Source organism: Stomoxys calcitrans, chromosome 5 (assembly GCF_963082655.1).
Source record: "Stomoxys calcitrans chromosome 5, idStoCalc2.1, whole genome shotgun sequence".
NCBI classification, from domain to species: Eukaryota; Metazoa; Arthropoda; class Insecta; order Diptera; family Muscidae; genus Stomoxys; species Stomoxys calcitrans.
This window is the reverse complement of record NC_081556.1, coordinates 155,317,199-155,605,556: the sequence shown is the minus strand read 5'-3', so window position 1 is coordinate 155,605,556 and position 288,358 is coordinate 155,317,199. Positions and strand designations below refer to the sequence as shown.

Below are 288,358 nucleotides of genomic sequence, written 5' to 3'. Positions count from 1 at the left end.
ACTCCGCTGAACTTAAAGCGCTATTTCTTGTTATTGTTCATTGCGAATGACATTTATTTGTATCAACATTTAAATTAATTGATATCATCATACTTTCTGAGATTTATTTTAACAAATATTTGCAACTAATTAAAGGGTTGTAGCATTTCTATGACGTGAAGAAAACCTATTTTTGTCTATCGTTACACTACCTCAGCCAGTTTTATCTGTTGATAGTTAGTGTTGATAGCATGAAAGTGTTAATTAATGCAGATGGAGATTTTTTATTCATTTGTAAATTATACTATGATTGCTATGCATTACAAAGAGTGCTGAATTGTTGATAGTTAGTATTTATGTTTATGCGTAAAGTGCTGTTGCTGCATTTAACTTGTTCCATTTCATATTTCATTGAACTTTTCCATTGTGATTGTTGTTGTTGTCGCTGCTGGTGTTATTGTTTACCCACAAGACACTGACTAAGAACTCTTAGTGCTGTAGTTTAATTCAATTAGCTTGGCCTCTGATTCCTGCTCCCATTCGATAGGGGCGACACAAAGGCTTGAAGGTATGTGGATTATTTATGCTAATGATAATCTCAAGTGAATACCTTGGCAAAATAACAAAAACAACAATGTCATTAATAAATTAGTAGAATAACAAAAAAGAAGCGCTATTTGCTTCCTTTGCTCCACACTTATACACAGCACATAAAGAGATTTAATTTGCCTTTGTATTAAAATTGCAAAATATGCAGTCTACACAACTATGCCCTGTTTGTAGCTTGAAACGTTTTGCACTTTGGATTTTGAAATGAATTTTGTGAATGAATAAATTCGAAAAATAAATGGTTTCGGTGGTTTGTTGGTAGAAATGGAATAGTTGTAAGGTTAAGTTACGCATTTAAATTAAAAACTCTTTACAAAGCTACCTCCAAGAATCGCATCAAGCCAAATTTTACAAAAATCATAAACAATTCATTTCTAACGTCCGCATTCACTAAACTTTACGAAGCCTTAAAATAGGTTTATTTGACACTTCCATAAAGGAAATCTGTCAAAGAGGCAAGTACTTCGTGTGCCAGAGTACTTAGACACGAAAAGTTTCTTTACGAACAGCGTCTTCGTGCCAAAGTTATTGCTTCTGATCATTCGTAAAAAGAGTAAAGGGCATCCCATCGGCAATCGCAACTATTGTTGAGGATGATCAGGTATTCACTGACCCGGTTGATAAGGCTAATCTACTGGCTGAAATGTTTGTAGGAAATTCTTTCTTGCCGTTTAGCAATCAACCACTCCCCGTGATTGATAGTGTACCTAGTTCGATGCCTCAGATATTATTTTGACCACATGGAGTTAAAAGGGCCCTTGCGGATCTCGATGTTAATAAATCTACGGGCTCGGACGGTATATCAACACTTGTCCTTTGTAAGTGTTCTTCGATGCTTGCTTGTCCACTACGCAACCTTTTCAACCTTGCTTACCGTGCGGGAGTTTTCCAGGCTCGTTGGAAGGTTGCGAACGTTCAGCCCATCCCCAAGAAAGGAGGGGCCAACAACCCTGCGAATTATCAGCCGCGCTCTCCAAGGTTATGGAGAGTATGGTTAACCATCATCTTGTCAGATACTTAGAGTTCAATGGCCTTCTTAGTGACAGACAGTATGGGACCTAAGGCATTTTTGTCGGAACGATGGAGTGGCTCTATCCGCCAGTTTGGTGAGAGTAAGGTCGTGGCTCTGGATATTTCCAAGGCATTTGATAGGGTCTAGCACGATGCACTTTTATCGACGCTTGACGCTTTTGGAGTCGGTAATAACTTCGTTCGATTTATATCGATCTTTCTCAGAGATCGCACTATACGAGTTGTTGTAGATGGGTTCTCATCAAATGAGTATACATTGACCGTAGGTGTGCCACAAGGCTCTGTCCTTTTCCCTTCCCTTTTTTTCTTATTTTCATTGATGATCTATTGGGTCAGACTTTGAATCCAGTCTACTCATTTGCCGATGACAGTAGGCTGTGTCATTCATATTCATTCGACCATAGGCCCAGTCCTCAAGAAATTGTGGACAGTAGGCGCATTATGGATGAGACGCCCTCCCAGAATTTGTTGGCCATTTCCGCACAGAAGACGCAGTGCTGTTTCTTGTGTCACAAGCGATTCACTGACCCAATACAATCGTCGATATCTATCGACGGTATAGATATTGAACAGTCAGATGCTCTTGATGTTCTGGGCATGAAGATACAATGTGATGTCCGTTGGTCAAAACACGTATTCGAAGTGTCGAAAGAAGTATTCAAATGTTTGGGCTTTCTTAATCGGTCCAGGAAATATTTCACCTCTTCTGATCTTCTCCATATCTATACTACCTACATCAGGCCGAGGATGGAATATATCTCTCATATATGGGCAGGAGCTCCAAAATCATCCAACGGAGTGCGATGATGTTGATTGGGCACAGTAGGGTATCCAACTCTATTGCTTCTCTTGAACATCGTCGGAATGGGAGTAGCGTTGTATCGCTCTATCGTTATTTTCAATGCGCGTGATCCAGGGATATTCGTCTTCTTATCCCTGACGTTAGGATGTTCACCAGGAATACAAGACTTGCCAGGAACTCACACCCGTTTGTAAGTGATTGGCCAGTCGACTGAACCATGCATTACTGAGAAAATTAATTTTTCGCCCGTACCATTCGTATGTGGAATCGACTTTATGCTAATGTCTTTCCCACCGACATTGACGTTTAGAAATTTAAAACTAATATCAATAAACACTACCCCCTCTTTCCCTTCCCCTTATTACACAATTATGTTTAAGGTCATGAGAGAAGCCGTTGTACAAAATTTCTTCCAAATCGGATGAGAATTGCGACCTTTAGAAGCTCAAGAAGTCAAGATCCCAGATCGGTTTAAATGACAGCTATATCAGGTTATGAACCGATTTGCACCATACTTAGAACAGTTATTGGAAGTCATAACAAAACATCTCATGCTAAATTTCAGCCAAATCGGTTGAGAATTGCGCTCTCTATTGTCTCAAGAAGTCAAGATCCGAGATCGGTTTATATGACAGCTATACCAGCTTATGAACCGATTTGAATCATACTTAGCAGCACACAGCTATTCTTAGCACAGTTATTGGAAGTCATAACGAAACACTTCATGCAAAATTTCAGTCAAATCGGACGAGAATTGCGACCTCTAGAGGCTCAAGAAGTCAAGATCCAAGATCGGTTTATATGGCAGCTATATGAAAACATGGACCGATTTGGCCCATTAACAATCCCAGCCGACCTACACTAATGAAAAGTACTTGTGCAAAATTTCAAGCGGCTAGCTTAACTCCTTCGAAAGTTAGCGTGCTTTCGAGAGACAGAAAGATGGACGGACATGACTTAAAATGTCATGACGATCAATAATATATATACTTTATGGGGTCTTAGACGAATATTTCGAGGAGTCACAAACAGAATGACGAAATTAGTATACCCCCATCCTATGGTGGAGAGTATAACAATAGTATGATAATTTGAATACATTTTTAAAAGATAGACATATCGGCTCTTGTTGTATTAACTTTAAGAATATGAGAGTAAAAAGCCCAAAATGCACAATGTATACAAATACAGGTTGAGGTTTGTTTTATACTTGGAACAAATATTAGGTAAGGTGAAAGTGGCGGCGTGTAATCGGACTCACTTGGAAAATTGTACAATGAATAGTTTAGCTGGGAAATTTTTCCCCTGTCTTTGAAGTTGACATTTCAACATTCCAAGAGTAGGTATCATTGCATTTCTTTTCAATATTAAATTTAAAATTTAAGGTGCGCACCGGTAGCCGAGTTGGGAGCGTGCTTGGATTACCAGTGCTGGGGTCGTGGGTTCGATTCCGCCAGAAGCCTTGGTCTGTCGCTGTGGTATTACAATGGACTCAAAATTGTCTAAGTGTGTCTGTAACGGACTGTCACTGTTACCTAACCTAACCTACATCTGCTTAGCCTTCTGTACAATCTATTTTCGAGTCTTTGACGGTTTAGTCTTTATGTCCATCTTGATAGGGGATAGAGACTGACGGGTTGTATTTAGACATTTAGGTATATTAAATATTTCTCGCGAAGCTCTTTACAAATATTTGCAGATTTTTATAATTTTTGAATGCCCTTTATATTTGCTTTTCTAACATGACTTGCACTGGAGTTTGAACCCAAGTTTTTTATCAATGCAATTTTTTGGACCACAGTCTACTATGCAACTTGTCAACATAGTTTGCTGCTTGAGGGTCTTTTTAATGAAGGTGATGGTTGTGGTCTGACCTTATTTCAATCTATGCATAATATATCACTTCCAATACACTGGCGATATCGGAAGTCTAATCTGCATATGCTGTGACATGCGCCAATAATGAGAGAGTACAAATTCCCTGACGCATTACGGCACACGTCAATTGTGTACCGACAAACAGACACACACAATTGTTTAATAATATATTAGAGAAATTTTCTAAATACTTATACAACAACAATGTACAGGTAAGTACTATCTGCCAGCCTAAGCTGCCACTCACTACAGTCGGTTTTAGTCTTTGAGCTTTTTTTTAACCAACAATAATTTGCTTTTCTGTTGTCTTAGATAGAATTTATTAGCCGATGTTGTTTAGTTTTTAGTTTTATTCAAATTTCATTCAAAAAGTCTGATACGATTAAGCGGAAGTAGAAGGAAGTAGGAAAAAAAAAGAAAAATAAATAACCAACAAGCAGCAGTAAACACAAAAATATATTATTATGGTTATTATTGGCCAATAAAAATAAATAATAATATACTAATGAGTTAATTAATGGACTCTAAAACTGAAATGCAAAAACTTAGACACACACTCATATACGCAGATCTAATTCTACACATACTGATAATAATAAGAACGAAAGACAAGCCACAAACATATAAATTTAGAACTTCCATAACATATTTATTGAATACTCAGAACAAAAACAAAAGCAATCCATTGTGCAAATCCAATGTTTATTCGGAGGCCTAAACACTAATCTCTAAGAGTAATACAGACCAACCCACCACATTACCAAACTCTTCCCAAATCCAAAGACAATCTATGGAGCTTAACGACATATTTATACGTACATCTCTTCACGTAGTATACTAGCCCTTTACCTAATTAAAAATAGTAATAAAAATAATTTATTTGATATACACATACATGAGTACAATATTGTACGAAATAAAGGACCAATTAATTCTACATGTTTTTGAAAAACAAACTTATTCGAATTTTGCATTTGGGAAATGGCAAACAAGTAAGAACGAAAAGTCAATAACCCTGGTCATTTTATATACACACTACCATAAGATGAGAGTATACCAATGTAGTCATTCCGTTGGTGACACATCGAAATATAGATCTACACTTCGAAACAAATGGTCGCCTGTTCCTGTTTTAATTAAATTTATTCTAAACACAAAGTTTTAGTAAAACTTTTTAACATAACAACATTTCATATTTATAATATTCTACAGAGACAAAATTTTGATCACACCTGGACTTCCTTAAGATTATTTTTCTTAAGTACTAAATTTTAACTTAATTTATTTCTAAACAAATTTTATTTAAAGACAAAATTTTAGTGTAATATTTTTGAACTTCATGAAAGATTTTCTAAAGATAGATAGACAGATGGCTCGTCATAAAAATTGGTCAAACTTTATTTTTTTAAATATTTTACATTTTTAGTTCCTTAATTTTTTTAATTTTTTTGCGTTAAATTTGATGGAAATAAAATTTATTTAAAACCAATTGACCGACGCAAAAAGTTTCCTGTTGAAATCATACAACTAATTACTGATCAAATTAAAATGAGAGCAAAAAAAAAAGTTCATCAAAATACTGAAGTTGATTCGCCAAAGCTATAACTATAAAACCAAGATAACCGCAAAAAAGTTTGAGGTATCCTTACCAATTTTACAGTAACAGAAGAATTTAGCAATTTTTCGATTTTGAAAAAATGTGGGGTGCCCCCCCTCCCCCAAATAAAATCCAGGCAACGTCTCTACTCTCTCCGCTTACTGTTTCTGTCTTTCTGTTTGTGTGAACCGCCACATTTTTATTCACACACACATACAAATAATGATGAAAAACAACAACTTTTGTCGAAAAGACTCCGACAAAATTTGTTTATTTTCCTGCAACAATTTATTTTGAATCTTAACGACCCAAAGTAAAAATTTGCTGTTGTTTGCATTCGCACTGCAAGCCAACATATAACAACCATAAGCAAAACAAAAAACCATTTTAACAGACCACACATGTGCTTGCTTTGCTGCATAGCGCCGGGGGTGTTTATATTAGTGGTGGTTGTTTTATTTTCTTAGTTCGGCTCGCTCTCCTTATTCTTGTTCGTTTACTGTTGCTCTCGGGATTTTCTCTGTCACTCTCTCTACTACAATGGTGCCCAAAATAAAAATAAGACAGTATGCGTGAATTACTTTCCCTAATTTTTTACATTTCTCTCTATGAATGAACATTTATGCGACAAAAGGTGATGTTTAAAAAAAACATAGTATTAAACAAAATTATAAATCTTTCCTTCCTTATCTAGAGTTTAATCAGAAAAAACATTGTTTTTAAAATGAAAACACAAAAATTATGCACATGTTCATTCGTGGCTGTCTGACAATGACTAAAACAAAGAGCATAGGCGTACGTGTGAATTTAGTATGTAATCTAGTGTAAAGTAAGTTTTAATTTTGGCCACAATTGCTCTACTATTACCCTAAAAATAATTTTAGGAGTATATTCATTTTGTCATTCCGTGTGCAACACATTGAATTCTCAATTTTCGATCCTATAAAGTATTGGGTTGCCCAAAAAGTAATTGCGGAAGTTTAAAAGAAAGTAAATGCATTTTTAATAAAACTTAGAATGAACTTTAATCAAATATACCTTTTTTAAAATTTTTTCCAAAGCAAGCTAAAAGTAACAGCTGATAGCTGACAGAAGAAAGAATGCAATTACAGAGTCACAAACTGTGAAAAAATTTGTCAACGCCGACTATATAAAAAATCCGCAATTACCTTTTGGGCAACCTAATATATATAACCTAATATATAAAAATCTAAGGCGATATAGCCTTGTCCGCCCTTCTGTCTGTTGAAATTATGCTACAGTCTTTAAAAACAGAGATATTGAGCTGAAACTTTGCACAGATTCTTTTTTTGCCCATAAGCAGGTTAAGTTCAAAGATGGGCTACATCGGACTATATCTTGAAATCGCTGCCATAGAGACCGTTCTTAGCAAATAAAAGCCACATTTATTATCCGATTTTGCTGAAATATGGGACAGAGAGTTGTGTTAGGCTATTCGACATCCTTCTTCAATATGTCCCCGATAGGTCCAGATTTGGATATTGCTGCCGTATAGACCGATCTCTTGATTTAAGGTCTTGGGCCCATAAAAGCCGCATTTATTATTCAATTTTAGCAAAATTTGGGGGAGTGAGTTGTGCTAGGCCCATCGACGTTCCTCTACATTTCGGTCCAGATCGCTCCAAATTTGGATATAGCTGCCTTATAGACCGATCTCTCGATTTAAGGTTTTGGACCCATAAAAGGCGTATTTGTTATCCGATGTCGCCGAAATTTAAGACAGTGAGTTGTGTTGGGCCCATCGAAATTCGTCTTTAATTTGGCCCAGATCAGTCCAGATGTCGATAAAGCTGCCATATAGACCGATCTCTCGATTTAAAGTTTTGGGCCCATAAAAGGCGCATTTATTGTCCGATGTCGTCGAAATTTGGGACAGTGAGTTGTGTAAGGCTCATCGACATTCTTCTTAAATTTGGCCCAGATCGGTTTAGATTTGGATATAGCTGTCATATCGACCGATCTCTCGATTTAAGGTTTTGGGCCCATAAAAGGCGCATTTATTGCCGATGTCGCTGAAATTTGGGACAGTGAGTTGTGCTAGGATCCACGAGATATTTTTGCAATTTGGCCAAGATCTGTTCAGATTTGGATATAGCAGCCATATAGACCGATCTCTCGATTTAAGGTCTTGGGCCCGTAAAATACATACCCAGCAAAAACTCTCATTACCAAATAACCAGAAACGTAAGCTCATTCAAAAACTATTTAATAACTACTTATTTTTAGGCATCGTTTCTAATTACTTTTACTTGACGATGTCCTAGGAGGAAAGTCCTTCCGCACAAGCATACCAACAGTTGAAAAATAAGTACTTATGTCTAAGCATAAAAGTTGTCAAAAAATAATGACATATTTTAGTTGAACGTTGCTAAAAAATAACTACATAGACTCAAACATGTTCCCGCCTTTCCCTACCACCACGTTCTCAATGCTCAGTTTTATTGAAGAAGACAAATTTTATATGAATAATTCACATTATAAATAAATTTAAAACTTTACCTTCATCGCAGCTGAATGTTGAACCAAGAACCTTCCGTTTTCAAAGCAGACGCTCAACGGATTTGTGGGGAGGTAGAAAAAATTACAAATATTTTGCTATATTAATAACGCCACAGTATTTCCTTCCTAGCGCTACTAAGTGGTGTCCCTTTTCGGCCAGTCATTCGGACTCGTCAATAAAATGGAGGTCCCTTATCATTGAGATTAACCTTGCAATGGACAGCACTCATGGGTATGAGATAACTTTGCCCGCAGTTTCTTAAAGGTATTTTTTTATCAATACCAAGGTTATAATAATGATTTTTTTTTCTATTATTAGAAATAAGTGCTAATTCTTGAGCTTCATTGAATGTTGTATGTAATGACATTTGCATTACTAGTAACACAGATGGTATTCCTGTTGATAACTCGTTATATTTTAGCAGCTAGTAAATCTAAGGATAATCAGTTATCCATTCTTTTTCATGCCAAAAATAATGACATGTACTTACCAAGTTTTTGCTGGGTATTTTCTAGATCGTCTCAATACTTGAGTCGCTCTAGCCATGTCCGTTCGTCTGCCGAAATCTCGACAGGGGTCGAATGCGTAAACTAGTGGGCTCGAAATTTTACAAGAAACTTTTCATTGATGTAGGTTGTTGGGATTTGCAAATACGCCAAATCGGTTTCGATCTGCATATAGCTCCCACCACTGACGTAGCCCTTGAAGTAATATTCTCTATGGTTAAATTTTGAATATTTGTTTTTTTAATTTAAAGCCATAGTTAGGTGACCCCCTAACTATGGCAAAGTCTCCTGTACTGAATGGTTCAATTTTAGTTCTGAACAAGAGTGTCGGTGTCTCCTTCGGGTGCTCCTTCTTATCTTGTCTTCAGTTGGGTGCTCGATAAATTGTCTACCAAAATGGTTTGCACACCATTTTGATTCTTGTATCTGTTGACCATTGAAGGCAACTGCGACTTGGCCTGTACTCTTTGATGGATAGTTGGGAGATCTCAATGTCGACAACAATCTATTGGCAGCAGAACCTGTGTTGTATCTCTCGTATTGCTCCAGAAAATAATCGAAAAACTAACATGCATTATGAAGGGACGGCTTATAGACAGGGTTGTAGAGCTTGGTTGATGTGGAATTTATATTATAGAGGCGTTTTCGCAATAAATTCGGTAAAAGTACAACATACCAAGGTACGGTTCATGAAGCCTTGACACCTAATATAGTTGATGAGTAATTGTAACCAAATTACGAAACGCGTGCAATAGTGGTCGGTGTATGTTGCGATCTCTGGCTTTGCTTTTCCATTTGCAAAGAAAATCTGCGATTATTGAGCTCGTCTTGAAAGAGAAAGAAACAAAGATTGTATATTTTAATGATCTTCACCAAAACAGGCAAATAACTTCAAAATGAAATAATTGAATAATTTAGAATCGTTATTCGATTAATCGTTAAAAAAGTTTGAAAATATATGAATTGTGTAATTTTATCATAATTTGGACCATACGTTGACAAAATTTCATTCGATTATAATGAGAATTTGTTGATTTAGTTCTAGGAGGAAATTCAAATAAACCGGATCCATTAGCACTATTTTGTTTTATTAGACATATTAATCGATGAATCGGTTTGTCTAATAATCGATAACCTCTTAATCTAATAATCGATAATCTTTTTTCAAATAAACGATAAATAAATGTACTCTCAACAGCTGAAAAATGTTTAATTTTGGAATTTTGGAAGTGAAGATTATTTGGATTATTCGAAAAATAAGAAATTGAGAGTCATCTTATTGGTTAAAGTGAGAAAAGTCAGTGATCGAAATTGAAGTCGAAAGGTTGTGTCCATTTGTATATAGTGTCTTAAATTTTAAAGATAGCATCTTTTTATTAAAGATTCGCTTCTTTGGCTTGCTTTCATTACCAACATTTTTACATCAAGGACAAAATGTTTAAGTTTGGGTTAACTTTTTGTATAGTGTAGTGTTCACCCACAGTATTGATAATAAAAACCCTTCTGTCTCTTACCGCTATCTCATCAGATCAGTCTATTCTTATGTATATAGGTAATTCAGTGCTTCAGAGCCCAATACATATAATACTGGTCTAAAGATTATTAGAAAAATTCGTGCTGGTTATCAGCCAAAGAATTATACCCTACCAACAGCACTCACCAAACCTTTGAACTCTGATGTAAATTAAAAAATGTTGCTCATGCAAATCAGCTCACACCCAGCTATGTAATATTGGCTAATCCAACTAATCCAAGAGATATTTAATATGCAAAATCGCTGAAAATTTCAAGCATATTAAATACAATATATATGACATAACACGGTTTAACAAACACAATGCAAGCTAAAATTTTAAACAATATTTTATAGTGAGTTTGCTAAGCCTTTTCACATTAGGCCAGACTTTATGGCGTCTGAGAGTACACGTAGACATAGTTGGTGTAGTTCAAAAACTATTGGATTATTTTAAAAACTAAAATAAAAACTTTTGCTAAAATTTGAAATTTTAAATACAAATGTTAAAAATGTATTATTTTTTTCGACAGTTTCTTTATAGGGCAAGTTCTGTATTAAGGGGAAAATATGCTGATCGGGACAACTATAAATGAATGTTTATTCAAATGTGGTTATGCATTGTACTATCGGCGACGGTGAAACTTTAAAATAAATACTGGCAGGTAGATTAAGGCAGCAAGAGCCGATGGTGTGCCTACTTAATTGTTTATGTTTATAGACTACACGCAGACATGCACATGGTTTGGCTTTTCTATATAATCCAAACAAACGCCAAACGGAAAACTTTGTTAGATGGCAGATTGTTCAAACGAATGTATAATTTTTCCCACCATGTGGGAAATAAACATTCCACTAAGGAACAGGAGAAAACTTCGCACTCAATCTCAATTAAACTTCTGGCTTTAATTGGGAATACCTGGAAAGTAAACAATAATATACATCAATAAGAAACAAATAAGGGAAGGCAAAAGTAGGGCACTACTGACTATATAGCAACCTACATCTACTTTATAGTTGGAATTTGGGCGATATCATTATGTGGATTCCATATCTAATTTTAAACCGATTTTGATGAACTGCGGTAAATTGGGTCAGGTGGGTAACAAAAACATCCGAACCAAATTTCGGGCCGAAACAATATAAATCGGTTGATTAAACAACACTCGTGCCAAGTATGACTCAAAGTAGTATATAACTTGATATAGCTTCCATATAAGCTTATCTTCCGATTTTACTTCTTAAACCCATGGAAACCGGAATTGTTATCCTATATGGCTGAAATTTTGCACGGAGTGTTTTTTTATGACGCAACACTCGTGCCTAGTTGGTCCAAATCGGGCTGTTACCTAATATAGTTCTCATATAAACCGATCTCCCAATTTAATATCTTCTATTACGCCGAACGCCTAGGTTCAAATCTCGGCGTGAACATCAGAAAAATTTTCAGCAGTGGTTATCTCCTTACTAATGTTGGCTACATTTGTGAGGTATCCTGTCATGTTAAAACTTCTCTACCAAGTTGTGTCGCTAAACGGCTCGCCGTTCGGACTCGGAATAAAAAAATGAGGCCCCTTACCATTGAGCTAAAACTTTAATCGGACTGAACTCATTGACATGAGAGAAGTATCCCCTGGTCTTTAGTGGAATGAAAAAAAGCTATTATTTCTAGCATTTATTTCTATGCCAAGACAGGCATATACATTTTCAAGTCGAGAGGCGCGGATTAGGATTTTATTTTAGATATATGGTTTCTTTGGAGAATTTTCTTAGATTTTTATGCAGTTTACGCTACGATTTAAAAAAAAAAATCAACCCACCCTAATGTACATGTAGTAGTTTATGTAACAATAATCTAAAGCTTCCTTTACCTGTTGTTTTCAACTTGAAGACAAAAATATAATATATTTAATATATTAATATTTCTAAATGTAGCTTCAACCTCCACTTTCTCTCGGTGTGATGCCTGATTTCTCCTATAAGCTGTAAATTTTTTGCTTTTCTTCTTAAAATTCAAATGTAGAACTTTCTACGACATTTATCCCGGATATCTTGGCCATCTTTGAGTTGTGAGATGATGTCATTGCCATAAAATCGATCAAATCGACATCCCCCACTCAAGTACCAAGTTTTTGGTTTTGCCATACTTAAGACACTGGTCTGTTGATTTTATTTTAATTTTTTTTAACGATTTTATGATGATTTGCTACATAGACTAAATTCCATTCGCCATTAAAATGGACATTTTAACACCCCATGATGTACTTCTCATTCATATTCATGATTATTTAATTAAAGTTATTTAAATGTGTTTTGTTTTTATTTATTTATGTGAATGTTTGCTTTTGGTTCGATTTTTATGTTCGTTTCGATTCTGAGACAGGCCTAATATACATACAAATATTTCAGGAATCATGTTGGTCGTCGTCGTGGCTTGTGCCCCCTCATCTGAACAGCTCTTTCTTACCTGGATCAGTTGTAGTACTTTCCATAGAATCATTTAATGCGTCAGGCTTGTCAGACGTCTGTTCGTCAGGTGAATTTTTAATTAATCAAATTCACGCTTCATTATGCCGCACCCATTAAAATAAAGGCACATCAAATTATGCTGATAATCAATTAGGAATTGAGTGATAACGCATAGCTGGTAGTCATCATCGGGTATTATATCTAAGTCTACCTAAACTTTCTTTACTTACCTGTATTTAGAGTGAAGAAATCACAAATTCAAATTGAATTCATAATTTTTTGTATGTTTTAAAATGAGTTTGTAGCTTTAGCTAGTCATTTTATTGACTACGAAGTTTAAACTTTAAAAACTGGACTTTTGTCAAAATTTGAATTTCATGGAAAATTTCATCAAAATTTCATTTAAAAAAGAAAATTGTCAATTTTTGTCATTTATGTCTTTTATTACTCACATCATATGTATCTAGAGCTGGCAAACTATCGATAATCGCAACATTCGATATTTTCGATAGTTATAATAATAAATATCGATAGTATCGATACTATGGTCAATTTCCCATCACCTATATCTCACACGCAAATGAGAAGTAACAAGTAAAAGTGTGCTAAGTTTGGCTGGGCCGAATCTTATATACCCTTCACCATGGATCGCATTTGTCGAGTTATTTTCGCGGCAACTCTTCTTTTCGCGGCAAATCTTTTCTTATAAAAGAAAAGATTTGCTCTACTATTAGAGCGATATCGAGATATGGTCGGGTTTGGACCACAATTAAATTATATGTTGGAGACCTTTGTAAAATTTCAGCCAATTCGAATAAGAATTGCGCCCTTTAGGGGCTCAAGAAGTAAAATAGAGAGATCGATTTATATGGAAGCTGTATCAGGTTATAGACCCATTCAGACCATAATAAACACGTATGTTGATGGTCACGAGAGGATCCGTCGTACAAAATTTCAGGCAAATCGGACAAGAATTGCGACCTCTAGAGGCTCAAGAAGTCAAGATCCCAGACGGTTTATATGGCAGCTATATCAGGTTATGAACCGATTTGAACCATACTTGGCACAGTTGTTGAAAGTCATAATGAAATACGTAATGCAAAATTTTAGCCAAATCGAATAGGAATTGCGCCCTCTGGAAGCTTAAGAAATCAAGACCCAAGATCGTTTTATATGGCACCTATATCAGGTTATGAACCGATTTCAACCATACTTGGCACAGTTATTGGATATCATAACAAAGCACGTCGTGCAAAATTTCATTCAAATCGGATAAGAATTGCGCCCTCTAGAGGCTCAAGAAGCCAAGACCCTAGATCAGTTTATATAGCAGCTATATCAAAACTTGGACCAATATGACCCATTTAAAATCTACCACCTACGCTAATAAGAAGTATTTGTGCAAAAATTTAAGCGGATAGCTTTACTCCTTCGAAAGTTAGCGTGCTTTCGACAGACAAATGGACATGGATAGATCGATATAAAATGTCACGACGATCAATAATATATATACTATACGGGGTCTCAGACGAATATTTCGAGTAGATACAAACAGAATGACGAAATTAGTATACGCCCATCACGAAAACGATTTATACAAAAGCAATATCAATGCACAGACCAAATAAAGCCAAGGTTAATAAAGTCATTTGGAAGTCATGAGAGAAATCATTGTACAAAATGTTTATCATATCAGATGAAAATTGCGCCCTCTATAGGCGCAATATATTCAGTGTCAGATTGCTTAGTTTTGCAATAGTATCCATCGGAAAAATGTTTATCTAATTAGATGAAAATTGCGCCCTCTATAGGCGCAATATATCTAAAGGATACATTCAGTGTCAGGTTGGATAGTTATCTGCCCCCATAGGATGGGGGCATGCAAATCTCGTCATTTAGTTTGTAACACCTCAAAAAATCTATGTGCTCTTCCAAAGTGTATATATTCTCAATCGTATGCACATTTAAAGTCAGTCTAGCTATATTTATCCGCTCAACAGATGGTCAAAATCACCATGGCCTTCGAACAAAGATATGCGCATGAAATTTTTCATAGATACTTCTTATTGATGTAGGCCGTTGGGCCATTAGGTCTAGGTTGATTTTAGTTTATAAGACTTCCATTGATCCATCCATCCATAAATATCAATCGATATTCAGTAAAAAAATTAAATATCGATAGTACCATCGATATTTTGCCAACTCTCTCTATCCTTCTGACATTTCTGTAAAAATATACTCGTATATCTCCTAAATATATGTAACCTCTGATGCCAATACCTAATTTTATTACACAAAATTCAATCCGGCCGAACTTTTGCGTTTTTTTCATTTTATCCTTCTTCACCACCATTAATGTGGAATCTTTTCTATACAATTTAGCTGCTTATAATCAAAAAAAACCTGAAGCCTTTAACAATTACATTTAAGCTCCATACTCACTAGTTGATTAATGTGCAGGTTTCCTTATTATACCAACACATTTGGTAATATGCTAAAATGTGTTGCAACCTTAACAAAATGTAATTCCAAGTGCATAATAATCAAGACATTATGCCATATCTTCTACCACTATGATGGAGTAGAGATTTTGGAAGGTTTCATTTTAGCCAACAACATTGTATGTCATTATGTTCCTCCTCAACGAAATGTCACAACAAGTTTGAACTAGACTTGAGGGGTTTTCCGTTGAAGAGATTTCTAGAACAATGCCTCCATTAACTGCAAAACGTCAACCAAAAATATTCCATAGTGAAACATTCCAGCATCTTTAATGATTGAATGCTTCCAATATATGTACCTACAAGCTTCAAATCATGTAGATGCCAACATGCATGCAACCGTACATACACACCAATTGTTATCAACATCAATGAGAGGTACGGCTGGTCATCAAAAACTATAATGGTTTTGCGGGAATAAATGATGAAAAACAATTGCACAGTGGTGGCCAATATGTATATTCGCAAAATTGATGCTTGAAGATTATCATAGAAGGTTTTTTTTTTGTTTTTAAGATTTCTTATGAAACTAAATAATACATGTAAAAGCGTGCTAAGTTCGGTCAGGTCGAATTTTATAAATCCTCCACCATGGATCGCATTTGCCAAGTTCGTTACCCGGAATCTCTTTAAAGGCAAACAAAGGATAATTGATAAGATGGAGCTATATCAGGTTATGGGCCGATTCAGGCCTTACTTGGTTTGGAAGTTGGAGACCATAGTAGAAGCCATTGTGCAAAATTTCATCCAAATCGAAAGGGAAGAACTAAAATCTGGAGATAGGTTTAAATGAGAGTCATATCCGGTTATCGACCGAAACAGACCATATTTGGCATATATGTTAAAGGTAATAGGAATAGCCGTTGTGCAAAATTTCACTTAAATCATATAAAAAGTGCGCCCTCTAGAACTCAAAATGTGCAATAAATAGCTCAGCTTATATGGGAGCTTTATAAGGTTTTAGACCGATTCAAGCTATACTTGGCAGGTATGTTGGAGGTCATGATTAGATTAAGTAAGATTGGCAGTCATTTACAGACTCACTTAGACAATTTTAAGTCCATTGTGATACCACAGCGACAGACCAAGGCTTCTGGCGGGAATCGAACCCACGACCACTGCACTAGTAATCCAAGCACGCTGCCAACTCGGCTACCGGGGCGCCCATGTTGGAGGTCATAATCGTTGTGCAAAATTTCAGCCAAATCGGATAAGAATTGCACTCTCCAGAGGCGCAGCGAGTATATTTGAGAGATCGGTTTATATAGGAGAGGTATATCAAACCATGGACCGATATAGGCAATTTACTATCTCTACCGACCTACACTAATAGTAACTGTTTGTTAAAAATTTCAAGCGCCTAGCTTTATTTATTCGATAGTTAGCTTTCTTCCCCAGACAGACAGACAGACTGCCGGATGGACACTGCAAAATATATCATGGCGAAACATAAGCGGGATATAAATGTGCCGAAGACTTTAAATCAAGAGATCAGTACACAAGGAGGATGTGTCACTATATAGTCCGCTAAAGCCAATTTTCGAAGTTAAACAGTCTATGGTAAAAATATATAAATTTTTAGCGATGGTTGCGTGATTTGAACAAACAGACGGATGGACAGACATGACTAGATCTTAAAATGTTGAAATATATATATGTATATATATATATATATATATATATATATATATATATATATATATATATATATATATATATATATATATATATATATATATATATATATATATATATATATATATATATATATATATATATATATATATATATATATATATATATATATATATATATATATACAGGGTAGCTCACACGAGGAGTTACCAATTTAAACGACTACATTATTTGCGAAAACATTTTTTATTGTTTCAAATGACAACAAGTAAAAACGTCCAAAGTTCACCCGAGCTGATTCTTGGGAACCCACCATCGTGGATTTTATTTCAAATTTTCAAAAATTATTTTGGTGTGTTTTCTTAACTTTTCTCACGTTATACATCGGTTTGGAAAATACAAAGAAAAAAAATCACGAAAAATTTTCAATCAAAAATTTGATTGAAAATAAAATAATTTTCAAATAAAAATTAATTGATACAATCATTTTTTAATTATATATGATTTTTTCAATTACTGTCGTGATTGAAATTTTTGCCATTTCAAATAAAAAATTCAAAACTTCAATTATTTTTTTAATTAAATCTGAAAAGTTTTTAATCACAACGGTGATTGAAAATTTCTATTAAAATATTAACTGATACAAACATTTTTTAGTCGAATCTTAAAAATATTTCTAACATGGTGCTTAAGTATATTCAATTTAAGGCTATTTTGTCCCCCACAATGTATAGGTAAGGAGATTTGAAAGACCACAACGTCCCACATAGCGACAAATCTATAGCAATACCATGGCAGCTGGTTATACGAGCCGGATTATAAAAATTATTTGGAATTTTCAAAAAATTCCAATAATTTTTGAATTTCATCAATTCAAACATTAATTGAAAATATCTGTCTGCGTTTATTTTTTTGATCTTTAAAATCTTTTCCAGATTTTTCGAACATCTTCCAGCTCGATATAATATTTAATCTCTCTCCTGCGCAGCAGGAGCGAATAAAGTCTTACCTTCAACTATTCCGATACAAACTAATCATCAATAGAGATGGGCGATGGGTAAATACCCCCCGGTAAATTGGGTAAATACCTGGATATTTACCCATTTGTACCCAAAAGCTGGGTATTTATAATTTTGCAGATATCTTGGGTATAAAAATATTTTCCAAACAATTTTTGATGATTTCGTATTCTTTGTATATAAACCTGATATTATGATTTTATATAGAGTTTTATATAGCCACTATATAGGCCGATCTCCAGACTTAAAGTCTTGAAGCAATATATTGGTCATTTTTGATTAGATTTCGATGAAATTTGACACAGTAAGTTGGTACACTTCTAAACCTTTCAGTTGAATATCAAAATCGGAATTTATTAAAATCGGATGAAAAATGCTCCTTTTATGAGATCAATACTCCATATCGGGAGATCGGACTATATGGCATCTATATCCAAATATGGTCTGAACTTGACGATATTCAACAAAAAGTTTAAGAGGGGTTCCAGAACTCGCTGTGCCAAATTTCATTGAAATCGGATGAAAAATGCTCCTTCTATAGGCTTATTACATATTATTTCCAAATATGGTCCGATCTGGACCCCATTTGACAGGAATGGGTAGGGGTCTACCAGAACACACTGCGCCAAGTTTTATCGAATTCGGGTAAAAAATGGATCCTTTATGGCCTCAATACCATATATCGGGAGATCGGGCGGTCAGTCTAAGGGCAACTATATCCAAATATAGTCTGATCTGAACCACACTTCACAGAAATGGGTAGGGGTCTACCAGAACTCACTGTGCCAAATATCATCGAAATCGGATGAAAAATTACCAATTTATTGCCTCAAGACTTTAAGTCTGGAGATCGGTATATATAGCGGCTATATATAACTAAAATCCGATTTTATGAGATCAGAAGATCGGGTTTATGTGATGAAATCATCAAAAATTGTTTGGAAAATATTTTTATATTTAAGATTTTTGCAAAATTATAAATACCCAAAAAAGTTATTTATTGGGCATTTACCCACTAAATACCCAAGCGTTGGGTATTTACCCGGTAAAAACCCAACTCTAATCATCAATGCTATGAAAAACAAACACATCAACATTGGCAAACTCTTTTTTGTGTACTTACTACGTATGATGAAGGTCATAACCAAACACTACGTTCAAAATGTCAACCAAATCAGATAAGAATTGTGGCTGCCTGAGGCTCAAGATCTCTAATCGAGAGATCGGTTTATATGCGAGATATATCAGCTTATTAGACCGATAGGCGACGGCACTTGTCATGGTATTGGAAGTCGTTACAGAACACCACATTCAAAATTTCAGCCAAAACGGATAACAATGGCGGCTTCCAGGGTCTCAAGGTCTCAAATCGGGAGAACGATTTATATGTGAGCTATATCCAAATCCGAATCCATAAAGCCCATTTGTAATACCCAACGACATTAATAAGAAGTATCTGTGCAAAATTTCAACCGTATATCTTTATTCGTTCGACCGCTATTGAGATTTGGACAGATGAACGGACGCATAAACATGGCTATACCGACTTGGATGTCTATATACTTTATAGAGGCCCAGATCAATATTTCGAGGTGTCACAAAGAGAATGACTAGATTAGTATACCTATGCCCACGAATCAAAATCAGTTTCCAAAAAAAGTTATATTTTTAGATATGTAACAACCATAGCAGTAGAGAATGAGAAACTAATTCGCAAACCATGGAAGATGATTTGGCGATAAGGATTGTCCCCTTTCTAACTTTGCATTATTAATAAATTCACACAATATATAAAAAATACCACAGTGCAGAGGGGAACTTTATTGATAATGTTATTTATAAAAAAAACGCTTACTGACAGCACAGCAGCGGTAATAAGGTTCATATCTTATTCTGGTCCCGTAAATCTTTAAAATGCCATGCACAAGGTAAGCCTAAAAAAAACGTTGAAACGATGGTGGGTCAGTGAGTGGATGATGGTGGTGTGGCAATGAGTAAAGAATCCAAAACCGTTCTATAGGGAACAACAGGGGAAAGCTTTTTAACAAAAGCTCTTTTCTCTATGGCATAACTCAAAAATACTCTCTTGCACAAACAAACTGAAGTATGGATGCATTGATCTTCTCTTGCAAGTTGAATTGTTGCTGCTTTTTGAAACTTCAAAAGCAGAAACCGAAAAACACAATAAGACGGCCGTTCAAACGGACGGACGGACGGAGGGAGGGACAGACAAAGCGACAGGTAGATATTTAACTGGAGATGTTAAGTGAATGTGGTGGCCATATGTATGCGTTTGTGTGTGTATGCTTGTTTGATGTCTTTGTTGTTGCTTAAGCTTGAATGTTTTTAAAACTTGGCTGTGTGGCTGACTTACTGTTGGCCAGCTCAATGAGGCTGGTCAATCCGTGTGGTCGATCGCAGCTACTGCTGTTTGCTGCTTGGCTTCGTCATCACCGTAGTCGTCAACTTCAAGGTCACAGTAGGCTGCAAATTGTTGTTGTTTATTCCGCTCATACATCTTTGCTGAACAAGTCTCTGTAGCTGCCGGCGTTGATGTTGCAGCCTTTTTACGTGCTATCGTTCAGCGGCGCTGCGCTGACACTGGCTGGGAACTGACTCTGATTTTTGCTGTTCGCAGTTGGCTGGCTGTACTTATTTGTGATGTCTTGGCGTATTTTTCGATGTTTATTTTTTGTGATTTTTTTTTTTAGTTGTTTGTATTTTATTTTGTTTACTATTGTTGTGGTCATTATGAAACTAGTCCAATGACTTGGTGCATACATATGGACATAGTAGACAAATAGCCACATACATATAAACATAGACAAAAGTTGTATACAACATCAACATACCTATGCACATATGAACTTAAGATCGCAATTGTTGTTTCTTGTTGATGATGTCTTTCAGTATAAAATACGTCGGACTAACTTCGCAGGTTTGAAAAATTCTATTTTTGCACACCTTCGATTAACAACTAACTGACAGCCAGCCTGACTTATTGAGTGACTTGACCATTGACGCTGCCTGTTTTGACGTCAGTCTGGAGGAGGCGCAATTTAAGAAATAAGGATTCTTTGTTCGAGAGTTTTACAAAAGAATGTAAAAGACCGGCATTTTTATCTTTCGTTTTTCTTTTGATAAAAAATTTTAAATTTCTAAAAGCTTTGTTTTGGCCACACTAACATTTTTGGTCCATCCATTACATAGGAAACGCGTTAAGTTAGAAATTTGTTTTAAAACATTTTAATGTAATGTTTATTCAAAAGTCTGAATAAAAAAAAATAAACTACGTTCGGCCGGGCTGAGGACCAGCAACAACATAACAAATGTTCGGATCGTGAGAAGGAAGTAAGAAGAAGATCAGTAGAGCTTTCGGTATCCTAATGCGCCACATAGGACTACGAGCTCACGTATGCAAAATAGGTGCGGCAAGTGATAGCATGTGTAGGGCAAGCAGACATTTCTTATGTCATTGCCCGGTTTTCGAGGCTTACAGACACCGGCACTAGGTGGGGAGTGGTATGGAGGTGTGGTATGGAGGTGTGGTATGGAAAACAATTAAGGATTTTGTAAGTAGCGCGGAATTCTTGATATAGAATTTCTTTTTCAATATTACTTTTTAGTACCTATTTTGATCGCACAACAAGCCGATTTCTGGCTTAGGTGCAGGTCCAAAGTGTCATCGGCCGGATTTGCTGTCAAGGAATACACAGTGGTAGCATTTCTTGACATAGAAGGTGCTTTCAATAATGTAAAACCGACGTCAATCATGAAGGAGTTCGAGTTTCTAGGCATCAACTCTACCGTGAGAAAGTTTATTAATAACTTACTTACTAAAAGATGCATAACGGCAGGCTTGGGATCTGTGGATCTAATGGGTCAGCAAGGGAACACCTCAGGGAAGTGTACTGTCTCCTCTACTTTGGAATATAGCCATTAACAATATACTATTTTCTCTGGAGGAAAAAGGCGTAAAAGTGGTAGCGTATGCTGATGGCGGATCAATTGCGGTTAGGGGGAAAGTTTTCCAGCACTACGTGCAATAGCAAAGTGGTTTGGGTATAATTCCGTGCAAGACTGAAGTAGTTTGTTGCAGCAGGAGATACAAGTTGCCTACAGTAGAATCTGTTTCCTTGGGTGGAGAGAATGTTCCATTTACAGAAAGCGTAAAATACATGGGTGTTTTGCTGGACCGGAAATTGAACTTCAAATCTAACATTTTGGAAAGGGCAAGAAAGGCCACTCTTGCCCTTAATACCTGCAAGAGAGCCATTGGTATGAGTTGGGAGTTTAGACCGCGTGTCATGCAATCAGTGCCCTCTAGAAGCTCTAGAATTCAAGACCCAAGGTTGGATTATCAGATTATCAACCGATTTAGACCATGTGCTAGGCACAGTTTTCGGAAGTAATAACAAAACAAAAAATATCAGCCAAATCGGATAAAAATTGCATCTTCTAGAAGCTCAAGACCCAAGATCGGTTTTTATGGCAGCTATATCTAAACAATTTGGCCCATTTACAATCCCAACCGATCTACACTAATAAGAAGTATTTGTGCAAAATTTGAAGCGGCTAGCTTTTGCTCCTTCGAAAGTTAGCGTGCTTACGTCAGACAGACGGACATGGCTAGGTCGACTTAACATGTCACGACGATGTTACAAACGGACCCAAGATCGGTATATATGGCGGCTATATCAAAACATGGACCGATTTGGCCCATTTACAATCCCAACCGATCTACACTAATAAGAACTATTTGTGCAAAATTTGAAGCGTCTAGCTTTACTCCTTCGAAAGTTAGCGTGCTTTCGACGGACGGACGGACAGGCGGACGGACATGGCTAGGTCGACTTAACATGTCACAACGATCAAGAATAGATATTCTTTATGGGGTCTTAGACACATATTTCAAGGTGTTACAAACGGAATGACGAAATTAGTATACCCCCCATCCTATGATGGAGGGTATAAAAATGTTCTCTTCTGGAATATGATTTAGGTAAATTTTGCTATTCAAGGTTGAGCATGGCCGAGCTAAGTATGTTTTTTTTTTATTATCATTTGAGAGCGGCAAAAATCACAAGATAGGTATATAAAATAACAATGAATAATAAAAACCTTCTCTTAGAATATGACTTAGTGGCCATAACTGAAAACAAACTACGGTGATTGTCATTCAAAATTATTTATTGTTGCAAAGTGTATTCTAAAATTAATGTGCAAAAATATTTTTTTCTTTGAACTCGAGGTTTAGCCTGCACTTGTGTGATAAGCCACAGTGATGTCACTGCTTTGAAACAAAGACCGGATTAGTTATGTTTTGATGTGATGGCAATGTTTTGGGCTCAATCAGGCGATATGCACGAGGCGAATAATGAAGCGCAAGTTTGGGATTTGAAAAACTACGCAAAAATGTTGAAGCGCATGATTCAATAGATAATGAGAAAACAATTGTCGAAAAAATTAATAATATTTTTCATATATTTTTTGGTTTAAATTTCTTTTCATTATCGATCATTTTAGGCTCACAATACCACTGTATAACAATAATCTTTACCTTTATTCAAAAAAAAAAAAAAAAAAACAGCAAAAAATAATAATAAACAAAAAAAAACTAAAAAAGCCATTAATCGTTCCAAAAATTATAAAGAAAAATAAACAAATAATAACAAAACAAAAAACGGATAAACAATTTCAATAATTTGTCAAACGTTTTTGTTCAATGTTTCTTTTATTCGTTGGCGGTGGAGGTTGTCATTCTAGCCACAATTTCATTGAATTTCAATGGCAGAAATGCAGCGGCCGGTCGGCTGAGTTTCGCCCACCACCACCCCCATACAATGTTGACCATAACCATAGCCAAGTCCGTCCGCACCAACGGTGACTGGGCGAAGGTGTTGAATATTTACTGACGTTGATTCGAGAAGACTCTTGTTGTTGTTATTGTTGGTGGGGACTGAGCAACCATTATTCAAAATTCTGCCAACACCTTAAAAAAATTACCTTTTTTTTGGTCTTCATGCAATGCCAAAAACCGTATTTTTATGCTTTTCTTCTGATTTTAGTTGCTGGTTGCGCTGAAAATGGACAGGCCTGTTATTAAGACCTGTCGGCTATTTGGCCATTTACAGAAATTTGTTCTCGAACGTTTTTCGTTGATCGTTGTGTTCAAACAAAATTTTGCACTCTTCACGGTTTTGTTTCTTTTTTTTTTGTTGTATTTTGAATATTGTTAATTTTTGTTTGTTTGTCTGTTTTGTTAATAATATTGGATGAAAATGCGATGTTATCGTGAGATATCGCATTTCATGGCATGTCATAAAACCTATGGAGTGTGCGTGTGTGTGTGTGCTTGTATAGTGAGCGCCAACAAGTGTTGGGGCCCGCATCTTTGTGTTCATGTAATGCCACAGTGGGTTGATATGCGTTTGAAAAGTTGTAAACAATTGCAAAGAAATTTCGAAAATATACGACTTTTGTTTAGAAATACCAGAAAGCTGGTACAAAATATTCTTTTTGTGGTGATGTTAATCAATAAAAATTGTAAAATAATCTAATTTGCAATAACTTTTTTTGCATACTCAAAAATCTCATTCACCCATATTTAGCGACAGCTAATGGTATAATTTGCAACTCATAGGTTTTTAGACATGAGGAGGACAATTTAGCACAACTTTTACAAAATATACTACCAATGAGGAGGGAATAATAACATTTATTTTCCTCTGTTTCGTGTTATTTTGAAGCACCTCCAGGTAATTTGAAAGCTGCCACTTTTGAAGCTCTTATTCTTTAACATTTGACAAGTAGAAACTAAGCTATTATTAAAGCTATTATTAGCAAATTTCAAATCGGATGAAAATTGAGGCTTCAAACTGCTCAAGTAGTCAAATCCGGGGATGGGTTTATATGGGAGCTATATCTGTTTATAGACCGATTCGGATCATACTTGGTATAGATATTAAAAGTCATAACTCAAGCCTTTGTTCCAAATTTCAGCCAAATCTGATGAAAATTGAGTCATCTACGGGCTCAAGAAATCCAATCCGGGGATGAAAATTGACTCTTCTAGGGGCTCAAGAAATCTAATCTGTGGGGGGGGCTATATCCGAATCAGAACCGATATGGCCCTTTTGCAAACACCAACGTCCTGCATCAATAAGAAGTATATGTGCAAAATTTCATGCTGCTAGCTTTACGCTATCGTAATTTTGACAGACAGACGGACATGGCTAGTTGGACTCAGAATGTCGAGACGATCCAGAATATATGTATATATTAATGGGGTCGCAGACCAATTTTTCGAGGTGTTACAAACGGAATGACTAGATAAGTATACTCCCATACTATGGTGATGGGTATAAAAATGTATAATTTGATGTGTTCCAAATGAAATGCCAAATAGCCACATCTTCGGAGATGAGTATAAAAACATATGCCCATTTTTGGCTTATAGAACATTTGGTTGGTCTTGGTCGTGTTTGGAAGGATTTTGATTAAATTTTGGTAGGAAATAATTTTCTTGAGTGGCAACGCTGCTTCAACAAAAAATATGACTTTTCGAAAAAATACTTTTAAATGTCTTTACTAATTGTTGACTTATTTTTATTTTGTTTGTATTAGAGCTGGCAAACTATCGATATACGCAACATTCGACATTCTCGATATTTCTAATAATAAATATCGATAGTATCGATTTATATAGAAGCAATATCAATGCACGGACCGAATAAAACGTAATTTAATAAAATCAGTTAGAAACCATGAGAGAACTTACTGTACAAAATGTTAGCCCAATCGGATGAAAATTGGGCCCTCTATAGGCGCAATGTATTTTTAAGGTTATTATTTTCTTATTTCTGTTGAATCTTGATACAGCCCTACTTGCTTTGGTCTTAAGTCCCTCAAGGTTCCTCCTAACGATGTTTTTCTTTGGACCTTCATCGCTTATATTAGTAAAAAAATTAATGTTTCAAATTTTAAGATTCATCCCCCACTGTGTTTGATTGGAATATACCGATGAAGTTTCGCTTGATGTATTTTTTTTAACTCTGTTGGGTGTTGATAGGTAGGTAAGTACTTGGAGCTTTTGTTAAATGAATTTTGACGGGCATTTGCTGAGATTTGTCCAATTATTGTGTATTAACAAATAAAGATCTCTGCAGATAGGGGCAAGTAGGTAAACCTCCCCGCTTCTGAAATTCATGGGATCTACACGTGTTTATTTTGTTTTTTTTTTAGCTTTTTGCTTCAAGATAAATATTTTTGAATGTGTGAACAATTGTTTTCTGACCTTTAAGTTATAAAAAATTATTCGATGTTTATAATTTTTTTCGATTTTGTTTTGTTTTCGCCCAAAAATTAAACGACAAAATTTTTATGAATGAATTACAAGGTCAACATGTTTATGGGTCAGGATGAAAGTGTCAAAAGCTCAAAACAATAAAAAAAATAAGCAGATTTTATGAGTAACATGCACCTAAGTATGTCGATCATTGACTAGAGATCAATTAAGTGGATATTTGCTTGTCTAACATGCATAAATCGATCATTTTGTTGGACGATCAATCAATGAATGCCATGAATGGTGGAGTGGAGTATAGAAAAATGGCAAAAGGTAATGCGTGTGAATTTGAATTGGTAAACTTTTCAAGATAACGAAGATCAAAAGAAAAAAATTTTGGCTCTACAAAATTTTACCAAAAAAAAAATATGAAAGTGGAAAATGTTGCGATTTTCGTAAAACTCCTAGCCATAAAAAATTAAAAACGAAAAAATTCGCCTCTTCGTATCGATACAAGTCTAGCCATTAGGCGCTTGAAATTTTGCACAAATACTTCTTATCAGTGTAGTTTGGTTGGGATTGTAAATGGGCCAAATCGGTCCATGTTTTGATATAGCTGCCATATAAACCGATCTTGGTTCTTGACTTCTTGAGCCGCTAGAGGGCACAATTCTTATCCGATTTGGCTGACATTTTGCATGAGTTGTTTTATTATGACTTTCAATAACCGTGCTGAGTATAGTTCAAATCGGTCCATAACCTGATATAGCTGTCATGTAAACCTATCTGGGGTCTTGACTTCTTGAGACTCTAGAGTGCGCAATTCCCATCCGATTTGGCTGTAATTTTGCACGTGGTGTTTTGTTATGACTTTCAACAACTGTGTTAAGAATAGTTCAAATCGGTTCATAACCTGATATTGCTGTCATATAAACCGACCTGGGGTCTTGATTTCTTGAGCCACTAGAGGGGGCAATTATGATCCGATTTGGCTGAAATTTTGCATGAGGTGTTTTGTTATGACTTTCAACTGATGTGTTAAGTATGGTTCAAATCGGCCCATATCCAGGTATAACTGCGTTATAAACCGATCTGAGGTCTTGACTTCTTGAGCCTCTGCAGGGAGCAATTCCTATCCGATTTGGCTGAAATTTTGCATGAGGTGTTTTGTTATGACTTCAACTGATATGTTAAGTATGGTTAAAATCGGTCCATATCCAGGTATAATTGCCATATAAACCGATCTGGGGTCTTGACTTCTTGAGCCTCTAAAGGGCACAAGTATTATCCGATTTGGCTGAAATTTTGTACAATGGCTTCTCTCATGACCTTTAACATACGTGTCGAAAATGGTATGAATCAGTTTATTGCCTAATACAGCTCCCCTATTACCCTGATCTCCCTATTTTACTTCTTCAGCCTATAAAGTGCCCAATTCTTACTACAATAGATTTACCTGAAATTTTACACAATGACTTCTTCTATGGTCTCCAATATTCAAATCAATTATGGTCCGAAATGAACCATAGCTTGATATTGTTCCAATAACATAGCAATTCTTTTCGTTTATCCTTTGTTTGCCTAATAAGAGATACTGTGGAAAGAGCTCGACAAATGCGATTCATGTTGGAGGGTACATAAGATTCGGCCCGGCCGAACTTTGCACGCTTTTACTTGTTTTGCTATTAGAACAGTTACCGAAAAGTGCAAAATAGTGCATTAAATAAACTATGATCATATTTTTGAAGACAAACAAACGAAGATCCGCTTTATTGAATTTTAAATAGCCTTAATATTGAATAACCTTCAGAAATATTTCAATTGCAATTTCTCTTGTGCGCCATGCAAGTATTTAGACATTTCATTTTACGCACTAGCAAACAAAAAAACTGGATACCTGTTAACTATAGAAATAAATTAGAATTTTAATTCAATAGCATTGGGGGAGGTCGATGCACCACTTTAACTATTCTCAACTTTAAAAATGTTTCTATTTGACATTATCGATTTAATGAGGTTGACTGGAGATGGTTTTCCAATGCTAAAATTAAGAATTTAGGCCATTATTTTATGCGATTATGGCAGTTATATTCTTCTTTCGTTCTTTTGAAACTGGCAGGTATCATATTTTTGAATTTCCGCCGTCAATAAAATATTTCTATAAATTGAATTTAAAAAAAATTGCCAAATGTTTAGGCATTTCCAACATTGGTATTTAAAATGCATAGAAGCGGGGCAGAAAGAAAATGTGACAAAAATATTTACCACGTTTTGTTGAGAAAAAGAAACGTAACATCTTATGATTTATGCCAGTAAAAATTTTCCTATAAATAATGAACAACTTTTTTGATAACATGTTTCATAACGATACACCACATTTTTTTGTTCGAAAATATCTTTTATTAATTCAAATGACAATCACTTCCTGTCAGCTACCCTGTAAACCCGTACTAGAAGCCAGTTTGAGTACACACTGTCGCTAATGATTATTGCGATTGTGACCCTTAACCTTGGCAAGTAAGTTCCAAAAGAGATATTTAGAATTAATTTATTTTTAATGTAAATAGAGAAAGGAAACTTGTCGAAGGGCTCTTCAGAGTCCTCTATTAAGAATGCCAGAATTAATATTCTAAGGCTAGATTCCAGGAAAAACTTAACCGTGGGGAGTCTCTTAGACTCGCCTTGGCAAGGAAACTCAACAAGAAGTATGTAGCGCATAGGTTAGCATGTCCGCCTATGACGCTGATCGCCTGGGTTCGAATCCTGGAGAGAACATCAGAAAAAATTTTCAACGGTGGTTTTCCCTTCCGAATGCTGGCAACATTTATGAGGTACTATGCCAACTTCTCCCCAAAGAGGTGTCGCACTGCGGCACTTCATTCGGACTCGGCTTTAAAAAGGAGGCCCCTCATCATTGAGCTTAAACTTGAATCGGACTGCACTCATTGACATGTGAGAAGTTTGCCCCTGTTCCTTAGTGGGCAAAATTTATAATTTGCAGTTTGTTTTAAGTTGTACGACAAATCTGCAAGATTGCCCAATTTTCATGTAAAGGGTAGCTAAATTTTAAGGGCCGATGTTGATTTTAAAGTTTAAGTTTAACGCGCTGCTCAATTGTGGATCTTTTCATTATTAAAATTGAGTTCGTCTGATTTTAAAGTAGAGCTGTTGATAAAAATATCAATGGCCTCTTTTCTATTTTGACGATTTTTGTTCGATAAAAGCTTTACAGCACTGTTCACAAGTTAAAAATGGCCACTGATATATTCAGGATATGGGACTAAACTAATAAGAAGTCTGCCAGCAAACCTAAATGAAAATAGGCATAACTATGTAGTGGTTACAAATCATGATTCTAATGTGGTCGTTCTAGCTATAGCAGGAGCGGTGCTTCTGATTTCTAACTAATTGTACCTATCTAGCCATAGACGTGATAGGTCACAAATTTAAGCAAGGAGGGAAAAGATCGTTCAATGTCCTTAAGAGCATTCAGCTCTCTGACTGCCTTTAAGGGACTGCCGAGTGAAACTGGCCCAAATTCAGAAGAGTTGGATGGAGGTTTTCAAATTTCGCTAGAGTAAAGGCCTTTTCGCCTTAAATCCGAGGGTGCAGGGCGTATCTAGTGGTAATGGAAGAAGGGCATGTTTTCAGCTGATAACACCGTATGCAAGAAACATTAAATTGAACGGAAACCCAATGTTTACAATGAAAATTGAAGTGGGGTATTGTAGACGAGTCAAACCAGAAACTGGTGGAAAACAACCTATTATTCTTCTGATTAAAAAAAAAATGACATTAAAATTTCAAACTTCTAAATAAAAATTAAATTTTTTTATTTTTGTTTTTAAATTCGTAGTTAACCTAATGTTCATTTGTGCCTTAATTTGAATACAATCAAAAGAATATTTCTAATTAAAAGTCCTTACATTTTGCGACTAAACGGGTCATTAGACTCAAATAAATTTATAACTTACTTAATGAAGCCGACATGGTTCTCGATTTCGAATCGACGATCACAGCTAACAAAAACCAAACCTTTTAAAAAATGTCCAAATGAAATGTGAAGAATTGTATCCGAAATAAGTCGCAGTACCAAAGATTAAAAAATAACAAAATACCAAAAATAATACACTAATATATTAGAAATATGTATATTGAATTGTTTTTAGGGATTTCCTAAATTAAAGATTTCGCTTCGATATCGGTTAGATTCTTGTTAATGGATTGCGTCGACTCTATATATAGAAACGTTGATGTCATTTCGAATGGACCATGATCATGGAAAAATTTTAATTCTTAGCTTGCTTTGCTAGACATACCGCTTCAAAGCTAAATGTGAAATTTAATTTCTAATTTAGGTTAATTGGGGAGATTATAAAACACTGGTAAATTGGATTCGGACTGTGAGATAGGCCAACAAAAAATCTAAAAGTGAATATATACTTATTTACTTTTTGATTTGTATACCCACCACCGAAGGATGGGGGTATATTAATTTTGCCACATCGAAATATCTATTTCCGACCCTATAAAGTAGATATATTCTTGATCAGCGTAAAAATCCAAAACCATTTAGCTATGTCCGTCCGTCTGTCCTTCTGTCTGTTGAAATCATGCTAAAGTCTTTAAAAATAGGGATATTGAGCTGAAACTTTGCACAGATTCTTTTTTTGTCCATAAGCAGATTAAGTTCGAAGATTGTCTATATCGGACTATATCTTGATATAGCCCCCATATAAATATTTATTATACGATTTTGCGTAAATTTGGGACAGTGAGTTGTGTAAGGCTATTCGATATTCATCTTCAATTTGGTCCAGATTTGGATATAAATAGCTGTCATATAGACCGATCCGCCGATTAAAGGGCTTAGACCCATAAAAGCCACATTTATTATCCGATTTTGCTAAAATGTGGGACAGTGAGTTGTGTTAGGCCAATCGACATCCTTTCTCAATTTGGCCCAAATCGGTCCAGATTTGGATATAGCTGCCATATAGACCAATCTCTCGATTTAAGGTCTTTGGCCCGTAAAAGGCGCACTTATTGTCCGATTTCGCAAAAATTTGAGACATTGAGTTGCGTTAGGCCCTTCGCATCCTTCTTCAATTTGGCTCAGATCGGTCCAGATTTCGACATAGCTGCCATATAAACCGATCTTTCGATTTAAGGTTTTGGGCCCATAAAAGGCGCATTTATTGTGATTTGGGCACAAAATTTGGGACAGTGATTTGTGTAAGGCCCTTCGATAGTCCTCTTTAATTTGGGGCAGATCGGTTAAGATTTGGATATAGCTGCCATATAGGCCAATCTCTCGATTTAAGGTCTTTGGCCCCATAAAAGCACATTTATAAACCGATTTCTTTGCACTAAAAGTACCTTGTACTAAAAGTACCTTGGACTAAAAGTACCTTGTACCAAAAGAACCTTGTGCTAAAAGTACCTTGTACTAAAAATAAATTGTACTAAGAGTACCTTGTACTAAAAGTACCTTGTACTAAAAGTACCTTGTACTAAAAGTACCTTGTACTAAAAATAAATTGTACTAAAAGTACCTTGTACTAAAAGTACCTTGTACTAAAAGTACTTTGTACTTAAAGCACTTTGTACTTAAAGTACTTTGTCCTTAAATCACGTTGTACTAAAGGTACTTTGCACTACAAGAATCTTGTTCTAAAAGTACCTGGTATTAAAAGTATCTTGTACTTAAAGTACCTTGTACTAAAAGTATCTTGGCACTACAAATATCTGGTACTAAAAGTACTTGTACCTAGTTCAAAAAGTACCTTGTACCAAATGTGCCTTGTACTGAAAGTACCTTGTACCAAATGTGCCTTGTACTAAAAGAACCTTGTACTTAAAGTACCTTGTACTAAAAGTACCTTGTACTAAAAGTACCTTGTACTAAAAGTACCTTGTACTAAAAGTACCTTGTACTAAAAGTACCTTGTACTAAAAGTACCTTGTACTAAAAGTTTCCCGTACTAAAAGTAACTACTACTTATATCATTTGACACAGTGACTTATGTTAGGCTTTTCGAAATCCGTGTCGTATATGGTTCAGATCGGCCTATATTTGAATATGGCTACCAAAAAGACCAATATTTTGTTCTACAAAATTGAACAATGACTTGTACTTATTAGACCTCTCTATATCCGTGACGAATTTGGTTCAAATCGGAACATACTTCGATAAAACTGCTATGGGGGCATAAATTATACATTTTCACCGGATTATGACGAAAGGTGGGTTACATATATACCTGAGGTGGTTGGTATTCAAAGTTCGGCCCGGCCGAACTTAACGCCTTTTTATTTGTTATTTGTCAAAATTTTAATTTTATAGAAAGTTTGTCAAAATTTTATTTTAATAGAATTTTTTTAATTTTATTTATAAAGAAAATTTTATCAAATTCTTATTTCTAAAGAAAATTTTTTCAAAATTTTATTTTCGTTAAAAATTTTTTTTCAAAATTTTACTCATTATAGACATTTTTGTCATAATTTTTTTGATATATAAAATTTTTTAAACATTTAATTTATGTAGAAAATTTTGTAAAAATTTTATGGTCTAGAAAATGTTATCAAAAATTAATTTTCAAAGTATATTTTGTGAAAATTTTTTTATTGAAGAAAGTTGTATTAAAAATTATATTTATAAAAAAATATTTTTACAGTCCATTTTGTAAAAAAAAATGTTACTTTAAAAAATTTTATTGTTAAATTAAATGTTATGAACATTTTAATTTTATATCATGCTACTGAAGATGACAGGGGTCTCAATGTTAACCCAGAAAAGACCGAAATCTGCTTGTTCACGAGTAAGACAAAGGTGGGCTTCAATAGAACGATTTTGATTTCTGACAAGGTCAAATACTTAGGAGTGATCTTGGACAGGAAACTGAATTGGATGTGTCATGTTCAGGAGCGTACCGAGAAGGGTAACAGTGTAGGACACTGTGTAGCTAGGCCGTAGGCTCGAAATGACCCTTGAACCCGAGGATAGTACACTGGTTCTACAGGAGCGGGATTAGACCAATACTTAGTTACGCCTCAGTAGTTTGGTGAACTGTGATGGAGAAAAAGTGCAACGCAAGGATAATACAACAGGTTCAGAGAGATATCTGACTCATAGCCACACCGATTAAGTGTGAGACAGCCAATGCGGCTATGAGACTTAAGGCGATGGTAGAATGGATTGAGGATAGGAGCAGATCATACATCGCGGTATAATCGATCGACGATAGGAAACTTGGAAGGATTGAAAGAGGTTTCCGATCGTATACCTGAGACGACACTTGAGGTCTAGTGCGAGTCGGAACCCTAGAATTCAGGGACTGAGATCTGTTCTCGACTGCCTGACCATAGTATAGTCCTGCAGGCGGGCTCCGAGCGATCATGGAATACGTAAGGTGTTGTGGTGCTAACGCCAGGACGTCGAGTGTGAACATTTATACGGACAGTAAACTGACTATAGGGGCAACAACAACCAGGGCGGTAAAAGCCTTTTCTGAAAATGAAATCATCCGCATCGTTTGGGTCCGGGGTCATAGCAGATAAAGGGGGAATAAAAAAACAGACGATTTGGCAGTGAAGGCCAGAGGACTGCCGTCAAAAAACGAAAGGCTTCGGGTCGACGCAGTTCGAATTAAGAGCGTGAGCTACGAAAATGTAACAATGTGGAACAGCGAAATGGTCGGCAGGACGATGAAAATCTTATGGGGAGATCCTGATTGGGAGAAGACGACGTTATTACTGGAAGGAAGCAAGAAGCTATCGGCCCCATCCGATATCTAAAAATTATATAGCCTATGTTACCTTCCAGACAAACTTACACAATCTGTGAAAATTTGAAGAAAATCCGTTCAATCGTTTTGATTCTACGGAACAAACAAAAAAACCGAGGAGTAGGGTGACCCCCTATACATCGACCTAATTTGTATGCCAGATTCGTAATCTACTCCCAAATACCTTTCATTTGAGGCCCATATTAACATGAACGTCCAATATGTCTGTTTTGTGGTTGGGGCGGCCCGATACTTAGACCCAAAAATAAATACCAAATTGTTCTACTCTCCAATACCTTTCATTTGATACCCATATTGTGCCGATCGGTCGAGTTTTGATTTGGGGTGGCGTTTTTGGCATAAGGGGGAGGGTTCGCCCCCTTCCGATATCATCAAAAAATTATAAAGCCTATTTCTACTTCCTGGCCATATTCGCATGAGTCCCATATTGCCATGGTCGTCCAAAAAAACATTTTTTTTACACAATCTGTGAAAATTTCAAGGTAATCGGTTCAGCCGTTTTTGAGTCTATATGGAACAAACAAACAAACACAAGTTCAATTGTATATATAAGATTTTATCAATATTTTATTTGTATAGAAAATTTTGTTTTTGTAGAAAATTTAGCCAAAAATTTAAATTTTATTTCTATAGAAACTTTTGTAAAAATTTTATTTCTATACAAAATTTTATAAAAATTTTTTTTTTATGGAAAATCTTGTAAACCTTTTTAAGATAATGTTGCCAAAATTATTTTGCTGTTGAAATTTTTTATGGAAAATCTTGTAATCCTTTTTGAGATACAGTTGCCAAAATTATTTTGCTGCAGAAATTTTTTTAAAATATCATAGAAATAGTTTTTTTAGTTTAAATATTTTTTTTTTTCAATTTTTTATTTAAAAATTCATTTAATAGAAATTTGCATTGATATTTTTCATATACTTTTCAATTATTTTTTTATTTGTTGTTATTACTATTAAAATTTTTGAAAAAAATTAACTTTGCTAAACCCAAATTGACAATTGTTACTTGTGTACACCTAACGTATGAGCAATGTGCCAACAATAGCAACACACGTATCCCTGCAAAATGTTAAGGGAAAACCAAAACACAATGGTACACCCAACGTATAAGTAATGGTTCAAACGCAAGGCACACATACGTATGTACCAAAGAGTTTAGTTATGAATTCTTAACCTTGAACTTTATATTCCAGATACGACAAAACTGTAATTGGAAACTTTAAATTCAATGAATATTTTAGTTATGCCCCATTATAAACAAAAAACATTTAAAACAAAAACTACATAAAAAGGTTTATGGACTTTATGATAGGTAAGCTGATGCCAACAGAGAGTCTTCTTTTTGGCTATAGGTCACTAATCAATAAATTCTTAATCCGGAAAGAAATTCATAATAGATTTTGCCCATTGACGATAAGAATCTCAAAAGACGAAAATAAAAATGGCAAACATCGGATATTTACACTTTGGTAACCGGTTTTGCCGGAAACTCAGTTTGATTTTCTGGCCATTAAAACAAAAAACAAAATCCCGTAGAAATTAAAAGACAGTATTTGGCGGCTTGTTTTATTTGAATAGCTTCCCAGCATCATGTGTTGATGTCCGAAGAAGTTCTTGAACTTTATTAGAGATTGTCAGTGGGCATGAAACGAATATGAGTGTGAGTGTGAGTGGTAGTGGAGCTTAATTAGGCATGGATATGTATGAGCACCGAAAAACACATATACATGCAAATGCCACCCATGTATGTCATCAGCAAGTATGTATGTCATCAGCAAGTCAGATCACATCTGTCTTTACCTGTACCTAAGTTCATTGATCCATTGACCTTTGCCAATGCAATCAGGGACAATAGACCACACACACACACATACACTCTCAATCACCCAAATACAGAGACATGGTAATTTCGTTAAGTTCTTTCCGTTTTGTCTTTACGTGTCGTTCGCGTGCTGGGCACACCAACAAATATATGTGGCCACTCATTTCATTTGTCAGACCCATTATCATGCAAAATGAGAACGGAAGAGTGAGGTAGAGAGAAAAAAAGATCGCCGCATTGTTTTGTTTGCGTTTACATGGGAATTTTGAAAGCAGCAACGGCAGCTCCAAACACCATCCACGTATAGGCCCTGCAGCGATTTGGCTGCGGCGACTTACACACGCTTAGATTTCAGGTATTTTATGGCAAAGCCATCGCCGCTTCGAAACGCCCCAAAGAACACGTATGCTCATTGGAATTTCTGAGCGTCTGCTTTTGTACTTGTTCCGCCAATGCGACTGACTGCCCGACTACACTGGAATGTGCTCCATCACTACGGCATCTCATAATAATTACTTCATTATTTTTTCTTTTCATTTTGGGTTAATGCGGCTTACTACGACATACGTCCATACGTATTCATTGTCCAGCTTATGGAGCACGAAGTTCTTAAAGTGCCCTTGTATTCGTTTCATCATTGTTGTGACCTTAAAGGATTTATGAGAACGTGACCTGTGAGTTATATATCTTAAAAAAAGGTTATTTTGATACTGTTGTTCAACTTAAAACTTTAAACATAATAACAAAAAAATAACAGGAATACAAAAAAAAAAAACGTTTAAGGGCATTGAAGTCTGATAGCAGTCTTTATGTTGTACAGACTACCACAATAACTTCTTTAATTGCCATGTTCATTTCAGGTTAATCTATTTATCTGAAACATGCGGCAATTTAAACATATGATGGGGTGACTTAAAATGCTCTCCTTATTGCCCAACAAGTGAATGCCAACTGTCCAATTTGAGAACACTGGAAGTCAATATAATAAAAAAGTTAATCGAAAGGATCCAGGACTAAGAAGTTTTCATATGGCATAGTACCCCACAAATGTCGCCAAGATTAGGAGGGGTTAGGTTAGGTAAGAGTGGCAGTCCTTTACAGACTCACTTAGACAATTTTTAGTCCATTGTGATACCACAGCAGCGACAGACCAAGGCTTCTGGCGGGAATCGAACCCACGACCCCTGCACTGGTAATCCAAGCACGCTACCAAATCGGCTACCGGGGCGCCGATTAGGAGGGGCTAATCACCGCTAAAAATGTTCTCTGATGTTCTCGCCAGGAATCGAACTCAGGCGTTCCTCGTCATAGGCGGACATGCTAACCTCTGCGCTACGGTGGCCTCCTTTCTCCATAGACAGAAGGTCGTAAACATTTCTCTTAGATGGTTTATTCCATTCCGCATTAATCCAGCGGTTTAATTATCTTTATCTGTATCGCACTTCAAGCATATAGAAGGCTCCCGAGATATGTTAGTCTGTTACCGACACCATTGGATAGTTTTTCCTAGCATCACAAGCATATATGCTTTCTCGTTTCATGGTATGTCCTTATGCACCGGTATCCAGCTCGAAGTCAAGTGAGGGTAGACCATCTCTACAGCGCACAGTCGGATAGATAAAAAAAGGGTAAAAAAATAGTTCTTTGAGAGATGAGTTTGTGAAATTTTGTTTTCACACATTCATCCCAAAAGTAAGATAAAAATTCCTAAATAATTTTTTTTAATTGGAAATTTTGGAAACCGAACCCAATAAAGATTTTGCAGTCCTAAGAAATTTATTAATCTGCGAACCTTTCTTTCTGCCACTTTTCTTAAGTGGGTACCTGAGCAACCAATTTTTTATCAACTTCATCTGGAAATCCTTTCGACGCTCAGTGGGAGAAAATGAAAAAAAAAAATAAATATCACATTGAAATTTGGAATGGTTAGAGCTGAGGTGTTGGCGAGATCGTGGCGAGGTTCGTCACAGAATTTTATGTGATATGGGACTGAGAGAGTGCAACGCTTTTGAATTTTGTTTAAAGTTAGAGGGTTGGTTAGGGGTGCGTTTCGGGAGCACGGTCACTGAGCGGTTCAACAGCCGGTAGGTGACACTGAGGCAAACCTTAATCCTTAGTAATACACACAGATTGGCGGAGCAGAGGCACACCCTAATAAACAGTTGGGCACTGTTTGGTGGCTTAGTGGTGACCCTAATACACGTCACAGGGGAGCAAAACGGGTAGGCGAGAGATGGCACTCCGGGGTTCGCCCGCGGTGGAAACTCAGCGGTAAGAAGCACACCCTAGTATACGGCACTATTCGGGTTGGCCAGGTGACGGCACGATGAGGCGAGAGACGCCACTCCGTTAATAAAAGAGGGGTTTCGGGCGCGGTAACAAGATAGTGACAAGAAGGCACACCCTAGCATACGGCATTATACGCGGATTGGTGGTTAGAAGGCACACCCTAGTACACGGCACTATTCGGGTTCACTAGGTGACGCCACAAGGAGGCGAGAAAGGCCAGTCCTTTAATAAAAGAGGGGTTTCGGGAGCAGTGACAAGAAGGCACACCCTAGTATACGGCACTATACCCGGATTGGTGGCTAGGAGGCACAGCCTTATACACGGCACTTTTTGGGTTCACTAGGTGACGGCAGGAGGAGACGAGAGAGGGCACTCCGTTGATAAAAGTAGATTTCGGGCGCTGTGGTAAGAGAGTGGTAAGGAGGCACACCCTATTACACGGCACTTTACGCGGATTGGTAGCTAGGAGGCATATCCTTGTACACCGCGCTATTCAAGTTCACTAGGTAACGGCAGGAGGAGGCGACAGAAGGCACTCTTTTGATAAAAGGGGGGTTTCAGGCGCGGTGGCAAGGAGGCACACCCTACGACACTGTTCACCCGCGATCATAAAGCTAAAAGGTAAGAGGGCACTCTGTTTATACGAGGCACTGGACGACGAATGAGCACACCCTTATATGTTTGAGGCAAAAATGCACTCTTAGTTTACTCTACTCACCGCGTCTACATAGCTTCTGGCTCCTTTGTTTACTGTCTCGAGTATAAGTTGCGACTCCCTTTTATATGCGCACGTCCTGGGCTTCACCACATACTTGTTTCGAAAAACAAGCTTTTTCCAAACAAACACAAATTCATTTTTATATACAATATAAAAGATGTTCATCTAAAATTTGTTCAAAATATGTTTTTCACTATTGATTTTGTCTAAAAAAAAAACTTTTAACTACACCTAAAGGCTAAAATAACAAATTCCTCATTTTCTCAATAAAGTATCTTTAAAATGTCATTTAATTTTCATTCTTTTTAATCTAATTCAACAAAAAAATACATATTTCCATTTAAGGTAGCCTATTATTTATTTATGTATGCACTCATATTTTGTACTTTTTTTATCTCAGCTAGTTGCAATAAATTATGATTCTTAGTTGTGACATTTAATATGCCATCAAACATGGCATAAAAAAGGATTCATTGTTCACAATTGTTATGTTTTTACGTTGCGTTTAATTCATGTGAAGAATGTGCTGAACTGAATACAAATCTTTCGTTCTCTCTCTCTCTCTCTCTGCTATGAAGTGGGAGGGGGTCTTTAGCGGGACAATGACGCTGCAATCCGTTTGTGAGTTTTAATGAAGTGCCATGGCTTTTATTAACAAATTAAGAGTATCGAAAACACAATTAACAACGCAATTCTACGCTAAATGATCATGTTTTGTGCTGGGGATTGTTTAATTCTTGTTTCTGCATTCGAAATCGAGCAAATTCCAGTTGAAAAAGGCCGAATTCTAAACCAGTCCGTCATACGTCAAATAATTCTTAAGTATCAGTTGCTCGAACAACTGTGGGGTGAAGGCAACGAGAAGCGGGCAAATTACTGCTGCTCATTTGAACTGTCTTCACACGTTCTAAGACGTGCGCTATGCAAAATCTTTTAATTATGCACGCCAATCAAAATAATCAACAGCGACGACCGTCCGTCTGTCCGTTTTTATAGTGTTGTTAAGTTATTTTACTCTGGATTTTGTTTTGTCTGGTTTTTTTTTCACGCATTTCAATGTATGTAAATCGTTGGCTTGGACAAACTCCTATTAAAATGTTTACATTGAGAAATAATTATTTTGTTTTGGCAATATTCTAAAAACAATGCTTTAAAACACATTAAATTGTTTTGTAAATTAATTTGTTTTTTATTTATTTTATCTTCCACTGTAGTCTTAAACAGAAATGCAATTAAGTTCAGAGAATTCACAAGAGTTTATAGTTAGGACGTGCAAACATAGGGGGTATTCCATGATAATAGAAATAAAATCAATTGAATTCTTACAATCCTAAGGTTGTGCTGCTTTCACTGTTTAAAAAACCTATTGGATTTAGTGGGTTCTAATAACGGCCGCATTCCCAAACCTTAATGAAGCCTTCAAATAGGTTTATTTGATAATTCTATAAAGGTAATCTGTCATAACGGTGTAAGTATCTATAGTTACGACATATACATTCCATGACAATAAAATTAATGCAATTAATAAAATGTTGGGAAATTATAGGGCATTTCCCGATTCGATATGAGTCATATTGATATATGTTGCATTGAGGTTGGTACGAGCGTTGCCTTTTATATACCGGGATTGGACAATCCTTATGTTGCAATCTGTCAACTGACAGCTCTATCATAAAGCTTGACATTTTTGAGGTTCTACGTAGTGAGAACGTTTTGACATACGAGCGCTATTTGTGTTGTTTACAGTAAATTAAAATCTCCATCTCGCCCAAAGAATGAAATTTAATCGTGAACATTATCGTGCGATTATTTTTTACAACTTTCGATGTTAATTTTGATTAACAAATTTCTTTGAGTGTAAGCTTCACATCTTTGGGTTGACATTTTTATACCCACCACCGAAGGATGGGATTATATTAATTTCATCATTTAATTTGCAGCACATCGATATATCCATTTCCGACCCTATATATTCCTGATCGTTGTAAAAATCTAAGACGATCTAGCCATGTCTGTCCGGATAACCATCCGCTAGACTTTGTTTGTTATTACGCTACCGTCTTTTGCTCATAGGCAGGTTAAGTTCGAAGATAGGCTATATCGGAATATAACTATATATATTTCACATATGGACCGATTTCTAGATAGGTGGTCTTAGGCCCATAAAATTGATCGGTCAATATTGGGATACAGTTGCCATAGATTGATCTCCCGATTTAAAGTCTTGGAGCCGTAAAAGAGTGTAAGCTTCACATCTTTGGGTTGACATTTTTATACCCACCACCGAAGGATGGGATTATATTCATTTCATTTGGAACACATCGATATATCCATTTCCGACCCTATAAAGCATGTATATATTCCTGATCGTTGTAAAAATCTAAGACGATCTAGCCATGTCTGTCCGGATAACCGTCCGCTAGACTTTTTTTGTTATTACGCTACCGTCTTACCGTCTTTTGCTCATAGGCAGGTTAAGTTCGAAGATGGGCTATATCGGAATATAACTATATATATTTCACATATCGACCGATTTCTAGATAGGTGGTCTTAGTCCCATAAAATCGATCGGTCAATATTTGGATATAGCTGCCATAGACCGATCTCCCGATTTAAAGTCTTGGAGCCGTAAAAGGTGCATTTATTATCCAATTGCGCTGAAAATTGGCAAAGTGAGTTCTTTTAGTACCCTCAACATCTGTAGCAAATATGGTTCACAACAGATAATATCTTGGTATAGCCCCCATATAGCCCGACCTCCCGATTTAAGGTGTAAGACTCATAGAAGGCAAACTAACTACCCGATTTCGTGGATCCTGGTACACTGAGTTGTCTTAGGACCCTCGACATCAGTATCGAATATGGTACAGATCGGACAATATCTCGATATAGCCCCCATATAGACCGATATCCCGATCGGTCCCGTAGAAGGCGCATTTATTGCCCGATTTCGCTGAAATTTGGCACTGAGAGCAATGTTAGGCCTTATGTCATGCAGTATTTCGTAGCAGCAGCCATATACCCCGATTTCCTCTTTAACGGTCTTTCAACCATAAATGGCTTTTTTAATAACCCGATTTTGCTGACTTTTAGAACAGTATGCTGCTTTAGACCCTTGGGGTTGGTCTAGATCAGATTAAGGATATTTGTCGGTAAATGCTATTCTGTATAAAAATTTTACCATGTTCACTAACATGGCCCAAATGGAAAAGTCCATCGGATTGTCATTTGGCGAATTGAACAGCCACTGTCTGGACAAAACAAAGTGCCGAAAAGGATTATTTAGACATTTTTGGTTTACTGCTTTATGTGACGATGATGATGACGACTTGTTGGTACGTCTGCCCCTTCTTTCGACTTCTTCTGTGCCTTCATATTAAAAATTAAAATATTTTTTGTTGACATTTAATAATAACTTCGTCCTCAAGAAGTCAAGATCCTAGATCAGTTTATATGGCAGCTATATGCAAAATTTAAGCCAAATCGGATAAGAATTGCGCCCTCTAGTGGGTCAAGAAGTCAAGATTCAAGATCAGTTTATTTGACAGCTATATCAGGTTATGAACCTATATGAACCATACTTGGCACAGTTTATCATACGAAATTTCAGCCATATCGGACTTCTTGAACCTCCTAGAGGCCAAGTCAAGACCCTAAATTGGTTTATATGACAACTATATCAAGTTATGGACCGATTTAAACCATAATTGGCACAGTTGTTGAAAATCATAACAAAACAGCCAGATCGGATAAAAATACTGTCCTCTAATGGCTCAAGAAGTCAAGTTCCCAGACCGGTTTATATGGCAGCTATATAAAAACATGGACCGATATGCCCCATTTACAGTCCCAACCGACATACACTAATAAGAAGTATTTGTGCAAAATTTCAAGCGGATAGCTTTGCTCCTTCGACAGTTATCGTGCTTTCGACAGACAGACGGACATGGCTAGACCGACTTAAAATGTCATGGCGTCAAGAATATATACATTATGGGGTCTTAGACGAATATTTCGAGGAGTTACAAACAGAATGACGAAATCAGTATACCCCCATCCTGTGGTGGAGGGTATAAAAATTTGGAGAATCGCAGCACAGACCAATATTCGATATAGCTGCAATAATTTTGTAAATTTTCACCAGATTTTGTCAACATATGGCTAATATACATACCTTAGGTGGTGGGTATCCAAAGTTTATACCAGCCGAACTTAATGTCTTTTTACTTGCTCTATTTCTATTATTTGAGTTTTTCAAAATTTTTATGGAATACCTACTATACTATACATTCTTATGATCTACATCATTCTCAATTTCCATTTTTTTTTTTTTTTGATTATCAAAACAAATAGATGGCTTGATTTTACAAAAAAAATATCTAAAAACATATTTTTTTAATGAAATATTTAATGCCAATGTTATTAGTGTTCTTCAAAATAAAATGTATATATTTTTATAAATGAGACAACTGTTTCATAGTTCAAATTTAAAGTATATTGAGATTCCATTGCAGGATATTGTCCGGCTGCAGACAATTTTGTTCAATGCTTTCTATTGAATAAAAAAAACAAAATTTAAAAGATATTATTATGGAATAGCTGTGGTGCTGGTGGTGATCTATATTTATTCTGTTTTAGCGATAAATGTTTGGTATTTTTGAACAAAATCAATTTGATTCATGCCATTTCCATAGCTTGCGAATTTATTCCCAAATCATGCTGGGCGGCATATTAGCCGCACATGTCGGGAGCATATTGCCATTAACAGAAAATGTGAAGTAATGATGCTAATTGCCAAAATAAATATTTAACTTAACACGCGAAAATTATTTAGAAAATCGTTAAAATGTTTGAACTGCAAGCGGATTTAGAAATTCTGTGATAGATATTTGGAATGGGGGAGTGGCCGAACATTGAAGATACGCTCGAAAAAAAAAATTGATGTAGAAACAACAAAGAATAGCGAACATCTGCAAAGGAACTAAAGCATGTCCGCCTTTGACGCTGAAGAGCTGGATGCCATCAGACCATCAGAAAAAAATGTTCAGAAGTGGTTATCCCCTCATTGTTATAAATCATTCAATTTTCCAATACACACAGAAAAAAATAAAAAGCGGTTCCAAACACGTAATTAATTGACCCAACTAATTTTTTAATTGAAATTCCTTCAATCACGCAGATTTTGAATATTTGACAGTTTTTGAAATAGGTGATTGAAATAAATTTTAGTTAAAAAATTGCATATTCAATTAAAATAATGATTGAAATTTTTTGAAATATCCAATTAATTTTTTAATTAATCCATTAAAAAAATGATTGATCTAATGGATCTTTTAATTGGTTCAATTAAAAATATGCAAAATGTTATATTAAAATTTTTGCGACAAGCGTGCAGTATAGGATTCGATGCAATATGGTTCACATATGCAAAACTCCTGGAATACGAATATGAGGTTTATGTTTGGCTCCATGAGCACTCCTCACAAATGTTGCCAGCATTAGAAAACCACCGCTGAAAACTTTTTTCTGAAGGTCTCACCAGGATTCAAACCATTGCGTTCAGCATCATAGGAGGGCATGCTAACCTCTGCGACATAAGGACCATACAATTGGTTCAGATAACATGTTGCCTTGGCATAGGCGGAACGATGAGGACAATGCCCACTAGGGCACTGAAGACTATTCTAGATATCCGACCCATTGACATACAGATTAAGTGTAAGGCAGCCACTGTGGCTATGAGACTTAAGGCGATGGGAGAATGGATTGAGAATGGGGGCAGTTCATACCATCGTTGTAAAATCGAGGCAACGATATGAAAACTGGAAGGAAGGGAAGAGGTTTCTGATCGGATACCTGAGATGAACCTTGAAGTCGAGTGCTAGGCACTGCTGCTATCGGCACAGTCTTGGATTGACGGAACCCTAGTATTGCCATCTGGAAGATCATGTTACACGGATGTATCAAAGCTAGAGGACAGAGTGAGCCTGGGGGTATACATTGAGAACCCAGGGACTGAGAGATCTGTTTGCAGACGGAGATCCGAGCGATCACGGAATGCGTGAAGTGGTGTGGTGCTAACGTGAGGACGTCGAGTGTGAACATCTTTACCGACAGTAAAATTGCCATAAGAGCAATAACAATCAGAACGGTAAGGTCACGGACAGTCTTGCAGTGTAAGAAGGAGATTAACGCCTTATCTGAGGATGGCAAAATCCCCATCGTTTGGTTGCCGGGCCATAACGGAGTAAGGGAAAATGAACGGGCAGACGATTTGGCGGTGAAGGCCAGAGGACCGCCGTTAATAAACTTGATTAACGCGAAGCCTTTCGGGTCGACGCAGTCTGAGTTAAGGGAGTGGGCGACGAATGCGCATGCAACATTGTGGAACAGCGAAACGGTCGGTAGGGCGGCGAAAATCTTATGGGGGGATCCAGATCGTGTGAAGACAAGGCTATTACTGAAAGGAAGCAAGAAGAAGGTCAGTATAGCTATTGGTATCATAATGGGACACTTAGGACTACGAGCTCACTTATGTAAAATCGGTGCGTCAAGTGATAGCATGTGTAGGGCATGCGGGTAAGATAATTAGTCGTTGGAGCATTTCCTTGGTCATTGAACTTGGTTTTGTAAAAGCCTGAGATAAGTTAAGTAGTATACGGGGCCAAATTAAGGACCCACAAACCTGAAGTGATGACAGTTAATTAGAATCGGGATTGAGGTGACTTTATTGGTTTTATTCTATGTAACGAACTATTTGTGAAATGCATGTATGTTGTAGGACAATGTTGTCCTTTGGATACAAGCGTTCACCTGCAAAAGTATATCTTGCAGTATTGTTGAGTTTATGGGCGTTAATGCGTGCTCGCTTAATGTAATCTCGACGGTGAGGTTCTCAAAAATTCAAGACCCCCTTCTTGGTGCTTTTGGTCGGTGCGGTTACCGACGGCAGTCGATTTATAGTTGATCGGGATCTTGCGGTGGCCTTTGGTGGAAGGCGTCAGCTGTTGATGCGGTCATCAAATGGTGTTTGAGGTAGAAGCGGGCGCCTTGTTGTCGTATGCTGATCGCTGGCCTGGCCTCGTTAGGATTGGAATTGGCGGATGCGGTAACTGCTTTTTATGGTTCGGTCTCTATACCTATAAAGAAACAAATTTATATTTAGTAATACGTGTATCGCTACTTAAAGGTCTACAGGATAAAAATATCTCTAGCATATCTAAGGATGTGAGCCAGACGCCTAGTCGAACGGATCGCGGATGCAAACGGTTCGGGGATGCAAACGGTTAGTTTAAAAAGCATTTTTCTAAAGGAAATCCCACAATGACTGGGTCCTGATGGTCTTTAAGCCTTTAGGCTTATTTTAAAGAACTAACTTAGGATAATAACTAGAGATTCCAGTTTACCTAAAATATTGTATAATGACAATACTACACATTTTAAGAAAAGGTAGCAGTGATCAATCGATTTCTCTACGTAACATTTGCATCAAAAACCTTATCAATTATTTATATGATCAATTTGTAATTACTGATCATTGTGGAGTAGGACTTTAAACCCAATCAATAATTCCCAAAAACAAAGCTCTTAAATTATTACGAATATGACAATGTCATATGTAATGAACTAATTTCTAATTTCAATATCTGAATTTATTAGCCATCGAACGTGCGTCAGCAATTGCATTGGACGAATTGACTTTGTTTCTGTCTACTTAGGCTTCTCGTGATGTATGTGAATATCATTCACCCTTTATGGGAACACGTTCATCCAAACGTGTTATATGCCAAATATAGACATCGAATCATCGGATCCATGCACTTAAGGAACGGTTGTGTTATTTTTTTTTTTTTTTTTGTTTCTTTTTGGAAGGTTTGCTTCGGTCTCTATTTAAACAATTAAATAAAAGTGTTGTGTAAAATGCAAAGTGTTCTTCATCAAAGTGCTAATGTAATATGTAAATTGTATTATTACCAGTCTAAGCCTAAAACTGTGATTTCGCAAGATATTTATTCAAAAAGTTTGCATGCAAATGGGTGAAAGTGACTTTAATACCCTAGAAGAAACTGTACCAAGCACACAAAAATTAAAAAAATAGTAGAAATTGGACGTTGACGACAGTTTTTGCAACTAGGTGTTGGGTTATGCTTTATAAAATATGGGTCGTTTTTCTATTTTGAAATTTTCATCAGAAAATTTTAGTGATAAACTTTTCGTTCTTTCGGATCTCTTAGGCTGCTTAACAAATTTTCCTTCAATGGATTTTGCCAACTTGTGAACAGTTTGACCAGTCGAGTGTTAATTGTTAATTGTCATGGACAAAATGGTCAGATTAGCGATCAATTGTTTTCAGCGTTTTTGTCACTAGGACCTGATGTAAATGTTATTGGTGTTGTTGCGAGAGAAGGCGAGCCTGATTTATCCACAAAATGTCTAAGACTAGTAAAATTTGAAAATTACCCCAAGAACATTTCATTGAGGATCATGGGGATACTTCTCTCATATTATTTTTAATAATTCATTCGCATTTATGATTCTGGCTAATACTACCTCAGCGCCACTAGGGCATTTTTGAGGCGAGCTAGCTACAAATTTAACTAAAGTTTTAATGTTAAATATATTGGGTTGCCCAAAAAGTAATTGCGGATTTTTTAAAAGAAAGTAAATGCATTTTTAATAAAACTTAGAATGAACTTTTTTCTAAAGCAAGCTAAAAGTAACAGCTGGTAACTGACAGAAGAAAGAATGCAATTACAGAGTCACAAGCTGTGAAAAATTTTGTCAATGCCGACTATATGAAAAATCCGCAATTACTTTTTGGGCAACCCAATAGTTAACAGAATAGAAGTATAAAGCAAATATTAAAAAAAAATAATAATAAAAAAAGTTTAAATAAAATGAAAGAAAAGAAGTAAGAAGGCATTAAGTTCGGACGAGTATATATGTAAACCCCCCTTTCGTGAGAATCCGGTGAAAATTGGATAACTTAAGCACCCAAAATCGGCACGGACATTGAATGGTCTAATATATATGACACTATTCAATTTTTTAGAACAAAATATTGGTCTTTTTTTTCAATTATAAACCAACCTGAACCATATTAAGGTCGGATATTGGAAGGCTCGGATATCGGGAGGGTCACTGTTTCAAATTTCAGCGAAATCGGGTAATAAAAAAAGCTTTAATGGGTCTATATGGCAGCGATCAGAACCATATTTAGGTTGAATGTTGGGAGGCCATAAACTACTCACTGTTCCAAATTTCAGCGAAATCGGATAAAAAATAAAGCTTTTATGGCCTTCAGACCCTTTATCGGGAGATCGGTCTATATGGCAGCTAAATACAGTCCAATTTGAACCAAATGTCGGGAGGCTTAAAATAACCCACTGTTTTAAATTTCAGCGAAATCGGGTTATAAATAAAGCTTTTTTGGTCTTCAGACCCTTTATCGGGAAATCGGTCTATATGGCAGCTATATCTAAATATAGTCCAATTTGAACCATATTTAGGTCAGATGTCGGTAGGCTTCAAATAACCTACTGGATCGATCTAATCCATATTTAGGCCAGATGTCGGCAGGCTTAAAATAACCCGTTGTTGCAAAATTCGCTGAAATCGGGTTATAAATTAAGCTTTTATGGTCTTCAGACCCTTTATCTGCAGATCGGTTTAAAGGACAGCTATATCTAAATATAGTTCGATCTGAACTATATTTAGGTCAGATTTCGGGAGACTTAAATAACCTACTCCTTTAAATTTCAGCGAAATCGTTTAATAAATAAAGCTTTTATGGGCTTCAGACCCTTTATCGGGAGATCGGTCTATATAGCAGCTATATCTATATCAGATGTCGGGAAGCCTTTAACTACTCACTGTTTCAAATTTTAGCGAAATCAGATAAAAGAAGCATTTATGGTCATTAGACCTTTTATCGGAAAATCGGTCTATATAGCAGCTATATCCAAATATGGCCCGTTCAAGAGCTAACCAGCGTGCATCAAAAGGACGTATCTGTGCCAAATTTCAGCTTATTATCCCTTTTTTGAAGGCTCTAGAGTGATTACAACAGACGGACAGACAGACACACGGTCTTAGAATTTTACGACGATCCGAAATATATTTACTTTGTTTGGGTCGGAAATTGATTTTTCGATGTGTTGCAAACGGAATGACTAAATGAATATACCTACAGTGGTGGGTATAAAAAAGAAAATAAATAAATAAAAATCATTTAACATATATGAAACTTACATTATAAAAAAAAAATTACAGTTGAACCTCGATTATCCCGGCCTCTATTAACCCTGGTTACCACTGTTAACCGGCATGCTCTGCTTTTGGTTTTGTACCTCTATCAACCGTTGTTTACCTCTGTTATCTGTGTTTCAAAAATGCTACCTCCATTAACCGCAATTTCCTCTACTATCAGTGCACCACTCACATTTTTTTTGATGTAAAATTCTGGGATTCCCCTTTTTATTTTGAATTAAAGTTGAGTATCAAATTACATACAGTCTGCAATTGAAAGTTAACCGGCCGTTTTGTTTGTTCGAAAAAGGCTCCAACTACAAAAGAAAGAGAAATTTAGAACTGAATAAAGATCACAGTAATTACACATCTCCGTTGGTTTATTATCAGAAAAAAATGATGTAGGCAAACAAACTTTACGGGATTTAATACAAAAGAAGAAAATAATTTTTCTACGAAATATTTGCTTTGATAAGGAGTGCAAAGTGCTTTTGCTTCTAGATATATGTAAGCAATTACAACTGAAAATGTTATAGCAGCATTTCTTCCACATGCTTAATTCAGCCTATTGCTCAAGGAACAATCGTAAACTTTAACCACCGTAAATGAATCATCCAAACACTTTTGGTTTCAGAGTAGACATGATTTCGCCAAATCTTTGAATATCAAGACAGCTTTGTAGACAACTGCTGTATCTTGGGACAATAACACCACAAGTTTAACTTAATATTAAGAATAAACTGCTGCTAAACAAGATAACTAAATAATCAAACGATCTAATAATGTCCAATTTATGACTTATCCTGGGCTATTGTATCTAAGGGCATAATGGGGATTCTGAAGAATCAGACGAAGGAAACTCAAAACCAGAAAGGAAAGGCAAAAGTCGTGCGGTGCCGACTTTTTAATACCCTACATCTATCCTATAAAAACAAAAGGGGGCTACATCTAATTCTGAACCAATTTTGATGGACCTCGGTGGATGTATCCAGATAGATTATTACAATTCCTGTATCAAATTTCAAGCAAAGCAAATATGTTCAAAATATTATAACTACGGTTGACAAATGACAACAAAATCTGACGAACATATACATGGGAGCATTATCTAAATCTGAACCGAATTCTACCAAACATTATGGATATGCGGAAGTCGTCAAGGAAACCGTTGTAAAAAATTTTGGGAAGATTGATCAATAAATGCGCTTGCAGTGGGTTTTGGAGTGAAAATCGGACGATATAAATATATAAGACCCATATCTAAATCTGAAGCGATTTCTATGAAATTCCCCAGAAATATAGAGAGTCATAAGAAAATTCTTCCTGCCAAATTTCCAGAGAATCGGTTAACAAATAACCATTTTATTGCTGTATTATTGGAAATCATACGAACATATATATGAGAGCTATATCCAAATCTGAACCGATTTTTATGAAATTTACCAGTAATATCGAGATTCATAAGAAAATCCTTCCTGCCAAATTTAGAGAGAACCGATTAATCCGATGAAATTCACCAGTAACATCGATAGTCGTAAGGAAATCCTTCCTGTCGAATTTCGAGAGAATGGGTTAACAGATGACCATTTTATTGATGTATTACTGCAAATCGGACGAACATATATATGAGAGCTATATCCAAATCTGAATCGATTTTTATGAAATTCAACAGTAACATCGAGAGTCGTAAGGAAATCCTTCCTGTCGAATTTCGAGAGAATCGGTCCATTTTATTGCTGTATTACTGCAAATCGGACGAACATGTATATTGGAGCTATATCCAAATCTGAACCGATATCTATGAAATTCACAAGTAATATCGAAAGTCATAAGAAAACCCTTCCTGTCAAATTTCGAGAAAATCGGCGAACAAATGACAATTTTATTGCATGATTACTGTAGATCGGTCGAACATATATATGAGAGCTATATCTAATCTGAACCGTTTTTTTTTCAATTTCAATAGGCTTCGTCTCTAGGCCGAAAAATATGCCTGTACCAAATTTGAAGACGATCGGATGAAAATTGCGACTACAAACCACAGGTTTGTACACAAATTAACATGGACAGACAGAGAGACGGACATAGTTAACTCGAATCAGAAAGTGATTCTGAGTCGATCGGTATACTTACTAATGGGTCTATCTCTCCTCCTACTGGGACTTACAAATAAATGTACTAAGTTATAATACCCTGTACCACAGTAGTGGTGTAGAGTATAACAAGCTAAATCTTGAATAAGGGAAGTCAGATTTAACTTGTTTTCTATTGCGCTTGAGAATCAAGTCGTCTTTAAGAGCCCAGTTCAAATGCAGATGTGTGCTTTATAACCTACTTTAGTTGGGTTGGTATGTAATGCACCATGATTAGAGAATGAATACCCAATACATACCTTTTTTGAGTATTTACCTTGGTATATATAATTTTGCCGATATCTAGGGTATAAAAACATTTTTCAAAAATTTTTGATGATTTCGAACCACATTTGGATATAGATGCCATATATATACCGATCTCCCTATATTGTGTAATGAGTCTATAAAAGGAGCATTTTTCATCCTATTTCAATGATATTTGGCACAGCGAGTTCCGATATCTCTCTTAATCTTTTTGTTGAATTTCGTCCAGATCGGATATAGCTGCCATATAGACCGATCTCCCGATATAAACTATTGAGCACATAAAAGGAGCATTTTTTATCCGATTTGGATGAAATTTGAAACAGTGAGTTTTGATTGACCTCTAAAGAAGAACTTGCAAAATGGGATCCAAATTGAAGGGCATACAAGGTTCGGCCGGACCGAACGTTTATTTTTAAAACATTTTTCAATAGGTAGAAACCGGTTCACTTCAATAACGGTTTGACGAAAGCTAACTTTAAAGTTATTTCGTGTTAACTTAAAATTTTCTTTTAATTTGCCACCACATCCGCACTGGTAGTCCCAACTTGCTACCAACTCTACCAAGCTACCGTAATAATAAGCTCCCGGGAAATATGTTGCTGATGTTCTTGGCGAAGTTCGTATCCATTGAATTTACCATGGGGCATTTTAATCGCGATGTTCATCGTTGCCCTGTATGGGTTGATGTTTGAGAAAACCCTGAATATGAAGTCGAATATCACTGCCTCCTGGAGAACATAAGAAATAAACAGCTGTCTAAAAAATTTCCATTGGAATGTTAGGTATTGGAATCCTGCTAGCGAACAAGTTTCGCAGCAAGTATCCGCAGTTGAGCTGAATGCAATGCAAAAAAAAAAATCGAAGCAAACCATAAATTTTCCGAAACCTGTTTGTAAGTCTAAATTTGTTTTTAATTAGAACAAAGTTTTACGTTCGTCGAAAGTTCACATTTGAAAACTCATAACGTAAGCATAGAGTAATACCCTGGAACGGATGTTTCTAGCCATATAAAGTCTAGTTGTACACAGCTCGAAATAAAGGCTATAGCATAGTCGCACTTTTGTTTTAGTGTTTAATTTTAATCCTATGATTCTAATCGAAAGGCAACATTTTGGTCAAAAATCCGTTAAGCCATGAACCCCCCATTTGTCTACGTTTATAGAGTTTTTGTGTAGTTTGTAGACGGACACATAAAAATGGGATTATGACAACTTTTAGGCATGTCTTTTTTGTAACGGCAAGTTCTAAAAATATTTTTGAATAAATAAATTTCGAACCAGTTTTAAATATGTATAAAAATCCTAAATCACTTAATAGGTTTTTTTAAAGAAAAAGCTCAAAAGTCTTACCAAAAAAAAAAATCCTGAATTTTTTTCTCTCTAACGGCAATTTCTACATATATATACCTATATATGTACATTCAGAATTAATGAATAAAAATTTGCATACTTGTGTAAATGTCCAACGTCCCAGAGGACAGGTGGATAGCGGCTTATTTTATTTAATTTTATTTTTGTAATACTCAAACTTTTTTCGAGTTTTGATTATCAATGCTTCTAAATATCAACTTCCTTAATTAGTTAACACGTTTGTAACATTTGTAAGTGATGCGAAAACGTAAGCGCTTAGCATCAGACATCTTTGAACTATTTTAAATGATAGTCGTCTGCAAATCTTAACAATGATAAATTCTTTTCTTTTTTTGTTTTGCTTATGAAAGCCATACAAACAACCAAACACATACGGATAACTGAATAATTTGTTATAGTATTTGTGGTGATTTTATTGTTGTTATTTAACGATGGATGGTTGTTGTTCTTCTTGTTTCTCTGTTGTTGTTGGTTTTCTTTGACATAGATAGACGAAAGTGTTTTGAGCGGAGAGTGGGCATATGGGGGGAGAGGTATCACCCCATGAAAACAGATGACAAGAAACACGCAAAAAATTAAGACGAGAAGTAATAACAAGCTGCGGCCGCATGAAACAGGTCAGACAACTTCATTTCAAACATCGCGCCATACGATGATGATGATGCTACGACGCTACGCGCTACGCTCGCTATGCTAAAGGAAAAAATGAGTTTTTCAATTGGGTTTTGGTTGGCGTTTTAGTTTTTTTTTAAGGTGCGCTGTCCACCATTGTCCGTCCGTCCGTCCATTCATTGATGCTTGGTGGCTCGGATGTGATCCATCTATGCTTGCCAAGATGTGTCTCTGCGTGACAGAGCTATGCATATTCGTACAGACATGTGTGTGTAATTCTTTCCAGACTATTCGTCGTAATTTGCTTTAAATTGGACTTTGCTCGATAGCCATGAACTGTAGATTTAACCGCTGTTAGTAGAGAACTAAAAAAACACACAACACCGCCAACACCACTACAATCAAAGTAGTCTACCGCAGCCAACACCTGAAATGATGGTAAAGACATTAAAATCAACAGTGATGGACATATCAGACCCAATTAACATCAAATTATAGCAAGTGCCATAATAAGAAAGAGTATGCGCCTTTTGAAAACGCAAATATAAAAATGGAAAAAATAAAACAAAACAAAACAAATTAGAGGAAATAGGTACGTTGCCATCATATTAAGGTGAAACAATTTAGAGCAAATGCCCTTTTTAGCACCCTTTGGGAGAAACATACGATTGGCAAGTTGATATTAGGCGATCAGCTGATATTACAACAACATATCAATGAGTTAATCAAATTGTCATTGATGACATTTATGGACTGGAAATCTGTTTCACTTTACCCGCTGTCCATAAAGAAATAAGTGTGAAATATTATAAAAAAAAAATTAATTTTAAACTATAAAAAGGCACTTAAGCTCACTGTAATAGAAATCCACCATTTCATGCTGCCCTAAAGCTGGTCATCTGTTCCACTTTCCACATAAACTGCTGTCAAACCTCAAATAAAAAAATTATGAATAACAAACATGGGAAATAATTAAAATGCGTCGGTTTTTAAATGTTCATCATACATAAACGTTTCGAAACTTTTAAAACTATTATGAGACAAAAGTAGATTTTTAAATTGTGATTAATTTCCGAGGAGCGTTACTTTTACAACAACAAAAAATATACGTCATTGTCCTGTCAAAGGTTACAAATGGCAGTTAGTTTCTAAAAAACTTTAGTTATCCAGGATACTGTGACAGAAGGTAGAGTCAGTTGGCCAAAGACACTAATGTTGCCCCTCAAGTAAAACTCTGATTGATACACTATATAATTTCATATTTATTTTTAAGGTTTTGAAGGCCATTTCTTGCCTCAAACTTAACATTGACGCCGTAGGTCTATGTAATAAATAGCAAGTGCTCCGAAATCGTAGAGATGGTAAAGGAGATTTTACCATCTCCAAATTTGCATTTTTACCTGAACATATGTCTCTCAGTGTAATCACTGTCAAAAATACTCATTTTAGCGGTGTCATCGTTGTTAAGAGGGGTCTCCTTTTAGGGTTTCGTCTTATTTTCCGTTTCGGATTTACGAGTATCTATCAATTGATCGCTAATTATACGCTTAAGTCACTTCACTTAGCTGCGATTTGTAGTTGGTGTTTACTACGAACCAATACACACATACTTACACACACAATTTACATACAAACTTCGACTCAGAAGTGTGCGTATTTTTAGTTTTTTTTTTTTTTTTTTGACTGAGTGACTGCCGTAGTGGGCCTGTTTGTAAAATCCCAACAAAAACAGGTTTTCGAACAACTTCCAAAAAAAGAGCAAAAAAAAAAACAATTCTTCAACGGGGTTTTTTTGGTAACCAAGAATTTTAAAGTAACGTGAAACCATAATCAAGAGCTCGTGAGTAATTTGAGTTTGTTCAGTTATGAGTAATAGGTAAAATTGTTATCATATAACGAGTGTGCTCCCCATATGATGGCATACTATGCAGATAGTAAACGTAAAGTGATGTATGAAACAGAATTAAATAAGGATCAAAACAAAGTATTGGAAAACGTTATTGTTTTTAAATACAAAATTTCGATGACTTTTTATTTCGAAACAAGATTTTAGTGACATTTTCTTTAAAGACAAAGTTTCAAAGAAATTTTTTCTAAAAACCAAATTAAAAAAAAAAATTCTCAGTACAAAAATGTCGATACATTTTTTCAAAAGACAAAATATTAAAAATTTTTTTTTAAGAAAAAATTTTAATGAAATTTTTGATAAAAAGTTGTATAGCAGTTTTCTGTTAACAAAAAAATTCAATAAAAATGTCTCTAAAGACAGAGACGGTAAATAAGTTTACATGGGAGCTATACTAGGGTATAGTTAATTTGGAACATCCCAAACTTGGCGTTCCAAGGCAACCATTAAACCATACATAGGATAGATTTTGGACGTCATGCTAAATTTTAATCAAAAAGTGTTAGAATTGAGCCCTGTTGTGACTAAAGGAAATGATTTAGCGCGTTTAATCCAACCAAGCTCCATTGATTTATTGATTGATACGAAGCTGTTAGCATTGATTGCATGCTTTGGGACATCGCTAGACCGACATATCTACTGCTAATAGGGTCTTATATTAATATTTCGATGAGTTACAAACGGATTGATTAGACTAGCACACCACCCTTCACATAATGGTAGTTTAAAAAGTCAAAGAACTTTTGGAAATCCCAAATATATAACTCACTTTAAAGAAAAAACCAGTAAGGAAAGGCAAAAGTCAGAAGGAGCCGACTACATAATACCCTACAACGCTCAGTCTAGGTACATAATACTTTTAATACACGAATCCTAAGTTGAAATCTAGTCCGACTTTAATTTTGCACTTTTCAAATTTTTTGCCTGTTAGGGTGAAAATTATTAAATTTCAAAATTTTTATTTGTTTCTCTTTCGAGACGAGCTCAATGATCGGAGATTGCAAATGGAAAAGGAAAGCCAAAGATAGCAACACACACCAACCACTATGGGACGCCTTTCGCCTTTGGTTTGAAGACTTTTCAACCCTATTATGTGTGATCGCTTCAAGGGCCGTGCGTTGGTATGTTTGTTATAATTGCGAAAATGCATCTATGATACAATTCACACATTTACCACCCTCAACAACCCTCCCTATCAGCTGTACTTGTTCCCAATGCATGTGTTTTTGTGTAATGACAGACTTTTTTCTGTGGCAATTACACTACTTCCGTGGTACACATGCTTCTGTGCATCTGTTGGAAATTGTATTGATGGCTTCGAACGCTACACAACGGCAAAGGCTCTCGCTGTTGCTCCGTGTGCCCAGGTTCTAATCCCGGCCGGGCTCTGTCGAATTTTTTCCTGTTAGGGCACACTAATAAAATTTTTAATAGAACCTTGTAATATTTTCGTACGATAGGACCTAAACTGTGGCTGAGCCATACTGGGACATTCAATAAAATAACGCAAAATTTTGTTAAGATAGGACCAACATTGTGACTTCTACAGCCTTAAAAGGTCATATCGCATGAAAAATATATATGGGAGCTATATCTTAATCTCGACCAATTTTGACGAAATTTTTCACACATGTTTGGACGTCAAATAAAACACATCACGCAAACTCGGTGTAAAGATCGGATCAAAATTGTGGCTTCTACAGCCTCAGTAGGCCATAACGGATGAACGATATATATCGGTACTGTATCTAAGTCTGATCCGATTTTAATGAAATTTTGCACACATACAAATAAAACACCTCACCCAAAATTTTATGAGGATCGGACCCAAATTGTGGTTACTACAGCCTCAAAAGTCCATATCGGATGAAAGATATATATGGGATATATGGGAGCTATATCTAAATCTAAACCGATTTTGACGAAATTTTGCATACACTTTTGAACGCCAAATAACACACATCACGCAAAATCGTTGTAAAGATCGGACCAAAATGTTGGCTTCTACAGCCACATGGGATGAAAGATATATATGGGTAATATATCTAAATCTGAACCAATTTTGATAAAATTTTCCACACATGTTAAGACGTCAAATGAAACATCTTCCTCAAAATTTTTTAAAGATCGGACTTAAATTGCAGCTGCTACAGCCTTAACAGGCCATATCGAATGAAAGATATATATGGCAGCTATATCTAAATCTGTAACGATTTTGTTCAAAATCAATAGCGTTCGTCCTTGAGCCAAAGAAGTGACATCTGCAAACTTTCATGGCAATTAGACAACAAATGCTACCTATACCTTGATCACAAGAACACACGGACAGATAGACAAAAAGACAGGCATGGCTAAATCGAATCAGGAAGTGTTTCTAAGCCAATCGGTATACTTATCAATGGGTCTAGCTCTTCTTCTTCTTGGCGTTGGAAATAAATGCACCACAGTGGTGGTGTAGGGTATAGAAACACTGTTAATGTCATGCCCCTGTCAGCGCTTGCGTGTCAGTTTCTAGAAGAAAAATGACTTGTTCAAGTGCTAATGGCTCTAAGTTCTTAAGTGCGTTGCCTGATCCGGAGACACTGTCTGTTTGGCTAGGCATGCTTGGTTGCTTGCTCGCTCGCTCGCTCGATTGAGATGAATGTGAGTAAGACAAACAAACAAACAAACAAAAGAAAAACAGAAAAGCCAATACAAAAACAATAAAACAAGTGTAAATGAGGAAATAGGAAGTGCCACCAATGAATCTCTAAATCTGAATCAGAATCAGATTCTAGATAGTTATGATGGGTATGCTGTTTGTCGTTGAATGGCCAAATCGAAACTGGCGCACACACACACACACTCACACACACGAGAACATAGAATACCCAGCAACTTCTGCCAGTGCTTACTACAAATGTCGTTGATTGTTTTGCCGTTTTAGCAAAAACAAAAATAAAGCATATGTAGAAAATATTAATGAACAATTTATTAATGAGCTTAATTATCATTTCAAATAATTTTTTATCGGCCTTAGTGAAATCGGAGCTGCTGAAAAGAGAATCGATGACAATGGATTTAGTTTTGTTCTGGAAGAACGGATGATAAGCCAAGAGCTAAGAGCATTACACATAAAGGCTAAGAACTGATTACTTGAATAAAAATTAAAATTTAACCAAAATTAGGCTTAAACTCTATTATCGAAATATGTTGTATGTATCTTAACGATCATCAATACTTGACATTCCACTCAGATATTAATTTTTTGCCCGATTAGGATTTGTTTTTTTTTTTTTGTTAATTCTTTTCTCTTCCATTATCATTAAAATATCAATTGAATTGTGAACTTATTACTTTTAAATTGTCGATATTATCAGAAGACGACGAGCTCGTCAGCCAGTTATTGAATGCTTGGTCTAATTTGATTGGCTGGCTGGCTGCTTGGCTGGTCGATTGACGTATTTCGCATAAATTTAATTAAAGATTTAATTCGATTTGCCTCCATTTGATTTGCTTTGTTTATATACCTTTTTGTTTAATGAGATGGCGCGAGGGATAACTTTATTATTATAGAACACTATAGACTTAAATATTTAAAAAAGCAACGACGGACGGTAAGACAGACAGATGGCAGCAGCGCCAGAGATAAACTTACCAAAATTTTGGTTATTTTTTTTAAGCCAACATTCATAAATGAATACTAATTGTGATGCTATCTCATGGAACGGAAAAGACTCATTACCTGGGCTAATGCAATGCATGCTGATTGGGAATTTCACATTTCATTTAAAGGCAAAACGACGTTTTCGTTTCGATTTCCACTATACGCACTCGCACGTGCTTTTGTGACAATGCTCATGCGCAATAGAGTATCCTGTTATGCTGTCAGCAGATACACATTCATATTTCCTTATGTGCTAGTATGGCTAGAAATATTGTAGTTGATTTTGCTTAGAATTGTCTATAATTATGTATACCATGCTTTTGTTTATAAGTATGTATACTATATAGACTCAAAAATGGCTGAACCGATTATCTGGAAATTTTCACAGATTGTGTAGGTTGGTCTGGAAGGAAACATAGGCTATAGAATTTTTTGATATCGGAAGGGGACGGACCTTCTCTCCCTTACCCCAAAAGTAATACCCAAAAATAAAAGTGTACCGATCGGGACAATATGGGACTCAAATAAAGGGTATTCAGGAGTAGAGTACGAATTTCATATTAACAAGTAAGAGGGTGTTAAGTTCGGCCGGCCGAATCTTATATACCCTCCACCATACATCGCATTTGTCGAGTTCTATGCGCAGTATCTCTTTTTAGGCAAACAAAGAATATTGAATAAGAACTGTTATGCTATTGATTTAGAACTGTTATGATATTATAGTCCGATTCGGACCATAAATGAATGCTGAACATTGTAGAAGTCATTGTGTCATATTTCAGTTCATTCGGATAAGCATTGCGCCTTGTAGGGGCTAAAGAAGCAAAATCGGGAGATCGGTTTATATGGGAGCTGTATCAAGATATTGATCGATTCAGACCATATTAGACACGTATGTTGAATGTCACGAGAGAAGCCGATGTACAAAATTTTAGTCAAATCGCACGACAATTGCGCCCTCTAGAAGCTCAAGAAGTCAAAATCCCAGATCAGTGTATATGACAGCTATATCAGGTTATGGACCGATTTAGACCATACTTAACACATTTATTGGAAGTCATAGCAAAATACCTCATGCTAAATTTCAGCCAAATCGGATGAGAATTGCGCCCTCTAGAGGCTCAAGAAGTCAAGATCCAAGATCGGTTTATATGACAGCTATACCAGATTATGACCCGATTTGAATCATACTTAGCACAGTTGTTGGAAGTGATACCAAAACACTACGTGCAAAATTTCAGTCAAGTCGGGCAAGGATTGCGCCCTCTAAAATCTGAAGAAGTCAAGACCCAATTTCGGTTTATATGGCAGATATATCAGGTTATGAACCGATTTGAACCATACTTGGCACGGTTATTGAAAGTGGTACCAAAATACCACGTGCAAAATTTTAGTCAAATCGCACGACAATTGCGCCCTCTAGAGGCTCAAGAAGTCAAGACCCTAGATCGGTTTATATGGCAGCTATATCAAAACATGGACCGAATTGGCACATTTACAATCCCAACCGATCTACACTAACAAAAAGTATCCTTCGAAAGTTAGCGTGCTTTCGACAAACAGACGGACAGACGGACAGACAGACGAACATGGCTAGATCGACTTGAAATGACGATCAAGAATTTATATACTTTATGTGGTCTTAGACGCATATTTCGAGGTGTTACAAATAGAATGACGAAATTAGTATACCCCCATCCTATGATGGAGGGTATAAAAAAGAAAAATTTTTAATAATAATAATTTTTTATGGTCGTACTTAGGGACGTATGAGTTTTATAAATTCAAAATAGTTCTCGGGGGCGTATGATGGTGAACCTCCTCCTTAACCTGTTTTCAAAAGCGCCAGAAGAGTGGTTGGAAATTTTAAAAACAAATATTAGGTATCCAAATTTGAGTCGGGTTCCTGGAGGGACCGCCCAACCCCATATTGTTATGATTGAACCAAAAATCAATCATATTCAATTTTTACACCAAGTATTTGGGTGCCGCTCCACCCCCAAAAACTTTCAGAACCGTAGATATCTATGGCGTGTAGAACACAAATCTGTTACCTACCTGTTTTTAGGGGCAAGTGTATGGGTGGTTACCGCACCTCAAAATACCACAAAATCGGAAATATTTATCTACCATGGCAATATGGACCCAAAATTAAAGGAAGTTGGGAATAGAGCACAAATTCAATATCCACATTCAGTGCGAAATATCAAAGGGGCCGTTCAACTACCAAAATGTCCCCAAATAAGACTTTTTTGCGGAAAATGGCAACATTGCGCTTAAACAAACGATATTAGAGAGTGAAAGATATCGCAGTTGGAAGGCCCGGTTCAGCTAGTATTTTAATAAAAATTTATTGGATTTAAGAAAATTTTTAGCAGAACACTACGTGCAAAATTTCAAACAAATAGGACAAAACTATTGAAACTACAAAAAACCTTAAAACCTTAAAGGAATTTTAACCTGCCCGGGCGGGACAATGTGAGACTCAAATAAATGAACTTTGAGAATCGAGTGTAGTACACACCAATACGAAGTTGGTTTAAGGTTAACCCAGTAAGTACATGTTTTTGAAAGTAATTAGCCAATGGTAAAAGGCCACTCTAGGAGTTACTTAAAAATTTTCGACGAATTTGTTTTCATCGAACTTCGGTGAAATTGTATGAAAATCTATTTTTATATCCATCACCGCAGGATAGGGGGTATATTCATTTAGTCATTCCTTTTGCAACACATCGAAATATTTCGGATCGTCGTAAAATTCTAAGACGATTTAACGATGTCCGTGTGTTTGTCCGTCCGTCCATTGTAATCACTCTACAGCCTTCAAAAATTGAGATATTGAGCTGAAATTTGGCACAGATACCTCTTTTTGATTTATTTATTTATTACCCGACTTCGCTGATATTTTAAACAGTGGGTTATTTTAAGCCTCCCGATATCTGAGGTAAATATGGATTAGATCAGTCCATATTTAAATATAGCTGCCATATAGACCGTTCTCCCGATAAAGGGTCTGAAGCCCATAAAAGCTTTATTTATTACCCGATATCGCTGCTATTTAAAACAGTGGGTTATTTTAAGCCTCCCAACATTCGATCCAAATATGGTTCTGATCGGACTATATTTATATACAGCTACCATATACACCGATCTGACGATAAAGGGTCTGAAGCCCATAAAAGCTTTTTTTTGTAACCGATTTCGCTAAAATTTTAAACAGTGAGTTATTTTCAGCCTTCTGACACCCGACTCAAATATGGTTCAGATCGGACGATATAGCTGCCATATAGACAGATGTGCCGATCAGGGGTCTGAAGCCAATAAAAGCTTTATACCCGATTTTGCTGAAATTTGAAACAGTGAGTAGGTTAAGACCTCCTGACATCCGACCTAAATATGGCTCTGATCGGACTTTTTTTAGATATAGCTGTCAAATAGACCGATCTGCCGATAAGGGGACTGAAGCCCATAAAAGCTTTATTTATTACCAGATTTCGCTAAAATTTGAAACAGTGAGTTTTTCTGAGCCTCACGATATCGGACCTTAATATGGTTCAGATCGGTTTATAATTTGATATATCTGCCAAAAAGACCAATATTTTGTACTACAAAATTGAATAGTGTCATATATATTAGACCACTCAATGTCCGTGCCGAATTTGGGTTCTTAAGTTATCCAATTTTCATCGGATTGTAACGTAATGGGGTTTACATATATACCCCAGGTTGTGGGTATCCAAAGTTCGGCCAGGCCGTACTAATGGCTTTTTACTTGTTTTTTTTTTTACATTTTCCATGTAGCTTTTTGACCGATTCCGATTATATTTGACACAGATGTTTGAAGTCATAACAAACCACTTCATTCAAAATTTCATTCCATTAGGAAAATAATTCTACTCTCTAACTCAAAAAAATCAAACTTCGAAATCTTTTAACTGTACAAGAATATGGACCGATTTCCGACCTAATATATATTTTAGTTATAACGCAATACCACATGTAAAATGTCATATGAATCGCATAGTATTTGTTCCCTCAAAGTGGGTTTTGACCCAGTTCGGACCATGATGAGAATGAATATTGGAAGTCGTAACAAAATATTACACACAAAATGGAAAATGATAATGGTGTTATCCTCCAAGTGTAAGACTGGTTTGTATGGGAGCTACATAAACAATTGACCGTTTCGGACCAAACTGAGAATGTATATTGAATGTCATAACCGAACATTACATGCATAGAGATGGCCAACTAACTATCCATTAAATTCCCACACATTGGGTATCAATAGAGAATTTACTGAGTATTTACTGGGTAGATTCCAATCTCTGCACATGCAACATTTCATTCAAATGGGGCAAGTTTGGTGGCCTCTAAATGCTTAAGAAGGCAAATCCTTAAATCGTTTTATATGGAAATTATATTAACTAACCATAGACCGATTTGACCTATTCGCAATCTCAACCGATATAGCTTTGTTCGTTCTATGAGAATTAATTTTTCCCCTTTCATTTTAATACGAAGCTTGGATTCTTAAACAAAAAAAGTTAATATACAGCCAATTTAGGCAAAAGCATTATCTTAATTAATACAACAATTTAATTCTGATCAATAGATAGATTAAAAAAAAAACGTCTTAAAACAAAAGGCTATCGTTTTCTACAGACTAGAACAGTGGCTTATTCAAAATGCGCCGCTAAAATGCCAAACAAACTCCTAATGCAAACACCAGTTATTGTTTTTTTTTTTTTTTTGCAATCCATACATTTAAATGTTGGCCACGCCTCTTTTGGTATTTTGGCCACACCTCTTCTGATATTTTCTTCATCGCACAAAAAAAAACTAAATTTTTCCAAAACGTATAAAATAAGGAAGTTATTGACCTCTATTAAAAATATATTTGTCAAATTAAAATAACACACATTAAACTGCATCGCTTTGCAATGGAGTCAACGGATCTAAGGGGAGAGCTTAGTGTGTAGAAGGCATGTTATGTGTTATTTCAGCTGTTAAATTTCATTCATTTTACCCATATTCACATTCCCATAAAAGCCAAGGTTTTCAAAAAAATCATAGATCACGGAAAAAAATTCGGCTTGCGTAAAGCTAATGACTCTAGTTGTACTGAAAAAAACCAAAGACACTTTCGGCAGATGGACGGTTATTGCTAGATTGTCTTTATCAATGAAGTTGTTACAAACTGAATGACAAAGTTAATATACCTCATCCCATTGTGGGTATAAAATCACGTTCTAGTATACCAAATATCTATACAGGTGCCAAATCCTAGAGAGAACGTTTTTTACACTTAGTATTCCTATCAGCCTTTAAAATCAAAATAGAATAAGGTATGTATTGAGAAGGTATAGCTCAGACGTTCGAAAATCTTCTTAAAAAAAAGGCAATTCAAAAGAGTATACAAGGAAATATCACAAAAACAACAGGCCTCCCTACGAAGTTCCTTTCTCTTCCGCAATGAAAATCTTTCAAGCCAAAAGCTTAGTAATTATTTAAAACAATATAAAAATTAATATCACTCTTTTTGTTTTAAATAAAAAAATCCATTTCTTTGGGGAAACAAACATTAAAATTCATATAATTATAACAGTATGTCAGCGGCGTGGTAATATATGGAGAAAGTTGCCCCCTTTCTATAACAAGTAAATCAACAAGTAGATGTAAACCCCCTTTCGCAACAATCAGGTGAAAATTGGACAACTTATGCACCCAAATTCGGCACGGACATTGAGTGGTCTAATATATATAAGTCACTGCTAGATATTGTATTTCAAATCGAAATCGAAATAAAAAATCGGATAAAAAATAAAGCTTTTATGGGCCCTTTATCGGCAGATCGCTCTGTATGGAAGCTATATCTAAATATTGTCCGATACAAACCATATTTGGGACGGACGTCGGGAGACCTAAAACTACTCACTGTTTCAAATTTCTACAAAATCGGGTAATAAATAGAGCTTTTATGGGCTTCAGACCCTTTATCGGCAGATTGGTCAATGTCGCAGCTATATCTGAATATAGTCCCATCTGAACCAAATTTGGGTCCTATGTTGGGAGGCGTAAAATCACTATCTCTTTCAAATTTCAGCGAAATTGGTTAAAAAATAAAGCTTTTATGCGCTACAGACCCTTTATCGGCAGATCGGTCTATATGGCAGCTATATCTATATATAGTCCGATCTGTACCATATTTAGGGTCGGATGTTGAGAGGCTTGAAACTGCGCACTCTTCCAAATTTCAGAGAAATCGGTTAAAAAATAAAGCTTTTATGGTCTTCATACCCCTTATCGGGAATTCGGTCTATATGGCAGCTATATCTAAATATAGTCCGATCTGAACCATATTTGGGTCAGAGTCGGGAGGCTTAAAAGAACCCATTGTTTTAATTGTTAGCAAAATCGGGTAATAAATAAAGCTTTTATGGGCTTCAGACCCTTTGCCGGGAGATCGGTCTATATGGCAGCTATATCTAAATATAGACCGATCTAATCTTATCTAAACCTATAACCATTTCTTTTTTTTTTTTTTTTGTAATCAAATAAGAATAGTTCATAATTTAGATTTTAGTGAGAGTTAAGTTTTATTTTTGTACTTAGGCATATTGTTACATATGCAATGCGAATTTTTGGCCAAATAGGCTTAGTGTTGCAAAGATGCGAATAAATAAATAAATAAATAAACTTATTTAAGTCAGATGTCGGGAGGCTTAAAATAACTTACTGTTGCAAATTTCAGCGAAATCGGGAAATAAATAAAGCTTTTATGGTCTTTAGTCCCTTTATCGGGAGATCGGTCTATATGGTAGCTATATTTATCCGGTCCGATCTGATTTGGGTCAGTTATCGGGAAGCCTTAAACTACTCACTGTTTAAAAGTTCAGCAAAATCGGATGAAAAATAAAGTTTTTATAGGCATTAGACCCTTTATCGGAAAGTCGGTCTATATAGCAGCTATATCCCAATATGGTCCGATTTGGCCCGTTGAAGAACTTAACCAGTGTGCATCAAAAATATGTATCTGTGCCAAATTTCAGCTCAATATCTCAATTTTTGAAGGCTCTAGAGTGAATACAACAGACGGACGGACAGACGTACGGACATCGTTAAATCGTCTTAGAATTTTACGACGATCGGAAATATATATACTTTGTAGGGCCGTAAATTCAATGTGTTGCAAAAAGAATGACTCAATGAATATACCCCCTATTCTACAGTGGTGGGTACAAAAATACAAATTTTGTATTAACGTCATACCCCTTGACGTGGAATAAAATTATATCAGATTTTGTAAAATTGAAGTTTTTATATCTTCCACCATAGGATGGAGGTAATACTAATATCGTCATTGCGTTTGTAACTCATCGAAATATGCGGCTAAGACCCCATAAAGTATTTATATTCTTGATCGCCATGACATTTTAAGTCTATCTAGCCATGTCCGTCCGTCTGTCGAAAGCACACTAACTTTCCAAGGAGTAAAGCTTGGCTCTTGAAATTTTACACAAATACTTCTTATTAGGGTAGGTGGGTTGGGATTTTAAATGGGCCAAATCGGTCCATGTTTTGATCTAGCTGCCATATAAACCGATCTTGGGTCTTGACTTCTTGAGCATCTAGAGGGCGGAATTCTTATCCGATTTGGCTGAAATTTTGCATGAAGTGTTTTGGTACCACTTTCAATTACAGTATGGTTCAAATCGGTTCACAACGTGATATAGCTGTCATATAAACCGATCTTGGATCTTGACTTCTTGAGCCACTAGAGGGAGCAGTTCTTATCCGATTTGGCTACAATTTAGCATGAAGTATTTTGTTATGACTTCCAACAACTGCGATAAATATAGATCAATTTGGTACATAACCTGATATAGCTGTCATGTAAACCGATCTGGGATCTTGACTTCTTGAACCACTGGAGGGCGCAGTTATTATCCAATCAGGCTGAAATATAGCACGAAGTTGTCTGTTATGACTTTCAACAACCGTGCCAAATATGGATCTAATCGGTCTATAACCTGATATAGCTGCCACATAAACCGATCTGGGATCTTGATTTCTTGAACCACTGGAGGGCGCAATTCTTATCCGATTTGGCTGAAATTTGGCATTAAGTATTTTGTTATGACTTCCAACAGCTGCGATAAATATGATTCAAATCGATACATAACCTGATATAGCTGCCATATAAACCGATCTTCCGAATATGCTTCTTGAGCCAAGGCGCAATTCTTGTCCAAAAGACCGAAATATTACCCAATGACTTCTACTATGGTCTTCAACATTTAATTTACTTATGGTCCGAATCGGACTATAACTTGATATATCTCCAATATATCCATTATTCTTTGTTTACCTAAAAAGATATACCGCTCAAAAACTCTATGGTGGAGGGAATATAAGATTCGGCCCGGCCGAACTTAGCATGTTCTTACTTGTTTTTGCATTCAGTGCTGCATTCGTACATATGTTTGGCTCATTTTCACTTCTGTTCGGATTGCATGTGTGTGAAAGAGAACACAATATCATCTAGCTTATTGTAGAAACAGATACATACAGTTTATGCTATTAAGTACAAATTTTAATTAGTAAAACTAGAAGTTTGCAAAGTTTGATTCAATGCAAACAAATTATCAAAGTAATTAACAACTTTTTTAAAAATATTTTTATTAATCAATTCCGTGTTTAATTGGTCAAATTAACCAACATCCCAACCAAGTATGATCCGAATCGGTCCATAGCCTGATATAGCTCCAATAGCGTACCATAGAAGGAGACACCGTTCAAAGAACTTTACCACCATAGGATAGGGGTTATTTCCATTTAGTGATTTCGTTTGCAACACATCGAAATATCCATTCTATATATATATATATATATATATATATATACTGTCCGTCCGTCTGTTGTTATCACAATACAGCCTTCAAAAATTGGGATATTCATATTGACTGAAATTTGGCACAGATACGTTTTTTGCTGCACGCAGATTAAGTTCTTGAACGGGCCAAATCGGACCATATTTGGATATAGCTACCATATAGACCGATCTGCTGATTAAGCATCTGAAAGCCATAAAAGCTGCATTTTTTATACGATTTCGCTGAAATTTTAAACAGTGAGTTGTTTTAAACCCCTCACATCCGATTCAAATATGGTTCAGATCGAACTATATTTAGATATAGCTGTCATATAGACCGATCTGCCGATTAAGGGTTTGAAGCCCATAAAAGCTTTATTTATTGTTCAATATCGCTAAAATTTTAAATGGTTAGTTGTTTTGAGCCTCCCGGCATTGGACCCAAATATGGTTAATATCGAACTTAATTTAGATATAACAGCCATATAGAACGATCTTCCAATTTTGGATCTGTACCTCATAAATTATGCAATTATTGCCCGATTTAGGTGAAATTTGAAACAGTGAGTTATATTAAGACTCCCCACATCCGACGCAAATATGGTTCAGATCGATCTTAATTAAGATATTCCTGCCATATAGATCGACCGCCGATTAAGGGTCTGAAGCCCATAAAATCTTTATTTATTATTCAATTTTGCAGAAATTTGAAATTGTGAGTTGGCTTAAGCTGAGATCTGACCCAAATATGGTTCCCATCGTACGATATCCAGGTATAGCTGTCATATAGACCGATCTTCGGAGTCTAAATCCTGTTAAAAACGCATTTATATTCCGATTTCACTGGAATTTGACACAGTGACTTGTATTAAGCCTGCCGTCATCCGACCAGAATATGATTCAGATCGGACTATATTTGGATACAGCTGTCATATAGAAGAATCTTCCAATTTAGGATCCTAATTCCATAAACAGCGGATTCATTGCTTGATTTCGTTGAAACTGTGACTTTTATAAGAGTTCTCGGGACCTGAGTTATATATGATTCAGACCAGCACCTATTTAGATATTAGTATGAATATGGTAGTGGAGGCCACCGTAGCGCAGAGGTTAGCATGTCCGCTGAAAGCCTGGGTTCAAATCCTGGCGAGACCATCAGAAAAAAATGTCAGCGGTGGTTTTCCCCTCCTAATACTGGCAACATTTGTGAGGTACTATGCCATGTAAAACTTCTCGTACTGCGGCACGCCGTTCGGACTCAGCTATAAAAAGGTGGCCCCGTGAAAAATTTGCCCCTGTTCCTTAGTGGAATGTTCATGGGCAAAATTTGCAATTTGCAATGGATATGCTAGATGAGTTACCATAATTTAAAATCATTATATATTAATGGTGGTGGCGGCTTTTTTTTTTTTTTTTGTTTTTTTTTAATTATTTTAAGTTTAATATGTTTTCAAAATACACTGCGCTTACGCTTGCACTTGTAAGGCAGGAAAGCACCAGTAATTGGGAAATTAATTAATATTTTCCTCGTCATGGGATATTTAAAATAATATATTGAGAATAAAAATAAATACCTTCAGTCTTATAAAAAAAAAAACGAGTTTAAGAATTTTTTTTTTATGCATCATCAGGTGGTCTCAATTGCTGCGTAAGCGGGGTATGTTACGGAAATGTCAGCATTTTAAAACAAATCTTTTGAGTACAAGTCGAGACTTTAAATGTTTTTACCGCTCCAAAACTTTAATATATCCTATTGTGGTTGAGAATACATTGCTGATTTGTCAAAATGAGTTGAGAAGTTGATATTTATCAAAAAAAGCCATTCGAATTTTTAAATTTGTTAAATTGTTAAACCCCCGGCCGAAACGGGATAACTATGAGCACCACACAGGCTGTAACTTTGAGCTCCGCCTTGTGTAGTGTCCATCATTATCACGGAAAGCTTAGCTGAAGCTACCGGGCGCGTCCGAAGGTTGCGGATGGTGGAAACCTCCGTTTTTATACGGAGTAGCTGCAAATGCGGCCGCGGGCAGTCAGCGATTTTCGAGAGAAGAGTATCAGTGAAAGTCAGGTGGCACTTGGTCTTAATTAAATACTGAGTGCCAATGATACTCGAAATGACAAGACGAGTTATTGGCGCCTTCAAATAACCAATTGGCCAAAATAAGCGTCTGTTCCCAGGTTAGGGGCGGCTAGAGGCGAACGTCAGATCTTGGAACAAGCAGCTCGCTACAACGAGGGATACATGTGCAATCCCACAAATCCCATGCGGTTGGGGGGCTGGGCCAGTAACCCGCCCTCGAAAAACTGAGAACTACTATAAGAAAGAAAGGAATAGTAAAAACGGACCCCCCAAATATTGACGACCCACGCAAACGAAAAAAGGAACATGATTTGCGGATCTGCACCTGGAATGTCCGCACTCTTTATAGAGAAGGTGTGGTATACGCGCTGGCGGATGTATTAGAGAAGTTCAAGGCAGATATAACCGCCTTACAGGAAGTGCGATGGACTGGGAGTGGCGTCACTACAACACCAAACGGTGACGAACTATACTATAGCTGCCATAACACGACGCATGAATTTGACTGCGGATTTGTGGTTAGTCGGAGACTGAAACACCTTGTCTCCAGCTTTACTACGGTGAATGAGAGGCTAGCCACAATCCGCATAAAAGCCAAATTCTTCAACGTCAGCCTTATTTGTGCCCATGCCCCGACGGAAGACAAAGACGAGCAGACCATGGATATTTTCTACGAGCGCCTAGAGAGAGAATATGACCGCTGCCCCGCCCATGATATTAAAATCGTTCTGGGAGATTTTAATGCGAAAATAGGGAAGTAAGACATTTTTGGTCCAACAGTCGGAAAGTTTAGACTCCACGAAATAACGTCCAGTAATGGGTTGAGGCTGATAGATTTCGCCGCGGCAAAAAACATGGTATTTAGTAGCACCAGATTTCAACATAAAAATATTCAAAAAAGCCACATGGCTGTCACCCGATCAAAATACGAGAAACCAAATTGATTACGTTGTGATAGATGGAAGGCATTCGTCAATCGTGTTAGAAGTACGATCGATCCGTGGAGCGAATATAGATTCGGATCATTACCTTGTTGCAGCAAAGGTTCGCACCCGTTTGAACATGGCGAGGAAAGTACGATCTGACACTGCACGAAAGCTGGGCATTGAAAAGCTGCAAACACAACAAATGGCAGCGGCATACTCCACTCGACTGACCCAACTGATTCATCAAAGCACTCCTTGTACCGATGATATAATGGCGCGGTGGCAAACTATTGCCCACTCCATGGAAAATGCCGCGAAATTCGTACTTGGATACCGGAAGCCTCCTCTAAAAAACCCATGGTACGACCAAGAGTGTCGAGATGCTACAGAAGCCAAGAATGCGGCATATAGAGCAACTCTGCAATCAGTAGCAACGCGCCAGATGAAGGAGAGGTATCGGGAGAAAAGGAGAGAGGAGAAACGTCAATTCCGCCGAAAGAAAAAGGAAATGGAAAGACGTGAGTGTGAGAGAATTGAAATGTACAGGAGTCAGAATGAAGTCCGAAAATTCTACCAAAGAATTAAACATCAAACCGATGGCTTTGGTGCAGGCACATCCTCCTGCAGAGACAAAGAAGGAAATCTGGTAACTGACACAGATAACATGCTGAGGATATGGAAAGAACATTTTACCCAACTGCTAGAGTCCGACGTTGGCGGCGAATAGGATACCGCAACACCAATCCCTGATGATGGTATAGAATGTTTACCTCCTATTCAGAATGAGGTCCAAGTAGCAGTAACCCGACTAAAGAACAACAAGGCAGCATGAGCCGACGGGTTACCCGCTTAACTATTTAAAACCGGAGGCGACACTCTGATAAGGAGTTTGCATCAGCTTATCTGCGCAATCTGACTAGAAGAACGCATACCCGATGATTGGAACCTCAGCATACTATGCCCCGTACACAAGAAAGGAGACAAAACGGAGTGTGCCAACTACAGAGGAATAAGTCTCCTTCCCATAGCATACAAGATACTCTCGAGCGTACTGTGTGAAAGATTAAAACCTAAAGTCAATGAGATAATTGGGCCTTATCAATGCGGCTCTAGACGTGGTAAATGCACCCTGGACCAGATATTCACACTGCGCCAAATCCTGGAAAAGACCCAAGAAGGACAAATTAACACCTGCCATCTCTTTGTTGACTACAAAGCCACCTTCGATACTTCTTTCCGTTCAAAGGTATTTCAAGCCATGTCTGAGTTTGGTGTCCCTGCAAAATTAATAAGACTCTGCAGGATAACACTTGCTGATACACGTTCCTCAGTAAGAATAGGAAAGAATCTCTCCAAACCATTTAATACCAAACGAGGTTTCAGACAAGGAGACAGCCTATCGTGTGATCTCTTTAATATCCTGCTGGAGAAGATTATACGAATATGGTATACTAATCACAAGAGAACATATGCTACTCGCCTATGCCGACGGCATCGATATCAAAGGTCGGTCAGCGGAAGTAGTAACTGCTGCCTTTGAGAGAATCGAAAGAGAGTCAGTGAAAATGGGTCTGGCAGTAAATGGAGATAAGACGAAATGGATGGTCTCCACTCCCAAAAAGCCTTGTACAACCGAGCAGATAAAGAAAATGGAGAAAGTTTGGAATCACAACTTTGAGACAGTCAGTAACTTTATCTACCTCGGCACCGCCGTAACCGAAACGAATGACACCAGTTTTGAGATTAAGCGAAGAATAATACTGGCAAACAGATGCTATTTGGACTACTTAAGCAGTTTAAAAACAAGACCACCTCTCAACAGACGAAGTTTACACTATACAAGACCCTGATACTACCTACCCATGCTGCTATTTGGTTCTGATGCATGAGTACTTGTGAAAGCAGATGAGTGTTTGGAGTATTTGAGAGAAAGATTCTTCGTAAAATATATGGAGCAGTTTGCGTTAATGGAAAATATAGGCGACGTATGAACCACGTGCTGTATGACGACGATAGCATAGTTACCCGCATCAAAATACAACGACTGCGTTGGCTAGGTCATGTTGTCAGAATGGATGAAGAAGCTCCAGCAATGAAGTCTTTTGAAGGCAAACGCGGTGGTACACGCAAACCGTAAAAACCAAAAGCCCAATAGACAGATCAAGTGGTGGGAGACACCTCGAAACTTGGTGTCAGAGATTTTAGAATGAGCGCAGAAGATCGAGGCGCTTGGAACGCTATTCTACGTTCTGCTAGTGGAACAAATATTCTGTCATAGACGATTAAAGTAAAAAAAGTAAAGTTAAATTGTTAAACCAAAAACAAGTAAAAACTCATAAAGTTTGTCGGGGTCGAATCCTATACACCCGTCACCATAAATCGCATTTATAAGCAAACACTAATAATTTGTTCACATTGGGTAAGAATGTTCCCAAAGAGTCAAAACGGGTAATTGGTTTTAGGATTCATATCAGATTATAGATCGATTGGGACTATAATTAGACAATTCAAGGCAGTTCAAGAACTTAAATCGGCAGATTGGCTTATATGGGAGCTATGGCAATAGGACCATTCTTGGCATTGAAGTTGGAAGTTATAACAGAAGTTATTATGCAAAATCAGCTAAATTGCATAAAATGTCAAATCGGGTGATCGATTTATATGGGAGCTTTATCAAAAGATTGATTGATTTGGAGTCCCCCACACATTGGATATTTATGGGGCATTTACCCAATGTGTGGGTAAATACCCACCTATAGGCATTACTCATTTGAATGTTATCGTGAAGTACAGAAAGTGACAGTACATATGTAAAATACATGTCCTCTGATAGCACCTTAAGCAACTACTTGCCCAGGAAAACTCATAAAAAGCCTATTAGCTATTGACTTAATATGTCCAATTTAAAATTTTTTACATTTTATAAGTTTTGTTTGATATACATATGCGACGTTTGCATACATAATTCCATTCAACTTAACTTTGAGCTCGTTTTTTAAGCACAATGTTGTAAGGGGCGAGTAAGGCTTTCTTTAAAATTTCTGCTAATTGGAGATGACTTGCAAATTTCAAAATTAAAATATCTTTTGTTTGTAACGGCCAATTTGAATAAGAATAAACATGCAGAGACTGGATCATCGAAATATTTTTATATGTAGATAAAACATAAAAAAATGAGACAACAACTTCAATATCTCAAAACTTTCACATTTGAAGATTGGTAGTGACAAGGGAATTCCTAAGAAGCACTGAGGTAATAGTAGCCAACACCACCCTTAGTAGGAACCCGTTTCAGATGGGTGCTCTAATGCGGTGGTTCCCCACCACCAATCCTCTTAAGTTATGGTAATTTAAAAAGAGACAAAAGGAAAAAAACCGATTAAACCAAATCATATACGCGCCCCTTAATGAATTCACAAGCAGAAACAAAAACGTTGTGTTAAGTCATTCTCAAAAATAACAACTGTTGCGTTTTGTTTTTGTTTTTGTTTTTCTGTCTTAGAATTTTAGACAACGTTTAAAAATTCTTTCAATTTGCGGTCATTTGCTTAGATGCATCTCCATTTCCAGGGCCCTCGGGCAATGGCAGTGTTGACTTGAAATAACACCGTTAACATTTCATTTCCGTTATAAATTTCAAGTTTGAAAAATGAATGTCGCTGCTGGTGGCTTTAAAAGGTTTTTATGCCAAAATACGTTTTCCACCCCACCCGTTCCACATGGGGTTCAAGTTAAAGCCAATCACAATAGAAGAGCAAAAAAGGAGCCAAGTTAAAACACAACACAACTAATGCGGAAATTCATTTGCAGATTTATTGATGTGCAGATTGATTTTGTTATCGCTTTTGTGGTCATTAATTTTCCTAAATCTTCATAGCAAAACAGAGAAGAAAAGACCCATAATTGCAAAGACCTTCAATGAACGAGCTTAGAAAGATAACCCCAAAACAAGGAAACTCTTCATAGTTTTCCAGTACTTGTACTTGTACCTGTACCTGTACCTGTGAAGATGAAATGCTAAACTTCTCTATGAATTTGACCTTGTCAAAACTGTGATATCATCAAAATGGGAAATAAAGCATTTGAAATGTCGTGCAATAAATAAAAGAAAAAAAAACAGGTCGACTTCGAGTGAGGTGAGATCAGAAATATATATGAGGTATATATGCAAAAATTTTCTTATACAAAAATGCTTCATATTAAAAAAAAAACAAGTAAAAACGAGCTAAGTTCGGCCGGGCCGAATCTTGGGTACCACCACCATCATGGATTCTGCTAAAAATTTATACTAAATAAAATTTGTTGTAGGGCATAATTTAATTCTACATACCAAACTTCTATCGGTTTACATGGGAGCGGTTGCCCAAAAAGTAATTGCGGATTTAAAAAAAAAAGTAAATGCATTTTTAATAAAACTTAGAATGAACTTTAATCAAATATATAATTGCCATTTTGTTCGATAACCTTTTGCCATTTTCCTGGCAAATTTAGCATTCCACGCTCATAGAACTTCTGACCTTTATCTGCAAAAAACTGAACCAAGTGCGATTTTATAGCCTCATCATTGCCGAAAGTTTTACCATTTAAGGAGTTCTGCAAAGATCGAAATAAATGGTAGTCTGATGGTGCAAGGTCAGGCCTATATGGTGGATGCATCAAAAGTTCCCAGCCAAGCTCACTCAGTTTTTGGCAAGTGACCAAAGATGTGTGCGGTCTAGCGTTGTCCTGGTGGAATATGACACCTTTACGATTGACCAATTCTGGTCGCTTCTCCTTGATGGCTGTATTCAATTTGTCCAATTGTTGACAGTAAACATCCGAATTAATCGTTTGGTTCCTTGGAAGCAGCTCAAAATATACCACACCCTTCCAATCCCATCAAACAGACAGCGTAACCTTCTTTTGGTGGATATCAGCCTTTGAAGTGGTTTGAGATGGTTCACCATGCTTGGACCATGATCGTTTTCGACTAACGTTGTTGTAAACAATCCATTTTTCATCTCCAGTTATGATTCGTTTTAAAAACGGATCGAATTCATTGCGTTTAAGGTGCATATCACAAGCGTTGATTCGGTTTGTTAAATGAATTTCTTTCAATACATGTGGTACCAATATTAAAATTGACGCCAAACAAACAAATGTAAACAAAATTTCGCGCACTTTTTTTCTAAAGCAAGCTAAAAGTAACAGCTGATAACTGACAGAAGAAAGAATGCAATTACAGAGTCACAAGCCGTTGAAAAAATTTGTCAACGCCGACTATATGAAAAATCCGCAATTACTTTTTGGGCAACCCAGGTTATAGACTGATTTGCATCGTATTTGGGACAGCTGTTGCAAGACGTAACAGAACGCCGCGTGCAAAATTTCAGCCAAATCGGACAAAAATTGTGGCTTGTAAGGTCTCAAGAAGTCAAATCGGGAAATCGGTTTATATGGGAGCTACATCAGGTTATAGACCGATTTGGACCGTACTTAGCACAATTTTTGGAGTCATAACAGGACATTAAATGCAAAATTTAATGTCAAGTCAAAGTTATAGACCCATTTGGATCGTACTTGACACATATATTGGAAGTCTTAACAGAACACTACGTGCAAAATTTCAGCCAAATGGGACACAAATTGCGGCTTGTAAGGGCTCAAGAAGTCTAATCGGGAGATCGGTTTATATCGGTGCTATATCTATATCTGAACCGATATTGCCCATTTGCAATCCCAACGACCTACATCGATATTAAGCATCTGTGCAAAATTTCAAGCGGTTAGCTGTACGCGTTCGACCTCTATCGTGATTTCGACAGACGGACGGTCGGGCGGATATGGCTACATCGACTCAGAACCTTGAGACGATCAAGAATATATATACTTTCTTGGGTCTTAGACGAATATTTCGAGGTGTTACAAACGGAATGACTGGATTTGTATACCCCCACCCTATGATTGTGGGTATAACAAGTAAAAACGAGCTAAGTTCGACCTGGCCGATTAATGGATACCCACCACCATGGATTCCGTTAAAAAGTAACCCTTATTAACTGAGTTTGTATTTGTTTCAAATCGGGGATGGAGGCTTCAATGGTCTCAACAAGTCATATTGGGATATCGGTACTTAGGGGGGGCCTATATCACCATATTGATCAATTCGGATAAAACTTGGCACTGATGTGGTAAGTCATAAGATAGGTTTAAGGGTCAAATTTCACCCAAATCGGATATAAATTGAGACTTCTAGGGGCTTAAATCCGGGGATCGGTTCATATGGGGTCTATATCAGTTTATAGACCGCCTAATAACGTACTCAGCATGAAGTCATAACACAAGTCTTTGTTCCAAATTTTAGCCAAATCGGACGAAAATTGGGGTTTCTAGAGGCTCAAGATGCCAAATCCGGGAATCGACTCTATGGGGGCTATATCAGTTTATAGACCGACTACGATCGCACTCATGTTGGAAATCAAAACACAAGTCTTTGTTCCAAATTTCAGCCAAATCTGATAAAAATTGAGGCTTCTAGGGGCTCAAGAAGTCAAATCGGGGATAAGTTTATAGAGGGGCCCTATCAGTTTATGGACCGATTCGAATCATACTTGGCTTTAATGCTGAAACTCATAACACAAGTCTTTGTTCCAAATTTCAGCCAAATCTAATGAAAATTGAGACTTTTAAGAAGTCAAAACCGTGGATAGGTTTATAGGGGGGCTATATCTGTTTATCGACCGATTCGGATCATACTTGGCATTGATGCTGGAAGTCATAACACAAGTCTTTGTTCCAAGGTTCAGCCAAATCGGATGAAAATTGAGGCTCCTAGGGGATCAAGAAGTCAAATCGGGAAATCGGTTTAAAAGGGGTCTATATCTGTTTATTGACCGATTCGGATCCTACTTGGCATAGATGCTGGAAATCATAAAGCAAGTCTTTGTACCAAAGTTCAGCCAAATCGAATGAAATTTGTGGCTCCTTGGGGCTCAAGAAGTCAAATCGGGAGATCGGTTTATATGAAGGCTATATCCAAACGATCCAGAATATTTATACTTTTGGGGTCGTAGATCAATATTTGAGATGTTACAAACGGAATTAGATTACCAGATTAGTATACTCCCATCCTATGGTGATGGGTATAAAACCCGAAAAAATCCACTATGTTCGGTCGTGTGGAAACTTTGATAGCCACCACCATTGGTTCTGTTACAATTTTATACGAATGACCTATTATTTAATTAAAAAAATCAAAACGGTTGAGCCTTATATTTAGATTTCGTATCGGGGGTTATATCTATGGATAGACCTAAAAAGTCAAAAACTCAAACTGTACCCTAGACTCAAACCACTACTGTGGCTGTGATAAAATACATAATTCGATTCAGAAATTTCTCCTGATTCCGCTTAGTCATGTCCGTCTGTCCGTATAACCTTTCCGTGCCGTTTGTCCGTCTCTCGTTTCATTGTAATCAATGTTGAGACCGCATTTGTTACCCAGTCATCATGAAATTTTTAACAATCTTATCACTTTTTTTTGTCAAACGCTTTGAATTTGGTAAAAATCGGCTCAGTCTAAGATACAGATTAAATATGAGGCAGCCAATGGGGCTAAAAGACTCAAGGCAATAGGAAAATAGAGGTTAGCAGCAAGTTATACCACCACGCTTTAATCGAAGCAACGATAGGAAACCTTTATGGAATGAAATAGGCTTCAAATGAGATACCTGAGACAACATTAAGGGCAAATGCTAGTCACTGGTGCCGTACCGTCATGAATGAAAGGAACTATGGTATTTCCATCTGGTATTTCGTGCTACAAAGAAGGATCATAGCTTGTAGGTATGGGGGTCTACATTGCGGACCCAGAGACTGATATTTGTTTCCGGCTGACTGACCATAATACATTCTGCAAACGAATATCAGGGGCCTAATTACTGCATCCGAGATAGAGTACGCTTTCGTATCGCATGAAATTTCATATCGTATTAATTGGATGTTATTCTACTTTAATACAAACCTTAATGAGCATCCGCATTAAAAAAAAATTAAAAAAGTTTTGTTTAATAAAGAAATACACAATTCACAGCAGACAGATTTCGAATGATTTTACTAGATCACGAATGACGTAATTAGGCCCTAGGGGATTACGAAATGCGTGGGATGATATGGTGTTAACGCAAGGACCTCGATTGTGAACATCATAACGGACAGTAAGCTGGCCTATAACAACCAGGAGGATTTGGAACAACAAAAAGGTAGATGTTTTCGCCATAGAGCCCAGAGACCTTTCGGGTCGACGCAGTCCGAATTAAAGGCCGAAACAAAATGAGCGCGCTGAGCTTTGTTTTTAAGAATCGAGTAGCAAAAATGCAACTCTGCACACAAATCCCACAAAACCATCGGGGAATGATGAAAAATTTTCTACTTTGAAGCTTGGCAGCGAGCTTCATTCAGTGCAGTGTTTTAAGTCGCGAACAGCTGTTAGCCGGCCAGCTTTGACGGTATTAAGATGACAGATTTTGGTTTGCATTCTCTTTGTTGTTATCTTCTTTCTCGCATATTCTCTGCTTATGAACGAATACGTATACACACACGCACACAAATTTCTTTATGTGTGTTGACAAAACGTCGATCAGCTTGATGGCAAGATGGCGGATTGCAGCTTATGTTTTATCGTTGTTGTACAAATGAGACCACCTTCAACTGTTTCGTCGATTTTTTGAGATTTATTTGCAGAGTTGTATTTTTCAGTGTGACGCTCCTCAACGCTCTCATTCTGTTTAGATCTTAAAGGTTGAGCTGTATATCATAGGTTTTTGAGCGCTCGCATGATTATCCAAAAAAGTTAAGTTAGTTAGGCTTGTATTGTGTGAGTTCGAAAAAACGCACGCAAGCATCTTACGGACAAGGTTAAAAAATGAGTTACCTACTATGCGCGCGCATTTAAAATGCAACTCTGCAAACAAATTCTACAAAGTGCAAAATAAAAAAATTCTGCAAAGTGCAAAATAAAAAAATGTTTAACTTTGACGCCTAAAAACACTACTTCACGTATGGCAACACAGAATGGCGCTAGAGTTCAATCGTCAAAGTCAAAGTTGAGTGCTAGAGTTCAATCGTCAATGTTGAAATTCTCCAACTTTTGCGCGTCGCGTTTGTTGGATTTGTTTACTGGGTTGCATTTTTAATGTGTTGTCTCCTGTGAAAAATTAAAATAGTACCAACTAAGGTATATTCATTTACAGGTAGTGGCAGTTGCCCAACAACAATATATTGAGTGCACTATCTGCCAAAATTAAATTGTACTCAGCTGTTTAAGATACCTGGTAATTATGTCATGGTTTCAACCTTTAGTAGCTTAAATGTTTATGTAATAACGAGAATGGTATCTCGATTTGTATGGTATTAAAATTAATATGGTGTATGGTACTAACATTAATACCAGTTTGGCATTAAATCTAATACCAGACGGAACATATCGTTTTATATTTCATCCATATTAGGCGGTATTGTTTTGGCAGCATATAGAGTATCACTATCAATACCATATAATATTGAAATAAACAATAGGCCAGCGCTACAGCGTTGCCATTGTATACCATTGTCATAATATTTTTATTCGTGTTTGTTTGTATTGTCAAGTTTTGACAAAAAATCAATGTTAAGTTTAAATCAGTGCTATGGAAACAATAAATCCCCTGCTGAAGTCAAAAATAATTGACAAAACGTTGCATGCAATAAAAGATTTTCTAGTTATTTGCCATAATTTCAAAAAAGGTCTCTAAGCTTAAGAATTACATAATTCATAAAACACCAAAAAGGACCAAGGAAATAAACAACACAAGCACGTTTGGTATCATTTTTATACCCACCACCGACGGATGGGGGTATATTCATTTTGTCATTCCGTTTGCAACACATGGAAATATCCATTTCCGACCCTATAAAGTATATATATTCTTGATCAGCGTAAAAATCTAAGACGATCTAGACATGTCCGTCAGTCTGTCCGTCTGTCTGTTGAAATCATGCTAGAGTCTTCAAAAATAGAGATATTGAGCTGAAACTTTGCACAGAATATTTTTTTGTCCATAAGCAGGTTAAGTTCGAAGATGGGCTATATCGGACTATATCTTGATATAGTGTCTTAGGCCAATAAAAGCCACATTTATTATCCGATTTTGCTGAAATTTGGGACGGTGAGTTGTGTTAGACCCTTCGACATCCTCCGACAATTTGGCTCAGATCGGTCCAGATTTGGATATAGCTGCCATATAGACCGATCCTCCGATTTAAGGTCCCAGGCCCATAAAAGCCACATTTATTATCCGATTTTGCTATAATTTAGGACAGTGAGTTAAGTTAAGCCCCTTGATATATTTCTGCATTATCGCACAGATCGGTCCAGATTTCGATATAGCTGCCAGAAAGACCGATCTCTCGGTTTAAGGTTTTGGGGCCATAAAAAGCGCATTTATTGTCCGATGTTGCCGAAATTGTGGACAAAGAGTTAAGCCCTTCACATATTTCTGCTATGGGACATAAGGTATGAGTTTTGAACCGGATTTTGACGAAAGGTGGTTTACATATATACCCGAGGTGGTGGGTATCCAAAGTTCGGCCCAGCCGAACTTAACGCCTTTTTACTTGTTTCTCGATCGATGGAGACGTTGGTTGGAAAAATGATATTCTCTTTCTAATACTTGGTTTTAAGGGGTTATCTTTTTAGGTACGCGCGAAACGCACAAATTAACTCTTAAATGCCTAATACCAATTAGCTCATTGTTCTATGAACATGTAACGGACCTAGTCTAAGCTATTTCCAGCATTATGATGAGAATAAGTTGGTTGTGCCTTAATTATAATTGCTCACTTCCAAGTTGTTAACAGGCACTAAAACTCGTTTTATAGCACTATTAATAAGAGTTTTATAATAAAACCCCACGTGCTTTTTCCAATTAATCCATTCCAAGCTTTAATTACACCTCCTATTATTAATGGTCATGACATTCGATCTAGCTATGTCCGTCCGTCTGTCAGTCGAAATCACTCTATGTTACACAATTTTCTTCTAAGCAAGAGTTTGTTCCATATCACATCAAAATTAATAAGCAGACCGATTTTATAACTTTCCCTAAGGATTATATAACCCATATGTTTTCCACTGTACATTCTTAATAATTAACTAAATTCTTGTCAAAGTTAAAGAAAAAGAAAAAAACAATAAATAGTTAACTAACCTATATAAGTTACACATCAAGTTTGTACACACGTGAAGGACGTTATCTACTACATATTTGTGAGCATACAGATTCACATGTGCAGAGATATACACAACCCCACCCCCACCCCCAGTGTATATGCTAGTACAAGTTCCTTAGTAGTTTTATTAGCTGCCGGTGTTTTTCAAATGGGTATATAGAATATTTAAGTTAGGTCCCACCTGTTCACTGAACATTTGACTCATTATACTCAGTTGTTTTATTGATCAATTGGTCAAATTGTTGTTGTCAGGGCGACAATAATCATTAATTGTCACACGATTTCTGCGATAGCTAACCAAAGATATCGCTTAGGCACACTTACCGGAGCAATTAAGTCAAAATAAACAAAAAATCCCCAAAAAAGAATGGTGTTGTTTTTTTTCCTTTTTGTTTTGCTAACTGACATTTATGTAGATAATGAACATTATTATAAAAAAAACTTATCTTTAGGTTAACACAAAACAAAAAGAGTAGGCTAAACGAAATTTCGTTTATATCAAACAAAATAAAATAAAAAAAGGAAAGTAAACAAAAACCAGTAAGGAACGGCAAAAGTCGGGCGGAGCCTACTATATAATACCCTACACCTACCATACAAATATAAATTCGGCAATATATAATTATATATGTATATGAGAGCTATATCCAAATCTGAACCGATTTTGATGAAATCTCGCACATATTTTAAAATCAGTAAGAAAGCAATCCATGCCAAATTTTGTGCAGATCGGTTGAAAATTGTACCTACTGCGGACATTTAAGTGCAAATCAGGCGATACATATATATGAGAGCTATATCTTAATCTGAGCCGATTTTGATGAAATTTTGCACATATGTTAAGATCAGTAACAAAACAATCCGTGCCAAATTTTGTGCAGATCGGTTGAAAATTGTACCTATTGCGGCTATTTAAGTGCAAATCGGGCGATACATATATATGGGAGCTACATCTAAATCTGAACCGATTTTGACGAAATTTTGCAAATATCTTAGAATCAGTAGCAAACCAATTCGTGCGAAATTTTGTGCCGATCGGTTGAAAATTGTACCTACTACACCTATTTAAGTGCAAATCGGGCGATACATATATATGGGAGCTATATCTAAATCTGAACCGATTTCTATCAAAATCAATAGCGTTCGTCCTTGTGCAACATTTCGTGATGATTGGACAACAAATACGACCTGCACTTTGATTACAAAAATACATGGACTCATAGACGGACAGACGGACATGAAATCGAATCAGAAAGTGATTCTGAGTCAATCAGAATACTTATCAATGGGTCAAGCTCTTCTCCTTTTTAGCGTTGCAAACAAATGCACAAATCTATAATACTCTGTACCACAGTAGTGGTGTAGGGTTTAATTAAATTTTTAAAAAAAATTTCTATAACACCAACATTTTGACCAAATCTTATATATAACTAGGACATCAAAAAAAGCACTTCGTGCCAAATTTGGTAAAGATTGGGCCAAAATTGTGCCCACAAAATTGTACACAACCCCACCCCCAGTGTATATGCTAGTACAAGTTCCTTAGTAGTTTTATTAGCTGCCGGTGTTTTTCAAATGGGGATATAGAATATTTAAGTTAGGTCCCACCTGTTCACCGAACATTTGACTCATTATACTCAGTTGTTTTATTGATCAATTGGTCAAATTGTTGTTGTCAGGGCGACAATAATCATTAATTGTCATACGATTTCTGCGATAGCTAACCAAAGATATCGCTTAGGCACACTTACCGGAGCAATTAAGTCAAAATAAACAAAAAATCCCCAAAAAAGAATGGTGTTGTTTTTTTTTCCTTTTTGTTTTGCTAACTGACATTTATGTAGATAATGAACATTATTATAAAAAAAACTTATCTTTAGGTTAACACAAAACAAAAAGAGTAGGCTAAACGAAATTTCGTTTATATCAAACAAAATAAAATAAAAAAAGGAAAGTAAACAAAAACCAGTAAGGAACGGCAAAAGTCGGGCGGAGCCTACTATATAATACCCTACACCTACCATACAAATATAAATTCGGCAATATATAATTATATATGTATATGAGAGCTATATCCAAATCTGAACCGATTTTGATGAAATCTCGCACATATTTTAAAATCAGTAAGGAAGCAATCCATGCCAAATTTTGTGCAGATCGGTTGAAAATTGTACCTACTGCGGACATTTAAGTGCAAATCAGGCGATACATATATATGAGAGCTATATCTTAATCTGAGCCGATTTTGATGAAATTTTGCACATATGTTAAGATCAGTAACAAAACAATCCGTGCCAAATTTTGTGCAGATCGGTTGAAAATTGTACCTATTGCGGCTATTTAAGTGCAAATCGGGCGATACATATATATGGGAGCTACATCTAAATCTGAACCGATTTTGACGAAATTTTGCAAATATCTTAGAATCAGTAGCAAACCAATTCGTGCGAAATTTTGTGCCGATCGGTTGAAAATTGTACCTACTACACCTATTTAAGTGCAAATCGGGCGATACATATATATGGGAGCTATATCTAAATCTGAACCGATTTCTATCAAAATCAATAGCGTTCGTCCTTGTGCAACATTTCGTGATGATTGGACAACAAATACGACCTGCACTTTGATTACAAAAATACATGGACTCATAGACGGCCAGACGGACATGAAATCGAATCAGAAAGTGATTCTGAGTCAATCAGAATACTTATCAATGGGTCAAGCTCTTCTCCTTTTTAGCGTTGCAAACAAATGCACAAATCTATAATACCCTGTACCACAGTAGTGGTGTAGGGTTTAATTAAATTTTTAAAAAAATTTTCTATAACACCAACATTTTGACCAAATCTTATATATAACTAGGACATCAAAAAAAGCACTTCGTGCCAAATTTGGTAAAGATTGGGCCAAAATTGTGCCTTCTAAAGCCTTAAAAGACCATATCGGCTGAAAGATTTATATGGTAGCAATATATAAATCTGAACCGATTTAGATGAAATTTTGGACACGTATGAAGACGTCACACGAAACATCTCATGCTAAATTTGGTAAAGATCGGACCAAAATTGTGTCTTCTACAGACTTAAAAAACCATATCGGATGAAAGGTATATATGGGATCTATATATAAATCTGATCCAATTCTGATGAAATTTTGCACACATATTGGGACGTCAAAAAAAGCACTTCGCGTCAAATTTGGTACAGATCGGAGCAAAATTGTTCCTCCTACAGCCTTAATAGGTTAAATCGGATAAAATATATATATGGGAGCTATATCTAAATCCGAACCGATTTAGATGAAATTTTGAACACGTATTAAGACGTCACACGAAACCTTTCATGCTAAATTTGGTAAAGATCGAATCAAAATTGTGGCTCCTACAGCTTTAAAAGGACATATCGGATGAAAGATATATATTGGAGCTATATCTAAATCTGAACCGATTTCAATGAAATTTTGCGCACATATTGGGACGTCAAAAAACAACTTTGTGCTTAATTTTGTAAGGATTGCATCAAAATTGTGGCTTCTACAGCATTAAAAAGGCACATCGGATGAAAGATATATATGGGAGCAAACAAATGCACAATCTATAATACAGTGGTGGTATTTTGGACCTATACGAACCGTACTTAATACATTTGCTGGAGTTTATAAAAAGGTCAACATGCTAATATACAGCCAAATCGAATAAGTGTTGTGCTATATAAAGGCTCAAGAATTATAATCTGGAAATCGGTGTATACGAGAGCTATATCTAAACGTAGACCGATTTGGACCATTTACAATCCCAAATGACCTACATTAATATGGACGATTTGTGCAAAATTTCAGACGACTAGCTTTACTCCTCGAAAGTTAGCGTGCCTTTGACCGACAAACGGACTGACGGACATGGCTAGATTGTAGAACTGGCAAACTATCGATAATCGCAACATTTGATATTTTCGATATTTCTAATAAAAAAATATCGATACTATCGTTAATTTCCCATCGCCTATATTTCAAACGAAAATGAGAACGAACAAGTAAAAGCGTGCTAAGTTCGTCCGGGCTGAATCTTGGGAACCCACCACCATGGATTCTGATAAAAATGTATACAAAATAAATCTAGTTGAAGGGCATTATTTTATTCTACATACCAAACTTCTGTCAAAACAGCAAAAATTAAAGATTCTTCTAGGAACCGAATAAGGATGATCCGTATTTGTCACAGTTTTTGAAAGTCATAACAGAACTCCACATGCAAAATTACACCCAAATCGGACAAATATTGCGACTTTTAAGGACCTAAGAAGTCAAATCGGGAGATCGGTTTATATGGGAGCTATATCAGGCTATAAACCGATAAAAACCGTTCTCATCACAGTTATTGGAAGTCAAAACAGAACACCACATGCAAAATTTCAGCCAAATCAGACGAATATTGCGACTTGTAAGGACCTAAGAAGTCAACTCGGGAGATCGGTTTATGTGGATGCTGATATAGGTTATAAACCGATATAGACCGTACTTGACACAGTTATTGGAAGACATAACAGAACACTACATGCAAAAGTTCAGCCAAGTAGGACAAAAATTTCGGCATGTAAGGGTTCAAGAAGTCAAATCGGGAGATCGGTTTATATGGGAGCTATATCAGGTTAAAGACCGATTTGAATCGCACTAGGCACTGTTGTTGGAAGTCATAACAGAATATTACATGCAAAATTTCAGCCAAATCGGACAAAAATTGCTGCTTGTAAGGGCTCAAGGACTCAAATCGGGAGATCGGTTTATATCGGAGCTATATCACGTTAAAGACCGTACTTGGCAAAGTTGTTGGAAGTCATAACAGAATATTACATGCAAAATGTCAACCAAATCGTGAGATTGGTTTATATGGGATCTATATCTAAATCTGATCCAATATTGCCCATTTGCAATCCCAACGACCTACATCGATATTAAGCATCTGTGCAAAATTTCAAGCGGCTAGCTTCAGGGTTCGACCTCTATAGTGATTTCGACAGACGGACATGGACATGGCTAGATCGACTCAGAACGTCGAGAGGATCAAGAATATATATACTTTATGGGGTCCCTGACGAATATTTTGAGGTGTTACAAACAGAATGACTAGATTACTATGGTGGTGGGTATAAAAATGAAGAGATCGATTTATATAATATCGATTTACAAGCAATATCAATGCACAGACCGTATAGACCCAAACTTATTAAAGTCAGTTGGAAATCATGAGAGAAATTATTATACAAAATTTTAGCACAATCGGATGAAAATTGCGCCCTCTATAGGCCCAATGTATTGGGTTGCCCAAAAAGTAATTGCGGATTTTTTAAAAGAAAGTAAATGCATTTTTAATAAAACTTAGAATGAACATTAATCAAATATACTTTTTTTACACTTTTTTTCTAAAGCAAGCTAAAAGTAACAGCTGATAACTGACAGAAGATAGAATGCAATTACAGAGTCACAAGCTGTGAAAAAATTTGTGAACGCCGACTATATGAAAAATCTGCAATTACTTTTTGGGCAACCCAATATCTTAGTGCATACACTCAATACCGCATGGCTTATTTTTGTTAAAGTTTGCAAAAAATCGATTATCAATCGATAGTCAGAAAAAAAATTAAATATCGATAAAACGTCATGTCGAACAAAGGCCGAGTACAAATGATTATATAACGTCTGTCGACCGTGACCGGAAAGTAGAGTTCAGTAAAAACAAAGTTTTACGTTCCGTTTTCTTCTCAGCTGACAATATTTGAAGTTTAAACAAATTTTAAAATCAAAAATTTAATTTAGAGAACAGCTTTTCTCCGATTTTATGATCTCTCTTTATCACAATTTATTGTTAATAGTTTAGGTTTAGGTTGAATGGAATGTCGTGAAACTAGAGTCTATTCAGGGATTCCGCACATTCCGCAAAGAACTTCGACCTCACTGTCCTATAACCCACGACCTTGAGGTCTGTAAATCCCTGTAAATCGTTATGGCACAGAGCTCGGCCCGACAAAACACACTTGTCCGGCAGTCTCACCGACGCACCGATATTTTGTGTGCCGGAGTATGGCCCCAATCCAGTCCCTGTCTTCATCTTGGAGCTATCTATAAAGACCGAAGTATCAGTACCTTCAAACACAGGATTTGCGGGAAGCGAATCCCCAGAACACCCTCCCCTTGACGCGTTCCCCTTATCACTAACCTTCTGACTATGCTATCTCCGAAGTCCGCGTTGATAGCCCTGTCACGTAGCATACAGTCACACAAGGAGAAACTCAGTTGGATGCCGTGCGGTTCAGGACGGTGACTGCCGACCCATCTTCTCGTTATTAAATGGCCTCTCAATGTTCAGGAAAGCCAACGCGTACTCCTTCAGTAGGAGAGACGTCTTGTCGCACCACTTCGTGGAAGACCGTTTTCTCCGACCTGCCCTTGAGGTATGCCTGAAATTTTCCGAAGTTGCAGGCCCTCCCCCACCATCAATTCTCTTTTGTTAACAATTTTATTTAGTTTTTAATGTCAAATGGTGTCAAGGTGTTACAAACGGAATGACGAAACTAGTATATCCCCATCCAATGGAGGAGGGTTTAAAAAGTAATTTCTAGAAATTGTTGTGGCTTTACACCTAACAACAAGAACAAAAATGTAGGAACGAGTGTTTATTTTTAAAGTGAATGAGTTGCACCGAATGTATGTATGTTTCATGTTTTAAATTGATATATGATAAAATGTGTCAAATTCTTGATAATTTATTGAATCGATTTACTTTTAAATTTGTGCGGTGGGGGCTAACAGATAAACATTATAAAATTCGACCGAAAATAAATTGAAGTCCAGAGTTCAGTAATGGACTCTGAACTTAAAATTTTCCAATTGGAAATTTATCAAACATATGCCATATTTTTACTATCTGGAGTATTTATTTGTTCGCTTAAAGGTAATACAACAAAAAGAATCAGCCCATACTCGTATCACACGCCAAAATGAAATGAAAAAATAATAAACAAATATTTTCGCCATTTCCCCGAAGCACCTCCCTACACTCTGTTCCGGTAGTTTTAGTTAAGAGACATTTTTATTGTTGATTTCGCCAAGCCATTTTATCCAATTTGGATATAGAACAAGTAAAAAACATTGGATATCCTTAATATGAAATATGTAAATACGATAATATCAAAATTTCGTCGAAATCGAATTCAACTTTTATAACCCAAATCCTTTCGAGATCATATTGACCTACTATGTCGAGGAGTACATTTCGCTGTTTAAAATTTCCCAGAAATCGAACAAAAACTTACACCTTTCAGAAGCTTAGTACCTTAAATTGGGAGAACAATACATATATCTATATATGGTCCCATCTGGACCAAACTCAAAGCTGATATTGAGGGTTGTAAATCTCTTTTCAAATTTCATCGAATTTGGATAATATGAGTAATATTTATGGGTTTATACTCTAAATCAAAAATCGATCTATCCAAATATTGTCCTATCTAAACAAATAAAGTCGAAAGATGTCGAAAGCTATACAACAATACGTTGAAAACGAGGAAAAATCTACGTCTGTAAAAACTGAAGATGTTAAACTCGACAAGGATATATGCCTCTGCTCATTGCTTTGAGTACATAAAAGCAAACGCTGGAAGAACAATATTTCCCCTCTCGATGGCAAAATTCGGAAGAGAAAATATACTTGACTGGTCATTTTTTACACCGATCGCGCGATCCGGCCATGGCCAGAAAATATGTCCGATTTGAGGGGCTTTTTGTGGGTGGTAGTCCCACAACTGGATCCGATTCGCTTTTTATTCTCAAATACCTTTAATGTCATACCCATATTGTAGTGATTGGTCTATAATTCCGTTTGGAGGGTTTTAGATGTGGGTGGCCCTTCTAGGCACCTCAGATTCTAATACCTAATTTTTGATTAATGTAAGTGTACAAACAAAATTTCGCTTAAATCGCCCTACCCATTTCCGAGATTTGGTGTTTTTGGATATTATTGTTAAGGCCCGTCTTAGAGTGAGAAAGTTAAAAAATATTGGGTTGCCCAAAAAGTAATTGCGGATTTTTTAAAAGAAAGTAAATGTATTTTTAATAAAACTTAGAATGAACTTTAATCAAATATACTTTTTTACACTTTTTTTCTAAAGCAAGCTAAAAGTCACAGCTGATAACTGACAGAAGAAAGAATGCAATTACAGAGTCACAAGCTGTGAAAAAATTTGTAAACGCCGACTATATGAAAAATCCGCAATTACTTTTTGGGCAACCCAATAATACCGCAAACAACCGCAACGAAGTCGTAGGGAAGTTAAATGCTGTATGATCAATTTTTACCACTCTGCCCTCTTTCTATTCATTTGAAAACAACCAGTAGATGGCGCTAACTTAAATGCTAGTGCTACCAATCGCTTGGAGTGGCTTAACGCCTATAACATCGATTATCATGAGGTTGTTGTCTATAAGTGCACAGATAGCCGAAAATTGTTTCATACTACGTTTCTGAGTACCGAGTTTCTGGGCTGTTTGATGCTTCGAAATTCCCAATCGCTCGTATTCTTCGCTTTGGTTAGCCGTATGTATTTTGAACCAGATTCTATAGCACAGAATGTGACGTCATCATCGCACTCCCTCTAATTTGAGAGGTTATTAATTGAACATCCAGGCATTATTACAATGTTTCAGCAGCATAATTCGCATTTTCTGTATCAGCAGGTTGTTCCAAACCTCACGTTTAAGTTATTGTGTTACATTATCGCAAGATATACCACAAAGCTGTCTTAGTATTCAGAGACTTGATGAAATTGTGCCTGCTTTCCGAAGCCAATAGTTTTTGAATGTTTAATTTACGATGTTTGAGGCATCGGATTGCTTTTTGGCCCATAGGCTGAATTAAGCATGTGGAATTAAGTGAAAGAAATATTTGTCTTACTTCCATAGATTCACTTCTAGAGGCATATTTTTACATCAAACCAGAATTTTACATCAATTATGTGTGTGGTGCACGGATAACAGAGGTAAGCACGGTTAATAGAGGGAGCCTTATTGAAGCACGGATAATAGAGGTCCCAAATCAAAAGCACAACATGCCGGTTAACAGCGGTACACGGTTAATAGAGGCCCGGATAATCGAGGTTCAACTGTATTTCGAACCCAGGCGTTCAGCATCATAGGAGGACATGCTAACCTCTGAGCTACGCTGGCCTCCTATATATAATTTAAATAAAAAAAAAACATAAACGCCTCAAAAGGGAGCTCAAATTCTATCACATTTTTCTGTTTCAGTGTAAAAAAATTTTAGAAATTGAATTTTTTATTGAAACAAGTCGAGGTAATTTTCTCGACTCCAGGCAATTGCTCGACTCCGACTCCGCAGCCCTGTTTTAGTGAATTTAAAAATGATTTCATTTCTACTTTTTTTTTGTTGGTTTGCTTTTTTTAATATATTGCATTTGCTTTCCTTCAATTTGACTCTAAGCCGCATATATTAGTAATAAAAACCAAAGTTGGTCGATGGAAAAATGTTTATTGTTAATGATTGACCATTGAATTAGGTAACCAAGGTATTGCCACGTGCAGCGGTAGCTAATTTATAACAGTTGCACAGTGGGAACAGCTCATGTATTAATAAGTTTGTTATTGCTTTATTATTAATGCCATCAACACCGATACTAACACCAACAGAGCTAAAGTGCCAAGTTGCGTGATTTATATTTGCAAACTTTCACCGGGCTTGCTTTGGCGGGTGACAATAATCAGCGGAAGAAGATGAAAGCCGAAACTAAAGTAAAACACAAAATTGATTTTTTTTTTTTGAATTTTTTTGTTTTGATATTATACGTTTTTGGATTTATTCTTATATTTGGAAAAAGAATTGTACATAGAGTTTGGTTTGATTTGATTTTTTGTGTTGTTTTTTGTTTTTGTTTGTTTTCAATTAATTAAATACATATTTCTTTGTTTTTGTTTTTTTTTTGTTTCAGGCATAAATACATACATTATCATAATAATTACATACAAATTTACATATACATATACATATAAAACATTTGGTTTATACATACATATATATACTAATTTTTATTTATTCACTTTTTCTCACAAATTATTAGAATTGAATAACTTAAAGTTTTTAAATATAAAATGTATATAAGGAGCAGGAGAGAGAATTGATTCCCAATAAAAAAAAAATCTGTACAAAAAACATACATTCATATTAAAGCCAACATTTTCTTTTTCTTCTTTTTCTTTCTTTGAATTTCATCATGGGGAATTAAAAAGAATTATAATTGTTCGTTATAGTTGCTGCCAAAAGAAATTTGATTTCTTTTTTCACAATGCAATGCAATAACGACGACCGATGTCTTTCTCCTGAACGGAAATAGAGAAACAGACCTTTTATTTCCTTTCTTTTTCTTAGGGACTGACTATAAAGTATATATAAAAACCATTCATGACTATGATAAAAAAAAATAATTGGTATAAAAACCATTCACATCTTCACCAGAAGCACTGCCACCTGTCTCCAGACGGGGACAGGCAGGCAGGCAGCATATGCTTTGAGTTTCGCCATTGGAACAAGAAATCCCCCTACATACTCTTAGCAAGGGAAGGCTTCTTCTGAGAGGGGGGGGGGGGGCAATGGGCCATGAAGTTTGCCAAGGGATTTCCCATTTCCCAAAAAAACACTTAAAGTAAACAATAACATTTGGAAAATCACATTTCTATTCTCAATCATTTATCATTTTTAATTCTTCAACAATAACAAGAGTGGTTGGTTGTTTGGTTTGAGGTGATGGTGGAGGTGCTTTTGAGAGTGTCTTTTTGAATCCAAATTGACTTGAAAAGGTGTTTTTGATTTCAATGTTTGGTGTTTCATCACCAATAATTCAAATTATCTATTTTTGTTTTTGTTGCGTTGCTCTACTAAACATCAAATCTGTGATAATCAAAAAAACAAACCCACAAACCCAAAACAGCTTGAATCAATGTTGTCAATATGAGATTTTTGAGGTTTCACAATTGAGAGCAAAAGAAAACATCAAAACTAAATATCAACGGAAAGAAGTGAGGAATGCTAGAGATTTGATTAAAGACTACCGTTTTCATCATGTGTGTGTGTGTGTGTGTGTGTGCGAAAGCATGAAAAGGCCAATTGAAGATAAAAATTGATATCTGTACACTCGGAGTTTGTAGAGAGGAAATACCATCATCACATACAAACCTATTCAGTCTCTATTGTGTAGCTTGAGTTTTGAGTGGGAAAATAAAACTGAACTGAATATTTGAAAGACGACACGGTTAAAACACACACAAAAAAACCCATATTTTCCATTACCGTGTCCCCTAGTTGGTGGACTAACAAACAAACAGTTCCATTTCCACTAGCCCAAGCCTAGTTGCGTTTTTCTTGTTTTTTTCTCATTCACGCGGTTATCATCCTTAACGGGGGCTTGGGCTTGTTTTAGATTTTTTCCATAATTTGTTTTTTTTTCTTCCCTTCAATTCTTTTGCATTTTTTACTGTTTTTTTTTAGCTAGCCTCTTCACTTCACCCACGAAGTGAATGTAGCCTGCTGTCCTGATGCTGTTGTAGGGTTTCTCAAAACAGAAAATTACAATTTAGTTGTTCCTTCTTCACCCCATCATTTTAGACTACCTATGACATATTTAATGATACTTCTTATGCTAGATATTAATATCCATTTTCGTATGTGTGTTGGTGTATATGTGTGTATGTGTGTGTGTGTTTGAGTGTGTGTGTTTGTGTTTTCTTGTGGTTTTATTTTCTGTTTGTTTAATTCACGTGTTTTTAGCATGCATTTTTCAAATGTACCACACATTGGATTAAGACCTACTAAAACAAACTGTTTTGTTAAACTAAACTAGTACCATGAACCCCCAGTATTTTGTTGGCGAAGTAGTATTCCCGAACCCCGCTTTTTGTATGATTAGCATAGCATCATAGTTAGTTTCTATTATGGACTAACTACTATTCCTACAACGTTGCACAGCCCTATACGGGGCCACCAATATCACTTTGGTATCGAGCAGTCAAGTAGTTGGCTGCTTCTGTCATTTGTTCGAGACACTGATACAAGCCATTCAAATGTCTCCGGCAACGTTTGGCCAATTCGGTGGCTTTGTCAACATTGGCTGGTTTCTTATTGTGCACATCGCCATCTTCGCTGCTGCTGCTGCCATTTTTATTGCTCTCCGACTCAACGCCTGAGTCATTTTCATTGGATATATCACTTTCAGAATCACTCAGCTGACTTACGGAGGCAATCGAGGCCATTGAGGCGGTGGAGGGACGTCTGACATGTCCCTTCGATGATGTCATTGTGTTGCTGTTGCTGCTGCTGTTATTGTTGTTTGCTGAGGCGGTGCAAATGATTTCAGTCTTAGCTTCGCTGTTATCCAAACAACTCTTGGGTTGTTCGTCCAAATCTTCGGATTCATCTTTGCCAGTCCACAAGAGGTCATTTTTCAAGGCATTCAGTACATTGTAGAGATTGGAGAGCTCCGAAGAGTGGAGGAACTCGTGAACATTTTTAGAATTGACAGTATTGCGTTTGCCATTGGTGGTTGGTAACATTGTGTGTTGATTGGAGGTCACATTTTTGCCAGGAGTTGGTATAATATCAGTACTATCACCCACCTGCAAATAAAGTGCGAAGAGGAAAGGATTTTATTTTAGAGCAATTGAATGATAGACAAACTTGATAAGACGAATATAGCAACAAAATTCTATGAACCCTTCTAATTTGGTCTGTTCAGGGTCTGTGACATATTGTTAACAAGCTCATTTTTCTCAGACGCTCATATCACTTAATTTCCTCTTCTTAGATCTTCTTGCAGGTTCTACAAATTTCATTACTTGCAACCTTCAAACTTTTAATGTTTTCCAATCAGACAGTTAACTATCATGCTAGACACATTTTTGAGGGGGCCAACTGGCTGCATTTACAGTACATAATTTGTGACCAAATATGTGACTTTTGCATTTTAACTCGAAGAAAGGGACTTCGCGTCACCAAAGGCAAATCTATGGATTCCAATACCATAGGACTAACCTACAATTCGTTTAAATAAAGGGTGATTTTTTTGAGGTTAGGATTTTCATGCATTAGTATTTGACAGATCACGTGGGATTTCAGACATGGTGTCAAAGAGAAAGATGCTCAGTATGCTTTGACATTTCATCATGAATAGACTTACTAACGAGCAACGCTTGCAAATCATTTTCAGTGAATCATTTTCAGTGAAATCATTTTCAGTGAATCGACAAATTTTGTTCAGCGATGAGGCTCATTTCTGGTTGAATGGCTACGTAAATAAGCAAAATTGCCGCATTTGGAGTGAAGAGCAACCAGAAGCCGTTCAAGAACTGCCCATGCATCCCGAAAAATGCACTGTTTGGTGTGGTTTGTACGCTGGTGGAATCATTGGACCGTATTTTTTCAAAGATGCTGTTGGACGCAACGTTACGGTGAATGAACACATTTCGAACCGAACACTGATTTTGGTAATAAAATTCAATGATTTGCAAGCGTTGCTCGTTAGTAAGTCTATTCATAATGAAATGTCAAAGCATACTGAGCATCTTTCTCTTTGACACCATGTCTGAAATCCCACGTGATCTGTCAAATACTAATGCATGAAAATCCTAACCTCAAAAAAATCACCCTTTATTACTATGGTTAATAGACTACACAGATCGAAAATTGCTCTCAAAGAAGATACATGTTAATATTAATCCATGTCAAACTATATAGGCCAGTCCACCACATCTACAATATAACAGCCAAAATCATTAACTCCTTTACATAACTGGTACAAGGTAACATTTAGTTATCTTTTGTTTTAGTTCTTTAGAGCAGCGAAGGGCACACACGCGCACTCTGTTTAATACGAACAGCTTCATTGATATGAAAGAAGACTTTCCTTTGGTTTTTAATGGGAAAGTTTAAGGACGAATTCGACCATGGTGAACTTTGAACAACGACCCGTCACTTCGCAACATATCTTTTCGACTCAGCTACAAATGGCAGGTCCCATGTCATTGAACTAAAACTTGATAAGGGACATTGTTCATTGATAAGAAGAACTCCCGTCTATTCATTCTATAAAATTATGTACCAGCCTGGATGTTTGACCTAAGACATATCTAAAAACATAGCTAAATTTTTTCACCAGATAACCTTAGTACATTGAATAGCTTTCGCGTTGGCACCAGATAACTTTGAGCATCACACAGGCTGTAACTTGAAAGCTCCAATTGGTGTGGTGTTCTTCGTTATCACGAGGAGCTTAGTTAGGAGCTACCGGGTCCATCCACAGGTTGCGTATGGTGGAATGCTCCACACCGAGTAGCTGCAACTGCAGCCGGGGACAATCGGCGGTATAGAGTGAAAAGTCTCAGCGAGAGGCCGTGTGGCACCGGCTCTTGCTTAAATACTGAGTGCCTATGATGCTCGATACGACAAGGTGCCTTTAAATAGCCAATGGCAATCATGTTCCCGCGGTCGTTTAAACCAGAACGAGCTTTCACGCCATCTCCACATGCAAATGTGGCTACAACAGCAACAACGACGTCGGCGAAATTTGTAAGTATAGGCATGTACAACTTCAGTACAGAAGGTTTCATTCGCTTACTCAGCATTTAGAATCAGGCTTGGGGTTTAACCTGATCATTCGTGTGTGTTTGTGCAAATTTGCACAAATTGGTACTGGAAGCAGTTCATGTACTTTATTTGCCAGCAGAAGAGTGCGTGAGAGCGAACAAAATTTTGTGAGTTTGGTAATTGAAGGCTTGCAAATTTCTACCAGAGGTTTTTTTCCTAGCACAAATTTGCACCATCGAACAGGTGCCGAATTACCGCATACGGGATTGAGTGAACTTTCGTATCGAAAAAAACTTCATCTCGTATTTAATGGATGTTATACCACTTCTATAGGCATTTTAATGTCAACTTTTTTACGAATTGTGATCGATTGAAACATTTGCCATATAAAATTTAAAAAATCTTCTTTGAATTAAGAAATGCATAATTCACAATAGAGAGATTTGGAACTATTTAATAAAATTTCAAAAATCTTCTTTGAATAAAGAAATGCATAATTCACAATAGAGTGATTTAGATTTATTTTACTCGTTCACGTATGTGGTAATTCGGCACCAGCTGTTTTATGAAAAACTGCCTTTTAATTCAAATAAATGGCAAAAGAGAGTAAAAGGTATTTTTTTCTCCTGCAATTTTTTTAATGGAAAATTATGCGAACATACCTACTAAAAGCCATTTAAAATGCTCATGAAAACAACTTAATATGTTGGCGCTCAGAAAACTTCATATCCGTTCCTTCGCAAGCAACCGGTAAAAATTCTGTTTTTAATGGATTTAATCCAATGCAATTAGCTGAACTGAGTTCAAAAACACTTCAACTTTGCTAACTCAAAAATTTGTGTAAATTTGCACAAATTGTTACGTTCGCGTACTTTATTTGCCAGCAGAAGAGAGCGGGAGAGAGCAACATATTGCGTGTTTGGTAAATGTGAGCTTGTAAAATTTCTACCGAAGATTTTTTTCCAACTGAAATTTGCAGCATCGAACAGCTGTTTTATGAAAACCAGCTGTTTAATTTAGATAAATAGAAAAAGAGTAGAAAAGTTGTTCTTGCTCTCCTGCTCATTTTTACTGAAAAAGTGAGTGATTAGACTAATTAACAACAAATAGTTTAACAGAAGGGCTTTTGTGTGCTTTTCCATTCGAAAACGAATTGCCAAAAAACTTCTTATGGGAGAGCAACAAGGTCTTTCTCTCTCTCTCTCTCTGCAAAAATTATAGAGACGGCATTTAAAAGAACCAAGTCCAACGATGAAAGCATTTTTCAACCGTTTTAAAAACTCTAATTATTTTAAAATCCGTACTTGGGTACCAGAAGCCCCCTCCAAGAAACCCATGGTACGACCCAGAGTGTCGAGATGCTACCATGTCTGAGTTTGGTATCCCTGCAAAATTAATAAGACTGCAGGATGACACTTGCTGGTACGCGTTATATGGTTCTGAAGCATGGGTACTTGTGAAACCAGATGAGGCAGTGCTTGGAGTATTTGAGAGAACGATTCTTCGTGTAATATATGGACCAGTTTTCGTTAATGGAGAAGAATATAGGCGTCGTATGAACCACGGGCTGTATGACGACGATAACATAGTTACACGCATCAAAATACAATGGCTACGTTGGCTAGGTCATGTTATCAGAATGGATGAAAAAGCTCTAGCAAAGAAGGAAGGCAAACACGGTTGTACACGCAAAAGCCCGATGGAAAGATCAAGTGGTGGGAGACACCTCGAAACTTGCTGTCAGAGATTTTAGAAAGAGCGCATAAGATAGAGGCGCTTGGGATGATAATCTACGTTCGGCTAGTGGAACAAATATTCTGTCATAGCCAATTAAAGTAAGTAAAAAATAATTTTATGTTTAGTCTACTTATAATTTTTTGTTTGTTTCTATGAAACACATTTGGTTAAAGTTGACCATTTTATTTGGTAAAAGTTGACAAATGTTTTAATGATTCTAATTTATAGTCATTTTACTCTCTGTCTCACTCCCTCTGGCTCAAAAAGCTCTTTTTTAATGGCTTATATATAATTGCTTTAAATTTGTATCAAAGATTTTAGGAATTGTCCAAGATGGTCAAACTGCTTGGTCTTATTTTTTAAGTAAGTCGCACAGATAAGGTTCATACGTGTTTGGAAAAAAAATTATTTGTATTTTTCATAAACTTGTTCAACACATTTGAGAGTAATTTCGTAATAATTTGCAAATTAATTTTCTATTTACGAAGGAACAATAAGAGAAATTGGTTTAAAATGCTGCATTCGACATGCCAACTTGTATGAATCTAATCTGTGCCACTTTTACGCTATTAGAAAGTCCAAGCAGGACGTATGTCTTGGTCGTATACGGTCTTTGATTTGATTTTGATTCTTACCTGTCGGTCCATGAGCCTGCACGGAACTAATATTGTATCATCCATGACATTAACCGTCTTCACAAACTTCTCCATAACATTGACAATGCTGTCTTTGGAAAATTGCAGTTCATCATGACGGGCTATGCGGCGCAAACAGTTTCTGCAATGAGGAAGAAGAGAAAAGAGAACAAACGTTAATGTCATGACAGCTTAATTAGCACCAACTTTTCAATTTAAAGAAGTTCTTAAACAATTTGCCAGATATGTGTATAGATAAATTAATCAAAATCTAATAATCCCCTCCACTTAGGGTGTTGTGTTCTTTTGCAAATGCCACTTAAAGACCTCTCATCGCTGTCGTCTTCAAGTCTGGAGTTTGAAGAACAAAACTCAAAAGCTAAATAGAAACTTCCGTGTTGAAATTAATCACACATCCATCATAGAAATATTTGTATAGGAAAGCAAAAAAAAACGCGCAGAATCGACATGGTCATGATGATCATCTTGGAGGTAAAAGGCAAAAAAAATTAAACCTTACTCCTCCAGCTGCTACCATTAACAGGTTTTTGTTCGGATTCTAAGCATGTGGCTATTCTGTTGCGGTGATTTTTGGCATAAATTAGACAAATGGCTAGGCATTCATTAAAAAAAAAACGCTAAGGCAAAAATACCGCCAAAATGACAAACAGTTAACATTCAAGTGAATTGTTTTTGTTTTAGATTTGAATATCATCGTGATCATGATTTTTATTTCAATTTTTTTCCTTCGATTTTGGGGTGGGGGGGAGCTTAATGTTGTGAATTTTAAAAATGTTTTATGTGAAGTTTTTTTCTTCTTTTCCTTTGATTCCATAGCAAAACCCCAATGGTCAGTTTTCTAAATTTGTCATCATCGTCGAATCCGAAAAAGAGCCTTGTGTGAGTGTGTGTGTGTGTTTTGGATGTTTAAACAAACTTTAGTTAATTAAACATGCCAAAGGTGTTGTGTGATGGCCGTACATGTCATGCCAACACACGCATCACGCCAGTGAGGCGATTATGATGATGGTGATGGTATGACCATAAAAATCAACTGGCAGCCTAAAATGCTAAGGCTTTTCATTGAAAGGGGGCTTGGTTATAAGCCATGAGAGCTAATACAAAACGAGGGCCAGAACGAGAGAGAGAGAGAGAGAGAGAGACAATGAAAGCCTTTGTGCGAATAATGAAACTGAAATGTACTCAAATACGTGGTATAATTTGTCTGCCAGCTGGACAGACAGACAGACAACTTTGCCAAGCCAAGTCAATGCTTGCCTATTTTACAGTGCACATCCAAGTGTGTTTAAGGGCCAAGTTCAAAAACAGATGATTTTCTTCCTCCGCTCCCTCACTACCTTCTTTGAATAACAACAAAAACAACATCGAGAAAGAAAATAAAGATACTCTTTGAGCTCTCAGTTTTGTCATTGCCCACCTTTCAGTCAGAGACCTGTGTGAGTTTTGCTCTTGAACATTTTTTATTTTCTGTTTGCCGAAGTAACGGCATATAACCTTGGCAAACGGAAGGAACACACAAACATACTTACAACGCATCTAAAGCTGATGTAATTTATTTGGCAATTGTGTTCCCACAATTAATGTGAATGAGAATTTCATCATTTTGTGGTTAATCGAGAAAAATAATATGAAAATGTTTCAAGATAAAACAATAATCATTTTTAATAGATTACTAGCTGAGGCCGGCCGACCCGCTACGCGCGCCTTCATTACGCAAAAAATATGTTTCTTAGAAAATTTTGAAAACTTTTTAATTTTACAGATTTTTTCTTCAAAAACCTTTGAGAAATATAGCTACTAAAACTACCTAAAATACCTATGGTCTCGAGGGAGGAAAGGTTAAAAAATAATGTCATAATATACAACCGCGATTAAATTCCTATATTTTATTTTTCTTTATTCAAAGGACTGATAGTCTTTATAACATAGATAAATACTATATGATCAACTTTGACCAATCAGCCCTCTCTTTACTCGCGTTGGCTTTTCCATTAAGTTGATGCGATTGTTAACGGCCAATAGATGGCACTTAATTAAATTTCAGTGCTAATCGCTTGGAATTGCATATGGCATATAACATTTGCCACCATGTGGTTCTTGCTTTTAAATGACTATGTGACTACCAATTAAATAGTCATCATTTAATCTATACGATTTTCTGGTCCAAAGACCTGATCTATACAAAACCACCCGGTTCGACATCTTGCGAGGAAATTAGGACATATTTTGTGATAATTTCCCCCACAATAATGGTGGCGACACTTCTTAGTAATTAAACCATGCAAAAAGTGTTGCCCAGCGGCACGTCGTTTAGACTTGTCTAGGAAAGAAACGTCCCTTTTCGATGAGCTAAAACTTGAATCGGACAAAACTAATTGAAATATATTCCTGCTGTTCCAGAGGTGACTGCTGCGGCGCTAAGGTTTGCATCTCTGTCAATGACGCTGTTTCAGAAAGCGGTCTTGTTTATTTCAGCACTATCCAGTGCAAGTTAGATATACTCACTTGAGTTTCAGTGCAGTGTAAAGGTAACGATGGAGGAGGATGTAGGCCACCGTAGCGCTGAGGTTAGCATGTCCTCCTATGACGCTGAACGCATGGGTTCGAATCCCGGCGAGACCATCAAAAAATTTTCGGCGGTGGTTTTCCCCTCTAAATGCTGGCAACATTTGTGAGATACTATGTCATGTAAAAACTTCTCTCCAAAGAGGTGTCGCACTGCGGCACGCCATTCGGACTCGGCTATAAAAAGTAGCCCTTTATGATTGAGCTTAAACTTGAACCGGACTGCTCTCATTGATATATGGGAAGTTTGCCCCTTTTCCTTAGTGGATTGTTCATGGACAAAATTTGCAATTTTTTGCATAAGATTTGATAACATATCAGCAGCATCAAAAGACAAAAACAATTTTAAATTTGAGTATTAAGTTTTTTCCCAATGCTTTCGTTTAACTTCCAGTTATCAATTACAATGAACGCATAGTGGTTTAATGCCCTATCATCAAAAGTCCCTTTGAAGTTGTTTTATAACCAGATTTGTGGCGACATTCCATTTACGACTATTAGAAATTTGTTCTTGACATTCTAAGCAGATCTAGTAATAGAAGTCATACTGGAACTACAGCGTTTGTAATCAAATTATGGAGGCCACCGTAGCGCAGAGGTTAGCATGTCCGCCTATGATGCTGAACGCCTAGATTCAAATCTTGACATGAGCAGTAGAAAAAATGTTTAGCTGGTGCTGGCGTCATTTGTAATGTACTTTGTAAAAACTTCTCCATGAAGAGGAGTCGCACTGCGGTACGCCGTTTGGACTGAGCTATAAAAAGGAGGACCCTTATCATTGAGCTTAAACTTGAATCTGACTGCACTCATTGATATGTGAGAAGTTTACCCCCAGTCTTTAATGGAATGTTCATGGGCAAATTTGCATTTGCAATCTAAATATCCTCATGACATATTGCACAGTTACTCCTTTTTTTATTAGTTTTTTTTAGGATTACTAACCACCTTTAATAAATTTTTTGAAGTACTCTTTGCGATATGAAACCATACGTTCTATGTAACAGCTGTTTATGTACCCTCATTCGCGTCATAATAATCTACAAAAACTCCGTGTACAATAAAGAACTAGGAGTACTACGCATCGAATATTTTTATGAACTATAATTGCGATTGAATATGACGACGATATGTCAAATAATTCATATAATATGAATATATATGCATATATATTTGTTCCCAATTTAATATATAAAGCATTTCAGTACAAACAAAAAAAAAATAATGACCCATTCCTTCTGTTTGGCCCCATCTAGCCAGCCATTCATATTCCATATGGAGGAAATTAGTTTTATTTGATTTTTTTTTTGGTGTTTCATCAACACTTGTGGGCTTTCTTAAAATAAACCATGTTTGTATATTTCACCCCGTCTCGAACTCTCACTCTATTGGCACTCAATCAGACCACCCACATAGAATATTATACTAATAATATCACCACAAATGCCATAAACGAACGAAGATAAAGACCGCATAGAACTCATGAATAACTGTTTGAGGGGGGTAATCAATTGACTTTATCACTAAATCTAAAGTTATTATTATTAATAAATGTATATCTTGCGGTGCGGCTCTCTAATGAAGTGACAAAATCAAAATTAGATTTGAATTAATTTTTGCTGTTCTTTTGTTCGTCACACTGCCATTGCCACTTGCCGCTATTGGCCCAAAGCCAACTCAAGCACCAAACCCCTCATGGTAAATGGCCAATAAATGATAAACACGATTATCACCTGATTGGGCTGACGTAGTCCACAACGAAGATTGTTGTGATTTTAATAACGCTATAGCCCAAAACGAAAATAGATTGGTTATCGCCTGTTTTTAACTGCTTTGGGCAACTGCATAGAAAATGCAAAATAAATAAATACATTACGACAAAAATTTCCCAAAAACTATAAAACTTTTCCTCTGGTCTAGAAAAATAAAATTTCCCACTTTTTTCACCCCTATTCTCCTGCTGGGGAGATAAGATAAATGTCATATGCATAGCTATAGAGAACAGCTACATTATTGTGTGTTTGTGCGTTTGGATGATTCTTAAAGAGTTTCTTTACAAATACCTTGACACTTATTACATATGGGTGTTGGGCCTTTGGGGCAGACTACAAGATAGACGGGCAATGGCAGACACAGTGTGTATGTTTGTACTTTGTACCTAAATTCTAGAGTGTGCACGAGTATCAGCACCAACAAATCGGACTGCCCGCCCGCCCGTCAGACAGCAATTTAGTCAGAAGTTGACATTCATAGTTACACTGAATCCACAACGATACGCACATATATAGCACGCACCAACATCGTGATCAGTTTTGTAAAACATTTCGAACGTACATAATTTACACTTGGCCAGCCAACCAACCAGTCTGTCTGTCAGACAGTCAGACAGCCACTCAGCCACTAGCCACATAGTACCATTATTATTGATAACAATGACGCGATATAGCGCACTGAACACTATCCAAATACGTATAAGTAGTGTACATACATACCAACCATGTCCCTTTTACGATGCTTCATTTACAACGCAAAGGAAATGTGCAGCGAAATTAGGAAAACTCTCTAATGATGTTTAATGACACCTAATTCCCAGCAATACCTGAACGTCGACGGCTTAAAGAGCACAAGAGCGACAAGTGGTAGTTTCAAGTGATTACTACGACAACAATGACCTAGTCTGGCGTAAAATTATTGAACATTAACGATCGCTTAGGGGAGGGGAAAACACCTTTTCAATTACTGTTATAGCCAATTGAATTTGCACTTGGGGTATCTTAGCAAATAATTCATGATAAATGTCAGCTCTTATATATTTAATTATACTTATCGTCACCCAACATCCTATGATGCAGTATAGGAAATCCATTTTTTTTCAAAGTAGTATTTATTCGATTTTTTACGGGACTTTATAGTTTTTGATCTTTACTCATGTTTTTCAAATAACAGCCATTAAAAAAACATCAAACAACCTTGGGAACATTTAAAAACAATGTAATTAATAAAACAATGTAGGAACAGAATTCCAAACGTTGCTAATATAATTATTAGGAAATATTTAAATCATTATATATTTCATTCAATAAAAAAAATTATCACAGCCGTTCATTATTAATAATCTAGGAGACATTGCTACATTTAAGTTTTAGAAATATTGGGTTGCCCAAAAAGTAATTGCGGATTTTTCATATAGTCGGCGTTGACAAATTTTTTCACGGCTTGTGACTCTGTAATTGCATTCTTTCTTCTGTCAGTTATCAGCTGTTACTTTTAGCTTGCTTTAGAAAAAAAGTGTAAAAAAGTATATTTAATTAAAGTTTATTCTAAGTTTTATTAAAAATGCATTTACTTTCTTTTAAAAAATCCGCAATTACTTTTTGGGCAACCCAATATAATGTCTAACAAAACTTCAAACATGGCTATGAAGTATCTCCTAAATTCAATGTATTTGAAAATTTGCCTGCGAATATCTTCTTAAAGAACAGCGGGGAGATTAAAGTTTAAGCTCAATGGCAGTACAATTCAGTCGAGCCTGACAATAGCAGCCCTATTCTGAATAACAATTCCCAGGGAGTTTATTCCCCACTACCTTTTACCATATTCTGAATAAAAATTTACTGGGAATTTTTTTTCCTAGTCCCTTTTCCCTTTTTCCAAACAAACTTCGAAAAAGGGAAACATTTCCAGGGAAAAAAGTAGCTATTCTGAATCGATATTAAAGGGAGAATGAGACGATAAAAATTAGGAGTTAGATTAAAAAATGTTTTATTGTTTTTTTAAAAAATACTACTTCTTATTTTTTCCAAAAAATAACAGTCAAATGTTTAGCCAAAATAAAACAGCTGAAGCAATACAGCTGTTTTCGAAAATTCGAAATTGCCTCTCCCAAAATTTTTCTCTCCCCTTTCAATCAGAATAGGAGAATTTTATTCGAGGGAGAAATTAATTACCTGGGAGTTTATTCCTACACTTTTTTATAGCTGAATGAGCCGAACTGTGTGCCTTTTAGCAACTTCGCTTTGTACAAAAGTGAGGAGATAACCACCCTGAGAAATTTTTCTGATGTTCTTGCCAGGATCGAATCCAGGACTTCAGAATTATAGGTGGAGTTTTGAAGAACAGTGGCTAGAGCAACTTCTTTTCCTATTGAAGGTGCACCCAGTTTAGGTGCATGAACGTTTTTTCTTTTGTCAAAAATCGTGTGGATCTTGAAATTAGCTATACGTTAACCAGGTGACCCGGAACCATATCTAATGAGGAACTATGGAGAAGTCTCAACAGCGTAATGTCAACACCGTGACCAAGATGAGGAAATATGGCTGGATCGAATACACTCTACGATGATTCCCTCATACTGCACTGGCCTGGAACCCACAAGGGGTACGACGACGTGAAAGACCACAGGCGATATGGCGCCAAAACCGGCAAATTGATTAACGAATAAGGACTAATAGCTCATAACAGAAATAACCTTAAGCTTCTATTTTGGAGTATGGAATAAGTAATAATAACCAAAATGCAAAATTTTCACATATCAATGAGTGCAGTCCGATTCAAGTTTAAGCTCAGTGATAAGGTGCCTCCTTTTTATAGCCGAGTCCGAACGGGGTGCCGCAGTGCGACACCTCTTTGGAGAGAAGGTTTACATGAAGGGGAAAAACCACCGCTGAAAATGTATCTGACGGTCTAGCCAAGATGCGAACCCAGGCGTTCAGCGTCATAGGCGGACATTCTTACCTCTGCGCTACGGTGGCCTCCAGGTACTAGTAAATAATAATAACCAGGTGCTAGTAAATAAATCCAGCTATCTAAGAAAGTATACCGACTACGTCTGAGTTGGAATCTTGATGAGAATAAATGAAAAATAGTTTCATTTAGACAATTGTGAGTATTTTTGAGCAATGTAAATCTTTTCTACAAATTAGTGTTCGTCAGTCATATGCACTTCGGACTCGGCTCACACATCTGGTACCAAGCGTACCAGAATTAAGACTCTGATCCCACCTGCTAATCCAAACTAATACCAGTTGTACCGTTGTCATGGTCTTAAACCTACTCCACCCAAAATAGTTCTTAAGAAGGTTGAGTGTCATCAGCAAAGTAGGTCAGTTTCACTAACCTCAAAAACGTTTTAATTCAAGTATAAGCAAATGTTCTTCATTTTTCGCCTCGTAAAGCAATGACGGCCGTCATGGAAATAACATTTGCTGCAACCCAAAATAAGTCACTTCAAGGTCATAAACATCTTAGATGGTCAACAAACACAAAAACAAAACTCTGCTAACGATATTTGTTATAAATAGCTCATCAATCGCCCGATAGATAGGTACATGGTCGATGAAAATCATTAGCACTGACCTACACAGCACTTTCATTGCCAATGCCATCGGCCCACTCATGCAACAGCATATTGAGAATGAAACCATGGTAAAACTATGGGACAATACACTCGCTCAATGTGGGGTGATTGCAACAGCAATGGTTATCTAAGATAAAGGCTCTTATTGTCTAAACAAGTGCTTCTTCAAATGGTTATGCAATTTTCCAAGCCACATAACAAAATTTTATTTTCGACCCCACAGTTCGCCACCCAGCAGTCAGCCGGCAATAAATGAAATGCACATTGTTTGTGTTTGTCACAAGCCGTGCAATTGGAATAAAGTGAAATAAACACGAAAACTTGATTATTTTTAGAAGTTACTTTCATAGTTTAATTGCATTACCCAACAAAGGAGACGACAATGGGACCATTAAATCATCGAATGAATGAGACTTAATCTAAGTCACTTTATATCAATTAGAACCGAAATAAGCCAGAACGAACACGTAACTGAGACCACATCATCTTTCTCTAAAGAATTGTGGTTCCCATGTTAACACAGGCGTTTAATTTTAACATTTCTCCATAAGCCGGAGGGTTCTTCATTGTTGTCATCATCATCATCATTGCTATTTGAAGACGAATATTCATTCATCTCATTACCATTGTATGTGTCCAAAGCGTGCGATTGTTATTTCGAGGCATCCAGCCAACCAACCAGCCATGGTGATGATGAACAGCAGAGAAAAACACGCCACTTTTTTGTTTGGCAGCAGACAAAAAGTCGTCTCATGTGGCTTTATTACTCTTGCCCAGATCCCAAGAAAGCAGTATGTGGATGTGGTGGAGGGAGGGGGGATATTTGAGTGGGCTAACTTCAATTTGCGATTATTTGAAACAAAGCTTTAAGCTTAAAGAGGGGATTGTTTGCTGGAGGCTAACAGTTTGCCCGCACAAACACATAGCAGTGACGCAAGCAGCTTTTTGGGGGCCAAACAAACAACGTTGCATGAATTCAATTGCCTCTCTCTTTTCTCTGCCTCCTCCTCAGTTTAGAAACAATAGATAGATGTTACACATCAGTTGTCGTCGGGTGTTTGTAATATTATCCAATTCATTGATTTCAAACCGGGGAGTTTTGTTGGCCATTTTATAAACCGGTAACTTTTCTTACATCTCTGCAAGAGAGTTGCCACTGTGTTTTTATTGCAAAATGTTATAACAACAAAAATTATCCGTTTTTTTTTTGTTTTTGTTTTTGTTTTCTTCTCCACTGACAGTCAAATTTAATGGTACGATGATTGCTGAGAGCGGTTAATACAACGGAGAAAATAAAAGAAATTTTGTCAGCTGTTCGTAATGGCTCATGCGCTCTCTGCACAAAGAATACAACATGAAAATCGGCTGATTTTAGGGTGGCCAATGTGTTGCAAGGGGCAGGGATTAAAGAGCACATACCAGAAAACGTCCGATGTAGTATGTACAGCACAGTCCAACACACCGCATATTTCTTTTCTTTTTTACGTTTTTTGTTTAACAAACACAGCGAGGGGATAGGAGGTACGATGATCGAACGGGTGGTTGCAGTTTTGTGTTTTTTTTTTCTCTAGTACAGAATCGGCTGATGTCTGCTTGTTTTCTTTTGTTGTTGTGTTTTTAGGGTGGCAATGGTGGTGGTTGACCTGATTTTATTTTTACCTTATGCCCACACGAGAGACAGGCTGAGCTTGGTGGCACTGCCTCTGTTAGCGTTGGTCTCTGGCATCGGCGACTGGCACAGTGGTATTTCGGTGCTTACCACAAACAAGTAAGTCTTCATCCATAACATTTATCGTATGATGCTGTTGCTTGCAGCTTGCTTGCTTGCCACAATGGGCCTCCAGGAATTGTGAAACATTTATGGTAAATGCAAAAACAGGCACAGTATCAGTACCCAGCGCCACAATAGATAATAACATTTGATAATGGTCATCAGCAATAGCCTTACTGATGGGGAAATGTAACAATGAATGGTGTTGTTTACAGCAGCGAAACAAAAACACAACCTGTTTCCAATGCTGTTGCAATTTTCAATAAAAACCAATATTTCAAAATTGTTGACTATCATTACAATATCAATAATTTCAAAGAATCAGCATCACTGTTCATTGGTGCAGCAGTATAATATCAGCGCTTGAGTACACAAATTGCATTTGTTTAAAATCGTAATTTTGCGCTATCTGAACGTTTAGAGAACTTAAACTGTAAAGGAACTAGATCTGGCTTAGGATCGATTTGAACCATACTTATATGGATGTAGGAATTCAGAATAGAGAATTAAATTGCAAATTTTGCCCATGAACATTCCGTTAACGAACAGGGGCAAACTGCTTACATATCAATTACTGCTGACCTATTAAAGTTTAAGCTGATTGATAGGGGCCTCCTTTTTATAGCCGAGACCGAACGGTGTGCCGCAGTGCGACACCTTTCAGTAATAATTCAATAAAATGGTCATTTGTTAACCGATTCTAACAAAATTTTGCAGGAAGGATTTTCTTATGACTCTCAATATTACTGGTGAATTCCATGGAAATTGGTTCACATTTAGATATAGCTCTTATAAATATATATATATCGCCCAATTTTAACTTCTAGAGTCGCAGCAAGCGCATTTATTGACCCATCTTGCCAACACTTCCCTCGACGACTACCACATTATCTGAGAAGTTTGCTCGAATTCGGTCAGATTTTGGGTAATTTGCCATACTGTTGTCATTTTTCAACCGTAGTGTTTACAGTTTGAATATATTTGCTCGCCGAAGTCCATCAAAATTGCTTCAGAATTGGATATAGGTCCCACATTGTACTTGTTGGGTAGGTGTAGGGTATTATACAGTCGGCACCGCCCGACTTTTGCCCTTCCTTACAGGTTTTTACATTCCACAAGCCAACTTGCATGAACCTAAACTGTACCACTTTTATGATATTAGGAAGACCAAGCAGGCCGTATATCTTGTACTTGGTCTTTGAATCAAATGGAGAGATGTGTTTATATTGATGGGGGGAACTATATTTGGTATGGATTTTTTAAATCACAACGAAACATCACGTCAAACTTTTGTCAAATTGAATAAGAATTACTCAAATCTGGAAATCGGTTTAAATGGGAATATATAGCACCCATAACATGGAATAAATTGTATTTTGGCTAAATTTTGAACGCACATCCTCTCGCATTTGAAAGTTAGCGTTGATACTTTGGCAGTAGAAGGACGGACATACTTGGATCAGTATAACAAAGGGAAAGACATACTTATTATTACCCGTATTCTAAAGAAAGCACCTTTTTCCTACGCCAATGGCCTGGCTACAAATCTAATTCATAACAATAATAAAAATTTGTGTTATTTGCAACTGCAATTTTATAATGAAATTCACATTTCATAAATTTTTAGTCATTACTACAAAAATTATGTAAATGTTATGTAAGCCATTAATCAATAAGATTGAATTCATGTGCTTTACATTGTCATCTGAGGAATAGGTAGTTGTAAGAAATTATCAGCTAAGAGATGCTGACTCGCCGTTCATTATCACCCGCTTTTTGTATATCTTTTTTGCATTTTTGCCTTAATAGTGGTTAACTTTGTGACTAACTGCCTTTGCTGGCAGAAATTCATTTGCGGTTTTTCCTATAATACCTGATATTTGTTTATGCATAAAAACTACCTCTACCTACAAAGATATGTATGTCAAAGTGGTTGCCTTTCGATAATAATGACATTGGTGTGTTGAAAATTTCTTATCGCCTTTATGACTAATTACCTAATTAGAGTGAATATGTCCATAATCAGCAAGTCATAGATGGAATCGTATGATGTTTTGATTTTTTAAAGGGTTTTTTTTTGCAAACGATGACACACACCAATAGTATTCCCAATGGTAGGGTTAACGTCATAAGCCAATATTCTAGAAACTTAGGAAATAACAACAAGAAGGTAACACAAATGGATGGTCAAGGCAAAGGTAATAATATTGAGAAAAGCATTTTAAATTATCTGTAAAAGACAAAATTTAACTTTTAAATTTGCCCAGAAATATTGATAAGAAATATGAATGGTTGACACAAAGTACCTTCATTTTGGTCATAACCAAACAGCATGCAACACCTTACACCTTATGTAAATCTAAAATACTAAACTACAGACACTAAGAAGTGGTGTTCAAAACAATTTAAGAACTTCCATTGCTTCAATATAAGATTTCCAAGGAAAATCAATAAAAATGATCGAAGTTTAAAGTATAAAGTAAGACATAATGTTTTTCTTGGCCTCCCTAACGGCTTTTACCTCTTATATTTGAATTTATGGCAAAAAGTAATCAAAGAACATATCGTTTTACAAGCATGGTCAGACGGTTATTGATTGTAAAATTTATAACGCTTTGCTACTGTTTATGCCGATAATAACGATGTTATTGAATTTCGATATAAACCCAAGTTCAAAAACCTGTGCAAGTAGTAATAGTGCGAAACTTACATTATCTGAATAGGTAAGTCCTTCATGATCAAAAGCTAAACTAAAAGCATTATCCACAAGCCAAATATAAAAGTCTTGACTATGTTGCACTTGGGGTATTTGGAAGAAAAACTCTTCGTAAAATCTATCGTAGTTACACGCATCAAAATACAACGGCTACGTTGGCTAGGTCATGTTGTCAAAATGGATGAAGAAGCTCCAGCAAAGAAATCTTTTGAAGGCAAACACGGTGGTACACGCAAACCGGGAAAACCAAAAGCCCGATGGAAAGATCGAGTGGTGGGAGACATCTTGAAACTTGGTGTCAGAGATTTTAGAATGAGCGCAGAAGATCGAGGCGCTTGGAACGCTATTCTACGTTTGGTTAGAGGAACAAATATTCTATCATAGCCAAATAAAGTAAAGTAAAGCAAGTAAAATCTATCGTTACCACTCATAGAAATATTATTGACCTCGCTTTAAAATAATGACTTATTCATAGCAATACATCCGGCATTACCAGTAATGCAAAGCAAAATAATAAATAAGAACTACTAAAGTTGTTTACCAATGAGAAACCGGAAAACGTGCGAATAAGTACTTACTTCACAGGACATCGTCGTTAAAAAGTAATTAAGGTATGCTTGGGTGTAAGTAGTTGATACATTTTGAGTTTTCTTCAAGTGTATGGAAGAATATATTTGGTCCCATGGGGCCATTGCACCCATATTCTGAGGTGTAATGATATGATATAACGATGCCATAAATAGACGTCGTCAAAGTGCTGCTAAAGTGATAGTGTAGTTTAATAGATCACATTTCAAGCATTTGAAAACAAACATTTTCCTAAAACCTAGGAAATTATCCCAAAAACTTCCTGATGCTCATGAATGCAGCAATAGGCACAAATGCAGTATTATAGGTTGTTAAAGAAATCCAACAAATTGATATGATTATAAAGGAATTAGCAGAGAGGAGGCGATTTAGATTGCAGGAAATATTAGGTTATCTATTACAATGGTGTGGCCAGGATGCCAACCCAGGCGATCACCATCAATGACATACATGTTAACCTCCAGGTTATCTATTAGACATTGTCTTTTTTTTGCGGCATTCACCAAGACAGAATTTCAAATAGGAAGTGCTGTAGAAAGGATTATAAAAACTTGGAGTGCACGAGAAAAAACTTCTTGAAGTAAATAAGAACAACTCTATAATAAATAAATTTTGCCCATGAAAATTCCACTAAGGAATAGGGGCAAACTTCTCACATATCAATGAGTGCAGTCCGATTCAAGCTTTTAAGCTCAATGATAAGGGGCCTCCTTTTTTAAAGCCGAGTCCGAACAGCGGCGACACCGAGAGAAGTTTTACATGGCATAGTATCTCACAAATGTCACCATCATTAGGGGGGGAAAACCACCGCTGAAAATTTTTTCTAATGGTATCACCAGGATTCAAACCCAGGCATTCAGCGTCATAGACAGATATGCTAACCTCTGCGCTGCGGTGAAACAACTCTACATGGGCTTAAATTGACATGTCATAAGATATCTACATACCGTGTTAGAGAGCCTTAATTCGTCAAAAGCAGTCTTTCCTAAACTAATCTGGCTAATGACGGAACCTATGGATTCGCTGCAATTACATTCCTGAGCTAGACGGGCATCCAACTGATCTTTCTGTTTATAGGAGAATCAGCAGAGAGCTTAGTATAGCAGTTTAGATAGTGGAATCTATAGTGGGAGGTGTAGCACATGTATGAGTATCTACATCAGAGGAGTGACATACAGATGTGTCCTAGAAGACCCCAACATGACACTATAAATGCATACAAATTTCTGAATCTTTCAAAACCATGATCAGCTAAAATAACTGCAGCTGCTAAGTTAGTGTAGCGTTTAAATCATAGGGCACAAGCATAATTCCAAGCTGTTGAGTCGTTGTGTTAAAGTTTTATTTTGTCTGCAAAGGCTTAATAAACTGAATTTATTTTGGGGAAATTTCTCCTCATGGCAGTTTCAAAAGGTTGGCCTCTATCCTGCTCATATATTTGGAATCCATAACTTTTTCAAAAATCTTAAATGAAAATATGGCTTATATAAGAAATAAAAATTCCATAATAGGTATCTAACCTATGTATAAGGAAAAATGTACTTCTCCACATCATCATGGAAGAGATTATGGCAGTGTTATGCACATTCTTCCACATTGTTTTGTGTACATATGTATGCTGCTACATGGCTCATGTTCGTTTGTATACAAATATTTTGTTTTTTTTTTCTCTACTGTACCTCCCCGCCTGTGAATGTGCTGACGGTACACAGCGGCCAGCAAACTGTGAGGACGCCTGTCCAACAGACATTTGTTTCTAAATAAAAAATAAAGCAAGTTGCTGGTGGCATGAGTTCATTCTGTTCGGTTCAGTTCTGTTTCTCTAAGCTATGGAGGGATTTTGCAAAATGAACCGAGACTGATTTGATTAAATCAAATGAAATGAAAGTGAATGTATGGGGGTCGGTGTTTTGAAGAGGCGTAATGCAGTCGCAGCCTCCTCTCTGGCAGTAAGGGGATTTTCCAGCGTCTGGAAATTTACAAAGCAATAAAAATAATAAAAGTTATTATTTACACTGATCTTCACAATAAAAAAAAAAAAAACATAATCGAAAGTACCTTTTTTCCTTGCTAGGTGACGTCGACACCATCGTTGTAATTAATGAATCAACACACGGCAAAGGCATAGTTTAAGTCAAATCGAGTGTGAGAATCATTTGGGTCTGATGATGAAGGGGATGGTTTGATTGTGTCATATCATTTTGTTCACCGCTGCTACTGTTACTGCTAGCAGCATAACAACGTTTTGCGTTTCCCCAAAGCCAGTTGGAGAGGGGGTCGGTCGCAGTACACTAGGTGGGTTTGTTGGACGTACAACGTCAGCTGAGCGTTTTTGTGTTTGGTTTTCTTCTTCTGTTTTACTCCCCGCTCCGTATCGTACGATATTTTTGTTTGCTTTTGGTGAGTATGCTATTTTTTTTTATCGAAACAGATGATGATGAGTGCATAGCTTTAACAAGTAAGGGGGCATGGTGGAGGGAGGGGCCTTCAAACAGTGGGTAGAATTATTTTTTTGCGGTCAGTCTAAGCATTTTTTTTCTTTGCTAAAATTATGGCATATGAAGTGCCAGCCGGCAAGCGTAAGATTTCGCATATAAGCATTTGTTGGAGAGCCCAGCTCTGGCTCTGAGCTTGATTGTGCTACCAGTCACCAACCAACTTAGGTGGGTTACTGGGTTTTAACTTACTCTGTGGTCTGTGGTAGATCTGGCTAAGACTGTATGGGTATGGCCATTAAGCTCTTACAAAATTTTCAGAAAACAAAACACAGGCCAGTCAATCGAAAGAGAAAACTTGAGATTCAATGAGTTTTTGTCTTCGTGGGTTTTTTGGTGGTGTTAGAATTGGTTAGCCAACGAGCAAATGTTGGACATGTCAACAAATTTTCAGATTTCTTTTCATTAAAAATTCGTTTGGAATTATTTTAGTTAAATGCTTGGCTTTGTATCTCACATATCTCTTGCATGTTTGTTTGGTTTGGACTTACCGTGTGCTTTCTGTGTATCCACTCATTTTTCAGCTGCTGCTGCTGTTGGTGTAGCTGCTTCGATGGTGTTTAGTTTTTAGTTATTTTGAAATAATGAAAAACTTTTTACAATTTTTTTTCTCTAGGCACCTGTTTTGAGGTCAGTCTCAGTTTTCCGCCTTTTTCTGTCCTACTGACTTTTGTTCATTTATTTATGTTAAAGCAAAATTCTTGCAATTTTTCACTTTCACTTTTTTAAGGTGATTCTTTTCTTTTTTATTTAATTTCGTGAATTTGTTTCTGGTCTTACGAATTACGAAATATTTTTCTTATAATTGCTTGCTGGGGTGTGTATTAATATCCATTAACAAAACAGAGGTACTGTGTAGATGGAGAGCGATGATGTTTGAGATTTATTTGTTATCCACTATCCAACGCCCCACTCGCCGTTACGTGTATTGTGGTGTCGTGTCCGTGTTTTTTCTTCCGAATTCAGAACGAATTTTTGATATGTTTTTCAAGGTAAGTTTTACTCTGCGTTTTTTTACTAGTAAAGCGACGTTTTTTCCGTTCTTTTATTATTTTACCGATTAATTAAGAAGATCAGATCGAATCGAATCAAATGCTCCAAAAATTTTTCCGACAGTCCACTTACGGCAGTAGGTATAAACGCAAAATGACGTCTTTTGACAGCTGAGTTTGTTTATATACCACTACTGAGCAGCAGAGTACGAGGCCGAGACTTTTTCTCGGCAGCGCCGGTTTGACCAAAATCTTGAACGGTGGCGGCGGCTCATTGGCTGCGCCGATTGAAAAATTCAAATCGCCGACTGCATAAAAGTTTAATTTTTTGCAGATTTATCGTTTCATTTTGTATGTTGCAATAAAATTAGAGATGATTCCATGTACAATTAAAGGCGCTATTACACGGTGTGATATGTTAGGACATGTCACATTTTGTATTCACATGTTAATGAAAATGTTTTCATGATTACTTTTTTTAGATAATAAATTTTGAAGCAAAAGAACTTGCTGATTTTATTCAGTAGAACATTCGCTCATTACCTATGAAACATTTTCACAAAAGTATCATCATTTTCACTGAGATTTTTTAATGTTTCAAAAAAATAATAATAATAACCGTGACATGCCGTGTAATAGAGCCTTAAATGGTAGTTTAAGATTTTAGAAAAAAATCACAACTGTATTATCTAGCATTTGACATTTAGATTTACAACAAAATCAAAACAAAGATATAAAATTGTTCTCAGCTGTTCGCATGACCTCATACTTTAAATGCATGCTGGTTGGAAACAGTGTTTCCTTGAACAAATTATCCAGATTTCCGTTTAGAAACTAGAGGGCAGAACACAAATCCAGTCAGGAAGCCATAAATTGACTTCGTTCAAAGAAGTGTGTATACCAAATTCCAATGGAGACCAGTATCTACAATTTGGTGTACCACCCATACCCTGGAACTGTTTTTTGTAGAACAATCCTTCCAGATTTCTGTTTTGAAACTTGAGGACAGGACACAAAATCCAGTCTTGAGGTCCGGAAAGGACTTGGTTCAAAAAAGTGTTTATGCCCAATTAGAAGGGAGATCAACACTTTTAATTGTGTACCGCACTTGCCCAAAACAGGGGCCGAATTACCTCATACGTGACCGAGTGCGCTTTCGTATCGAAGGAAATGTACAAAGTCCATTCTAGGGATCCCAAGTTGGGAAGGAAATTCATAAAAAGACAAATATTGGCACTAAATTTTGTGAATGTCATTGCAGGCATTCGCACAAATTGTAAAATGTAGTGCAAAATACTAACAAGTTAATCTCATTCACTATGAGTTGATAACGCATCATGATGAAACATACCGCGCATCATGATGCGTTATCAAATCGCGGTGAATGTATTACTTGTTAGCATGGGAGAGAAAGTAAACTTCCTGTTGTCTCTGTCGTACCCATTTTCGATTTTTACCTTCTTTTACCGATTGTTGATTGTTTTATAGCAGTGGCGGGCAAATACACACACTACACAAATTTTTATAGTTTTCAGGACCTGGCCCGAAGGGAAACGAATGATAGATGGTCACAAAGAGGGGGCTGTGAGCATACCAAAACTATGTGGCCTAATCTAGACATGAAAAGGTCTACAGCTTTGCTGTCATTGGCTAGAACAGTGTCCGTCACGACGGGTCACTGCCTAATCGGAAAACATGCTGAAAAACTAAAGGTTGCCAGCAACGACTTGCAGAAGCTGTGAGGACATTGAAGAAGAAGAGACTATAGAACAGCTTCTGTGTGTGTCCCGCACTAGCAGTTAGAAGGAGTTCCACTCAAGAGTCTCATTTCTTTGAGAACCTGTCTGATTTAGCGAATGTGAACATTCGCAAGTTATTGGGCTATTAAAAGCGATCCGGATGGTTCAACGGTAGGAACTAGAAGGTATCTTCTTTCTTCTGTTTCACAATGGACTAAAACGTCCGAGTGAGTCTGATGGCAGACTGCCACTTAAACCTAACCTATAATTGTTCAGAATTTCAACGAAAGTTTGAATTTTATTGTATTTTTTTTATCAAAATCAAAACAAAAAAATCTTTTTAGTAAGTTTCTACTTCACCCACCTGTTACCTTCTTGTTTTAAATAATAATCTGCAAAATGTTTGCAATTTTTTCGAAATATTCTTTTTATTAATCATTTTTGAATAGCAATCATGTTGTTTGGTTCATTGTTGTGTGTGTTTGTGTGGGTGAGTGTTATTGTGTGTTGTAATGCTTATTACAATAATTCATATTTTTGTTTTGTTCGGAATTTTTGCGGGTTTTTCTTGTTGTTGTAATTTTTTGGTTTTCAATTAAATTGGAACTTTGAGATGTTTTTGTTGTTGTCGGTTGTTTAAAGAACGGCAAACATTTAAACTTTAAAAAACTTGTTGTTGTCTCAATAAAGAAAATGACAAAAAATGGGAAAATATTTGATAATTATTGAATTTTTTCTTAAGAGGCGTGTGTTTTCCTTTGGGGCAATATTGGTTTTCTGCGTAGTTTTTTGCACATGTATGAAATTGTATTGTTGGCTTATAGACAAACTTCTTTCTTTTTGAAACCATGGTCTAACCAAAAAACACATAACGAACTGTGTGGTGGTCTCTGTCTTAGATTTGGGAGATATTTTTTCAAGGGGTTGAATTTTTTATGTTGAAAAGAAAAACAAAATAAATCAATTTAGGAGATTTTGTGTGGTATTGTAATCTTTATTTTCGTTTTTTTTTTATAAATCTTGCCTAACTACAAAACATAGAGTAGTGAAAAAAAAAATTAAAATGGAACGATTTTTGTTTTAGCATTGTTGGTTGGGTGCTGTTGTCATGGAAAGTGGAACATGAATATCGGTTTTATTTTCGATGTTAATTTCTTACTGGGATATTCAAACATAAGTTGATTTTTTCTTTGGAAAAAACGGTTTTTAGCCATTCAATATATTTATCGTTTTAAAGAGTGGTGTAAATAACATTTTTTTATTTGTGTTTTGTTTTTTAATTTGAAAATTTGATAAACAAAATTGCTTGTGGTTATTATTTTTTTGTTTGACTTTTGTTGAATTAATTTTCAATTATTGTTGCTGTTGGTTTTTCGTTTTTGGTTGTTCTAGCTTAGGAGGAGATGAAAGGGTAGTTTCGCAATAGTTTTGTGTTAATAGTGTGTAGTTTGAAGCATTTAGTTTTGTTTCATTTTAAATTTTAGATTGGTTTTCAATTTTTGTTGTTGATTTATTAATAAAAAATTATATTAATTTTGTGTTTTTTTTTTGTTTTTTGCTTTATAATTATATCATGTTTCATTAAAGTTATTATTATAATAATATATGTTAACATTGCATTTACTTGTAACTGTTCTTCATAAAAAAATGTGGAAACTAATCTTATACTTCGGTTCACATACCAGCGATTTGGGAAAAATTCTCAGGGGCTTTCTTCTTTCTACTTAAGGGTCCTTTGTTTGGGACCAGCATCCTATCTCCCTGGCCAGGCTATGAAGCTAGATTTCAGTTATTTTAGTCCTATACAAAGCCACCCATTATCTGTGGGCTACCTTTCCTATATATTCTTTTTATATAAAAGTTGTGTAATATATGTCTTTTTTTCATTTATTTTTCAATTTATTAAGTATAAGCTTGCCTCTTAATTATAGTTTTTTTTTGTTTTGTTTTTAGTTTTGTATTGTTCTTTTTTTTTTGTTTTTAATATCAAATATTAAATATATGTATGTTGTATATATATGTAAATATGATGAAGAGCGCCATTTTTTTTTTAATTTAATTTGTAACAGATAGGGTATAGAATTTGAAATCGAGCGACATCTCTAAAGAGCGAGTGAAAGTGAGAAAGAAGAGGGATTGACAGAGATTGACAGACAGTTAGTTAGCTAGCGAGCGAAAGTTTTGCTGTTGTTAGTTTTTTTTCTGTTGTAATATATATTAAATTTTGTAATTGTTTTTTTTTTTCTTGTTTTTAATTTATATTTGTATGTGTATAATTTAAAAAGTCATCATATAGTATTTACGCTTTTATTTATTTTTTATTTTGTTTGTAGAGAACAAATGTTGATGCACTGCTTTTTTGTGTTTTTGTTTTTCTTCTTTTAAATTATCGCTGCTTAATCCATAAGTTTAGAATGAATAAATTGCAATTCAATTGTTAAAATATACATATATATGTATATATATATATACGATTTTTGATAATAATTTTACTTATAATTTATTTGTAGTAATTTAATTTATTCTTCATACAGTATAAATTTATATCACTTAATATATTTCTGTTTTCGGTTTTTCTTTTTAATTTTAAGAGATGAGAAAAATTGCTTTATGAGTGAGAGTAGTTTCAATATTTTCTTCTTCTTACTCAGAGAACTGTAAATCTTTGCACAACTAATAAAAACTATGTTCTCTTTAAGGGGCTGTTCACATTTACCAGCGTATTCACAAAACTTGATGAAGCCTTAAAATAGGTTTAAGGCCTGGTTTCGCTCTCGTAAACTTACTGTAAATGTAGGAAAACGTGTCAGCTGTTTTCAGACCCTTAATCGGCACATCGGTCTATATGACAGCTATATCCAAATACAGTACGATCTTTAACATATTTGGGTCGGATAGCGGATAAAAAATAAAGCTTTTATTCGCTTCAGACCCTTTATCGGGATATCGGTCTGTATGACAACTATATCTAAATATAGTCCGATCCGAACCATATTTGGGATGGATGTCGGAAGAACAAAGACTACCCTCTGTTTCAAATTTCAGCCAAATCGGGTAATAAATAAAGCTTTTATGGGCTTTAGACCCTTTATCGGCAGATCGGTATGTATGGCAGCTATATCTAATACAGTCCGATCTGAACCATATTTCAAATATCAGCGAAATCGGATGAAAAATAAAGCATTTATAGGCATTAGACCCTTTTGTCAGAAAATCGGTCTATATAGCAGCTATATCCCAATATGGTCCGATTTGGCCCGTTCAAGAACTTAACCAGCGTGCATCAAAAAGACGCATCTGTACCACATTTCAGCTCAATATCTCAATTTTGAAGGCTGTAGAGTGATTACAGACAGATTACAGGACAGACACACGGACATCGTTAAATCGTCTTAGAATTTTACAACGATCCGAAATATTTATAGTTTGTAGGGTCGAAAATAAATATTTCGATGTGTTGCAAACGGAATGACTAAATGAATATACCCACTATCCTGCGGTGGTGGGTATAAAAATGTATGTTTAAAAAACTGCTATTCTCCTATTCTATTTCTCTTTGGAGTTTATTACAATTATTGTTAATAATTAAGGTTGAATGGGTAGCCCACCATGAAAAGTTTGGTCAGTAAAAGTGAGACATATGTGATAACAAGAAGATATAAGGGGGTAAGCACCAATACGGTGCCGTCGTAACGGCTAATCCATGTTAGCACAATGTCGTAAAACTGGGGTCTATTCACACACTCCGCCAGGCACTTCTACCACACTGTACTAGAGCAAATTGTAAATCCCTTCCCAGAATTTCTGTGCGTCATATCGTTATGGCACATAGCTCTGCCTAAAATGTTGTGTGTGTCGTAGTATAGCCCCAATCCAGACCCTGTCTCCTGAAACCCTCCTCAGTCTGCCCCCCGCTTCCATAGTGTCCAGAAGGGAAACTTGGCCTTTTCTGTCTTCCCATGCGGGTCAGGGCGGTGACTCCTCTCTTCGTTGTTAAATGCCCTCTCAATATTCGAGAAGGCCGCCATCGTGTACTCCTTCAGTTGGAAAGACGTCTCAACATCTCGCATCACTGCGTGGAGGGCCGTCTTCTCTGACCTGCCCTTGAGTTATACCTGAAGTTCCTCGACGTCAGACCCCCTTTCACCTTCAAATCTTTTTTTGTTACAAAAAAGTTGTTTTGTTTGAAATGTCAAATGCTACGTTATATAATGAGCATAATTGCCTCGTTAAATTTACGATACATTTGTTCTACATTTACGAGAGTATAACCAGGCCTTTATCCTTTCAAAGTTACATTAACCCTTCAACGCATGGCCCTCGATTCTCTTGTCCGATTTTGATGAAATTTCACATTTTTATTATTTAGAGCGTTTAAATTGACATAGTAACTTTTCTAACAAACATTTTTTTTTTAAATTTAAAAAAATTAAAAAAAAAATATTTTTATTTTCCAAGCCACCATGTTTTTACAACAAAAAACCATTTTCTCAATATTTTATGACCATTTAGCGAAGAAAAGTGGATTTTATTGACTTTTACATTAAATCTCACCCGCTGCCAAAAGTAGTTGGCTTATCGCTGTAAATTTATTTTTTTAATATAGAAACCATCAAGTGCAACAAAATACTAAAACGGGTTCCGGAAATCTCACTCCTGAGAACATTTTTCGTTGATAAACCCAACTTGAATCGGAAAGCACTCATTGATGTATGAAAACTTTGCCCCGCTCGGTTCCTGGGCAAATTTTTTCTCTACTCCCAAATGTCTTTCTTTTGAGCCCCATATTACTGTATCGGTAAATATTTCGGGTTTAGGGGGTATTTCGGCGGTTGTCATTTGGCCATCAAAGTAAATATAAGATTCGTGCTCTACTTTCAGAAACATTTCGTACGAGTCCCATAATGTCATGATCGGTAAATAAGTTGTGTTTGAAGGTGGGATGGACCCCAGGGTCTTTGTCCCGAAAATTAATATACATTTCCCGAAAATCAATAAATATCCACCCCAAATAACTTTTATATAATAGGGGGTATTTTGGGGGTGGGCGGCTCCCAAACCCTTGTTTTGAGCTCCATATTGCTACAGTCGGAAATAAAATTCAGTTTAAGGGTGATTTAGGGCGTATCCCCAAAATTGGATATCAAATAGTTTTTTACTCTCAAATAACTTCATTTGAGTCCCATATTGCCATAATGGGTCAATTTATCTATTCGACGTATTTTTAGGAGGAAAAGAGCCATCTTGTTTCCCAAATATCTTTCATTGGAATCCTATATAGCCATGATCGGCTGATATTCCCATTCGGAGGTATTTGGGGGTGAGGCGACCTCCCATTACTTGGACCTAATTTTTTATGGCATATTTGTAATGTACTGCCGGATACTTTTCATTTGAGTCCCATATTGATAGGAACGTCGAATATTTCTGATGAGAGGAGTTTTTGGGTTGGGGGGTACTTGGACCCAAAATTTAATATGATTTCTAGTCTCCAATACCTTTCGTTTAATACCCATATAGTGCCCATCAATCCTCTTTTGGTTTTGGATGGCGTTTTTGGTGTAAGGGGAGGGTCAGCCATCATCCGATATCTAAAAATTATATAGCCTATGTTTCCTTTTTTTGATTCTACGGAACAAGCAAACAAACCGAGTCCCATATAGTCATGATGGGTCATATGCTCATTTGGGAAGATTTTGGGGGGTGGGGTGACCCCCTGCACTTTGATTTGATTTTGTATGCCAGATTCGTAATCTACTCCCGAATACCTCTAATTTGATATGGACGACCAATTTGGCTGTATTTAGACTTTTGGGGTTAGGGCGACCATATTTCTATAATACTCTTCAATACCTTTCATTTGATTTGATCCATATTGTTTTTATCGGTCCACTTGTGATTTTGGGTGATATTTTTAGGGTAACGGGGAGGGTGCGCCCCCTTCCGATATCAACAAATTATAAAGCATATTTCTTTTTCCTGACAATATTCGCAATCTTCTCCCGAATACCTTTCTTTTGAGTTCCCTATTGTCATGATCGTCATATAAACCTATTTTAAGCGGTTTTGGGGCCCCCAGGTACTTGGACCCAACTTTTATTATGATATTCGTACTCTACTCTTGAATACCTTTCATTTGAATCCCATATTGTCCCAAACGTTCCACTTTTATTTTTGGGGTAAGGGGGAGGGTCCGCCCCCTCCCGATATCAAAAAATTATATAGCCTATGTTTTCTTTCAGATCAACCTACATAATCTGTGAAAATATCAATGTAATCGGTTCAGCCGTTTTTGAGTCTATACGGAACAAACTGGCAAAAAACAATCACAAATTAAATTTTATATATAAGATAAGTTGGATGCGAAATTTTTTTACCATAAAAAACGGATTTTCGATCAATTTTATTAAAGTTCGGGGGAGAAATAAGATGCATCTTTTAAGCAGAACGTAGATGGCTACTTGAAAAAATTGGTCACATTTTTTTATCGAAATATGTAACATTTATAGTTGCTTAATTTTTCAATTTGTTTGCGTAAAATTTTATGGAATTAAAGTCCTTTAAAAAAATTGGTCACATTTTTTTTATCGAAATATGTAACATTTATAGTTGCTTAATTTTTCAATTTGTTTGCGTAAAATTTTATGGAAATAAAAGTCCTTTAAAACTAATTGACCGGCACAAACTATAACCTGTTACAATCATAAAACAAAAAATACTGAAGCTGATGCGCCAAAACTATCACTATATATAACTAAGATATCCGCAAAGACGACCACATTTTTAAGATTAGAATCGGCCTATTGAGAAGCAGTACAAAATTAAGCCCTGACTTTAGCCAAATATCACCGCCGATGGTCCAGTTCCCAAAAACCAGTAGCGATCGCAATTTTAGGCATCTTTATTAATTTCTCAGTGACAGAAGAATTTTGGCAATTTTCGATTTTGAAAAATTTTGGGGTGCCCCCCCCCCCCAGAAATAAAATCGTGGCTACGTCCCTGAATCAGACATTCGAAAGAGTTATATGCAAACAAGTCACAGGATTTTTTATCGCAATATTTTTCAATTGGTTCATCTGTCTTTAGATATAAACAGCCTACATCCTGCCCATAGTTTCTTGAACAAAGATTGCTAGCTCCCCTTTAAGAATATTGGTTATTATAAGGATAATTTATGCGTTCTTTTTTAATATTTTTCTTTTTTTTTTGCTTGAAATATTTTTTACATATACATCTTAGAGATTAAAATTAAAGTATTAATATATTAATTGATAAAAATCAGGGCAACATATTCAATATTCAAGTTAAAACGACTTAAGGATTATAATTTCCGTTAGAGTTTTAAAATATAAACGAAAAAGTTAAACACACTCAAATATGTCGTCTTTTCATTAGGTTTTTATTTTAATAGCAAATGTACTGTAAAATATGTTACTAGAAACAATGTTAACTTGATTTTTTTTTTGTTGTTCTTATATGCTTGATAGGAGAGGGGAAAACCCATTTACATGCATTCTTGGGGTTCAAAACCCAGCAGAAAGTGCCAATGGAGCCATAGCTACCTACATATGTTAATGGGCATGTTTTTTGGTTTCAAATTGGATGACTTAAGTATTATATTTCCTTTTTTTGGTTTTGAGGATGCAGGAGATTTTTGTTCTTTCGATTTAAATAACAACACATTTCGATAGTGATAGAGTTTAGTATAAATAGTGTAATGGCAATTAAACAGATAAACGGACTCTATGTGGAAGAAGAGGTGTTACTTTATCAAGTGGAGGGAGTAGATTAGCTTCGTTTCATTTTTGGTTTTTCACTTTTTTGAGGGGGTCAGGGATAGCTTGGGAAGGGGGGTGGGGGTTTGTTTTTAAAGAATTGCAGTTTATTTTAACCATATTTAACAAGGCATCAGTCTTTTAGCGGTTAATGTTATCATTTCCATGAAATATTTTCTCTAAAATTATTTCGGGTTTTCTTCGGGAAGTTGGGCGGTTTTCTAACTAACAAACTAAGTATTCCAGACGATTTTTTCCATTGTTTGTTTTAAATCTGCCCAGTTGTCCAACGAAAAAGTAGTTGAGTAGAGAACTACAAATCAGAAATTAAGGTAGCATTTTTTCTTTTTATCGCAAATTTCTACATTTGTTGACCACTACTTTCAGTCTCTTATTGTGAACGGAAGTTTTTAAGAAAATAAATATATTCGAGATTTTAACTTTATAAAAGAAATACACAAACTTGCTTAACAACAACAAAAACTAAAGTCCGTTTTCTGTTTAATGGTTTTTTTTTGAGTTTTTTTTTTTTTTAATTTAAATTTTTTTTTACATTTTTGTTTCAGTGTAGAGACATAATAATTGAACAAACAACGAGAGATTTCGAAGAAGACGAAGTAGAAATGCATTGTAGTGCGACTTTTATAGGCTTGGGGGATTGGGGGGGGTTGAGGATTGGAGCATTTATAAAAACTAATTGTAAAAAAAGTTCTCACAAAATACATACATAATTGATTTTCCAGTGGTTCTCTTACAAGTTTAAAATTAAAACTTTCTTTTTTTTTGTATTTCAATACAATTTTCGTTTATTTTAAAGCATAAAAACGTGTGGGATTTAGTTTAGTTGGTTTTAGAGAGATTGACTTTTTACATAGTTTTAGTTTTTGTCTTTTAGATTTTGGATTTTAGTTTTTTTTTTGGTTTTTATAAAAAATATAATTTATTGTATGTAGTTAGATGTAAATCGTGTAGTGTAGTGTAGTTTTGTGTTTTGCTTATTAGAGATAAAGTTGATCCATATTTGTATGTTTTATTAAAAAAACCAAAAATGTAGGCATGTGTGTGCCGATTTAATAAAATAATAATAATCGTAAATTTTATTTTTTAGAAAAATAATAAAAAAATTTTAAATAAATTTCTGCTTATATACGAAGCAAAAATCTAAGGTTTTTATTCTAAAAGCTATTTAAAAAATAAAAATATTCATAAAGGGGCCTGTAGTTTTACGGCCAGGAGTAAAATAGCGCTGCTAAGGCTAATAACAAGAAAACTCGTTGGTGTGAGCAAATGGAGGCAGCCGGTTGAACGCACCGGATTGACTCGATGGAAACCTCATCGGCAAGGGCTGCCGCCTCAGTGTACGTGTTCGTCTTTTTTCGTCATGGGAGAGGCACAACCCGGAGTGCCTTCTCCGCACATCCCGGAGTGCCTTCTCCGCATCTTGGTTCTGTTCGGTTTGCCAGAACTGCCTCCATCATCGGTCGGGGTCGGTGAGGTGTAACCGGTGCATGAGTGGGTACATTTCCGATCTTGCTCTGGCCTCACTTCACTACGGGAGTGTAGTCATACTGGTTATGTCGCAAGGTGATGTGCGAACATAGCCAGCAGTGGGTCACAAGCGTCGTCGTCTTCTGCGTTCTCGTCGTCGGACCATGTGGCCCTCCCGACCTCACCCGTATGGCAATTTACGCAACGGCAGCATCCCAGACCAAATATTGCCAGGAGGTGTATCGTTTTTGCAGTTAAACTGCAAAGGACTTCGTGGCAAGATCGATGAGATTGTGGACTTCATGAGTCCGCAGAGCATATTGGTCGCAGCGATCCAGGAGACAAAGCTGACCAACACCTGCAGCTTGCACAGTTGTCACGGTTACAATGTGCTACGTAAGGATCGCTCAAGGAATGGAGGTGGGGGACTGGGCTTCGTGATACACCATTCCGTGCAATATAGACCTATCTCGCCTGCGCATGGCGTTAGTGACCCCTACATGAAGTGCATGGGGATAGCAGTCAGGTCCGGTACTACCGAAATAGAGCTATACAACGTGTACATACCGCCGGTTGGTAGCTGTGTCACGATTAATGGCCAGGCTTACAACGCCGACATAAGTGGGTTGCTATTTAACCATAATCGTCTGGTTCTAGGGGACTTTAATGCGCGTCACACTTCATGGCATTCTCCCCTAGGAAACGACCAGCGTGGCATAGCTTTGGCAGACCAGATTGAGAGCTCCACGTTTTGCACGGTGAATGAGGATGCCCCCACTAGGATTACGTGGAGGTGCAGTAGCTCGCCAGACATCTTCATTGCATCCCCTGATCTCCTGAGGGACGTATCCTGGCAAGCCGTCATCTCTTTGGGGTCAGACCACCTCCCCATAATTCTCACCATCGACCGACTACCCGACTTCATAACCTTTGAGCGCCGGACGTTTATCAATCATGAGAAGGCCGATTGGGCTGGCTTCAGAGAGTATACCAATCGCCGCTTAGTTCACTCTGATGTGCTAGTGGCCGAGAGCATATTCCGAGACATCATTAACGCAGCAGCCGCTCGCTTTATACCAGCCGGTCGAATACCCCAAGTGTGGCCCTATTTCCCGGCGCTCGCAGACGAGCGTGATGGGATTCGTGGTTTGGACCCCGCTAACCCCAGAAACAGCGATCTGAATTTGGAAATAAACAGGGTAGTCAACGAACATAAGCAGAATTTGTGGCTGGAACAATGTAACTTAGGCACCGGTGTATGCAAACTGTGGTCTACTGTTAAGTCACTCTCGAATCCCGGTAGACGGGATGATTGGATCTCAGTCACTTTTAGCGAAATAACCGTGACTGATCCGAAGAGATGCGCCAGGTTGTTCAACCGTCAATTTATTGTGCATCCCGAAAGAGACAGTGCAAGGAGGAGAGCCATTTGCCGTATTCGTGGTCTCCGAGCCGATGAACAGCCATCACAACTTACCGTGGGCGAAGTTATGAATGTCATCCGTGGCGCCAAATCATCTAAGGCGTTGGGCCCCGACGGAATCTCTACATTGATGCTGAAGAATCTGGATTCACCTGGAGTTGAACACTCTTATAGTTCCCAATGTCTGGAAAATGGGCAGAGGGACTGAAGCCTGGAAAAGACCCGAGTTTGGGGGAGTCGTACAGACCGATCTCCCTTCTCTCACCAGTGGCAAAGACACAAGGTCTTCAAGTCCCTAGCTGGCAGCACTTGGGGTGCAGACAAAGAAACCTTGTTGACCACGTACAAAGCAATTGGCCGGTCTGTGGTAAGTTATGCAGCGCCAGTGTGGTCTCGTCAACTTTGTGACACGCTGTGGAATAATATTCAGATCTGTCAGAATGCCGCCCTCCAAACTGCGACGGGCTGTCTCCTCAGTTCTCATCTGGACCACCTCCATCAGGAGACAAGGATCCTACTAGTGCGAAGACATAACTACATGCTGTCTAAGCAATACCTTTTGGGCTGTTATCGCAGAGACCATCCAAATCATCATCTTGTGGATAGATATCCACCGCCCAGAAGCCTTAAGGTAGATCTACATGATCTAGAGCCTGAGGTTCAGCGCTACAGGAGAGAACCTCCAGATCAAGCATGTCTAAACAACATTCATGCAGACACGGTAGCAGATGCGGTAAATTGCTTGCGGGTCAATGTAGTCCTTGGAGAACGACCGCCTCCCATTGCACCAGAAGAAATCGACCTCCCCCGGCAAACCAGAGTAGTTATGGCTCAATTACGTTCCGGCAAATGCAGCCGCCTCAACTCCTACAGAGCAAGGATTGATGTTGACGTGGTGTATGTCCCGATTGTAACTAGGGACCGCACGATACACGTCGCCTGTTTAACTGCCCGGCTAGACCCACTCGCCTCAGAATCGCAGAGTTCGTACAGCCCCACCCTCCTGATATGATGAAGATGTTAATCTAAGAAAATCTTTGTAAGAAATCTTTTTCAAAACTGTTGATATCCGGCTATAGCGTTAACGAAAATTCCTCAGAACCAGACAGTATTGAGACGGCGGCAGTAAATCGGCTTAATAATCGGCAGAAGCCTATGGGTTGTCAGCTGAGCTACTTAAGACTGTAAGTAACAAGCAAATGATATATACGCCCATCGGTAATACCCAGAGTAATACCCGGTTTTTACTGCCTTAAAAGTCCATATCGGATGAAATTTATACACTGAAGCTATATCTAAATCAGTGCCGATTTTAATGAAATTTTGCGCACGTATTGGAACGTCAAGTAAAACGTCTCATGCAAAATTGGTCGAAAATTGTGGTTTCTTCTGGCTAAAGTCTATTTCGGATGAAAGATATATCGGGGACTTATATCTAAATCTAAGCCTAATTTTATGAAATTTTGCACACGTATTAAGATGTGAAATAAAACACCTCGTAAAACACCTACAGCCTTAAAAGACCATATCGGATAAAAGATATATATGGGAGCTACATCTTAATCTAGACCGATTTATATAAATGTGTGCACTCGCATTGGGACTTTGAATAAAACAACTCACGCTAAATTTTTTAGAAATTGCGCCAAAATTGTGCCTACTATAGCCTTAAAAGTCCAATTCAGATGAAAGATATATATGGGAGATATATCTAAATCTGAACCGATTTTTAAGAAATTTTTTAAACATATGAAGACGTTAAATAAAGCACCCCATGTCAAATTTCGTAAAGATCGGACCAAAATCATGCAGCCTTTAAACTCTATATCGGATAAAAGATCTATATGGGTGCTATATTTAAATCTGTACCGATTTATATAAAATTTTGCATTCGTATCGGGACTTCAAAGAAAACACTTCGCGCAAAGCTTTGTAAGGATCGGAACAAAATTGTGGCTGCTATATCCATAAAATTCAATATCGGGCGAAAGTTATATATGGGAGATATATCTAAATCTGAACCGATTTCAACGAAATTTTGCACACATATGGGGACGTTGAATAAAACACCCCATGTCAATTTTGGTAAAGAACGGACTAAACTTGTGGATGCTACAGCCTTTAAACTCCATATCGGATGAAAGATATATATGGGTGCTATATCTAAATCTGAACAGAAATTGCACACACATATGGCAGCGTTGAATAAAACACCCCATGTCAAATTTGGTAAAGATCAGACCAAACTTGTGGATGTTATAGCCTTAAAACTCCATATCGGATGAAAGATATATATGGGTGCTATATCTAAATCTGAACCGATTGTTATGAAATTTTGCAAGCATATGGGGACGTCTAATAAAGCACCTCATGCCAGATTTTCTAAAGATCGGATCAAAATCTAAATCTGAACAGATTTTTATGAAATTTTGCAGACATATACAGACGTTAAATAAAGCAACACCTGCCAAATTTGGTTAAGATCGGACCAAACGTGTGGATGCTACAGCCTTAAAACACCATATCAGATGAAAGGTACATATGGGAGCTATATCTAAATCTGAACCGATTTCTATGAAATTTTGCACACATATGAGAACAATAAATGAAACACCTCTTGCCAAATGTTGTAAAGATTGGACCAAAATTGTGGCTTCTACAGCCTTAAAAGGGCATATCCGATGAAAGATATATATGGGAGCCATATCTAAATCTGAACCGATATTGTTCAAAATCAATAGCGTTCGTCCATGGCCCAAAACAGAGAGAGATTGTGCAAAATTTCATGACTATCGGACAACAAATGAGACCTGTAACTTGATCACAAGAATACATGGACAGACAGATGGACAGACGGGCATAGCTAAATCGAATCAGGAAGTGATTCTATGCCGATCGGTATGCTTACCAATGGGTTTAGCTCTTCTCCTTCTACATGGACAGACAGACGGACCGACGGACATAGCTAAATCGAATCAGGAAGTGATTCTAAGCCGATCGGTATGCTTATCAATGGGTCTAGCTCTTCTCTTTCTTTGCGTTGCAAACAAATGCACAAAGTTATAATACCCTGTACCATAGTGGTGGTGTAGGGTACATTGAGACCTAACGTCATTTAAAACCGTCGTCGTGTGAAGCTTTTCAAAATGGAAAATTAATTATTGTCTTCTGTGTGAAGCTTACACAGAAAACAAAAATTAATTTTGGATGCTTTATCAGTTGGGCGTTATTAATGGTCACCCTTTTAAACAGACGATTGATTCCTAGCAGACTTTAAGATATCACATGGGTATAAAGGTTATTTAAGCTACTAGGTGCCATCGATGGGGAAACTGCGAATTCAAAAAATTTTTTAAAATTTTTGTAAAAAAAGGATTTTATATATTAATTGAATTGTTTTCAATGAGAGAAAAAAATATTTTTTGAATAACAAAAACAAAAATAATCAAAATTTTCAAACGTGAGGTCCACACATGCAAACAGGTTTCATCCAAGTTAAGCACTTAAAAATCAGTTTTTGTGTTTAATAGGAAAGAGGCAGCAAAAAATTAAGCTGTATAGCAAAAAATGTTGAAAAAAAGTTATTCAAAAACATTTTGTATTTTTTTACATATATTTCGGGGGTGTTTTGTTGTCTTCAATGTATAATTAGATTTGTTTGATGTATAAAGTGCGATTGTAGTCTTTTTAAATTTAATTCTTGTTTCAAATGTATGTTTGTCGGTTTGTTAGTTTGTTTGTATATACTTAACATGTCTTGCTGTTACTTTTTTCATATAAAGTTTTAATTCTTTTTGTTTTGTTCTAAATTTTTTTAATAGAAATTATATATTAAAAATTTTTACTAAATTTAATTGTAATAGATATAATGCAATAATAATAATAATAAAAAACTTATAATTAATTACGATTAAGTTAAACCCAAACTGGAATTAATTACCCATTAAACATAGCCGATGCTGATGATGGATGATATTATTTGTTGTTCTGCTGGGCCACAGCATTGGGTGATTTATAAAAGTTCTGCACAAACTCTGAGAGGCTGTAAACGGTGCCAGGACCCTTGCCAGGACTCATGCATATGAAATCGCCCAGGGTGTGAGCATTGCCTATAAATAAACGCATTAAATAGTCAGTGGATGCGAGGTTACAGCGATGCTGTGGCTTAAATGGATTTTAATCTCTTGGCCAATGCCCATGTACCGAGAAAAAATAATACTCACTGCAAGACTGTATGGGCGGATATGAGGGTGGCGGCTTTATCCAACTACCATCTGGCCTTCTCATATGCCTACGATCTGAGGAGAATTCCGCTAGATATGTTTCAGCAGGTATAACGCGAAAGAATCTAAACGCAGCACACAAGGAAACAAACCAATCACATTTAAAAAAAAATTGTTGGAGGAGGGAAAATATTTTTACTTTAATATGCTATACTTCCACCGATAGTTACCTGTGATGTTCTTGTCTTAAAGCTAAATCGGAACGAAATGTCTCTGTCACATACTTGTGGAAGTATGTTGGAAAGGGTAGCGTTGTATCTAAATCGAATACCAAGCACCGATTCGGACTGGGATTGTGCATGAAGAATACATGGTAGTCCTGCAAAACAGCAAAAATAAAGGACATACCATTTAAATGGCAATAAAATAATTCAAATAACTAAATTGACAAAATTTTTGCTATAAAAATTTCTTGACGAAATTTTTACTATAAAAATTTCTTGACGAAATTTTTACTATAAAAATTTCTTGACGAAATTTTTACTATAAAAATTTCTAGACGAAATTTTTACTATAAAAATTTCTAGACGAAATTTTTACTATAAAAATTTCTAGACGAAATTTTTACTATAAAAATTTCTAGACGAAATTTTTACTATAAAAATTTCTTGACGAAATTTTTACTATAAAAATTTCTTGACGAAATTTTTACTATAAAAATTTCTTGACGAAATTTTTACTATAAAAATTTCTTGACGAAATTTTTACTATAAAAATTTCTTGACGAAATTTTTACTATAAAAATTTCTTGACGAAATTTTTACTATAAAAATTTCTTGACGAAATTTTTACTATAAAAATTTCTTGACGAAATTTTTACTATAAAAATTTCTTGACGAAATTTTTACTATAAAAATTTCTTGACGAAATTTTTACTATAAAAATTTCTTGACGAAATTTTTACTATAAAAATTTCTTGACGAAATTTTTACTATAAAAATTTCTTGACGAAATTTTTACTATAAAAATTTCTTGACGAAATTTTTACTATAAAAATTTCTTGACGAAATTTTTACTATAAAAATTTCTTGACGAAATTTTTACTATAAAAATTTCTTGACGAAATTTTTACTATAAAAATTTCTTGACGAAATTTTTACTATAAAAATTTCTTGACGAAATTTTTACTATAAAAATTTCTTGACGAAATTTTTACTATAAAAATTTCTTGACGAAATTTTTACTATAAAAATTTCTTGACGAAATTTTTACTATAAAAATTTCTTGACGAAATTTTTACTATAAAAATTTCTTGACGAAATTTTTACTATAAAAATTTCTTGACGAAATTTTTACTATAAAAATTTCTTGACGAAATTTTTACTATAAAAATTTCTTGACGAAATTTTTACTATAAAAATTTCTTGACGAAATTTTTACTATAAAAATTTCTTGACGAAATTTTTACTATAAAAATTTCTTGACGAAATTTTTACTATAAAAATTTCTTGACGAAATTTTTACTATAAAAATTTCTTGACGAAATTTTTACTATAAAAATTTCTTGACGAAATTTTTACTATAAAAATTTCTTGACGAAATTTTTACTATAAAAATTTCTTGACGAAATTTTTACTATAAAAATTTCTTGACGAAATTTTTACTATAAAAATTTCTTGACGAAATTTTTACTATAAAAATTTCTTGACGAAATTTTTACTATAAAAATTTCTTGACGAAATTTTTACTATGAAAATTTCTTGACGAAATTTTTACTATAAAAATTTCTTGACGAAATTTTTACTATAAAAATTTCTTGACGAAATTTTTACTATAAAAATTTCTTGACGAAATTTTTACTATAAAAATTTCTTGACGAAATTTTTGCTATAAAAATTTCTTAACGAAATTTTTACTATAGAAATTTCTTGACGAAATTTTTACTATACTAATTTCTTGACGAAATTTTTTATGTTTTGTTGCTATTGCCTATTTTTTTTAACAACTTGAATTTCTTGACATTAATATAATACCAACAAGTAAAAGAGTGCCAAGTTCGGCCGGGCCGAATCTTGAGAACCTACCACCAGGTTATTTCTAAAAATTTATACAAAATAAATTTAGTTGAAGGGCATAATTTTATTCTAAATACCAAACTTCTGTTAAACCAGCAAAAATTAAAGCTTCTAGGAACCGAACAAGGATGAGAGACCGGTTTAATATGGGAGTTATATCTGGTTGTAGACTGATTTGGATCGTATTTGGCACAGTTGTTGGAAGTCATAACAAACCGCTACATGCTCAATTTCAGCCAAATCGGACAAAAATTGCGGCTTGTATGGGCTCAAGAAGTCAAATCGGAAGATTATTTTATATGGGAGCTATATCTAAATCTGAACCGATATAGCCCATTTGCAATCCCCAATGACCTACATAAATATTAAGTATCTGTAAAATATTTCAAGCGACTAGCTTTACGCGTTTGACAGCTATCGTAATTTCGACGGACGGACGGACGGACATGGCTAGATCGACTCAGATCGTCGAGACGATCAAGAATATAAATACTTCATGGGGCCTTAGACGAATATTTCGAGGTGTTACAAATGGAATGACTAGATTAGTATACCTCCATCCCATGGTGGTGGGTATAAAAATCATAAGCAAGTTTGCTTTATTTTACCCTATAAAAATTGTGATGATGAAATTCCTCATTATAAAAATGTTGTGATTAAAATGTCTGATTACTCCATGACAGGGAGTTTTGAGATCCCGTTCCATTATATGAAAATCGATTGCCTGAAGCCATACCCTTCACGGGCTGCCACTTCAATTAAAAAGTCTTACTCAGCCAGAAAGGCTCATAAAAACACCTGTGACCGACCATAGGAGAATGTGTCCATAGAACAACAAACCACACACACACACCTACACTGGGAATTCAACAGCTTTTTGACGTGTGTTAGTGTGCGAGTAGGTGATGGCCAGAAGAGCCTAGGATTCCCAGTGAAATTGTTTTGTACAATTGTGGTTGTTGTTGTTGTTGTTGGGGTAGGGGAGACACCAAAAACAAAGGGAAAACAATGCGTGTTAATTGCGGTTTGGTTGTTTTTTGTGCCATTCGATGCGAATAGGTGTGGGGTGCATAAAGTTTTTTAACTGCCGTCCTTTAGCATTTCTGTCATCATTCGGGGCAAAAACTACCCAAACAAGTGCGTGTTGAGAGACGTTATTACTGTGGCTTATCCTCCTGTGCATTGTGCCGTCATATGCAGGAGTAAATAATTTTTGACAAAGCAACAACAACATAAATGGAGTAAAAAAAAACATTCGGACGGAAAAATGAAATAAAATAGAAAAAATTATCATAACTTAAAGGCAAAACAACACAAAATGCAGATTTAAAAGGCAAATAAAAAATAACTACATTACCCTCGGTCCCCTCACTACAAGTACAACAACAAAACGTTCAGGGTGGCCAGGAATTGGCCAGTTTAGCTTTTTTAAAGGAGTAGCATTGGCGAACATGAAAAGCGTTTTTAAATGGTTGGTGGAGTGGAGCGGTGTGGCAAAACACTTACCCATATCACAACTTGGTCATCGCCACGTCCTGCTTTCTGGCGCCACAGCGGTACAGTGCGACCCTCATTTGACACAAACACGGCATAGCATTTTGAGAGTTCATCGATACGTGTTTTCTTCACTTGTTCACAAAGCTTCCAAACGTTCTCTTCGCTGCAATGGAAAAGGAAAAAAAACAGAACACGAACATGAAACATAATCAGCAATGGTATGAGCTAAGTCCACAGAGCTCAGTGGATCTAACGAAGGATGGCAGTGGACGGGGGGAAGAGGCGGGTACTGAAATACGCCAAAGGAAGAAAAAGGGACCAAAACGTTAAAAACTAACAGCAAACGAAATTAAATTCAAATGCATTTTATATGTTCGCCCCAATACTTCTGTTTGGGGTATATAGGTGTATGTATGGTCCATGTAAACACAAGGACAAAATAAAATAGAAACGCTATCGTCCTAGAACAGAAGGATAAGCAAGGAAAAGCTGAAATTTTGAATTTAAAATTTAACATCGACGGTGATAAAGGTAACATAATAATATTTAAGAACTTAAGATTTATCACTCGATGGTAAATAGAGAAAAAAAGAAATTTTGGCAAAATTTTCTACAAAAATGTGATTTTGCCAAAATTCCATTTCATTTCTATAGAAAATTTTGTCAAAATTTCATTTCTATAGGAAATTTTGTCAAAATTTCATTTCTATAGGAAATTTTGTCAAAATTTCGTTTCTATAGGAAATTTTGTCAAAACTTCATTTCTATAGGAAATTTTGTCAACATTTCATTTCTATAGGAAATTTTGTCAAAATTTCATTTCCATGGGAAATTTTGTCAACATTTCATTTCTATAGGAAATTTTGTTTTTGACTCGCAAATGCCTTTTATTTGTGTCGCGGGTTTTAGGGCTGGGACGGACTCTTGAGATTGTACGGAACAAACAAACGAACCAACATATTTAATCAAAATAACATTTCTGTAGCAAATTTTCTCAAAATTGCATTGCAATGGAAAATTGTAAAAAAAAATTAAAGGACACCGTATCAATAAACCTTTTTTTATAGGGAAATCCATGAACCTTGTTTTCTTCGCCTCGTACTTAAGGCCTCAAGCTAGATGTTTCAAGCAAAAAAAATCTGATTTAAACACACCATTCGAACTACAAACTTCTTATTTCAATAATTTAATTTAAATGTTATACTATTTTATTTATTATATATATTTTTTTTATTTTATTTCACTAAAGTTTATATTAAATAAAACTTTACAATGATAAAAATGGAAATAATTCTATTGGAATGTCTATATTGTCTAATGCTTAGATCTATTATTGTATTCTGCGGCTTTTAGATTTAAATCAACATAAAATTTACGATTCTTTTTGTTATGGAAATTAAACTTCATACGATGTTAGATTTTTTCTCCCCTTAGGCTAACGTTGCAGTCTCATCCTAACTCAGACTCGCACCACAACTACTCTCTGTTGTGTGCTCTGTGGCGAATGATTTATAACATCACACTTGCCATACTCATACGCAGGGGTGGTAAAATTTGAAAATTTTGTGAATTACGAAGATAAAATGTAAATGCTACGCTACCGTCCTATGATGGTTGATATACATAGGTATGGGTGTGTGTGTGTGTGTGTGTGCGTATATCTCTAGATATGGAAATTGGGCAACTTATATAGAGAAGGACACCATTGTATAAATAGCAACGGTTTGTTTGATGAATTGATTTTGTTGGCTCATTTTGATAAAGGAGGTGTTTTTTCATATTTAAACATGTATTATGAACACATAAATACACCCACACAAACACAAAATCAAATGAAGCATTGATTACAAACTAAATAAGATAGTAGCATTGTGTCTGTAGAAGATTTCTGTTATACAAAGGCATACATTTTACAATTTAAACGGCACTAGGAGACTGCCTAATAAATAATTAAAGATGTTGGTAAATTTTTTCTTACAACATTTACAATGTATTGATGGGTTCATTAACTGAGTTTCTATTTGAAATCAATTTCGGTATTTAGTTTGAGGATATTTAATGTCTTGAAATTTTCGAATTTTAGGTTTATCGGCAATCATACTACAAGAAATATTTATGTGGAACATTTTAGCTCCCCAGCAACTCATTTGATGGTTCCTTTGCTGGAATCTGAAAAACTTATACTTAACCTAACCGAATGTGATGAAATAGTTACAGATACTTTATAATTCATCTTGGCGTCATTCTCTTTCCACTTATTACTAATACCTCATAGTAATATATAGGTAAGGTTAAAGTAGCAGTCTAAACTCGAACTCACTTAGACAATGTTTGGTCATTGTGATACCCCAATATAACTAGACTTTTTCAATCAAATGTTTCGTCCTTGGGCCATACAAAAATGTATAACTATCGGACAACCTTGATGAAAAGTATAGATGGGCAGACATACAGATATGGCAAAATCGTATCAGAAGCCAATATGAAGATGAATGGTATACAGTAGAAACCGGATAGCATGTATTCAGTTTCACTTATCCGTAATTTTCAATAAAGCATGGTTCGGATAAGTGCAATTCGTTTTCAGTTAAGCGATATGATATAATTGAAAGCGAATTATCACGTCACCGTTCTAATTATGTATGAAATTGGAGTTGAAAAAGTGTAATGTTCAGTAGCAATCTTGAAAAGTCAGAGATACCTATTACCGAAATAACAAGATATGTTTTTGCAAATTTTATTGTTGACGAAAATTTTTTGAATACGTGATAGTTTCCGATAGAAATGCTTTTTTACTTAGGCGACTTAAGTTTCACATAAAAACTAAATTTGGGGTATAAAAACCTTTTTAGTTAAGCGGTATTTTCAGCTAAACGATATTTCATTTAAGCGATTTCAATTGCATAGCATAACACGAAAAAGATATGGTTCTTCTTCTCAAGTTTCACTTAAACGGAATTTTTCACTAAAACGTGTTACAGTTATGCGGTTTCGGTATTTATGAACGGATCTAGCGCTTTCTCTTCTCATCGTTGTAAGTAAGTGTACAAAGTTGTAACACTCTGTAACAGAATAGTATTAAAGGGTATACAAACATGCACCTGTTCTCTGTTGCAGGGTTCGTAAAAATTAAAAATTGGCCTTTAAAAAACTCCTTTTATTTCATTAGTTGCTTAGACACAGTCTATTTTTCAGACTTCCCTTGTTTCTTTTCCTCCCCGCCTGCATGCAAAAACCTAACCCTAATCAATATTATTTACACAGGTTTTTGTAGTTGTTATTCTGTCTTGTCCATGCTTCAAATTATGATGTATGGCTTTTAAAGAATTTCATATTTTATGAACATGCTCGTAGTGTTGGCGCTGTGGCGGGTTGTTGTTCTTACGTTCGAAGGTTTGTATGTTTTTAATCTGAAAAGGGGTATAATTTGTCAAAAATGTAGCCCTTCGTTTGTTTCAAAGAGTTATGGGCACGCAAGCCTATGGTAAGGGCTATAGGCAGAAGAAGAAAGGGGTTTGGGATATTGTGTTGGTCTACCTTAACACATATGTTGCATTTAAGGTTTATTGTTTTGACATCAGCAGTGTTAGACCCACTCATACTCACACGGGACACACACACGTGAGCACATATAACTATACATCTCTATTTTTTCTGCTGCAAAAAACTAAAACAAATATCGTATACTACTCGTACTCCATAGGCAGTATGCTTTGTATGTATGACTAGTCTATGTTTCATTTGCTTGCTTGCGTGCATGATATGGACGAATGTTAAACTCATAAATTTTCCACAAAAAAAAAAGAAATTTATAAAAAAAACCACGCTGGTTAGTCATTGTTTCGTGCTCTTCGTTAAAGAGTCGGCTTTTGTTTTATTATTATTACAGTTTTTCTTCTTGGTTTCGTATTTTTTTAAGGGTTTCACCCCATCCCATTTCAGCATGTGTCCATTGGGAATGAGGTCAGCCGCACAGAACAACAGTCCACATGTCCGTCCGTCCGTTCGTCTGTCCACATATACATATTGACGCTCCCCAAAACCAGTAACGAAAAAAAAAACTAAAAGTACACACTTGTTACAGAGCAGCAAATTTCAATTGGCAGCCTACATTCCAACATCAAGGGAATGATCAAAGTGTGCAAAACCGTTTGTACACAGAGAGAAATAGAATAGGGAAAAAAGTAAAAATAAGCTAAGTGGATTCTGCCAAATATTTCCATAAATGTACTGCAGTACTTTACGTACAGCATTTCTGCCAAACCAGGCAAAAATTCAAGCATCTAGTGGCCGTTGAAGTCTAATCAGAACATCGGTTTATATGGGAGCCATATCAGCTTATAGATCGATTTGGAAAATTCGTACCCGGCATGTTGTGATTTTAAATCACAACGTGCAAAATTTCAGCAAAATCGGATAATAATTGCGGATTCCAGGTGCTTGAGACATCAAATTGGTAAATAGGTTTATATGGGAACTATATCCGGTTATTGACAGATTTGGATAGTGCTGGGCATGTTTTGTTGGAAGTCGTAAAAGAGCACCATGTGCAAAATTTTAGTCCAATCGAATAACAATTGCGGCTTCCAGGGGCTCAAGATATTAAATCGGGAGATCGGTTTAGATGGGAGCTATATCGGACTATACACCGATTTAGACCATACATGGCATGATTGTTGAAAATCATAACATAACACTACTTGCAAAGTTTCAGCCCAGTCGGATAACAATTTTCGGCTTCTAGGGGCTTAAGAAGTCAACTCGAAGGACCACTTTATATATGATATGACCCTTTTGCAATGCTCAATGACCTAGTTAGGTTTAAGTGGCAGTCTGCCATCAGACTCACTTAGACGTTTTCGTCCAACGTGATATCACAGGAACAGAAGAAGGACGATGCTTTCTAGTTCCTACCGTTGAACCATCCAGATCGCTTTAAAAAGCCCAATAACTTGCGAATGTTCACATGCGCTAAATCAGACAGGTTCTCAAAGAAATGAGAACCTAAAATCGAACTCCTTCTAACTGCTAGTACGGGATACACACACAGAAGGTATTCTATAGTCTCTTCTTCTTCGATGTCCCTACAACTTCTGCAAAAGTCGTTGCTGGCAATCTTCAGTCTGTCAGCATGTTTTCCGATTAGACAGTGATCTGTCATGACGAACACAATGCCTGAGACGTCTGGTCTAGCCAATGACAGCAAAGCAGTAGACCTCTTCAAGTCTAGATTAGGCCACATAGTTTTGGAATGCTCACAGCCCCCTCTTTGTGACCATCTATCATTCGTTGTCCTTCGGGTCTGGTTCTGAAAACTTAGCTTACATGTCGCCAGAGGCAAACCTATAGATTCCAGTGTCCCTGGAATGTGTAGGGTAGTTCCTAGTCTCGCAAGCTCATCCGATTTACAATTCCGCAGGGATAACTCTGGGCTCGGCACCCAGAAAAGGTGAATTTCGAACTGTTCAGCCATCTCGTTGAGAGATCTGCGACAGTCGAGAGCGGTTTTTGTGTTCAGAAATGCGTTCTACAAGGATATAATGGCTGCCTGAGAAGATATTTCCTACTTTAATAAGAAGTATCTCTGCAAAATTTTAATTGGCTAGCTTAACGCGTTCGACCGCTGTTGTGATTTCGACAGACGGACGGACATGTCTAGACGGACTTAGAACGTCAAGACGATCCAGAATATATATACTTTTAATCAGATCAATGGTTCGAGGTATTACAAATGGAATGACTAGATTACCATACTTCCCATCCTATGGTGGTGGGCTTAAAAATAAGTTAAATTGAAGTCTACATATGGCGATTGGATTGGGAATGAATAGAAAGGATACCCATTATTCACTGAGTATACGGTGGTACCAGAACTAAGAAGCAACAATCAAATGTTCACCATCACATTAACCAGCAGAAGGCGAATTATTTGACACCTTACTCAGTCGCTTTATTGCATACGATGCCTAGAAGTCGTATATACCCGATGTTGGAGTTCAAAGGAAGTCATAGTGTACAATTTCACCCAAATCGGACAGTAGCGCAGAGTTTGGCATGTCCGCCTATGACGTTGAACGCTACTTCACGCAAGGGAGGCGGACCCTCCCCCTTACCCCAAAAGGTACAATCAAAAATAATAGTAGATACAACGGGACAATATGGGACTCAAATAAAAGATTTTCGGGAGTTGAATACGAATATGATATTAAAAATTGGGTCCAAGTACATATGAGGCCGTCCCAAGGCAAAAAAAAAACCCAAAAGTTGCGCTCAAAATCAACAGTGGAACGATTGGGACAAAATAGGACTCATATGAAAGGTATTCGAGATAAGAGTATGAGTATGATATTAAAAATTTGGTCCAAGTACCTAGGGGGCCGTCCCAAGCCCAAAACCACCCCAGTAGTATCGGCGAAAATCAAAAGTGAACCGATCAGGACAATATGGGACTCAAATGAAAGGTATTAGGGAATAGAATACGAATATGATATTAATGGGTCCAAGTATCTAGGGGGACGCTCCAAGGCCCAAAACTGCTCAAAATTAACAGTGTACCGATCGATATAATATGGGGCTCAAATGAAAGGTATATGGGAGAAGAATACGAATATGATATAAAAAGTTGGATCCAAGTACCTAGGGGATAGCCTAAAGGCCCCAAACCATCCAAAAATTAGCGTTAAAAATCAAAAGTGAACCGATCTGGACAATGTAGGGCTTACATGAAAGATAGTTGGTGGTAGAATACAAATATGATATTACAAAATTGGTTCCAAGTATCTAGGGCACCGCCCTAAGCCCAAAACCGCCCCAAAATCAATGTGGGCCGATCGAGACGATTTGGGACTCAAATGAAAGGTATTAGGGAGTAGAATAAGAATATGATGTAGAATATTGGATCCAAATACCTAGGGCGCCGCCCCAAAAGTACCAAAATCAAAAGTGAACTGATTGGGACAAATTGGACCAAATTGAGCTCAAAAGAAAGGTATTTGAGAGTAGAAAATGAATATGATATTAAAAATTGGGTCCATGTGTCTCAAGCTCAAAACCATCCCAACAGTATCGCCGAAAGTTAAAAGTAAAACGATTGGGACAAAATAGGACTCAAATGAAATGTATGGGCGCAATTATTGGGGGCCGCCCCAAGCCCAAAACCGTCCCAAGCCCAAAACAGTCCCAAATGGGCATATTAGACGATAATGATAATATGGGACTCAAATGAAAGGTATTTGGGAGTAGATTACGAATATGGTATTAAAAATGAGGTTCAAGTGATAAAAGATTACGTACACCTCAAAACAACCTCCCAAAATATGAATATTTGTCAATCATGGCTATATGGAGCTCAATAAAAGGTATTCCAATAGATAAATAAATAAATACCCATGATAGTAAGTAAGAAACGTATTATTCGTGTGGTGCTAATGAAGGTACATCAGATCGAGCTGTTTACAGCTAGCCCTGTATATATAAAAAATAATTTGTGTTTTTAAATTTGTTTGTTCTGAATAGACTCAAAAACTGCTGAACCGATTTTCTTTAAATTTTCACAGACTGTGTAGGTTGGTCCGGAAGGAGCAATAGGCGATATAATGTGCGGGTATCGGAAGGAGACAGACCCTCGCCCTTACCCCAAGAGCACCACAAAAAAATAAAAGTGAATCGATTGAGACAATTTGGGACTCAAATAAAAGCTATTGGGGAGTAGAATACGAATATGATATTAAAAACTGGGTACAGGTACCTAGAGACGATAATGACAACATGGGACTCAAATGAAAGGTATTTGGGAGTAGATTATGAATATAGTAATAAAAATGGAATTCATTTAGATAGGGGGCCGCCGCAACATACTTTCCGCATGGTGTTAATGAAGGCGCAGCGATGCGGGACGGTTTCAGCTAGTTTAATTTATTTCCAATGATTTCACTCAACGGATAAGATAAAAACTTTTCTAAGTGTACTTTACACCCTTACTTTGACCAGTAAGTGTGAAGGGGCAACATGTTAATCTAGGTGGCACACCAATGGATATGTAATATGACATGCTGGCGAAATACATTCATATGGATTATATGTATCAGGTAGTTAAATGTTATTATTATTATTGTTGCAACAAAAGCATCATCGTATCATCATCATCAATAGCCAAGGCTCTTCAAATATCCACACACGCATACACTCACACTGCCAGACATAGTTGTAGACTCCCAGCAGCCATCATCAACACCTTCATTGAATTGTCCACCTATGGGCTCTCGGCAGCATCAACGAATGGTTTTGTAATTCACCAAAAACTGCACACCAACACACAGCTGCGTGTGAGTGTTGGCAACTAAGGGTTTATGCATTATTCCCCCCACTTACATTCATTCATACACAATTGTAAGTGAATTGTAGTTAGTGAGGGAGGGGGGAAGAGTGAGCTGCGTTGCGATGGGTTGGGTTGGTTTGTTATTCTCACGTGACCAACAACGCCAAATGTTTTGGAGTGGACGAGAACACTCGTGTGTGTATATTGCCCCACTTCTGTGAATGTGTGTGTGTGTGTCATTGTTTGTGTCTGTGGTCAGTCACATCAACATCAAGCAAATGGCAAGCAACAACGTGTTGGTCGTCAAAGGATACAACACGTAATGGTAAAAGCAGCAGCAACAACAACAGCCACACTCACCTGTGTGTAGCCACTCAAAAGCACAACAAGCTGTGTTCAAAACAAAAAGCAACAAATATGAATGGCAAGCACATTCAGGTAAACACAAAACACACACACACATACATTCTCACACTAAAAGTGGCATCAGAAATGGCTTTGCAACAAGCAGCAGACGCCCATTTCACGTTGGCACGAAATGCCAGCAATCATCTTGATAATTTATTAGCCGACTAAAACTGCTATACGGTGGCCACAATTGCCTGCTACTCTGGGGACCGACTCAGCGAATGGACAGCCAACACACATCCCGTCACAGGCATTTGGTTGCTCAACTGCAACAAAACCTTCAACAACAACAACAACTTCAATTGTTGTTGGTTAACTAAACTAAAGGTGGTTTCACAACAGAAACACACACACAAACAGCCAACTAATGCTATCTGAATCTCTCACCCACTCACCCACAAAACCAGCCATTTCTCCTAATCGATAAGCGTGGCAAGACTGGCAGCTTTAAATGGATTTTTCGGCCCAATAGGAAATATCCCATCTGTCATAAGTAGACATTCTCTTGTTTTGGGACCAATCCACCACCCCCATCCCCACTATGGTCTTACACAAAAAGCCAGTGCCGCAAACCATGTGTTGCTTGGTTTTGGAAATTTTGAGCTGGCACTGCTGGCGGCAGGGGCGTTAAAGCTAAAGCGGAAGCTTATTTAGAGGAATCTAAATGTTGGATCTCAAATTGAACGTCGTAAATTAATGGGAGGAATATTGTGTAAAACATGCACATACATCCAAACACACACACACTTAAATCTACACCACAGAAACAAACATGAGCATGGACATGACCAGCAAGCCAAAACAGAATTCCGGAAATTAGTTACGATTAAATCGAATTCAACTCCCTCGCTTACTATTTCTCTACTTCTACTTCCACTACCACTCCCTTCATTTGGGCTTTCTTACAATTCTTGTTTTTTTTTCCTCTTTGCTAATGTTTTTGTTGGCGGTAACACAGATAATTTATGCCTAGCCTAGCCCCCTCCCCCGCGCATTTCTTTGCGGCAAGTAGAAGTCCTTTCAAAACAAAATTGTTGGGCCCATTCGACACTTGTTTTTAGCTGGCCAACTAAGGAATTAATCGACAGCAGATAGGCATATCGCAATTCGCAAGAGTCCCGAAAAGAACATGCCCCAAAAACAAAACTGGGCCGTATGAGCTCATTCCGTGCAAGCATAATAGGCCAATTTGTTTTTGTTTTTGGGTAATAGCAAGGACTTACACCAATTTATCTAAAGCCTTTCATGATACTTGCTTATAACGCCGCTGATTTGCCTACACTCTAGAGTAATGAGAATAACTTGAGCATGGAGGGAGTTTTTATAGGCAAACGGCTTCAATTAGAGGTGGGGCCTACATGAAAAAAATTTAAATAAAAATGGCATTTGTTGTACTCTTGCCTGGCAAAGCAGAAGAGAGAAGTTCAGAAGATAGATTTTTAAGCCTCCTATAACCCAATAGAAATTAAAACTTATTTTGGTTCTTCGGGAACAGCTTTTGCTAACCAGTCAATATTTTGGAGTTTTCTTGTAGATTGAAATGTAGCTTACAGGGTGTCTCTGTAGTAGTAGCAGTAGTAACATTTAACGAAAAAAAGAGATTTCGGGAAAAAAGGAGGGGAGATAAACGTGTATTCAGTAGGTAGAAAGACGTGAACATGAGTATTTAGAAGGCAGCATTACGCTTATGCATAAGGTCCACCTCGGTGAAGGTGAATGCGACGATGGCGGATCGATGGGAGTCTGTGGAGACTTTAGACGATAGGGGTCAGGGTGTACGCTTATGCTGAGGACATGATTATTATTGCCACCAGGTAGTTCGTGAATACGGTCGGGGAGGTTCTGGATACCGCTCTTATGGCGTCTTGGGCTTCTGTGTGTAGTCTCGGGGTAAATGCCAGGAAGACTGAGCTGGTATTGTTTAAGAATAAATTGTTTATTTTTTTTTTAATGTCGTTAATATTTTGTTTTTAGAAACATGCTTGAAATTGAGCCTTAAGATGGCTTAAGAAAAAGTTTCATTTATGTTTGTCTGTTAATGGAAATTCATTAAAATATGTTTCAAAATTTCGTTTTTAGAAAAAATTTTATGAAATTAAATTTTAAAAAAAATTCTTTGAAATTTTGTCTTAAGAAAAATTTCACTAAAATTTTGTCTTTAATGAATATTGCATTGAAAAGTTGCCTTTTAAAAATATTTTCGTTAAGATTGCGTTAAGAACAAATTTTATCTTTAGCAAAAATATAGAAGGACCGGGCCTATCTACGTTACTGGCTCCTATAAACAGTGGTCCTTCAACTTAACTTCTTGGGTCCATAAAAGCTGCAATTATTATATGCAAAATTGAGCCCATGAATATTCCACTAAGGAACAGGGACAAACAAACCGATTCAAGTTTAAGTTCAATGATAAGGGGGCTCCTTTTTATAGCGTGAACGAATGGCGTGCCGCAGTGCGACACCTCTATGGAGTACCTTTTTGGTACCTGACAAATGTTACCAGCATTAGGAGGGGAAAACCACCGCTGAAAATTTTTCTGATGGTCTCGCCAGAATTCGAACCCAGGCGTTCAGTGTCATAGGCGGACATTCTAACTTCTGCGCTACGGTGGCCTCCTATGATTTGGCTAAAATTGATAAAACGTAAAGTTAAGATTTAGCATCTTTGCATCAAGAAAAAAAAATCTTTCACATAAGAAAATTTTTCCTTCAAATGTTGTTAAATAGGATTTTTTGGTGGATTTGACGATTCTAGTATGTCCAGGGACTGATCCACAGAGCTTGAACGTTGGTCACCTCGAGCATGTCAAATTTAATATTGCTTGTCAGTAGTCATATAGGGGATGATCGGCTTGATTCTTTCTTAGAAGATAGAGCTTGTAAACACCCCTAAAGAAAATATGCTAAAATGACTGGAACCAATCTTTTTTTAATGTTTTAGTCAGTCATATTTGTAAACCGGTTGCTAATTCAATTACACTGTTGGAAAGGTTACAAAATTCTACGAGTATTCAATGAAAAATTGGTGCAGATTGTTCCTTCCTACCAAAAGATATTCACTCCATAACCTAAAACCATCCATTATCACCTTCATAACTTTTTTTCCTAAGAGTAGGTGTTATTTTCTTTCCAATTTTTTAAAGAGTACTAAATGAAGATGCAAATATTGTGGTGGAAGTCCCGATTCGATTAACTAGTAAAAGTCCCCAGAACAATAGACGATTTATCGATTACAAGATAACTTTCAATAGTCCCATAGTAAATAAATGCCAAGTGTTTTATTCCTTTCCATAATTTACGATTTTTAACCAGATTTTCTTTACTTTGGCCACTAAAAAATATTTTGTAGTTGTTTTTCGATATAAACTCGTAAAGAAGAAGTTGTGTGCTAGAACTAGTGAAAGAAGTGTTACCCTAAAGTTCGTAGCACCCATATTTTGGCGATTTGATATGCAAATAATTTTTCATCAGGTATTTTCATATTGAGAATGAATCGCCAAGGTGGCGTATGATGCATAAAAGAATAATAATAATTACCGAAAAGTAATCATACGCACCAATGTTCAATAACTTTTATAAAGACATTATTTGGTGGTGTGTGAGACGTTCGCGCCAGAGAGCAGCAGCAATACACATGAGGGCTCACATTGATCGCAACTATATAGAACACACACACACACACAGTTACCGCTTAAAATTAAGAGCGTTGAAAATAATGTGCGTGTTTTGTAATGACTTGGGTAAAGAAAAAAGTGGAAGTATGTTTGCCAAAGATATCTCTATGAAATATAGCATGGAAAGGATAAGGTGCTAACAAAAACAAAAAACAATTACCATGCATAAATACAAAGCAAGAGGCAAAAAAACGGAGTGTATCGGAGATTTTTGTCACTCAAGATTATTAGTTGTACCTAAGCTAGCGGAGGTGGTTCGCATAAGACAATCGGCCAGTGGTGCTTGCTCGCAAACAACACACGATGTCCGGCTACCATATCATAAAACACAAAGACTGAACGATTAACAAACACAATTGGTGAACGCTCATTCCATTGTCCTTTAAGCATGTGTTCTTAGCTAATTAACACATACACTTGATTTGGCAAAAAAGGCGATTGAGTGCCAAACATTGGGTTTTATGCTGTTCTCTGGTACTCGCCGCATCAGAAGTGTTACAAACACCACAAATGCAACAGAAACACATTTTTTTTAATTTCCCTCTGGTAACATTCCTTCCCCGATTTTGGCGAAAAAAAAAGACTGAAATTCGAATGTTCCGAAATTGTTTGTAGGCCAGTGTATTTTGTATCAACTTAACAGCCCATTAATTTCTTGCTTATGTTTGTTGTTAATATCTTATAACAACAAACTCAAAAGTGTCATATATATATATGCGAAGACCAAAATTAATTCTCCACAGTGTCCTTCAGATGTCCCCAAAGTACAACAAAGACTCTGGGGAGAATGAAATCAATAGAAATTCGCTTCAAGCATAAAAAAGGGAATGAATATTGAAATAAACTTTTTGTGCGCTGCTAAAAGTTATGCGTATAAATTGTTGCTAATTTAATGTCAATACACACATATTAGGCGGCTCCATTAATGAAATCATTATGGTTCCATAATAATTTTAGTACTTCTTATCACAGCCAGCTTAATGGGGCTCTTTTAATTTTCCCCCTTGCATCTTCAACAAAAGGGAATCGCAAAAAATTTGGGCACTTAAAGTGTAAGTAGGAATGGGTATGGAGTCAAAAAAAAAAAAAAAAAGACAGCAGGATACCCTCGTTAATAATGTAATTAAAAGGATTCGTTCAATTGCAATTTCACCCAATGAGATTTTTATACACGTATAAGTGCTATTTTTTTGTTTACGATGGCCATATATACAAGGACCTTGGCTACACTTTATTAAATGTAATAAAGTTGCTATTATGCTTGAGACCTTGCCCTTACTCTTAGCCTTCCTCCTAATCCTACTCCTCTTCCGCCTGCCTCTTGGTACTTGTACTTGGCGCCACCACAAAGAAGTGCTGCAAAATACCCAAATATTTCTTTTCATTGGAAAATGTTTAGCAATTTCTTCTTATACAATTTTTCAGGGTCCTTTCATATAGATTAAGAGGTCAATTTCGTCATGACTTCATCAGCAGCAATGGCAGCAGGCAGTTAATCTATTGCTGCTGCTTTTAACGCCTCCGCTGCCGCCGGTGCTGCTGTCGCTTCAAGCTGGAGCTGAAGCTGAAGCTGACTGGGAAACAAAACAAAACGAAACCACCCACAACCAAAGCGATGCTTTACAGCTATGCCTCAATGGAAGTATTACAATCGTGTCGGAATCCATAAACATTTTAAGAATCTTTCATAAATCCGCAACGCGCGCCTTTAGTCCTTAAAGGCTCCTGTGTGTGTGCGTGTGTAAGCATGGGATAGGCGGATTCGGGGGCTGGCTAAGTGTACAAAAATCTACACGCACGTAGTCACGCACCAACACTCACTCATCTCCAATGGCATTCGGGGAGCTGGAGCTGAAGCCAGAGCCGAAGAGCAGCACGCCTGAAATATGCGTTGACGTGAATTGTTGAGATTTTCATCTTAGATTTATGTATTCCTTTTATGATTTTTTGATACTAAAAAAAATAAAAATGGAAACATGGCGTGTATTGATGTTTTATTGGTATTTTATTATGTTTCCCTTTTATTATTATTTTTGTTGCTGCTGTCGTTGTTGTTGCTGTTCTTGGTGAAAGTTGTTACAGTAGCTTCTTGTAATGCTGGTATACAAGCCAGTGCGATAGAGTGAGTATGAGTTTAAGCAAAAGTTTAGCTTGGCGTTGCCGCTGTCATATTTTTGGCAACAATTTTCATAGGATAAATTAAAAATCTTCGAATTGGTTTCAATTGACGACCTAATCCAGTTTTGGTCAATTTAAGCCTTAAGTCAATTTCGTGAAGTAAGCAAAAATATACTGCAAATAACATAACCTTAAAGAACAAAAGGCAAGCATCTCTCTCTCTCTCTCATTGCATAGTATTAACGATGGTAAGTCTAGAGAGGTTTGTAATTATTGAGCTCAACATAATGGCGGTAGTATGGAGTGCAGCCGAGCGATGCAGATCGGCATTAGGCAGCGTAGCCAATACCAGGATGGTGAAAAAAATGTTTTAAGTTCCGGCTAGATGTTCACTTCTGGAGTTGTAACCTAGGAATGGAATAAAAAATTAAAGGTGAGTATTTTTCTTATATCTCTCCAGTATATGGCGTTGCAGTTGATCGAAAGATTATTTCGTTAATGTTATTCGAGCTACGTATTATGCGAGAAAATGAGTTTAGCCTTGTACGAAGTTAATTCGCAAGAAAATTGTCTGTTAACTGATTGCAAAATATGACGCATTTTTTTGGACGACACACAGTGGGCCAAACGGCGAAAAAATTGCAAATAAGTCCACAACTTTTTATTTGTTGAAGTGGGCGGTAAAAAAAACGTTTAGATATTTGTAGAGAAGGGCATAGGCTTTCAGGAAATTGGCGTTGTTGGTCTATATCTTTAATACAAGGTGAGATACAGAGTGTGAAAATTGACCACTTTCCACTTCTCAAACCTTCAAGGGGCTATAACTTTCGAAGTACGCAACCGATTTGCATGATTTAGGACTATGCATATACTGCTATGCCATCGGGCACTTCAACAAAATATTGATCGATTCGTCCATGGGTTGGAATATACTTTTGTTATGTAAAGAATTCGCTTGCCAAGTTTAGAAAAATTGGAGTTAAATGTTCAAGAACAAAAATACTAAAATGGGTATGGGATCTACACCTAAAGTTGGACCGATTTGGACCATATTCGGCACATCTGTAGATAGGTCTAAAAAACCGTTCCAAATTTCATTTTATTTTATAAGGTTAAGGTGGGTGTTTAATTAGGAGATTGGTATATATGACCGCCATATGAAAATATGGACAGGTATGGATCATTATATATGGCAGCGACATGTTGCTGCGTAAATATAAATTTCGCTTTATTTTAATTGAAATTAGAAAAAAATATATATTATATCCTCTCAGCTTATAGATTTTTTTTAATTTCAACAAAATTGAATCGAAATTTATATTGATGCAGCAACATGTCGCTGCTATTTTGCTCATAGAACTAGGTATACCTTCTGCGGAATGTCCCTGTGTTCTTTTTGTCACAATTTTTATACCCTACACCAATACTGTACTTAGTACATTTGTTTATAACATCCAGAAGGCAGAGAGCTAGACCCATTCCATTGGTATTCATTCATAATTAATTCAGCTACGTCTGTCTGCCTTTCCTCTGTTTGTCCGACAGTATGTCTGTCCATGTTAATTTGTGTAGAAAGTACAGGTCGCTATTTTTATCCGATCATCATACATACATTTGTTTTGGCCAAGAGACGAAGTCTATTGAAATTGGAAAAAATCAGTTCAGATTTAGATATATCTTCCATATATATGTTCGTCCAACTTTGAGTTATATTCCAATAAAGTACAACAGATTGTCGCGAAAATTAGCATATATAATTTTCTTATGACAGTAGACATTTTTTAAAATTTTATCAAAATCAGTTCAGATTTATATTTAACTTCCATATACATATAGACCGCCTTATTTGCACATATACGTAGAGCTGTAATTATTACAATTTTGAAAAGAATCGCTGGAAAATTGCTACAAATTGTTTTTAATTTCATCTGAAAACCTCCACCGAAGTCCATTTAATTCGGTTAGGAATAATATATAGGCTACAATTTCTACTATAGGGTAGGTGTAGGGTATTATACAGCCGACACCGCTAGAATTATGCCTATCCTTAATTGTTTTATAGTAAGTACTCAGTACTAGGCTTAAGCTTTAAATTTTTGTTAGGTATTTTGTTATTACTCCCTAATAGATGGCGTTGCATGCGACTTATTTTGTTGTTGTCATTCGAGCAATGAGGTTGTGTGCGAAAGCATTAACGGATCAGCTTCCTTTAGGCTTAAAATTTTAGTTCATTTTATTTCATAACAATAGTAGATGGCGTTGCAATAAGATTTTAAAATCTTTCTCTGATTTTTTACCCACCACCGACAGATATTCATTTTGCCAATCCGTTTGCAACATATTGAAATATCCTTATAAAGTATGTATATATTCTTGATCATGGTAAAAATCTGAGACGATCTAGCCATGTCCGTCTGTCTGTCTGTTGAAATCATGCTACACTCTTTAAAAATGAAGATATTGAGCTAAAACTTTACAAAGGTTTTTTCTTTGTCCATATGCAGGTTAAGTTCGAAGAGGGGCTATATAGGACTATATCTTGATAAAGCCCCCCGATATAGACCGATCTGCCGATTTAAGGTTTTAGGTAGAGCTGGCAAAATATCGATGGCACTATCGATATTTAATTTTTTGATTGAATATCGATTGATATTTTTCTGATACTATCGCAAAAGTTAAATTTTTTGGAAAACCAAACAAAAACAAGCAATCCGACACTGAATGTTTCCTTTAAGATACATTGCGCCTATAAAGGGCCCAATTTTCATCCCATTAGGCTAACATATTGTATTGGGTTGCCCAAAAGGTAATTGCGGATTTTTTAAAAGAAAGTAAATGCATTTTTAATAAAACTTAGAATGAACTTTAATCAAATATACTTTTTTTACACTTTTTTCCAAAGCAAGCTAAAAGTAACGGCTGATAACTGACAGAAGAAAGAATGCAATTACAGAGTCACAAGCTGTGAAAAAATTTGTCAACGCCGACTATATGAAAAATCCGCAATTACTTTTTGGGCAACCCAATACAATGATTTCTCATATGACTTCCAAATGACTTCAATAACCTTGGTTTTCTTTGGTCTGTGCATTGATATTGCTTCTATATAAATCGATATCCTGATTTTTACTTCTCATTTTCGTTTGAAATATAGGTGATGGGAATTTTGACGATAGTATCGATACTATCCATATTTATTATTTAAAACTATCGAAAATATTGAATGTTGCTATTATCGATAGTTTGCCAGCTCTAGTCTTAGGCCCATAAAAGCCATATTTATTATCCGATTTTGCTGAAATTTGAGTGTATGAGTTGTGTTAGGCCACTCGATATGCTTCTTAAATTTGGCCCAGATCGGTCCAGATTTGGACATAGCTGCCATATAGACCGATCTCTCGATTTAAGGTCTTGGGCCCAAAAAATGCGCATTTATTGTCCGATTTAGCTGACATGTAGGTCAGTGAGTTAAGTTGGCCCCTCGGTATTCTTCTTGGAAACGGTTAGATCGGCCCAGATTTGGATATAGCTGCCATGTAGACCAAACTCTCGATTTAAGGTCTTGACCCCATAAAAGGCGAGTTTTTATCCGATTTCATTGAAATTTGACGCAGTGACTTCTGTTAGGCTTTTCGACAACCGTGTCCTATATGGTTCAGATCGGACAATATTTGGATATAGCTGCTTAAAAAGATATAGAACTAAAATTGAACAATGACTTGTATTTATAGATCACTCAATGTCCGTGCCGAATTTGGTCGAAATCGGACCATATTTGGATATAGTTGCTATGGATGCATTTTGCACTGGATTATGACTAATGGTGGTTTAGGTGGTGGTGGGTATCCAAAGTTAGTGCTTTTTACTTGTTATTCAAGCAACGATGTTGCTTGTGAATATGGGTTCAGGGTCTTATAAGTCTCTAATATGATCATATTTTTTTTATTACCGGTCTCCAGTAGATGGCGTTACAGCACGATTACAAGTTTCGGTGTTTTTATTCGAGCGATACAATTTTATGTGCGAAAATGAGTTTATATCAGTCATCAATCTGCTAAAAACCTCATATTAGATCAACAATTTTGTTAGAATAGATAGCTTTGCATTAAAATTGCGAATTATTTTTGCTGTTTTTGTTAAATCAATGGTTTTCTACGTGAAACTGAGTTCCGATCAGTTTTCATTCGGTTCATTCTCAAAATTCTGATTCGAATAATGAAAAGAGATCTGAATAATATTGTAACGACATCTTTCGGACTCGAATTTTGAGCTTATAAGGCTATCATTGCTTAAATAAAAACAGCAAATCGTTCAATAATTTGATATAGGACTCATATAAACCGATCGTCCGATTATTCTTCTTGAGACTTAAGAGAGCGTCCTTTTTATCCGATTTGAGTTAAATTTTGCGGAATGATTTTTTGTTTGATCTTCAATGGTTATAATTATGGTCAGATTCGGTTAATAGCCTGTTATATTTTTTTTTTTACTTTAATGGGCAATGACAGAACATTTGTCCCATTAGCTGAACTTAGAATAGCGTTCCAGGGGCCTCGATCTTCTGCGCTTCTTCTAAAATCTCTGACAATAGCCTGATATAGCTGACACATAGTTGGATATCCTAGTTTTACTACTTGAGCCTTAAGAGGGCGCATACTTTGTATGAGATCGAAAGTAACATGCCTGGATTTCAATCCAGGTGAGAAAAATTTTTTTGACGGTGGTTAACACCTCATTAATACTGGCGACACTTCTCTATAAAGATGCCCAATCCCATGGCAGGCGGTTGTACGTACCGGATTGACCGATGGATTTCTTCATCGGCAAGGGCTGCCGTCTCAGTGTACAACACTGCTACAACAACAATAACAAAGGTATCACGCCGCTTGGATTCGGCTATAAAAAAGAGGTACTCAAATAATCATCAATGAACTAAAACTTGTATCGTACATCATTCATTTATTGCGAGAAGCTTCCCCACTGGGTTCTTCGTTTAGTTTTTCCTTCAGCTAGATTGTGCAAACCAACTGATGCATTTGCCTTATTAGCTTGTCGTTTTGGGCAACATCAAGGCATTATGAACAAACTGTAATCATCTGATCACATATCCCTACCTTATAAATCGACATTGTCGCATGTGTTACACATATGAAAAAATAAATCTAATGTATATTGATTTTCACCAATATTTTTCTAGTGGCAACACTGATAGGGAGTAAAAGGGCCTAGAATTTCCCATTGTGTGTAGGTGGGCATGTGGGTGCTGATGCATTGTTCTGTTGGTTGGTTTTTTTCTTAGGCTATTTATTTTTGGGCCACAAAGCATATCAACAGTTATGGCAAACAACAACAACAAAAACGAAACTGTTGTTGTTGTTGCTGGTGTGTTGGTATTTAAGAAATTGTGGTTTTCATCGCCCTCTTTATCATCAGCCCACTACAACGACGACAACAACAACAATAACAACACAAACACAACAATGTTATCATAACAAGAACCTGAACCTGTTTAAAATGCGTGAGACACAAAAACTTGTTAGACCAATTAGGATTGGTGCTCAAGAATGGGGAGTTGCATGGGAGGTAGGGGAACAGAACAAATGAACGAAGAATACCATTCCAGGCATTTAAACGAAGCCCCACCATTGTCGTCTTTGTTGTAACCACACAAGTGGCGTGGAATTGGAATGGCGGGGTAATGATACTTTATGTCTTTCAACTTTTAACCCAAAGCAAGGACAACCAAATTGGTTAAACGGATAAATGAACGAATGAAATAAAATGAACGAAGAAATGCCGCAGCGAATGGAGGAACGACTGCTTTAATGTTTGTCTTGGATGACTACGTAAAGACTAAGAATAATAACGGATGGCATAAAACCAAACATCAACTACCGACCGACCGACCAAACGACAGACAGACTGAGCCTGAGAGCAGACCATAGCCAAATTGGACATACGGCAGCCATGTGTGTGCGTATGTGTAGATGATGTCAGGAAAAGACCGAGACCCAGGCGAATCATTGGGGAATATTTGCTATTTTTTCTGGGGTTTCCAAAGTGTCGGTGTATATGTATGCCAATAAACATGTGTTTGTGCAAGTTGTTTCATATCATTTCATATCTTTTTACTTTTGTTTTTTTTTTTTTTTTGTTCTTTCTTGCTACTCTTGGCTGGCCGTGATGAAGCTCGACACCGTGTTGTATTGTGGTGGCTCGGTGGTTTTTCACTATGTGTGCGCTCAGTATGTGTCGCATATGTGCGGGTGTTTGTGAGTGTGTATTTGTCTTTCATGTTATTTGAAACATTTATGAGATTCTGTGATGATATGATGAAGTGATGATGATGCCGATGCCAATACAAAATGCCATAGCAAATGGTGCCGAACGATATGAAATCAAAAATCGAAAAGTGAGAGCGAGAGCAAGAACGAGTGAGTGATACAACAACAGGGACACTCGTAGGCCTCATTTACTCCAATCCCTTCCTCCGTTTCGCCAGCTCACAAGTTTGAAACAGCAATGCAAAAAAAAAGGACAATTTACACGTGATTCTTTTGCATTTACTTTTGTGCCAGGATTCATCAATGATGCTATGCTGATACAGTCAAAGGCAAAGAGCATCATAACAAATACATACATACATACATTCATGTGGTATGCTGTGCTGAGAGTGAGAGCAAGTTGAAGCATAACGTCAAAATGCCACGAGCAGACAACAACAGCAAATCAATTCATTAGGGAAATAATGACATAAATGCCAATAATTTCTTTTTTTCGCCTTGGAAGGTATCAAAAATGAAATTGAATGTTCTTATTTTCTTATCATCTTTGTAATTCTCTTTATTGTTGCAAAAACCATCAAAACTCACACTTAAGCAAAATCATTTCTCTCACTCTCTTACTATGTAAGCATACCAAAAGCCTGTCATAAGCTGATGACACATAACTACAATATGTAGTACAGGGTTGCCATGGAGGCAAAATGTACTGAAAATTGTTCAAGAGAATGGTGTGTGAAAAAACTATAAAAACTTTGTAGAGATATGAGAGACAACAAGTAAAACGATTCAGCTAAAAATTTGCAAATAAGAAATTTAGTTGAAAGGCATAGTTTTACTCTACGTATCAAACTTCTGTCAAACCGGGCAAAAATTAATCGAAAGATTGGTTTATATGGCAGTAATATCAGGTAAAAGACCGATTGCGGCTTTCGCACAGTGGGAAAAAACTAGTAAAAAATATGTCATGAGAGAACGGGTACAGATATCTCTCTGGAACGGTCAAAGCTGAGGTGCTAGTGGGATCGTGTGTAAAATTTCAAGGCCCTAGGTTGTCCGAGCACTTTTGACAGGCCCCTTAAGTTGGTCACCTAAGTATTTCGAAAATTTGTGGGATATGACTAATCATTGTGGCTCGATTTTAATTTTTATGGATGATTTGGATTTGTGACAAAAGTTTGCCGCAACGACTTTGCAGCAAAAAGTGTCTAAAGTGTCTTAGCTGATTATTCAGCTAAAATTATTCCGTTTGGAGGTAAAAAATTTGAAAAGTGAATTTTTTGGCATTTTTTGTTCAAAAAAAGTATTTTCATTCATTAGTCCTTATTGAAAAAACTTGCTTAGATTCTTTAATTTTTTCCCTTTCTTTTTGTGAAGAGGACATACTGCAGATGCATTTTTAGTGACATTTGAATGAGATACTTCAACTTAAAAGCAAGCTATATGTACTTGAAAATAGGCAATTGGAAAAACCCATTGAGTTCTCAAATTCCAAAGCTCAGATCCCCCATTTGGGCTTATGTTTCTTTTATTCCGAATGTCCCCCAAACTCATGTAAAAAATTTTTACACCTAACAATATTTGTAAACCATCTTTGCCCAAAATGTGTATTTTGGGGATTATTGTAAAAAAAATCGAGCAGAATTTGTTTTAAGATTATTAAGGACAAGACGAGATATTGAAGACTTAAAGCGAACATTTTTATAGGGATTTTTGAGCACTATCCAGCAAAAAAATGGAAATCGGACCACAACCGAAGATTTGGCAACCTCAACAAACTTTCGATCTTAATCTCAATTTTTTTCGCAAAATTTTAGCCAAATAGGACCAAAATGGCCACTTTCATGGACTAAAAACGTGAAATCGGTGATCCGTTTATATGGGAGATATATCAGGTTATAGACCGCTTTAAACAGTACTTGACACGGATGTTAGAAAGTCATAACAGAACACTTTGTACAAAATTTCAGCCCAATCGGATAACAATTGCGGCTTGTAGGAATTAAAGAAGTCGCAGGAGCTATATCCAAATCCGAACCGATATGGCCCATTTGCAATTCCCAACGACCTTAATCAAAAAGAAGTATGTGTGAAAAATTGTAATTGTAAATAGTAATATGAATGAATATTAGGATATCACATTGAGGGTGCACTCACTCTCTTTGCGATATGAATGAAATATGCGTCGGCAAATTTACAATTTGTGGTTGGTCTATATAGTTTTGCCTTTTATTTTGGGTACTAAGTTCCAATCATTGGGTATTAGTTTTCTAGCATATCATTGTCGTGATACGATTAGTTTTAAATAATTCAGCCGCAATTCATCGGATCTTGCTGCTTTAGTATTCTTAAGTCGGTTTTCTGTCATTTTGAACTCATTCTGGTTGAGCTATATAAACTCCATACCGACGACAGGGACTAGTTCGGAGGTATCTTTGTCTCGCTACAAACGGATAACAACAATTTTAAAAATGTTTTCACACCACACTTTCTGTACCTGGTACCAAATAAAGATATTCTTACCTAGAAGTGGGTGTGCCTTATATTTTATTCTTTGATAAAATGTTCGCACTTTATATCGTCTTTGCCTAAGTGCCTAAATCATCTTACACCAACGTCTTTCCATAGCTATTATCAGAGGCAGATAACCACTGTTGAAAGCAAAACAACAAACGTGTTGACCAATGCGCCACAATGCCGTACAGTGTTGGCTATCTATATGCCGACATTGTCATAGCAACATATCTCAAAACAATATTTCCAAATTGATCTGGCAACCTCGCTATATAGTTTATTTTGCCATCCAAAGAAATGAAAAACTTGTGAAACACAAACGAACTCGTGCATTGCAAGACAGGTTCTTGTTTTTGTTGTTACTTTGGCGAATGTATGCGCTAAAGGATGACGAGAGTTGATACTGGCAGGAGTGCTACTGAATGTGTCTGTTGCTGTAGTTGTTGTGTACTCATGAGATTGTACAAGAGCTGGTGTTGGTGTAGTTGCTGTCGTTGTTTACCTCGTAGACCATAAAGTATCATATCGTACTCCATATCGTTTTACTTTATGTTGGCAAAAACCCATGACTATGAGATGCTGCCGCCTACAACGACAGACAACGAAACACAAATACAAACCTACACTCCTACACACCTACCACTCGTAGCAACTTTATTCTGTTGTGAATTAATCAATGAACATATCCCGCGGGACTTTGGGCAAAAGCTTTTCTCGTCATCTTCATCTTCACCATGTGGCATGCAGTAGTAGTAGTAGTAGGTGGAGAAACAGCACACAGATCCATCCACTCCGTACGTCCGTCTGTCCGTCCATCCATTTCATATTCATTCCCCTGCCTTCTGACACCTCAGCTTCTTGATTCCCCATCGCATTATGGCAAACATCATAAAGATGAAACTTTTTGTTGCTTTTTAAGGAAAGAGCATTGCTGCGAAAAGTGCTTTACACATTTTTATGACGCAGTCAGGGACGTATTTAGAGGTGGTTTGGTGGGGTTGGGGGTGGGCAAAATTATTTCTCTCTTCTATTTCCCTTATTCCACTTCAATTTTACTTTGGTTGCCCGTCTTTTGGTGTCATTTAATACTGGTGGAATGTTCATTGTATCATGTGGCTGGTTGGTTGGTTAGCTGGCATGCTGGTTGACTGACTGGCTGGGAGTTTGGCTGTCATGTCTATCCAACCAAACCAAAAAAAAAAAAACTTAAAGAAAAGTATGCCCTATACTCAAACGTATAAAAACAGTCAAAGCAGCACACATTGACACAGAAATAGAATCATGGTCGTACTTTAAGGAAAGGTAAGGCAATTATCTTTACGTGGAAAATAGATGAAGTGAACTTATTTTTGAACTTATGTAAGACAAAGAACAACGTCTGACTGTCTGACAAGAGGTCAAACAAAATATGAGCTTAATGTCTTTAATGAATTTCACAAATAAAATTGAAAGACTTACAGCAAGATATAGCCATGGAAGACTGAAGATCAGTTGATGTAGGGGCCTGTGCTTTTGCCAGGAACTAGCTAAGGCTGCACATAGAAACTTCTCTCATATCTTACATCGATTAAATGATTTGCCAGTTGAAGATGAAAAAGTCGGAGAAGGTTAAACAACTTACAAAAATTTTAGCATAACGATGGATGATCGTCTTTGCAATGCGTTTTTATACCCCCACTAAAGGATGGGGTTATTCTAACTTCACTATTCCGTTTTTAACACGTCATCCCATCTTAGATCCCATCATGTATAGATATTCTTGAACGTCACGCAATTTGTTGTTCAAGACATGTCCTTCCGTCTGTCGAAAGCACGCTGGCTTTCTTGTTGAAAGTCATAATAGAACACAACGTGCCAAATTTTTATAAAATCGTATAGCATTTGGGCCCTCCCGGACCACAAGATCTCAAATCAAAAGATCGGCGAGCTATATCAGGTTAAATACCGATTTAGATTGTACTGGGCACGGTTATTGGAAGACGCGAAATTTCAGAAAATGCAGATAGCATGGCATAAGCTCATGGAAGCGCTCAAGATCTTCAATCTGGAGATCTGTTTATAGGACAGCTATTAGGTTCCCCAAAAAGTAATTGCGGATTTTTCATTTAGTGGGCGTTGACAAATTTTTTCACAGCTTGTGACTCTGTAATTGCATTCTTTCTTCTGTCAATTATCAGCTTTTACTTTTAGCTTGCTTTAGAAAAAAAGTGTAAAAAAAGTATATTTGATTAAAGTTCATTCTAAGTTTTATTAAAAAATCCGCAATTACTTTTTGGGCAACCCAATATATCCAAAACTGAATCAACACAGCCCATTTGCAATCCCTAACGACCTCAACAATAAGAAGTATCTACGCAAAATTTCAAGCATGTAGCTTATGCGCTCGTCCGGTATCCTGATTTCGACAAACGGACGGACGGACACGTCTAGATCGATTTAGAATTTCGAGATGATCAATAATATAAAGGGTGATTTTTTAAAAGCTAGATGAAAGTTAAAAAACCACTTAAAATTCAGAAAAATACATGATAACTTTATTTGAATCGATAGTAAGGTCCATATAATATGATAATTAAAGATTTTTCATGCAAATGTTGACTGTGGCTGCGCCTCAAATGGTCCATCCGCTTAGTACAATTTTGGCATACTCTTTCCAACATTTCGGCCGGTATCTCACGAATAAATGTTTCAATGTTGTCTTCCAATGCGTCAATTGAAACGGGCTTGTCTGTATAGATATGAACTTTAATATAGCCCCACAAAAATAGTCTAAAGGCATTAAATCGCACGATCTAGGTGGCCAATTGACCGGTCCCGAACGTGAACTAAAATGTTCACCGAACTCGCCTCTCAATAAGTCCATTGTTACGCGTGCTGTGTGGCATGTGGCACCGTCTTGTTGAAACCACATGTTATGAAAGTCAAGCTCGTGCATTTTGAGCTAAAAAAAGTTGGATATCATCTCACGATAGCGCTCACCATTCACAGTTACGTTACGATTCGCAACAGCTTTGAAGAAGTACGGTCCAATGATGCCACCAGCCCATAAACCGCAACAAACTGTGACTTTTTCTGCATGCATTGGTAGCATTTGCAATGCTGGTCTTCGCTCCAAAATCAACAATTCTGCTTACTTACGTGCATATTGAGCCAAAAATGAGCTTAATGGATGAAGCGCGCGACAAATTTTCTTAACGGAGCACTCATTTTAATAATAAAATTCAATAATTTGCAAGCATTGTTCGTTGGTATAACGATTCATGGTTCAATTATAGACCAAACTGAAGACAGTGACACAAAACACAAAACGTGGGTGATCTGTTTAAACCAGTGTTACCAAAACGATAATGGCTAAAAAATCTACCTTTATTAGGAAATGCCACTCAAAAAATGCTCATATTTTTGGCAATTATATACATTTCTTAGTACATGTAAAAACTAAAAGAAAGAAAATGATTTTAGGTCAGTTTATGCAGGGTTGCCATACTGTCAGGGGCCCACTATCATTGAGTTTAAACTTTAATCGGACTGCACTCATTGATATGAGAGAACTAGCCCCTGTTCTTTAATGGAATGTTCATGAGAAATTTAGTAGTTAAAAACAAAATTCACAAATTAAAAAAAAAATCATAAAAAATTTTTAACTTATACTTTAAAAACAAAATTCACAACAATTAAAAAAAAAGAAATATATTTTTTTTTAATTTTAATCCTTATGCCCTTTTTCGATTTGTTTTACCGCAAAAAGTTCCTTATTTCATAAACTTTATACACTATAAAGAAAATTTTGGGGCAGCCATATTTGAATAAGATACAAATTAATTAATCAGCTCAGCCAAAATCTCTCAATATGCATCCCACTGTAACAACATGGCCATTTGTTTACCTAAATTTTGCCTCCCGTCATTACTGACGAATTTTATCTATTCAGATTTAGATATAGCCCCATATAAAAGTTCGTCCGATTTCGAACAATACGGCAAGAATTTGTTAAATTTTTTACCGATTGTCACGCAATTTGGTACGAAGGGTTCTCTTATGACTTTCCTAGATATAGGTAAAAACTTATTTATTATTATTATTATAGCTTCCATATATATGCATGTGTCGCCCGATTATCACTTTTTTATACGCAGCACCGAAGAATGGGAGTTTATGCATTTTGTCATTCCGTTTGCAACACATCGAAATATCCATTTCCGACCCTACTAAGTATATACATTCGTGATCGTCGTAAAAATGTAAGACGATCTAGCCATGTCCGTCCGACCGTCTATCTGTTGAAATCACGGAACAGTCTTTAAAACTTGATATATTGATCTAAAACTTTGCATAGCTTTTTTTTTGTCCATAGGCAGGTTAAGTTCGAAAATGGGCTATATCGGACTATATGTTGATACATACCTTATATAGACCGATTCACCGATTTAAGGTCTTAAGTCCATTAAAGCTACATTTATTATCCGATTTGCCTGAAATTTGCGGCAGTGAGTTATATTAGGCCTCTAGACATCTTTGTTCAATACGGCCCAGATCGGTCCAAAATTAGATATAGCTGCCATATAGACCGATCTCTTGATGTAGGATCTTACACCCATGAAAGGCGCATTTATTGTCCGATTTCGCTGAAATTTGATACAGTAAGTTATGTTAGGACTCTCGACATCCTTGTTTACTTTGGCCCAGATCGGTTTGGTTTGGGCACATTATAGGCCCATTTATTGTCAGATGTAACCGAAATTTGGTATAGTGAATTGTGCAAGACTTCTTCTCTGTCCAGGTCCAGGTTTGGATATAGCTGCCATATTAACGACCTCCCGATTTAGATTTAAGAAACATAAAAGGGTGAATTTATTAACCGATTTTGCTTAAATTAGGCACAATGGGTTGCGTTTGGACCCTCGAGATTGGTATCGCGTATGGGAATGATCTGGCTATATTTGGATATAACCACCATATGTACCGATCTCCCGACTTTAGTCCTTGGGACAATAAAAACACGCTTATTACCCTATTTCGTTGAAAATTGACACATTGGGCTGTGTTAAGCTCCTCGACATTCGTGTTCTATATGGTTTAGATCGGTCTATATTTGGATATAGCTGTCTTTTACATATACCGATTTAAGTGCTTAGGACCATAAAAGGTGCATTTTTTAACCGATGATAGTGTTAGACCGTCACATAGACTTCTTGAAAATGGTGGAGATCGGAATATATTTATATATAGCTGTTATGGGATCATAAATGATGGATTTTTCACTGTATTATGACAAAAGGTTTTTAAAATTCGTATGTATCCAAGGTGGTGGGTATCCAAAGTTTGGCCCGGCCGAACTTAAAGCCTTTTTACTTGTTTATGTTGGAATGACGATCAAGAATATATACATATTCTTTAAGGGATCTAAGACCTATACTTCGAGGTTTACAAAGGGATCATGAAGTTGGTATATTCCCTTCCTATGGTGGAGGGCATACAAACCCATGGGGATTTCTTGTTATGATCCCCGTTAATTTTTTTTATTTTCTGAAATGAAAATCTCCAAATATCAATGGAAATCACCAAATATCAATGAAAATCTCCAAATACCAAAAATCTCCCCAATCTAACTGAAATGCTGAGGGCGCTCATGGATGGAGTATGCATTACAACGATTCATTCGTACCTTTAAGACTCTGTTTTTCTTTTTATAGCTGTTGTTGTATATTCTTTACACACACGAGAACACTGTGCCACCATCGGCATTCGTATTTAAAAGACAGCAACAAGAAAGCAAAGCAAGAAAACAAAAACGCATACCCCCAAAATGATTGCTTACGATTAAGTGCCGCAATATTCTCTTGTTGCTGTTCGCTATTGATGTTCTGCTAACCCATCCAACCCACTACAGTTCCCCCCACTCAAAGAGCCTACACCATCATACTCCACTCTATACTACTCAGTGTTGTTTGCCACCCACTACACCACTGGAAGATTGGCGAAAAGGGAATGTATTGTATGCGGTTGTCTGCAAAGAAGAAGCAGTACTACATTCTTTCCTTCTGTCTAAGAATTTTCTGATGTTTGCGTGAGAGTCTCAGTGGTGTGTTTGTGTATGTTTGTATTGGCATGAACATGAACATGTTGAGAGTATTAATTCTTCCATGTAGCAAGGACGCCACTGCTGTTTGAGGCGTTTCTTTGAGTCCAAAACAAGTTAAAACTTCGCTATTCATTCATTCAACCAGCCATCCATCTATCGAATGATGTCTCAGTTGATGGTGGTCGCCGCTACCATCATAAGATGACCTTCACATGCAAACACAAACCACTTTGACCGTAGCCCATAACTGAATCAAAGCGCCCTAATAACCATAACTTTTCCATAGATTTTCTAGTATGCTCGCATAAAACACATGCATTAAAAAATTTCTCCCCTGTAGTTATGGCCAGCCAACGTAATTTCGTTTTCCATCGACATGTATCACAACATCGCACTTTGTAGCGTGAAACATAAAAAGAGCGAAGACAAAGACACGAGCTGTGCAAAAAACAGTTTCATGAAATTTTAATAAAGGCTGTGCGTCTCAAACAAAACAGGCTAATTATGAGGCTTATATGTGTTAAGTTTGTGAAGACATCGCATCATAAGTGATGCGTTGAAGGTGTGAAAATGCGGCCTTTATTTTCTAATCCCAACATGGAATACAGCCATAAGAGCCAGCTCAAGTCTTAATCATACCCCCCCAGTAGGGATGCGCAAAAGTCAAGAGACATGATTTCGTTAGAATATTCAAAATGTCTGGGCTGAATTTATGATTAAGGCACAAAATGGCATATATGCTATTATATTATAAAAACGAAAAATGGAAAAGCATTGTGAGGTTTAAAAAGTCTTGAACATTTTTAATTTAAACATACTTTACGATGGTTGGCTGATTAGGTTGATTTTGGTATTAGATGAGGTTTTGTTAAAAAAATGGGGCATACTTTTAGGAGATTGTAGACCTTTTTATACCCTCCACCATAGATTGAGGGTGTTTATTAAAGGTCTGCGAATGCCATATTTAGTTTGAAGGCACCTAACAAAAACCATTGGGTTGTTTTGCGATGCTGTCGTTATTTTTCCAAAATGTCATGTCGTAAACGCAAAACGATATGCGAAGATATAGTGGAGATACAACCAAGATTGGACACATTGGAGTCGCACTCTCCATATATGTGTTGCATTCATGTGACACTAATGTTGATATAGAATTCGAAATGACCATCTCGTGTGTAAGAAACCATCGACCAACCATAAATTAAACGCAATCGATGTGCCATAAGATGGCGTGAAGAAGCAACCACCATCACATACATTGGTATCAAACCTTCTTTACACGTTGTTGTTGTAGTAGCAGTGTGTGGTACACTGAGGCGGCAGCCCTTGCCGATGAAGGAATTCATCGGGTCAATCCGGTACATACTACCGGCTGCCATGGGGCTACACGTGTTGCATTCATGTGACACTAGAGTTTATTTAAAATTCACACTAAATGACACTAGTGTTTATTTAAAATTCGACAGGAAACTAATGCTAAGATACACAAGGTTGGACCTTCAAGAACTAGAACGAAAGCTTAACGCTACAAAAGAGAGCTTCTAATCGAGCAACGCCTTAAGCAACTTCATAAAGCATGGATACTGCTACAGAGTGAATGTCGTACTTGAAGATTTCTTCCAGATAGTGTAAACCTGCCTCGGTAAACCAGACAGCCACTTAAATTTCTACTGAATTAAGAATAATCCCAGCAAAAACTTACTTTGGCATGTAAAATAATGGATAACTCATTATCCATAGATTTACTGGCTGCTAAAATATAACGAGTTATCAACAGGAATACCATCTGTGTTACCGGTAGTACAAATGTCATTACATGCAACATCAAAAGAAGCTCAAGAATAAGCACATATTTGTAATAGAAAAAATCATTATTATAATATTATTATACAAAACTACTAAAATCACTACCATGTGTTAGAATATTGTGTCTATAAATAGAATATGTCAAACATAAACACAAAGGCATGACCATCTTTGATAATATTTATTTAAACTTTAAAGAATTACAGTTTGCTTTTGTGTTGTTAGCTAATATTTAAAGGTGAAAATAGTGTATTATTCAAACAATAGTAATGTGGATGTAGAGCGTCTGCTTTGAAAACGGAAGGTTCTTGGTTCAATTCTCGGCTGCGATAAAGCTAAAGTTTTAATTTCATTTATAATTTGAATTATTCATATAAAATTTGTCTTCTTCAAAGCAACTGAGCATTGATAACGTGGTATTGGGGAAAGTCGCGAACATGCTTGAGATAATATGTCATTATTTTTTGACAACTTGTATGCTTAGGCATAAGTACTTATTTTTGAACTATTGGTAGGCTTGTGCGGAAGGACTTTCCTTCTAGGACATCGCCATGTAAAAGTAATTAGAAACGATGCCTAAAAATAAGTAGTTATAAGCTTTTGAATGAGTTTACCTTTCTGGTTACTTGGTAATGAGAGTTTTTGCTGGAATGCCAACGTGCTAAATGTGCTTTCCGCTTGTGACCAGAGACCACACCATACACTCTTCGCTTCATTAACATTTATCAACAACCACATCAATGTTTTTTGTCCATAACATCTGTCTGTTTATCAAAGTAACCCAATATATGCATATCTTCCCCATGTTTTGCTAAAACAGAAACCTTTTCATGGTACACATCAATAAATTTTGCCCCTTAAATATATTAAAGAGTCCATATGACAAGTGTATGTTTGCCAACTTTTCAGGAGGAAAGTTTTGCTTTGCATGAACTTTGACCTAATGGACAGAAAACTTTATTTTTTGAGTTGTTCCTGTTATTGAGTTTAATAACTTTGTGGCAAGTACCTGTAAGCTAGTATTATTTTCTTTAGCTGTTCACTGTTCGCTGTTCGCGTAGGTATGAATTTATTTGCCAACACATAAACGCTTAGCTCGTGCAGCACCGAAAAACTTTCTTAAGAAATTGTCATTTTTAATACACCTACATCCCATATATGCGTAATGATGTATGTGTTATGTTTGCCTGTTTTTAAGGATCTTAACATTATGACAGGGGAAAAAAGTTACCCAAAAAAAAAAAAAAACAATAACATACAATAGGGTGGTTTAGCCAGGGTAAAACATAATTCAACAAAATTGCCTTAAGCTTCCAATTTAAGATGAGGGGAGTAAAAAAAACCTTTGTCCATATAAGAGATGCACGGTCCTAGGGATGGCACATGAAAGCATAACAGAACTACACATGTTTTTTTTTTCACATGTTTTTCTAACAAAGTTTTCTAGAAAAATTAAATTGTTTACCATATTTTCTTTAAGATTAAAATCCTTATAAACATTTGTACGAAAATCGAATTTTTGTGAAAATTATTTTTTTTGCGATTTTAAAAGGTTTTTGTCCAGACCCTTATGAGGTAAATAGAAAAGCGATCTTTGGATCGGTGTCTCCAAAAACACCTAAATATTGCTTTTCTTGTCCTCTATGTATCTTCCATTATTGAGATTGTCCTCTATGTATCTCCCGAGCCTTGAGGACGGAGGGTCGTCCTAATCGTCTTCTTGTCAGAAAGAAGCCTTTCTAAACTCTAGAGCGAATATCGCTCCGTTAGACTAAGCAGTAAAGTCCGACATTTTATCCAAAATCGAAATTTTACCACTTATTTTGCAAAAAATGAGACGACACGAGGTAGGGAGAATTTCTAAACAACATTCGTTGTCTGCACTACATTTGGTCTGCACTATTGAGACCTGAGAAAGGCAAATGAGACTTTCAACAGGGATAACTAGGAGGCAGTCGAACTTCTGATGGAGATGCGTTGTCCAGACAGCCCACTAGGCGGCTAGTATAAGATTTTGTGCACGCTACGCACTTATCAGCTGTTTAACTATTGCTGGAGTCCCACGAAATTACTTTGGCATAGTTGAAACGGCTTGTCATGGCGGGAAAAATAAACCATAACCTCAAAAGCGAAGAAAATCTGCTGAACCTAGTCAGTCATTGCTTTTACTCAAAACACTGAAAACACTGATTGGCGTGAATGGGAGATAAAGACTGACAACGAGTAATTCGGTGCGTCATAAAACGAGACCACTGTAGCATAGAGGTTGACATGTACGCCTATGCGATTGAGTTCGAATTCTGGCGCTGAGTGATAGGGTTCGAATTCTGGCGAGAACATCAAAAACATTTTTTAGCGGTGGTTATCCCCCCTTAATGCTGGCGACATTTGTGGGGTACTATGCCATATAAAAACTTCTCCCCAAAGAGATGTTGCACTGCGGCACGCCGTCTATAAAAGGGAGGCCCCTTATCATTGAAAAAGACAGCACTTATTAATATGTGAGAAGTTAGCCCCTTTTCCTTTCATGCATTTCTACAAAACGCATACCTCAAGGACAGGACGTCTTTGAGAATAACACAAGCTGGTGCTTTTCACTCGCAGATATAAGATATCGGACTTCAGACTGCCGTCTCTGGGAGGGGTCACTCTGCCTCTCCCTCCCCGCCCTCGACACGAAACTGTCCTAGAATAGCAACAGTAAGGAAAGAATTCTTAAGGCTCTATTGGCCTTTTACTCCTGCAGGAGAATGTTTGTTAGGAAGCGAGAACTTGACCCAAATATGATTCACTGAATAATACGTTCATCGTCCAACGGATGCCACCCTGGAGCAGAGGTTAGCATTTCGAATCATGACATGACCTGAATCGAACAGCATTTTTTGATTTGTGAGAAACTTGCCTCCTGTTTTTTAGTGGAGTGTAAGTTTGTCAATTTTGCTTCGCTTCATGTTCCTCTTTATTTTCACATTAATTGGCTATGGCAGAACATTTGTCCCATTATCTAAACTTAGAATAACTTTCCAAGCGCCTCGTTCTTCGGTGATCCTTCTCAAATCTCTGACTCTTAGTTTGGAGATCTCTTTCACTGCTTGATCTTTCCATTGGAGTTTTGGTCATCCCGGCCTGCGTGAAACACTGTGCTTGCATGCGAATGACTTTTCGCTGGAGCTTCCTCATTCATTCTGACAACATTCATTCATTCATTCTGACAACATGACCTAGCCAACGCAACCATTGTATTTTAATACGTTTAACTATGCTCACGTCATTACACAGTTTGTAGTTCATACAATGCAAAATTGTCTATAAATTTCACGAAGAATTTATCTCTTAAACACTCCAAACACTACCTCGTCTTCTTTCACAAGTACCCATGCATCGGAACCATATGACAACACGAGAAGTATCAGTAAACTGCTTGCTTACTTTAAAGTAGCATCTGTTTGACAAAACTATTCTTCCCTTTGTTTTGGTTAGGCGGCGCCGAATCTCAAAGTCGTGGTTTTCAACTTTTTCCATTTTCTTTGTCTGCTCGGGTCTACAAGACGTTGTAGAAGTTGATATCATCAATTTTGTTTTATCTCCATTTACTTACAGACCCATCTTCACTGATTCTCTTTCAAACCTCTCAAAGACTGCAGTTACTACTTCTTGGAGTACATTTGAGCGTAAAGGAATGACGTAAGAGGCTTTGTAGTTAATGTATATATGGTAAATGATGACCTGTCCTTCTTTTCCAAGTTCGAATATCTAACCCATAATGAATTTGTCCAGGTCTAAAACCGAATTAATCTTTCAGACAATACACTCAAGAGTATCTTGTATGCGTTGGGGAGGAGACTTATTCCTCTGTAGTTGGCACATTCCGTTTTGTCTCCTTTCTTATGTACGGGACATAGTATGATGAGGTTCCAATCATCGGATATGCATTCTTCTGACTAGATCATGCAGACAAGCTGATGTATGCGCCTTGTCAGCGTGTCGTCTCAGTTCTTAAATAATTCAGCTGACAAACCATCGGATCCTGCTGCCTTGTTGTTCTTCAGTTGGGTCCCTTCTTCTTGAAATCCATCGCAATATAAGTATCCACATATGGGCCAATGAGTTTGTGGCAAACAGTGGACAGGAGAATCCGTATTGGGGAGTCCAAGTCAATTGATGTGAGCATGTACTTGAGAGGAGGTCTGAGTCATTGCGGTAGCCTCAAACAAAATTCTGGGAAGGCTGTCATAGCTTTGAAACTGAGGATTTATATGGATTGTATGGCAGCGCTCAGGGACTTGAATTGGAGTACGAAAAAGTTGAAATGAGTTTTGAGATGTATATTATTCCTGAATATACTCCAGGTTATGATATAACGCTATTCAACCTTACAGAAAAATTGCCAGTATGGAAGTAATAAAAAAGGTGGAAATCTGTACTTGGCTGCCATATTGCCATCTCTCTCTGATGTAGGATGCACGAACTGTTGCTTGTTTTGAGGTTTCAATCACTGAGTATTCAAGCGTTACTCATGAGAATCTTGCGTAATGATTACGAAGAGATCGATTACTTTCTGTGGTTATGTCCGGAATTTGCAATGTATGTTTGAGAGATATTTTGAATACATAGTTAGAATGTCATGATTCTGACAAGGGGCACGATTAGATCCTCCAAGTTGCAATTTCTGTAAGTGGACTTGGATTGGCAACCACATGGAATGGAAACTTTGGCGGTTGCGGACCAGTGCTTTTCCAGAGGATACACATCAGGGTGGAAAAATTTCCAAGTTAGTCAAAATGTAAATCTACGAACTTTTTTCCAACAAACAATGGGTCTAACATTAAACAATTAAAAGCGTGCTAATTTCGGCTGGGCCGAATCTTATATACTCTCCACCATGGATCGCATTTGTAGAGTTCCTTGCCCGCTATCGCTTTTAGGCAAACAAAGATAATGGAGCTATATAAAGTTATGGTACGATTCGGGTCATAATTGAATTGAACATTAGAGACCATAGAAGACATTGTGTAAAATTTCAGCTAAATTGGATAAGAATTGCGACCACTAGAGGCTTAAGACGTAAAATCGGGAGATCGAATTACATGGGAATTATATAACCGATTTAGACAGATGAACCAATTTGGCATAGTTGTATTGCGCGACAAAACAAAATATTTTACGACGTATTAGAAATCATGATCCACTAACCAGTTGTGACTAATAACGAACACTTGCTCAACTTCTATAAGTTCTTTGCTATGCTATTCTTTGAATAGAAAGCATTGAATATAATGTTGAGCATGAAGACGTTCTAAAAATCACGAAAAAATACTTTACGTAAAATATCAGCCAAATCGAATAAGAATTGCGCCCTATAGAGGCTCAAGAAGTGAAGATCCGAGATCGGTTTATATGGGAGCTATATCAGGTTATGTACTGATTTATTGGTTGCCCAAAAAGTAATTGCGGATTTTTCATATAGTCGGCGTTGACAATTTTTTTCACAGCTTGTGACTCTGTAATTGCATTCTTTCTTCTGCCAGTTATCAGCTGTTACTTTTAGCTTGCTTTAGAAAAAATGTGTAAAAAAAGTATATTTGATTAAAGTTCATTCTAAGATTTATTAAAAATGCATTTACTTTCTTTTAAAAAATCCGCAATTACTCTTTGGGCAACCCAATACATCATACTTAACAGTTCTTAGAAGTCAATACAAAACACTGCATGCAAAAATTCAGCCAAATGAAATGGTAAGAATTGCGCCCTTTAGTGGTTCCAGAAGTCAAAATCAAAGATCGCTTTATATGGCAGCTATATCAAAACATGAACCGATATGGCCCATTTACAATCACAAACGACCTGCACTAATAAGAAGTATTTCAAGCACCTTGCTTAGCTCCTTCGAAATTTAGCGTGCTTTCGCCAGGCAGACGGACGGACAGGGCTAGATCGCCTGGAAACGTCTTAGCGATCACGAATATTAATACTTTACGGGGTCTTCGATGAATATTTCGTGGTGTTACAAACGGCAATGACATAATTAATATACCCCCATCCTATGGTGGAGGGTATAAATACGATATACTCGAAAAAATCAGTTTATATGTGTCTAAAAGAAAAGTTGTTTTTAAAACACGGAAGTTAAATTTTGATTTTATATATTAGATTTTTTGGAGAAAACTTTTTGGAATGTTTTTTCCAAATCGTAAATTACGGTTTTGACAACTCTCAGTGAGTCAGGTCAGGTCCTTACAAACATCCCAAACATCCCCCTTACAAACATGTCGGCCTAGTTGGATATCCCCAGCCCTTTTCCTTCATTCTTTCTCGTAGGTATATGTGATAAGGGGATTATTAACTTCCTTTTTTTATTCTCCTACACCTCCTTTCTCTGGAATATCATAATCGACGAAAAGTGGATTCAGAGTTGACTCACTATTATCGTGGTATTTCCTTTCTGTCAAAATTTTTATGAAAATCAAAATTTGGACAAATTTAAAAAAAAAAAATAATTTTGTCAAAAAATTTTTCAATTTTACAAAATTCTTAATAAAAATCAAATTTTTAATGAAAATCAAAATTTACACAAAACTTTTTAACAAAAATCAAATTTAGATAAACTTTTTAACAAAGATAAAATTTAGATAATTGTTTTTTTCAAAAAAAATAAATAAATTCGGCTGTGCCGAATTTTATCTTTTTTCAAGTTTTTTGCCTGTTAGGGCACCTGGGCACACGGAACAACAGCGAGAGCCATTGCCTAGCGTTCGAAGCCATCAATACAACTTCCAGCAGATGCACAAAATCATGTGTAGTACGAAAGAAGTGCATTTTGTCACAGAAAGAATGTCTGTCATTACACAAAAATACATGCATTGACAAAAATACAGCTAATAAGCAGGGTTGTCGAGCTTGGTTAATGTCGTAATTTTATCATAGATGCGTTTTCGCTAGTAATACGATTACAATATACGAACGCACGGCCCTTGAAGTCATCACACCTATTACGGTTGAAAAGTCTTTTAACCAAAGACGAAACGCGTCCCATAGTGGTTGGTGTGTGTGTTATCTTTGGCTTTCCTTTTCCATTTGCATCTCCGATCCTTGAGCCCGTCTCGAAAGAGAAACAAACATAGATTATAAATTTTTATGTAATTTTATTTTTAAATAATGCTCGATTTAAACGTTCTTAAATTTCAAAAAATCCTGTTCAATAAACAGATACGTAATTCACAATAGAGAGATTTCGAAAGATTTTACTCGTTCACGTATGTATGCGGTAATTCGGCCCTGGCTTAGGCAAAATTTTTTATGAAAATCAAATATTGATTTTTTTGAAAATCACTTTGTAACAAAATATTCTATGAAAGCCGCTTTTCAACAAAATTTTGTAATGAAAATCATCATTATGAAATGTTTATGAAAATCAAATTTTTTCATCAGTTTTGACAAGATTTTCTTTGAAAACAGTTTTTTTTAATAAAATCTCAATTAAAATAAAAATTTTAAAAAATTTTGAAAAAAGTTCGTGCATCCTACACCAGAGAAAGATGGCAATATGGCAGCCAAGTACAGATTTCCACCTTTTTTATGACCAATAGGTTTTTATTTCCATTTAGAACAACAACAATAAGGCAAAAGGTGGTGTCAACAATGTTTTGGGCAGGCTAAGTAATTGCGATTTCGGCCTTACTAAGGGCCTCATCAGACTGTTTTGTCACTAAAAGATTAAATGGTTCCACCTACCCACTAATTAGTGAGCAATGCCTTGCGAACGAAACGTTGAGTCTTGTTGGTTTACCTCTTTTTTTAGAGCGCTGTAATAAAAAAATAAACGCCAACTTTTAGTTGACAAATGAGTCTGATGAGGCCCTTCGTTTGACCGAAATTGGGATTCTGAAAATATCTTGATTTGACTTTTTGGTTTTGAAACGATTTGAAATATACTTGTCACGTATATTTTGTATTATAATAGAACATTGTTTGTAAAATTTCACATAAATTGGATAAAATTTGGAGAACTGAATCATAACATCATAGTGCTCGATAGAGTGAAAAAGTTACTATACACGCATCATATGACGCAAGGGTAGTAATATTTTATTAGTTCTTGGTTTTAGGTTTTTGTATCACCAAAAATTAAATTTTTCATGAAATGTTAAAATCTACCTTTAAGGTGTTGTCTATGCTTCTCTGTGTTTCAATATCTTATAAGTACTCCCCCAAATTTTCCCCCTCCCTCATTATCGCTTCGGCACATACTAACACACCTCACAAACTTTGCTATTTAAATGCCTTATCCATATGACACACTTGGTTTTCGGTGGATTTTAGTCGTTTTTTGTTTTGTTTGTCGTTTTTTTTAGCTTTTCTTCAAACTTCCATTCTTTTGCAAAATTGAGTGGGGTTTGGTTTCCTGTTCCCCCAGTTGGTTTCCTGTCTACGCCATCAATGCAGAGTTTTTGAATATTTATGTATATTTGTGCATATTTGAGATGAGGAGATAGCAGCCATGCGACACACACACACAAGCAGGAGAAACACTCAACGAGACATCTATAGCAAATAAACAGGACAGGAAGATGTGAAGAAGAAACAAAAGAATGTCTTTTGATGGTACTTTGTCGTTGGTGCTTTGTTCCTTCAAGCTGGCATTGTCCTCGTCTTTTATTGCTTAAGGATAAATGTTAAGGATTGTTTAATGTTAACAATTTTCCTTTAGTTTTGTTTGTCGTTGTTGCTGCTGTTGTTTTTATGCTTGTTGTTGGGGGGATTTTTTAAAGCGCCCTCTAAAGAGGATTCTTGTGTCGACTCTTCTTCAATGATGCGATAAATACTTGAACCGTAGATGAGAGATGGTCATCATTATGATGGTGGCATGACATTGGGTAGAGGTGAGTGGTTGAGGGCCCATGGCCCTAGGAATGTGACCACAACTATTTTCCAAGGCAAGTCAAGGTGAGGGAGAGCAACAGAAAATGGAAAAGCGCATAGTTGGCGAATGATGGATGATGATGATTCGATTGCTTTTGATTCAATTATATTCATTACACATGGAATGTTTGCAAGAATGAAGGCGCAGATGGCCGGGACGAATGGTACGGATAAACATTAAGGCTGATGGTTGTAACAACCTTCCAGTCAGCAGGAAGTTAAATGAATTCCAAAGGTTAACTTAAGCCAAGGTGGCCCCCGATTAGATAGATGAAAATATGCTTATTTTGCTTAAGTTAAAATGAAATATGTTTCCTTCTCCTTCCCCAATTGAAACTTCTTCTTGCCCTCCTCTTGCTGCTGATGTTGATGATGATGCTTTCGATGTTGTCCTTTAAGTCAACAGTAGACAAATTTAATTTGTGCTATACCTCAAGAAACCACAAGTTCTGCCTGTTCCCATAAAGCTCAGTATGATGACGGCGATGGCGATGATGACGATACTGACGACTACAACAACAATGATGGAAAAGCCACATGGTATTGAGTTGTCGTCCTACGGGCCGTCGATAGGATCTGCTTGGGTTTCCTTCGTTATTACTAGGATCCTAGGCTATGGCAAATTGTGTTGTGTATATGTATGTATGTCAGGCAATGTGGAGAGTTTTAGATTTTGCTTGACATTGGTTTAAACTGCAATTACTTGTTGTTGTTGTTGCTTTGTTACTCTTGCGGCTATGTCTATATTGATGGTGAAGGCGGCAGCATCATATCCCCTACCATTGCGGCTTATGTGTTGATGTGTCTGCAAGAGCGGCTTGGTAGGAGGGCCTTGTGGTTTTTTGGTCGTAGAAGAGGATGTACTCCTTTAAACAGCCATTAGTGGCTTGTGGAAAACCGCAAATCAATCGTTACGCATACATCATGGTGTAGTTGGGATTTTCTTAATGGAATAAGCGGAAATTGTAATCATAGTCTGTTCTTCGCATTGGAACGAGCAAAAAAAGTGTTAATATTGATGATTTGTTTATATTCTTTCAAGTGACCCAATTGTAACCATATTTATTGGCCTTGGTTAAAACGGCATTATAAGAAGCATTAAAGGGAAATTGAAAAGTTCAAACCCTAAAAAAATCTATACAGTTGGGCGTATCGTATTGATAGAAAAGAAGTAACCCAGAAATTGCAATATACGAATAAAACTACAGGGTAGATGACACGAAGTGTTACAAAGTTCTCACTTGTATATATGTCAAACTGAAATGAAAGCTATTGTACATGGCATTTTGTTTCATTGACAGCAGTTCAAGCGTAATAGTGCGATTGCGTTATATTTGGCTGGAAAATCAAACCTCAAAGTGAACAAAATGTTTGTGTATCACACCATTAATCGTTACAATTACATAGGTAGCATTGCCAAAGTTCACGGTGGTAAAATTGCAAAACATGATGGTACCCAAATGGCAAAAAAATCATGCTCCGAACTTTATGTCGACGACACAGTGGCTGTCCATTTCATCACATACCAAAACGATGGTCTTCTCTGTTTGGACCATTTTAGAGAGCAATACTACAAAATATTAGAGCTTGAAAACCATGCACGCAACAAACGATATTTTCAATATTTCTAATAATAAATATCGATACTATCGTAAAAATCCCATTGCCTAAAGTTCAAACAAAAATGAGTAATAAAAATCGGAAGATCCATATGTCAATGCACAGACCGAATAAAACCAATTTCAAATTCTAAAAAAATCATTGTACAAAACTTTAGCCGGATGAAAATTGCGCCCTCAATAGGCACAATGTATCTTATAGGATACATTCTGTGTCGGATCGCTTTTTGTTAAATTTTGCAAAAAATTTGACTTTGTCGACAGTATCGACACGAAAAATTTCAATCAATTTAGTCAAAAATTTCTGCCTGGCCGAAGCTTATATACCCTCCACGCTTGGATCGCATTTTTCAAGTTTTTTGAGTGACTATTTCAAAATATATGAACTATATCAAGTTCTTCTATAGAAGTCATATAAAAATACCACCTCTAAAATATTCAGGCAAATCGAGTAATAATTACGCCCTCCAGAAGCTCAGAAAGTCAAATTGGGAGATCGGTTTATATGGCAGCTATATTAGGTTATGAACCGACTTAGACCATACTTAGCACGGTTGTTGGAAGTCAATCCAAACGACGAGTGCCAAATTTCATCCAAATTGGATAAGACTTGCGCCCTCTAGCTGCTTAAGACGTCAAATCGGGAGATCGGTTTCTATGGCGGCTAATACAGGACTGATGGACTGATTTAGACCATACGTGACACAGTTGTGGAAGTCGTACTAATACGACATGTGCACAAATTCAAACAAATTGGATAAGAACTGCTTCCTCTAGAGGTTCAAGAAGTCTAATCGGGATATTGTTTAGTATGGCAGCTATATCAGGTTATGGACTGAATTTGACCATTCTTGGACCTTTTCAGCCAATGGATAAGAATTGTGTCCTCTAGAAGCTCAAGAAGTCAAAATCTGACAAAAATTACGAACTGCAGGGGCTCAAGATGTCAAATCGGGAAATCGTGATATATGGGAGCTATGTCAGGTTATAGGCCGATTTCAACCATACTTGGCACAGTTGTTGGACGTCGTAACGGAACACTACATGCTAAATTCTAGGTTCTACAAGTCAAATCGGAAGATCGGGTTGTATGGGAGCAATATCAGGTTATAGACCGATTTCAACCGTACTTGCCAGCTTAATTGGATACCAATTGCGGCTTCTAGGGGCTAAATATGTCAAATCGTGAGAACGGTTCATATGGGAGCTATATCCAAATCTGAGCCGATATGGTCCATTTGCAATCCGCAACGACCTACATCAATAAGATGTATCTGCGATAAATCTCAAGCGGCTAGTTTTATGCTTTCGACCACTATCGTGAAATTTCGACAGACGGACAAACGGACGGACATGGCTAGATCTACTCAAAATGTCCAGACGATCAAGAATCTATATACTTAATGGGGTCGCAGATCAATCTTTCGAGGTGTTACAAACGAAATGACTAGGTTAGTATACCCCCATCTAATGGTGGTGGGTATAAAAACGTAGTCGTTTGAATTGGTAACACTTCGTATCAATTACCCTGCATTACTATTTAAGTGATTGAATGAGTTTCAATTAAAAAAATTAATTTTATCAATTAAGTTTGTAATTGAAATCAGTTTTTATACTCACCGCCATACTAAGTTGCCCAGGATCGTCTTGACATTCTAAGTCGATCTAGCCATGTTCGTCCTTCTCTGGAAATCCCGATAGCAATCGAATAATTAAAGATATCCGCTTGGAATTTTGCTCAGATACTTCTAATTTATGTAGGCTATTAGGGATTGCAATTGGGTCATATCGGTCCATATTTGGATATATGTAGATGAGCCTTTAGAAGAGGCAATTGGTATCCGATTTGACTCAAATTTTGCACAGAGAATTTAGCTATTACTTCCAGCTGATGTAGCTCCCAAATGCATAAAATGGTCTCTCGATTTGAGATCTTGAGTCCCGCAATTGTTCTCCGATTTTGCTAAAATTTAGCACGTTGTGTTAGGATATGACTCCCAACATCCGTGGTAAGTATGATCCAAATCGGCTCATAACCTGATATAGCTTCCATATAAACCGATCAGCTGATAAGTCTTCTATGGCCCAAAGAAGGTTAAATTTTTGGCTGATTTGGCAGAAATTTTCTATGTTAATTACACATGTGTCCTTAAGTTATGTTCGTTTGTGTAAATTCTTGATAGAACCCATGGTGGTAAATTGCTTATCACAGGATTGGAGTGGGAGTGAAACCCACGAATATTTCGATCCACAATTTCGTGTCAAGTTCGTATACTGCTCACAAACATCTCTTATTTTAGAGATGTACTGGTCGCTTCGGAGCGTTTGGGAGTTCCACGTTCCGCTTACACTTATACCACAAATTTTTATTTGATTATCATTTTCAAGACCGATTACACGCACTTTTAAAGCTTAGTCTCAAATTTGTATGCCAGATTCGCACTCACCCCCAAAATACCTTTCATCTTTTTTCCCAAAAGGTCTAAATGTCCTTTGTAAGATTTCTTGAAGTTTGGCGGTCATTCATACAGTTGGCCCAGCAGTTCAATGTCGGATTCGTATTTCACTTCCAAATACTTTTTGCTACTTTTATTTTGGTTGGCTATGGAAGAACATTTGTTCCACTAGCCGAACGTAGAATAGCGTTCCAAGCGCCTCGATTTTCTGCGCTTATTTCATAATCTCTGACACCAAGTTTCAAGGTGTCCCCCACCACTTGATCTTTCCATTGGGCTTTTGACCGTTCCGGTTTGCGTGTACCACCATGTTTGCCTTCAAAAGACTTCTTTGCTGGAGCTATTTCAACGATTCTGACAACATGACCTAGCCAACGCAGCCATTGTATTTTGGTACGTGTAACTATGCTATCGTCGTCATACAGCTTGTGTTTCATACGACGCCAATATTCTCTATTAACTCAAACTAGTCTATATATTTTGCGAATAATCTTTCTCTCAAACACTCGAAGCACTGCCTCAACTGCTTTCTCAAGTATGCCTCATGCCTCAGAACCATATAGCAACAGGGGTAGTATCAGTGTCTTGTATAGTGTAATCTTCGTCTGTTGAGAGGTGGCCTTTTTACTAAACTGCTTACTTAATCCAAAGTAGCATCTGTGTGTCAGTAATATTCTTCGCCTTATTTCAATACTTTTTGCTAGAGTCCTATTTTATGCAGATCGGTTCACATACTCATTTGAGTATTTTGGCGTTGCAGTGTTACCCCTAGAGACTAGGCCTCAAATGTTAAAGCCATATTCTATTTCTTTGGCTTACTGTAAGGGACATACAACAATCGAATGACCAATCTCCAAGATTTAATTTTAAAAACTGTAGTGCGGGCCGGGTTCGCCCCTACTCAAATATCGAAAAGTGTAATAGCCTAAAAATCGGTCGAAAATCACTGCAGTGTATACACAGAAACAAACAAACTTTGATTTTATGTTAACGAAAGCTATTTGTGTAAAAAAAAAAAAAAACATTTTAGCAAAGTCCTTATCACAAAAGCTTAATCTTAAGGAATTTTTTACATGTTTTGTAACAGGTAATTGACAACTTTTAACCAATAAAACGAACTTTTACAAATCAATGGCAAAAAAGGGCATAGCACGTCAGCCTTTTGTATTTCTCATCTACAATGTGAACATTATTCACCAATGCAAATTTCGAGAACATAAGCAGCCACAATGTGTTAGGTTAGGAAATCTTAAGCCTCTGCAAGAAAAAACAACATCAAGTAACTCTGTCCTTAAAACTGTCCATTGGCGGAGCGGTCCATTCTCATTGGAAAAAAGAAAAGCAGAAAGCCTCATTCATTCGCAAATGCAGATTTTCTTAAGGCTTTGCAATTCAAAAGAAAAAGAATGTTTTTACAGTAGCCTGAACAAACAAAGACAAATTCCCTGCCTACTCCCGCCTTTCCTTCTGTGTGTCCGTTCCCCTAGCCCCTTTTCCAACAGGCTAAGGAGAAAAAAACCTAATCAAATCCTCTATTGAAATTGAATAAAAATTGCATGGGTAAATCTTGCGATAACCCAGAACAATGACAACAACAACATCAGCTACAGCAGCAGAGACAACAACAGCAATAGTAATAATAAAAAAAAAAAAACAAAGTGACAGCCGACAATGGCAGGCAGGAGCCAAGCCTAAAAATCCAAATCTAAACATACTCAGTCTCAGTTTCAGACTACCAACCTCCCATGCCCCCATTCGCACACACTCTCATGCAGGGATTTCTCTAAAAGCCTCATTGTTGTTGTTGTATAGCCCAGCCAGCCTATCCTAAGGCTTAAACTTAAATAAACAACAGCAGGTTGTGTTGTTGTTGTTATTGTGTTGAGTTGTGTTGTGTTGTGCTGAGCAATGCTCTGCTTTGCTTTGCTGTGTTGTATTCTGGTGGAAAAATGAAAGAAAGATTTCATTAAATTTTTAAAAAGGACACAACCATACAGCCAATTTATATAGCAGTGTATGCGTGCATATATGTATGTATGAACGTATATATGGCAAGGGTAAGAGAAAAGCCAGCGAGGGTGAGAGAACGATTACGTCTTCTAATGTTGACTCTGCAGAAAAAATGAATGGATATTGTTGTGCAAAAAAAATTCTTACGGGAAAACGTAGGCCTCGTATTGTGATGTGGTTAGGAGCAAGCAAACGAGTGAAAAAATGCTGACACCAGTTGTAACTCCGGCTTCAAATGCAACAGCATTTTAGTCAAATATTAGCGAATTACTAAGTGGAGTTATCAAACGAAAGGAGCACTAAATTTACATCGTAGTCAGCTAACATTCAAGGCAAGCCACTCAGGGGCAACAGTGCAACAGCTTAAATAAACCTTTTGCGAAATATACACACTCGTTAATCAAATTTGAGAGGTAGGTGATTTTTCTTTTTTACACACGAAGTCGAACAGTGGGGTTAGCTGGAAAAAATTAACACACTCGTACTTCATTTGTTTATACAAAAGTATACAATATAAAAAATTTTATTTAATAATTTTTAAACCTTTAGAGACGGATTCAATCAAGCATTTAAATCCATCGCCCAAAATTGCACAACTTCAATTTAACACGATGATGTTATTGTCATAACTATTTTCGGGTATTTGAGGATTAGAAAGTTTCAACTTGAACCTAAGATTTGGAATATTGGTCTACGGGTTTTGTTCCTAACAAAGCCATTCTTAAGAATGATACAATCCTTGTGATCTATGCCTTCTTGTTGTTGCTCCAAAACTTACACAAATTATCGTAAGGATACAGTGGCCAAGTGTTTAACATGTTTGTGTATGACACTTAACGCCATGGTTCGAATTCAGGCGAGAACTTGAAACACTTTTTTCCAGCGGTGGTTATTCTTCCACTTATGCTGGAGAGATAACACAACAGGGTAGTAGACACGAAGTGTTACCATGTTCACGCTGGTATATTTGTCAAACCAGAAATGACAGCCACGTGATATTTATTTTATTTACTGCTTATTATATAGTGCTCATTTTTCTTTGGAGCTGAGCTTAAGGATCAAAAATTTTTATGCAATGGAAAAATTAAATTCATAGGAGATACACCACACCAACCACGATTTGACGCGTTTCGACCCCTCGGTGAGTTGGTCATCATCGGAGATTTTTAGGTGTGCAGGGCTTCTAAGCTCGTACATATGTAGGTTGTATTTATCTGAAAAAAATGGCAAAAGTACCTCAACGAACAGTTTTGCAGTGTAAGAAGTAGATTAACGCCTTCTCTGAGGATGGCACAATCCGCATCGTTTGGGTACCGGGCCATAACGGAGCAAGGGGGAATGAAAGGGCAGACGATTTGGCAGTGAAGGCCAGAGAACTGCCGTAGATAAACTTGGTTAACCCGAAACTTTTCGGGTCGACGCATTCCGATTTAAGGGAGTAGGCGACAAACAGCGAAACAGTCGGTAGGACGACGAAATTCCTATGGGGTGATCCGGGTCGTGAGAGAACGAGACTATTACTGAAAGGAAGTAAGAAGTTGTATAGCTTTTGGTGTCATAACGAGACATATAGGACTACGAGCTCACTTATGAAAAATCGGTGTGGCAAGTGATAGCATGTGGGGAAGATGATGAGACGTTGGAGCATTTCCTATGCCATTGATCGGCTTTAGCGGCTAACCTACACCGTTACTTAGATGGGGACACGATACCAGACATGAGCCAACTAAGGGGAGTGGTATGGAAAACAATTAAGGATTTTGTAAGTAGCACGGATTTCCTATATTCTTTTTCGAGGTTACTTTATAGTTTTGATAGCGCACAACAAGCCTATTACTTGCTAAGGTGTGTGTCCATAGTGACATGGGGCGGATTAATATCTGCACCCTCTTTTCAACCTAACCTAACCTCTATGATATGACTACAACACTAACCAAATTCGTCACTTTGTAGTACTAGATGTCTCTGTTCTAATGCATGTGATGAATTTTTTGTCCATACATCTACAATTACTTTCAGGATATACACATAGTTCTGTGCATCGTTCGAAAGTTGTGTTAATGGCTTAGAACGCTTAGACGACTGCAACCGTTCATTGCTGCTCGAACATACATACCATATTTTCACGCAATTTGTTTGTCTTTTAGGACGAGGATAATTTTTCGAATGATATGTTCATTCTCTTTCGAGATGAGCTTAAAATCGAAAATTTTTATGAAATGGTAAAATGAAAGTCATAGGTGATGCACCAACCATGATTTGCGCGCGTTCTTTGGGACTTAATTGTTAGAATTTGTAGTACATTACGATTTTGACAAACGCTTGGTGATCGGTTTTAGCGCTTACAGATTAACCTACTCTAATGTGTATAACAATGATATCGTTGAGTTAAAACTTGAATCGGCCAGCACTCATTGTTATGAGAGAAGTTTGCCCCTGTTGCTTTATGGAACCTTCATGGGCAAATTTTGTATTTGCAATGTGTATTCTATCTATTCTATTGTATAGTCAAAACACCCATCACTACAAAAGAAACAAAAGTGGTTAGTGTTATATTTATTTTGTAGACGCTTTTATGTAATAATATCGATATAAGTCTTGTAGCTCCCGCCAAGGGCAAAATTCTTCTTACTTTGGCTGGTGTGATGGCATGAAATCTTAAGGATTTTGAGGGTTTACACCACTTCAGGGTTCGGCTATACAAATTGGCATCCAGACTAAGGGCAAATAGAACAGTTTTTTCCTTTCGTAGCATGCCTTTGGCTATAGTAAAGAGATGGCCATTGGCGACAAATTTTACTTTCCTTTTCGCTGGAATTTGAACCCAGACAATAGTGGCTCCTGTTTTACTAACGCAGATGTTAAGATTGGTCCTGTTACGTTTTAGTCAAGATATTGAAATATGCTGTGACTGACGCTCCATTTTGAGATTTTCCCTTTTCTGTCCAGTATCTTAAGGGTTATGGGCAGGGGCAATTCCGCAAAAATTTTTTTAAATACTTCTCGAGGGACCAACATTTATTGCAGCTGAAGACTATAATGATGAACACAGACAACTCTACAGCACAATAAGATCTTCCAAGCTGGATTATATTTCAAGTGGGCAACCAACCTATTGGCTCACGAACCTTAAAAACACTTCAGAAAAACCATGAGAGTTCGTCCTTCGTAAGACCTTTCATTTGATCACTCCCCAACGGTGCCGGTGAGGCCATTTAGGGTGAAATCTAGAGGTACTGTCTCATGTATTAATTATATAAATGCTGGCGTTCCACAAGGAAGTACATTGGGTCCTATGCTATATATTTGATACACTGTAGACATGCCAACTACCTAAACAACGGTCACCTCAAATTTTGTAGATTATACTGCTTTTATCAGTACTCATCTTTAATTGCATCTAAAGAGTTACAAATACACGTCCGAGAGCTAGAACAATGGTTCCAGAAATGGACGATTATAGTGAATGCTAGTGACTGCACCCATGTAACATTTACTATTAATAGATTATCTTGCCCCCCAATAGTAATATTCAACTCTAGGATACCCCAAGAAGATAAAGTAAAATATCTGGGAATGCATTAAGATAGACGCTAAACTCGAACTGATCATATAAATGCAAAGTTAATCCAAATAAAGCTTAAAACAAGCCAACTGCATTGTCACATCGATCACCATTCAAATCTTCAACTTGAATACAAAGTTTTGCTATATAAATGTATTATTAAACCAATATGGACTTATGGCATACAGCACTGGGGTACAATTATCAACAAACTACAAAGAACACAATCTGCCATTTTACGAAGTATCGTCGGAGCCCCATGGTATATCAGGAACACTAATGTTCATAAAGATCTAAATGTCAAACCGCTAAAGAAGGAAATCATCATTTACACTCAATGCTACATAAATAAACTGAGGTCTCATCCCAACAACCTTGCTTGAGATCTTCTGAAATTTAAAGGAGATGTGCGCCTCAGAAGGACTAGCACATTGAATCTTGTATAAAATTTGCTACAGATATGTTGTAAATATAATAATATTATGAATAATTTTAAATCCAAAATTATTTTAGGTAAATGTAAACACAAAGATGTTATATACATTGGTAAAACTCTTTAGAATCAAATTAGATTAAGATTTGAAAACTTATTGCTATTTTCATTTATGAAAGATTCAATAAAAAGAATATGAAAAAATTGTTTTTTTTTTAAGGAATTAATTTAACTTTTTTTGATACATTTCAGGAAATACGAAGATATCATAAAGGTCTCCACTGATGATGTATATTTTTGAATAACATTATACTACCTATGAAATACATCTATTTTTTTGTATGTAACGCTCGTTACATTTAGCAAATTATGAATATGGAGTGCAAAAATAAATTTATTCAGATTATATAAGACTCTGAAAAACGACATTCTTGGCTAAGGCAAAAAATGTCATGCTGAGGACCTATGTAGTCAGAGCTTGCACCATTTTTATACCCTTCATCATAGGATGGGGGTATACTAATTTCGTCATTATGTTAGTAACTCCTCGAAATATTCGCCACTTTTTAAGTCGATCTAGCCATGTCCATCCGTCCGCCTGTCTGTCGAAAGCACGCAAACTTTCGAAGGAGTAAAGCTAGCCGCTTGAAATTTTGCACAAAAACTTCTTAATAGTGTAGGTCGTTTGGGATTGTAAATGGGCCATATCGGTCCATGTTTTGATATAGCTGCCATATAAACCGATCTTGGATCTTAACTTCTTGAGCCACTAGAGGGCACAATTCTCATCCAATTTTGGCTAAAATTTTGCATGAGGTGTTTTATTACGACTTCCAACAACTGTCCATACCCACATAAAGCTGTCATATAAACCTATCTGGGGTCTTGACTTCTTGAGCGTCTAGAGGGCGCAATTCCTATCCGATTTGTCTGAAAAACGTGTTTCGATATGACTTCCAACGACTTTGCTAAGTATGCTTTAAATCGGCCAATAACCTGATCTAGCTGTCATTTAAACCGATGATGAAGTATTTTGTTATGATTTCCAATAACTGCGATAAATATGGTTTAAATCGATACATAACCTGATATACCTGCCATATAAACCGATCTGGGATCTTGACTTCTTGAGCCTCCAGAGGGAGTAATTATTATCCGATTTGGCTGAAATTTTGAACAACGTCTCCCATGACCTTCAACAATATGTGTCAAATATGGTGTGAATCGGTCTATAGCCTGATACAGCTCCCATATAAACCGTTCTCTCTATTTACTTCTTGAGAACCTAAAGGGTGCAATTCTTACTCGAATTGGCTCTACTATGGTCTCCAACATCCAATTCAATTATGGATAAAAAAGGTAAAAAACGGTATTTAATGATTTAAAGAACTTCTATCAAGAGATAGGTCTTCATAGCTTTTATTTCTAACTATAATCACATCTAAACCATATTTGCCAAGGAAGTAGAGAGGTCTGATACAATTCAATCCTACAATTTTAGCGAATTCAGATAAAAAATATACTTTTATGAGTTCAAGACCCATACATGGAAGATCGGACCAGCTCCATTCAACTACGGTCCGATCTAACCAATATTCTGTTCGGGTACCTAGGAGTTTTTTACAATTTATTGTATCAAATTCCCAGTAATTGGATGAAAAATAGGTGGTCTATAAGCTCTAAATGGTATATATGGAGATGGGTCTCAGTACGGCTATATCAAGATGTAGTCCGATAATATATTTTTCAAAGGAATATGTTTTAAGTCTAATTACATACCAACAAAATAAGTAAAATAAAAAATGTGTCCTTTGTGATGTAAGGAAAAAGATACCCCGTAACGCCCGTTATATTTAAGTGTAACACCCATTACAAATAAAGAATTAATTTTTTGAAACGTTATGAAATTGGTGGTAGAAAAATATACATACATTAGATGAAAGAAAATTATGTGAAGTTTCATGTCAGAAATTATTAAATAATGTTTAAATAAGAAATTTTAAAGCAATCAAGAGATTGGTGAAAGGCCTGCAAATTCTGCTAATTGTAATAGTAACGTCCGTTACTCTAGTTTGTTGGCCTTTGCTCTAATTTGTACTGGCAAAACCTATTGCATTAATTGATGGTTCGTTGAAGGCGAAGAATTACACAAAGTTCATATAAATTGAAGTTTTCAAAAGATATATTCATATATCTTTGTAAAAATTTAACACCCGTTGCAATTGAATTGTCCCTATGTCTCATATATGTATGCAAATCCAATTTGCACATGAATATTCAATTAAGGGACCTGGGGCAAACTTCTCACAAATCAATGAGTGCTGCCCGATTTAATTTTAAGTTCAATGATAAGAGACTCCTTTTTATAGGCGAGTTCGAACGGCATGCCGCAGAGCGAAGTTTTTACATGGCCAATACACCTCACAAATGGCGACAGCATTTTATTTATTTATACGGAATTTTAATATTGCGGTGTGGAGTATCTATATCTTCAGAAATTATGCTTTTAGGGCTCTATTAAGTTTTCAAGAACATTCTTAATATGAGATTGGTTCACATTTTTATACAACAATACATTAGATATCAATGAAAACATCGTATAACGATTTTGGCAATTCGCCAACCCTAAGAGACTCACTCGGTTACTGTTTTCGTGGTATCTTACGTATGTAAGTTTGGCACTACTTTAATATAATCATAAGCTACAGTTTTATCACTCACAAAGCTACTCCGTATCATTTTCCAAGTTCATATGTTACCCAATTGCATTGGGTAATCAGCACTTTATCATATAAGATCATGGCTGACAAAAAAAAAAAAAAGAACCCAAAATGAGAGAAAAAAATTATCCAAATTTGGCGAATTTTTTTTAGTAATCAAAATTGCAAAGAAATTTGCATAGATTTACACATGCATATACTAGTTCATATGCGAATAAGTTTGTGAGGATGTGGGTTTGCTTCTATGAATGGATGAGTATGTATTACCATACAGAATCTCTTCTTCCATCTCCATCTCCACCTCCCTCTTCACCAGTACTATAGTTTATTCATATTCAAATACTTTCATTACTCAAACGCGTCAGAAATTAGGTCAAACGGTCATGCTCACGCTTAGAGGGAGACATGTTACGGTTTTAACTCCTTTTTTTGTACCCACTCCCCCCGGTCCCATGACAGCAAAAACAGTCTGTCTTTCGGTGTTGTTCGGTCTCGTCCTTTGGTTGAGAGTTCGTTTCACAGTTTTTCACTTTTGCCACTTTTGTTGCTCTCCTCTTCCCTGCTCTACTCTATATTCATCTTCGTAGTGTTGAGTTTTGTGGTGTTTGCTTGTTTTGATTTTTTTTGCGTTCACTCTCTCGTTTCGTTTTCCTCTATACTCCCTTTCACTCCTTTCGCTTCGCTTATTTTGCGTTGTATGCATTAAAAAGTCCTTTGTTGCTGTTTTGTTGTAGCTACTGCCACTGCTTTCGAAGAGATTCTGCATCCTCGTGGCAGCAGCATTGGATGGTGGGCTAACGTCAGGTTATTGTTGTGGTGGGTCTTTTTTCAGTTTCAGTTTCCGTTTCTATTTCGACTTTGAAGTTTCGTGGAGGGGGTTGGGGTGGCGGAAGGCCTTGTGCTGTTGTTTTGGCCAAATGTCTGACATTTTTTAGGTGCAAGACACAGTGGTTCCTGAGAAGGTTAACATCTGACGTTATCGACTATGTGCCGCCGAGAAAAGTACGGAGTCAACTGGTCAGAGAGGGGTCAAGGGGATGCGTGGAATAAAACAACGATAGGGGTGCCTGATTTTCAATTACCCAAATGAAATGTAATTGTTAGCACTTTAGGATATTGCTACTCAGAGGTAATTTAAGTTTTCATGCATGGTATGAACAAATGAAGGCAATAACGAGTATAAATGCTGTTAAATTTCGGCCGGCCGTTTTATGGCTATTTCCCTCCCGCACCCGCACCCGCTCCCTTTCACTTTCAGCCATTAGCCATGTAAAAACTTTTCCGCTACAGATTTATTGTTGAGTATGAGGGAAGCATTTAAGACGATGGTTATAATCTTTTGGTTTAATTTTGTTCAAATCTTGAAAAAAATTAAGAAGCTGTGTTTTTCCATTGGGAGGAGGTACGGTTTATATTAGAGCTTTATCGAGAATTGAAACTTTGCCCGCCATATTCGGCGTTTGCATACATGGTAGCTGACACGAATTTTTACAAAGTTCCTACTGGTATATCTGTCAAAATGAAAATGAAGGCTACACGAGGGCTGCTATATAAGTTTCTAGCCAAAACTAAATATGAAGTTACATACTACGTGAAGCACTTATGCCTGCTTAAGCAATCAGATGCGCCCACATGCGTTCTTTGAGTTACAAATTCTTTTGCTTCACACGAATTTTTAAAAATGAACTTATTTATGACATTTTAATGGAAATGGTTAATAATGTGGTTTAATATTTAAATCATAAAGGAATTTCTCTAATTTACGGATTGCACAAAAATGTTTGAATAGAAAGTTATTCAAATCATACGTTTTGCGGTTTCGGGCCCAGAAACGCGTTTAAAGTTGAGAGTTGGTTACCTTATTCCTTCAGATGCGTGTGTGCATTTCTTGTGTAACTCGCACAATACAAACCAACCTATTTCTTTTTTTTGACATGCACGCAAAAGTGCTGCGCGAGATATGTAACTCCACCTTAAGTTTTGCTAGGTGCAATCGGACATTTTCAACGTAAAGTTTGACATTTTCTAGCATAATGGTACTCAAAACATTTGACGTACGACCATCATTTGTGTAGTTAGCTACAACTTGAAAAAATCAATTTGACAAAATAAAATGGAATTAACTCGTGAACATTTTTAAGCGACTATTTTTCACAACTTTCGACGTGGATTATCACGACTAGAGTGCATTGATGAACTTGAACCTTTGTATGGCGATGAAGCACCAACCTACAGCACCGTGAAAAAATGGTTCAATGAATTCAGTCGTAGGCGATGAACGCTTCAAGTCGAACTCCATGAAGGTCGTCCAAAAACGGCTGTTGAATCAGAGAACATTGATGCCTTGCATTCCGGCGAAACGAACGGCCGCCAATTTCTTCGCCAAAACTGGTCATGTGGCGACTGTTCTGCTTGAGCAGCGTAGGGCGGCCAATTCTGAGTGCTAAATCACAATTTGATTGCGTGAAGTTTTGGGAGAAATTCGAAAAACGAACAAGAGAAGACAAATTATTGCTCACCATGACAATGCGAGTTCTGACATTTTTGACCTTTTGAAGGTGTCCCAATGGGAGTGGAAAAATTGCTTCGACAATTGGTTTGAGCGCATGCAGAAATGTACAAATCATGCTGAAGGATACTTTGAAAAACCATAAATCCATTTTTGATGATACAAATTGGCATTTTTATTATTAAGCCAGAAATTTATATAGCAGCCCTCGCATGATATTTGTTTTGTTGACAGCTTATTATATTGGTTGCAAATTTGCCCGTGAACATTCCATTAATGACCTAGGGCAAATTCTAACAAATCAAAGAGTGCTGTCCGATTCAAGTTTACGCTCAATGATAAGGTACTTTCTTCTTAGTGTCGAATCCGAACGGCGTGCCGCAGTGCGACACCTCTTCGGGGAGAAGTTTCTACTTGACTGCCATACCAAATAAAACAGTACCTCACAAATGTTGGCAGCTTTAGGAGGGGATAACCACCACAGAAAATTTTCTAAATTTCTCACCGGGATTCGATCCCACGCGTTCATCGTCATAGCCGGACTTGTTAACCTCTGCGCGTCAGATACGAGTGCTTCCCTACATTACCTACCAACTAACGATTGACAGATGGCACTAACAGGGGATATTTGATCATAGATCGAAAGTAAATAGTAAACTGCTTACGAATATCGCTACAGGGCATGTGAATGATGTTTTGAAAACTTTCTGAATCGAAGTACGCATCTGCTAATTTTCCCAAGACTGCCTTATCACTGTGAAAAACGTGAAACGGGCAATCGTTAATTGAGAAAAGTAGTATCCAAGAACGGTCTTCCTACCGTTTTATAATGGGAAAGTTACTTATCCCTTTTCTAAAAGAAATTCAAGCACTAAAAATATAGTCCTTTAGATTTCTTAAAGAAATTTACATACCAAAACTTTTGTTTTTCAATTTTCCATAGAAAAATTCCACAAGTTTCAATAAAACAGACATTTTGCCATTTCCTTAATTCGCGCGCTCGCTCTTCGCAATGTGGCTATAATGTCAAACCTTTTTTGGTAGACCCTTGCCATTGAAAGAGAGAGAGAGAGAGAGGCCTGCCTCGTTTATTACGGCCTATTCAACAAATTTTAAGGAAATTAATTTTTCCTCATCTACATGGCGGTGGGCCATGTGCCGCACGCTTGTTGGAATGGGGGGGAGGAGTAGTGTTGATTTAGGAAAGATTAGTGGGTATTTGTTAATGGAGGGTTTACTGAACTAACGTGCGCACTACCCTTGACAAGATTTAGGGTCGTCGGTCGGTCGACTTGTTTGTCATAATGGAAATTTCTTTAAACTTAGTGCTAAAACAAGGATGAAACCTTTTCATCCTAAGGCATCCTTGCACTCTTTGTTTCGCTCGTTTGCTCTCTCTATATCTCAGCCACAATTTTGGGTGGGGGTAGGGTTAATTGCAAAGAGTGTTTTTTTGTGGGGTCTTTGGTCTTCTGTTTTTCGTTTTGGCGTTTTTTATGGCCACCATGTAACTTTCTCAATTTAATGCTTAATGTTATTAATGATGACAGAAATGATGATGACCATGATGAGATGATGATAATAACAATGCCAAGCCGATGTAAATATGAACGTCGAACCCTCTTCCCCCCCTACATCATAGCTGTTTCTACCTCAACATTTTACAGCCATTTTACTTTGGGTTCTATGTAATGGGCATGCGACAACTGCGACGATAAGAACAATAATAACGTTGATGTTGTTGTTGGTGTTCTTGTAGTTGTTGTCGCTGTTAAAGATTATGGGATTTTTCAATTTGGCTTCTTTTTGCCAAAAATATGGATAAGTGACCATGTACACAATAGTTTCTTTGGCTTGTCCTTTCATATTTCCAAAATGCTTCACTTAATTTCTTGGTTGTTCGTTCGTTCTTCTCAAGTCCTTTGTGCTATTGCTGTTGTTTGGATTTTGTATTGCTGTGCTGAATTTCTTCCACTTTGTTAGCAAGAAATCAATCTTTTCAAAATCTAGTTATAAATCAGGATTTTATTTCGAACAAACTTGCACAGAGGCACACACACACACACACACACACACAAAAGAGGCGCAACACCAAGAAACGGAAGAACAAATACCAAAAAGGAAGGAATTCCTTTATAACCACACTTACCCATGCACACACACGCACACACACACACTCGCTGGCACTACTCACTCAACAAAGCCAAAGAACAAAAAACAACCAAACAAAAAAACAACATAAAGAAATCGTTTATCAAGGTACCTCGTAGCCCCCTACCTACCTACAAACCCACATAGCAGCTCACCTCCTTGCTTAGCAATGCAGAGCGCGATATGAATAAATGTTTGTTTGTAAGGACGAATGTAGGTAGTATGGATGGCGGCGTACTTGTAGCTTCTCTGATTTGATGAACTTTTGTAGATTAAAGATACTCTCGGCGAGTTCAAAAGCTAAGAGCCGCCAACGAGCATATCGTAGTACCTTAGTGATATGGACCAGGACCAGACAGAGTACATGAAGGTGAGTGGGGTATAGAGGCGGGGAGTCGACAGGAGAAAGGTAGGTGATTTGTATCTTTTTAATTAATGCAAATTCAACAAATTCACTTAAAATGTGGCAGGCTTTGATGTAGGCCATAGCAAACATTTCATGATGTTGGCCAGGCCTAAAATGGGAACCTCAAAAACAGGCACAGCCCCACAGATACGAACGGAAAAAGAGAGAGAGTGTGTGGGATGAGAGAAAAGGTAGAGCAACAAATGCCAATGCGTATCAAATTTGTAACAAATCGTCGGTAACAAACAGCGAGAGGTCTTTCAGCCGTGAAATTGAATCACAATTTATTAAACGTTGGCGGTTGGTACTTTCTCCTTACCTTAGTTGTCTTGCCGTATGAAATAATTAACATCATCATCATTCCCACATAAATCCCATTTCCCACAAAACAGCAAAAAAAAAACAACGACAGAAAAATGTGAATGAATGAAATCCTTACAGGTGTTTGCATTTCACAACAGAAGGACTCAGTCAGCCAAGTAGGCAAGAAAAAGTTACAAATTGAAAATGACAAAGTTAAGCTTTTTTTAAATGGAAAAATACAATTGAAATTTTAGGGCACAAAAAATGTTTAATTATATTAGACAAAAAATATTTAAACAGCTTATAAACTCTAAACTAAAATTTTTAATTGGTTTCGGCGAAAAAAAATAACTAAACTTAACAAGTAGCAAGCAGGGTAGGGCAAAAGTTGGGAAAGCCGACTATACAAAACTACACACCCACCCAATAAGTGTAAATCGGGTGATATATATGGACGCTATATCTACTTTTGAACCGGTTTTGATGGATAGCTAATTAACCAAATTTTCTATAAATCCGTGTAAAATTTCAATCACCTCGGCTCTTAAAGTGAAAATTGGGCGATATATATTTTGTTTATTTATAAAATAAAATAATTTTCGCTTTAACAGGAAAAAAAAACTAGGAAAATATTTTATTTTTTGATTCAAACGACAAAAATGTGTGAAAGTATCTAATTTCAGTATCCATTTACTTTTCCTTGATATGCCCACCTCGAAATATTCGTCTAAGACCCCATAAAGTACATATAATCTTGATCGTCGTGACATTTTAAGTCGATCTAGCTATTTCCTTCCGTTTGTCCGTCAGTCCGTCTGTCTGTCGAAAGCACGCTAAATTTCAAAGGAGTTAAGCTAGGCGCTTGAAATTTTGGAAAAATACTTCTTATTAGTGTAGGTCGGTTGGGATTGTAAATGGGCCATATCGGTCCATGTTTTGCTATAGCTGCCATATAAACTGATCTTGGATTTTTACTTCTTGAGCCAAAATTTTGCATAAGGTGGTTTGTTATAACTTCCAACAACTGTGCTAAGTATGGTTCGAATCAGTTTATAACCTGATATAGCTGCCATATAAACCGATCTGTGATCTTGACTTCTCGAGCCTCTATGGGAAGCAATTCTTATCCGATTTGGCTAAAATTTAGCTTATAGTGTTTTGTTTTGTCTCGCAGCAACTACACCGTGTATGGTCTACATCGGTTCATACCTGATATAGGTGTCTTATAAACTGATTTCCCGATAATACTTATTAAACCTCTAGAGGACGCAATTCCTATCCGATTTTACTGAAACTTTGTACAACGGCGTTTCCCAGCACCTTCAACATACGTGTAAATATGGTCTGAATCGGTCCATAGCCTGATACAGCTCCAATATAAACCGAACTCGCGATTTTACTTCTTGAACTTATGAAAGGGCCCAATTCTTATTCGAATTGGCAGACATTTTACACAATGAAGACTATTTCAACAATCGATTCAACATTTTTCTAAAACAAAACTAAAAACAAAAAATTATTAAATTTTTTCTTAAGACTACATTTTAATAATTTTTTTTAAGGACTAACTTTCAGCGAAAAACTCTCTACAAACAACCCAACCTCGAGATTATTTTTTGAAACCAAAATTTTAATTTTGCATAACTATTTTTAAAGTCTTTTTATTATGCTTATCTGTCCGAAACAACATTTTCCTAAAATTTTTTCTATAGACAAATTTTAATAAATATTTGTAAACACAAAATTTTAACGCCTGACCGTCGATTCAGCTGTCCGATTTTGATGAAATTTTATCTCTATATATAAAAACGCGTGATTGACTGATTGGCTGACTGAGCAATTCCCAGCCCAAACGGCTAAAGCTAGTGTCATGAAATTTGGCACGAATGTGGGTCTTGAGTGGTAGGCGCACGATAAGACGGGCTGTTGTGATATCCGTACGTTTAGGTACTAAATGGTACGAAATGGTGACTTTTTACCCATCGCGAACGGATGGGGCTAGAATTATGATTTTTCGAAAAAATAAGATTTCGTGACAAAAAATGAACTTTAATCAAATGTACTTTTTTTACACTATTTTTTTAGCAAGCTAAAAGTAACAGCTGATAGCTGACAGAAGAAAGAATGCAATTACAGAGTCACAAGCTGTGAAAAAGTTTGTCAACGCCGACTATATGAAAAATCCGCAATTACTTTTTGGGCAACCCAATAGTACCGGAAGTGGGAAAAATGTCACGTTTAGAATCGCAATTGGTACTTTTCCGTACATTGTTTGTTATTTGAGCTAGAGCTTTGAATTTTGGTAATTTGTATCTAAGTACACTATGGCAACCTAAATTGAAATGCCAAGAGTTTTTACATTTAGAAACAAAAAAAGTACCAACAAAGGTACGAAATAGATGAACTTTGCATAGGGTGAACGGGTAGAGCTAGAACTTCGAAATTTGGCCTAAATGATTGTTGTTATGAAATAAAGGTGGTAGATAGAAAACATATGAAAAATAGTTGTGGAAACGGAAGAAACGTACGTTTAGTACTGTATTATGTACCATTTCATACTTTCTTTATGGATTGAAATAGAGCTCTGAAGCTTAACATGATAATTCTACTAAGACATATATCTTGGTTGACTAAGTGATTTTTTAACAAATCATATATTTTGGTACCAGAAAGTACGAAATAGCTTATTTACTTTTACAGTGAACGGAGAGGGGTAAAATTAAAAATATATTAAAAATGATCGAAGTCTTGACAAATATACAGTAAGTTGTACTGTATATGAAATGTTGAAATCGTACCAGGATTGGAATAAAAAGTACTTAAGTGCTGTAATTGGTACTATTAAGTAATTGCTTTATAGATAAAGTGGTACTTTATTTACAAACTGAGCTATATCTGTGAAATTAGGGATACAGGTACATCTAAGTGCTAAAACGCACAAAATGGTACTTTATTTAAGGATTGAGCTAGAGATCTCAAAATTGCAATACAGTAACACCTTGACAATATTTATCGGCCGACTAGTTTTTTTTTTTTTTAATTCGTACATTTAGACAGTTAAACTTTCAAAATGTTCTTTTTTTATTTCCTAAGACCCTACAACAAAAAAATTATTTTCTTAATATTTTATGACCATTTACCGAAGCTGGATTTAATGATTTTGGCATTCAATAGAACCTGCTGTCAAAAGAAGTAGGATTATTGCCATAAATTTACTTTTTTATGGAAACCATTGAATTTAACAATACATTAAAACGGGTTCCAGGAATCTCACTCCTAAGAATTTTGAGAAATTTTTTCGTTTGATTTTCGGAATATAAAAAATTTCCGACTTTTGACAAGCCAATTTTCCCCCAAAACATGACGGGAAAAATTGTTGTTATCTTTCAGTAGTCTACTTTACTCCAACCCAATTTTCATTACGATACCTCTTTCCTCACTGGAGCTAGAATTTTTCTAAGGCAGCTCTAGTCTTAGGTATTTTTTGTCGTTAATGCGGGTCAGCAGCAAGAGCCGGTGCTGTTGTCCAGCGTTCGAAACCATTAATACAACTAACAAAAGATATTTGCACTGCGTTAGCAATCAGTGTAAAATTCAGCTCTGACTTTATGACCAAATGTCACCGCTGATGTGGCTGTTCCTGCACACAATAGCTACCACAATTTTCAAAAAAAAAAAATTGAGGTATCTTTACCAATTTCACAGTAACAAGAATTTTGGCAATTTTCGATTTTGAATAAATGTGGGCTGGGTGGGTGATTGACCTGAACAAAATAAACAATTGATATTTTTCCCAACTATAAGCCATTTTTCACTTCATTCGATGAATTGCGGATACAGAATGAGAAATATTTAAAATTTTTTGTTCTTTTTATTAAAAACAAAAAACTAATTAGTATTTAAGTGGAGAGTGTACAACAATATAGATCTCATTGGTTAATTTTAGTTTATAAATTTTTTTTTGCGTGAGCACTACTTAGTTGACGATAAAATCAAAGGCAAGCGTTTCAAATGTGATTGCCTTTTGTTTTATTGCTGCCCTTGTTAAACGAAGTACAGCGACCCAAAAAATTATTCGTACACCCTTTACGAATAATTTGAAAGCTAACAAAGGACACAATTTTTGCTATTTTTTGCAACTTTGCTCTTTGGGATCATATGATACACAGTGGACAATTGGTCTCCAATCATAAGAACGCTGGAAGACCCAAAACGTTATTTCATCGCGAGGAGCGTAATGTAAAATTCCTCAAAAAAATTTAACGTCGAATATCCTCGAAAGCAGAAAAAATACTGTAGACCTCAAGTGGAGTTTTTTATTCGATTCGAATTTTTGAGCATAATCCACAAAAAAAAGGAAAAATAGGAAATCGGACCATAAATGAAGATTTGGCAGCCTAAACAATTTATCGCCGCTTAATTAAGGGATCTGAAAAGAGGAGTCCAGACCACCCAGAACCTTTAAATTTTGGATTTGAACTCTGTGATACTAATGTTCTAATCATTCCAAATCTCAAAGCGCTATCTCTATCCGCTCTCAAAAATTTTTTTTGATATTTTTTTTTAACCTTTGGTCTCCAAGGTACATTAATAAACCCGTTTCTTTTCGGGAAGGTATAATATAGCGACGAATTAAAATTCAATTTATTTGGACATGATGGACCTACTAAAGTATGGAGAAATGTCAGTACTACTATGCAAGAAAATAACCTTATTCCAACTGTAAAGCATGGTGGGGAAATGAAATGGTTTGGGGATGTATAGCTGCATCTAGAGTAGGCTTGATGACATTTATGATTGACAAAATTGACAAGCAAATGTATTTGAACATTCTCAAAAATAATTTGCATACCGGTGTGAGAAAACTTGAATTAGACTTGTCAAACTTTTTGTTTCAACAATGCAACGATCCCAAGCACACGTCATATCTTGTGCGTGAATGGTTGTTATATAACTGTAAGCAGTTAAAAACGCCTACTCAATCCCCGGACCTTAACCCCATTGAGCATATCATGGAGCTAATAGAAAGAAGAATTCGAAAACATAACATTTCATCAAAGGAATCCCTTAGAACCGCCTTTAGGACTGAGTGGGACTAGATTTCTGCAAATGACACATCCACCCTTGTGAAAAGTATGCACCGTCGTTTAGAGGCCGTTATCAAAGCTAAAGGAGGCCCAAAAAAATATTAAACTTTACTTTTATTGATTTTTGTCTTCATACATATTTAAAATATGTTGATGTTCGAATAATTTTTTCCATTATATTTGGTCTTTATTGTTTTTTGTTACTTTTTATTCATAAAAATTGAGAAATGTATAATTTTTTTTTTTTTTGTTTTTTTGCTTTATAATATAAGGTACACTTTACTCTTACCAGAAAAATTTGAAATTGTTTCTTTATGTTATCTATTGCATTTTTCGAACATGTTTGAATTTGAAAGCTGTGGGTGTACGAATAATTTTTTGAGTCACTGTATATGGTTTCAACCAAAGTTTACCAGGAAGTTGGCATATTAGCAAAGGGACACAATTATCGGCGCCGTCTGTGTAAAGTAAATAATGACAAAAATGTTTTTATATTGAAATAAATCGTAATGGATACCAACATTAGCATTTCATGTTTAATATCTTGAAGTATTGATCCAAATGAAGAGGTAGTTTTGTGTATCTGTCTTTTTATATAAGCCTAATTTTTATATGGATAATTAATATTCCAACACGATATTACATACATAAAGGGTGATTTTTTTGAGGTTAGGATTTTCATGCATTAGTATTTGACAGATCACGTGGGATTTCAGACATGGTGTCAAAGAGAAAGATGCTCAGTATGCTTTGACATTTCATCATGAATAGACTTACTAACGAGCAACGCTTGCAAATCATTGAATTTTATTACCAAAATCAGTGTTCGGTTCGAAATGTGTTCAAATTTTGACAAATTTTGTTCAGCGATGAGGCTCATTTCTGGTTGAATGGCTACGTAAATAAGCAAAATTGCCGCATTTGGAGTGAAGAGCAACCAGAAGCCGTTCAAGAACTGCCCATGCATCCCGAAAAATGCACTGTTTGGTGTGGTTTGTACGCTGGTGGAATCATTGGACCGTATTTTTTCAAAGATGCTGTTGGACGCAACGTTACGGTGAATGAACACATTTCGAACCGAACACTGATTTTGGTAATAAAATTCAATGATTTGCAAGCGTTGCTCGTTAGTAAGTCTATTCATGATGAAATGTCAAAGCATACTGAGCATCTTTCTCTTTGACACCATGTCTGAAATCCCACGTGATCTGTCAAATACTAATGCATGAAAATCCTAACCTCAAAAAAATCACCCTTTATAAACCTCATATTATGTTTACAATGTTCTCCATATTCGTATGTATTCTTCCATTTATATTTTCATATCGGGGATTTTTTTGTTTTGCACTCTTCAAATTCACACCATATATTAATAATTTTTAAAAAAAATTTTACATTCTCCATCGTTAGAAGAAATTTGTTTGACGTTCAAACGTTCATGCAATTTTGAATGTATGCTGGCCCCACTAATGCCTATGGTTGTCTCAATCTCACGATAGGCCACATGACGATCTTGCAATATCAGTTGGCGCACAACATCAATGATTTTGGAAGACCTTCACGAAATTCGCCTTGGAGTGAACAACGACCTCGTTTGAATTCACCATACCATCGATAAACACTGGTCCTTGATGGAGCTTCATCGCAAAAAATTAAATTAAGTTCATCAATGCACCGTTGTTGAGTTAATCCACATCGAAAGTTGTCAAAAATAATCGCAGGAAAATGTTCATGATTTAATTTCATTCTTTGGGCGAGATGAAGATTTTATGTTACTGTAAACAACACAAATAGCGCTCGTATGTCAAAACGTTCTGAGTACGTATAACCTCAAAATTGTCAATTGACAGATTGCAACAAAGGGGTTGTCCGATCCCGAAATATAAAAGGCAACCCGTATGACTTTTAACATTCATGGTAAGTATTGTCCAAATTGGTCAATAACCTGATATAGTTTCTTTATAAGCCGATCTTCCGATTAGTCTTCAACGGCCCTTAAATGCTTCAATTTTCCCGATTTAGCAGAAATCTGATACGCCAAGTACACATATCCCCTTCCACTCAGTTTATTTGTGTACATTTTAAGTAGAATTTATATTGGGAGGTTCCCAAGATTCGCCCGGCCGAATATCTTCGAATATCAAAATAACGCCTCTTATTGGAAACCTCTATAAATCGCAATCATTTTTGGAAACCCCTATCATTATTGGAATCGCAATCACACTGTTACGCTCCATCACGAATGACTTTCTTTTTAGATAAACTCAGAAGCAAATGCCTTTGGTCGCTTGTAAACAATAGGTTAGTTTTATTAACCTAATAGCGGATTCTCTCGCTTTTTTTGTATGGAGAACCATACTTACTAAGCGGCTTACTATGTATGCCAGTCTACTTTTTGCAGCTTACAAATGATATTGTTGATAATCGTGTAAAGTAGAAAACATTTCGTGTCATCATTCAATCTAACTAACAATGACTAAAAGAAAAAGAAGGCATCATAATTGTTGAATGATTAAATCATCTAGAATGTAAAAATTCCTTAGAATTTTAATTTAAAATCAAAATTATGAACTTCAAGAAACATTTATTTACAATTAAAATCACATATTTTTTGTTTTGTTGATATATTGTTTCTGATGAGTGTTAGCGTTGGTCAATGCTTAAATACAAAGCATTTAGCGAGTTCACCAGATCTCTAAATAAAACAGACCCAATATAATGAGCTGACAACAAAATAAATATCATTTAGCTGTTATTTCAAGTATGACAGAACTTGCAATGACAGACTTAACTGGGTAACATTTCGTATTAGCTACCCTGTACATACAAAGCTTTCATATAACACGTTCTACCGGTTGGTCTTGTTGAGCTTCTAGAGGGCGTAATTGATTAGGAGTTGGGGGAAATTTTGAACGTAGTATTTTGTCATGACTTGACGCCCATAAAGATTCCATTAAGGAACAGGGCAAAACTGTTCCAGTCATGACAATTTCGGTCCATAATTTGATATAGTTCCTATAAACACTTATCTTTCTTATTTGGAAAATGTTATTCAAAAAATTGTCAAATACGATCCATTAGGGCGGATATATAAGATTCGGCCCGGCCGATGCTTAGGCTTGCTCACCTATAGGAGCTAGACGAGGATCGCCACCTCCACATACAGACATGTGGCTATCCCGGCACCGCATAGCTATAAGCATCACACAGGCTGCAACATTGAGGTCCGATCTGTGTGGTGTTCATTGCTGTCACGAGAAGCTTAGCTGTGAGCTACCAGGTGCTTCGTACGGAGTAGCTGTAACAGCAGTCGCGGACAATCAGCGGTATTGAACCGGAACCAGCTTGCTCACCTACAGGAGCTTGAAGAGGATCGCCACCTCCACATGAAAATAAGGCTACAATAAAAAATTTTACACACATTTTTTTCTCATCTCTCATATTTGTGCACTATTGTTTCTTGTTAGTGTAGGTCGGTTAGGATTATAGATCTGTCGAAAGAGATGTCTAGTGATCTCCTGCAATCAGTCATAATTCAGATAGGGCCATCTTCATTCACCGTACAAATCATTAATCTATAAATCTGTTCTGCTAAAACCTAGGAGAGATGCCATAACTTATGATGGGAATAAAAGACTCCTAGTGCTAAGCGGATATACACCGATAACAGGGGAATGATATTTTTTTATTTATAACTTACGGCACTAATACCCACTGGCGGTAAATAATCGTTAATATACGCAAAAAAATTAACACGTTAGCGAAATTTTTACGAGAAACGAAGTACTTTTATTACGAAGCTATTATAATTATGTAACGTTTCGCTTCAGCATATGAAACGTTAGCCATTTTTGAATGTAGCTGTCTTTGTTTATTGTAAACCCCTAAGCAACGTCGCCTACCGCAAAAGTGCCGAATAGACATAACTCTTTGAATGGTTTGCGCTGAGGTGTTATATGAAAAATTTCATGCTCCTAGGTGGTCCTGGCGCCTCTTGGCAGTGCCCTAAAAATTGTTCGGGCTGCCAAGTCTTCCGATTTCCAAAATTCTTGATAGTGCTCAAAAATCCCTACAAGCCCGCTTAAGGTCTACAATATCTCTACTGGTTTCGGGGATATTGGATTTATAATTTTTTAAATTTTGGCCAAGATTGGCTTCGTATTTGTCGATTTACGATGCATTACCTGGATTAGAACTACAATCATGCTTATATATTGCGGGGGGAATTGACAGCGTGTGTATGGCATGTAGGGTAGGCGACGAGAAGGGGCATTGAACGGAAAAAGATAAGGGATTGTGTGAAGGGGTCAACGTAGGGCAGAGGTTAGCAAGACCGCCAATGACGCTGAACCCCTGGCTTCGAATCCTGACGAGGAATTCAGAAAAAATTGTAAGTGTTGGTTATCCCCTCCTGGCGAAGTTTGTGAGCAACTATGCCGCTTCAAAAAATGGTATGAAAACCATGTAAAAACTTCTCCCCAAAAGAGGTGTTACACTGCGGCAAGCCGCACAGTTGACCTTGAAAGTATCGTTTAAATCAACGAATAGGCCGATCTTCATAAAATTCGGCAAATAGGACTTCTAGGTAGATATATATATATATATATATATATATATATATATATATATATATATAACCCCTAAAACCCCTAAATGTAAACCAAAGAAATGCCATTGCACCATGGATAAATGGGAATCTCTTGAAATTGATTGACTATAAGAATCGATTATTGAAATTAAGAAGGAAATGTCGCAATAATGACAGTATAAATAGCCAATTGAAAAGAATCAGTAAAGTTATTAGAAATTCGTCAAGAAATTCAATGAATAATTACTATATAAATAATCTGGCTGACATCAAAAATAATCCAAAGAAAACATGGCGCTTTTTAAATGAAACTCTGGGAAGGAATATTAAAACACAGCTATCTTTTAAAGATGATGATGGTAATATCATAACGAATGATAGGAAGAAGGCCGAGTTATGTAACACTTTCTTTCTTAAGTCTGTTATAAATCTAAAAAATATGATACCGATGTACCCAGGAGACAGTTGCAATTCATTGGGAACCCTATGTTACAACCAAAACCATCTTGATTTACATTTTACCACACAAAGTGAAATAGAAAGTGAAATCTCAGCGCTTAAATTAAATAAAAGTTGTGGTCATGATAATTTGCCGCACAACGTACTCAAAGTTTGCAGTAGCAATGTCAATCATTATTTGCTGAACATTTTTAACAGCATGATAGCGACATCAACTTACCCACAAAGCCTTAAGATACATAAGGTAATACCCATTCCTAAGGGTAGAAATTCAACAGTTATTGAAAATTTAAGACCTATTTCTGTGTTGCCATCTATAAATATTATATATGAACGAATTATTCATCGGCAAATGGCTGCATTCTTAGAAACGAACCGAATACTTACTGATTGTCAATATGGTTTTCGCAGAGGATGTGGAACTGACGAAGCTGTTATTAATGTACAAAACTATATATGCAAAATGTTGGATAAAGGTCACAATGGCGTAGTAGGCATCTTCTTTGATTTATCTAAAGCTTTTGATATGATTGATCACAACATTTTATTAAAGAAGCTGGAATTTTATGGCATTCGCGGTAGTGTACTACGGCTTTTCAAATCTTATCTGGTGAATCGAAAACAATTTGTGCAAATGGGGGACAGTAAAAGCCAACTGGCTTCTATTGAACATGGTGTACCGCAAGGCAGTGTACTAGGCCCGTTGCTGTTTTTAATCTATGTTAATGACCTATGCAATTTGGAGCTAAAAGGACGGCTATTTATGTATGCGGATGACATATGTCTTTTTTATCCGTACAAGTCCACGACCGTGGTTAAAACTTATATGGAACGAGATTCTGCATTAATTTTTGAGTATATGCGACTGAACAAATTGTTTATAAATAGAAAGAAAACTAAATTAATCAGATTTAAACCATACCCTGGCCATAATATGGACTTTAGCATCACTGTGGATGGAGAAACTATAAACGAAGTGAATGTTGTCAAATATTTGGGCATATATATGCAGTCAAACCTTAACTGGAATCATCACATAAATCAGCTAAAGTTGAAAATATCTCCAGCACTTGGATTGTTGTATAAGTTCAAATACAAGTTCGACGAAAGAACCAAATATCTAATTTATCAAACATTAATACAGAGCCATCTTAACTATTTGGCTGTGGTCTATGCATACAGGAACACAGGCGAGTTAAAATCATTGCAAAGGCTTCAAAACAAAGCTCTGAAAACTGTTGCAAACTTACCATTACTTTATCCCACCGTTTCATTATACGACAATGTTTTTCCAACTATTTTGCCAATTCATGGAATTTATAAGTTGCAGCTTCTTCTGTACGTATATAAATGCATTCACCACATAGGGCACCACACAATTGAATTTAATCTAAACCAAGTTTCATTCAACACCCGCAACAATCAACAGCTGAGAGTAGCATTGTGCCGCACAGAGACCACAAAACAGAGAGTAGAATATTCTGGCAGTCATGAGTTTAATGATATACCGAGCGATATAAAGTCTAACCCAATTTCAATTTTTAAAAGATTGCTAAGGAATTACCTTAAAACACAAACTGAAACACTTTTGTAAATTAAATTAATTTTCTTCTAATAAGATCATTAACCTTTAACATCGTTTAATTTATTACTGATCAAACATTGTATTAAAATAATTGAATTTTGTTATTTTGCCAACTAGCCTCTATTATGCCTAATGGCGCTGAGGCGTTTATAAAAACTAATTGTAAGTTTTATAACGTATAAGTAAAAAATAAAAAAAAAAAAAAAAAAAAAAAAAATATATATATATATATATATATATATATATATATATATATTTTTTTTTTTTTTTTTTTTTTTTTTTTTTGAGGTATTTCCTTTCAATGCAGATTTTGGCTTTACCTTGAAGAAGATATGTAGTGAATTTCAAGTTTAACGCCGGAAACAGATAGGTTTAAAGTTTCAAGGTCATTGTTTTTCCGAAAAGTCGTACAAAAATTATACGAAATGATGTTAGTTTGAAAACCACAAAAAACAGTAAGATAGTGTTCATGAAGCTACAGTAACTAGGTTGCAAATTACAAATTATGCCCATGAACATGAACACTTAGGAACAGGGGTTAACTTCTCACATATCAATGAGTGCAGTCCGATTCTAGTTTAAGCTCAGGATAAGTGGTCTCCTTTTTAAAGCCGAGTCCGAACGGAGGTTAGAATGCACAAGCCGTTTGCTGGTCCATCGAGGCATGCCGTAGGGTAAAATCCCCACAACATAATCTATGGTTACAACCCTACAGCAAATTCGTATTGAAGCAACTGACAGTAATATAAAAATTTCGTCCTTTTTCCTGCGGGCAAGAAAGGAAAATACCATATTTAATATAATTCGTTCATATTAACAAATAGACCCTTTCCTATACCAACCCTCCAACTAAACATTTATATTGTTTCATAATTCATCAACAGCGATGCCTTATGTTTCCATTTTCCACTTTTTTTTGGTAACAAGCCAACATGTGCCACAGAAATGATTCATTTATGTCCATATTTGTTAATATCTTGACCCTACCAGCATTTATCACAAAAAGACTCGTGGGGCTGCTGCTGCGAACAACGACACAATCTCAAGGCAGGGTGAATGTGAATGTGAATCAATCGTAGACGACAACATTAGGGATATAGGATGATGACAGACAAATGGCCGAAATGAAAAGGTTTAAAGATTTCAGTAAAAATTTCTTTAAAAAGCTCTCTGAGGAAAATAAAAACAAAATAACTAGAACGCCCCTATAATAATGTCAAGGAGATTAAACTGCTCTAATGAAATGCCATAAGACCGCCTTTCTTATTGGAAAACTTAAAAGTCACGATGATCATAATTTTAAAATTGTCCTTTGTTCATAGTAAAGAATAAAAAGCGATGAGTTTTGTTAATATTATTACTACTGACCCATGGGTAAAAGATGATGGTGATGAAATGATGACTACAAACTTTACATTTCTTGCCATAGGCATATCCTACAGCATGACTCAGAGTTTTAGTGAAACTTCAACTTCTGTTCAGGAGGGGAAACAATTATCCCTACTTAGTATTTTCTTACTATTCTCATATTCATATGCCAACTCAGTTGGAAACATCCGACATTATATAGAGAAACTTTTCGATAGTACTCACCAATAGCAGGAGACATATGAACAATCAGCAATTTTGGGAAATAATAGATCCGTGTTCATTTTGACAATCCAATGTTACCAAGTGATGTCAGTGGCCGGTCAAAGTCGTATTGATGATTCTGGTGTTTAAATTTATTGCTGGAGGCTTTATGCCTGTACTATGCTGATACACGTTTTGCTAAAGGATTTGTTTTTCTTTTGCTACATGAACGCAGTGGCACAGTTTTGAATGAGTTTAATTTTTTTGTTTTTTTGAAAATTAATACACCAACGTAAATTAAAGTGTGGGTAGATAACCCATAAAATAGGCACGTTTTTACTTCTTTTGTTTCTTCTTCTATGAATTGCAACAAGGGCACAAAATTTGCACAGTATGATGGTTTACTTTATTTCTGAATTTTTAAACGCCTAAAACTATGCATCAAAAATTATTAAAAATTATTCCCTGAAAATTGCAATGATATTTGATATTGAACAACATTAATTAAGGTTGTTCCGAACGTCTGTCTGCTTGTCTTAGGACCCTTAACTGGATGCAGTAGTAAAGGAAGAGAATGGACAGGGAAGAAATAACAACAACAAACTTAACAACGTTGATGTAGATGTTGGTTGGAATGTCCTATCTCTTGATACGTGGCCGCGTGTATAAGAATGTTCGTCTTGTTTTTAGTGTGTTGACGAATTTGGAAACTTCAGAGACAGCACAAGAGACACATTGCTGTTATAGTTGTTGCTATTCCTATTCGACGAAGAGTTTTGAGCTTTTCGGTGTGCGAATTGTGAATTGTTGTCGTCGTCGCTTGGCTCGTTCTAATTTTTCATGTTCATTTTGATAGGGTGGGGGACAAACAGACAGACAGACAGATAGAAAAAAAACACACACACACACAACTTATCCGTTCCAATGACTGACTGACTATATGATTCTTGTTGTTTTGCGCTTCTTAAGAATAAGTCGAGATTTCTCGAAGGAAATTTTCATTTATCTCGCGTTCGTCTCGTTCGTTTATCAAATGCAATATGTTTCGAGGCTTGCTTTTGCTATTAGGCGAACCTTAAAGGCACCATTTGTTTGGTTTTGGTCTACACGAACAAAAGTCCTTTTTATTTTTTCTGGAGTAGGCTGAGTAAGGATGATGGACAGAGCGTGCGAGCGAGAGAGAGAGAGAGAGAGACAGAGAGCGAAAGGACAACGTTGAGCTGTCGAGGATTTTTATCGGTTCGAAATTATTTATTATTTTTGTGGTATTTTGGAATTTTTGTTTTGTGTTGCTGATGCTTTTTGCTTTTTCTGTTGTTTCTTCGCTGCCTCACTGGCTGCTTGCTGGATATCCTTTTTCACTTACAATTTGGTTTTCTTCGTTTCGTGAATTTTTTATGTTTTTATGCCTTTTTTCTGTATGCGTATGCGTATGCTGGTACTGGTGCTGTGCCGTTGGTGTTAGAGTAGAGAATCAACATCATCATCATCAGCAGCAGGAGCAGGAATAGCAGCGACAGCAGCACTTATAGTTAACTCTGGTTAGTTAAGTTTTAGTTGGGCTTCTTTTGTTTTTTTCCACTTTCCTGTGCGCGCGTGTGTGTGACTGTGTTCTAAGGGGGGATTTATGAATGCAACGTTTTGCTAATTGTTGCGAGAGGACCTCCGAACGCGTTCCCGGTTCTACATCAACTCAACTAGAACTTTTTGCTTGTCCGCAATTTAAGGAATTGTTGTGAATTGTATGTAGCACATTGAGTAAGGCAATGATTTGCGTGAGAGTAAAACGAGTGTGTGTGGCTGTGAGTGAGCTCCCCGAGTCTCGTGTGCTGTCTCGCTTGGTAGGTCGGTTGTGGATGGTTGGTCGGATATCATGGTTATTTTTCTCCGTGTAACTTTGACATTTTCATAAAATTTCTAATTTAAAAAAATATATAAAAGAAGTATGCGTTTTATAAGAAAACATTTTTTTAACCTTCATCAGTTTATAATTAAAGATTTCTTATATCCTCCCTTTAAGTGTGTCATCAGCAAATAAAACGCACTAGGATGGGGTCCATGCTAAATGGTTGGATGAATAATTTCCTCAAATGCATGTCTGCGAATATAAAAAGGATTTTATGTTAATTACTCAGATATATGTAATTGCTTCATGTAGAGCAGAGTATTACGGCTGCCTCGAATACAAGCAAAAAAAAAGAAGGTCATCATTTCAGTCAGACATTTGTTGTTGTTTGGAAAAGGCCTATTTGTTTGAATATCGTCTTTTATCGAGTGAGTGCCCTCTCACATTGGGGTATTAAATTTAAAGCAGAGTTGTATTTTTTTTTTCTTTAATTCAAAAAAAGTGTAAAAAGCGTTTCATGACGTAAAGGGTGGTCGCTTTCAAATCTAAATATTCTTAAAGATTTGTAATTGCAACGGCCGTAGGAGGGACTTTTATGACTATCCTTTGCTTTGGTTAGCATTTTTAACTCTTGAGGGAGATGAAATTAAAAAGGACTTCAATTTATTTTCGTTACCTTAAATTAAAAGGGGACGTTTTGTAAAATGAAGCTATGGTGGAGGTCTATACAAAACAAGTATCTCTCAAGAGCACACTATGAAGGAACAGACGTGTAGATTTGCTTTATATCTATTCAAGTTAAGCTCACTTTAAAGGGGCAAGATTGACTGGCATACTTTGGTCTACTTTTGTCGTTCTCACTTCATTGAAAAAATAAGGCAGCTAAAAAAAATTTAACCCATCTGGTTGGTAACAGATTGAAACGACAAGCTGATACGTTTCGCATCAGGTAATGAACAGCTAAGACAACAGCCTATCGGCATCTACTGTCTTTTTGGGTTTCGTATGTTTTGACTTTATTTAATACGCAAAACCAAAACTCACAAGAGCCAAACTTAAAGTCTGATCTGGCTTACATTCACTCCTCTCCTGTTGCATTCTTTTCTTGAGGAAAATTAGAGAGTTTAACGAATCCTGGATCTCTTCCGCGCCAGAGTAAGGCATTGGCACAAACCCTGTAGAAGTCCACTCAATGCAGGACCTTGGAAGACTTGCAACCCACATCATTATCAAACGCCTCCTTGACGCAGTCACAGTAAACGTCTACCAAAAAGTCTCTGCCGACTTCTAACAATGATACTGGGTTGGTGTTGTTGTAACAGTGTGTTGTACACTGAGGCGGCAGCCCTTGTCGATAAAGGACTCCATCGGGTCAATCCGGTATGTATAAATGGCTGTCATGAGATTATGATCCTGGGTGGTACCATTATGTAGACCTGGCATAGTGGCAATCCGATAGGGAAGCTGCCCAACCACCGCGAGATTTTCCCAAAAGATTAAAACTTTAAACATACAAAGGTGCACTACTCCACATTTCTCAATAAAAACTCCTGGCCAGAGTTGAGTTACTGCTCACGCACCCAGAATTGTAGAAAAATTGAATTGTAGGTGAAAAGTTGTAATTGTTTCCGATGTCTGCAAAATGGGCAGATTCCGCTACTCAAGCCTAGCAAGGACTGAAGTAAAGTGAAAATGTACCTACCCTAACACTTCATGCCTACATAGTATGGGACATAAAGGGTTACGTTCGCAATGCCTTGAAATATTGATCTGCGACTCCATAAAGTATATATATTCTTGATCTTCTTGACAGTCCATTCGTCTGTCGAAATCACGCTGACGGCGGAATGAATATCCGCTTGAAATTTTGAACAGATACTTGTTGTTGTAGCAGTGTGTTGTACACTGAGGCTTGAACTCTTGCCGATGAGATCTCCATGGGGCCAATCCGGTACGTGCAATCGGCTGCCATGGGATTAAACTTGTAATTAATGTAGGTTGTTATTGTTGTTGTTTTAGCCATAGTTGCTTGTGTAGGTGGCCATTATCGTCAAGCTCCTATAGATGAGCAAGCTCCTTCCGGTCCATAAGACCGATCACCGCGGAAACGTGACAGCCGTTGTTTATTTAAAGGCATCAATAATTTTCCTTATCATATCGAGCATCATAGACACTCAGTATATAAGCAAAAGACGGTGCCGCCCGGCCTCTCACTGAGAAACTCCAATCGATACTGCTGATTATCCGTGACAGCAATTACAGTACTTCGTATGAAGCATTCAACTATCCGGATCCTGTGGACGCGCCCGGTAGCTTCTAGCTAAGCTTCTTGTGATAACGAAGGACACCACACAGATCGTAGCTCAATACTTGCTTGAGTTCCTATGGTGCTCGATATGACAAGGCGAGTTATTGACGCCTTAAAATAATCAATGACTATCATGTTACCGCGGCGATTGGTCTTATAGACCATAACAAGCTTGCTCATCTATAAGAGCTGAACGAGGATCGCCACCTCCACATGCAAATGTGGCACAAACCTGGTCTATTCTTGCAATTTTGTCACTTAAGGTGGTGTGTTGGGCGACCAGAGCAATCTTGCAGTAAGTCGATTGGGATTGGCTGGAAAGATGAATAGGGGATTTGTAGTCCCAAGGTACAAACAGAACGTTCATCATGTACGTTGGCATCAATCCAAGATGAGTAGGAATTGTGTTGGCTGCATATACCGTAACGTTTTTGAACCAGAACAATTTAGTATACCGAAGGAAGTTAATTTTCTCAGAAGCTATGGGCGGCGGATAAGCTAAAAGAAAATCGATCCCTAGCTTTTCGCTGCTCCCGAAACCATATTCTCAAGGATGACATTCCGACTCACCTGAAACGCTGTCTGACCTAGAGGTCAGTCCTAAAGCACTTCATGCAAGTTACGCTGCTAAATCTGGATATTTAAAACCAACTTAGCTTACGATCAAAATTGAACAGAATGCATTGTTCAAGTATCTTTTGGGTCAAAAATACGAATATAATGTAACTATACGATCAGCATCTGATAATTGCTCTACAGTCAGTATTTTTGTAATTAAACTTAATTAACACCGTTTAGATTGGAATAGTTATGTAATTATGTGTACGTAATATCTATGCTGGGTAAGATTCAAGGTGATCTCAATATCATAGCCAAACTGTGAATGTTCAGTTTTCGAATCCTCCTAAAGAGAATGAAATATTGTATTATTTTTTTACTGCAAAATTTCAAGCATAATTATAACTTTATTATTAATTGTCATTTGTTAAGAAGTACCATTGGCGCCCAAACCATTTGTTAAATGAATGAAACATTTTTACCAATTCTCTTTTGCAGTAAACATAAAGTCTATCTTGCCACTTACATTATAGTATAGGCTAGTTTTAAAATACTTCACTGCTGCGGATTTGAATCTTTATTCATCTTCTTGAAGGAATGTCTGCTCTCATACTCGGCGGTTTGATTTTCCATGTGTGCGTTGGAGAAAAATACTCTCTACTCTATTACCCAGTCTCTTTGTAAATCTCTCCCACACTGCTGTGTCATCCTTTATTACTCTCCTTTGGGTCCTGCGTAGAAGAAATTCCTGTTCGTAGATGTTGTATGTCAACATGCGTTCTATGTCCCTGCTGTTGCTCTCCTTATGGTTCATGTTGTTGCTGCTTTCTGTGGCCATAAATGTAAACAAAACAATAAATTTCGTATGTCTCCAGCTTCTTGTTGCTTTTACAAAAACACTTCGTTATCCTAACCCCCATCATCCAAAGAGAAAAATAAGCTATTTTACTGCAACTAGTCTTGACATTTTGAAAAATAGTGGTGGTTTGTTGCGAGTTGATGCACAATCACCATTCAAAAAAGTAAACTCGAAGGTACTATGTAGGCTAGGTCAAACAATTAATAAAATTCACCAATTAACGACAGATTTTATTAACACACTTATTTCTTCAAACAATTTAAGAGTATTTTTTAGTGTGAAAATGGCAGTTGGATATTTTGCAATAAGAAAAAGCGGGATAAACAAAAGTCAGCTGTTACCGCATGATGTCCAAGACAGAGATGGGAGTTATGTTTTTTTCGCGCATAAGACCGATACGCACTTCAAACGAAATGTTCGTTGCCATAAGAAATGCATTGACATCTATAGGTTTAATATACCCAATAAGCGGATTTTCTCGCTTATAGCCTAGTATTGACTTTATTCCCATCGAAAATGTCTAGTTAATCATTGCGAAATCCGATGGTATATATTCTTTGTCAGAATACGAACAAAAGTCAAACAACAACACACAACAAAGACAACAGTATTGTAGTAGAGTTTTTTCGGTCAACTTCGTAAGTATTTAATTACATTTACAATTAAAATTGTTCGAAATTTTTCCCGATGTAGCGACATGTCGCTACTATTTTGCTCATAGCACTCAGGGAATATGGTCGCATTATCTTTGTCACCATTTTTTAAAGTGCGTTTTGACAGTTGTTCGTGTAAACTCGTATTCAGTACTAGACATGACATAATTATCAGGTAGTGTACCGTAAACAGATGAGTACAACTTTTTCTCGCGAGTTTTTGGATGTGTGGGTGTGTATTATAATTAAAACTATAACGCACAAACAACAAAGTGGTTTTAGAAATAAACTTTGTTTTACAACTTATCTGCTTCAAGTGTGTTTAATATTAGCATTTTTATAATTATAACACTGTTTTGTTGATTTTTTGTGAAATATCGGGTGAAATAGAACAACTTTTAAAAATTTTAAGAAAAAATCACAGCTGTATTATCAAACCTTTGACATTTATTGTCAAAACAGAATGAGCGCGTTAAGCTTTGCTTTTTAGCGCTGTATTGAAAAATGCAACTCTGCAAACAAATTCCACAAAGCAACGCTTAAAAGTTAAACAATTTTTAACTTTGACTCCTTAAAATACTTCTTCACGTATGGCAATACGGTCTAAAGCCCGATTTCAGTCGTCAAAGTTGAAAATTCTTTAACTTTTGCTCGTTGCTTTTGTGAGATTTGTTACAGAGTGGCATTTTTCAACGCAACACTCAAACGCAAATCTCATCGCGCTCATTCTATTTTGGCCATTAGATTTGTGGCAAAATCAAAACAAAGCTGTTCGCATCACCTCACCTGCTATCACTGCTATCACACGATGTGTGCCTTACCTATGTGCTGCCACTTTCTGTATCCCGAAGACTTTCCTTATGTACGTCAAACACGAATAGAGCGCCATCTAATCGGCATTTTTTCTCATCTATATTGATTTTTTTGTTGACATGCGTCTTCAAGTATATTCGATGAAATAAGTGATCATTTTAATCGAAAGAGTTGCATTTTTATTCGCGAATCCATTTTTCATATTAACTTCGTCATATGTATCACACGACGTTTACAACTTTCAGAGTTGCTTTCTTTAAAAATGACAATACATATCGTGTGATAGCAACTTACAGTCTCAAAAAAATATGCATTCGTTTGGCCAATTTGCCACACTTTTTTGCAAACAAAGTACGCAGAAAGAAGAATGCAAACAAAAATCGGATATTTTCATACCGCCAAATCTGGCCGGCTGTTAACAGCTGTTCACGTTAGGCAATTTTTAAATAATTCAACTATACTTGACATGGCGAAACAATTAAAGGTGGTCTCATTTGTACAACAACCAAAAATCATGTGGTGTAACCCGCTATCTTGCCATCAAGCTGGTCTTCGTTTTTGTACACGTGTGCGTGAATGAGCGGAGAATATGCGAGAAAGAAGATAACAACAAAGAGAACGCAAACAAAAATCTATAATCTTAATATCGTCAAACCTGGCCGGCTGTTGACAGCTATTCGCGTGAGACCACCTTTTTAAATCCGCCTTGCATGCTTAACCATAGTTTTTTTTTTTTGCATAAACATTTGTACAATTAGTTGTGCAAACAATCGCTGTATGTCCAATCGTATACAGGTCCCATTATGGGAACTTAAGCTTGATATGGCAACTATTTATAGTTGCCATTATTAAAAAAAGAAAATTAATTGTTAGTACAGACATAAACCGACATTTGTTGCCAGTTGCAAATGTATTCGTTATCACCGTTATATTTCGTTACAATCATGGTTGGTATATTAATACATAATTTGTTGCTAGCAAAATCTGCTATTTATTGCATGCCATTGAACACATACGTATTCAAAAATTTGCTTTTAAGGAGCCCTAGACGTTGAATGATATCTTATCATCACAACTGATAAAATTGATCTCTCAAGGTTTTATAGTGTTTTTGCAAGAATCGCGTATCTTTAAACTTTTATAGATAATACTAAATGAAGAAATATGAATTTAAAAAGTATTCGATAGTAAAATGCTTGTATATGAGTATACATAGTAACCAAATATATACACTTATTTTAATTACTTGTATTTAAATCTGCAATAAATATGTACTGCCTTAGATAAGATATGGACTAGAGTGCGTTGCCAAGTGCTTCGTCACCAGTGGTATCTACAATGATCAAATATTGTTTTTGTTTACTTGTTTATTAATAAAAAAAAAATTAAAAACAAACAAATTTAGTTTTTTTTTTTTTAATTTATATGATGGCAATCGCATATTAACTCTTGTGTTGGTCGATCAAAGCTAAACAAAACATTTCAAATATTTATGGCCTATGCTTTTCTCAGAGTAGAAAACATTACTTGTTTTTATTTATCACAAAACTTTATTTCAGATATGGCATGCATATCACTTTTTAAACTGTGAGGCATTGAATACTTTTAAGTGGGGTCTGAGGATATAAATAAGACATGGGAGCTATATTACAATAGAATATAGATAGATTTGGATCATACTTGTCATGGATATTGCAGGCCATAGAATAACATTAGGTGCGAAATGGTACTTATATAATTGCATAATTTTCACTTTTTTATCCTTTGCGTCCTTTGTGCGTCAATTCCTTTTTCCCTAAGCAGAACATGAGATAATTGCTATATTTACAATATTGCTATTTCTTAGACTACAACATGTTTATTTTTCCAAATAAAAGATATAGCCCATCGTCGAACTTTATCTGCTTATGGACAAAAAAGAAGATTCTGTGCAAAGTTTCTGCTTAATATCTCTATTTTTAATGACTGTAGCGTGATTTCAACAGACAGACGGACGGACTTGGCTAGATCGTCTTAGATTTTTACGCCGATCAAGAATATATATACTTTATAGGGTCGGCAATGGATATTTCGATGTATTGCAAACGGAATGACAAAATGAATATACCCCCATCCTTCGGTGGTGGGTATTAAAAATGTGAATATTATTGATGTTTGCATTTTTCACACATATCCAAGTTTAGGTTGTTGGCAGGTTTGACAAATATATACCCAACCACATTTAAATGCTTACTTACGCATGTTGATGTGCTTTAATCAAAGAAAACATTTCGCACTAGTCATATCAATTTCCATGAAATTTATACCATTTGTAAATTTATCAGTGTCGGCTAAAGCGTCAAGAGACCCGTCATCCACGCAAAGACTGCCCTATGTGATATTCTTAGTTAGATGTTGTAGTAAAACTAGTTAAAATGTAAACAAAAATATCTACCATGTTCGCCAATATTTATGCAATTGTCCTATATATACCCCCACCATATGATGAGAGGTATACTGTGTTTGTCACTATGTTTGAGTTGCCGCAATATATTAACCTAAATGCTCATTAAGTAAAAAGTGTTTTTATACCCACCACCGAAGGATGGGGGTATATTCATGTTGGCATTCCGTTTGCAAAACATCGAAATATCCATTTCCGACCCTATATTTTTGATCAGCGTAAAAATCTAAGACGATCTAGCTATGTCCGTCCGTCTGTCTGTTGAAATCACGCTACAGGCTTTAAAAACAGAGATATTGAGCTGAAACTTTGCACAAATTCTTTTTTTTTGTCCATAAGCAGGTTAACTTCGAAATGGGCTATATCGGACTATATCTTGATATATCCCCCACATAGACCGACCCGCCTATTTAGGGTCTTTGGCCCATAAAAGCCACATTTATTATCCGATTATGCAGGAATTTGGGACAGTGAGTTGTGTTAGGCCTTCGACATCCTTCTTCAATTTGGCCCAGATCGGTCCAGATTTGGATATAGCCCCCAGATAGACCGACTCGCCTATTTAGGGTCTTAGGAACATAAAAGCCACATTTATTATCCGATTATGCTGAAATTTGGGGCAGTGAGTTATGTTAAACCCTTTGACACCCTTCTTCAATTTGGCTCAGATCGGTCCTGTATTGGATATAGCTGCCATATATAGCGATCTCTCAATTTAAGGTTTCGGGCCCATAAAAGGCGCATTTATTGTCTGATGTCGCCGAAACTTGAGACAGTGAGTTATGTTAGACCCGTCGACATCCTTCTTCAATTTGGCCCAAATCGGTCAAGTTTTGGATATAGCTGCTATATAGACCGATCTCTCGATGTAAGGTCTTGGGCTCATAAAAGGGGCATTTATTGCCCGATGCCGCCGAAATTCGGGACAGTGAGTTAAGTTGATCCCTTCGACATTCTTCCTCAATTTGGTTCAGATCGGTCAAGATTTGGATATAGCTGCCATATAGACCGATTTTGGGGCCTTAAAAGGTGCATTTACTGTGCGATTTCGCCGAAATTTAGGACAGTGAGTTGTGTTAGGCCTTTTGACATTCTTCTTTATTTCGGCTTAGATCGGTCCAGATTTGAATATAACTGCCATATAGACCGATCTCTCGATGTCAGGTCTTGGCTTGTAAGGTCTTGGGCTCATAAAAGGGGCACTTATTGCCCGATGCCGCCGAAATTCGGGACAGTGAGTTAGGTTGAGCCCTTCGACATTCTTCTTCAATTTGGTTCAGATCGGTCAATATTTGGATATAGCGGCCATATAGACCGATTTTGGGGCCTTAAAGGTGCATTTACTGTGCGATTTCGCCGAAATTTAGGACAGTGAGTTGTGTTAGGCCTTTTGACATTCTTCTTTATTTCGGCTTAGATCGGTCCAGATTTGAATATAACTGCCATATAGACCGATCTCTCGATGTCAGGTCTTGGGCTCATAAAAGGCGCATTTATTGTCCGATACCGCCGAAGTTTGGGACAGTCAGTTAAGTTGAGCCCCTCGACATATATCTGTAATTTGGCCCTGATCGATCAAGATTTGCAAATAGCTGCCATATAGACCGATCTCTCGATTTAAGGTTTTGGGCCCATAAAAAGCACATTTTTTGTCCGGTGTCGGCGTGATTTGGGACAGTGAGTTGTGTTAAGACCTTCGACATTTTTCTGCAACTTGACCCAAATAGGCCCAGATTTGGATATAGCTGCCATATAAACCGACATCTCTATTTAAAGTTTTGGGCCCATAAAAGACGCATTTATAGTCCGATTTCACTGAAATTTGACACAGTGACTTATGTTAGGCTTTTCAACATCCGTATCGTGTATGGTTCAGATCGGTTTATTTTTAGGTATAGTTACTAAAAAGATCAATATTTTGTTATACATAATTGAACAATAAGTTGTACTAACTAGTATTTGGTCCAAATCAGAACATATTTCAATATAGCTGCTATGGGGCAAGCATTTTTCATCGGATTTTGACGAAAGGTGGTTTACATATACACCCGAGGTGGTGGGTCTCCCAAGTTCGGCCCGGCCGATCTTAACGCCTTTTTACTTGTCTCTACTTCTTTCTTTGAATATTTTTCGACCAACTAAATTGAGCGATAAATCATCAAAAAAATGCTTATTTTATAAGGACGCCGATTTAAATTTTTGAACCAGCCCAGCCGACGAAGAGAAGAGCCTATATATCGTTCACTGACCTAGCGTGCCTAATTCCTATTGATCAGGAGCATTTCCGATTTAAAATGAGCCAAATCTCTTCATATTTAGTTAAAGCTTTCAAATAAAGCGATCTTCGCATGCTCATATTCATTGCATTTTCTTTAGATTTTTTTCAAGCACTTCCAGTTATTTGAGGGGTCACAAGAGGTCAACTTCGACACCCTGTATCTCATTCCGTGTAAGAAATAGACGCCAAAAACAATATGTTGATGTAAGACTACGTCCTCCTATCGGATTCGGATCGTCGGAAAATTCTAAGACGTAAGTCTACGTCCTCCTTTACATATATGTATTTAGAAATGTGTTTTTATACCCACCATTGTAGGATAGGGGGTATATTCATTTAGTCATTCCGTTTGCACCACATCGAAATATGAATTTCCGACCCTACAAAGTATATAAATATTCGGATCGTCGTAAAATTCTAAGACGATTTAAGGATGTCCGTGTGTCTGTCCGTCTGTTGTAATCACTCTATAGCCTTTAAAAATTTAGATATTGAGCTGAAATTTGGCACGGATACGTCTTTTTGATGCACGCTGGTTAAGTTCAATAACGGGCCAAATCGGACCATATTTGGATATAGCTGCTATATAGAACGATTTGCGATAAACGGTCTAATGCTTTATAATTTATCTGATTTCGCTGAAATTTGAAAGAGTGAGTAGTGAAGGGCTTCCCGACATCTGTCCCAAATATGGTTCAGATCGGACTATATTTAGATATAGCTGCCATATAGACCGATCTCCCAGTAAAGGGTCTGGAGCCCATAAAAGCTTTATTTATTACCCAATTTTGCTGAAATTTAAAACGGTGAGTTGTCCCAGGCCTCCCAATATCCGATTTAAATATGGTTCAGATCGGACTATATTTAGATATAGCTGCCATATAGACCAATTTTCCGATAAGGGGTCTGAAGCCCATAAAAGCTTTATTTATTACCTGATTTCGCTGAAATTTGAAACAGTGAGTTGTTTTGAGCCTTCCAATATCCTGCCTCAATATGGTTCAGATCGGACTATATTTAGAAATACCTGCCATATAGACGGATCTTCCCATAAGGGGTCTGAAGCGCATAAAAGCTTTACTTTTAATCCGATTTCTCTGAAGTTTAAAACAGTGAGTTGTTTTAAGCCCCCGATATCCGGCCTTAATATGGTTCAAATCGGACTATATTTAGATATAGCTGCCATATAGACCGATCTGCCGATATAGGGTCTGAAGCCCATAAAACCTGCATTTATTACCCAATTTCGCTTAAATTTGAATCAGTGAGTTGTTTTAAGCCACCCGCCTTCTGACCCAAATATAGTAAATATCGGAATGTATTTAGATATAGCTGTCATATAAACCGATATGCCGATTAAGGGTCTGAAGCTCATATAAGCTGTATTTATTACCCGATTTCGTCGAAATTTGCAATAGAGATTTGGGGTAAGCCTCCCGAAATCCGACCCACATATGAGTCAGTTCAGACTATATAGATATAGCTGTCCCTAATCCCATAAAAAGCAGATTTATCGTCAGAAAATATTACTTGTATATGAGTTCTCGGGAGCTGAATAAATTATGATCGAGACCAGCCACTATTAAGATACAACTACGGATATAGTAGTGGAGTTATAAAAAAATAGGATGATTATTATATCCTTGATTAATTTTGTCCAGATCGGTCCAGATTGGGTTATAGGTACCATATAGAACGATCTCTCGATTTAAAGTCTTGGCCCTATAAAAAGCGCATTTATTATCTGATTTCATTGAAATTCGACTCAGTGACTTATGTTAGACTTTTCTACATCCGTGTACTTTATGGTTCAGATCGGTTTATATTTGGATATAGCTGTCAAAAAGACCAATATTTTGAATTGAACAGTGATTTATACTTAATAGACCACATTGGTCTGTGCCGAATTAGGTAATCCAATTTTCTACGAATTGTGAAGAAACGGGGTTTACATATATACCCGAGGGGGTGGGGATTCAAAGTTCGACCCGGCCGAACTTAATGGCTTTTTACTTGTTTTCTTTTGATCACAGTGCAATGTGAGATTTTGACAAACTCTTATACAATTTGGATGCAACTACCTTAGTGAGGGGCTAATTTAATTCATTACAGGTACTACAACGAATACTCTCAGCTGGATATTGAAAGTGGCAGAGTTGTTTTATGCCATTCACTTCATCCTGCAATCAATTTGGCAATAATGTCTCACGAATACATGTTATTATATAAGAGTTTTCCAATAAGAGGTTTTATTTTGGTATTGAAAGAAATACACAATTGTTCTGAAATAAATAATCGGAAGCTATTCCGTTAATATTGAAAAAGAATACCAGTCAAATGGCCACCACGACCGTATCTGACCAAATCCTTTTCATGAAATTTTCCATGACCAAATTTCAAGTAGCTGCCTTAAACCTTATCTTAAAGCCTATAGCAATGTCCCTGGCGATAATGATAATGTCTTTTGGAATATTTTGGCAAAATGTTAAAACACAAATTGACGCAAGTAAATTTTTGCATTGATATTACGACTTATCGCCCATTGCTAATCCTGTTTGGATTATCTATGATTTCTATTCCAATATTTTTGTTATTTTACCCAATCTTGTTTACCGAATGTAACTAAGTGAAAAATCGTTTGTATTATTGGATTAATCATCAATAAAGGAAACAAACTTTATCACATACACAAGGGTGGAACGTAAAATTGTTATAATAACATTTAGAAACGAGTTAAATTCGGCTGGGTTGAAATACGGGAACCCACCACCATGTATTCTGTTAATAATTTACCCATACTAACATAGTTGTAGGACACTTGTGTACTTAACGTACCATGACACATGTCGAAGAGAGTCAAAACAAGTAAAAAGGCATTAAGTTCGGCCGGGCCAAACTATGGAAACCCACCAACTCCCTTTCGTCACAATTCGGTGAAAATTGGATAACTTATGCACCCAAATTCGACACGGGCATTGAGTGATCGAATAAATATAAGCCCCTGTTGAATTTTGTCTTTCAAATTTCAACCAAATCGGGTAATAAATAAAGCTTTTTTGAGCTTCAGACCCTTAAACGCCACATCGGTCTATATAACAGCTAAATCTAAAGACCCTTAAACGGCACATCGGTTTATAAAGGGTGATTTTTTTGAGGTTAGGATTTTCATGCATTAGTATTTGACAGATCACGTGGGATTTCAGACATGGTGTCAAAGAGAAAGATGCTCAGTATGCTTTGACATTTCATCATGAATAGACTTACTAACGAGCAAGGCTTGCAAATCATTGCATTTTATTACCAAAATCAGTGTTCGGTTCGAAATGTGTTCAAATTTTGACCAATTTTGTTCAGCGATGAGGCTCATTTCTGGTTGAATGGCTACGTAAATAAGCAAAATTGCCGCATTTGGAGTGAAGAGCAACCAGAAGCCGTTCAAGAACTGCCCATGCATCTCGAAAAATGCACTGTTTGGTGTGGTTTGTACGCTGGTGGAATCATTGGACCGTATTTTTTCAAAGATGCTGTTGGACGCAACGTTACGGTGAATGAACACATTTCGAACCGAACACTGATTTTGGTAATAAAATTCAATGATTTGCAAGCGTTGCTCGTTAGTAAGTCTATTCATGATGAAATGTCAAAGCATACTGAGCATCTTTCTCTTTGACACCATGTCTGAAATCCCACGTGATCTGTCAAATACTAATGCATGAAAATCCTAACCTCAAAAAAATCACCCTTTATAACAGCTATATCTAAATATAGTGCGATCAGATGGCGGGTGGCTTAAATCTACTCACCGTTTCCAATTTCAGCAAAATCGGTTAAAATATAAAGCTTTTGTGGGCTTCAGACCCTTATTCGGGACATCGGTCTATATGGCAGTTTTGTCTAAATATAGTCAAATTTAATCCATATTTAGATCAGATTTCGGGGGCCTAAAACTACTCATCGTTTCAAATTTCGGACCCTATTTCGGGCTTCGGACCCTTTATCGGCAGACCGGTCAATATGGCAGCTATATCTAATATAGTCCGATCTGAGCCATATGTCAGGCGGATATTGGGAGGCCTAAAACTACTCACTGTTTCAAATTTCAGCGAAATTGGATAATAAATAAAGCTTTTATGGGCGCCATATCCTTTATCGGGAGATCGATCTATATGGCAGATATATCTAAATATGGTTCGATTTGGCCCGTTCAAGATCAAAAAGACGTATCTGTGCCAAATTTCAGCTCAATATCTCAATTTTCAAAGGCTGTAGAGTGATTGCAACAGACGGACAGACACACGGACATCGTTAAATCGTCTTAGAATATTACGACGATCCGAAATATATATACTTTGTTAGGTCGAAAATTGATATTTCGATATGTTGCAAACGGAATGACTAAATGAATATACCCCCCGTCCTACGGTGGTGCGTATAAAAACACATTTCTAAATATGTGTAAATGAGGGTGTAGTCTTACATCAACATATTGTTTTTGGCGTCTATCTCTTACACGAAATGAGATACAGGGTGTCCCCTTGTGACCCCTCATATAACTGGAAGTGCTTGGAAAAACCTAAGGAAAATGCAATGAAAGTGTGCATGCGAAGATCTCTTTATTTTAAAGCTTTAACTAAATATGAAGAAATTTGGAATTAGACACACTAGGTCAGTGAACGATACAGAGACTCTTCTCTTTGTCGGCTGCGCTGGTTCAAAAATTTAAAACGGCGTCTTTATAAAATAAGCATTGTTTGATGATTTATCGCTCAATTTAGTTGGTCGAAAAATTTTCAGAGAAGAAGATACAAGTGAGAAAAATGTGTCGATTTTAGAATTATTGTTTCGGTTCAGTGAAATCTACGGTTCACTTTAAGTCGTATAAACCGATCAAACTACACAGAAAAAATAAAAGTCGGATTCAATCACGAAAGTAATTGATTTAATTAATTTTTTGTATGAAACTGCTTCAATCACGAAAATGATAATTTCAATCATCATTTGTAAAATGTAATTGAAAAAATTTTCAATTAAAAATTTTTTTGAAAATTTGAAATATTTTAATAATTTTTTGTAATTGGTCCATTAAAAATTTTCAATTATCCAAATAAAAGATCCAATTAAAAAATAATTGAAAATTTTTGAAAATTTCATTTACTGCAAACATTATTTTCGTTGAATAGGAAAAAATTTTCGGGTGTTGGGTAGGGGTGCTCTATAGATTTGTTGCTGTTGTCGTAGCAATGTGTTGTGCACTGAGGCGGCAGCCCTTGGCCGATGAAGGACTTCGTCTCCTTCTTTTTATATTGTAGGGGAAAAAACAACCTTTAATTGAATTTAGTGAAGCATAATATTTGAACATTTTTTAAGATTCGATTAAAAAATGATTGAAAAATTAATGTTTTCATTGAAAATTACAACATTTTCAATCAAGATTGTGATGAAAAAAAATATGTTTAAATTCTATTAAAACATTAATTGAACCCATTAATTTTTTAATTGAAAATGATTTTATTTACAATACCATTTTTAATTGAAAACTTTTTTGCTATATTTTTTTTATAACTGAAAAAAAAATTATATTCAAATAAAAATGATTGAATCCATTAATTTTTTAATTGAAAATAATTTTATTTTCAATAACATTTTTAATTGAAAACTTTTTTGCTATATTTTTTTCTGTGTACGGCGATGCGGCTAAAGCAAAAATAATCATGCTAGGCTATCCCCACTCGCATGAGAGACGGAAGAATACCGCTAAATCGACTTATGTTTCAAAGAACTTTGGAAACGATGGTATTTGGTCACCGTGGTGCAGAGGTTAGCATGTCCGCTTATGAAGACGAACGCCCGGCTTCATATCCCGGAGTGAACATCAGAAAATTTTCGGCGGTGGTTATCTTCCTACAAATGCTGGCGACATTTGTAAGGTATCCAGCAATGTTAAAAATTCTCTAACAAGCAAGACATATTAACCCAGGTAGTGTACAGCAAACAGCTGAGTACAAGTGCACTATCTGTCAACGAGTTTTTATAACCTTCGGTTGTGTGTATGCTTTATAGTTAAGAACCGTAACACACACAAACAATGAAAAATGGCGAGAACTAGTTATAAACTCGAAATTAGATTTCCATTAAATACTGATTTTGACATATAGTACAATCAATTTTTTGTTTTTGGCAACAGCGCATACTGGCTAAATTTTTCTTGTCTAACAAGTGGTGTCGCTAAGCGGCATGCCGTTCGGACAAGGCATAAAAATGGTGGCCCCATATCATTGAGCGAAAACTTCAATAGGACTGCACACATTGATATGAGAGAAGTATCCTGTTCCTTAATGGAATGTTCTTGGGGAAGTATGGCATTTGGTTTTAGTACTCTTCTACACTCAGAAAAATGCTTATCGTAAATAGGAGTGAATTACATAATACTCGTTAGTCCATGATATTTATCCGCGATTAGTTAAAAATTCGTAAAGAGTGAGAAAATAAACGTTATATGAATAAAACTTACTACTCTTGAGTATAGATAAAATATCTTACAATTCAGGTGTCGTTAGTAATATTCCTGAAACAATTATTTTTGAAATAAGCGAGCATTTTACTAAAGATTGGCAAAAGCATATCATCGTTGACAATACCTTTTCTGAAATTTATTACTGAATGAAATACTCAAAGAAATAAAGGTTTTTAGTTCAATATAACTAAAACGTTCATTCCCATTCCCATTTCTTGAGTTCATTAATACATACTCGAAATTATGAACAATTTAATAAACACACTTCTAATGGTGAGAACTTGTGTCTATAAATAGAACATGACAAAGCTGAACAAAATTACCATGGCCTTCTTTGATGAAAAGAAGTGGGAAAATGTTTGCTTTTGTGTTGTTAGTAAATATTGAAATGGTAAAATAGTCGAAGACTTAAACAATACTGATGAGGATGAATGCGAAGAGCTTCCGCTTTGTAAACAGAAGGTTCTTGGTTCAATACTCGCCTGGGGCAATAGGTAAAGTTTTATTTAATTTATAATTGCCATGTTTCATATTAAATTTGTATTCTTCACAATAGCTGAGCAATTGATAGCGTGGGAATGGGAGACAGGCGGAAATAAATGGGTTGAGTAATTAACTTGTGTCCAATTGGATGCTCCGGAGTGTTCGGAAAAGCGATTTTTTTCAATAATCTTATTTTCCATTTTCAATGCTCTTTAGTTCATATTTTACCTGTGGGAAGTTGAAAGTGGACTAATACTATGTATAAACAATTTCGTAGCTATAAAGAAATTGTTAAACTCCCAACGAGCACATTATTCTTTAGCGCCACAGAAAGTTTAATATTTCCCAAATTTAGTTCATTTTAACTAGTGTTGAGGTTAAAAATTTTTTGAGTGTATGAAAGAGGTAATAAAAAAAATGAAAATATGGAGGAAAAGCACCGATACAGAGGGGTAAGTCTAGCATAGTACTTCGTAAAGTTTAATAAGAATCAATTGTCAATGATTGGGAATAGCTATACGCTATATGTCCTAAACCTGCGCAGTGATTAGGTGATGGCTCTATCTGCTGACAGCTCATTTTTCAATTTGCAAAAATAATGGAAAATAACTCACACCTTATGACAGGTACTTGAATCGCCTTGCCAAAGTTCTATTTCATTAGCATCTTCAGGAAAAGGTGATAAGTTCCATAATTGTCGATTGTTTTTAAGACTGTGTTTTGACCATAGCTTTTCAAATGAAAAAGTCAAGTGAAAACACTCGAAATGATTATCGGCATGGGATCGGTGAGACTCCCGTCACTACTAACATTATACGCCAAAAATAGCTATAATCTAAAAACGCATTAAAAGAACTTAGCCGCTGTTTTTAAATTTGGTTGGTGATATTTATTCAAAAATTATTAATAGTTAATCAATTGATAGTCGCTTATCTCGAAAAGCTAAACTGTACATATATACAATTTATATTATATTTACATACATATATTAGGATCAATCCGCAAAACATAAACCACTTCAACTTGAAGTGATTTAAAATTGCGAACAAGAAAATAAAACTTGTGAGATGACTCACTATGTCCAAGGTTAGGGTAGGTTAGAATTCGCAATATATCAACATTTTTTCCACTCTCTTTGCCTTTTGTACCATTTTGCATTGCCCTGCACCATAGTAATGGTGTAGAGCATGAATATGCAGAACATTTTCGGACAAATTAAAACGATGTACTGTGGGATAGAATCGAAAAAAGTACGCGTTTGAGATCGGGTATAGAGATGTCTTTGAAATTTTAAATGTTTAGAGCTGAGGTTTTAACGAGTAGCTCCTAGGCAGCTCCCTAAAGTTGGTCACTTTGACATTTCGAAAACTTCATTTGTGGTCCGATTTCCAAAATTATTTATTTCCTCAAAAGGCCCTAAAAAAATTCCGCTTGAGGTCTACAATATCTAATGTGGTGTCGGGAATTTTTGACTTTTAAATTTATTGTTGAAGTTTGGAGTTGGAGATCTTGCAGTTCTATTTGGGGGCCTGTCAAGAGTGGCCCGGACCACATAGGGTCTCAAAATTTTGCATACGATCTCGTTAAAACCTCATCTGTAACCATTTTTTTGTTTGCTTCTCTTTCGAGACGAGCTCAATGATCGGAGATGCAAATGGAAAAGGAAAGTCAATGATAGCAACACACTCCAACCACTATGGGACGGATTTCGTCTTTGGTTAGAAGACTTTTCAACCATATTAGGTGTGATGGCTTCAAGGGCCGTGCGTTGGTATGTTGTATTTGAATCGTATTAATAGCGAAAACGCATCTATGATACAATTACCACATTAACCAAGTTTGACAACCCTGTTTATTAGCTGTACTTTTCCCAATGCAAGTATTTTTGTGTAATGACAGACATTCTTTCTGTGACAAATTACACTTCTTCCGTACTATACATGATTTTGTGCATCTGTTGGAAGTTGTATTGATGGCTTCGAACACTAAGACAACGGCAATGGCTCTCGCTGCTGTTCCGTGTGCCAGGTTCGAATCCTGGCCGGACTCTGCCGAATTTTTAATTTTTCAAGTTTTTTTTTGCCTGTTAGGGCGAAGATAATTAAATTTTAAATTTTTTGTTTGTTTCTCTTTCCATTTATAATTTCAAAGAGATTTATCTACTCCTTCCCAAACGGTAGATTTTATACTAGTTGTTTTTTTTCGATTCTATCCCACTGTGTTATGTGTACATCTGTTAATGCGCATGTATATAGCTCTTAAACTAACCCCCTTCAATCCTACGTTCATGCCAAGTTATTAAATTTTAGGGATGTTAAATTCCTTGCTTCCTTCCTGTTTCCAGGCAACATTAATTTCAGCTACATTAGCCACCGGCAACGATTTACAAGTGAACGTTTACTCAGGCTAAACACACAAAAATCAAACCCTTGCATCAATCAACGTTGTCTACATCATCAACACCACTAATACAACAAACAACGATGATAACGCCGATTAAAGGCGCAGCCAGATTCTGTTAAATGATAGAAGTAGTGGTGGTGGGTTTGTTGTTGGACGCTTTCTTTAAGAAACAAAAACAAAATTGCCAGCCTAGGGGGAAATAAAGGGCCCTATCTGGAATTGAAGGCCCAAAATTTTTCTTTAATGTAATGGTTGATTTTTTGGTTTATTGTTATAGGCCTTTTGTACTCGAAATGAAGATGGCTAACATACCATCGAGGTATAATCGAGGCGACGATAGGAAACCTGGAAGGAAGAGAAGAGGTTTCTGATCGGATACCTGAAATAAACCTTGAAATCGAGTGCGACGCACTGCTGCCATCGGCACAGTCTTGGATTGACGGAACCCTAGTATTGCCACCTGGAAGATCATGTTACACGGATGGATCACAGCTAGAGGACAGAGTGGGCCTGGAAGTTTATATTGAAAACACATGGACTGACATCTGTTTTAGACTGTCTGACCATAATACGGTTCTGCAGGCGGAGAACCGGGCGATCACGGAATGCGTGAAGTGGTGTGGTGCTAATGCGAGGATGTCGAGTGTGAACATATTTGCCGACAGTAAAATTGCCATAAGGGCAATAACAACCAGGATGGTAAGGTCACGAACAGTCTTGCAGTGTAAGAAGGAAATTAACGCCTTCTCTGAGGATGGCAAAATCCGCATCGTTTGGGTGCCGGGCCATAACGGAGTAAGGGGAAATTAATGGGCAGACGATGTGGCGTTGAAGGCCAGAGGACTGCCGTCAATAAACTTGGTTAACCCAAAGTCGACGGGTCGACGCAGTCCGAGTTAAGGGAGTGGGCGAAGAATGCGCATGCAACATTGTGGAATAGCGAAACGGTCGGTAGGACGGCGAAAATCCTATAGGGGGATCCAGATCGTGAGAAGACGAGGTTATTAATGAAAGGAAGCAAGAAGGAGGTCAGTAGAGCTATTGGTATCATAACGGGGCACATAGGACTACGAGCTCTCCTATGTAAAATCGGTGCGGCAAGTGATAATTTGTGTAGGGCATGCGGGCACATGATGAGACGTTGGAGTATTGCCTTTGTCATTGCCCGGCTTTCGCGTCCAACAGATACCGGTACTTAGTTGGAGACACAATATCAGACATGAACCAACTTAGGGTTGTGCCAGGGTTGTATGTAGCACGGAATTCCTAACTTAAATTTTTTTTTTTAGAGGTTACTTTATAGTTTTTAGAGCGCACAACAAACCGATTACTGGCTTAGGTGTATGTCCATAATAGCATGGGGCGGATTAATATCTGCACCCTCTTTTCAACCTAACCTAACCTATATCAAAACATGGACCGATATGGCCCATTTCCAATCCCAACCGACCTACACTACTAAAAGTGCTTGTGCAAAATTTCAAGCGCCTACCTTTACACCTTCGAAAGTTAGTGTGCATGGCTAGATCGACATAAAATGACATGACGATCGAGAATATATATACTTTATGGGGTCTCAGATGAATATTGCGAGTAGTTACAAACAGAATGACGAAATTAGATACCCCCATCCTATGGTGGAGGGTATAAAAACGTTTTTTAAAATCCAGTAAAATATGCATTTATGAACCCATATAAGCTACATATATATATCGAAAAATATGATCGCAAAATATGAAATATGTTCTGAACCAAAATCGCCATAATTCTTTGTTCCAAATTCCCCCGTAGAGGGTATAAAAAACGTTTTTAAAATCCAGTAAAATATGCATTTATGAACCCATATAAGCTACATATATATATCGAAAAATATGATCGCAAAATATGAAATATGTTCTGAACCAAAATCGCCATAATTCTTTGTTCCAAATTCCCGTGAAATCGGGTAAGAAATGGATATTATATGGTTTCAAGAACGTAACTCGAGAGATTCATATGTATATATATGACAGCTACGTCTATATATAATCTTTTCTGTGCGATATTCGGGGAGGATGGGTGGTGGCTAACATGTACCAAACCATTTATGGAAGTAACTGGGAAATCGGTCTAAATGGGGGATATCAAAGAGCTAAGCGCTGCTCATTGTGTACAATTTCAGCGAAATCAGGCAATAATTGCGATTTTATGGGCCTAAGGACTTAAATCTAGGGATCGGTTTATATAAGGACTATATTAAAATATAGTCCGATTTAGACCATAGTCGGCCCCAATATTGGAGTTCTCAACGCGCAACTCACTGTTTCAAGTTTCAGTGACCTAAAATTAGAAGATCTGTATATATAGGTGGTATATTCCGATATAGACCGACAAGGATCATATTCGGCACAGATGTCGGAGTTCTTAACACAATTCATTATGTTTAATTTCAGCGAATTCATACATCGCTGCTCTAAATTCGCTCCTTTCCAATTCATGGTGAAATGTATATCAAATAAAATAATTCGCACCCTGAGGCAATAGCCAGTGTACGGGCCACCAATCCCCAGTATATCACATTGAAAGTTTTCTTGCTTGTCAAGCCGTTAGCGGAGAATGGCGTTTTTGATAATATTTTTGCTCTGCTGATTTCAAAGTAGCTTTGGACAACTTAACCATCATATCAATTTTGTAGTGTTATGATTATAAGATAAGAATTTTGCAGGTGGGCAGAACTGGCAAGGCGGAAGATATAGACAAAGATCGAAAACAAGTAAAAACGTGCTAAATTCGGCCGGATCGAATCAAATTTCCGCCTATACCAGGCAAAAATTTAAGCTTTCGGGAGTCGTAGAAAGCTAATCAGGGGATCGGTTTATATGGAATATATATATTTTGGTTATAAACCGATTCGGACCGTAGCACAAATGTTGGGAGTAATAACAGAATCATACGTGCAAAATTTTATTCAAAATGGATAGCAATTAGGGCTCAAGAAGTCAAATCGAAGGACTACTTTATATTGGAGCTATATCCAAATCTTAACTAATATGGGTCATTGCAATCCCAAACGACCTATATCAATATGAAGTATCTGTGCAAGTTTGCAATCGCCTAGCTTTACGCATTCGACCAATATCGTGATTTCGACTCACTAGACTAGATTGAATCAGATTGTCGAGCCGATCAGGTCCGAGATGAATATTTTAAGGTGTTACAAACCGAATGAATAGATTAGTATACTCCTAGTGGTGCTACACTCAACAAAATTTGTTATTCGGAACAGCAAGAATGTTTGCTAAAACAACAGTTTTTATACCCACCACCGTAGAATGGGAGTATACTAATCTGGTCATTCCGTTAGTAACACCTCGAAATATTCATCTAAGACTCCATTGAGTATATATTTTCCAGCCACGTCTGTCCGTCCGTCCGTCTGTCGAAATCACGATAGCGTTCGTACGCGTAAAGATACCTGGTTGAAATTCTGCGCTCATTCTAAAATCTCTGACACCAAGTTTCGAGGTGTCTCCCACAACTTGATCTTTCCATCGGGCTTTTGGTCTTCCCGGTTTGCGTGTACCACCGTGTTTGCCTTCAAAAGACTTATTTGCTGGAGCTTCTTCATCCATTCTGAGCCTATGCAGTCGTTGTATTTTGATGCGTGTAACTATGCTATTGTCGTCATACAACTCATACACCTCGTGGTTCATACGTCGCCTATATTCTCCATTAACGCAAACTGGTCCATATATTTTACGAAGAATCTTTCTCTCAAATACTCCAAGCACTGCCTCATCCGCTTTCACAAATACCCATGCATCAGAACCATATAACAGCACGGGTAGTATCAGTGTCTTGTATAATGTAATCTTCGTCTGTCGAGCGGTGGTCTTGTTTCTAAACTGCCTACTTAGTCCAAAGTAGCATCTGTTTGCCAGTATTATTCTTCGCTTAATCTCAAATCTGGTGTCATTACGGTTATGGCGGTGGCGAGGTACATAAAGTTACTGACTATCTCAAAGTTGTGGTTCACAACTTTCTCCGTTTTCTTTATCTGCTCGGTTGTGCAAGGCTTTTTGGGAGTTTAAACCATCCATTTCGTATTATCTCCATTTATTGCAAGACCCATTTTCACTGACTCTCTTTCGATTCCTTCAAAGGCTGCAGTTACTACTTCCGGTGACCGACCTATGATATCGATGTCGTCGGCATAGGCGAGTAGTCTGTGTTCTCTTGTGATTAGTGTGCCATATCTATTCACATCTGCATCTCGTATAATCTTCTCCAGCAGGTTATTAAAGAGATCACACGATAGGCTGTCTCCATGTCTGAAACCTCGTTTGGTATTAAATGGTTCCGAGAGATTCTTTCCTATTCTTACTTGAGAACGCGTATCAGCAAGTTTCATCCTGCAGAGTCTTATTCATTTTGTAGGGATACCAAACTCAGACATGGATTGAAATACCTTTGAACGTAAAGGAGTATCGAAGGCGGCTTTGTAGTCAACAAGGAGATGGTAGGTGTTTATTTGTCCTTCTCGGGTATTTTCCAGGATTTGGCGCAGTGTGAATATCTGGTCTAGGGTGGATTTACCAGGTTTAAAGCCGCATTGATAGGGCCCAATTATCTCATTGACTTTAGGTTTTATTCTTTCACACAGTACGCTCGATGGGGAGGAGACTTATTCCTCTGTAATTGGCACATTCCGTCTTGTCTCCTTTCTTGTGCACAGGACATAGTATGCTGAGGTTCCAATCATCGGTTATGCGTTCTTTTAGCCAGATTGCGCAGATAAGCTGATGCATACGCCTTATCAGCGTGTCGCCTCCGGTCTTAAGTAGTTCAGCGGGTAACCCGTCGACTCCTGCTGCCTTGTTGTTCTTTAGTCGGGCCATTGCTACTTAGACCTCATTCTGAACCATCATCAGGGATTGGTTCTGCGGTATCCTCTTCGCAGCCAACGTCGGACTCTAGCAGTTGGGTAAAATGTTCTTTCCATATCCTCCACATGTTATCTGTGTCAGTTACCAGATTTCCTTCTTTGGCTTTGCAGGAGGATGTGCCCGCACCAAAGCCATCGGTTTGATGTTTAATTCTTTGGTAGAATTTCCGGACTTCATTCTGACTCCTGTACATCTCAATTCGCTCACACTCACGTCTTTCCATTTCCTTTCTATTTCTGCGGAATAGACGTTTCTCCTCTCTCCTTTTCTTCCTATACCTCTCCTTCATCTGGCGCGTTGCTACTGATTGCAGTGTTGCTCTATATGCCGCATTCTTGGCTTCAGTAGTATCTCGACGACTTGGTCGTTCCATGGGTTTCTTGGAGGAGGCTTCCGGTACCCAAGTACGGATTTCGCGGCATTTTCCATGGAGTGGGCAATAGTTTGCCACTGCGCCATTATATTATCGGACCAAGGAGTGCTTTCACCAAGCAGTTGGGTTGGTCGAGTGGAGTATGCCGCTGTCATTTGTTGTGTTGCAGCTTTTCAATGTCCAGCTTCCGTGCAGTGTCAGATCGTACTTTCCTCGCCATGTTCAAACGGGTGCGAACCTTTGCTGCAACAAGGTAATGATCTGAATCTATATTCGCTCCACGGATTGATCGTACATCTAACACGCTAGATGAATGCCTTCCATCTATCAAACGTGATCAATTTAGTTTCTCGTGTTTTGTTCGGGGGACAAATATTGAACCATGATGAAATATGGTGCTACTAATTACTATGTTTTTTGCCGCGGCGAAATCTATCATTCATCCATACTATCCGGTAATGCTTTTGTACCATACGGAGTTGCTTTACTATCAATACCGTATGGTACTGAAATGAGCACATTTGGTTTCAACTTTTCTCTGGGTGTAGACTATTATTCCTTTCAGACCTACCTACACAAATTTATTAAAATTTCGAAATAAAACCCGTTTAGGCATTTTTGAGTCCAAATGGAACAACAGTTTGTTTTAATGATTTTCACCCCTCTTTAATAGGGGCCCCTAACGTAGGCAAGGCCCTGGGCGGCCAGTAAACAACCCTGTCAACTGTCACCATCGTCATCATCATGGTAAAATATTCGCGCCTTATATTTTGAGTGGGTTTACTTTGTGATCGCTTCAGCTTAGCATTTTAGTTGTGAACGAAATTTTAATGGACACGGATCGGATTGGCTATCTTTGGCGGGATTGTTAACAACGAAAGAAATTTCGAAGAGAAATAGAAAAATTGTGTTCTTTTGTTCAGTTGAACATAAAAAAAATCAAAGAGAGTGGTTGTTGTTGTCATTTTGAAAAAAATTTTGAAAATAGAAAAACGTAAGCTTATATGGAGAAGAAAAACGTAATTTTAATAAAAAAAAACAAATATAAAGAAATGTTCAATGATTAACTAGACTTGGCATTACTAAACATAGTTTGCTGCTCGTTCATCCGGTCTTTATAACGTCATTAACATGGAAGCGGCATGGTGCTCCCGCTTGTTAATAACCATGGTGAAGTGAAGTAGAGGAGGGCACAACGCTCAAAGATCACAACGAGTCACGACATGGTAGTAGAAAATACAACTGGAATGACCAGTTTTTGGAAATTCTCCACCTTTGAATGATGGCTAAGATGTGTTGCTTTAGCCAAGTGACGAAATGTGGATTTATAACCAAAAAATATTTTAAAAATTTACCGCTACAATGTTACTGGTTTCTTAAACTTGTTATAAATGATTTTCAATTTCACAGAATAAGAGATAAACATGTGCAAATATTTATGACAAGTGATTTTGCAAAATAAATATTATGTATTTGCAAGATTTCTATAACAACATTTCAAGCGATAAGGATTTTTTGCAAAAATATAAAACTTGAACCTTTTTATTGGGTCAATAGATAACACCATGGCGTAGGCCATTCAAGCGAATCACAATGGATACTTATATTTAGCATTAAACTTAAAGGCCTTTTTTTGCCCCAGTGGCACAGTATAATCAGTCATATTCTTTGTGATTGTATTGCTTAAACTCTGATTTGTTTGCTCGCAATTAAAATACAAGGATAACTTTGTGTTACACAAAGGTAATAAAGAAACGTTTTTGCTTGTTTTTATACCCACCACCATAGCATTATACTAACTTAGTCATTCCGTTGGTAACACCTCGAAATATTGATGTGCGACCACATAAATTATGTATATTCTTGATTGTCTCGACATTCTGAGTCGATGTAGCCATGTCCGTCCGCACGACAGCGGTCGAAAACATTAAGTTAGCCGCTTGAAATGTTTCACAGATACTTTTTATTGATGTAGGTCGTTGGGAATTGTAAATAGACCATATCGGTAGATGATTTGGATATGGCTCCCATATAAACCGTTCTGCCCATTTGACATCTTGAGCCCCTACAAGCCACAATTACAATCTTATGGGGCTGAAATTTTGCATGAAGTGTTCCTTAACGACTCCCAACAACCATGCCCAGTACGGTTTAAATCGGTCTATAACCTAACATAGGTTCCATATAACCAGATCTCCGATTTCTCACATTTTTGTCCGATTTGGCTGAACTTTTGTATCTAGTGATCTGTTACGGCTTTTAACAACTTTGCCTTGTACGGTTCATATCGGTCATTAACCTGATATAGCTCCCATACAAGCCCATCTCCGCTTGTTCGTTTCCTAGAGGCTTTAATTTTTACTTGGTTTGGCAGAAATCTGGTATACAGAATAAATTTATGTCCTTCAATTAAATTTATTTGTGTAAATGTTTAGCAGGATCCATGGTGGTGGGTTCTCAAGATACGGCCCGGCCGAACTTAGTACATTTTTATACCCTCCACCATAAGATGGGGGTATACTAATCTCGTCATTCTGTTTGTAACACCTCGAAATATGCGTCTGAGACCTCATAAAGTATATATCATGTCGATCTACCATGTCTGTCCGTCCGTCCTTCCTCTTTCTGTCGAAAGCACGCTAACTTTCGAAGGAATAAAGCTTGCCGCTTGAAATTTTTCGCAAATACTTTTAATTAGTGTAGGTCGGTTGGGATTGTAAATGGGCCAAGTCGGCCAAGTTTTGGGTCTTGACTTCTTGAACCTCTAGAGGGCGCTCGTCCGATTTGACTTAAGTTTTGCACGTAGTATTTTGGTATCACTTCCAATAACTGTGATAAGAATGATTCAAATTCTCATCCGATTTTGCTGAAATTTTGCATGAGGTGTTTTGCTATGAATTCCAACAAATATGCTAAGTATGGCGCAAATCGGTACGTAGCCTGATGTTGCTGCCTTATAAACCGATCTGGGATCTTGACGTTTTGAGCCTCTAGAGGGCGCACGGCTTCTCTCATGACCTTCTACATACGTGTCTAATATGGTCTAAATCGATCATTAGCTTGATATAGCTCCCATATAAACCTATTTCCCGATTTTGCATCGCAATTCTTATCCGAATGAACTGAAATATTACACAATGACTTCTACAATGTTTAACAGTCATTTATGGTCCGAATCGGACTATAACTTGATATAGCTCCAATAGCATATCAGTTCTTATTCAATATTCTTTGTTTGCTTAAAAAGAGATACTGCGCATAGAACTCGACAAATGCGATCCATGGTGGAGGGTATATAAGATTCGGCCCGGCATAACTTAGCACGCTCTCACTTCTTACTTTTTTAGATTTATACAATTTTTTGCAAGGGGCAATGAACCAAAAGTGGACTGAAGGCTGGAAAAAGTTTCTTATGACAAAGAAGAATAATTTTTTTAAAACACTAATGTGCCGATTTTAAACAAATGAAAAAAAAAAAAACAGATAAAAGCGTGCTAAGTTCCGTGCCGAAACTTATGTACCCTCCACCATGGATCGCATTTGTCGATTTCTTTTCCCGGTTCCCTTAGGCAAACAAAGTATAAATGAAAAGAATTGCTATGCTATTGGAGCTATATCAAGTTATGATCGGACCATAATTGAATTGAATTGAATTGTTGGAGACCATAGTAGAAGTCATTGTGTAAAATTTCATTCAATTCGAATAAAATTTGCGCCCTTTAGGGGATTAAGAAATAAAATAGGGAGATCGGTTTATACGGGAGCTGTATCAGGCTATAGACCATATTTGACACTTATGTTGAAGGTCATAGGAGAAGCCGTTGCACAAAATTTCAGTCAAATCGGAAAATAATTACACCCTCTAGATGCTAAAGAAGTCAAGACCCAAGATCGGTTTATATGACGGTTATATCAGGTTATGGACCGATTTAAACCATACTTAGCACAGTTGTTGGAAATCATAACAAAATACTACATGCAAATTTCAGCCAAAACGGTTGAGAATTGCGCCCTTTAGTGGCTCAAGAAGTCAAGATTCAACATCGGTTTATATGACAGCTATATCAAAACATGGACCGATATGTCCCATTAACAATTCCAACTGACCTACTGATTTCTGCAAATTCTAAGCTGCTAGCTTTACTCCTTCGAAAGTTAGCATGCTTTCGACAGACAGACGGACGGACGGACATGAGTAGATTGACTTAAAATGTCATGACAATGAATTTATGGGGTCTTGGGCTCAAGAAGTCAAATCGGGAGACCGGTTTATATGGGAGCTTTATCAGGTTATAGACCGATTCGGACCGTACTTGGCACAGTTGTTGAAAGTCATAACAGAACACTGCATACAAAATTTCAGCCAAATCGGGCAAAATGTCAAATCGAGAGATCAGTTTTTATGGGAGCAATATCTAAATCTGAACCGATATGGCACATTAGGAATCTCCAACGACCTGCATCTATCTGTGCAAAATTTCAAGCGGCTAGCTTTACGCGTTCGACCGAATCATGATTTCGACGGACGTACCCATGTCTGTACGTCGACTCTGAACGTCAAGATGATCGAGAATATATTTGCTGTATGGGGTCATAGACGAATATTTCGAGATGTTACTCAATTCAATTAAAAATTTAACGAATTTAATAATTTTCAATTGAAAATTACAAAAAATGGCAGCATTAGAAGAGGATAAACACCGCTGATAATGTTTTGTGATGTTCTCGACAGGAGTCGAATCCAGACGTTCCGCGTCATAGGCGGGCATGCTAATCCCCGCGTACAATGGCCTCCAGGTTGCTTCATCCTAATTTTTTTGCAAATTCGAGTTTTTGCATTACCATAAGAATTAAAATCAGATTGAAAGAACATTTTTTGAAAATTGAAGATTTTTTTTCGACAATTGAGATAATGAGGTGATTACGCCCATCTTTTAGAAGTACAGGAGGGCTTAGTTCTATATTGTGTGAAAATTTCAAGAAAATTGGTTTGGTCGCTCCTTGGGTGCGAACAGAGTGCGCGCTGAACGTCGAGCCAAGATGGTCAATGCGATAAAGATTGTGAGTGCGAGAAAACAGGTTACATGAAATTCAATACAAATAAGCTTGTGGATCACATAGTGAACGCCGAGCAGAGTGGAGAGCAAAGCTGATTGAGTGCGAGAAAACAGTTCCAAAGCATTTTTCGCGCTTGTTTGCATTGTTGATGTTTAATTTTTAGCGTGTGGTAATGTTTTTTAATCCGTTTTTCTCAGTGTTCGGTTACAATTTATCTTATCGATATTCTTCTGGTTAAAGGAATTTAGTTTTTTGAATATATGCTTATTGCTTATCCCAACGATAAACCTTAACCGGCAGATGGGTGTCGGTTGGTGACTTATCGTACCGATAAAAACAGCTGTAATTTGTTTACCGATTGCTGCGTAATATAATGGTGTGTTCGCGTACTTATCCAGTAACAATTTGTCAATAAAAATTAGCAAAAGATTAAAAAACTTCTGTGGGGGAAAAAATGTCCAGAAAAGAAATTTTCAACCTCTCATTCTAAAAATTTTCAATTATTTGTCGCTCTCACACTCTCTCTTACTGAAAAACGAACGACTTTCCGTAAACGTTTGTGCAATTTTTTGAGTATGTGAACACTCCAATTGTTGATTGCTGTGTATTGTTGCCATATCTTCTAAATTACCTAAAAAGTGTACGAGAAAAACAAATTTGTTAAGAGGGGGTTATTATTCCCACGATAAATTTATGTTCCGGACCTTAATGTTTTAAAAATAAAAAAATGCATGTCGATCAAATGATAAATGAAAAATTTTCCGGCACTATATAAATAATGGAATTGACCAAATTCACTCATTTTTAGCGTTATAAGATGTTTTTCCAATTTCTGTGGTGTTAACAAATGCATTAATCACACTAGAAGAAGTGAAATCCTCTTCATCAGATGAATCATTTCCTGTGTGCAATTTTATAACTCAAACAAACAGCGCTGATTCTCGCATTCACTTTTTTATAGACAAATTTTCTCATGAAAATAAGAGCCAATAAGCTGTACTCGGCTCCGCTTGGCATACTTCTGGCCTTGGCTTACTCCTCTCGCATCCTTAGTCTGTACTGAACATGCAAACAAACTTTTATTTATAATATGATGTTAAGTTGTTTTTGCTCTCAACTCTCTGAGTTTAGGGAAAGGTGGTAATTGATGTGATATGAATGAAATCAATTTTTTTTATTAAATGAATAAATATGTGAATAAAAACGTGGTCTGTGTACAAGTCTAACAGAGTTTGCCATTTGATTCGTAGGAGTATGTTTGTACTGTAAATTTTTTATGATATTTATTATTTATGCATACATTAATAATTTTGTATATGTTAATACTATTGTTAGTACAAAACTTGTAAAACCAGTGACATGTTTCTCATGGAAAATGCCAAAACTCTGGCGATAGTGTTGATGGGTGATGACTTAAGTTTGCTCCAAAGTAATGCCGTTGGGCAAGTTTAAACCAAACGAGAGCAAATAAGATTAGAGGCGACCGAATGGAGGGTAAAAGAATTTTCTATGCTAAATATTTACACAAATAATTCCTATCGAAGATTATGTTATTAATCTAGTCTTTTTCTCTGGGTTTTAATTTGTATTACATTTAAGATTTAGACAAAATATTTAAACTACATTTAAGTTTTGTTTGTGTGGCGGTTGTTCGAGCTCAAATTACTCATTTCAAAGTGTATTACTCGCTTGGATTATCATACTGAAGAAACGTTTGATAAAGGGATATGGTTGGGTGAGATTAACACTGTTTGCGTCCAAGCTACTCTAACGGATGCTGTGCTAAAGACTCTGTTCTAAGTAATCAAATCTAGGCAATGGGCAAAAACAAAACTACAATAGTAAAATTGTGCTAAGTTCGGCCGGGCCGAATCTTACATACCCTCCACCACGGATCGCATTTGTCGAGTTCTTTCCCGGTATCTCTTTTTAGATAAACAAAGAATAAAAGAAAAGAATTGCTTCGCTAAGTGAATTGAATGTTGGAGACCACAGTAGAAGTATATGTGTAAAATTTCCCCCAAATGGAATAACAATTGGGTCTTTTAGGGGCTCAAGAAGTAAAATAGGGAGATAGGTTTATTGGGGAGCTGTATAAGGCTAAAGACCGATTCAGACCATATTTGACACGTATGTTGGAGGTCATGGAAGAAGCCGTTATACAAAATGTCAGCCAAATCGTATAATAATTAGGCCTTCTTGAGGCTCAAGAAGTCAAGATCCCAGATCGGTTTATATGGCAGCTATATCAGGTTATAGACCGATTTGAACCATATGTGGCACAGTTGTTGGAAGTCATAACAAAACAAACTCATGCAAAATTTCAGCCAAATAGGAAAGGAATTGCGCCCTCTAGTGGGTAAAGAAGTCCAGATACAAGATCGGTTTATATGACAGATGTATCCGATTGGGGGCCGATTTAAACCATACTTGACACAGTTATTGGAAGTCATAACGAAACACGTCATGCTTAATTTCAGCCAAATCGGATAGGAATTGCGTCCTCTAAAGGCTCAAGGAGTCAAGACCCCAGATCGGTTTATATGACAGCTATATCAGGTTATGGACCGATTTGAATCATACTCAACACAGTTGTTGGCAATCATAATAAAACACCTCATACAAAGTTTCAGCCAAATCGCATAAGAATTGCGTCCTCTAGTGGCTCAAGAAGTCAAGATCCCAGGTCGGTTTATATGGCAGCTATATCAAAATATGGACCGATATGGCCCAGTTACAATCCCAACAGACCTACGCTAATAAGAAGTATTTGTGCAAAATTTCAAGCGGCTAGCTTTACTCCTTCGAAAGTTAGCGTGTTTTCGACAGACGGAAGGACGGACATGGCTATATCGACTTAAAATGTCATGGCGATCAAGAATATATAGACTTTTTGGGGTCTTAGACGAATATTTCGAGGAGTTACAAACAGAATGACGAAATTAGTATACCCCCATCCTATGGTGGAGGGTATAATAATGGATATGAATTGCTATGTTTTTGAAGCTATATCAGGTTATGGACTGATTTGGGCCATACTTGGTTTAAATGTTGGAGATCATTATAGAAGTCTTTGTGTAAAATGTTACCAAATCGGATAAAAATTGCGCCCTATATGGACTCAAAAATTAAAATCGGGAGATCCATTTATATGGGAGATATATCAGGTTTTTGACCTATTCAGATGATACATAAGCTGAAAACATCTGGGCCCTCCAGGGGCACAAGAAGTAAAATCGGAAGATGTAATATGTAGGAGCTATAGCAGGTTTTTGACCAATGCAGATCACACATGCTACGTATGTAGAAGGTCATAGGAAGCATCGATTTGAAACATTTCAGCCAAATCGGTTAAGAATTGCGCTTTCTAGAGGTTCAAGAAGTATAATAGGAGAATTCGTTTGTATGGACCTATTTGGCCCATTTACAATCCCAACCGACCTACATTAATAGGAAGTATTTGTGCAGAACTTCAAGCAGCTAGCTTTACTCTTTCGAAAGATAGGATGCCTTCGACAAACGGACCGAGATGACTAGATCGACCAAAAATGTCGTGACGATCAATAATTTATACACTTTATGGGGCCTTATATCGAGGTGTTACAAATGGAATGACGAACTTAGTATACCCACATCCAATGGTCGAGGGTATAAAATCAAATGGTAGACATGCTAATAAAAGATGATGTCAGTATTAACGTCAATGAAATATCATACTCTTAATCTTGTTATCTGTCATAACATGCAAAGTAGGGAATCACCCTTGACTTTGAACTGTTAGCCCTGGCAATCAAATATGTACGATAGATAAGAAGGTATTATAGGGTAATCGAAGGCATTTCATATATTGTATTTTTGTGAAAGTTGCAACAGTTTTGCATATTTTAAAAGTTGTTTTATACCCACTACCGTGTGATGGGGAGTACTCTTATCTAGACATTCCGTTTAAAACACATCGAACTATTGATGAGCGGCCCTATAAAGTGTATATATTTTTGATCTTCTTAATATTCTATCGACTTGAATTTTTTTTTATTAATGTACGTTATTGGAGATTGAAAATGGACCACATCGGCTCAGATTTGGTTATAGTCCCTAATATAAACCGATCCATCTATTTGACAATTATTATTATCCGTATTGGCTATAATTTTGCACAATGACTTCTCCTACGATCTCCAACATATGTGCTAATTGTGGTATGAATCGGCCCAAAACTTGATATAGCTCCCATATAAACTCATCTCTCAAATTAGCTTGCACCATATTATTGAAATTTTTCTACTGGACACCGACTTTGTTCCCGAAAAAATGCAATATCTCGTAAAGTTGCATGAAGAGGCAGATGATTCATACCGCAAAATAATCACAATACATCATAGTAATTTGTGAATCCCCGTGTATACCGCAAGTTCCAGTCTATGGAAGTCACAATATGTTTTTTTTTTTTCAGTTTTTCTATAAGCTACTTTAACATAATTTCGTTCACTTAATTGACTCAAATGCAAATTTATACCTGTGCAAATCCGATGAAAATTAGATAACTTATGCTGTTGAATTTTGTCACTGTTGAATTTTATATTTCAAGACCCTTTATCCGGCATATCGGTCTATATGACAGCTATATCTAAATACAGTCCTATTTTTACCATATGTGGGTCGGATGGTGGGTGGTCTAAAACTACTCACTGTTTAAAATTTCAGTGAAATTGGATAAAAAATAATGCTTTTATGGGCTTCAGACCCTTTATCGGGTGATCGGTCTATATGGCAGCTATATCTAAATAAAGTCCGGTCCAAACCATATTTGGGGCGGATGTCGGGAGACCTAAAACTACCAACTGTTTTAAATTTCAGCAAAATCGGATAATAAATAGGGCTTTTGTGGGCTTCAGACCCTTTATCGGCAGATCTGTCTATATGGCATCTATATCTAAATATATGTCGATCTGAACTATCATTGGGTCAGATATTGGTAGGCCTAAAACTACTCACTGTTTCAAATTTCAGCGAAATCGGTTTAAAAATAAAGCTTTTATGGGCTTCAAACCCTTAATCGGCAGATCGGTCTATATGGTAGCTATATCTAAATATAGTCCGATCTGAACCATATTCGAGAGGCTTAAAATAGCCCACTGTTTCAAATTTCAGCGAAATTGGGTAATAAATAAAACTTTTATGGGCTTCATACCCTTTATCGGCAGATCGGTCTATATGGCAGCTATATCTAAATATGGTCCGATTTGGCCCGTTCAAGAAAAAGACATCAAAAAGACGTATCTGTGCCAAATTTCAGCTCAATATCTCAATTTTTGAAGCCTGTAGAGTAATTACAGCAGACGGACGGACAGACACACCGACATGGTTAAATCGTCTTAGAATTTAAGACGATCCGAAATATATATACTTTGTAGGGTCGGAAATTGATATTTCGATGTGTTGCAAACGGAATGACTAAATGAATATATCCCCTATTCTACGGTGGTGGGTATAAAAAAACACGGGTATTGCTTAGTATGCACCCGCTGAAACATATGTTGGATTTGACAGCTTACAGCTGTTCTACTGGTCCGAATCAGTCAATGTAGAATTGATTTCCATGATCAGATAAATGTTTGTGATTGATTGGTGTACAATTTTGCCGATTTTAAACAAGTTGAAAATTGAGTTTTGGGGCGCTAAGTCGGGCATTTCGGCCATAGTGTGAGGGTGACGTTTCTTTCCGTCGTCTTTGCAGAAAAAGGAGCGTTGATGCCGCCATCCGCATAAAGCACACTAAAGTGTTGCTTTTTCGGGAAGCATCGGTAACACAAGTGTGGCATGTGGCTGTTCTTCATCCAGATGCGACAGTTTTGCTGGTTAATGTATCCATTTCGCCAGAAATGAGCCTGAGATAATAATTTGAAATCTGTGCTCTTGTGTGAGTTTCTCCATGACGCAACGGCAGAATATACTGAACACTTTTCAAATTCAAAGATCCTGTTTGGACATAATTATCAACCTGTGCTGCCATCCCAAAAGTCTTATCTCATAAAAAATAAATAGCTGATTCCCAGATTTGAATTTGTAGTCCCTAGAAGTCTTAATTTTTATCCAATTTTGTTCCATACAGGTCCATACACTAACCGACCCTTCGTAAAAATATTTAATCATTGGTCAACCGTGAAGAGTATACATAACGATTTTTTTGTTATTTGCTAGGGGACAGTTTATTCTGGGTTCGAATCCTGGCGAGACCATCAGAAATCAGTTTTCAGCGGTGGTTTTTCCCTCCTAATGCTGGCAAAATTTTTGAGCTGCCATGCCGTGTAAAACTTCTTTCCAAAGAGGTGTCTCACTGCGGCACGCCGTTCAAAGCCGAGCTTAAACCTTTAATCGGACTGCACTCATTGATATGTGAGATCTTTGCCCCTGTTACTTAGTGGAATGTTCATAGGCAAAATTTGCAAAATTTTACTGTTTATTCTTTTCCCATGATGCTGTTAGTTTCGGAGAACAGATGTTTCATGTTAGTAATTAGCAAAGTCAATATTTTAGCTTTGTAATAGCAATTTTAATGATGACATTGTTTCCAACGTCAACAAGAAATGGGTATTTCAGCTGTCCATACAGATAACCCTAAGGCTAACTGAATGACTAAATTAACCATCATGGGCTTCTAAACGTGTTTTTGTAATTTCTACCAAGTCATACGATCACATAAAGATAAGGATGTTGTCTAATTTTACCAATTAAACAAACATTATCAATATTTCGCAGAATGACGAGAGGGATGGCCGGCCCTCCAGCGATTAGCCTTAAAAGTTGCTAAATAAATGGCAATTATCAGATCATATTCACACGTAGAACAATTTATTCGTACACATTTTTATTGGCTGCTTATTAATTGTTGTCAATGAGACATTTGTTTTTTGAGCAAATTACTTTTTTAGAGGAGAAAAAAAATACAATATTGACCATTAGGTGACAGTAGCATTGCCAGTAGCAATAGAAGTTTACTACTAACTGTTAAATTTCCCATGAACATTCCAGTAAGGAATCCCTCTCTCATGTCAATGAGTGCAGTCCGTTTAAAGTTAAGCTCAATGATAAGGGGCTTCCTTTTTATGCCGAGTCCGAACGGCGTGCCGCATAGCGACACCATTTAGAAGAGAAGTTTTAACATGGCTGGATACCTTAGAAATGTAGCCAGCATTAGTAAGCGAATAACCACCACTGAAAATGTTTTTGATGTTCACGCTGGGATTTGAACCCACGAATTTGGCGTCATGCTGTTTGGACATGCTAACCTCCGCGTCACGTTGGTCTCCAGCAATTGAAGCTCAATAGAACCGTACTTTATCTTTAATGTTTCCTATTTTGTTTAAAAATAACGACCCGTTACAGTGGTCAGTTCATTGGCCTGTTGCTAAGCAATTTTTTGTGAATTTCCTATAGCTTTTATTGAAATGTCTTTTGTGTAGATTTCTTTTGTTTTTTGTTAACTGAAGCTAAGTGGCTGAATCAATTGAAAGTGCGGTATATAATGAATCTCTCTTTCGTTGATGATTTCAATTGAAAATGGCGCACGCATTTAAATTTTGTTGAAAGGTCTGCACTCGGAAAAATTCGCTAGTAAAAACAGCAAAAATGTTTGCTGCAGCAGCAGAAAGTCTGCTGAAAATGGAACAGCAGTAGTGTTTCGCTATAAAAGAAAATACTCTGCTTTTTTAGATGAAAAAAATTGAATATAGCCTAAAAATTAAAAAAAAAAATATATCGAAACTTTATGTTTCATGTCATCCTTTAATTTTAGGGGCATATAGCATACAATTTTTTCTAATTTCCTAAAATTATATAATTTTTTAACTTTTTTAAACAACAACAGACAAAATAACTGCTAAAATCATATATAGGCTTTAAAGCAAAAACTTGCGCCTAAAATTGGGAAATATGTATACAAGGCTTTAATTGTTGTTGAGTGATTCAAAAATTTCCATTCAAAAGTTAAAGATTTTTATTTTAATGTCAGCAGACAGCTGATATCAACAGACAAATTTCTTTGGGCGTGGTGTGAAAGAAAGCCGACAGACTTTGTTTGACATGCCGCTTATCGTTGTTGTAGTTGTTATTGGAATTATTATTATGGTAGCTCCCTATTTCATTAATGAATTTGAATTGATTGACCATTAATTGATGCTAACTGAATGTTGCGTAACACATCTACCAAATGATAAAGACATTGCCCAATGTGTATGAAAATGAGTGAGTGAGTGAATGAATGCATGATTGACAAAGGCTGAAGGACGGACAAATGGGTGGAGAGTGTAGTGTTTCACGCAATACCAGTGACATTGAATTTATTCGTATTTCACTACAAAGTGGTGTAACATGGAAATATGATAAGCAAGGACATGTAAAGAACATTTTCAGCCAAGAAATAATGAAATATGTCTAGACTCTAGACACAGAATGGAATTTCTCATGTCTTTTAACACTGTACCCACAGTTTCTTAATAGAATGTTCATGGGCAAATTTGCATTTACATTAACGCTATGTAATATAAAGAATAATTACAAGATATGAAAGCGGCGGTCAAAATAGAAAACACATACATCGTAAGATTATTGCAAACAATGGGATATATATTGTACTAGCCGAACCGGGCGCTGCGCCTTATTTAACTGTCTAATATGTTTTAGGGTGGGGACACTTCGCCCTAAATGCGGATATCGAATTCGTGCCATTGTAGCCTATGACGCTGAACGCGTTCGAATCCTGGCGAGAACATCAGACAAAGCGGTGTTTATCCCCTCCTAATGTTGGCGACATTTGCGAGGTACAATGCCTTGTATGGTCATTTAAAAAATTTTCCCTAAATTTTCGCACTGCGGGACGCCGTTCGGACTCGGCTATAAAAAAGTACCCTTATCATTGAGTTTAAACTTGAATCGGAAAGCACTCATTGATGTGTGATAATTTGCCCCTTCTCGGTTCCTGGTGGTAATGTTCCCATTAGGGGAGGGATGGCACCTCAGACATTTTGACCCAAATATGCATATCAAATTCGTTCTTTATTCCCAATGGAAATGAAGTTCAGTTTAGGGGGTGCTTTAGGGCGTACCCCAAACACTTGGCTCGAAAATTGGATATCAAATTCGTTTTCTACTCTTAAATACCTTTTTTTTGAGTCCCATATTGTCATAATGGGTCCAATAACCCATTTGACGTATCTTTAGGTGAAAAAGCGCCACCTAGACTTGAACGCAAATGTTACTATCATATTCGTAATCTACTCTCTAATACCTTTCATTTGAGTCGCATATAGCCATGGTCGGCTAATATGCCCATTTGGGGGTATTTAAGGTTGGGCGACCTCCCATTACTTGGACCTAATGTTATATGCCATATTTGTAATATACTGCCTAGTACTTTTCATTTGAGTCCCATATTGACATGAACTTCGAATATATCTGTTTAGACGAGTTTTGGGGTTGGGGGTCCGCTGGGTACTTGGACCCAAATTTTAATACCTTATTCGTTTTCTGGTCTCCAATACCTTTTATTTGATACCCTTATTGTGCCTATCGGATCACTTTCGAATATGGGGCGTTTTTGGGTTTAGGGGGGGGTCCGCCTCTACCCCGATATCTAAAAATTATATAGCCTATGTTTCCTTCCAGAAAAACGCACAGAATCTATGAAAATTTTAAGAAAATCTGTTTAGCCAAGTATCATATAGTCATAATGGGTCTAATGGGGTTTTTGAGGGTTGGTGTGACCCTCTATACTTCGATCTGATTTTGTATGCCTGATTCGAAGTCTACTCCCGAATACCTTTCATTTAAGCCCCATATTGAAATGAATGTCTAATATGTCTGTTTGGGGGAGTTTTGGGGTGGGGGCAGCCCGATGGGTACTTAGACCAAAATTTTAATCCCATATTCGTATTCATTTGAAAGCTATTTTGTCCCGATCGGTCCACTTTTGATTTTGGGTTGTGTTTTTGGCATAAGAGGTAGGGTTCGTCCCCCATTCGACACCAAAAAAATTATAGCCTATGTTTCCTTCCAGACCAACCTACACAATATGCGAAAATTTCAAGAAAATCGGGTTTGCCGTTTTTCAGTCTATACGGAACGAATAAACCGAGTCCCATATATTCGTGAATGGCTAATGTGCCCATTTTGGGCTTTTTTGTGGGGGTGGGGTGACCCTCTATACTTCGAGATAAATTGGTTGCCAGATTCGTTATCTACTCCCGCATACTTTCCATTTGATACCCATATTGTCCCGATCGGTCCACTTTAGATTTTGGGTGGTGTTATTGAGGTAGCGGTGGAGATCTTCGCCCCCTTCCGTTATCAATAAATTATAAAGCCTATTTCTAACTCCTGGCCAAATTCGTAATCTACTCCCGAATACCTTTAATTTGAGTCCCATATTGTCATGATCGTCAAATAAATCTATTTTAAAGGTTTTGGGGCTGGGGCGGCCCCCCTGGTACTTTTATTATGAAATTCGTACTCTACTCCTGAATACCTTCCATTTGAATGGCATATTGTCCCGATCGGTCCACTTTTATTTTTGGATAGTACTTTTAGGGTGAGGGGGAGGGTCCGCCCCCCTCCCGATATCACAAAATTATATAGCCTATGTTTCTTTCCAGACCAACCTACACAATCTGTAAAAATTTCAAGGTAATCGGTTTAGCCGTTTTTGAGTCCATACGGAACATACAAACAAACCGACAAACAAACAAACATACAAACTCTTTGTGTACACTTGATTTAGAGAACAAACCTAATGAGAGAAATTCCGGACCAAGTATGGGTGCAGCATACAACCATAGCACCTTCCAAACGATAATGTAGATCGATCGGAAGACATTTTAGGATGTATCGAGATCCACTGGGCCAGCTAGTAGCTCTCGTAAAACTGACCCTCTAATTAAACTTCTTGAGTTCTAAGAAGACGCAGATCTTATTTGGGATGTCAAATTATAGTAGACTCGTCTACATCCATGCTGAAAGTGGTTAAGATTGGGTCATATATTGATAAAGCTTCTTCATAAACTGGTCATCCGTCTCGATCTAAAAGACCTCAGATATTTGTCAGTCCGAAGGCGAGAATCTTAGACGTCGGCAATTATTTTCGGCTTTCTCTCTTTACCGACGTAGCGCTTCATCTACCTAATGTTGTTGACAGCGTGGGCTCTGTGCCAATTCTCGTCTTGGTAATCCTGAAGGAAAAGGGCGTTGCGCACTATGTATCCAAAGACATGAACTCCCATGTTTTTGATTTTTGCCAAATTAGTCATCGTGCTTTATTTCAGGTCCATTACTTGGAGAGTTTCCTTGTCTTTCTTCTTTCTGTGGGAGATTTTCCATTTTTCCTAGCTATCATATCGAAGACCTCTATCATGGTTACAGAATGAACATAAATGCTGACCCATCTCTAAAAGTTGACAGTCGCCTTTGTGAGCAGGATGATGTCCATTATACTCACTAAGGGCGTGTGGCTATTTCCAATTAGCCTTCTAAGGGTCTCGATTCATCCCGCCGATGCAAATATCAAGAACCATTCGAACTCGGCTATAAAAAGGAGGCCCCTTATCATTGAGCTTAAAACTTGAATCGGACTGCACTCATTGATATGTGAGAAGTTTGTCCCTGTTCCTTAGTGGAATGTCCATGGGCAAAATTTGCAATTTTACTTTGAAGCGGAGAGTATTATTTCGGTGATTTCGCCGCATTCTTTCCCTTAGCACAACAAAGAAGTAGATATAGTTTCAGGTACAACCACAAGCATCTTAAAACTTGGAGGTGTTGCTTAGCCATTTCAATTTCTTAAATTTTCTACATTGTGTCCCAGACAGTTTATTGGATTTAATAGAGAAATTTGCAATATTGCCTATCATCTCGAACCTATGCATTCGATTTCGGTGATCTAATTTTTTTTTTTTGAGTTGTTGAGATCACCATCTTTGTTTGTCTGACCCTGCCTATAGTTTTGGCCTAGAGACTAGTTGTGCTCTTGTAGCACTACGACCAACTACAGGTGCCAAGGCATATACGAATTTGACCCATGATCACTGGATGTGGGCGACTTCTGTCAAAAGGTGTGCACTTAAGTCGTGAGTTGTCATAAAATGCGTGAGTAGTGTGATTCGTGAGATCCAAATCCAATATCGAGACCGTGCATGAGCGTGAGTGAGTGAAATCATACTCACAACACTAATCAAGACTTATGAGATACGCTCGAGATCCTTACTAGAAAAACACGACTGGCAAGAAACTCACGAAATAATGAAAATCACAAATTTTTTCATGCGTCTCAAATGTTGTGAGTTGTATGTCCTCGAGAGGGCTCGAGTAAAATTTTTGTCTCGTAAGCTTGCGTGAAAGTGAGTCGACATAATAAAGTCGTCCACGAGCGTGCGAGAGGGGAAAAACACTCACGAGCACATCCCTACTTCAGACTTGTGGTCAAAAATCTGTGGTCGCCGGCACTTGAATTATTAGTTCCTGTATCGTAACATTATTTTCTTTTTTCTTGACATTTCATTTTGGGTAATCTGCCAATTTCGGTGTGTGAGGGACAAGCTAGTTCCCCGGAGTTGACTGTTTCCATTTCCGACAAGAATTAGTCTAGGCAGAGATTAAGAAGCCGGTTCAACTTGTATCCGTCACATTAGGAGATTGACAACATTCAGATATTGTTACTTCAAAATTGTACAGCTGTTCAATGGTAAAGCATAGCCGAATCTATGAATGCCAAGGTCTGGTTTCCAGATAATCCATAAATGTTGTGAATTTAACATATCCTAGGGAGGAGTCAATTGTTTTCCCCTAGGTAAACTAAACCAGTAATTTCAACGGATTCAATATACAGATGATTTAGTGTCATTTAAAATCCCAATCAAATATGTGAATCAATAAATAACTAAAAAATGCAACGATCCATAAAATCGAATCCCAAAATTTAAAAATATAGGATTTAATTGTAAATGTTTTAAATATTTTTAAAGAACACATTTCTCCCTTTTTATTACAGATTGTGTAATTGTCAGTTATATAGAAGAGAATGAAAGAAATTAAAGATGAAACGGCCGATGAATTCCAGTCGCTGCGAAATGGAGCCACACCTCAAGTGGTTAGCGGCATGGATAGGCCTTACAAGGCCAAGCCCTTGGGAGAACAAACAAGAGCTTTGAGACGTCAGGGCATTATGGTGATATTTGGAAATTTAGGTGTAATGTCTACAGGCTTGGGTCTGGGATTGCCGACAATTACAAATGGTCCCATGAAAGATACCACAGCACCAGTATACTTAACAGATTCGCAGTTTTCATGGTTTGGTAAGTTGGCCAAGGGAAATACGAAAATGGATGGCTTTTTAAATGGCTAATGTTTCTTACATTTACAGCATCTTTGAATTTATTTGCTGCTCCATTTGGTGGCCTTCTATCGGGCTTGCTGTTGGATAAACTTGGACGTAAAAACACCATGTATGTCCTAAACGTATTGGGACTGATATCATGGATTCTTATGGCCTTTACCAGTCAAGCAACTCAAGATTCCATGTTTATACAGTTAATGGTATCGAGATTTTTCATAGGTGAGTTGTAAATATCATAGATCCCTTCCTTTTATGTGCTGTAACAGTAAACATTTCCACCCTACAGGTGTTGCCAGTGGTCTAGCCAGTGCTCCTGTGGGAGTTTATTCAGCCGAAATAAGCACTCCAAAAATTCGTGGTCGTTTAATTTTGGGGACCTCAATATCGGTGGCAGCAGGCATAACCATGATCTATATTTTGGGATATTTTATACGGGACGATTGGCATTTGATAGCCATGATCTGCTGTGCTTTTCAAATAATAGCCTTGATATGTGTCATACCAATGCCGGAGTCTCCAAATTGGCTAATCTCAAAGTCACGTCTGCCAGAGGCCAGACAATCGCTTAACTATTTCAGGGGTTTGGAAAAGAAACGTGAGTTGGTCATATATCAACATCTTTTTGTTAGTGGTTTTACTAAAATATTTTGTTTTTATTTCAGCTGTCATCACACATCCCGAGGTGTTGGCCGAATTCAATATTCTCCAGAAGAATATACAACTGGGCGTAGGAGAGAAGAAACCACCATTTGTGAAGTCTTTAAGACTCCCCGAGGTCTATAAGCCACTGCTCATACTCATGGGACTCTTTACATTCCAACAAGTGACCGGCATATTTGTCATCATTGTCTATGCTGTGCAAATTGCCATGGAAGCTGGTGTTACCATTGACCCCTTCATGTGCGCCATCATGATTGGTGTGGCCCGTGTGATCACCACCTGTCCCTTGGGTTATGTACTCGAAAAATGGGGCCGTCGTCGTTCAGGCCTTATATCAGCTTTGGGTATGGGCGTTTGCATGGCTTTACTGGCTCTACACAAGCATCTCAAGGTCATCCCATATTTGCCTGTCATTGCCATTGTCTCATTCATCATTCTGAGTACTTTGGGTCTCTACACCCTGCCCTTCTTTATGATATCCGAAGTATTTCCACAAAATGTCCGAGGACCTGCCTCGGGTTTAACGGTGGCCTATGGCACCTTCGTCTCGTTCATCTGCACCAAAACATATCCCTCCATGAAGGATGCCATAGGCGGCGAGTATTGCTATATGGTCTATGGTTTGCTTTCTTTCTTGGGAGCGGCATTCATATATGCCTTCTTGCCTGAAACTCGAGGACGTACCCTGCTGGAAATCGAGGAACAATTCAGAAGTGGGAAATCTAAACGGCCAGTAGATCCTGTGGAAATGCAAGAAATAATGGTGAAATAGAAAAAAAGCCAGCAGACCTCAGAAAGATAAACGGCTTAAGATCGTTGACACAGGTGTTTTTGCCCAGTCAAATAGCATTTAGAAATCAATAACGGACCTCAAGCACACCAACACTCCCACATACATATATACGCAACGCCCCAATCCATAAATTATTTAAATTTTATTTATGGTGCGGAGGGCTACTTATATTTGATATACTCGTAGCCATAATATTTGAACCTACCTAATAAGAACTCTGTGATAAGACTGGTTCTGATTCGACTTGCCCAAGTGATTTGAGAACCTTTTTCTGTTTTTAGATACAATTATCGAAATATACACTTAGAGCAATAATTTTATAACTGGATTATAGAATGCATTTGAAATAATAAAAATAAAAAATTAACTTATTTAACTAAGAAAATTTTATTATGTATCATAGGTAGTTTTTGGTATTTGAATATAGGAATAATTAAAAATTTTATTATAATTTTAAATTTACACTAGTTGATAACGGCCTGTTCCATAAGGACTTTTTACGAAGAGAAAGTTTTTGACAAAAATAAATCACCTGAATGATGTTTACCATGTTCATCTGCCCGTCTGAGACGATCTAGCCATGTCTATCCTTTCGTCTCTCCGCCCAACTGTCCGTCCGTCAGTCGAAATCACGACAGCGTTCGAAGGAATGAAGATATCAGCTTGAAATTTCGCTCACATACTTCTTATAGATTTAGGTCGTAGGGGATTTCAAATGGGCCATATTGGTTCAGTTTTGGATGTAGCTCACATATAAACCGATCTCCAGATCCGACTTCTTAAGCCCCTAGAAGCGGTCCAAATCAGCTTTTAACCTGGTATAGCTTCCATCTAATGGGATCTCCTGAAGGGTCTGTTGCGGCCGCTAGAAGTTTAAATTTCTGATTATGCTGAATGTAGTACATAAACTAAGTTCGTTTGAGTAAATTTTGGGAAAATCCACGGTGGTGGGTTCCCAAGAATTGGTCCAGCCGAGCTTAACACATTTTTACTTATTTGTCGTTTCAAATTGGCGTTTAATTTTTATAATGTAAAGGACCATCATATTAAGGACTTGTAGATACATCTTAAGCTCATAGTAGATTGAAAAGAGGGTGCGGATTCAAATCCGCTTCAAGACACTATGGATATACATCTTATCCAGTAATTGGCTTTTTGTCAGCTCTTGCATCGAAATGTATCCCCGAAGAGATCTATGTCAGCAATTGCGTGCTGCTAAAAAAATTTCAATGCCTCATAATCTTCCCCAGATGCCCTACAAACGCTGTAACATGCCACGACCATTCAGAGTCCGTAGTTCTTCTTCTCTACTTCTCACATATCAATGAGTGCTGTCCGGCTAAAGTTTTTTAAGCTCAATGATAAGAGACCTCCATTTTATAGCCGAGTCCGAACGGCGTGCCGCAGTACGACACCTTTTGGAGAAGTTTTTACATGGCTTTCATACCAAATGGTACAGTACCTCCCAAATGTCGCCAGCATTAGGAGGGGATAACCACTGGTGAATATTTTCATGATGTTCTCACCAGGCTTCGAACCCAGTCGTCCAGCGTCAAAGGCGGACATGCTAACCTCTGCGCTACGGTGGCCTCCATTACATTTTCGTCACGGGGTGGAATTTTGAGTTCCAATCTATGTGGTGTTCATTCATCGTCATCATGAGAAGCTAAGAGCTACCATACGGAGTAACTGCAATTGCAGTCGCAGGCAATCAGCGGCATCGAGTAGAGAGTCTCAGCGAGATGATGATCGATATAACAAGGCAACATATTGGCGCCTTTAAACATCAATGGCCAACACGTTTCAACGGTGGTCGGTACCGTGGACCGAAACGAGCTTACTCACCTATTGAAGCTTGACGAGGATCTTTTCCTCCAAATACAAATTTGGCTACAACAACAACTCTAAGACTGTTGATGATTGTATCGTGCTGCTTGTTATATTCATGATGGCCATTTTACTGTCCGTATAAAGTTCACGCCATTCCACACCATACCACTTGCATTCCGTGATCACCCGAATATTTAACTGCAGGACCGTATTATGGTCAGGAAGTCTGAAACCTACTTAGTCCTTGAGTCTTTTATGTAGGCTCATTCTTTCCTCGAGTTTTGATTAAGTCGTGTAGCAGGAACTTATGATGGTAATTCCATAGTTCCTTCAATCCAAGAGCGAGCCGATGATGGCAGTGCCTCGCGTTTGATCTCAATTATTATCTGTTCCGTAAACTCTTCCATTCCTATCGTCCCTTCAGGTTTCCTATCGTCTCCTTGCTTATTTCGCGATCGTATGACCTGCTTCTTATCTCTATTCATTCTCCCATTTTAATAAGTCTCATAGCCGCAGTGGATGTCCTACTGCTGTGTTGGTTATCTAGAATAGTATCCAGTGCCCTGGTAGGCGTGGTCCGCATGAACCGGTTGAAATGTCCCAATGTTGCTTTTCTCAATCGTCACCAAACTACTGAGGCGTAAGTTATAATTTATCTAATCACGCTCCTCAAGAGCCAGTGGACTACACTCGGATTCAGGCTTCATTTTGAGTCTACGTTCCATCTACATAATGTCCAACATCTGTGTCCAACATTCTCAGCACACTCTTGGATGTGGAACTTTCAGTTCGATTCCCCATTCGAGATCACTTTCAAGTATTTGAATTTGTCGAATATCGAAGCTGTTACATTGAGAAAAATTGGATCACCTTCGTTTTCTTTGTATTGTACATCTCTGTCTTATCTGGGTTTACATCTAGACCGCTAGATCTAGCCGAGTCGTACGCTATCTCTAAACCTCTTTTGCTCTTCTGTATAGCCGGTGCGGACTTCTACCCCTTAAAAGTATAATAACATCGTCTGCGTAACAGATGAGTTCAAACCCCTCCTCAGTCAGATTCCGCAGTAAGCTATTTATGGAGTTCACCCCTTGTGGTGTATACTGCATACGATTTTCTCAGTCTCTAAGACAACCCGGTACGGTCTTCACATTGTTAAAAGCCCATAAGGCTTATAGGTCTAGACATACCGTTAAAATTTACGTCTTAGACCTTCCCTTGACAATGGCTTGATGTTGGGATCTCAGCAATTCGTTGGATGTTCTACTCTTTATTTTTGTATCCACTATACGCTCTACGGGTTTGAAAAGAAAGAACGTAACGCTTATAAGTCTATAAGCATTTGGTGTCGCATAGCTTGCCTTGCCGGGTTTGGGTACAAAAACAAGTCTTGCCTCTTGCCAGGCTTGCAAGTCGTACACCGAAAGAAAAAATTCTATCGTATGTTATCAATGATACTGATAGTAAAGCAACATTGTGAATTAATAACACCTTTATTATTATCATATAACGCTTTATAACATACATATCATACGGCATTGTTTTCTTACTAATTCACTATCAATACCGTTGGTATCGATTTTTCGTTCGGTATAGGTGCGCTGTGATTTGGGTTAAAAGTTAACAAATAACTTTTATTTGAATTCTTTGTTGCTTTAATTGGGCTGCAAATTCACTCAAAAAGTGTTTGTAGATGAGGTGCTCACTATATATATATAAAGTCAAATTCGTACTCTATTTCAAAGAGGCTCTAATTTGGGTCTTGCAGTGGAGTGGTGTTTTGTTATAATTTCCAACTTCAAATAGCCCTATATATAATTGAGGTTAGGTTATGTTAAGTGATTGTGGTGAGTGCAATAAGACTCACTTCAGTATTATAGTGCATTGTGATAACACCGTTACTATTCGAACACCATTACTAAGCTATAGCTCTCTATGTTTTCGTTGGGCAAAAAAAAGTTCACAGTACCCAATTTGTCATCCGTTGACTTTCGAACTTCATATCTTTTTATATACAAAAATCCATTTGGCCAATGGCAATATGGGGTTCAAAAAAATGATATTTGACAGTAGAGCAAGATGCTGATATATTTACAGGGCTAAGTGCTTGGGCGGCCATCTCACTCCCAAAACACCCCTTAATCGGACATATTTACCGACCATGTCAATGTGGGGCTCAAGTGAAAGATATTGGAGAGTAGAGCACGAAATTGATACCCATTTTCAGAACCAACTTTCTGGGTGTCTACCCTTTCCCCAAAAGCAACCCACAAACAGCAATTATTTAATGACCGACGCAATTTGGGGTTCAAATAAAGGTATTCTGATATTTGGGGTACCGCCCCTTCCACCAAAACACCCCTCAAATAGTAAGAATTTACCGACCATGGGATTATGTGGCTCAAACGAAAGGTATTTGAGATTTAAAAACGAATTTAATAAACAATTTCGGGGCCAAGTGTTTGGGGGACGCCTCATCCCATAAACTTCCCTTAAACCGATGGCAATATGGGGTTTAAAAAATCGTTTTTGAGGTTAGAGTACGATGCTAATATTTTTTCAGGGCTAAGTTTCTGGGGGACCACCTCACCCCACAAAACATCCCGAAATTGCACATAAATATCTACCGATCTTGGCAAATGGACTCAAATGAAAGGTATATTGGGAGTAATCCGAATTGGGAAAAAACTTATTAAAGGGGTTTTACTCGTATCTGAACTCTGTAGGGTCCTTTTGGGGCATTAAAAGAATGTACAAGGTTTTTTATAAAATATGATTGTCACTTGTCTTAAAAAGAAAACGATTCTTTCCATTAATCCTCTCTGGGCAATATTCTATTGTTGTGAAAAGCTAGAAAAATATTTCTGATTTTTTCCTCAATTTAATTGTGTTTTCGCTTCATTGCGTTTGTTTTCCCTTCAATGCTAAACTTTAACAGTAAGCTATATTTGAATTCATAAACATTTTTATCAATGCTATTTTAAGGAAGGCAAAAACATTAAATGTTTACGCCAATTTTGTCAATCTTTTAAAGAAATATTGTTTAATACATGTTTAAATAGACATTAAGGGGCTTGCGGTAGTCGTTAAAGTATTCACATTATTAATTTTTTTTTTCATAAATTTTTTGATAGCTTACGGTTTGCTTTGGTCTTTAACGAAAAGATAAAATATCCCTACAAATTGTCAGGGAATACACTTAGTTTCTTACATATAGTTACACACAACTGTGTATTCGCGTTGTTTTATTTGTTTTATTCGTGGATATTATTCAATCGATGTTTAAATATTAATTTATAGCATGGATATCAAGCGATTAATTGATATACTGGAGTTTGGACATTAAATTATAGCGTGGACATTATTTAATCAATAAACCGGATACCCCACCATTAAGATTTTACTTTATAACTTGATACCCTAGCAATATTAATTTATACGTGAACATTAACCAATAAATTGTATACCCTATTTTATGGATTTAAATTTATTTACTGGATACTCCGGCATTTTGTGAGTCAATTGACTCCGCCAACAAATCAAAAAAAAAAAAAAGGAAGCAGATCAAATATGTTGCTTAGTTAGTGGCAGTCTTTTACTGAATGCAGAAATGAGAACTCGCACAAGTCATTCCATAAAGAACTGGCAAAATATTTGCTTAGTAACGGGCAATAGCAAAAAAAAAATAATAATAATAAAGAAACGCAAAACTAATTACAAACAATCTATAGTTTATTTTTCTCATTCACTACCTAATCAAACATATATAGAATATTACAAAAATTATAAAAATATTTGTTTTTAAATAAGTTCTATTTTAACAATTATTCTTTTAATAGGGAAAACAATTGTGGAATTAATATTAATTTTTAAAAAATTTAGTTTCTTAATTGCATGAATCAATTCATATTTTTCCGGTCTGGAAGTTCACATAGACCATGTACGCATTCGCATATTCCTCCTCTCTATCTTGAAACAATCTATTATTTATGATTTAATGAACTGCGTCCATAAAATACGATTGGCAACACTTTATGAACACTATTCATAAAATCCATATACAATTTTTTTTCGTGTATACAGAAAAAAAAAATATTATGACAAAAAATTTTCAATTCAAAACTTAATTGATGATAAAATCAATTTAATTAAAAAATTTGTTGAATCAAAAATTTTTTTATGGAATATTAATTTTTTTCAATTAAAGTCATGATTGAAATTTTAATTATTTTCAATTAAAAATTTAATTGATTTAATCTCAAGTTTTTTTTTTCAATCACAATCGCGATTGAAAATGTTGTAATTTTCAATTAAAAAATTAATTGATTCAATAATTTTTTAATCGAATTTTAGACAAATTTCAACTGCACAGAAAAAAATAAAAATCAGTTTCACACACGAAATTAGTTGATCGAAGTAATTTTTTAACTGTTTCAATCACGAAACTGGTAATATCAATCACAATTTTTGAAAAAGACGATTGAACAATTATTCCAATCACGAACATGATCGAAAAAATTTGGTTTCAACTAATACGTGTGCAAAACTTCATCAAAATCGGATCAGATTTAGATAAAACTCCCATATATATCTTTTATGCATTTCGATTTTAAAGGCTGTAGAAGCCACAATTTTCGTACCAATGTAGTAAAAACGTGGAAGGTTCTATTCGATATTTCAACAGGTATGCAAAATTAAAGTCTGACTAAATTTGGATATAAGTGCTATAGATTAAAAGTATTACGCCGACTCGGTAGTGTTGAGTATTATATAGTCGTCTCCGCCCGACTTTTGCCTTTCCTTACTGGTTCTTTAATTGATCCAATTAAAAAATTATTTGAAAATTTCAATAATTTTTTTAATTGAATATGCAATTTTTTTAATTGAAACATTTTTCAATTTAATTTTTCAAAAACGGTGATTGATAATATAAATTCCGTGATTAAGCAGTTTTAATTAAAAAAATATATTGGATCAATTTATTTCGTGATTGAACCCGATTTTTATTTTTTCTGTGTAGACTTCACATTAACATTCCGAGGTGCTATAAACAAAGTATTGGAAGCCACCGTAGCGCAGAGGTTAACATGTCCGCCTATGACGCTGAACGCCTGAGTTCGAATCCTAGCGAGAACATCAGAAAAAAGTTTCGGGGGTGGTTATCCCTTTCTAATGCTGTCGACATGTGTAAGGTACTATGTCATTCGAAAAAATGGTATGGCAGCCATGTTAAAACTTCTACCCAAAGAGCTGTCGCACTGCGGCACGTCGTTCGTACTCGGCTATAAAAAAGAGGACCCTTATCATTGAGATTAAACTTGAACTTGGGCAAATTTGCAATTTGCAAAAAACGGAATAAGAAATTTTTACTGAAAAAAATGACAGAAAATTTAAGAATTTTCCTTATCGTAGGATTTTAGCAATAAATACGAGCCAAAGAACGAAAACTTTAAAATAGAGATGCTGTCTTCAAAAATATAATTTTCTTACTATCGTACACGACCATCCTCTTCAAATTTCGATCGGTAAACTTTGCATCTTAACCTAAAAAAAACTGAACATTTAAAGACGCTACTACTTGTAAGGCAATTTTGCATATTTACAAGTAACTAAGGTACACTGTTGTCTTGTCCCTTTATTTTAGATTTTTTTCTTTAATAAAAAGATTCAAAGTTTTTTTAATAAAAAGATGCAAAGTTAGGGATTTATTTATATTAAATGGTAGGTAATTTAATATAAACAATCCTTAATATGAAGGAAAATATTTCTCACCAAAGAAAATGTACCGGTAAAAAGCCAATGTTCGGATTCCCATAAATGATGATTTGTAACTAGAGATAGAGAGAGAGAATATGGAAATTCGACCGCATGTATGGTATACGTGTATTTCCATAAGAGTAAAATATGAACTGACTTGTGCATGTAAGAAAGTCAATTTTGATAAAATTGAAAAAAATTACAAAAATTTCAGATTTCTTTCCCTTATTTAAGGGAAAATTATGTACTGTTCAAATGAAATCTTTTACAAAATATTATATTAGAGTTTGTTATGTTATATTAGAGTTTGATCAGATAGCGAATGCAAAATAAAATAACCTGTAGATTGTTTGTTTCACTATTGCCCAAATATTTTGTCAGCTCTTGTTGGGCTAACTGGGGCTTGTTTTCATTTCTATATTCAGCGAAATACTAACGCTACGGAGCATATCTGATCTGATTCTTAACGTAAGAGAAATTTGAACTTTGTTTTTTGCCTATAGTAATACACACACGAACTTCATTATTAAAAAAAAGGCACCACCAATCATGTGGTCTGTCTCTGCAGACAAAGTACAAAACTTGTTTTCGCATGGACAGTTTGCCCGACAAGAGAGCAAAAAAAGCTTAAAAAGGTGAAAAAGTAGGGAAAACTAAGAAAATTATTTTGAATTTTAGAAATTCTTGTATATTTTCGGAAAAATACTGGCTTGCACATCAATGTGAGAACTTGGCCATGTATTCTAAGTTCGATACATGAATAATGTGTAAAAAATAAATAATGAATGGAATTATGAAAAATTTCCTAACATTTTTGTTGTATATTATGGACATATGGACGCAAAACCTAGCCTGAATCAATTACATTTGGTTTTATTTTGATGTTGATGTATATAGGTTTGGAATGGCTGTCTATTTATTTAATATACTATTTAAGAGTAAAAAAAAAAAAATATTAATATTTTACTCTTATCAAAATACCGTCTTAATTTTCCTCCTTATAATGACTAAGCTTTTTTTTTAAATATACCGCTCTCTACCCCATAATTTTATAACGAAATTATAAAATTTCGTGACCTTATTCTTAACTGTCATAATACTTTCTATTCCTTAATACATGATTTTACTTATTTTCCATTGCTCCCGAAGCAAAACATTCAATTAAAATGATTATGCAAATATTACCCTATCACTTCTCTCTCTCTCTCTCTCTTTTGCTCCTAATCGATATTAATTACAAATCAATTAGTGATAGTGGCCAGAGACAAATGTTTGTTTCGTTTTATTAAAATTAATAATAAAATTGCGGACTGACCTCTCCAGCCAATATATAAGAGGAAAGAATGCAAACAAACAAAACTTGATGGATGGAAACGTGTGTTCTGTGAAACTGTTGTCTAAAACCTTCAGAGAAAGTAGTTCCTGTTTCTGGTTTATAAAAGTGTCGTTGGTCGTAAGCAAGCCCAGTAGCCGCGTATTGTAGAGAAATATGACGGGTATTAAAAAGTGAATATTTGTGAGATGATAGTCTGGGTATGACAGTCATAAAGATACACCTAAAAAAACACAACAACAAATGTATAGCCAATGAGTAGATTTTTTTATAGCAAAGAATATAGGATACTTGTGCACTAAATTCGCCATATGTATCACATCAATATATTCATTTTAGATCAGTTTTATTGAGAAATATTGATTTTACGGTGAAAATTGCACAACATGTTTCCGAGTGAAGGTTATAAAAATTTCAGCAAGGCTGTGCTTTATGTCTTCATACACTGAAAAAAAAAACGGTTATCACATTAATGAACAGCGATCGTTGACTTGCATTCATTAATACAACGAAAATTTACGTTTATACAAAGAAAATTTCCGTTGATATAATGAATTCAATATTAGGGGTTGTTTTTCTGAATTTCGTTAATTGTTCTATTTAAGAACTCCTATTCATTAATATTACGAAATTTTTATTTTTCATATTTTAATAAAAGAAAAAAAAGGGGAAACTCCTGACTATTGCCATAAAACACTCCTGCATGTTCCACTCAATAAAAATTTTAAACGTTTAGGCAGATCTGAAAAGGGAAATCGAGGTTTGAAAATACCATATAAAAATTTATGAAAAATGTTCATTAATATAACGATTAACCAATGAATAATAACGAATTGCAATCATTAATACAACAACTCAGTTCATTAACTGATCGATTGACATCTACATAAGGGGAAATTTTAACAAAAACACTGTCATTAATATAATAGCCAGTTTCGTTAAAGATATGAATGTGGACAGTGCATGGGAAAGTATCATTTGATCAGATCAAGTTTTTGTTTGCGTTTTCGAATGTCTTAATATTTATATAGATAATAAAAAACTTAAATTTAAATTAAAAACCAGTAAGGAAGGGCAAAGTCGGGCGGTATAATACCCTACACCTACCCTATAAGTACAATGTGGGAGCTATATCCAATTCTGAAACAAATTTGATGGATCTTGGCGGATGTTTTCAGATATGTGATTAAACAATCCTTATCAATGTTGCAGCAAATATGTTCAATATGTAGTTATGGTTGACAAATGACATATGTTCGGGTAGCTATATCCAAATTTGAACCGATTTCGAGCAAACTCAGATATTGTGGTAGTCGTTGAGGAAAACGTTGTACAAAAATTTGAGAAGATTGGTCAGTAAATGCGCTTGCAGTGGCTCTAGGAGTAAAAAACAGGATATGTATGTATATATGGCAGCTACATATAAATCTGAACCGATTTCTATGAAATTCAACAGCATTGTCGAAAGAAAATATTTCCTACCAAATTTCAAGAGAATCGCTCAACAAATGAACATTTTAGTACATTATTACTGCAAATCGGACAAACATATATATGGGAGCTACATCTAAATCTGAACCGATTTCGAGCAAACTTTATAGATATTGTTAAATTCGTCAAAAAAAGCGTTATACAAAGATTTGGGAAGATGGGTCAATAAATGCGCTTGCAGTGAAAATTGAAGTGAAAATCAGGCGATATATATACATATATGGCACCTATATCTAAATCTGAACCGATTTCTAAGAAATTCACCAGTAATGTCGAGAGTCATAAGAAAATCCTCCCTGCTTAATTTCGAGAGAATTGGTTTGCAAATAGCCATTTTATTGCATTATTACTGCAAATCGGACGAACATATATATGGCAGCTATATTTAAATCTGAGCTAAATTTTTGCAATTTCAATAAGCTTCGTCTCTTGGGCGAAAAACATTCCTATACCGAATTTGAAGACGATTGGATGAATATTGCGACCTGTAGTTTGTACACAAATTAACATGGACAGACGGACATAGCTAAATCGAATCATAAAGTGATTCTGAGTCGATCGGTATACTTATCAATGGGTTTATCTCTCTTCTTTCTGGAAGTTACCAACAAATTCACTAAGTTATAATACCTTGAACCACAGTAGTGGTTCAGGGTAGGCACGTCAACAAGCTGTCCAATATAAAATTGTATACTTTCCAATAAATAATTTAAATTTTTTATCCAAAACCAGAATTAGAGGAATTGGATATAATGATTATCACTATTTCTCAGTTCATTGACTGAAGTTCATCATTATACAAAGTATTCGCAGCTATTTTATTTGCTTGTATTATACTGAATTGGATATAATGATTATCACTATTTCTCAGTTCATTGACTGAAGTTCATCATTATACAAAGTATTCGCAGCTATTTTATTTGCTTGTATTATACTGCGTCTTCAGATTTTTTTTGGAATAGAAGTCGGAAAATTTGATTTGTGATTACAACGATTACATTTTCGTAAATTGAACAATTTCGTTCATCAATACAACAATTCTATGTAATTAGTACAAGGAATAACATTTCGTGAAACTATTTTTTTTTTAATAATTTTAATCGTTAATACCATGATCAATCGTCATTAAAACAACGAAAGTGCTTCGTAAATATAACGATTGAACTCATCATATTTATAACTGAACCTGGTTGTGAATACAATGTAAAGGGTTTCATTATATTAATGAAATAGTACGTTGGCGTAATATTAACGTCAGATTTCATTAATATAACGATTAAAATCGTTCATTGTACGAACATTTTTATGTCAGTGTAGTTTTAGGTTTACATAAAATATAAATATACACAACCCAGGCGCTCTGTGTCAGGGCTTCTGCGCCAAGGTGGTCTCCGGTTTTAGCCTTTTAGGTTTAGCCTATGGGATGAAAATATTTACCCAACAATGTGGTTATTGTGGCCAAGACGGCCTTCAGTAGCATAGTTCACTTTTTAATTGAGTCTAAGATCACAAATATTTCAAAAATATATCTCCTCATTAATATTCTAGGATTTTTCTTTTTAAAGACAAATGTTGTTTCTACAATTTTGTTCACAATGAAATTTTTTCGAGTGTAACATACCACCAACTTGCAAAAGTGTACTTTAACATGTATTAACATCTGTTAATTTATGGTATGTCATTGTTCTACTGATTGGCAGCATGTGTATTTACCTGTATGTATATACTCGTACACACATATAAAATTGTGTATGGTTTCATTAATAATATTATTTTACTTATCATATACCAAAATCATTCATAATCATTATGGTGGTCGTCATCGGATGAGCGAATGAACGCACGAATACTTGTGAGATCTTTTGCCAATTGCAATGGTGACGTATTGCATCACACGACCTAGCGACACCTGATGTAAAAGCATTGTTGCCGCGCTGTAGAATACTTCCGATTGCCGATTCTTGATTACCGATTACACATGCACATACAATCACTGTGTACTGTGTCGCCAACAATAACAACGATGTTTACGACGACGTTGGCAATAACCACAGCAACAAAACAATCGACTAGAACTGATGATGATTGTACATAAACTGTTTATTTACAAAAAAATAACTTAAAAAGAGAAAAACTCTCTTTATGGGAGGAGGGAATGGTGAATCTCTGTGGGTAACTGTTTGTAGAGCGTGTGGCGGCTGTTGTAATGAGTGAGCGTTGGAGTTTAGCCCAATTCTCCTCCTAATTGTGTTGTTCTCATGCTAACTTCTCTATTAACCAATTCTCAATTAATCAATGTTAAGGTCGCATGGGTAGTTTGTAAACTAAGTACTCACTAGCTGGTCGTAATTTATTGGCAATTGGGTTACAAATGCGTGTTTTAGTCGATTTATTGGTATGCCTTTGTTTGTGTGGCTGTAAGAATGCTCATGCTTATTATATGTACAGTAGTCTCTTTGTTCTCTTTAAGTTACAATGGTTTTGAGAGCAAATTTTCTTGGTTAATTACAATGCCTTTCAAAAGTATGTAGACAGATTGGTATTCTTATATAGTGGTACATACATGAATATGAGTAATATTATTTTATCTAAAATTAATGTTAATCATACGCAATATGGGAGGAACACGTAGCATAGCAAAGGTAATGAACTAAAAATAACCAAAACCGGGTTAAATTCAACAGGGCTGTCTTGAACCCCCTTCATTTTGGATAGCATTTCTATCAATGTGGACCATATTTGGATCCGAAATTTGGAGGCCTAGTGCAACTCATTGTTCCAAATTTTAGAGAGATCGAACAATAAATGTCACTTTTATAGGCTTAAAACACTAAATCGACAGTTATACCTAAATATGGACTGATATGGACAATATTCCATATCCCCTATCCTTTGATGGAGTATAAAAGATAAGCTTTAATTTAGAAAAGAAAGAAAAACTAGTAAAAGCGGGCTAAGTTCGGTCGGGCCGTATCTTATATACCCTCCACCAGGGATCGCATTTGTCGAGTTTTTTTCCCGGTCTCTTTTTAGGCAAACAAAGGAAAGGAAAGGATAAAAGAAAAGAAAAGAATTACTATGCTATTGGAGCTTTATCAAGTTATGGTTCATTACGGACCATAATTGAATTGAATATTGGAGACCATAGTAGAAGTCATTGTGTAAAATTTCAGCCAAATCAGTAAGAATTGCGCCCTTTAGGGGCTCAAGAAGTAAAATAGGGAGATCAGTTTATAGGAAAGCTGTATCAGGCTATAAACCGATTCAGACCATATTCGACACGTATGTTGAAGGTCATGGGTGAAGCCGGATTTTATTTTAGCCAGATCGGATAATAATTGCTCTCTCTAGTGGCTCAAGAAGTCAAGACCCCAGATCGGTTTATATGGCAGTTATATCAGGTTATGGACCGATTTAAAGCATTCTTAGCACAGTTATTGGAAGTCATAACAAAACACGTCATGCAAAATTTCAGCCAAATCGGATAGGAATTGCTCTCTGTAGAGGCTTTAAAGTCAAGACCTCAGATCGGTTTATATGGCAACGTTATGGACCGATTAAAGCCATATTTAGCACAGTTATTGAAAGTCATAATAAAACATCTCATACAAAATTTCAGCTAAATCGGATAATGATTGCGACGTCTAATGGCTCAAGAAGTCAAGACCCCAGATCGGTCTATACGGCAGCTATATCAGGTTATGGACCGATTTTGACCATTCTTAATGCAGTTGTTGGAAGTCATAACAAAACACACCATGCAAAGTTTCAGCCAAATCGGATAAAAATTGCGCCCTGTAGTGTCTCAAGAAGGCAAGATCCAAGATAGGTTCATATGGCAGCTTTATCAAAACATGGACCGATATGGCCCATTTACAATCCCAACAAACCTACACTAACAAGAGGTATTTGTGCAAAATTTCAAGCGGCTAGCTTTACTCCTTTGAAAGTTATCGTGCTTTCGACAGACAGACGGACGGACGGACGGCCAGACGGACGGACAGACAGACGGACGGACGGAAGGACGGACAGGGTGAAAGACAGACGGACGGACAGGTGGACGGACATGGCTAGATCTACTTAAAATTTCATGACGATCAAGAATTTGTTTACATTATAGGGTCTTAGACGAATATTTCGTGGAGTTACAGAGGTTGGCATGTCCGCCTATGACGCTGAACGCCTGGGTTCGAAGCCTGGCGAGACCATCAGAAAAAATGTTCAGCGGTGGCTTTCCCCTCCAAATGCTGGCAACATTTGTGAGGTAATATGCCATGTAAACTTCTCTCCCAAGAGGTGTCGCACTGCGGCACTCCGTTCGGACTCGGCTATAAAAAGGAGGTCCCTTATCATTGAGCTTAAACTTAAATCGGGCTTCACTTATTGATAGGTGAAAAGTTTGCCCCTGTTCCTTAGTGGAATGTTCAAGGGCAAAATTTGCATTTTTTACAAACAAAATAACGAAATTAGTATACCCCCATCCTATGGTGGAGGGTATAAAAGCTTTGCATATGTAATATGTATAACCAAGTACAAAAGATTGGCCAACACCATAGGCATATCATATACCATTACATCCACCACCCTATGATGGGGGTGTTATATCCGAGAAAATATCCTCTTCGTATACATATATCTTGTGAAGTTCAAAGAAAACTGCATGGAAAAATCCTTTGTAAAAATAGTAAAAAATTCTATGTTTAAAATTATACATGCTGGTCTTGTAAGGCCTTATTCCACAATGCCTATCTAATTCTTCCTCCACGTGAGTCAAACAAATGGAGAGAACTTCCACAAATGTGAAATATGGCATGTGTTCTATATATATATACACATATTTGGCGTAAACTCTATGCTATCATAACGTTTACCTCCTGTCGATTATATGAACGATTACAGGAACTCGAAATGTCTAAACATTGCCACTAAAGTATCTTCTATCTTCTTTGATTGCCTTTGAAGTGATAATTTAGAATTTCTCAATACCTGCCACATATAATATCTATGCACACTATATGAATAACCAAAAGAAGCCTCCATACAAAACATACTTATGCGTATATGCGACAAATTTCATTCAAATTAATTTGTTAAGTTTATATGCATGGGTGCTTCTCAACTTTTGGATGGATAGGTAAACGAATGTGTGCTATAAAAAGATGGATACAAGTTCACTAGGGTGGGTTGTTTTACACAGAATAAAATTGTGTTTGTGTTCTTAAAAATATATATAAACAATATTTCCATCATGGGATATTCGAGCAATCCTAATATTTTCATATATTTTTAATATCATGCCTATGTTTTCGGTTTAATGATAGAAAAGCAAAATTACTTTGGATTTGTTTGATAGTATCGTATTAATAGTTGCCCACAAAACATTGAAGAAAATATCTTCGTCGCTGACATTGACAGTGAAAACAAACTTTTGAAATTCGTAACATATTTCATGTTAATTTCTAATATCAAACGAGAGTGAGAGAGAGTTAAAGAGAAAGAGAGAGTGTAGTGAGATTAAATTTTTATATGGACATAGAAAACATAGCCGGCTGTTTCATTTCGTCGGCATTGAACTGAAATTAAAGTGTCCCAATATTTATTTAAGTTTATTGGAGAAAAAAAAAACAAATTTAAAGTGTTTTTAAAATAATTAAAAAAAGATAACATAAAGAATTCTACTTCTTAATGATTTAAATTATTTGCAATTGTTTATCGTATTAAGCAAAACCAAGTAAGCTAAGTTCGGCCGGGCCGAATCTTATATACCCTCCACCATGGATTGCATTTGTTGAGTTCTATGCGCGGTATCTCTTTTTGTCAAACCAAGAATATTGAATAAGAACTGCTATGCTATTGGAGATATATCAAGTTATAGTCCGTTTTAGTTCATAAATGAATGCTAAACATTGTAGAAGTCATTGTGTAATATTTCAGTTCATTCGTATAAGAATTGCACCTTGTAGGGGCTCAAGTAGCAAAATCGGTAGATAGGTTTATTTGGGAGCTGTATCAAGCTATTGATCGATTCAGACCATATTAGACACGTATGTTGAAGGTTATGAGAGAAGCTGTTGTACAAAATTTCTGCCAACTCGGTTGAGAATTGCGCCCTCTAGAAGCTCACGAAGTCAAGATCCACGATCGGTTTATATGGCAGCTATGGCCAGCTATGTAACGATTTGCGCCGTACTTAGTACAGATTTTGATAGACATAACAAAACTCCTCATGCAAAATTTCAGCCAAATCGGACGAGAATTGCGCCCTCTATTGGCTCAAGAAGTCAAGATCCGAGATCGGTTTATATGACGGTATTAAATTTATTTATTTAATTCATACTTATCAAAGTTGTTGGGAATGATACCAAAACACTTCGTGCAAAATTTCAGTTAAATCGGAAGAGAATTTTGCCCTCTAGAGGCTCAAGAAGTCAAGACCGAAGATCGGTTTATATGACAGCTATATCAAAACATGAACCGATTTGAATTATACTAAACACAGTATTTGGAAGCGATATCAAAACACTACATTCAAAATTTCAGTCGAATTGGACGAGAATTGCGCTGTCTAGAGGCTCAAGAAGTCAAGACCCAAGATCGGTTTATATGGCAGCTATATCAAAACATGAACCGATTTGGCCCGTTTATAATCCCAACCGACCTACACTAAAAAAGTATTTGTGCAAAATTTAAAGCTTTACTCCTTCGAAAGTTAGCATGCTTTCGACAGACAGACGGACAGACGAAAGGACATGGGCTACTCGACTTAAAATGACATGACGATCAAAAATATATATACTTTATGGGGTCTCAGACGCATATTTCGAGGTGTTACAAACAGAATGACGAAATTAGTATACCCCCAACCTAATGTATAGGGTATAAATATATATATATGTATATTATTTACTTATTTTGTACAAAATTAAGCAATCTTTGATATTAACAAGAGTTATCGGTTAATATGATAGCGGTGTACAGTTCTGTAGAGTTCATTTCCAACCAGCAACCAAAACGTTTCCTCTTTCTCTGACGCGCTCTTCGATGTAAAGCAGGAGTCCTTTAGGAGTGAGCACGACTTTATAGGAACGATCACGACGAGTATGTTGAATATAATGGAATATTCTTTCCCAAGGAAATAAAACTTTCTTCGTTGAATAAAAACGTAAGGGAAGACTATTTTGAATTGAATGGGATATAATTTTCTAGGAAATTAGCTCTTCCTAGGTTAAATAGTAGAAGAATTCATGACGGTCTAATAGCCAGGACAGAAGTCAAAAAATCATGAGGTGATAGGTAAGCAAATGGAAATAGTTTCAACCATCACCCTGCATACAGAGTCGAATATTCGAATTGCCTTGCTTTCAAGCTGCTCATAAATCCAATATAGTTCTGCTTGTAACCAGTATAAGCACCATGGAAGACAAAACTTAGTAAACCTCGACATTTGATCGAACTTTATGTGTTTTTATACCCTACACCATCACTGTGGTACAGGGCAGAAGGAGAAGAGCTAGACCCTTGATAAGTAAACCGATCGACTTAGAATCATTTTCTGTTTCGATTTAGCCATGTCCGTCTGATTGTCCATGTATTCTTGTAATCAAGTTTCACGTCGCATTTGTTGTCCGGCTGTCATAAAAATTTGCACAAGTCACTTTTTTGGTCCAAGGGCGAACGCTATTGATTTTTGAAACAGGTAAAAAAGGCGTTAAATTCGACCGGGCCGAACTTTGGATACCCACTACCTCGGGTATATACATAAACCGCCTTTCGTCAAAATCCGGTGATAAATGCATACCTTATTGAAATATGTTCCGATTTGTACCAAATACTAATAAGTACAAGTCATTGTTCAATTGTGTATAACAAAATATTGTTCTTTTTAGTAAGTATATCTAAAAATAAACCGATTTAAACCATATACGAAGCGGATGTCGAAAAGCCTAACATAAGTCACTGTGTCAAATTTCAGTCAAATCGGATTATAAATGCGCCTTTTATGAGGCCAAAACGGTCTATATGGCAGCTATATCCAAATCTTCATCGATCTAAGCCAAATTGCAGAAATATGTCGAGGGGTTTACTTAACACACTGTCCCAAATTTCGGCGACATCGGACAATAAATGCGCCTTTTATGGCCCCAAAACCTTAAATTGAGAGATCTGTCTATATGGCAGCTATATCCAAATCTGAACCGATCTAGGCCGAATTGAAAAAGGATGAAGGACGAAGGGTCTAACACAACTCACTGTCCCAAATTTTGGCAAAATTGGGCAATAAATGCGCTTTTTATGGATGCAAGACCTTAAATTGAGAGATCGGTCTATATGGCAGATATATTCAAATCTGGACCGATCTGGGCCAAATTGCAAAAAAAATTGCACATCTCACTGTCCCAAATTTCAGCAAAATCGGGTATTAAATGTTGCTTTTATGGGTCTGAGACTCTAAATAGGCGGATCAGTCTATATGGGGGCTATATCAAGATATGGACCGATATAAGCCATCTTCGAACTTAACTAGCTTATAGACAAAAAAAAAAAGAATCTGTGCAAAGTTTCAGCTCAATATCTCTATTTTTAAAGACTATAGTGTGATTTCAACAGACAGACGGACGGACATGGCTAGATTGTCTTAGATTTCTACGCTGATCAAGGACACTGAATGTGGGCTTGTATTTTTGGCCTACATCCATACCATGACCTGTTCTCTGAGTTGTCTACAGTTCCGAGTACTTTCCTTATAAGTTTCTGCTAAGAACTAAAACTTTTTCATGGTGACTAAGTGCGCGACCCATGGTTGAGGGGATATGAAATTCATGAACTCTTAATTTACGTGTTTTGACTTGTTACGATAAGCTCCATGGTATCTAAGTCGGTGAGAATACCAGTGCAGTGGTCATGAGTTCGATAGCCACCACACATTGGACAGATATTATCTGAGTCTGATTTCCGAACGCCACCTACTTATTCTGACAATCCTCAATCCAGCTACAACAGTTTTAATCAGATTTTCAGGTTCTTAGGTTCAAGTACCTTACTTTTTCGGTTCTCATGCTGCTCAAACTCACGTTTTTCAAGTTTTTGGAATAAATGCTTCGCCTGAAGAGTAAAAAATCTTCTATTTCACAATTAGTGCGAAAACTTTTGTTTCACACTGTTAGCGAGAGCATGCATTTGTCTTAATTATTTGGTGTGCCTTGGTGTCATGCTATGAAGGCAGCTAATTTTCTGCAACAATGCCTTCTATGAAACAAGTCGGCCACTACTCGGCGGTGTGTTAAAGCTAGAGCCATAAGAGCAGCAGAAAGAGAGACGAGTGCGTCAAGTTCAAAGACGTTTTTTGTTTCTGGTTGATTTACTCACGCCAACCATTTCGAGGAAAACCCCCTCAAACTAACAGAGCGTCAGACAATTAAAAGTAAAAGCCCCAAAATAAAAACAAACAAACGAACAAAAATGTGGGGAACTATAAAAATATAGCAAATGACGATGATATCAAGAAGAAGCATTAAAAAGAGAAGTGACTTTTTATGCATTCACAATTGGTGTTGATTTCATATCAACGACACCAATTGGCGAAATGAATCCAATCAAAGTTGCAAAAATTAAATCGAATCGAATGGAATGGAATGGGTGTTTAAATATCTAAACGTTCATTGATATCAATTGCAGCCGGCGTGTGAGACTGGCTTGTCTGTCTGCTGCTGTGGTTTGGTTTAGAACGAAGCGTGCTCACAACAAAAAAAAAAAAAATACTAAAAAAACGCTAAAATTCTCTTCATTGTCAACACATCAGCTGAGTAGATAAATTTTTTATTCCTTTGCGCTGCCACCAGCACAAGGCGGAGAGCCATGTCGCTCATGGCAGTGGCTAACAATCGAGTGCACAGATGAATTGTGCAACAGTCCCACGGGAAGAGTCAACAACTACGGTTGAGTTGCAAACTGTTGAACGGCTACATGAGGACAGCTCGCACGAAAGACTAGACGAGTCCTTGCGCCAACCATTAGGAATTGCTAAACAAGGATTATTTTTTTCTTTGTACAACGACAACGAAGAAGGACGAATCAAGGGCCAGTGTTTTAGTGCAACTCAGTGGAAAATTTACCACAATGTAAAAAGTGAATTATGCAATTCGGCTGTTAGTAAAAAACCAACAAAACTACCATAATAAAATAAATCAGTCAAACTAAAAATAAGCTAAAACCCCAAATAAAAGAAAAAGTAAAAGCCAATTAAGAGAATATTTCGTGCCTTACAAGATGAATGTGCACTCGAAGTGCTGCAGTTAAGCGATCTTGCCATTAACATAGTCTCAACGCAATAGAATTTGGCGCAATTTGGAAAATTGACACCGCCAACCAAATTGCAGTCGATAAAGAAAAAAATTACAAAAGAAATAAAAAATAAAACAAAACAGTTGTGTTAAAAGTGGAGTGAGTTGGTGTAAAGTGATTTCAGATTATGTCATCGGATCATTGGGAAACCATCAAATTGGAACAGAATGGAAAACAGCAAAGCACTCCGATGCTCTGTTCTGGCATGGACCACACCCAGCCAGGAAGGAAAAAACCCTTGGGCGAGAGCCGCAAGGCTGTATGGCGTCAACAGTTGATGGTCTTTTTGGGCAACACCGGAGTGATGGGTGCTGGCATGGCCATTGCCATACCCTCGGTGACACTGGGCCAATTAACTAATGAGCAAGAGGATTTTTTTCTAACCATAGAGGAGGCCAGCTGGTTTTGTATGTCGGGAGCATAGTGGTTTTTTAATTCAAGGAAATGACACTAAATGTGGGCTTGTATTTTTATTTAGCCTCCATCAATACCATGGCCTGTCCTCTGGGTGGTTTACTGGTGGGACTTTTGATGGACCGCGTGGGCCGCAAGAACACCATACTAGTCACCGACATATGTGGTGTCATTGGATGGGCTTTATTGGCCTTAGCCTCCCTGCACACCGATCACTCGGCCATATATATACAAATGTTAATAGCCCGCTTCATATCAGGTGAGTAGTGGTGAAATTGTTGGTACTCCCCCAGAAGGTAGTATATTTTGGGGATTTTTTCCTTTGAAATATTAGTGCTCGTTCACAAGAAAGAAGAAGATGAACAATTTTAACCAAAAATATGAAATTAAAAATTTTAAGAAAAACAAAAAAAATACAGTTATAAGAAGAATTTTAAAGTATTAAAATCAATAAGATTTTTATTAGGTACATAAATATAAGTCTGTGGCTTAAAATGTTTTTTCCGGAATTTATACAATGTTTAAATATCTGATTGTGAATGTGGTTCTCCATTACATTACAGAAATCTTTAAAAATGCCATATCTCTTTTTTACATCCAAAATCAGTGGACATATAGAAAGACTAGGGCATCATATGGGGGGCCATCTATTACAAATCTGACATATTAATCTAGACAAAGTGTTCAGGTAGCCTGGGCAATATGGGAGTATGTAGAATATTCGGGGAAGTCCTTTGGGTCCTTGAATATTTTAGCCCAAGCTTTTTGAAATGCGATCTTTAACCCTTCCAAACACATGTGAACTTAACCCATTAACTACGAATGGGTGGAAAATAACCGAGAGATTTGTTTTCTAACTCGACTTAGAAAAGAGGTATCCTAATGTCCTTTTTGGATTGGCGTAAAGTGGACGAATGAAACTAGTTGAAAAAAATTTCCACGTCTTGTTTTGGGAGAAATTTGCCCTGTCGAAAGTCGGAAATTTTTTATATCAGAAAATTAAACAAAAAATGTTCTCTAAATTCTTAAAAGCGAGATTTCCAGAAAATATTTAAAAATTATTTAAAAAAATAAAATAATGGCGAGAAGTCTAATACTTTTGACAGCATGTGCGATTTTATATCAAAGTCGCCCAATGGTGATAAAATATTTAGAAAATGATTTTTTTTTGTGCACAGTGGTCTGTATCCGTTTTGTAGTTTATACATTCGGCAGTTGGGGTGTTAATTGTGTGCAGCATTTCTAATGTGTATCTTGTTTTGTAGTTAGGCTCTTGGGCTAATGTCTTGACGTCTTTGAAATTTGGTACATGTCCTCGAGTTGCACAGTGGGCTGTGAGTGCAGTCTTCTATTCTAAAGGCTTATCCTTTGCCTTTTGATCCGATTTATGAGCGGAAACTCTTGTCTTTAATTTTGTTTTTGTAGTGACAATGTATGCCATTGGACATATATTGGACTTGTCCCCATCGCAGCTTATCTTGTATGCCACGTTCGATTTTTCCTCTTTCCTTATCCTGGTTTTAGTTTATTCCCGCTTTTTAGTGCCAGTTGGTATGAGTCCTTGTTGTAAATGTTGAAATTACTAAATCTCTCCAAAAAGCCTGAAATATATGTTGTCCTTTCATAAATTATTGGTGCAAGTTCCTTCGTATCCTTGTCCTTTTTGTTCTTCAGCGTTTTATTAGATCCGTTACCGTTTTTCTTGGGAAATCATTTTGCTCTAATATGTTTCGAATTCTCTTCTCATTTTCGATGTGGAAGGATTTGTCGCTTATTTTGAACACCCTATCGATAAAATGTGTGCCAGTGTTGATTTTTATCCTCCCTCGATGCTTTGAGTAGAAGTTAATGAGTCTTGCCCTCACCAAGGTTATTGACGGCAGTCCTTTTGCCTTCACCGCCAAATCGTTTGCCCTTTCATTTCCCTTCACTCCGTTATGGCCCGGCACCCAAACGATGCGGATTTTGCCATCCTCAGAGAAGGCGGTTATCTCCTTCCTACACTGCAAGACTGTTCGTGACCTTACCGTCCTGGTTGTTATTGCCTTTATGGCAATTTTTCTGTCGGTAAAAATGCACCACACCACTTCACGCATTCCGTGATCGCCCGAATCTCCGCTTGCGGGGCCGTATTATGGGCAGGCAGTCTAAAACAGATCTCAGTCCCTGGGTTCTCAATGTAAACCCCCAGGCCCACTCTGTCCTCTAGCTTTGATCCATCCGTGTAACATGATTGTCCAGATGGAAATACTAGGGTTCCGTGAATCCAAGACCGTGCCGATAGCAGCAGTGCCTCGCACTCGACTTCAAGGTTTATCTCAGGTATCCGATCGGAAACCTCTTCTCTTCCTTCTAGGTTTCCTATCGTCACCTCGATCATACCGCGATGGTATGAGCTGCTCCCATCCTCAATCCATTCTCCCATCGCCTTAAGTCTCATAGCCACAGTGGCTGCCTGGATATCTAGAATATTCTCCAGGGCCCTAGTGGGCGTGGTCCTCATCGCTCCGCCTATGCCAAGACATGTTCTCTGAACCTGTTGTACAGTCCTTATGTTTTTTTTTCCATAGCAGTCCACCAAACTACTGAGGCGTAAGTAAGTATTGGTCCAATCACGCTCTTGTAGAGCCAGTGGACTATCTTAGGATTCATGCCCCATTTCGAGCCTACACCTACATACGTATTTGACAGGAAATTGAAATGGAAGTGGGTTCATATAACTTTATATAATTCATTGCAAATTTTGCTCATGAACATTCCACTAAGAAACAGGAGCAAACTTCTCACATACTAGAATAAACTTGGTTGAACCGAAGCCTTTCGGGTCGATGCAGTCCGAGTTAAGGGAGTGGGCGACGAATGCGCATGGAACATTGTGGAACAGCGAAATAATCGCTAGGGCGGCGAAAATCCTATGGAGGGATCCAGATCGTGAGAAGATGATTACTAAAAGGAAGTAAGAAGGAGGTTAGTATAGCTATTGGTATCATAACGGGACACATAGGACAACGACCTCACTTATGTAAAATCGGTGGGGCAATTGATAGCATGTGTAGGGCATGCGGGGATGATGGTGAGACGTTGGAGCATTTCCTTTGTCATTGCCCGGCTTTCAAGTTCAACAGATACCGGCACTTAGGTGGAGACACGATATCAGACATAAACCAACTTAGGAGAGTGATATTGAAAACAATAATGGATTTTGTAAGTAGCAAGGAATACCTAACTTAAAATTTTCTTTTAAGAGGTTACTTTATAGTTTTTAGAGCGAACAACAAGCCGACTACTGACTTAGGTGTATGTCCATAGTGGAGTGGGGTGGATTAATATCTGCACCCTCTTTTCAACCCAACCTACATAAACCCTTCCACATCCATTGGGAATATGATCCTATTCTATTTTTTTTTTTTTGTAAATATACCCATGGTGATGGGGACCACCGTGGTGCATTGGCTATACAATGACGCTGAACTCCTGGCGGGAAAATCACACAAATTTTCTGCGGTGGTTATCCCCTCCCAATGCTGTTGACATTTGTGAGGCACTGTGCCAATAGCTATATATAAGATTCGCCCCGGACGAACTTTACGAACTTTAAAATGTTCAAATATTGTCGGTTGGACTTAACGACTACTATTGTATTTTTTGGTTGTTAACTTATCGATAATTTTCGGTTGTTTTGTAGCAGTGTGTTGTACACTGAGGCGGCAGCTCTTGCCGATGATGGACTCCATCGGGTGCATCCGGTACGTACAACTGGTACCGGTACCGTAACCGGTACCGTAACCGGTAGTTACCGAAAGTTTATACCGACAAATTTCGGTAAAATTTGAATACAGAGTAGCGCTTACTGACAAATATCATTAATTCTGTCGGTAAGGAGTTAGAGAATCCACTTCAGATATGACGAAGTATGCCTAAGTTACCAACTTGTAATGAATACTCTCCATAATGATAATGAGAACAACTTGATTCTAGTTCTAAAAATATAGCACATTGAAAATAATTGAATTATGAACTAATTTTTCTGCGTGTATATGTATATAGCTGGGAAAGCATTTTAGATTTAATATTAAATATAGTGCGTATAATTGATGCGAATGTAGTGTGTGTTACTGCGTTTGGAAAATAATTATAATGTCCCTAATTTGTTTGGCTATAAAGTTCTACATGAAAAAAATCTGTTTATATGAGTCACTTTGAATAATTAAAAAATGTATACCTATGTATGTGTTTTGCTTTTTGATTTAGCCAATTTCGAAATTTGTTTTTGTTGACAAATTTTATGCTTGAATTATTTTGCTTAGTTAGATAAATTAGGAAAATATATGGAATGTGTTATCAAAGATTTAAACAAAATTATTTGCTTAATTTGCTTATATTTTAGTAGTTTGGTACTTTTTAGTAGAGTAATGAATATAATAACTAACAGAATAAAAGAAATCAGTGAAAAACAAGACGTATAATGGTATATATTTAAATTTGAAAATAGGGCTATACATATACAATGGTCCCTCGGTTAACGAACACAATTCGTTCCAGAAGCGTGGTCGTTATGCGAAACGTTCGTTAAGCAAAACCATTATTTCCATATATATCAGTGCAAAATTAAAGTTCCAAGGTGGATAAAGTACACACTAACATATTTCAGTATCAATATTTATTGAAAGTAATATAATATATAACTATCAAAATTTTTAAGGAACTGAATATATGTAGAACAAAATGAGACAATCTGCAATGGAAAAAACGAAAAAATTACAAAAAAAAATTATTTTGTACGATAGCTGGACGCAAACCTAGTTCATCTTTGAAACCTGTCTAGAGTCGTTTGTTTTTGGCGACACTTCAAAATTTGTTGAAAATGCGAAACAACATTATCATTAAATAAATCTGTTGCGCGTTTAGCCACTGTCTGATTGGGGTGATGCTTTTTAATGTATGATGCCACAGACTCCCGGTTGATAAATTTTCCTCTACATCTTCTTGCACATTGCAAATCCATAAGCTCTTCTTCCATAAGCAGTTCTTCACCGTGCTCTGCCACAAGCTTATCGATATCATTTTTATCTACCTCTAGGCCCATCTGGTTGGCGGATATTGTTGATTTTGATAGGTTGAATGTACGTCTTAGATGAGCTACCCCAACACTTTGCTTATGTTTTTCAATGATTTTATGCTTCATTGCTATACATAGTTATTTTTGTTTTTTTTTTTATTTTTCTGTTCTTGCGAATCTACGTTTGAAGGCATCTTTTAATGATACGTTACACTTTCACAAAAAATGACAACACTTCTTCTTAATTGTACAACCACAAGTGATACTAAAGCTAAACACAAATAGAGAACTTTTATGCGCAATTCGGTAGTTCCCCTTTTTTAACACAATCAAATACATAATGAACATGAACTTTATGTTTGTATGTCTCAACACGTCTTCTTAATCGTAAGAACACAAGTGACGCCAACAGAAGTTTTCCGCGCAATTCAGTATTTCCCATTTTGCGTTGTTCGTTATGCGAAACTTTGTTCGTTAAACGAAACTTTTTTTTTTAATGTGTTCGTTGTGCGAAACGTTCGTTAAGCGAGACGTTCGTTAACCGAGGGTCGACTGTACATAATGTGTTGTAAATTTGCCCATGGACATTTCATTGAGGAATAGGATCAAACTTCTCACGTATCATTGAGTTCTGTCCGGTTCCGGTTAATCAATGATGATAAATACATATATACAGTGTTGAAATAATATTAGGAACAACATGTACTAAGAATAACATAGAACAAAATAAGCAAAAAAATATGTTTATTTATGTAAAACTAACTGAACCGGGCCCGCTCCGCTGCGTCTTCTTTAACTCTGTAATATCTTTTTAGGGTGGGGACACTTCGCCCTGAATGCGGATATCGAACTCGTGCCACTGCGGAACGCTGTTCGGACTCGGCTATAAAAAAGGTCCCTTATCATTGAGTTTATATTTGGATCGGAAAACTCTCATTGATCTGTGAGAATTTGCCCCTTCTCGGTTCCTGTTGGTAATGTTCTTCCTTAGGGTTATGTTCTCAATAGAGGAGGGATTGCACCTCAGACATTTCGACTCAAATATGGACATCAAATTGTGCTGCACTTTCAAATCCCTTTAATTAGAGCCCCATATTGCCATGGCCGGTAAATATGAACCGTTTGGAGGGTGTTTTGGGTCTGGGGCGGCCAGTACTTGGACCCAAATTTTAATAGCATATTCGTTTTCTGGTCTCCAATACCTTTCATTTGATACCCTTATTGCGCCCATCGGACCACTTTCGGATATGGTTGGCGTTTTTGGGGTAAGGGGGAGGGTCCGCTTCCACCCGATATCTAAATTTTACATAGCCTATGTTTTTCCAGACAAACGTACACAATCTATGCAAATGTTTAGAAAATCGGTTCAGCCAACATCATATAGTCATAAAGGTTTTAAGGGCGTTTTTAAGAGGTGGCGTGACCCCCTATACTTCGATCTGATTTTGTATGTCAGATTCGAAAACTACTACCGAATACCTTTCATTTTAGCCCTTTATTGAAGTGAAGGTCCAATATGCCTGTTTGAAGGAGTTTTGGAGTTGGGGCGGCCCGATTGGTACTTAGACTCAAATTTCAATACCATATTCGTATTTTACTTTCCAATACTTTTCATTTGATACCTATATTGTCCCGATCAGTCCACATTTAATTTTGGGTTGTGTTTATGCATAAGGAGAAAGGACCGCCCCCCTTCCAATATCGAAAAATTATATAGCCTATGTTTCCTTCCAGACCAACCAAGAAAATCGGTTCTGACGTTTTTCAATCTGTACGGAACAAACAAACCGAGTCCCATATATCCGTGATTGGCTAATATGCCCATTTTGTGCGTTTTGGTGGGGGTGGAGTGACCCCCTATACATGATCGTCAAATAAACCTATTTTAAGGGGTTTTGGGGCTGGGGCGGCCCCCCAGGTAATTGGACCCTACTTTTATTAAGCAATTTGTAATCTACTTTTGAATACCTTTCATTTGAATCGCATATTGTCCCGATCGGCCAACTTTTATTTTTGGGAAGTACTTTTAGGGTGAGGGGGAGGGTCTGCCCCCTCCTGATATCAAAAAATTATATAGCCTATAATTCCTTCCGGACCAACCTATACAATCTGTGAAAATTTCAAGGTAATCGGTTCAGCCGTTTTTAAGTCTATACGGAACAAACAAACAAACACATATTTAATTTTATACACAAGATACTGACACTGATTATTTATAGACATGTTGAATTTCGAACGGTGAACTTAAATTTGATATCAAATATCATTTAATTCACAGATACTGGTTATGGCGATATCTTCGTGAACTTCGTGAAAATAATTGGGACACTTATGGGAATGTTGTCATCAATACGAGTATTATGTTTTCCTCCACTGTATGTCTATGGGAGCTGTATCCAACTCTGAACTGATTTCTAAAATATTCAACACTGATTTTTCATGTACCAAACTTCGTGAAGATTGGTTAACAAATCTTTTCATTGTTACAATATGAGTAACGATATATTAGTAGTATTTAATACTTGTACGATTTATTTCAATTTCTATATGATTAGTGCGTATGCCAGAAAATCACCTTAGGAAATTTCAATATAATCCAATTAAGTATATTTTCTGCACTTTGAACACATGTTAACGTACTGATAGATAGATACAAATTGAACAATAAGGAATAGGGGAAAACTTCTCACATATCAATGAGAGCTTTCCGATTAAAGTTTTTTAAGTTAAATGATAAGGATCCGAGTCCGAATGGCGTGTCTTACAAATGTCGCCAGTATTAGATGGGAAGGTGAGGCTTTCAACATCATTGGTGGACATGCTAACCTCTGCGCTACGATGGCCTACAGAGGAATATGGCTAAATCGAATCTGCATATGATTCTTAGTTGGACGGTATTATTAACTATCTCTTCTGCTCTTGGATGTTAGAAACAAATTGACTAAGTTGTAATACCCTATACTATAGTTCTAGTGTGGAGGTATAACAACTTTTAAGAGGATACATATAACAAATGCCACCAATCTTTGTAATGCATTGTCATCCTTTTCTTTGTTTTCGAATTAATTTCCAATATATAAACATATTGTGTCAATCATATTGATTGAAATTTCATTCATGAATCCATATTAAAAACACTTTTGATGGCCTCAATTGGAAAATTTTGATAAATAAAATAAATATTTCATGCGTCTTTTTCTCAAGTGTAAACAAAATTTCTTTGCACAAGACGTAAAATAAAGCATTTTGTGTAAATATAATACGTCTTCCAGCGGTTTAATTATTTTTATAACCAACACCCCAGGCATTTGCCTTTGCGCTTCTCTCTTAGAGGAAGTACTATTGCATTCATAAAAACAATATGTATGGGGAAATTTTTTGAATGAATTATGTTTAAAAATTCGGAAAATTTATAGCGATTTATTTATATCTGTAATGTCAACAACTACATATTGTGGTTTAAGTGCGGGAGTTAGCTGGTAAACACAATCATTATCAGTTCATTGTAGTAATAACTGATAACGCATTCAATCACCATAATTGTTAAGTAACATTGAGATTGTAAATGAATATTCGTATGAATAATGGTTTTAGACAAAGCTGCAAGTATTTGATGTTAATATCTTTTAATTCATTGTCTAGATAAATATCAGTTAACTTATTTCAGCAACTTTCCAATAAATAGGTATTTTTATTGAAACTGACATTTTGTACATTGAATGTAAGTCAAAACTCTTTCCTTTTGTAATGATCTTTGTCTAACGTAATGAAAAACCTAATTGCATCTCAATTAACAATTTCTTGCAACAATTAAGATAGATTACATTGCAAAAAATCATTGCCAATGGCTATAAGTCAAAGTTTTCCTTTAGCTTATATTGTGCTAAATGTCTATCGTTGAATTTTTCAAGGGGTTGATGTCAATATCAATATTCACATTGCTTGTGTGCGAAGAGTGTGATATCAAAAACACCGCAAAAAGTAATATAGCCATTGTTACACTAATGTTAAACTAATGTTTTTATTGAAACGCATGATTTTAATATCTAAATTAATGTACATATCAATCATGTGTTATGAATAAATGCAGAACAAAATTTATAATTGAACAAGACTTTTTTTGAAACTCAAAACACTATTCATACCCTCAACTGATGAATGGGTTGGAAAGGAATGTTTCATGTGTTGCAAAAGGATTGATGAAATGAATAAATCTTTATACTTCCGTTGTGGGTATAAAAAAGATTTTTATGCACTTCAATCTTCTGCGCTTACTACTGCCAACGCCATAATACAGCTTATGGTTTATACAACTACGATATTCCTCATCAATGTTGAAACTGTACGAAATATCTTTCTCTCAAGTACGCACGTCTGCTTTTCTGAAAGTTGTAATTTCCAACTTTTCCTATGTAGTAGATTTCTTCCGGCATTCCGAGTTTTGCCACCAACAACTTTGTTTTGTATTTATTTACTGCTAGATCTACTTCTACTGACACTTCCCCCACCTTTTCAAAGGCGGCAGTTAATATTCTCGATAACGACCCGATAAAAATATACAGATATAATCGATGTCGTCTGTATTGGTGATCAGCTTGGGTCTTTTTGAATATTGTATAATGCCTTATGCAAGAGATATCACACGACAATCCCTTAGGTTCGGAGAGTTCTCTTCTCTTTTATCTACTCTGTCATCCTGCAAAGGTGCATAAATTTTGCGGTGATACGAATGTCAGACGTGTCTCTGTCGATGTTTCCCCTATGGTTTTTTCCAGGATTTGGTGTAGTGTAAATATATGGCCTATATATTGGATTTGCAGGTCTAACGCCGCATTGACTGCAAATCACAAATTTCCCCCCGAATATTTCATTAAGAAACACCGGGTATGCTTAGTTATATCAATAATTGTTGCCCGCTTGAAGTTTTGGGCTCTATAATAATGGAATTCATTTTTGTAGCCGAGGGGAGGTGTATTTCTCTATACACACATAATAATTTTGAAAAACAACAACTTGTGTCGATAAACCGACGACGAAATTTGTTAATTTTCCTGCAGCAATTTATCTTGAACGACTCGAATTATAAATTTGTTGTTGAAAGGCACTCGCCCTAGAGGCCGATTATGGACCGATTTGAACCATACTTGGTAAAGTTGGTGGGTATCATAACAAAACACAAAAAATTTTATTCCAATCGAATAAGAATTGCGCCCTCTAGAGGCTTAAGAAGTCAAGACCCAAGATCGGTTTATATGACAGCTATATTAGGTTATGGACCGATTTGAACCATACTTGGCACACTTATTGGAAGTCATAGCGAAACACGTTGTGCAAAATTTCATTCCAATCGGATAATAATTGCGCACTCTAGGCTCAAAAATTCAAGGCCAAAGATCGGTTTATATGGCAGCTATATCAAAACATGGACGGATATGGCCCATTTACAATCCCAACCGACCTACACTAATAAGAAGTATTTGTGCAAACTTTCAAGCGTCTAGCTTAACTTCTTCGAAAGTTAACGTGCTTTCGACAGACAGACGGACGGACATGGCTAGATGGACATAAAATGTCATGAGGATCAAGAATATATGGGGTCTTATACGAATATTTCGAGGAGTTACAAACAGAATGACGAAATTAGTATACCCCCATCCTATGGTGGAGGATATAAAAAAAATAAACAAAATTTTAATAACAATTTTTTAATAAAATTTTTCTCAACTTTTTCACAGGCATTATGATTGGATTGGCTGTTTCCCCCGTTGGAGTATATTCAGCGGAAATTAGTTTGCCTCGAATCAGGGGACGACTTATATTGGGTACCTCACTTGGTTTGGCCTCTGGCATACTCTTCATGTATGTCCTAGGCTATTTTATAAGGGTGAGTTAGCTGTGAAAAAAAAAACAATAACCAAAACCACTTATCTATGTCTTCCTATGTGTTTTCGTTCTCTTCCTTTTTCTTAGAATGATTGGCAGCTAATATCGATCATCTCCACTGTGCATCAAATCATTTCAACGTTGTGTGTTCTGCCAATGCCGGAAACTCCAAGTTGGCTAATGCAAAATGGCCACTACGAAAAGGCCAGAAGATCGCTCAAATATTTTCGAGGTCTCAATAAGAATGGTGGGTGGGTGTGGAATATTTTTGATATTTTCTTTTTAAATTTCGTTTGGTTTTCCTGCAGATGCCTCATATTGCGAAGAGTTTGAAAATGAGCTCAATCAAATCAAAAAGACTTCCGAAGAAAGTCGCAACACCGCCAAAAACGAATCTCTGTGGCAGGCCATCAAGGCTCCGGAAGTTATCAAGCCCCTGCTCATAATGATTGGCTTCTTTGGTTTCCAACAATGTTCTGGTGTGGTGGTAGTGGTGGTTTTTGCAGTACAAATTTCCACACAGGCTGGAGTAACCATAGACCCCGTGCTGTGTGCAGTGATGGTGGGAGTGGCCCGCATAATCACCACCTTCTTTATGAGCACCATATTTGAGAAATGGGGTCGCAAACCGGCCGGTATGGTATCGGCGTCTGGCATGACTGCATGCATGATGCTGCTGGCAGCATCGGGCTGGTTTCCCGAGCAATTGGGAAAGATTCCCGTTCTACCCATCATTTGTATTGTCATGCACATAGTCTTCTCGACCATGGGTCTATTGACCCTGCCCTTCTTTATGATCTCGGAGGTGTTTCCCCAGCGTGTGAGAGGCAGTGCCTCAGGATTTGCCGTGAGCTTGGGTTTGATCATCTCTTTTGTGGTCATCAAACTATACCCCACCATGGAGAAGGCTATGGGAACGGCAAATGTGTTTGCCTTCTATGGAGGAGTGTCCCTGTTAGCAGTGGCTTTTATCTATTTCCTAGTTCCTGAAACCAGGGGACGCACCCTACTGGAAATCGAAGAATATTTCAAAACAGGGCGCATGCCTTTGCCCAATGAAATACAGCTAGACAGTGGGAGAGATGAGTGCAGAGAAAAGTTTTTGAAAACCTAGAGCCGGGATAAGAAACAAATTGAATCCATCTAAAGTTATTATCTTTGCGGCTGACTTAGATCAGTACTTAAAATTTGTAAACTGAATTCCAAAGAGTTCATGCAACCACCAACCAAGAAACTGTAGTCTGTGATTTTTACAAAATTTTCCAAACACACACACACATTCACTTGGTGTATTTGGCAAAATGGTCTTATATCCATACATACGCACAAACACTTACTAATGTGCATACACATACACTTAAATGTTTATTATTTAGTTCTTAAGTAGCGATAGATAATTATTTTAAGGCAAATGATGACAAATGTGTATATTTACTTACTGTGGAAATGCAATGTCGTGTGACGATGACAATGATGTTTGTCTTTGAGCAATTCTGGGAAATTTCCAAAGTTGGGTCTACCTCACATTGATGGGTGTAAGGTAAGTGTAATAAAACCACAATATATGTATAGGCAAACAATAGTCTATGTCGAAGATGGCCACTTCCCTGCAAACATTTTTAATGCCAAACAATCTTCCGCCAATTTTGTAGATGAAGGTAATGATCGCGGACGCGCTCTTTTTAAAGTCGTAGACGATTCCCTCGTTGTGAGTAGTTGTGTCCTCAAGACGACTTTTCTAGAACAGTGTTTCGCGAATCTTCCATATGAGTTGCTAAGGAGGAGTTAGTCTGAGGAGTCTTGTAAGCAGATGGTCATAGAATCGAGTGAGAATCGTGTGGACGAGTAAAAAATTTGTGTTTTAGAAGATTCATAAAATACACTTCTAGAAGAGTTGCGCATTACTCGCCTGGACGAGTAAAAAATAAGTGTTTTTTTTAATATTAATTAATTGTTATTCTCTAAGAGTTGCACGTTATTCGCTTGGAGGATCTAAAAAGCCATAGTTTGTTAAAACGCAACAACTCCGGAAAAACTTAAAAAAAAAAACGTTTTCGTTTTACTCGTCATACTAAGTACCAACAGTAATTCAAACCATTTGAGAATTCTTTTTGGTGTTGTGAAAGTTGTCCACTCAAAGCAAGACATCGAATAGCATTATTCAATACATGCCATGCATGAAAATAAAAACAATCTCGGAAAGTTAACTCAGGTAGACAAATCTTTTGGACGATCATAACGCAATGAGTTTCGTATCTTCTTCGGCTCACGAAATGGATTGTCCAAT

General features: G+C 36.7%; 3 protein-coding genes and 2 long non-coding RNA genes across 7 annotated transcripts in view; 2 read left to right on the top strand and 3 right to left on the bottom strand.

The window, feature by feature from the left end:
• LOC131997847 (uncharacterized) overlaps window positions 1–8,960 on the bottom strand; it is a 19,252-nt gene extending 10,292 nt beyond the window's left edge. Inside the window, exons 1-2 of the long non-coding RNA XR_009398471.1 lie at window positions 8,909–8,960; window positions 8,418–8,851 (exon numbers count right to left, since the gene is read on the bottom strand). This is a non-coding gene — a long non-coding RNA (uncharacterized LOC131997847). The remainder of the gene's footprint in view (window positions 1–8,417; window positions 8,852–8,908) is intronic.
• Window positions 8,961–93,016: 84,056 nt separating this feature from the next.
• Window positions 93,017–115,973, bottom strand: LOC106096106 (CAR1 transcription factor). Its single transcript, XM_013263686.2, has 3 exons — window positions 115,313–115,973; window positions 99,313–99,454; window positions 93,017–94,974 (listed from the first exon to the last, which is right to left on the bottom strand). Exons 1-3 carry the CDS (start codon window positions 115,336–115,338, stop codon window positions 94,330–94,332), a joined length of 813 nt encoding a protein of 270 aa, XP_013119140.1. The 5' UTR covers window positions 115,339–115,973; the 3' UTR covers window positions 93,017–94,329.
• On the top strand, window positions 108,452–109,305 carry LOC106096107 (uncharacterized). Its single transcript, XR_001222855.2, has 2 exons — window positions 108,452–108,772; window positions 108,873–109,305. It is a non-coding gene; the product is annotated as an uncharacterized LOC106096107 (long non-coding RNA).
• A 13,225-nt stretch (window positions 115,974–129,198) lies between the features above and the next one.
• Window positions 129,199–213,482, bottom strand: LOC106096128 (protein N-terminal glutamine amidohydrolase). Of its 3 annotated transcripts, none has more exons than XM_013263712.2 (6): window positions 213,401–213,482; window positions 207,637–208,049; window positions 136,043–136,196; window positions 132,692–132,840; window positions 132,462–132,586; window positions 129,199–132,347 (listed from the first exon to the last, which is right to left on the bottom strand). In XM_013263712.2, exons 2-6 carry the CDS (start codon window positions 207,693–207,695, stop codon window positions 132,214–132,216), a joined length of 621 nt encoding a protein of 206 aa, XP_013119166.1. In that variant the 5' UTR covers window positions 207,696–208,049; window positions 213,401–213,482; the 3' UTR covers window positions 129,199–132,213. The 3 variants fall into 3 exon arrangements, with proteins under 3 accessions (XP_013119166.1, XP_013119165.1, XP_059226366.1); XM_013263711.2 differs by lacking the exon at window positions 213,401–213,482 and adding an exon at window positions 208,523–209,532; XM_059370383.1 differs by lacking the exon at window positions 213,401–213,482 and adding an exon at window positions 208,982–209,532.
• A 21,394-nt stretch (window positions 213,483–234,876) lies between these two features.
• On the top strand, window positions 234,877–287,542 carry LOC106096126 (uncharacterized). The gene is made up of 10 exons (XM_013263710.2): window positions 234,877–235,065; window positions 252,166–252,469; window positions 252,538–252,729; window positions 252,797–253,105; window positions 253,173–253,939; window positions 274,840–275,122; window positions 275,194–275,388; window positions 285,924–286,072; window positions 286,159–286,318; window positions 286,380–287,542. Exons 2-10 carry the CDS (start codon window positions 252,196–252,198, stop codon window positions 287,183–287,185), a joined length of 3,135 nt encoding a protein of 1,044 aa, XP_013119164.2. The 5' UTR covers window positions 234,877–235,065; window positions 252,166–252,195; the 3' UTR covers window positions 287,186–287,542.
• Window positions 287,543–288,358: the final 816 nt, after the last annotated feature.

Bases quoted from the DNA above. Each gene is read 5' to 3' on its own strand.
- LOC106096106 (XM_013263686.2), bottom strand. From the start codon at position 115,338: ATGAGTGGATACACAGAAAGCACACG. The intron at 99,455-115,312 runs GTAAGTCCAAAC...TCCTCATTGCAG, and splicing joins GGATACACAGAAAGCACACG to AAACTGTTTGCGCCGCATAG. The intron at 94,975-99,312 runs GTAAGAATCAAA...CTTTATTTGCAG, and splicing joins GCAGGCTCATGGACCGACAG to GTGGGTGATAGTACTGATAT.
- LOC106096128 (XM_013263712.2), bottom strand. From the start codon at position 207,695: ATGAACACGGATCTATTATTTCCCAAAATTGCTGATTGTTCATATGTC. The intron at 136,197-207,636 runs GTGAGTACTATC...TTTCCATTGCAG, and splicing joins TCATATGTCTCCTGCTATTG to CGAAGAGAACGTTTGGAAGC. The intron at 132,587-132,691 runs GTAACTATCGGT...TGCTGCGTTTAG, and splicing joins TTAAGACAAGAACATCACAG to ATTCTTTCGCGTTATACCTG.
- LOC106096126 (XM_013263710.2), top strand. From the start codon at position 252,196: ATGAAAGAAATTAAAGATGAAACGGCCGATGAATTCCAGTCGCTGCGA. The intron at 252,730-252,796 runs GTGAGTTGTAAA...TCCACCCTACAG, and splicing joins GGTATCGAGATTTTTCATAG to GTGTTGCCAGTGGTCTAGCC. The intron at 275,389-285,923 runs GTGAGTAGTGGT...ACTTTTTCACAG, and splicing joins AATAGCCCGCTTCATATCAG to GCATTATGATTGGATTGGCT.